The sequence below is a fragment of the Armigeres subalbatus genome, chromosome 2 (genome assembly GCF_024139115.2).
Source record: "Armigeres subalbatus isolate Guangzhou_Male chromosome 2, GZ_Asu_2, whole genome shotgun sequence".
In the NCBI taxonomy this organism is placed as follows: domain Eukaryota; kingdom Metazoa; phylum Arthropoda; class Insecta; order Diptera; family Culicidae; genus Armigeres; species Armigeres subalbatus.
The window spans coordinates 291,250,858-291,476,344 of record NC_085140.1 but is presented as its reverse complement, the minus strand read 5'-3'; the positions used below and the strand labels follow the sequence as shown (position 1 = coordinate 291,476,344).

At 40.0% G+C, this 225,487-nt stretch overlaps 2 protein-coding genes and 2 pseudogenes across 5 annotated transcripts; all 4 read left to right on the top strand.

Annotated features, from left to right (window-relative positions):
• Positions 1-9,460: 9,460 nt before the first annotated feature.
• Positions 9,461-10,567, top strand: LOC134216531 (uncharacterized; annotated as a pseudogene).
• Positions 10,568-12,052: 1,485 nt separating this feature from the next.
• LOC134212407 (uncharacterized) lies at positions 12,053-13,243 on the top strand (annotated as a pseudogene).
• A 1,630-nt stretch (positions 13,244-14,873) lies between these two features.
• Positions 14,874-15,840, top strand: LOC134209801 (uncharacterized). The gene is made up of 3 exons (XM_062685831.1): positions 14,874-15,192; positions 15,271-15,747; positions 15,806-15,840. The coding sequence occupies exons 1-3, from the start codon at positions 14,874-14,876 to the stop codon at positions 15,838-15,840; spliced, it is 831 nt and encodes a 276-aa protein (XP_062541815.1).
• Positions 15,841-23,276: 7,436 nt separating this feature from the next.
• On the top strand, positions 23,277-150,876 carry LOC134216530 (uncharacterized). 4 transcript variants are annotated; one of them, XM_062695396.1, is made up of 6 exons: positions 23,277-23,485; positions 23,601-23,880; positions 23,947-24,147; positions 149,758-149,906; positions 149,977-150,255; positions 150,467-150,876. In XM_062695396.1, the coding sequence occupies exons 1-6, from the start codon at positions 23,363-23,365 to the stop codon at positions 150,770-150,772; spliced, it is 1,338 nt and encodes a 445-aa protein (XP_062551380.1). In that variant the 5' UTR covers positions 23,277-23,362; the 3' UTR covers positions 150,773-150,876. The 4 variants fall into 4 exon arrangements, with proteins under 4 accessions (XP_062551380.1, XP_062551379.1, XP_062551381.1 ...); XM_062695395.1 differs by having other exon boundaries at positions 23,947-24,150; XM_062695397.1 differs by lacking the exons at positions 149,758-149,906; positions 149,977-150,255; positions 150,467-150,876 and adding exons at positions 36,511-36,659; positions 36,730-37,008; positions 37,220-37,652.
• Positions 150,877-225,487: the final 74,611 nt, after the last annotated feature.

The following is a 225,487-nucleotide window of genomic DNA, read 5'->3' as shown; positions in this document are numbered from 1 at the left end:
ACAAACAGTGCTGTCCGCCAGCCGTGGGACTCAAAGAGAACGCACCAGTCGTTGCCATTAGGCACATCCTTTGAAGATGATCTAATTTAGACTGAATTGTCCTCACTTCACCCTTTTTCCACCACACAAGACATCCATAAGCCAAAATTGGTCGTGCAACTGGTGTGTAAATCCATTTGATATATTTGGGTATACCTTTTTGGTATACCATTTTTGGTTTTACCGAAAGTTCGTCGGAATGGGCCAAAAGCCATACACGCCTTTTTGACTCTCAATTCAATGTTGGGTGTCCAGGAGAGCTTGGAATCAAGAATTTGTCCCACATACTTTAACTGATCCATTACATTGATTTCAGAGTCAAAAAGATGTAATGGGCGAATACCCGAAAAGTCATATTGGCGACATCAACTTTGAACTTCCTGAAGAGCATTTTGCGGTCGAATAAAGAAGTAATACACAAACTGACTATCAATATTAGATAGTCGTCGGCGAATCCATAGGTAAGAAAACCGCCATTATTGAGTAATCTCAATAGCGTATCTTCAACGAGATTCCACAAAAGTGGAGATAATACTCCCCTTTGAGGACATTTGCAGACACTTAATTTCCTAATCGCTGATTGACGCAATGTCGGCTCGACATTACGTCGAGTAGAGATGTCGGTTTCTAACCTTCGAGGACTCGCATCGTTGTAAAAAGTACAAAACTACAAAAAAGCTCCCTTGTCGTACACAAAGGAGGCGAGACTGTATGATTGGTTCAGGACTAAGCAAGTCCCGGAAGGTTAAGCATCTGGTGAATTCATTTGGTTATTAAATTAGGTAGCCGATGACAACGTGCGGCTTTCAATATTGCATCGAAAGACACGTTGTCAAAAGCACCCTCAAAATCTAAGAACGCACCCAAGCATGATTGCTTTGCAAATGCTTTCTCGATGTCGTATGTCGTATGATGTAGAAGAGTCACGATGAACTTTTCAGATTGGTAAGCGTGTTCGCCAAACAGTCATCACGAATGTGAAGATCGATAATACGTTCTAAGTATTTCATAAAAAATGAGGCCAGACTGATGGGCCCAAAACTTTTTGCTTCCTCATACGAAGCACGTCCTCCTTTTGTACAGTGTCCCGCCAGGATATGGGAATGTGCCCAGTAGCAAAAATGCATACTAAAAGTTTTTTTTTTCAAAACACATCTGATATGCTCAAAACTCCTCTGAAGAAGAACGGGATAGATCCCATCTTCTCCTGAAGATTTGTAAGGAGCAAAACTGTTAAGAGCCCATTGAATCGATTCAGTAGTTATGATTCTACGAGCCTGAACCCAAGACCCATAATTCATGAAAAGAAATTAGGAACATCTGAAGATGCTGTATCGACCGACACATCCAGGGAAGTGTGTATCAAATAAGTGCTCTAACAGTTCTTCGTCAGAAGAAGTTTAGGCAATCCGTAGCCCGGAGCGTTATTCTTAGGCAGATAACTGGCTGCTGACACCACACAGCTATCACAGGTTGACATTGACTGTATGTCAAATCTCAATGTGACCGAAGAGCCTAACCTTACTTTCCGGTACTTGCTTCTTATCCGCCAATCAGCGGCAAATTCTTCCACGCCAAGGAAAGCTTTCGGTGATGTCATGGTGACCAAGGTGGCGAGTGGCGGTACGTGAGTCTGCTGCCCGAGCAGACGAAGTGTCAACCTCGTTTGTGAGATTGAAGCAGGGTGTTGCACTTTCGAATTTAAGGCTCCCCCAGACCTAAGCGATTTCATCGCCGCGACGGCGACAACTAGTCGCCGCGATTCTATAGTTGAGTCGCTGCAAGCAATGTTCTATTTACGCTTCCATATCAACGGCGATAGAATCGCTGTCGCCAAGTGATAAGAATCGCGTCGCGACTGTCGCATCGCGTGTGTTTGGGGAAACCTTTATACACAGATCCGTAGACTACGCTATCGCAACTTTGAAATTTCAGTATATTAACTATGATTTTTCTCTTCCACAAGGGAGCCACCTAGGACCTTTAATTTTTCCGCTATTTATCAACGACGTTTGCGATCAGCTACACTCGTGCAAGCTGCGTTTTGCGGATGACCTGAAAATTTACCGAGTCGTGAAGTCAGCTTTAGATTGCTGTGCACTTCAAGCCGACATTGTGCGCTTATCATCGTGGTGTCAGATAAACGGAATGCAAGCCAACGCCACCACATGCAGAATTATTACTTTTCCCCGTGTTCACTCGCCAATCAGATTTGACTATTCGATGGACCAGTTACCGCTTATGAGAGTTAACTCCATAAAGGATCTCGGCCTTACCTTGGACAGTAAGCTTCGGTTCAACCAGCACATCTCAAAGACATTCTCCAAAGCCATTTCATTTCAATTATTTAGTTTACATCTAAACAGATAACATTGAATCAACAATTTGACGCCACAACACACGGTTCGAGGCCGCATCTCTCCATCCTCGGATACGCTCCACGCACGCCAAGTCGTTTTGCACCTGGTCTGCCCATCTCGCTCGCTGTGCTCCACGCTGTCTTGTACCTGCCGGATCGGAAGCGAACACCATCTTTGCAGGGTTGCTGTCCGGCATTCTTGCAACATGTCCTGCCCATCGTACCCTTCCGGCTTTAGCTACCTTCTGGATACTGGGTTCGCCGTAGAGTTGGGCGAGCTCATGGTTCATTCTTCGCCGCCACACACCGTCTTCTTGCACACCGCCAAAGATGGTCCTAAGCACCCGTCTCTCGAATACTCCGAGTGCTTGCAAGTCCTCCTCGAGCATTGTCCATGTTTCATGTCCGTAGAGGACAACCGGTCTTATAAGCGTCTTGTACATGACACATTTGGTGCGGTGGCGAATCTTTTTTGACCGCAGTTTCTTCTGGAGCCCGTAGTAGGCCCGACTTCCACAGATGATGCGTCTTCGTATTTCATGACTAACATTATTATCAGCTGTTAGCAGGATCCAAGGTAGACGAATTCCTCGACCACCTCGAAGGTATCCCCGTCTATCGTAACACTGCTTCAATGGCAGGCCCTGTCACGCTCGGTTCCGCCCACAAGCATGTATTTTGTCTTTGACGCATTCACCACCAGTCCATTTTTTGTTGCTTCACGTTTCAGGCGGGTGTACAGTTCTGCCACCTTTGCAAATGTTCGGCCGACAATGCCCATGTCATCCGCAAAACAAATAAATTGACTGGATCTGTTGAAAATCGTACCCCGGCTGTTACACCCGGCTCTCCGCATGACACCTTCAAGCGCAATGTTGAACAACAGGCACGAAAGTCCATCACCTTGTCTTAGTCCCCGGCGCGATTCGAACGAACTGGAGTGTTCGCCCGAAATCTTCACACAGTTTTGCACACCATCCACCGTTGCTTTGAACAGTCTGGTAAGCTTCCCAGGGAAGCTGTTCTCGACCATAGATTTCCATAGCTCTACGCGGTCTGTACTGTCGTATGCCGCCTTGAAATCAACGAACAGATGGTGCGTTGGGACCTGGTATTCACGGCATTTTTGAAGGATTTGCCGCACAGTAAATATCTGGTCCGTTGTCGAAAGGCCGTCAACGAAGCCGGCTTGATAACTTCCCACGAACTCATTCACTAATGGTGACAGACGACGGAAGATGATCTAAGATATCACTTTGTAGGTGGCATTAAGGATGGTGATCGCTCGAAAGTTCTCACACTCCAGCTTGTCGCCTTTCTTGTAGATGGGGCATATAACCCCTTCCTTCCACTCCTCCGGTAGCTGTTCGGGTTCCTAGATTCTGACTATCAGTTTGTGCAGGCAGGTGGTCAGCTTTTCCGGGCCCATCTTGATGAGCTCAGCTCCGATACCATCCTTACCAGCGGCTTTATTGGTCTTTAGCTGTTGAATGGCATCCTTAACTTCCCTCAAGGTGGAGGCTGGTTGGCTTCCATCGTCCGCTGAACTGACGTAGTCATCTCCTAAGCTGCCTTGACTTTCACTGCCTGTACTCTCAGCTCCATTCAAATGTTCCTCGTAGTGCTGCTTCCACCTTTCGATCACCACACGTTCGTCCTTCAAGATGCTCCCATCCTTATCCCGGCACATTTCGGCTCGCGGCACGAAGCCTTTGCGGGATGCGTTGAGCTTCTGATAGAACTTGCGTGTTTCTTGAGAACGACACAGCTGTTCCATCTCCTCGCACCCCGCTTCTTCCAGACGGCGTTTCTTCTCCTGAAAAAGGCGGGTCTGCTGTCTCCGCTTCCGTCTATAACGTTCCACGTTCTGCCGGGTACCTTGCTGCATCCTTCTCCTCCAGAATCTGTCTTCACTCTTCGTCGAACCAATCGTTCCGTCGACTTCGTCCCACATACCCGACGTTGTTCTCTGCTGCGTCGTTAATGGCTGCTTTGACTGTATTCCAGCAGTCCTCAAGAGGGGCCCCATCGAGCTCACCCTCTTCCGGAAACGCTGCCTCGAGATGCTGAGCGTACTCAGTGGCGACATCAGGTTGCTTCAGTCGCTCTAGGTCGTACCGCGGCGGTCGTCGGTACCGAACATTGTTGATGACGGATAGTTTTGGGTGCAGTTTAACCATCACCAGATAGTGGTCAGAGTCGATGTTAGCGCCACGATATGTCCTGACGTCGATAATGTCGGAGAAGTGCCGTCCATCAATCAGAACGTGGTCGATTTGTGATTCTGTCTGCAGTGGTGATCTCCAGGTGTACCGATACGAAAGGCTGTGTTGGAAGTAGGTGCTGCGAATGGCCATATTCTTGGAGGCAGCGAAATCAATTAGTCGTAGGCCGTTTTCGTTCGTTAGCCGGTGAGCGCTGAACTTCCCAATAGTCGGTCTAAACTCCTCCTCTTGGCCAACCTGAGCGTTCAAATCTCCTATGATGATTTTGACGTCGTGGCTTGGGCAGCTGTCGTACTCAAGTTCCAGCTGCGCGTAGAATGCGACCTTATCATCATCAGTGCTTCCGTAGTGGACGTTGATTATGCTGAAGTTGAAGAACCGGCATTTGATCCTCAACATGCACATTCTGATAAGAAAATTATTTTGAGCTTTTTAGTGGAATGTTTTCACCTGTCATAAGACGAGTTTAAACAATCCCATTGAATTCCACCACTTAATTGTATCTTGACAGATACGTATTTCGACCTCAACAGTAAGGCCGTCTTCAGTGTCTCGTACTTGACTTGACTTGACTCGACGAACTAAGTCGAGTCAAGTACGAGACACTGAAGACGGCCTTACTGTTGAGGTCGAAATACGTATCTGTCAAGATACAATTAAGTGGTGGAATTCAATGGGATTGTTTAAACTCGTCTTATGACAGATGCACATTCTTTCATTGATCGGCCACCACCCGATCACGCACCTTTGCATATCGCCCATCACTATGAAAGCTGCTCCCAGCTCGTGTGTGTTGCCGCAGCTCTGGTAGATGGTATGATTACCTCTAAACGTTCGCACCATTGATCCCTTCCAACAAACCTCCTGCAGCGCTACGATGCCAAATCTACGATCCTTGAGCACATCGGCGAGTATGCGTGTGCTCCCGATGAAGTTGAGATATTTGCAGTTCCACGAACCGAGTTTCCAATCGCTAGTCCCTTTTCGTCGCAGTGGTCTTCGCCGATGGTTCCGGTCCGTACTCTCTTGTTGATTGTTCGTTGCGTATGTTTTTTTAAAGGCTGGCTTGCAGGGCGTCAGAAACCCCCTAAATTTCCGGAGGACTATTCCTCCTTATTTCCGGTGGACCATGATGGCAATTGGACGATGATCAGCCGCCCCTAACATGGAGAACAGACGCTGTTGTGAGCCGCTCTTAACATGAAGAACAGACGCTCAGTACCGTTGCACCTCCGGAGAGGAGCAAAGCCCCCTTCCCTGTCAGCATACGACCATAGTTCCCACCAAGGTTGGTTACCCGATCTTCTCTAAGGTTGCTCGTATCCCGGCCAGCACCACGGGGAGGTAGGGATAGGAGTTGCTGGGTAAGAGGCTAAGGACCGCAAGATGGGGTCTATTTTATTCCTTCAGGTACGCGAAGTACCAAGGTTGATTTCAAAGCAGGAAGAAAATAAAATACGAGAAAGGCAAAAAAATGATATAACAGAACATCACCTTCATCCAGTGCTGCCGAATATTTACAATCCTGGTACACATCCCGCAACTCTCCTGGCTCCTCCTCTAGTGCTGAGCTCCTCCTCGCCGAACAATTATTCCTGGCCCAATCCGTTGCCCGTACAAATAGCCTCTATCCGACATTTGCACAGCACCTTCTGTTGACCAGCTCGTGAAGGCTCTGACGATCCAAAACTCCTCATGAAATCCTGCTGACCAGCCAGTATCCTACCGAACGTTCCAACCAAGGAGCTAGACTTTACTAAGGTGGAGCAGATCAGCGCTGCGTGCCACTAGTTCTCTCTTTTACTCTCCCGCTGATCTTATGCAACGCAAATAGTGACGTCACTATTTGCGTTGCATAAGAACAACGGGAGAGAGAAAGAGACAACTAGTGGAACGCTGCGCTGATCTGCGCCACCTTAGTAAAGACTAGTTCTTTGCGTTCCAACCTTTTGATGAATTCCGTCCGGCGCTACCCAAAGGAACCATTTTTTTGGTTGTTCATGCAAACCAAGCGACAAAAGAGAACCAACGACAAAGCTTTGTTATTGTCGGATAAATAATGACGAAGATCCGAACATTTTTATCAGCAACAAAAAAGAACTTTGTTTTTTTTGCTATCGTAGTTACTGCTTTTATGTAAATTTTCGTGAATCTAACTCTGATTACCAAAATAGCATAGTATTTTCAGAAATATCAGAGCATGCAACGCAAGTGATTCTGGTCATATTGTGTTCGAGGTTCATTTGCCAGTAACAAGCTTCGTTGATGACAAACGGTATATTGTTAGAGCTTTGTGGACGACATCGACAACATTAAGGATGTTATCGATCATTTAGTAATCTGCCTTCGATCATTTAGTAGTTTGTCAATAACTCATTCCAGAGGCTAAATTTTAAAATGTGTTGTATGGTGGACTTTTAGTGCGAAGGTTTTTCTACAACTCTCCTTAACAGGTCGATGTTCGAATTCCACTATTAAAGGAGTTACGGTGCTAGTTGCTGTACTTATACTATAAGATAACAAAATATGCAATCATTTAGTCTAAGTTACTGCTACTAGTGCTAAAGCTCCGTTATTAGTGAAATTTAAACAACGAACTGTTAGGTAGAGTTGTAGATGAACTTTTGCACTAGAAGTCCACCATATAACACATTTTGAAATTTAGCCTCTAGAATGAGTTATAGACAAACTACTAAATGATCAAAGGCAGATTACTAAATGATCAATAACATCCTTGCATTGGAATCGGTCACATCACCCAAGACTATTATGGAGCTCTACAATACGCCAGGCCCAGGTGTATCGACGCTGTAGATATCCAGGTACGTTGGTAATCTACACAAAGAGTACTTCCAAAAAATATCAGAAGACAGGTGATAGGGAAGATCCATTAATTACGTAACGCAAAAAATGGGAATTTTCAACCCCCCCTCCCCCCTATGTCACACTTTCTGTATGAAACATTTCAAAATTTTGTATGGACCGTTACACTTCGCTCAACCCCCCCTCCCCCCTATAAGCGTTACGTAATTTGTGGACGTTCCCATACATCTCGTTTTTATTGCCTTTGAAACTGTATTTGAACTTATTTATCATGGTGTAGAAGCAAATATGGTCTCCTGGAGTTCCTACTCATGTTTATCAATAACATAATAATTGCAAGAGCATGGCTGGAATCATTATTCTTCATTTTAACGTTGGAACCACTAAAACGGTGAAAAAGTTTAAGCAATCATTGCTGGATGTATTCATTAGTGCATGCAGGGGAGCATAATGTTAACAACGGACAACCTCTTATCAACGTTATCATCCAGCTTCCGCGAAACAGGGGGTGACAAAACCATGAATCATTTTCAAGATTGTCTGTAAGCGTAAACCGGTTTGAACAGACAAAGACAAACAGATGATCATTCATCAAATCATGTGAATCGTTTTAGCTGCCATCCAATTGATCATCGTTATTTCAGTGCATAATCATATCTAAGAGAATTTTATGCATACAAATTACGATTTGAACAATATAATTTTGATTTTATTTTGTACAAGCGACCCATCGAACTTAGACTCGCGCAGAATTAATTAATTTATGTTCACAATTTAGGTTTTGCAATTTGCGTTGCGATTTGATTTCGTTTGGCAGAGCTAACGACAAAACTATTTTTTTTTTCTCATGCCGAATTGGATTCCATTTGCTTGATTAGTTATGCAGGAATAATTTTTTACTCGTAAAGGAGCCCCGTCCCCCTACCATTCTAGAGCAGGGAGGGAACTCGGACAATCACAGAAACATTTCTTGTTTTCAAAAACCTCCACATGACAGATTTGATTCCAATTGCTTGATTAGTTCTCGAGTTATCCAGAAGTGTGTTTCATTTGTATGGGAGCCCCCCCCCCCTTCTAAAACGGGGAGAGATACCCGGCTCCAAAACATCTACATACAAATTTTCACACCGAATGGTTCAGTAGCTTCCTATAAGGGTCTGACAGACAGAAATTCATTTTTATGTAGGGGAACTGTCCCGATCTCCATCTCACTGAACAGATTTTCATCTCATCGCGAAACAAAGAAAAGGCTCCCCTAGACCTAAGCGATTTCATCGCCGCGACGGCGACAACTAGTCGCCGCGATTCTATCATTGGGTCGCTGCAAGCAATATACTATTTACGCTTCCATATTAACGGCGACAGAATCGCTGTCGCCAAGCGATAGAATCGCGTCGCGACTGTCGCATCGCGTGTGTTTGGGGGAACCTAAATACAGCACCAATTTTGTCATTTTTTGTCAACATGCGTGTTCACTGCTGAAAAAAGTCACAAAAACAAGAAACAAGTCAAATTGCTTTTCATTGCTTTGTTTTTTATGGGATGAATATCGGAGCCATGAGATGAATTCCAGGAGCAGTTCCCCTAGAAAAACAAAGAAGATTTGCAAAAATAATGTCTTTGCGAAAGTTTTTTTTTAAATTCCATAATAGATGAAGTTTCTTATGAGTTTAATTGTCTTCGTATCTATGATTATGTTATCTTTTCGCACATTTTTATCGAAGTTTTGATGAGTTTTTTTCTTTTTAGATATCCTGATAAGAAATGAGGAAGCGTATAAGAAAAGTGGAATATTTTCTAAGATAAAGAAATATTTATTCAGAGTAAATACATATAATTCGGAGTGCATATTGCGTCACATAGTTAATGGGCTCATTGCAGAACATTTTTATTATCTTCAAATAAATTCTGCAAAACGTATCACCTCATATCTCCAGAGTTTGGTCGAATGCTTCATTTGTCGCCAAGTCACTTGTTGGAGATTATGGACCTGTTTTCATCTGCCTATATAAACGTACGGGATCTCGCATCCCATAGCTACTCGTCATCGAAACTTCAGCCTGCAACAAGATGTTGGCGATCGTACTTGGAGTATTCGCTCTTCTGCAGCTATCCACCCAGCAGGAGCTGCCGGGTTTACTTCTGAAAGGAAACCAATCAGCAGGAAAACGTATCGCCGTATCCGACAGTCCCCAAAGCTGTGATGGATCTCAGATTTTCTCAAACTGTGGCAGCTGCGATGCCGTCAATGTTTGTTTAGGCGACACGATGGATTGGCGCTACTGTCCGTACATTAATTCAGAAAAACCGTTCTGTAACAACGGAGAATGCTCGGCTACTCCGAGCTATGGTGAAGATTGTCCTCGTAGCCTTTATTGCAATGGCGAAGGGTATTATCCAGGTAAGACCTCGTTGCCAATTATTTCAGATTTTAGTTGCCCAAGTATGATCGGAACTGTTCTTAACAGATGCCAGGGCTTGCGACATTTATCATTTCTGTGAGGGTAAGTACCAGATGTCGTTGGTGTACAAGTGCCCGAACAACTACGTTTTCAATCCGGAAACAAACTTCTGCAAGCGAAAACAAAAGGAGGAAGACTGCATGAAGGTGACGTGCAATGTCGACGAAATATTCTCCCGCTACGGAACCAGCAAGCGCTTCTTTGGATATTGTAGATTCTACAATATGGGACCGTATTCCTACGAAGTCGAAATTCACAAGTGCCCTGAAGGAACGTTATTCAACGGAAAGACATGCTCCTTCGAGTGCCCTGCCGAGGACGGTTCCCGAATGTTGCTGACACCAGAGGCTACTATGAATGTTACTTTTCTGCAAACGATACATTGAGTGCCGTCTACCAGCAATGTCCATCGGGAAAGGTTTATGAGGAGAAACGGGGTTCATGTGTTCAGGATGTGCAAACAACAGTGACTACCCCAATTGGTTTGTTATTCGTGTAATTTTATTGGTTTTGTTATTCATTTCGATGTCATATTTTCAGGTCTTAGCCCAACTCCTGGATATACAACAGCTTGAACATGTTTTATGTCTGTGTGGGGATTAAAAGAGCTGAATTTCCTCCGAGGAATATCAATACCAATTAATAAAACGAAATATGAATGTGTATTTGGTTTATTTACATTGAGATCACCATGATAAGGTATATGGAGCCCCATACAAAAATTGTGACTTTATAATATTTTCAACTGAAGCGTGCCCTTTCAGTAAACATGCATATTAAAACATTAATCCACTTAGCTGTGACGATATCTTTCTCGATTCAATCGTGTGGTTTAGTTTGGCCTTATGTAGCGTACACACGCTCAAACACCTTGGACCCACTTTCACTCCGCCCCCCAAGAACATGCTTCGATTCCTGCTTTGTTTGACTGTGTGTGAATTTGTTCGAAAAACCATTTGACAGTTGGCGGCTCGGTAGTAAAAAATCAAAACGATTTGATTTTGGTTTGAGCTTTCGGGGGCGGAGTCAAGGTTCGCCAAACATGTTTGGGCATTTGTATAGAAGTCGCACAAACCCCCGTATATTTTTGATGGTTGGTGTTTTAGTTGGCGCTGCGGTTGTCGTGTTGGTCGAATAAATTAAGTGTTCACACCACAGTTGGTAGAGCATGGCGGATGCTTGACTAAACGAGTCAATGTCAATGACAGATTTGATTCCAATTGCTTGATTAGTTCTCGAGTTATCCAGAAGTGTGTTTCATTTGTATGGGAGCCCCCCCCCCCCTCCCTTCTAAAACGTTGAGAGGTCCCCGGCTCCAAAACATTTACATACAAATTTTCACACCGAATGGTTCAGTAGCTTCCTATAAGGGTCTGACAGACAGAAATTCATTTTTATGTAGGGGAACTGTCCCGATCTCCATCTCACTGAACAGATTTTCATCTCATCGCGAAACAAAGAAAAGGCTCCCCTAGACCTAAGCGATTTCATCGCCGCGACGGCGACAACTAGTCGCCGCGATTCTATCATTGGGTCGCTGCAAGCAATGTACTATTTACGCTTCCATATAAACGGCGACAGAATCGCTGTCGCCAAGCGATAGAATCGCGTCGCGACTGTCGCATCGCGTGTGTTTGGGGGAACCTGAATACAGTACCAATTTTGTCATTTTTTGTCAACATGCGTACTCACTGCTGAAAAAAAGTCACAAAAATAAGAAACAAATCAAATTGCTTTTCATTGCTTTGTTTTTTATGGGATGAATATCGGAGCCATGAGATGAATTCCAGGAGCAGTTCCCCTAGAAAAACAAAGAAGATTGCAAAAATAATGTCTTTGCGAAAGTTTTTTTTTTAATTCCATAACAGATGAAGTTTCTTATGAGTTTAATTGTCTTCGTATCCATGATTATGTTATCTTTTCGCACATTTTTATCGAAGTTTTGATGAGTTTTTTTCTTTTTAGATATCCTGATAAGAAATGAGGAAGCGTATAAGAAAAGTGGAATATTTTCTAAGATAAAGAAATATTTATTCAGAGTAAATACATATAATTCGGAGTGCATATTGCGTCACATAGTTAATGGGCTCATTGCAGAACATTTTTATTATCTTCAAATAAATTCTGCAAAACGTATCACCTCATATCTCCAGAGTTTGGTCGAATGCTTCATTTGTCGCCAAGTCACTTGTTGGAGATTATGGACCTGTTTTCATCTGCCTATATAAACGTACGGGATCTCGCATCCCATAGCTACTCGTCATCGAAACTTCAGCCTGCAACAAGATGTTGGCGATCGTACTTGGAGTATTCGCTCTTCTGCAGCTATCCACCCAGCAGGAGCTGCCGGGTTTACTTCTGAAAGGAAACCAATCAGCAGGAAAACGTATCGCCGTATCCGACAGTCCCCAAAGCTGTGATGGATCTCAGATTTTCTCAAACTGTGCCAGCTGCGATGCCGTCAATGTTTGTTTAGGCGACACGATGGATTGGCGCTACTGTCCGTACATTAATTCAGAAAAGCCGTTCTGTAACAACGGAGAATGCTCGGCTACTCCGAGCTATGGTGAAGATTGTCCTCGTAGCCTTTATTGCAATGGCGAAGGGTATTATCCAGGTAAGACCTCGTTGCCAATTATTTCAGATTTTAGTTGCCCAAGTATGATCGGAACTGTTCTTAACAGATGCCAGGGCTTGCGACATTTATCATTTTGTGAGGGTAAGTACCAGATGTCGTTGGTGTACAAGTGCCCGAACAACTACGTTTTCAATCCGGAAACAAACTTCTGCAAGCGAAAACAAAAGGAGGAAGACTGCATGAAGGTGACGTGCAATGTCGACGAAATATTCTCCCTACTGGAACCAGCAAGCGCTTCTTTGGATATTGTAGATTCTACAATATGGGACCGTATTCCTACGAAGTCGAAATTCACAAGTGCCCTGAAGGAACGTTATTCAACGGAAAGACATGCTCCTTCGAGTGCCCTGCCGAGGACGGTTCCCGAATGTTGCTGACACCAGAGGCTACTATGAATGTTACTTTTCTGCAAACGATACATTGAGTGCCGTCTACCAGCAATGTCCATCGGGAAAGGTTTATGAGGAGAAACGGGGTTCATGTGTTCAGGATGTGCAAACAACAGTGACTACCCCAATTGGTTTGTTATTCGTGTAATTTTATTGGTTTTGTTATTCATTTCGATGTCATATTTTCAGGTCTTAGCCCAACTCCTGGATATACAACAGCTTGAACATGTTTTATGTCTGTGTGGGGATTAAAAGAGCTGAATTTCCTCCGAGGAATATCAATACCAATTAATAAAACGAAATATGAATGTGTATTTGGTTTATTTACATTGAGATCACCATGATAAGGTATATGGAGCCCCATACAAAAATTGTGACTTTATAATATTTTCAACTGAAGTGTGCCCTTTCAGTAAACATGCATATTAAAACATTAATCCACTTAGCTGTGACGATACCTTTCTCGATTCAATCGTGTGGTTTAGTTTGGCCTTATGTAGCGTACACACGCTCAAACACCTTGGACCCACTTTCACTCCGCCCCCCAAGAACATGCTTCGATTGCTGCTTTGTTTGACCGTGTGTGAATTTGTTCGAAAAACCATTTGACAGTTGGCGGCTCGGTAGTAAAATCAAAATGGTTTGATTTTGGTTTGAGCTTACGGGGGCGGAGTCAAGGTTCGCCAAACATGTTTGAGCATTTGTAGAGAAGTCGCAAAAACCCCCGTATATTTTTGATGATTGGTGTTTCAGTTGGCGCTGCGGTTGTCGTGTTGGTCGAATAAATTAAGTGTTCACACCACAGTTGGTAGAGCATGGCGGATGCTTGACTAAACGAGTCAATGTCAATGACAGATTTGATTCCAATTGCTTGATTAGTTCTCGAGTTATCCAGAAGTGTGTTTCATTTGTATGGGAGCCACCCCCCCCCCCCTCCCTTCTAAAACGGGGAGAGGTCCCCGGCTCCAAAACATTTACATACAAATTTTCACACCGAATGGTTCAGTAGCTTCCTATAAGGGTCTGACAGACAGAAATTCATTTTTATGTAGGGGAACTTGTCCTGATCTCCATCTCACTGAACAGATTTTCATCTCATCGCGAAACAAAGAAAAGGCTCCCCTAGACCTAAGCGATTTCATCGCCGCGACGGCGACAACTAGTCGCCGCGATTCTATCATTGGGTCGCTGCAAGCAATGTACTATTTACGCTTCCATATTAACGGCGACAGAATCGCTGTCGCCAAGCGATAGAATCGCGTCGCGACTGTCGCATCGCGTGTGTTTGGGGGAACCTTAATACAGCACCAATTTTGTCATTTTTTGTCAACATGCGTGCTCACTGTTGAAAAAAAAGTCACAAAAATAAGAAACAAATCAAATTGCTTTTCATTGCTTTGTTTTTTATGGGATGAATATCGGAGCCATGAGATGAATTCCAGGAGCAGTTCCCCTAGAAAAACAAAGAAGATTGCAAAAATAATGTCTTTGCGAAAGTTTTTTTTTTAATTCCATAACAGATGAAGTTTCTTATGAGTTTAATTGTCTTCGTATCCATGATTATGTTATCTTTTCGCACATTTTTATCGAAGTTTTGATGAGTTTTTTTCTTTTTAGATATCCTGATAAGAAATGAGGAAGCGTATAAGAAAAGTGGAATATTTTCTAAGATAAAGAAATATTTATTCAGAGTAAATACATATAATTCGGAGTGCATATTGCGTCACATAGTTAATGGGCTCATTGCAGAACATTTTTATTATCTTCAAATAAATTCTGCAAAACGTATCACCTCATATCTCCAGAGTTTGGTCGAATGCTTCATTTGTCGCCAAGTCACTTGTTGGAGATTATGGACCTGTTTTCATCTGCCTATATAAACGTACGGGATCTCGCATCCCATAGCTACTCGTCATCGAAACTTCAGCCTGCAACAAGATGTTGGCGATCGTACTTGGAGTATTCGCTCTTCTGCAGCTATCCACCCAGCAGGAGCTGCCGGGTTTACTTCTGAAAGGAAACCAATCAGCAGGAAAACGTATCGCCGTATCCGACAGTCCCCAAAGCTGTGATGGATCTCAGATTTTCTCAAACTGTGGCAGCTGCGATGCCGTCAATGTTTGTTTAGGCGACACGATGGATTGGCGCTACTGTCCGTACATTAATTCAGAAAAGCCGTTCTGTAACAACGGAGAATGCTCGGCTACTCCGAGCTATGGTGAAGATTGTCCTCGTAGCCTTTATTGCAATGGCGAAGGTATTATCCAGGTAAGACCTCGTTGCCAATTATTTCAGATTTTAGTTGCCCAAGTATGATCGGAACTGTTCTTAACAGATGCCAGGGCTTGCGACATTTATCATTTCTGTGAGGGTAAGTACCAGATGTCGTTGGTGTACAAGTGCCCGAACAACTACGTTTTCAATCCGGAAACAAACTTCTGCAAGCGAAAACAAAAGGAGGAAGACTGCATGAAGGTGACGTGCAATGTCGACGAAATATTCTCCCGCTACGGAACCAGCAAGCGCTTCTTTGGATATTGTAGATTCTACAATATGGGACCGTATTCCTACGAAGTCGAAATTCACAAGTGCCCTGAAGGAACGTTATTCAACGGAAAGACATGCTCCTTCGAGTGCCCTGCCGAGGGACGGTTCCCGAATGTGGCTGACACCAGAGGCTACTATGAATGTTACTTTTCTGCAAACGATACATTGAGTGCCGTCTACCAGCAATGTCCATCGGGAAAGGTTTATGAGGAGAAGCGGGGTTCATGTGTTCAGGATGTGCAAACAACAGTGACTACCCCAATTGGTTTGTTATTCGTGTAATTTTATTGGTTTTGTTATTAATTTGGATGTCATATTTTCAGGTCTTAGCTCAACTCCTGGATATACAACAGCCTGAATATGTTCTATGTCTATGTGGGATTAAAGAGCTGAATTTCCTCCGATGAATATCAATACCAATTAATAAAACGAAATATGAATGTGTATTTGGTTTATTTACATTGAGATCACCATGATAAGGTATATGGAGCCCCATACAAAAATTGTGACTTTATAATATTTCCAACTGAAGTGTGCCCTTTCAGTAAACATGCATATTAAAACATTAATCCACTTAGCTGTGACGATATCTTTCTCGATTCAATCGTGTGGTTTAGTTTGGCCTTATGTAGCGTACACACGCTCAAACACCTTGGACCCACTTTCACTCCGCCCCCCAAGAACATGCTTCGATTGCTGCTTTGTTTGACCATGTGAGAATTTGTTCGAAAAACCATTTGACAGTTGGCGGCTCGGTAGTAAAAAATCAAAACGGTTTGATTTTGGTTTGAGCTTTCGGGGGCGGAGTCAAGGTTCGCCAAACATGTTTGAGCATTTGTAGAGAAGTCGCACAAACCCCCGTATATTTTTGATGGTTGGTGTTTTAGTTGGCGCTGCGGTTGTCGTGTTGGTCGAATAAATTAAGCGTTCACACCACAGTTGGTAGAGCATGGCGGATGCTTGACTAAACGAGTCAATGTCAATGACAGATTTGATTCCAATTGCTTGATTAGTTCTCGAGTTATCCAGAAGTGTGTTTCATTTGTATGGGAGCCCCCCCCCCCTTCTAAAACGGGGAGAGGTCCCCGGCTCCAAAACATCTACATACAAATGTTCACACCGAATGGTCTGACAGACAGAAATTCATTTTTATGTAGGGGAACTGTCCCGGTCTCCATCTCACTGAATCTCATCGCGAAACAAAGAAAAGGCTCCCCTAGACCTAAGCGATTTCATCGCCGCGACGGCGACAACTAGTCGCCGCGATTCTATCATTGGGTCGCTGCAAGCAATGTACTATTTACGCTTCCATATTAACGGCGACAGAATCACTGTCGCCAAGCGATAGAATCGCGTCGCGACTGTCGCATCGCGTGTGTTTGGGGGAACCTAAATACAGCACCAATTTTGTCATTTTTTGTCAACATGCGTGTTCACTGCTGAAAAAGTCACAAAACAAGAAACAAGTCAAATTGCTTTTCATTGCTTTGTTTTTATGGGATGAATATCGGAGCCATGAGATGAATTCCAGGAGCAGTTCCCCTAGAAAAACAAAGAAGATTTGCAAAAATAATGTCTTTGCGAAAGTTTTTTTTTAAATTCCATAATAGATGAAGTTTCTTATGAGTTTAATTGTCTTCGTATCTATGATTATGTTATCTTTTCGCACATTTTTATCGAAGTTTTGATGAGTTTTTTTCTTTTTAGATATCCTGATAAGAAATGAGGAAGCGTATAAGAAAAGTGGAATATTTTCTAAGATAAAGAAATATTTATTCAGAGTAAATACATATAATTCGGAGTGCATATTGCGTCACATAGTTAATGGGCTCATTGCAGAACATTTTTATTATCTTCAAATAAATTCTGCAAAACGTATCACCTCATATCTCCAGAGTTTGGTCGAATGCTTCATTTGTCGCCAAGTCACTTGTTGGAGATTATGGACCTGTTTTCATCTGCCTATATAAACGTACGGGATCTCGCATCCCATAGCTACTCGTCATCGAAACTTCAGCCTGCAACAAGATGTTGGCGATCGTACTTGGAGTATTCGCTCTTCTGCAGCTATCCACCCAGCAGGAGCTGCCGGGTTTACTTCTGAAAGGAAACCAATCAGCAGGAAAACGTATCGCCGTATCCGACAGTCCCCAAAGCTGTGATGGATCTCAGATTTTCTCAAACTGTGGCAGCTGCGATGCCGTCAATGTTTGTTTAGGCGACACGATGGATTGGCGCTACTGTCCGTACATTAATTCAGAAAACCGTTCTGTAACAACGGAGAATGCTCGGCTACTCCGAGCTATGGTGAAGATTGTCCTCGTAGCCTTTATTGCAATGGCGAAGGGTATTATCCAGAGTAAGACCTCGTTGCCAATTATTTCAGATTTTAGTTGCCCAAGTATGATCGGAACTGTTCTTAACAGATGCCAGGGCTTGCGACATTTATCATTTCTGTGAGGGTAAGTACCAGATGTCGTTGGTGTACAAGTGCCCGAACAACTACGTTTTCAATCCGGAAACAAACTTCTGCAAGCGAAAACAAAGGAGGAAGACTGCATGAAGGTGACGTGCAATGTCGACGAAATATTCTCCCGCTACGGAACCAGCAAGCGCTTCTTTGGATATTGTAGATTCTACAATATGGGACCGTATTCCTACGAAGTCGAAATTCACAAGTGCCCCGAAGGAACGTTATTCAACGGAAAGACATGCTCCTTCGAGTGCCCTGCCGAGGACGGTTCCCGAATGTGGCTGACACCAGAGGCTACTATGAATGTTACTTTTCTGCAAACGATACATTGAGTGCCGTCTACCAGCAATGTCCATCAGGAAAGGTTTATGAGGAGAAACGGGGTTCATGTGTTCAGGATGTGCAAACAACAGTGACTACCCCAATTGGTTTGTTATTCGTGTAATTTTATTGGTTTTGTTATTCATTTCGATGTCATATTTTCAGGTCTTAGCCCAACTCCTGGATATACAACAGCTTGAACATGTTTTATGTCTGTGTGGGGATTAAAAGAGCTGAATTTCCTCCGAGGAATATCAATACCAATTAATAAAACGAAATATGAATGTGTATTTGGTTTATTTACATTGAGATCACCATGATAAGGTATATGGAGCCCCATACAAAATTGTGACTTTATAATATTTTCAACTGAAGCGTGCCCTTTCAGTAAACATGCATATTAAAACATTAATCCACTTAGCTGTGACGATATCTTTCTCGATTCAATCGTGTGGTTTAGTTTGGCCTTATGTAGCGTACACGCTCAAACACCTTGGAGCAACTTTCACTCCGCCCCCCAAGAACATGCTTCGATTGCTGCTTTGTTTGACCATGTGAGAATTTGTTCGAACAACTATTTGACAGTTGGCGGCTCGGTAGTAAAAAATCAAAACGGTTTGATTTTGGTTTGAGCTTTCGGGGGCGGAGTCAAGGTTCGCCAAACATGTTTGAGCATTTGTAGAGAAGTCGCACAAACCCCCGTATATTTTTGATGGTTGGTGTTTTAGTTGGCGCTGCGGTTGTCGTGTTGGTCGAATAAATTAAGTGTTCACACCACAGTTGGTAGAGCATGGCGGATGCTTGACTAAACGAGTCAATGTTAGTCAAACTGCTTGACCGGTGTGTACGCTGCATAATGTGTCACATATCATAAATAATTGTCTCTCTATTGTATACCACATCCCAAGACAACCGTGGATATGCAGAGGTATACTCGGTCTCTAGTAGCAACGAAAGTCGAAATAACAATACTTCTTTCCTATATAACCGTAATGACGTGGCCGGCATTGTTATTGACTTAAAATACGTGAGCTTCTGAAACGTCTGCATTCAGAATGGATATCAAATCACATGGTTCTTTGTGAAATTTCACAAGCTCCAGACAATCACTGAGTTGCAACTACGAATTGTGCGGTCATAATGCTCATGCTCATGCTCATGGCCAATTACATTATATCGGCTCGAATGGTGGCGTAGTTGACTGCTCCTATCTGATTATTAGGAACAAGGTTTGCCACGGATTATATCGGTCTGGTTTACGAGAAGTATTTTGCATAGCACTTGCTTGGTGACAAGACATGCTGATAACAATCTAAATATTGTCGATGAATAACCTTAATTTGCACTATGAGAACCACCCTCAAGCCAACGGGTGTTATCATGACATAGCAATACAAGTGATTTGTAGCTAATTCCTTTTCTGTACAAAAAAAACTGTTCGGCAGCATAAGTGGTACATGCGTTATGTTTACCCACATGCAGAAGATTCTTGAATGATTAATTAGTTGGTTGTGGCATGTACTTTAAATGATCCTGAACTTATTAATGAATTTTTAGTCAAATTGCAACAATCCAACATCCTTTAATCGTATGAAGAAAATCTTCTTTCGTTTGAATATTTTCTGTTATTATTTTTTTACAAACGTATCTTCTAGTCGATAAAATTTTATTCCCCAATTATCTACTTCAATAGCTCTACTTACATTCCAACTGGAACTTGGTCAGTATAGCGTACTGTAGGGTCATGGGTTCGAGTCCCATCGAAGGGAAAGTGGTTACCTCCAATACATTTTCCAAATCAATATCTGCCACATAACGTACATATTCGCATATAAGTTTTCATAACATTGTAAATTAACGTCCAAGTCGGGTGGTTTAATCCCCGGAAATAGGCAATTATCTTTGATTGAACTGCTTTTAACCCTAATATTACATTACCAGGCTACAAAATGGTGGGTTGACATCAAGGAAGGAGCGCCCAACAGAGCTCTGGTCCCCACAAGACCCGGCAACGAAATAAGGACTATGATTGGAAACGTGGTACCTGGAATGTCAGGACCCTAAATGAACCTGGCTCGCAAACTGCAGAAGGTTGGAGTGATCGTGGCCGCTATTCCAGAAGTTCGATGGCCCAGATCCGGAGAACGTGAATTCCGAGCTGTGGACCCCACGACCAACACTGCATTCAAGTATAACATCTATCACAGCGGTAACGGAAAAGCAGAGCATGGAGTTGGTTTCGTAGTGATGGGCAAACAGATGAAGCGAGTGATGCAGTGACGGTGCATCGGTGAACAGAATAAATATTAGCGACGGTATGGACAAGCTGTGGAGTCACCTACACTGAACTTCTCAAACTTTGCAGAGAGCAGCTTTATGACGTTCTGCACAATGACAAGGAAATGCCTGCTAGTTGGTTGGACGGCCTCATTTGCCCTCTCTTTAAGAAAGGGCACAGAATGGAGTACGCCAATTACCGAGGAATAACCCTCCTTGATTCGGCGTACAAAATTATGTCCCGTATTCTGTTCAACAGATTGAGACCGCTTAAAGAGTCCTTCGTCGACGAATACCAAGCAGGTTTCCGTGAGGGCCGATCAACGACGGAACAAATGTTTACCCTGTGACAAATCCTTGATAAATTCCGGGAGTACAACTGGCAGACACATCTGTTTATTTATTTCAAGGCGGCGTACGATTCAGTGAAACGGAATGAATTATGGCAAATTATGCTTAATCATATAACGTTGGACGGATCGAAATCAAGTGTAAGGGTTGCGGATGAAATATCGACGTCATTTGTTACATTCTTCTTCTTCTTCTTCTTATTGGCATTTTTTGAAGTTTTCGCGGGAAAATGAGAAACTCTCTGTAATTTTCAATTCTGCGGAGTTGCCACTGAAAATTCTTCAGAACTCAAAATGGATCTGCAGGCATCATCGTGAAATCTAAAAATCTAAAAATCCAAAAATCTTAAAATTTAGAAATTCAAAAATCTAGAGATCTAAAAATTTAAAAATCTCGTGATTTAAAAATCCAACAATCTAAAAATGTAAAAATCTAGAAATCAAAAATTTAAAAATCTGAAATTTAAAAATCAAAAAATCTAAAAATCTAGAAGCCTAAAAATTTTGAAGTTTTAAAACCTTAATGTTTAAGAATCGAAGAATCTAAATATCTCCAAATCCAAAAAATCCAAATCTTAAAATCTAAAAATTTAAAATCCAGAAATCTGAAAATCAAAAAATCCAAATATCTAAAAATACAAAATTTCAAAAATCCATTAATCTAAAAATTTAAAACTCAACTAAAATTTCAAAATCTAGAAATCTGAAAATCTAAAATCTAGATATCTAAAAATCTTTAAATGTTAAAACTTTAAAGCTTAAAAATTTTAAAAATCTAAAAATCTTAAAATTTTAAAAATTCTTAAAATCTAAAAATTTAAAAATCAAAAATCTAAAAATCTGGAGACCTAAAAATTTTAGAATTTTAAAACCTTAATATCTAAAAATCAAAGAATCTAAATATCTAAAAATCAAAAAAAAATTAAATCTTAAAATCTTAAAATTAAAAAATCTAGAAAAGCTAAAAGTTAAAAAATCTAAAATTTAAAAATCTAGAATCAGAAATCAGAATCTTAAAATCTATTCATTATGAAAATGTCAAAATCCTGAAAACTAAGAAACTGAGCATTCCAAAACACAAGAGTTTCGTTAATTAGATGAAAAATCATTTGTTTGTAATTATATTGTATATTAATTATATAATTTTCTGAAACTAAATAAATTATAGCATTTCTCAAAAATGTTTTTTAGTTTGAAATACCTGTACACTCGTACACACCTGTGTGCACCTCTACCTAGCTACCGAAAGCGAGGTTCCTGGTGGCCAGTGGTGGAAATACTCGCTTCACGAGTAAGAAAAGAGTGTAATTGGGCCTACAAAAAATGCCACACTCGCGTGAACCTACTGCCTGCATTTTTCTGGTGCTTGCTTTGTTCGCGAGTACGGGCAGAGCAAAGTAAAAAAGCAGGACAGTATTTTGTTCGGGAGTAAAAATCACGGTCGCGAGTATTTGTGGTTATTTCGAATACAATGGGTAAATTTCACTTCTGATAAACACAATAACTATAAACAAAGGTATTCTTGCTCGAACACCTCGAACATCTGTGATAAACATGTTCCGAAGTTGTTTTATGACATTTTGCAAATTAACCCGAATGACTCGCGAAGCTTCACGAACATTTTACGGGGTTCGTTTTTCTGTTTTCTCTGCGAGCAGTAGGTAGGCAAGAAAAAGGCAAAACAAGTGTTCGCGAGTATTTTGCATTGCCTACTTCTCTTTTTGTGAGCAATTTTCACATATTTCCACCACTGCTGGTGGCTGGTTTTTACGTCATTTTTGTCATTACATCAAACATATTACGTCGCAAATTGATTACATCGCTTTATTTTGAGGACTAATTGCCACACAAAACAGATGTAATAATACATGCGATTTACGACGGCGATGATGTGCATCGAATCCGATGTAATATTTCTTTTTATTTTTGCTGTGGCTTGAAAACCCTTGCAACACAACTCGGACATATTTGGTTGCCGGAACTCAAATGTAACCGAATTTAATGGCATATAGGCAACAGAATCCTCTGTACCACATGTGTGTTGCTCGGGAAAGGTTGGACAGGCCTGCATTACACCTTAACGTACGTGAAATGAAAATAAAAACTTAGACAGGGTTGTTGTGCCACCTTGACTCAACACCGCCCTTATATCCTTATCATTTCAGTTCATGCATATTAGAACATAATGATTTCCCTTTCACACAACCTTTAGGTTCAATGGTCTGCATGATTTACAACCGATTCATTATCATTAACTGATAACATAAAAATATTTATGATTCGACAATCATTTCACATCGTAAGTGCTCTAGACGATGGAAATTCATATAAATAATTGCCATTCGATTCTGATGAGATGTACTCGTGATTTAACCGTCGAACTACACTATCTTGATGTTTTGCCGCGATAAAATGTCTGCGAAAAATGTGGATCATCAAACATCGCACATTATAGGATAATGATGATTCGTGAAAAAATAGTGCAAAAGTTTTGGGATGTTCTCCACTTTCTGTGTTACGATCCAAAACGGCTGGTGAGAATCATCGTGCTCAGCATTTGCAGTGTTGTTGTGATATTTCAGGTTAGTGAAGCTGGAAAACTTGGGTAAAGTGGGAGTTTCAAAGGAAGCACTTATCACAGTGTTATTTATTTAAAATTGCCTTAATACCACAAATATAATGTTTCGATAAATACAGCTCACGGAATGCTTCCACAAGTTGATCAATCCACCCATATCGACCCATTCGAAGTTCGACTTGAACGAGTCGATGTCCTATCCGGCGATCACATTCTGCCGGAATCCCCCGTACAAAGCCGATGTGATGAAACAATACAATCTGACGCAGCATCCCAAGTATGCGAATGCCTTCAGCAATTTCGATTTTAGTCAAGCGACGCTTGACGACCTGTTTCGGGATGCAACGTACAATGAAAGTGAATTTTTCATGCAATATGGACTGAACGAATTAAAGGAGAGTGAGTGTTGAAATAGAAGTGAATAATTAGGTTAGTGAGTGAATTAATTATGTCTGATAATTTCAGATGTCGAAGTGATCAGTAGTATGCACCTAGATATGGGCCAGTGTTTTACATTGAATCCACTAACAACTACGACCCATTCGTGGAAGGACTATGGCTATTCGGTTCTATTGCAGCATGACATCAAGGATGAGACGTACTACTTGGGCGAAGAATTGCCCGGATGGCACGTGTTCATCCACGACCCGACGGAAGGATTCGCAGGTAGTGTTTTCTTCGTAAGTTATGAATGGTGGAAACGAAAGAGCAAGGGGTCGTACACTAATTACGCCAGCATTTTTTTTCCGCATTTTTCACAGCCCCTTTCCCCTTTTTAGATTTCCCCACACAAATTATTTTTTGTTTATATGTAAGGCCGATACAAATATTTAAAATCTATTTTGTCTCGGATAATTTTGAGGTTTTTCCAAACATTCTTCAACAAATCCGGGGAGTTTTTTGATTTTTTCATTTTAATATCTATTTTTTAATTGTCCCCCCCCCCTTGACCTTTCGGAGACCAGTAGGACAAAAAGTTAATTTAATATTTGTAACGGCCTACTTAAGTAAGAAAATGACAGTTCCCCGTCCCCCATAAGTGCTTACATAATTAGTGTACGGCCCCAAAGAGTTGTTCTGATTTAAAAGCAAGCAACTTTGGTTATGGTGTTAACCAGAGCTCTAAATATTCAACTTCATGAAGCTACTTCGGTTCGATTTTTGACAAACATCGTAGGATGTGCTTACAATGCGTAGAAAAATAGCTATGTTAATATTGACGTTGACCGCTGAAAGTGCCTCAAGATTGAAAATTGATCTCAGTTCTGTGTGATACATTACTTTACTCATCCAAAATGTGTTTAGTTTTCAAATAACCCTAATTACCCCCTGACCAATTTTAACCAAATTTGGATAAAATATTGTCTGTCCTAAGGAAACGATTTCAGTGGAGGTGGGTAAGACATTTGAAAAGGGAGAGGGTGTGAGGAAAGCGTATTTTTTAGTTATCGATCAATTCAGTGTAACTTCTGCATCCATTTATCGATCTCCACCAAATTTGGAACCCATATTCTTTGTCTAAGTAAGACGATATCAGACTGGGTAGAAGTGTCATAATTGGATGAGAGAGAAGGTATATTTATAAAACGGTTCTATCACAAACGCCCGAATGACACTCGCCCGAATTCCATTCGCCCGAATGACAAACGCCCGAATAGACCAAACGCCCGAAAAGACCAAACGCCCGAAAAGACCATTCGCCCGAATGGACCATTCGCCCGAAAAGACCATTCGCCCGAATAGACTTTATGCCCGAATAAACTCTTCACTTTACTTGATGAAAAGATTTTTTGTGACTAATAAAAAGAAATAGTATATTTGATTTCCTACTTATCTCATATTTTGTTGTACACGTCTCTCATGTATTTAAATATTCGTTTCGTTTATGTGTGAAATAATAAGAAAAATAACGACGTTATGTACTTTCTTTTTCATAATATTAAAATAATGACTTGATTTCTTTATATACGTATGCATAAGCTTCACACCTCGGGAATTTGGTCCGCAGATTTTTTCGCCTGGGCACAGGGACCAAAATCCGGCGGAAAACTTCTTTTCTTCATACATTATTCTTTCTAAATGTATTAAAGACATGATTTCTCGCTTAACTTTTCAAAAAGACCTAAGTAACATTTTTTTCATGAATTAATTTGAGTACTGCAATCAAAAGCTTACATGTTTTTTTGTTGATTGCGCTATTCAAATTAAATCATGAAAAAAAATGTAACTTAGGTCCTTTTGAAAAGTTAAGCGAGATTTCTTCCTTAAGTATTAAGGTTCAAGCAAAATTTGTTTAAAAGATAAGCAAAAACGAGCCACGTCGTATAATGTAACGCCGGTGACGACGTGATGAACTCCTATAACCATCAGAATGTGACGATATATAGGGGAACGGTTCGCCACTTCATCTCATAGCTCCTATTTCAATCCCATCAAAAACAAAGCAATGGAAAGGAATTTGGTTTGTTTATTATTTTTGTGATTTTTTCAGCAGTGAGCACGCACGTTGACAAAAAGAAGCGACGAATTTGGTGCCGTATTTCTTTGTTTAGCGATGAGATGGGTTTATGTACAGTAGACTGGCCCAGATTAGTATGGGAAGAAAAAAATGTTGTCGAATTCCACGGGGCACCCCCCAGAATTGTGTCTTTGGGTGAGAAAATCAATCTCTGAAAATTTCAGCTCAATCGCTTGTTGCATAAGCTGGCGCATTTGATTTGAAGTTTGTATGGGGATTTCAGCCAAAATGTATAGGAAAATACACCTCCGTCACTCATTCGATCTGGAAATTGGTTCTGATTGCTCGATTGACCTCAGAATTGCAAAAACGGCAGTTGGTATGCTACAGAACAATTTCACAGAACATTGCATGATGATTAAATGAACTTTTATATAGTTTTCGGCTGATTTATTAGGAGCTGATTTGTGTATTTTTGGATTTTTTTTTATCGAATCGCATCAGCCGAAACCTATATAAAAGTTCATTTAATCATCATACAATGTTCTGTGAAATTGTTCTGTAGCATACCAACTGCCGTTTTTGCAATTCTGAGGTCAATCGAGCAATCAGAACCAATTTCCAGATCGAATGAGTGACGGAGATGTATTTTCCTATACATTTTGGCTGAAATCCCCATACAAACTTCAAATCAAATGCGCCAGCTTATGCAACAAGCGATTGAGCTGAAATTTTCAGAGATTGATTTTCTCACCCAAAGACACAATCCTGGGGGGTGCCCCGTGGAATTACACAACTTTTTGTTTCCTGGGCCAGTCTAATGTACAGTGAGATGAAAATCGGAACATTTCCCCTATGTGCATATCAACAGATGCTATATGACAACATTGGACGCAGAACCTTTCTTGCGATCGACTATCCATGGTAATTATGGGAAGATCTTTCTATATATATATATATTTTTTTTAACTAATTTTATTTGCTAATTATCTAATACATGCATTCATCTCTTCGACTAGGTGTTCCGTGTTTTCTTAACACTATCATCCTTATTTGCTATATTATATTTTTAGTTATTATTAATACATTTCAATTGCCTCTGGCAGTTAGAATTTTTCCTCTGGTTGAATTGAACCATGTAGGAATTACAATGTTTTCAACTTAAACTAATCTTAACCTATTTTATACTAAGGGTAAAAGGAGTTAATCGTTGCAATAGAAGATTGCAACGATTTTTGTCTAAAATTGGAAATTATTTTGTTGGACATTTGTTGCAATGTCTCAATATTAGAAATTCTATGAAGTTCATTGATACTATACCACGGAGGCAACTTCAGAATCATTTTCAGAATTTTGTTTTGAATCCTCTGAAGTGCCTTCTTTCTGGTATTGCAGCAACTAGTCCATATTGGCACAGCATACAACATGGCAGGTCTAAAAATTTGTTTGAAAATTGTTCTTAAGACAAAGTTTTGATTTTCTGTTTATAAGTGGATATAGACACTTAATATATTTGTTACATTTGGCTTGAAGGCCTTCAATGTGACTTCGAAAGACCAATTAATTGGAACCCCATTCATAGTGACAATATGTCTGCTAGAAGGTTTCAAATAAGAAGCTCTCGGCTTATGTGGGAAAATTATAAGCTGAGTTTTGGAAGCATTCGGAGAAATTTTCCATTTTTGCAAGTAAGTGGAGAAAATATCCAAACTTTTTTGCAATCAACTACAAATGACACGAAGGCTACGCCCTTTGGCTGAAAGGCCCGTGTCATCTGCAAACAAAGATTTTTGACACCCTGGTGGTAAATCAGGTAAGTCAGAAGAAAAAATGTTATATAATATGGGCCCCAGTATGCTGCCTTGGGGAACACCAGCTCTAACAGGTAATCTATCAGATTTAGAATTCTGATAGTTTACCTGCAGTGAGCGTTCTGATAAATAATTTTGGATCAGTTTAATAATGTACAGAGGAAAATTAAAATTCATCAATTTTACAATCAAACCTTCATGCCAAACACTGTCAAATGCTTTCTCTATATCAAGAAAAGCAACTCCAGTCGAATATCCTTCAGATTTGTTGAGCCGAATTAAGTTCGTAACTCTTAAGGTGAATTACGACAGAGTCCAAAAATGGCTGCCACAATGGCCGTGCTAGCCCTCACCTCGCGTTTTTGCTTGCACAAATGAAAATTTACAGGCGATTAGCACATCTGAAAACTATTTTTTCGTGTATGCTGCGAGTAAGCAAAGATGAAAAACTGTTTTTCGCTTTTGCCTGTCGTTCGCTTTTGGAGTTATGTGCCCCTGAAAGCGGTATGTAGTTTTGAAATTGGATTCCAAAGCGATTCACCTTAATAACTGATGAGTGGTTGAATGCCCATGGCGAAAACCAAATTGCTCATCAGCAAAAATAGAATTGTCATTAATATGAACCATCATTCTATTTAAAATAATCTTTTCAAACAGTTTGCTTATTGAAGAAAGCAAACTGATTGAGCGATAACTAGAAGCCTCAGCTGGATTTTTGTCCGGCTTTATAATTGGAACAACTTTGGCGTTTTTCCATTTATCTGGGAAGTATGCCAATTGAAAACATTTGTTAAATAAATTAACCAAAAGGATAAAGAGCTCTCAGGAAGTTTTTTGATAAGTATGTAGAAAATACCATCATCACCCGAGGCTTTAATATTTTTAAATTTTCTAGTAATAGATCTCACTTCATCCAAATTAGTTCCCAACGAAGGGTCAAAAACATTCTCTTGATTGAGAATGTCTTCGAAGCTCCGTGTAACCTGATCCTCAATTGGACTAGTGAGACCTAGACTAAAATTATGGGCACTCTCGAGTTTTTGAGCCTTTTCGCCATTTGTTAATAAAATTTTATTTCCTTCTTTAAGCGCTGGAATTGGCTTTTGAGGTTTTTTAAGAATTTTCGTTAATTTCCAAAAGGATTTCGAACTGGGATCCAACTTCGAGACATTATTCTCAAAGTTGGTATTTCTCAGAATAGCGAAACGTTTTTTAATTTCATTTTGCAAATCTCGCCAAATAACTTTCAACGCGGGATCGCGAGTTCTTTGATATTGCCTTCGCCTCACATTTTAAAGACGGATCAGTAGCTGAAGATCGTCGTCAATAATAATGGAGTTGAATTTAATTTCACATTTAGGAATTGCAATGCCTCTGGCTTCGACAATTAAATTTGTCAAAGATACGAGAGCATTATCAATATCACTTTTGGTATCGAGAGGAATATCAACATCAAAATTCCTATCAATATACGTTTTATATAAATCCCAATCAGCCCTATGATAATTGAAAGTAGAGCTGATTGGATTATAAATGGCTTCTTGTGAGATTTCAAATGTCACAGGAAGGTGATCAGAGTCAAAGTCAGCATGAGTTACCAATTGGCCACACAGCTGACTTGAATCCGTTAAAACCAAATCAATTGTCGAAGGATTTCGAGTGGATGAAAAACAAGTTGGGCCATTGGGATATTGAATAGTATAATATCCCGCAGAACAATCTTCAAATAGAATGTTGCCGTTGGAATTGCTTTGAGCATTATTCCATGAACGGTATTTGGCATTGAAGTCACCAATTACGAAGAATTTTGATTTGTTGCGAGTCAGAATTTGAAGATCAGCTTTCAACAAATTCTTTTGCTGCCCATTGCATTGATAAGCCAAATAGGCTGCAATGTAGAAAAATTGACCAAAATTTGTTTCAACAGAGGCTCCCAAGGTTTCAAAAGCTTTGGTTTCACACGAAGAAAATAATATATGTTTGATACGTCTAGTAATGACAATGGCGACCCCACCACAGGCGCTGTCAAGACGATCATTTCTGTAGATAAAATAATTTGGATCTATTTTAATGGAGAGTCCGGGCTTTAAATAAGTTTCTGTTATAATGGCAATATGCACATTATGAACTGTTAGGAAGTTGAATAATTCATCTTCCTTACCCTTTAGAGAGCGGGCATTCCAATTTAGAACTTTCACACAATTATTTAGATCCATTAAAACGGAGTCCGATAACAATTTTTGTGTATACTTTATACCAACCTGAACAGCTTCTGGTATGGTATTTGCTTTGAACATTGCATCAATCATGTGATGCAATTGTTCAGTTAAAAAATCAAAATCGGAAGCAGTCATGCTACCTGAATCGGCAACATGACCATTATTTTCCGTTGGGACATGGGTATAAACCTCATTTTGAGAAGAGAAATTTTGTCTACCAGCAGCGATGTTTGCATACGTAGGTATATTGGAAAAATTGGAATTTACTGAAGTGCTTGCTACCCGTTGACGAGCGGCAAAATTTGTTTGTGAATTGTGGTGGGTATGAATTGCTCGACCGGTAGCTGGTTTCGAAATTTGAGCGTTTGAAACATTTCTACCCGTCGAATCTGGGATCCGATTGGAATTTCCCGTCATCAATTTTGCACGGGAATTCAAAACTTTTTTGCGTGAAGGGCATTCCCAGAAATTGGATTTATGATTGCCCCCACAATTTGCACATTTAAATTTATTGGAATCTTCTCTCACAGGACATGCGTCCTTGGCGTGAGAGGTTCCACCACAAATCATGCATTTAGCATCCATGTGACAATGTTTGGTTCCATGACCCCACTTTTGGCACGTACGGCACTGGGTGGGGTTTTGAAAATTTCCCCCAGGCCTGCGGAACTTTTGTTAAAATGAACTAAATAAAATTCTTGAGAAATGCCCCTCTGGGAAGAACCAGAGTGGGATTTCTTTTTCATCTTAATTACTTGGACTGGTGAAAATCCAAGTAATTGAGAAATTTCAATTTTAATCTCATCCAGTGATTTATCACCACTGGGGAGACCTTTCAAGACGACTTTGAACAATCGCTCAGTTTTGTCGTCGTATGTGAAGAATTTATGGCGCTTCTCAGTTAAATACTGAAGAAGACGTTTGCGATCGTCAAAGGATCCTGGCAAAACGCGGCAGTCACCCTTCCTAGCAATCTGAAATGAAATCTTGATCCCCTGAAGGTTACTCAAAATCTCATTCCGGAAACCAGAAAACTCGGCAACTGATACCACAATTGGCGGAATCCTTTGCTTTTTCGCATGAATCGAATCACCTGGGCTAGAGGTATATTCGATTTGCTCAATTTCATCATTAATCAAATCGAACTGATTGCTCAGTTCGATTGGAGAAGAATTATTTCCGATATTTATTTATTTATTTATTTATTTATTTGCCGTCAATCAAATGTAGACCAATTATACTTTGTACAATAAATACTTATTATCTAGTCTATGTGTACTTCAGTCATTACCTAACTTGTCTAGAGAAGAACACTTTTTTTAGATTAGTTTTACTCATCGTGACATCAATTGTTTCACAATGTGCATTATAACATGTCATCATTCTATTTATTGGGCCATTTCTGCCATAGTTTGTTCTTTGATTATTGATATAAAATAGACTTCTATTTCTAAGTGGACGGATAGGGGCGTAAAAATTAATATTTGCCAAAATTTCACTACTATCCACTCTTTGTGCGATAATATCGTTCATGAAAGCTATCATTGAGAATTCCCTGCTTTTTTTTTTAGTTCTTCTAGGGTAATTAATAAACACCGTGTTAGAGTTAGAAGGAATATATGCATTCTCCAGCTTCCTTCTATTTTTCCGCGCTTTGGCAGGACGGTCTTGAAACCTTGTTTCTTTGAAGGAAGTGGAGATTTCAGAGACTCCCCCTTCCTCTTGTTTTTATTAATGCTCATTGATGAGCGTGGAGACGTGACCTTCTAAGAGGTTTTTTCCCAGAACGGTGTCACTGCAGGATTACCACCGCTTGTCGGAATTTTACTTCCGCAAACGGGTCCAACGAAAACGAAGGCACGGGTCCTTGCAAAGATCGTAACGGGATCAGTGGGTACAAATAGCGCTAAGAAGCACCGTTGAAATTAAAATAGCTTCGGGTAGTATTAAAAACTTCCTTCCGCAAAGAGAGAAAGAACCGCACAGCACGATGCGGTCTGAGATCTTTCTATTTCTTTCAACACATCATTCAGTCTTACAACACAAGCCAAGATTTGGATAATTGACGGAACATTCTCTACTGCTCCACAACAATTTGCTCAAGTGTTCACAATTCACGGAACTGTAGGTGAAGGTCAACACAGTCGATTCGTTCCCTTGGTATTAATGCTAAAACACGGGAATATGATACAGACTTTTGTTCATTGATGGAACGAAATTTATCAGTATACGTTAGATCCAGAGTATATACTATTGGATTTTAGGATGGTTGAGATTAATGCTGAGGAACGTGTCGTCCCAATTTCATGTTTCAAGGATGTTTCTTTCTCCTCAACCAAAGTTTTGTTTTTTAGAAAACATCAGCGATTGGGATTACAATCGGCATACAGGAAGGATTACAGACTTCAACTTGCCTATAAAAAGTTTGTTACCTTAGCACATTTTTCATGTAAAGATATAACAAAGGCATTCAAGGAGGTTCGAAAATCTTGCCCAAACGTTATTTTTTTATGTAAGCAAGTATTATGTGAATGGGGTGTACCCGTTAGGCAAATGGACGTTATACATAAATGACCCAAAGAACAGCCCATGACACAAAGAAGGCAGAATTATGCCAAACGACCATTATGCCTTACGTACATTATCCCTAACGTCCGTAATGTGTAACATCCATTATGCCTAACGTACTTATGCCTAACGTAGTGGACTCATGTGAATGGTCGCCAATCAACGCACAAAAAGACCACTAGAGACCTACTTTTCTCCCCTTCACTATGGTCGGTCTATGAAAATACCGGTGTCAGGCCATTAGGCCGAAGGTCGTTAGGCTGAAGGCCATTAGGCCGAATGACCATTAGGCCGAGAAGTGAGAAGTTAGTTCTTCCTTTTTCCTCCTCCATTATTCTTCCTTCTTTCTTCTTACTTTTTCCTCATTTATTCCTTCTCTCTTCTTTCTTTCTTTCTTCTTTCTTCCTTCTTTCTTCCTTCTTTCTTACTTCTTTTTCCTTTTCTCTTACTTCTTTCATGCTTCTTTCTCCCTTCTTTGTTCCTTCTTTGTTCCTTCTTTCTTACTTTTTCCTTCCTTCTTTCTTCCTTCTTTATTCCTTTTTTCCTTTCTACCTTCTTTCTTCATTTTATCTTCTTTCTATTTTCCTTCACTCTTTTCTTCCTTCTCTCTTCTTTTTTTCTTCCATCTCTTTTTCTTCTTTTCTATTTTTTTTCCTTCGTTCTTCTCATTACTCACTTCCACTTATTGCTCCACACTTCTCACCTCTCACTTCTCACTTCTCACTCTTCACTCCTCACTGCTGACTTTTCACTTCTCACTTCTCACTTCTCACCTCTCACTTCTCACTTCTCATTTCTCACCTCCCATTTCCCACCTCTCATTTCTCACTTCTCACTTCTTACTTCTCACCTCTCACTTCTCACTTCTCACTTCTCACTTCTCACTTCGTGCTCCTCACTTCTTTTTACTTCTCATTTTTCACTTCTCACTACTCCCTTCTCACGTCTCACTTGTCATTTCTCACTTCTTACCTCGTACTTTTAATTCGGCCTAATGACTGCTCGGGCTAATGACCATTCGGCCTAATGACCTTCGGCCTAGCATCGAAAATACCCTAAACAGTATTTTGAAACGAGGATGTCCTCCGTTTTACAGCGTTCCAAAACAGTTTCAACTAGAAGAAAGAAATGCGACCACTGATACCCTACGACCATTGCAGGCTAAGAAGACATCTAAAATAGCAGAAAAGAATGAAAAACTGAACAAACTGGTACGTTCATATATTCCAAGTGATTGGCATATTTTTTCTTTAATATTATTAGGAAAAATAACATGTTGTTATAGAATCTGAAGGTATACATAAATATATGACCTATTCCGGCGAATGGTGCATTCGGGCAAGTGGCCCATTCGAGCGAATGGTCTTTTCGGGCGTTTGATCTTTTCGGGCGAATGGAATTCGGACATGTGTTACATTCGGGCGTTTGTCATTCGGGCTAATGGAATTCGGGTCATTCTGGCGTTTGTGATAGAATCTTATAAAACAGACAGTTTTGTATGATTTTTTGTCGCATGGGTCAATATTAAACCAAATTTACAACACGACATTTGGAGTGCGGGAGGTTATTGGGGTTGGGTTTGTGAAGAATACGAACCCTTTAGATATTCTTTAAAATCCCTATTATTTAGTTTATTCGGGTTCTTTGCGGTGGCACAATTGCCTGAAAACCAATTACCTAAATTCCTCATTCCTCAAAAATAGCGAATCCTCGACAATAACATTTTCCCGGACATAAAATTTCCCCAAAAATGCCTTAAACGAAATGAAACACAATTACCTTGTTGAGCAATTGGTTTTATCATTTTCCGATTGTAATAATAACTGCGAATCAAACTGGCAATTCCGAGTAAGGCCGGGTACATGTAGCTAGTAAACTAAAGAGGGAGATTGTCGCTGTCGTCACTGGCGAAACATCTTTTGCAGGCGAGAATAGGGCGCTAAGGAATCAGTACGTTTTAACAGTACTATTTGTTTGAGAAACTGCATATGTGACATTTTTGGCCAAAATGAGATTTTTATATATTCTGAATCCTCATCCAAAAATACGTTTTCTGGCAAAAAAAAAAACGAAAACAAAATTTGCTCGGGAACATATGATTTTTTTTTCGTTTGTTTGAGAAACTGCATATGTACAGGGAATTTGAAGACCAATTATGGAGAACTGCTTGCAATTTTCGAATTGGAAGTGCCCTAGGAAGCTGAGTGTTGCCAAAAGCTATGGATCTGTATCGCAGAAATCAAAAGATTCTGTGCCAATTTGTTCAAAATCAGTTCTTCGTAGTTTTCTTGGAATTGTGTTAAATGGATATATGCAGTTCCTCAAACAAATTATTCAGTTGTGTTCCCAACATGTTTGGGTCTTTAACCACAGCGACAATCTTTCTTCATGGATAATTACGGTAGCAAAATAAAATTTCCATGTAAAGTTAGAAATTTTCCACACCAAAAATAGGAAACTGACAATAAAGGAATAAGGGTATGAGCAATAAATAAATATAAAATTTCCACAAATATGGCAAAATTTCCATAAACAATTGAGAATTTTCCGCAAAACAAAAAAAAATATCGTGGTGCATTTTGATTTTTTATGGAAAGTTCTTCTTTTATAATTGCAATTTTTGCTAATTTATTTTTGTTTTGAGGAAAATTTCTAATTGTTTGTGGATTTTTTGCATTATTTGTGAAAATTTTATATTTATTTATTGCTCATACATTGATTTCTTTATTGGAAATTTCCCAATTTTTTATGGAAAATTTCTATTTTTTTAGGTCAATTCTAAAAATTCTGTTAGACAGAGTTGTAGAAAAACCTTCGCACTAGAAGTCCACCATACAACACATTTTGAAATTCAGCTTCTGAGTTATGGAAAAACAACTAGGTAAATGATTGAACGCAAATTACTAAATGATCGATAACATCCTTAGTTCAGCAAACCGTATTTTCCCTTGTTGAGTATTTTAATCACTGCGACCATTTGTAAGATCTATTGTGATATCAGCTTGAAGTTTTCCTAACAGCCTCAAGTGATATGGGCTCGGGCAATGGCTGTTATAAGACCTGTGTATGTGTTGAAATCTTTTTTTTAAGATCTAACATTTTGCGAGTGATAGACCTACGTTTAGTGTGATAAAACGTTTTAACTGCCTCGCAATCAAGGTGTTTTCCAGATGTCCTCTATTTTAGAATGTTCCCAAGATTTGAGTTCCATTCGAAGAAAACACGCAGATACACCACAAAATGATTAGGGACCTATGAATTGTCAAGATGAACCAAGTCTGGCCAGCATATCAGCTTGTTCATTGCCTTCAACGCAGAACAAATGGATGACTGAGTGGGCGAGGGATCGACTGCACTAAATCGCAATGAATTAGTATGGGAGGTGTTGCAAGGTGTCTGAAGGCGGGAAGAGACTCGCTGATGAGGACGGGCTTACCGCCGAAGTCCTCATCGAGCATGGCCCGAGTAGCATAATTTAACCCGATTTGATTGTAGTAGACTGAACTGAATTCGGTTATACATAGGTCACAATAACTCATTTATAAGTGTGCTGCTTGGGGGTTCAAGTCTCACATTCGTAGAGGACCACCGATCTTATTAACGTTTTGTTATTCGAAGTATTCACCGCTAGTCCGATTTTGGTATTTCTCGATGGAATCAATTACACAAAATGCAAATGAGAACTTTTTAACTTAAAAAAAATCGCAGACTGCGCAATTGCAAAGATTACTATTTCATATATTTTCTGTAATGTTGAGTTTTGGGTTTCACGGAAAATCGGTGAAATAAACGATTTCTGAAACAGCTGTTGAGAATTTGGCGAAAATTACCGGAATCTGTTGAACGAGTTAGGTGTGTTTATTCGAGAAATGGGTATACTCATCAATTCACCTCCAAAATGACCATTGTCTACTACTTGCCTATACTGCAAGCGATTTGGTTTTAACTCACCTCTCTTTTCCTACTTGCACAGAAAATCGTATGCAATCATCCGGCCGCGTTGAATATCTTTTCATGGAGGTTGATGAGGAGATCGAAATCAAGCTCACCACGCAGCATTTTTTCATGCTTCCCAGCGATGAAAATTTGTGCGCCACCGAAATGGAAATGAGCTCTACAAGGGTGCGATGATTCACTAATCACTATAGATGATTTATGTTGTTGTGATTGATACGAGAGTTTTTTTTAACAGTGTGGTGAACTGTGTCACTGGCGCCACGTGATTAGCATCGTTGGCTGTACTGGCCCTTGGATGGCGGCCGATGGAGTAGAACTTTGCGACACAGCCAACGAAACGCAACAGCTAATCAAGCACTACAAACGGCTGGAAGATCTGGACGGTCGCGTTTGTGGCTGCTATCAACCGTGCTCAACTACCATCTTTACGGCTTATGTAATGAACAGGAAGGACTACAGCATCGATGTCCCGTCAGGACAGCTTTGGTTGTATTACACTTCGAAAATGGTGACGGTAAATATGTTTTTGCTTCAAGTGGGAGTTTGAATTTGGAATTTCTAATATTTCTTTGAATAAAGCTTGTACCTAAATATAAAACATCTCGGTCCAATATTGCGATATAAGTCGATACATAATCAAAAATACCCTTCCTCGGAAAGCCATTGATTCACCATGTGCAACAAATGAGCATAAAACAAGAAACATTTTGTTGTTTCCATTCCAGATCATCGAGGAATTCCACAGCTACGATCTGACGCAGTTCGTGGCTGACTTGGGAGGATCGCTAGGCTTCCTGTTGGGTCTTTCGGTGCTCGGGCTGATAGGACTGTTGGAGAAGATCGTTGCGCTGTTGTTCATTCGCAACTTGATTGCCGAAAAAAGAAACCGAACCAACGAGAGAAAGTCCAAGCAGACAAACGAGAAGGGAATTGAGAATTCCGACGATCCGTGCCAAAATTGTAGCACCACGGAGTGCAGTGACACAACGCTGGCAGTTGCAGATGTCAAGAAATAATCGTCAAATTAAGCGTATCATTTTTGCAACATGTCTAATATTTAGATTAACGTTCGTTTAGAGAATTAAGATGACCCCCTGTCATAAATATATTTACGCAAATGTCCCTGAACAAATCACCCGCAATTATTCGTTTCAATTAAAATTTAAGGCAATGAGAGTGACGCGGTAAGGAGCCACAGACTGTACGATCTGGCAACGAAGATCGATGGTAATGCTGTGCAAACAAACATCAGTGTGCAAAAGTATAAATTTTGCGCTTCCAACCATCAAATCCCAAACGAGAGGTGGTCTGTGACGTGTTTCTCGTTCTTGCAGATATTTATAGTCAATTTGCATAGGATTGTTTATTTTGGCCATTCTTTCTCGCTGTGGTTGGAAATGTATATCCTCTATATATGCAGATATATGTGGGGTTTGTTGAATTCGATAAATGTTTGAAAAACGATAAGTGGAAAATGTTTAAGGTATTGGTGCATTAGAAAATATTATTATGTTCAATAAGTTCAATTCAGCTTATGGCCCTTTTATAGATAGGACAAGAGAAACCTTCCTACGGCTATGGCAGCTAATGCATGAAAACGGATTTCCGAATAAACTGATACGGTTGGTCAAGGCGACGATGGATGGATAGTTCGAGTTTCACGGGCATACGCGAGTCCCTTCGAAACGCGCAGAGGGTTACGGCAAGGTTACGGTAGGGATTGACACGAGTGGTACGATTTTCAGGAAGTCCGCTCAGTTATTTGGTTTCGCCGACGTCATTGATATCACAGCCCGTTACTTTGAGAAGCTAGGAGAAACCTAGATCAGACTGAAGATGGAAGCATAGGGGATCGGACTAGTCATCAATACGTAGGTAGACCATACTTACCGTATTTAACAGAACAGCACCGGTTATCATTTTCATTTGAGTCAGTTTTTTACGTGTTTATTCAGGATACATTGAACATTGGCCAATTCCATTCGTTGTTTCGGAACCGGAACCTTGATAGATAAGCGTTTCCTTGTGTATGAATCATTCCAAGTACGTATACTACAGAATAATTTCGTATCACATTTAGTTACAGTAGAATCTCATCCACATCTTTTCAATAATTCAAAATCTATTTTCAAATGCCAAAAAATCAATATACAAAAAAGATATAAAATTTGCATTTGTTTGGCATAATTTGCCTTCTTTATGTCATCGTCCATTATGCCTAACGGGGTATACCCACGAGGTATCGGAAATTGAATCAACTTTGATCCATTGATTTGTTCTCACACTTATTTCTATGCACTGGCTATGTAGGTAAATAAAATTATTCTTATTTATATTATTCCAGCTTTCCTCCATGGGAATATCTTCACAGATTTTTTCTCCCAATTGCATTCGCTTTACAAAACTCGCGAAAAGTACAACACCTCCGAAAAACTCACTTGTCATCCAAAAGCGCAGCGAGACTGCGTGATTCAGATCCATGCAAGTTCCGGATGATTATAACAAGCAGAGTTCGAAAACAAAGTACATGATTGGAAGAAGCTCATGAGAGGACAAGTGGAGTGTCAGACTCCACCAATCGGGTGACAGGTTTTTATTTGTTTATTTTCAGACGAATACCGAAGTGGCCTGTGCAGTGCATATAAGTCTTCTCCATTCACCTCGGTCCAGCTGCACGTCGCTACATTGTCCTCTGTAAGCCCCTGGCTGCTCAATGGGGAAAATTCGTTTGGGAATTATTGCCGAGCACGGGGTCGCTTATTACTCGTTGCACTGTCAGAGACCCAGGGCAGCAGGGACTATGTCCAAGGGCTTGACGATCCCTCCCCAGGCCATCTGCGAGTTGTGGCGCCTGCCTAGGATGTGGTGGGGTTTGACAGTGGGCCCTGTTAAACCTCTATAAAAGCTGCATGTATCCGCAAGTAGGCTCCGCCAAAGCGACCGTGTGCCGCTCAAAGCGCACAAGCCCAAGTCCTGGTGTTAGGTGGGACGCTAAACAGCCCTGACACGACGGCCCTCCGACGAGACAGGAGGTTTGCGCAGGCCCAATAAGCCGCCTTTAAAAACAACTATTACGAACGACATAGAAGATAATACGACTCGATACAATCGGCAACGACCTAGGCGATGAATAAAGGATCACGATTGGAAGCTTGGAACATGGAACAGCAAGTCGCTAGGCTTCGCAGGTTGCGACAGGATAATCTACGATGAATTACATCCCCGCAACTTCGATGTCGTAGCGCTGCAGGAAATCTGCTGGACAGGACAGAAAGTGTGGAAAAGCGGGCATCGAGCGGCTTCCTTCTACCAAAGCTGTGGCACCACCAACGAGCTGGGAACCGGCTTCATAGTGCTGGGAAAGATGCGCCAACGCGTGATTGGGTGGCAGCCAATCAACGCAAGGATGTGCAAGCTGAGGATAAAAGGCCGTTTCTTCAACTATAGCATCATCAACGTGCACTGCCCACACGAAGGGAGATCCGACGACGAGAAAGAAGCGTTATATGCGCAGCTGGAGCAGACATACGATGGATGCCCACTGCGGGACGTCAAAATCGTCATCGGTGACATGAACGCTTAGGTAGGAAGGGAGGAAATGTATAGACCGGTCATCGGACCGGATAGTCTGCATACCGTATCGAACGACAACGGCCAACGATGCATAAACTTTGCAGCCTCCCGCGGAATGGTAGTCCGAAGCACTTTCTTCCCCCGCAAGAATATCCACAAGGCCAGATGGAAATCACCTAATCAAGTGACGGAAAACCAAATCGACCACGTTCTAATCGACGGTAAATTCTTCTCCGACATCACGAACGTACGCAGTTACCGCAGTGCGAATATTGAATCCGACCACTACCTCGTTGCAGTATGCCTGCGCTCAAAACTCTCGACGGTGATCAACACGCGTCGGAGTCGTCCACCGCGGCTAAACATTGGGCGGCTACAAGACGGTAGACTAGCCCAAGACTACGCGCAGCAGCTGGAAGTGGCACTATTAACGGAAGAGCAGCTAGGCGCAGCATCTATTGAAGATGGCTGGAGAGATATTCGATCCACCATTGGAAGCACCGCAACCGCTGCACTAGGCACGGTGGCTCCGGATCAGAAGGAACGACTGGTATGACGGCGAATGTGAGCAGTTAGTTGAGGAGAAGAATGCAGCATGGGCGAGATTGCTACAACACCGCACGAGGGGAACGAGGCACGATACAAACGAGCGCGGAACAGACAAAACTCAATTTTCCGGAGGAAAAGCACCAGCAGGAAGATCGAGACCTTGAAGAGACGGAGGAACTGTCCCGCGCTAATAACGCACGAAAATTCTATGAGAAGTTGAACCGTTCACGTAAGGGCCACGTGCCACAGCCCGATATGTGTAAGGACATAAACGGGAACCTTCTTACAAACGAGCGTGAGGTGATCCAAATGTGGCGGCAGCACCATGAAGAGCACCTAAATGGTGATGTAGCAGACAATGATGGCGGTATGGTAATGAACCTAGGAGCACGCGCGCAGGACATGCGACTTCCGGCTCCGAATCTCCAGGAAATCCAGGAGGAGATCGGCCGGCTGAAAAACAAGAAAGCCCCTGGAGTTGACCAACTACTAGGAGAGCTGTTTAAACACGAGGCACTGGCTACAGCAATGCACTGGGTAATTGCCAAGATTTAGGACGACAAGGTTCTGCCGCAGGAATGGATGGAAGGTGTCGTGTGTCTCATCTACAAAAAGGGCGATAATCTGGATTGTAGCAACTACCGCGCAATCACATTGCTGAACGCCGCCTACAAGGTACTGTCCCAAATTTTATGCCGCCGACTAACACCAATTGCAAGAGAGTTCGTGGGGCAGTACCAGGCGGGATTTATGGGTGAACGCTCTACCACAGACCAGGTGTTCACCATACGTCAGGTATTGCAGAAATGCCGCGAATACAACGTGCCCACACATCATCTATTTATCGACTTCAAAGCCGCATATGATACAATCGATCGGGACCAGCTATGGCAGCTAATGCACGAAAACGGATTTCCGGATAAACTGATACGGTTGATCAAGGCGACGATGGATCGGGTGATGTGCGTAGTTCGAGTTTCAGGGGCATTCTCGAGTCCCTTTGAAACGCGTAGAGGGTTACGGCAAGGTGATGGTCTTTCGTGTCTGCTATTCAACATCGCTTTGAGGGAGTAATACGAAGGGCATGGATTGACACGAGTGGTACGATTTTCACGAAGTCCGTCCAGTTATTTGTTTTCGCCGTCGACATTGATATCATGGCACGTAACTTTGAGAGGATGGAGGAAGCCTACATCAGACTGCTAAACGGATTGCCCAGACAACCACACATCGCATAAGAATGTACGAATGAAATCGTTTACCGATCCAAATTTCATCAAAATCGCATTGTGATGCGAAGCTCATCAGTTTATTTATGAATTTTCCCGCATAGTAGGCTATTTTACGAGTTAATCCCAGTTTAATTTGTTGTCATCGCATATTCCTGCAAACAAACTCAAATGAAATCGGATTATCTGTCAAACAGAGTTTGTTATCACAAACTACATCGCAATGTATAACGAACGAATTCGTATAAAAATCGTGAACATCGCATATACTACCGTGCAACGTCGCATACGAAATACACATATATCGCCTCCACTTTTGTACGTAAAAAGCGTTTTCGCGACTGGTATGCGATGAAAATGGTGTGCATAGGCATCGCATAACAGAAAAACAATTCTGTTGTGCATGCATTCTGGTTGTCTGGGTGGACTAGCCACCCACCACGAGTTTCTATCGGTGGTGACGAAATCGAGGTGGTTGAAGAATTCGTGTACTTGGGCTCACTGGTGACCGCCGATAATGATACCAGCAGAGAAATTCGGAGGCGCATAGTGGCTGGAAATCGTACGTATTTTGTACTCCGTAAGACGCTCCGATCGAATAGAGTTCGCCGCCGTACCAAACTGACTATCTACAAAACGCTTATAAGACCGGTAGTCCTCTACGGACACGAGACCTGGACGATGCTCGTGGAGGACCAACGCGCACTGGGAGTTTTTGAAAGGAAAGTGTTGCGTACCATCTATGGTGGGGTGCAGATGGCGCACGGTACATGGAGGAGGCGAATGAACCACGAGTTGCATCAGCTGTTGGGACGACCATCCATTGTTCCAACCGCGAAAATCGGATGATTGCGTTGGACCGGCCACGTAGCCAGAATGTCGGACAGTAACTCGGTGAAAATAGTTCTCGACAACGATCCGACGGGAACAAGAAGGCGAGGTGCACAGCGGGCAAGGTGGATCGATCAGGTGGAGGACGATTTGCGGACCCTCCGCAGACTGCGTGGTTGGCGAAGTGCGAAGGGAAGATCGGGTAACCAACCCCGGTGGGAACTATGGTCGTATGCTAACAGGGAAGGGGGGGTTTGCTCCTCTCCGGGGGTGCAAATCTTACTGAGCGTCTGTTCTCCATGTCAGGATCGGCTCACAACAGCGTCTGTTGTCCATGTTAGGGGCGGCTGATCATCGTCCGAGTGCAAGCGAGGGGCTCTAAGTGAAACTTTGCACCATGGTCCACCGGGAATAAGGAGGAATGGTCCTCCGGAAATTTTGGGGGTTTGGTGTCAGACCCTGCAAGCCAGCCATGCTCATTGCTGCGACGGTTGAAGTGATGGTAACGAAGTAGCAGTCAAAACACGGGCCTCGTTGAAGAACAATAGGATGGCGGTTGTGTGTTATGTTTTTGTCGTCGATTACAATTTCATAGAACGTTAATGCACTCTAACTTTTTGATATTATTCTAATTTGAGAGAATTATAGTTCATTGGATAGACAATCGCAGAACACACTAATTATCAACAACATAAAATTGCAGCGAACACAAAATACAACATAATTCAATGAAAAATACACAGCGAAATTAAAATCAACACTCACGATGCAGTCGGCAACTCAAAAGAGTTGCTGGGTAAGAGGCTAAGGACCGCGAGATGTGGTCTATTTTATTCCTTCAGGTACGCGAAATACCAATGGTACGCTTTACCCAGCATTTGCCGTGCCTCCTTAAGGTAATAGAGATTTATTCTAGAACTTGTTTGGAAGAATCCCGAGCAGCACAAGTCAGACTAAAGCTTCTTGATTGCGAATTAGTCCGGCACATATGAGTAACATATGTGGAATAGGCTAGATGTATCAGTCGTGGCTATAGCACCAGTTGTCGCACTCTAGTGCTTTATATGCGAAATGGCCAATCAAATCACCACAAAACAAGTTCAGATCGATAAAGCATATTCACATCATACGATAACACCTTTGATCTCCTCCAAAACAAGCAAAGCATAATTGTAAAAATTGATTTTGCTTAATTTTTGACGTCCTTTGCACCAGTGGTCCCTATTTGGCCAATCCCATAAGAAAACAATGGGATTTGCCAAATAAGGAACCAAAATTAAGAATAGTGCCACAACTGGTGCATGCGTTCCTATTATGGATTAATCAATTTTGAGGATTATAACAAATTTTATTGTGGTTTTCACAGCTGTTCTAAGGAGCAGCCAGTAAAACCTTTCGATCGATATATAAAGTCTACCCGCATGCCTTTGACTTATTTAAAAAAAAAAAACAGTTGTTCTTATGTATGGCGACAATTGGTACACCCACCCTATGTGTGTTGCTAGGGATATTTTATTTTTCATAGAACTATATATCCCTCAAAAAGCAAAGTTGTTTTCAGTGTATCGTACCTTTGCTTGGAGTAAGATAAAAGAAAATCTGCAGCCAGACACCTGAGAAGACATCGCAGATCGTGTGGGGGTTGAGAAGCGCCCAGTCAGCAACCACCGTGCATGTGCCGAGATGACCTTTTTACGACTATACAGAAACCCCCGCAGCTCATTCGCGCATCGGGGTTGTCCGAAGTCGTATCTATGCTGCTAATTAGCATGACATTCCAATAGTTTTAGGAAAGTGGACATGCTGATATGATGTGCTCCACCAATTCTACTTTAGACTTCACCTACACTTCCGGCCAAAAGTTTGGGTTCACCCTCGAAAAATATAGGTAAAAGTTTTTGCCGGATTTTTGCCGTCTTACATCCGATTTCGGGTATTCTTAGCTCAGTACATAGATTATGAGTAGATCTTACATCTTTTTTTTGTATTTCTTTCTTTATTTGGTAGGTACTCTGTGTTATTTAACCGCTACTGTGCCGAGATCTACTGTGCTATTCTGCTGCCAGAATCCTCACAGAATCTATTTTTAGATTTTCCATTATTCATTGTTGTTGTCGTTGCTGGTCCATTCCACCGTTAGTTCAATGTGTTCATTTGTCCATGTTTTGATTCCCATGATCGTTGCGCATTGTTCAGTTGCCATTTATCCGGGTACGTTGGAGGAATGCCTCCGATAAGAACAGTTTGTCAGTCGTCATCAGGCAGTCGTAACGGTACGGGCGCTCCCCCATACGGCACCATACTACCGGCCATATTGTTTCCTAAAATAAATATACATAAGTTTTATTATGTCAATATTGAAGGCAGCCAGTAATGCTGGCTGAATCTATTTATATCAGTACAGAATAAGAAAATTTGAGCTACCGTGAAGTACCCTAATTTCGCGCACTTAAGATCTGACAAAGTTAAAACGTTCATTGAAAAACATGTAGTGGCCATTTGGGAACATTTGCTACTGCATAACGTAGTAGAAGGATTCTAGGTTCTCAAAAAAATGTTACTTGCAAACTTTGAAGCGATTTAAAAAAATTGTGGTATGAATTTGAGGCCGTTGTATGCTCCTTATTTCGCGCATGAAAATAGGATAGTTCCTAATTTCGCGCAAAAGTGTTCCTAACTTCGCTCATGTTTGGAATGGAATATCGTTATTGGTTTGATGAAATATAATCAATTGACCAATAGAAGCATGCATCCATTGTTCAAAATATACAGATAATGGTATCAGACAGCCGCCAGTGACCCATTTTTTAGTCGAAATGGTATGCCCCTATATTTTGACCTCTAGAGCTTTGCTTAGATTTTACTTCATGAATTTTAATTGACACAAGCCATAATTCCTAATATATCGTTCTCTTCTAAAATATAAATCGTATTTTAGGAAATAAGGCATTGTATCAGCCATGTTTATTAAGCAATGTGCATTAAAAAAATAATTTTCGAGACATCATGTATGAAAATCTTTAATTCCGCTATCCCTTACATAGGCCATCTTCAAATATGTATTTTTTATAAGACATCTTCAATATTATATACATTATCGAAAAAGCTGCTGTAGTTTTATCCACGCCATATCCATAGTTTAGCATCATTTTACACATCGGATTTGATAGCTATTGCAAGCACTAATCTATAAGATTTTTCAAGTCAACATTAGTCGATGTCGGTGGTTATCCGCCTGAAAATTAGATAAAAAGCGTATGGGAATGAACTCCTCGGGTTCTATTCAGTATAAAACTGTCCTGTGCATTATATTGCTTTTGTTTCATTAGAATGTTGCAAATGAAATTACGCAACAACAATAAACGAAATTAAGCACCCTAATTACTCTCATATGCCTAATTTCGCGCACAAAGCGAAAGTCTAAATAAACACAAAATACATAAAATTTCACACTTTTCAATAGTAATGACGAATAAACATATCCAACAGAGCATAATGGATACAAATATTTCCAAAAGGTAGCCAGTTTTGTACAGTAAAATCATTTGTTTATTTGGGTCATGTTCTTCGTTTCTGTGCTAAGCACAAGCAAATATGGCGGTCGATGGGAGGACCAAATTGAAATAATTTTATTTGGTGTACTAAACCAAGTTTGTTTCGTGAAAAACATTCAACAACAATGATATTTTGTAATCCTCCAGATTTTTCAATTTTGACTGGTACCTAAAAATTGAAAAAAATTAATGATTTTATGATGCGCGAAGTTAGGCGCGCGCGAAATTAGGGCACATCACGGTATAATAAATACTCACCAATAGAAATGAAGATGGTCACGTGATTTCTAACGGTAGATCGCGATTAAGATTAATACTTTTGACAATTGAGTTTGCCGAAATTCGGGTAAATTATAGGTTGCCGATAACTATGGCAAACTTGACTGCCGAGTTTCAGTAACTTGTATAAACGTCATATTTATTAACGAGATATCAGTAAAAATTGGCTTTTACGATCATGTTCGTCAATTCGTTTTACCGAGAAAAAAAATTGTCGATTAAGTGTGTATATTGGCTGCATAATATTTCCCATGATATGTAAAAAAGTTTTAGCACATTTTCCAGAAAGAAAAGAAATAAAATCGTAGTTGCGCGGTTTTATTGTGCAATTTCCGTCCATTTATAAAGGGGCACACTTTCGATTCATCCACCGTCAATTACAAAGTGTAGGTGTGGCCGATCATTAATCTAAGGTCAGTTTCGAGAAATTGATGAGCTGATGATTATTTTGGGTATATTAACATGTAAATTTGGCTGAGAAATGTCTGAGATATTGTCATGTCAAATTCGATTTAATATGACCCGAACATCTTAAAAGTGAGTTTTTTGAGCACTGTAGGATATCAATTTATATAAACATTTCAATTCAGGAAAAATACATATTAAGGAAAGTAAGTTTCCAAACAAAAGGTCAAGAACTGTACTTAAACAACTGTACTTTTGACCGATGCATACCATGCACTTCAGTGAATATTTTAATTTTTTTAAATAAAACAAAAAAAATTCTGTCGAAATTTTATCAATGACTCTCAAAGATGATTAAAATTGTGTTCCATTCCACTTTTTATTTCGTAATTTTGTGGGCTCAATTTCGATATTTTTGTAACTAGTGTGACTTCATAATGCTCCGATGGATCTTAACATATAAAAAGAAAGCTCTTGACGAGTACTAAGAAAATCGCAAATATTTTTTTCCGATGTTTGTACTCTTTGTATAGTATCAATTATACGACTATTTTCGTAACGCGACACCATTGCAATGGCATTGTTTTTAAAGTTTTTTGAAATTTTTTTGAAGCAATACAATTGTATCAACGGTCATGAAAAACTATTCTTTATTATGTATTCACCAATACATTTGCACCCAAACAGGTGCGATGGAGCACATTCTTTAAGGTGAATCGCGTTGGAGTCCAATTAAAAATCGACATAGCGCTTTAAAGGGCACATAACTCGAAAAGTAAACGACAGGCAAAAGCGGAAAGTAGTTTTTCACCTTTGCTCACTTGCAGCACACACGAAAAAATGGTTTACAGATGTGCTAACCGCCTAAATATTCACATTTGTGCGAGCAAAAACGCGAGGTGAGGGATAGCACGGCCATTGTGCCTGCCATTTTTGGACGCCGCCGTAACTCACCTTAAAATTTGATTAGGAAACCTTTTTTCTCATACTAAAAGTCTACTACTTGGATTGGCTAACAATGTTCCAAACTCATTTTTTAGTGGAAAAAATGTTTTCTTGTAATTCAATGTGTATGTTTTCAGCAGGGGGCAGCAGGGACTATGTCCGAGGGCTTGACGATCCCTCCCAGGCCATCTGCGAGTTGTGGCGCCTGCCTAGGATGTGGTGGGGTTTGACAGTGGGCCCTGTGGGCATGCATCCGCAAGTAGGCTCCGCCAAAGCGACCGTGTGCCGCTCAAATCGCACAAGCCCAAGTCCTGGTGTCAGGTGGGACGCTAAACAGCCCTGACACGATAGCCCTCCGGCGAGACAGGAGGTTTGCGCAGACCCAATAAGCCGCCTGGAAAACCAATAATTACGAACAATATAGGGTAAGACTACCTATTATGGAGGGGTTAAGCACCGTGTCAAAACAAAATCGATTTCAAAAATTCTTCAAAAATTACCTGTTGGTCTTTTTCCACATTGCTGTAATCAAACAGGTTGCTAGTTAACTATAGATTCGTAAATATTACGTCAATTGTGCTAAATTTATATTGTTTGGTTTTATCACAATAAAAACAAACTACCGCAATAATAGGACACTGTTGCCTATCGTTGCGACATTTTTTCAAGGTCAGTCCTATTGTTGCGGTATTGCATGCAATTCTTATGGAAATCGATACCACAACAATAGGACCTTAGCACTACCGCAATAATAGGCTCAAAGGATTCAAATTTTTAATGAAAAATGTTGATTTTTCATAATTTTGAACGGAATTTTGTCAAACAAAAGCTGTTCTAGTCGTTAATTCGATGAGTTTTAGCGTAACCACAATTGTTTTGAATGCTATTATATCCAGAAGAGACTATTTAAACACTACCGCAACATTAGGACATACCACAACCATAGATATAATCGGCAAAGACCTAGGCGACGAATAAAGGATCACGATTGGAAGCTTGGAACATGGAACTGCAAGTCGCTAGGTTTCGCAGGTTGCGACAGGATGATCTACGATGAATTACATTTCCGCAACTTCGACGTCGTGGCGCTGCAGGAGATTTGCTGGGCAGGACAGAAAGTGTGGAAAAGCGGGCATCGGGCGGCTACCTTCTACCAAAGCTGTGGCACCACCAACGAGCTGGGAACCGGCTTCATAGTGCTGGGTAAGATGCGCAAACGCGTGATTGGGTGGCAGCCAATCAACGCAAGGATGTGCAAAGCTGAGGATTAAAGGCCGTTTCTTCAACTATAGCATCATCAACATGCACTGCCCACACGAAGGGAGACCCGACGACGAGAAAGAAGCGTTCTATGCGCAGCTGGAGCAGACATACGATGGATGCCCACTGCGGGACGTCAAAATCGTCATCGGTGACATGAACGCGCAGGTAGAGAGGGAGGAAATGTATAGACCGGTCATCGGACCGGATAGTCTGCACACCGTATCGAATGACAACGGCCAACGATGCATAAACTTCGCAGCCACCCGCGGAATGGTAGTCCGAAGCTCCTTCTTTACCAGCAAAAATATCCACAAGGCCACATGGAGATCACCTAACCAAGAAACGGAAAACCAAATCGACCACGTTCTAATCGACGGTAAATTCTTCTCCAGCATCACGAACGTCCGCACTTACCGCAGTGCGAATATTGAATCCGACCACCACCTCGTTGCAGTATGCCTGCGCTCAAAACTCTCGACGGTGTACAACACGCGTCGAAGTCGGACGCCGCGGCTTAATATTAGGCGGCTTCGAGACGGTAGACTAGCCCAAGAATACGCGCAGCAGCTGGAAGTGGTACTCCCAAGGGAAGAGCAGCTAGGCGCAGCGTCTCTTGAAGATGGCTGGAGAGATATTCGATCCGCCATTGGTAGCACCGCAATCGCTGCACCTGGCACGGTGCCCCCGGATCAGAGAAACGACTGGTATGACGGCGAATGTGAGCAGTTAGTGGAAAAGAAGAATGCAGCATGGGCGAGATTGCTGCAACACCGCACAAGGGCGAACGAGGCACGATATAAACAGGCGCGGAACAGACAAAACTCGATTTTCCGGAGGAAAAAGCGTCAGCAGGAAGATCGAGACCGTGAAGAGACGGAGCAACTGTACCGTGCTAATAACACACGAAAGTTCTATGAGAAGTTGAACCGTTCACGTAAGGGTCACGTGCCACAGCCTGATATGTGTAAGGACATAAACGGGAACCTTCTTACGAACGAGCGTGAGGTGATCCAAAGGTGGCGGCAGCACTACGAAGAGCACCTGAATGGCGATGTGGCAGACGAAGATGGCGGTATGGTGATGGACCTGGAGGAACGCGTGTAGGACATAATTCTACCGGTTCCGGATCTCCAAGAAATCCAGGAGGAGATTGGCCGGCTGAAGAACAACAAAGCCCCTGGGGTTGACCAACTACCAGGAGAGCTATTTAAACACGGTGGTGAGGCACTGGCTAGAGCGCTGCACTGGGTCATTACCAAGATTTGGGAGGAGGAAGTTTGCCGCAGGAGTGGATGGAAGGTGTCGTGTGTGATTGTACGACAATTCCCCGAAAACCAATTCCCCGAATGCAATTTCCCCGAATAACAATTCCCCGAATGTAACATTTCCCCGAATGGAACATTTCCCCGAATGAAACAATTCCCCGAATGTAACAGTTCCCCGAATGCTTCTCTCTTCTTTATGAGGCGGAACAAAGCGATGGATATCAAGATAGCCATGCAAACAAAGACGTAGGATTGTCGATCCGGAGGTTGCGAGTTCGATTCACGGTTCGGCCTAGGATGCTTCTGGGTGGGAAGCATTTTCGTCTTCTTGAGCACAGTGTATCCGATTGTACGACAATTCCCCGAAAACCAATTCCCCGAATGCAATTTCCCCGAATGTAATTTCCCCGAATGTAACAATTCCCCGAATGCAATTTCCCCGAATGAAACAATTCCCCGAATGTAACATTTCCCCGAATGGAACAATTCCCCGAAAATAAAATACCTCTTGCAAACACATCTCGCAATCGACTGCATGCGTCCGAAAAAAGCAGCGTTCAAAGATACATTCAAGAGTGTCTTATTGGAGATTATCAGCTGAATAGCCCTTGGTAATATTTGTAGATATCAGAGTACAATGTTTTCTAAGGTAGTTTTTTTCCTAAAATAGTATCAAACTGCAATTCCGATTGTAAGCCATCGGAATCAAACTCCTGTTCTGTATATACCTTCTTCAAATATATAAGGCAATGGTGAATGTGAATCCTTGTAAACAAAAATAATGCGTTTGCCCGGAAAGAGGCAATGGTGAATGTGATTTCTTCTTTAAAAAGAATGCATTTGCTCGGAATAATTCAATGGTAAATGTGTGGGTGTCTCACCAGATAATGAATGTTATTATTCGAACTTTAATAACATGTATCTGCCCTGTATATGATAATGGGGGATGTGATGCATTCTTTAAAAGAAGGCATTTTTACAAAGTAAGAAAATGGTAGATGTGGTCCTTCAAAATAGGCGTTAGCTCGAAATAATGCAAAGATGAATGAATTGAGAATGAGAATAAGGACTAATCTGATCTCTTATTTTGATGCAGGCCAATTCGGCCAGAATAAGGAAAAAATATATATGAGGTCCCTTATTACGCAAAATGTATTGAATGTATAATATTTCACCGAAAAACATTTTGCCGAATTCATTTTCTCATAATAGCATTAGGCAGCCTGTAACTTTCACAGTGTGACTTTTGGTGCATTCTACCTTTTTCAGAATGACCATTGGAAGAAAGCCGTTGTTTCAAAATGATGTAATGTAACAAATTAGCATTTTCTTTGATAAGTGTGTTGTAATGTAACAGCAGTTTTAAAACATATAATTGCTTCACATCAATAATTTATTATACCTGGTAAGCGTGCTACTTGCTTAGTAAACGAATTATCTCCTCTTTTTGCATGATTGTCTTGTGTAGCAAATACAATGCATATGCTGTACTCAAAAAGCCGAAAATGATTCCCACCCTGAAGCATCTTAGGCCGCACCGAGAATTGAATTCGCAACCTCCGGATCGGCAATCATACGCTTTTGATCGCATGGCTTACTTAATACTCATCGCCTTGTGCCACACTCAAAAAGAAGGGAGCTGCATTCGGGGAATTGTTACATTCGGGGAAATGTTGCATTCGAGGAATTGTTACATTCGGGGAGTTGTTACATTCGGGGAATTGTTATTCGGGGAAATTGCATTCGGGGAAATTGCATTCGGGAAATTGTTATTCGGGGAATTGTCGTACAATCAGTGTATCCATTGTACTAGCTATGTTGAAAAACAGCCCAAAGCAAAGAGAGGAGATATTGCTTTCTTTAGATGTATAAGTTTGTTCGGTATGATGAACGTATCTGCCCGTTTTAAAGCAAAGGGAAAAGATGATGTCTTCTTAAAATGGACGGGTCTGCCCGGTATAAGATGAAGGGAGGAGATATTGAATTCTTTAGATGATAGCATCGCCCGGTATTAGGGGAAGGGAAGTGATAATGCCTTCCTCATATGATTACGTTTGCCCGGTATAAGGCAAAAAGGATAGTTAGTCCCTTCTTTATTTGAACGTTTGTCGTTATCGTTTGACTGGGATAAAGTGAAAGAATGAGACAATGCCGTCTTTAAATTATCGCGTCTGCCCGGTGTAATGCGAATGGAGGAGATATCAGTAAAGGAGCGCGCTTGCCAGATATAATAAAGGATTGATAAAGAGCAATTTTATGTTTCAAAACTGCTGCAAAACTGCTATGCTACACCACACATTTCTAATAAAATGCCAATTTGTTTAATAGAACATTCTGAAAAAAAAAACGCATTCCGCCAAAAGTACAATCCATCAAATGTCATACTGCGAAAGTTTAATACCGCCTAATAATAGTATTGAATAGTTCCGAATAGTCCGAGAAAATGAATTCCGCAATATGTTGTTTCGGTAAATTTTATGCATTCAATACATATTGCTTAAGACGGTATTTTATATATATTTTTCTTGTTCGGGCCAAATTCACCCTACATCAAAATTCTCATTATAATTCTCAACTCATCAATCTTTGCATTGTTTCAAGCTTACGTCTATTTCTGAAGAAGGGCCCACATCTACCATTGCTTTACTTCGTGAAAATGTCTTATTTTAAAGAATGGATCACATCCCCATTATCTTATTTCAGGTAAATATATTATTAAAGAAAGAATAATAACACTGATTCCTCTTTCTGGGCAAACGCATTATTTTTGTTTTAAAGAATTCGCATCCACCATTGCCTTATACTTCTTGAGATAGTATATACAGGACGTAAGTTTGATTTCGAAGATAGAAAAAATATTTACCAAAACACTTTCAATCAAATTGCTGTTTGCCATTCTATTTAAAAAAAATCAGTTATTTGAGCTTCCTTGGAAATCACTTAGAGATCTTGGAGGATCACTAACCTCTAATAATCTAACCTACTACCAAAGGATACTGGGTTGACTCTTGAACGTATCTTTTAACCCTGCTCTTTTTGGATGCATACAGTCGATAGCGAAGATGTGTTTGCAAGAGGTACTTTTTTCGGGGAATTGTTCCATTCGGGGAAATGTTACATTCGGAAATTACATTCAGGGAAATTGCATTCGGGGAATTGGTTTTCGGGGAATTGTCGTACAATCGTCGTGTGTCCCATCTACAAAAAGGGCGATAAGCTGGATTGTAGCAACTACCGCGCAATCACATTGCTCAATGCCGCCTACAAGGTACTCTCCCAAATTGTATGCCGTCGACTAGCACCAATTGCAAGGGAGTTCGTTGGGCAGTACCAGGCGGGTTTTATGGGCGAACACTCCACCACAGACCAGGTGTTCGCCATTCGCCAAGTACTACAGAAGTGCCGCGAATACAACGTGCCCATACATCATCTATTCATCGACTTCAAAACCGCATATGATACAATCGATCGGGACCAGCCATGGCAGCTAATGCACGAAAACGGATTTCCGGATAAACTGACACGGTTGATCAAAGCGACGATGGATCGGGTGATGTGCGTAGTTCGAGTTTCAGGGGCATTCTCGAGTCCCTTCGAAACCCGCAGAGGGTTACGGCAAGGTGATGGTCTTTCGTGTCTGCTATTCAACATCGCTTTGGAAGGGGTAATACGAAGAGCAGGGATTAACACGAGTGGTACAATTTTCAATAAGTCCGTCCAGCTATTTGGCTTCGCCGACGACATAGATATTATGGCACGTAACTTTGAGAAGATGGAGGAAGCCTACATCAGACTGAAGAGAGAAGCCAAGCGAATCGGACTAGTCATCAACACGTCGAAGACGAAGTACATGATAGGAAGAGGTTCAAGAGAAGACAATGTGATCCATCCACCGCGAGTTGGCTTCGGTGGTGACGAAATCGAGGTGGTAGAAGAATTTATGTACTTGGGCTCACTGGTGACTGCCGAAAATAATACCAGCAGAGAAATTCGGAGACGTATAGTGGCTGGAAATCGTACATACTTTGGACTCCGCAAGACGCTCTGATCGAATAAAGTTCGCCGCCGTACCAAACTGACAATCTACAAAACGCTCATTAGACCGGTAGTCCTCTACGGACACGAGACCTGGACGATGCTCGTGGAGGACCAACGCGCACTCGGAGTTTTCGAAAGGAAAGTGCTGCGTACCATCTATGGTGGGGTGCAGATGGCGGACAGTACGTGGAGGAGGCGGATGAACCACGAGTTGCATCAGCTGTTGGGAGAACCATCCATCGTTCATACCGCGAAAATCGGACGACTGCGGTGGGCCGGGCACGTAGCCAGAATGTCGGACAATAACCCGGTGAAAATGGTTCTCGACAACGATCCGACGGGTACAAGAAGGCGAGGTGCGCAGCGGGCAAGGTGGATCGATCAGGTGGAAGATGACTTGCGGACCCTCCGTAGACTGCGTGGCTGGCGACGTGTAGCCATGGACCGAGCCGAATGGAGAAGACTCTTATATACCGCACAGGCCACTTCGGCCTTAGTCTGAATAAATAATAATAATAATGTTTTCATGTCCTCCTGCACTGCCGTCATACGCATATTTGTCCCATGTTTGCTGGGATTCTCTATATACATAAGACAATTATGCGTATAATGGCAGTGCAGATGTTGAATCCTAATTTTCAGTTTGAAATTTTGATCCCTTGGTGTAGAAGTGCGTGGGTTGTGTATACTGAATAAATATGTTACAAATATTCATATTCTTTGCTTCCTCTAAACATTATATGCTATCATTTTCCATTGAAATTTAATTTTCATATTAAATATTTGCATTTTGAACTTTTTTTCCTTTTTATTTTTTTATTCGTCCACCTCGTAACTTCCAAGAGCTGTCGGACATAAAACAAATTTAATATTTTTATTGGCTTAAATAATGGCTAAATATGAATTAAAACTAATAATCGGCAGGTATTCCCGGTCGGCTATTGCCTTTCAATATACCTCTTTAAAACGGCATAGAGCTTAATCGTAAATTTCCGAAACAATACAAAATACTAAGCAAGAAGTTATGAGAAAAATAAGATCGCACACTGAGGTTTTCGAGCCTATGCCTGGAGGGCGACTCCTGCCGAGAACACCTGCAGATGCCCTACATCGCTATTAAATATGACTTGCACTGAGGTCACTTCTATGCAGTCATAAATTGGCACGTGTGGACAACAGCCCGAATTAGAAAAATGTGACGAAAAACTCCTGCGGCGTGGGCGTTTAAACACTGGAGCAATACCTCAGCCGTACGTGTAAGTCTCTGCGCAACCGGTGCGGTGAGTAATCTTCATAAACTGTGGCGTCCGCCGGTTGGCAGCTCATGTTCATTCGAAGATCAAATTTATCTCGCGGCGGCTTACAGTCGGAAAATCTGCGCGTAGCGAGAAAAAACCTGTGAAAATGAAATTGAGTGTGGGACTTAACGTCCACCACCGACAGGCTGGAGTTCGAGACATCTCGCACGGTCAGAGCATCGGTAAACTGATCATTATAAATATAAACGATATTGTATACATTATTTCTTGGCAAACGAGACACACACCTATCCAACGCCAACGGACCAACGGCTTAGGAGCACAACATTCCGCGCCGAATATGGTGGTTTGTTAGTATCCCAGTTCGAAATGGACCTGCCATACTGACGTACCGATTCTACACACTCAGTGTTGGGGTGCTAAAAAATGTTCACAGACCAGGCGAAATTTACTCACTGCCCGCACGAGTTTTTTGTTGTTTGTATTTTCCCTTTTGCGTGGAACTCAGCACAAAAGAGGGGAGACTCGCATTAAAAAAATATGATCCAGTGATCGAACTTAGAAGTGGAATAATGTGTAAAGTTTTATTTCTTCAAAACTGCTATCAAATGCCGAAAAATGTTTTCAAATTTTTAATTTATTTAGAAATAAATAATAAAGGTTTCATTTGAAAGACACGACAAAGGTAGGAAATTGTGTTGGAAAATTCCACTGTTTGCTAGTTTAACACAGTTACTCTTAGAAAAGTAGCACTAACTAAGAATAAGTTTAAAAAATAACCAATAAACAGTTGGACTTCGCAATAGCTCCCAATAGCAACCCAAATCTTCCATGAAATTTACACTCTGGAAAACGTCGGCCAATCCCAACTGTGCATTCTATGACACTACCCCTTGAAACAAACATAAACGGGATCAACGGCTGAAATTCAAGCAAACTTTTCTCCCACATTTTGCGGTGTTGTTGCTTCTGGCGATTATTTGCTTTATTCGCGTGGTGCAGCGGCGGCAGCACGCTATAAATAACATCCGAATCACATACTTACGCGCGCAGCTGGACAAAGTGTGACTAGGTTTTATTTTATTACCGTACAGTTCTGGGCCAAAGGTAGAGTTTATAGATCCAAACAAAATTTCAAACATCCATTAGGATATTGATATATTTGGAAATTTACCAGAAAATGATGTATTTTGCATATTTAGTGCTGGTGACGTAATCCCAAAACTTCATTTGATTATTTTTGTTCATAATGCAGAGGACTTTTGCTGATCTGAAAAGCTTAAAGTAGTTATGATCAGAATATCAAACATTATGTGTTTGCTGGTTTTTTTAAATGCAATATCTGTGGAAAACCTACATTTCAATTGATACGGGAACTGTTTCGTTTTCCATCTCATGGAACATATATTCATCGCAAAACAAAGACATACAGCACCAATTCCGTCGCCTTTTTTTTGCAAAAAAAAGCATTCTCACTACTGAAAAAATCACAATAATAAAAACAAAACAAATCCTTTCAGTTTCTTTTCATTTCTTTGATTTTCGTGGGATGAATATCGGAGCTATAAGATGAAGTCCAGGAGCAGTAGCCCTATTATAAAATGGCCTACTTTACCATACCAACAAAATGGGTACATTTTGCTGAATTGGCTTGGGTAAATGCTCAAAAAGTGTATTCTCTGCGCCAAGTAATAAATGAAATAGTTTGATGGACACGACATCACAATTTTCCAGAGGCAAGTTCATTGTTCGCTTAACAGAACTATCTAAATATCCATAGTATTGTTTCATAGTAATCACTCCTTCTTTGAAAATTGCTCATTCTTCAACTTTGATTGATGAGATAAGTGTATTACTTCTGTATTACAAATTTCTTTAGAATACTCCCAAATTGTTATCAGATTGTTCTTGATCGACCTTTTGTCCTTCTCGACCTTTTGTCTTTCTCGAACTTTTGCCCTTTTCGACCTTTTGTCCCTCTCGACCGTTTGGCCCTTTCGACCTTTTTCCTTTCTACCTTTTGTCATTTCGACCTTTTGCCTTTCGACTTTTGTCCTTTTCATCTTATGTCATAAATTCATAAATATGCAAGTCTTGGGCACATTTGTGACATATTTCCAGCGATGAAAACAAATTGAAGAAAAAGTTAAAAATAAACAAATGAGGCGGAAAATTCGGCTAACCAACCCCAGGGCTAAGGTAGGTTGGCCGAGTTTGTTAAAATAAACAAAACACTTCTCCATTCAATGCTACTTTTATTGGGGAATCAGTTAAAATTTGTGTCGATTGGCATTTACTAAACTTTCAACTCGGCCAAACAGCCCACAAAAAAACGACCAACCTACTCCACTGGATGTTTTCGAGAACAATCACGATTTATAAACACAAAACTGAGGTTACTCTGGAAACATTTATACCATTTTGTATGGTTTGAAATACCCTTTCCGGGGTATACCACGTTTTTAGAAATTGGATGAATATTGATTCGTGTTACAAATATGACTTTAACGATGACAACAATTTTCTCACTAGCACTAAAATGTGCAAACGGAAACTCAAAAATACTTGAAATTACATCCGTACATGAGCGAACAAAATCCCTATAATGCTCCTTGAAGCATTTTCACAAAAGCCACTCGGCCAACCACCCCCGGTCTCCCCTATAGCAGAATTTGTCGCAATGGCATTCTGTGTTCTCCAAAGCTTGGCCAACGGACTTCACTCATTCTCATGATTCGCTGGGCTAGGGTTAAAACGTTCCATGTTCCTTGCAACTCTCGGTTGCTCAGCGGGGAGCCTTCCTGAAACGTCTTGACTACAATATACCTCAGGATCGGCATACTTAAAGGGAAGGAAAGTAATGACCAGACTCTCATGCATGGTATTGCTGGCACTGACACTCCCATTTTCTTAACCTACGCTAACCTTACTTTCCACGGTAAACGCTTCTTATCCGCCAATCAGCGGCTTGTTCTCTTCCACGGTACGGAATGGTTTCGGTGTTGCAATGGCCACCCAGGGCCGCATTTAGCCGGAAGGGGGTCCCGGGGCCGACAGCTTGTGGGGGCCCCAAAATGTACAACAAAGGTTGGTTTTGGTACATAAGATTTGTGGGGACCCAAACTAGATTCTCATTACTGTTGCATCAACAGGGCGTTTTTTACCACCTGGATTACTCCGAACAACGCGTGAAACCCATCGCCGAGCAAAAAAGGCGGAAAGCCAGCGAGTGAACGACAGCCCATGGTTAATAGTGAGTGCAGTCCTCCCGCAAGAACCAGGCAGAGGCGGCCTGGGAGCACCACCGACTGAACACGGTCTAGGATAGGATCATGCAGCAAAACTCCCTCGGATGGTCCCCATTCAGTTACCCGGTCGCATTGGACGGCCAGAAGGGTCCCCAGCAGAGGATTTGGCGTGCAGAGCGAACAAGTGTCTACTGTAGGCAGGGATTTTGTCGAGAGGCGTGCGGTAACCGACCGCGGAAAGTGTTATCGCTGTAGGGGGACGCCCCGACGGTACCGTGAGTACTAAACTCAATGTCTAGCTATTCAGAAAATTTTAAAGGAGAGGCATCTAGAAAATTAGGGACAGATAGGAAGATGGAAGGTGGATGAATAAGGGCAAATGCCCTGAATATATGTAGGAAATCTAGATTTGTGACTTCTTATTTGATATGTTGGTGCTTTGGCCCTCCAGTCCGTATTCTTTAATTATCGAAATCCCGAACAAATTGATGTTTCGGGAACAGTAGGTTGTTGGCCCAAGGTTCCCTATCCACCGGGATGGGGCTGCCAACGTCAACGTCAACAAAACCAAATCGTTGGATGTAAACACGGTGACCCCTTCCAGTTTTACATTAGCCGGGCAACCAGTGGAGAATGTTGAAAGCTTTCAATATCTTGGTAGCCAAATGACGTCAGACGGCGGTACCAAGATCGACATAGGTGCATGGACGAAAGCAAGGGCTGCCTTTGCGAGTTTAAGAAATATCTATGTCGAGTGATTGATGGATTGCTAGTGACTAGATGCTTCAAGAGCTGTGCATTTAACCACAAAAGTAAAGACTGTAAGGCAGAATCTCCCAAGTGCCCAATATGTAGTGAGAATCATGTAGTGCAAGAGTGCAAATCAAATAAAAAGGAATGCGCAAACTGCAAGAAAATGAACGCTGAGCGGAAACTGCGAATCGAAACAAACCATGCTGCATGGAGTGAAGAATGCCCGGTGTATCAGCGACAACTGGAGAAACGTAGGAGTTTCGTGGACTACTCAAAGTAGCAACCAACGGATTCAGGACACCAGCTCAACCGACTGACTGGTCCAGGTAAAACTTTAAATAGTATATGTCCGCCCGAAGCAGACGAAGATACTGCACCCGCCCTCAATCGAGCGACCGCATTCCAGAATGATCCCGCGTACAACGACACAACTGCTTCCGGTGCATCGCTCGCTCAGTTCCGCCAATCTCCACGAAGGATGTCAATCCCCAACGAAGGATACACGATTTCGCATGTTGTTCCATCTCTTCTCGACTCAGGACACCAGCTCAACTGACTGACTGGTCCAGGTAAAACTTTAAACAGTATATGTCCGCCCGAAGCAGACGACGATACTGCACCCGCCCTCAATCGAGTGACCGCCTTCCAGAATGATCCCGCGTACAACGACACAACTGCTTCCGGTGCACCGCTTGCTCATTTCCGCCAATCTCCGCTTCCCGACGAACGCTTGTATGACACAACTGTCTCCGGTGCATCGCTTGCTCAGTTTCGCCAATCTCCACGAAGGATGTCAATCCCCGACGAAGGATACACGATTTCGCATGTTGTTCCATCTCTTCTCAACTCAGGACACCAGCTCAACCGACTGACTGGTCCAGGTAAAACTTTAAACAGTATATGTCCGCCCGAAGCAGACGACGATACTGCACCCGCCCTCAATCGAGTGACCGCCTTCCAGAATGATCCCGCGTACAACGACACAACTGCTTCCGGTGCACCGCTTGCTCAGTTCCGCCAATCTCCGCTTCCCGACGAACGCTTGTATGACACAACTGTCTCCGGTGCATCGCTTGCTCAGTTTCGCCAATCTCCACGAAGGATGTCAATCCCCGACGAAGGATACACGATTTCGCATGTTGTTCCATCTCTTCTCGACTCAGGACACCAGCTCAACCGACTGACTGGTCCAGGTAAAACTTTAAACAGTATATGTCCGCCCGAAGCAGACGAAGACACTGCACCCGCCCTCAATCGAGTGACCGTATTTCAGAATGATCCCGCGTACAACGACTCAACTGCTTCCGGTGCATCGCCCGCTCAGTTCCGTCAATCTCCGCTTCCCGACGAAGGATACTCGACTTCGCCTGTTGTTCCATCTCTTCTCGACTCAGGACACCAGCTCAACCGACTGACTGGTCCAGGTAAAGCCTTTAACAGTATATGTCCGCCCGAAGCAGGCGTAGATACTACACCCGCCCTCAATCGAGTGACCGCATTCCAGAACGATCCCGCAAACCTCGACGCAGTTCCTGCTACAACTGACGCACCCCAACATCCCAGTACTATGCACTCTCACATCAGTAACGTCAACGGGAGTTTGAGCATCTATTATCAGAATGTTCGCGGACTTCGCACCAAAATAGATGACTTCTTTTTGGCGGCAAATGAAGGAGATTACGACGTCGTTGTGTTAACCGAATCTTGGCTTGACGACGCCATACACTCAGCACAGCTTTTTGGGTGCCACTACTCGGTATTCAGAACTGATCGCAATCCTATGAATAGCCGTAAAACCCGTGGTGGTGGTGTACTCATCGCAGTCTTGTCAAAATTCAATTGTGTTCGTGAATCTGCTGCCGTCAGTGACACTCTTGAACAGTTATGGGTTCGAGTCATTATGCCTGGATACATTATCAGTATTGGGGTTGTGTACTTGCCACCTGATCGTATGAGCAATCTTGACGATATTCAAAGCCATCTAGAATCTATCGAAACAGTTACTTCTACTCTTGGAGCTAACGACAAGGCCCTGCTGCTCGGTGACTACAATCAATCTGGGATTCGGTGGTTTTCAGCTGATAGTTCTTACCCGTCGGTCGATTTGGAACGCTCTCGCCTCTCAGGCGCCAGCTGCGCATTGTTGGACGGATTCAACTTTCATGGACTTACACAGATTAACTCTATCGTTAACTCAAATGGTCGAACACTTGATCTCGTACTGGCAAACGATTCAGTGCTTCCGAATTGCGCACTACACCATGCTCTTGAACCGTTAATACCTGTTGATATCAACCATCCACCGCTTACATTGGAGTTATCGTATGTGCCGCCAATTACCTTCGATTCGGGACACGATTCGAGCAGTTATGACTTCCGAAAAGCGGATTATTCCGCGCTAAATGAACTGCTACTTGCAGTTGATTGGGGTTGCATGAACTCATTTAATAACGTCGACGATGCCGTGGATTTTTTCACCGATAGTATTGTTCGTGCATTTGCCATTCATGTTCCGATCGTAGGACCTGCACGAAAGCCTGCGTGGTCCAACCACAGATTACGAATACTGAAACGTCGTCGTTCCTCTGCACTTCGTAGATACTGCAATCATCGTTCCATATATAACAAGCAACAGTTCAACAGTGCCAGCAGTGCGTACAGAAGCTATAATCAGTTTTTGTATTCCCGATACATCAGCCGTACCCAACGAAATCTACGATTAAATCCCAAGCAATTCTGGGCATTTGTGAGGTCCAAACGGAATGAAGATGGTCTTCCTAGGTCAATGCAACTGAATGGTGTCCCTGCTGAGACTCCTGCGGACAAATGCGAACTCTTTGCTACACAGTTCAAGACATCTTTTAACGATTTCATATATTCGCCCTATCATGCCATTGAGGCTACTCGTGACACCCCTCGTGATGTTTTGGACCTAGACATCTTTTCCATCAGTGATGAAGATGTGTGCCGAGCTATCCGGAAACTGAAATTTTCGTTCTGTGCTGGACCAGATGGGATACCCGCTGATTTACTGCGCCGGTGTTCGAGTGCTTTTATCAAACCTTTAGCAAGAATCTTCAATCTCTCTCTTCGCACCAGAACGTTCCCCATGCGCTGGAAATCATCATTTCTTTTCCCAATTCATAAGAAAGGAAACAAATGCGATGTGAACAACTATCGTGGAATAACTACTCTCTCTGCTTGTTCGAAAGTTTTTGAAATCATAGTAAACGACACGCTCTTCGCCTGCTGTAGGCAGTACATCTCTACGGATCAGCATGGATTTTTCCCAAAGAGATCGGTAGCGACCAACTTGACTGAATTCACAACAACATGTATAGAGGCTCTTGACACCGGGAGACAAGTGGATGCAGTATATTTAGATCTCAAGGCTGCTTTCGACCGTGTTGATCATAGTATTCTACTCAGCAAACTGGCGAGGTTAGGCGTTTCCACTGCGTGCGTTGATTGGTTTCGAACTTACCTGACGGATAGAACATTACGTGTGAAAGTCGGATCATCTCTCTCGGATCCTTTCATCGCTCCATCTGGCGTACCACAAGGGAGTAATCTTGGACCACTATTGTTTTCGATATTCGTCAACGATGTGACACTGGTGCTACCACCTGGAGTGAGGCTTTTGTATGCTGATGACGCCAAGATCTACATTGTTGTTAATTGTCTTGATGACTGCATTCAGCTACAAATGCTTCTAATCCGTTTTGAAAGGTGGTGCGTGCGGAACTGCTTGTCACTCAGTATCCATAAATGTCAGATAATAACGTTCAGCAGAAAACGAAATCCTATTATCTATAACTACATGTTGTCTGGGACAGTTCTTGAGCGAGTGCAGCGTATCAGGGATTTAGGAGTTATACTTGACGACGCACTAACTTTTCGTTTCCATTACGATGAAGTGATTTCCAAGGCAAATCGACAACTTGGCTTTATGATGAAAATTGCCAATGGGTTTCGTGACCCCTATTGCCTACGCTCACTCTACTGTGCCCTTGTACGATCAACTCTGGAGTTTGCTGTTATTGTCTGGAGCCCTTATCAAACCACCTGGATTTCAAGAATCGAATCTGTGCAGAAAAAATTCGTGCGCTTTGCTTTGCGCAATCTTCCTTGGCGTGATGGACATAATTTTACTCCCTATGAAAACCGCTGCCGGCTGCTTGGGCTGGATACTTTAGATGTTCGACGCCGTGTGGCACAGGCCATATTCGTAGCAAAATTCTCAATGATGCTGTAGACTCTCCAACATTGCTAAACAAAATTAATTTTTATGCTCCTACGCGCACACTAAGGAGGAGAGACTTCATTCAGCTCGATGCTAGAAACAGTCGTTATGGTCAGCATGACCCAGTTCGATATATGTCGTCCAATTTCAACGCAGTGTTCCATCTATTTGATTTCAACCTTTCGCCAGCTGCTCTACAACGACTTTTCGCAGAACACTTTCGTGGTACCAATTGACACATATACTGTAGATTGCTAAGTCTTTTTTATTATATTGATGCATTTATTGTGTATTCTGATTGATGTATTATTTGTATATTTTTATCCATGTTTGTATAATAATTAGGTTTTTGGAACATTTTTACCCTTTATAGTCATTGAGACATTAGATGTCAGATGACGATTATCATTAAATAAATAAATAAATAAATCTGGAAAAACAGGCAGATAAGTGAACGCACCAAAATACGAATTTTCAACTCTAACGTGAAATCTGTGCTGTTATACGCTAGCGAAACATGGTATGTATCAGTGGAGAACACTCAAAGGCTGCAGGTGTTTATCAACAGATGCCTGCGGTATATAATTCGGGCCTGGTGGCCTCACAACTGGATCTCAAACAACGAGCTTCATCGTCGTAGGGACGGAAACGAAATCTGTAAACAAGCATTAAACTGGAATCCAGCGGGACATCGCAGCAGAGGCAGACCCTGAGGTTCATGGCGGCGAAGCCTCAATAAAGAAATAAAAGAAGTCGACCGAAATCTAACCTGGCAACAGGTTAAAGCGATAGCTGGGCAACGCTCGGGATTTTAAAACCCATAAGGCAGCGTTGGCTGCATACTACATAGTGGGCGTGGACAAAATACTTTCATCGCCGTTTTCATCGCCAAACTTCTGTTATCCGAGTACGACGTGCCAGATTTGTTGGCAAAAATTCCATTGTATGCACCCTCACGATCCCTTCGACCTCGAGATTTGCTCTTCGAAGAAAGGCATAACACTATGCTGCCAATAGCTGCTTTGTCGCTATGATCCGCCATTTCAACGAGGTGTCGGGCCAATTCGACTTCAACATCAGTTCATCCGCGTTTCGTCAACGGCTAAACAGATATTTTATCAACTGACCTTTAGTTTGAAATTTTCATGTAGACGACACAGTCAGATGAAATAAGCAAAATAAATATAAATATAAATATAAATATATTGCAAAGGTGGCAGAACTGTACACCCGCCTGAAACGTGAAGCAACAAAAATTGGACTGGAGGTGAATGCGTCAAAGACAAAGTACATGCTTGTGGGCGGAACCGAGCGCGACAGGGCCCGCCTGGGAAGCAGTGTTACGATAGACGGGGGTACCTTCGAGGTGGTCGAGGAATTCGTCTACCTCGGATCCTTGCTAACGGCTGACAACAACGTCAGTTGTGAAATCCGAAGGCGCATCATCTGTGGAAGTCGGGCCTACTACGGGCTCCAGAAGAAACTGCGGTCGAAAAAGATTCGCCACCGCACCAAATGTGTCATGTACAAGATGCTTATAAGACCGGTTGTCCTCTACGGACATGAAACATGGACAACGCTCGAGGAGGACTTGCAAGCACTCGGAGTATTCGAGAGACGGGTGCTTAGGACCATCTTTGGCGGTGTGCAATAAGACGGTGTGTGGCGGCGAAGAATGAACCATGAGCTCGCCCAACTCTACGGCGAACCCAGTATCCAGAAGGTAGCGGAAGGGTACGATGGGCAGGACATGTTGCAAGAATGCCGGACAGCAACCCTGCAAAGATGGTGTTCGCTTCCGATCCGGCAGGTACGAGACGGCGTGGAGTGCAGCGAGCGAGATGGGCAGACCAGGTGCAAAACGACTTGGTAAGCGTGGGGCGTATCCGAGGATGGAGAGATGCGGCCTCGAACCGTGTATTGTGGCGTCAAATTGTTGATTCAGTGTTATCTGTTTAGATGTTAACTAAATAAATGAAATGAATAAATATAAATAAATACCCTCATACCCTTAAAGAAGAGTTTACACTCAAACACATTAGCGTGCAATGTTGAACAGCTCATTTGAAAGCTCATCCATCACCTTGCACCAATCCTTTCAGCCCTCCAGAACTCGTTTCAGCCTGGTGAAAACTAATATTCAATACCAGATGAAGATGAATAAATGCTTTTCTGTATCCTGATTAAAATAATTCCATCCATGGTTGAGTCATACGAACAACTTGTTTTCATTTGCAAATTAACCGTCTAATTGAAAGAAAATAAATCCCTACACATATCTGATGACGGTGAGCTGTGTTTTTGGCAATCATTCCATTTTACAAAGTTACTGTACTTTATCCAGTTGGTGGGCGATAAAAAATCAAGTTGAAGTCTGAGTAAACATTTGCGCGCACACGAATTCCTGTCTGCCCACATTCTCCCCGTAAAACATAGAAACTTTTATTTTTTGGCACATCAGCATCGCCGCCGAGCAGACCTCGTAGGTTTCCAATCCTATATTCGTACCAGCACAGGACTGACGACGATGACCGCACGTAGGTACGGCTAGAACGGCACGGCAATTCGTTCCCGACGAAGCGCAGAGAGCCGCAACCTCAATAACAACAGAAAATTTCAAATCTGTCAACCATATGTCACCATGTCGGGGTGGAGTAAATTTTGCCAACCATTCACAAGCGTTTTCAATCGAGTGTAGATGGTGACTGGTCGTGCTTACCATACACATTTTCTTAATTTAGTCGTTGGTAGGTTGGTCTCGGAAACAGCATCATAACTGCATGCAATGACATCCATTCTACTATGTATTATAATAATGAAGATATATGACCAGCGGATTCACGTTAATTATCATAATGAGTGTACGTAAAAGCAACATGTTCAATCCAAAAACAAAGTCTACTACCTGGAGACCCATAACAATTTAAGTTTCATCATACTCTATCAGCATTTATTCAGAACAAATTGTCAAGACCAAAACTATATGACCTCTTCATTATCGCTCGAACCCAAGTAACATTTTAAGTTTTATAACGGTCATGAAAATCAATATTTGCTCTTCATGACTTCTATAACACCAGGCGGACAAATCTTAAACAGTCTTCAAAGATTTACAAGGCTGATGATTGATGATAAAAGGGCTGTTAAAAAGAGAAATTTACAGTGTTGCATATGTGCTCAACATGTGAAATATTTGATTCAAAACATATATTTCTCAGATGGGATTCGAACACTACGAAGCATTACGAAATTTGTCGATGTGGCAGACAACGATGGTGGAATGGCGATGAACCTTAAAGCCCGCTCGTAGAACATACATTTTCCAGCTCCGGATCTCCAGAAGATCCAGGAGGGGATTGGTCGGATGAAAAACAACATAGTCGCTGGGGTTATCTATGACTACCAAGAGAGCTTCTCAGGTTGTGCTGCAAGATTGGAGTAGGATCTGTAGCAGGATTGATTGAAAGGTGTTGTGTGTGTTATCTACAATAATGGCAATAATCTGTATTATAGCAAACAACGCTCGATACACTCTTAAATATTATGCCATCGTTTAGCATCAATTGCAAGAAAGTTCATGGGGAAGTACCAAGCGGGATTTGTGAGCAAATGTTCTGTCATGGCTACCGAGCTGTTCGCCAAACGCCAGAAAATGCAGAAATGTTGCAAATACAACACGCCCATGCATTATCTTTTTATCGAGTCCAAAGCTGCATATAACTTATACGTAATGCAATTTTATTCCTTCAGGTACGCGAAGTACCAGTGGTACGTTTTACCCAGCATTTGCCGTGCCCTAACTAGGGTCATGAACTCGGACATTTAGGACGAGATCATGTCCTTCCTGGATAAGCGCTGTAAATACAGTAAAAAGTAATGACTTCAATTCAAACAGTTCAGGCTCTCTGTGCCTTAGTCGTGAAGGCAAAGTCGGAGTGGAAGCCTCTACTGGGGGGCCAATAAGGCGTCAGAACGGAAGTTTTGCCTCCTTACAGAGGAAAAGAAGCTATCAGCCAGGCGTCGTAGGCCAGTGTGGAGGCCGAATTGAAGCGAGGAAAAGCGGCTGGCGAAGAACCGGAGTCCGGGGATGGGAAATGTCAAAAAAATGTCATGGCTTTGCTATTACTAAATTCGTAATAACTTTTTGCAAAAGTCATTTACAGCTCGGATTTGTGATTAACATGTAGTACTTAAAGGGTCCTAGAACTTTGTCGAACAGATCATTGTTCTAAATACAAAGTGTGAGCCATGAGAGCGAGATTAAAAAAATGTCACGGAATGTCATGACATTAATGTCATCTGACACTAATTCGGCTCTCACGCCGCCAGTATCATATTTAGAGAAATTACCTATTAGAAAAAGTTTTCGGGTCATTTGAGGGCTACATGTTTATATGGAAAACATAATTGTAAATGACTTGTGAGAAAAGATATTAGCAAGTTAGTTCTATGACATCGATATGACATTTCATAAGCGGCGTAATTCCGAAGCTAAGTAAGGTCGTGCCAATGGCGGACGCGAAGAGAGCTAAGACGAGGCCAGTACCTCCGAGTAGGAAGGCAGCTGAATCCATAGCATTAGTGGTTAATCATAGATTTAATTATGAATAATGAATAATAATCGTCAATCTAAAGCATTTCTTTTACTTATTCATTAATCTTTGATCATAATCAAATAACTTTTATACGTTTTGATAACCCTCTTTGGTAGCCAAATCATTCAATTTGATTATATATAATCATTAATCATTAATCAAATCGACCATAATCATTAATCATATACCTATATTGTGTCAATATGCGATCAAGATCCGTAATCGTTGATTGTTTTATTCATTAAATATAATCGACAATGATTGGCGAAACATAAATTTATAATTGTCAATTGAGTTTCCGGATAAACTGATACGGTTGATCAAGGTGACGATGGATCGAGTGATATGCGTAGGGTAAGACGGTATAATGCGCTACCTGGCCAAACCGACCTCCTTTGATTTCTAGAAATCTATAACTAACTAAGGGTGAAAATTAGTTGTTACCTTTAAATATTTCTAAAACCATCATACTATGTGAATGTGGAAGTATTTTTGTATTACATAATGAAAATAATAGCAAAATACAAAAAGTGACAGTTTTGATGTAACTTTTATTGTTTGTTTGCTCAACATTCTGGATCGATTCTAGTATATTGTCCGCAAAACTTGCACTGGAACACTCAGTTGGGCAACAAAATAACTTTTTTCAGTGGTTGATGTACCTAATATAAAATTACTTCCATCTTCAAAAATGTAAAGAATTTCGAAAATATGTTTCACTGGTCAAAACGCCCAGTGTAGGCAGGACGGTAAGCGCTTACCAACTGGACACAAGCGCAGCAAGCCTGCAGCAGTTGCTTCCAAATTATATGGACAATATTGAAATGTAATTCACACCTGCTTAAATGGACTTACGTTGGTTTTTTTAATGTCAAGCATATAAGGATTAGTAATCTTTTTATTATGGGATACAAAAAATAATAATGAAGGGCTATGACTTTTCAAAAAAGCTTTATTACGTTTTCTCAGTAATATTTTTATATAACTACTCACAGGCAATGCATTTGCGACTTTTTGGACTACCAAATAACACAAAGTTTGCCTAAATTGCGTTGAAAAGTAAAAAGTTATCATAGGTGTTGCCTTAGGGGGGCGTACTATACCGTCTTACCCTAGTTCGAGTTTCAAGGACATTCTCGAGTCCCTTCGAAACGCGCAGAGGGTTACGGCAAGGTGATGATTTTTCGTTCCTGATATTCAACATCGCTTTGGAGGAGTAATACGAAGAGTAAGGACACTAGACGGGCAGCAGGGACTATGTCCAAGGGCTTAACGATCCCTACCCAGGCCATCTGCAAGTTGTGGGGCCTGCATAGGATGTGGTGGGGTTTGACAGTGGGCCCTGTTAAACCTCTATAAAAGCTGCATGTATCCGCAAGTAGGCCCCACCAAAGCGACCGTGTGCCGCTCAAAGCGCACAAGCACTGGTCCTGGTGTTAGGTGGGACGCTAAACAGCCCTGACACGACGGCCCTCCGACGAGACAGGAGGTTTGCGCAGGCCCAATAAGCCGTCTGGAAAACCAATCATTACGAACAATATAAGAGGTAATGCGACTCGATATAATCGGCAAAGACCTAGGCGACGAATACAGGATCACGATTGGAAGCTTGGAACATGGAATTGCAAGTACCTAGGTTTCGCAGGTTGCGACAGGATGATCTACGATGAATTACATCCCCGCAACTTCGACGTCGTGGCGCTGCAGGAGATTTGCTGGACAGGACAGAAAGTGTGGAAAAGCGGGCATCGAGCGGCTACCTTCTACCAAAGCTGTGGCACCACCAACGAGCTGGGAACCGGCTTCATAGTGCTGGGTGATTGGGTGGCAGCCAATCAGCGCAAGGATGTGCAAGCTGAGGATAAAAGGCCGTTTCTTCAACTATAGCATCATCAACGTACACTGCCCACACGAAGGGAGACCCGACGACGAGAAAGAAGCGTTCTACGCACAGCTGGAGCAGACATACGATGGATGCCCACTGCGGGACGTCAAAATCGTCATCGGTGACATGAACGCACAGGTAGGAAGGGAGGAAATGTATAGACCGGTCATCGGACCGGATAGTCTGCACACCGTATCGAATGACAACGGCCAACGATGCATAAACTTCGCAGTCTCCCGCGGAATGGTAGTCCGAAGCACCTTCTTTCCCCGCAAAAATATCCACAAGGCCACATGGAGATCACCTAACCAAGGAACGGAAAACCAAATCGACCACGTTCTAATCGACGGTAAATTCTTCTCCGACATCACGAACGTCCGCACTTACCGCAGTGCGAATATTGAATCCGACCACTACCTCGTTGCAGTATGCCTGTGCTCAAAACTCTCGACGGTGTACAACACGCGTCGAAGTCGGACGCCGCGACTTAACATTGGGCGGCTACAAGACGGTAGACTAGCCCAAGAATACGCGCAGCAGCTGGAAGTGGCACTTTCAACGGAAGAGCAGCTAGGCGCAGCGTCTCTTGAAGATGGCTGGAGAGATATTCGATCCGCCATTGGTAGCACCGCAACCGCTGCACTTGGCACGGTGCCTCCGAATCAGAGAAACGACTGGTATGACGGCGAATGTGAGCTGTTAGTGGAAGAGAAGAATGCAGCATGGGCGAGATTGCTGCAACACCGCACGAGGGCGAACGAGGCACGATATAAACAGGCGCGGAACAGACAAAACTCGATTTTCCGGAAGAAAAAGCGCCAGCAGGAAGATCGAGACCGTGAAGAGACAGAGCAACTGTACCGCGCTAATAACACACGAAAGTTCTATGAAAAGTTAAACCATTCACGTAAGGGCCACGTGCCACAACCTAATATGTGTAAGGACATAAACGGGAACCTTCTTACGATCGAGCGTGAGGTGATCCAAAGGTGGCGGCAGCACTACGAAGAACACCTGAATGGCGATGTGGCAGACGAAGATGGCGGTGTGGCAATGGACCTGGGAGAACGCGCGCAGGACATAATTTTACCGGCTCCGGATCTCCAGGAAATCCAGGAGGAGATTGGCCGGCTGTAGAACAACAAAGCACCAGGGGTTGACCAACTACCAGGAGAGCTATTTAAACACGGTGGTGAGGCACTGGCTAGAGCGCTGCACTGCGTCATTACCAAGATTTGGGAGGAGGAAGTTTTGCCGCAGGAGTGGATGGAAGGTGTCGTGTGTCCCATCTACAAAAAGGGCGATAAGCTGGATTGTAGCAACTACCGCGCAATCACATTGCTGAACGCCGCCTACAAGGTACTCTCTCAAATTTTATGCCGTCGACTAGCACCAACTGCAAGAGAGTTCGTTGGGCAGTACCAGGCGGGTTTTATGTGCGAACGCTCCACCACGGACCAGGTGTTCGCCATTCACCAAGTACTGCAGTAATGCCGCGAATACAACGTGCCCACACATCATATATTCATCGACTTCAAAGCCGCATATGATACAATCAATCGGGACTAGCTATGGCAGCTAATGCACGAACACGGATTTCCGGATAAACTGACACGGTTGATCAAAGCGGCGATGGATCGGGTGATGTGCGTAGTTCGAGTTTCAGGGGCATTCTTGAGTCCCTTCGAAACCCGGAGAGGGTTACGGCAAGGTGATGGTCTTTCGTGTCTGCTATTCAACATCGCTTTGGAAGGGGTAATACGAAGAGCAGGGATTAACACGAGTGGTACAATTTTCAATAAGTCCGTCCAGCTATTTGGCTTCGCCGACGACATAGGAAGCTAAGCGGATCGGACTAGTCATCAACATGTCGAAGACGAAGTACATGATAGGAAGAGGTTCAAGAGAAGACAATGTGAGCCACCCACCGCGAGTTTGCATCGGTGGTGACGAAATCGAGGTGGTAGAAGAATTTGTGTACTTGGGCTCACAGGTGACTGCCGAAAATTACACCAGCAGAGAAATTCGGAGACGCATAGTGGCTGGAAATCGTTTGTACTTTGACTCCGCAAGACACTCCGATCGAATAGAGTTCGCCGCCGTACCAAACTGACAATCTACAAAACGCTCATTAGACCGGTAGTCCTTTACGGACACGAGACCTGGACGATGCTCGTGGAGGACCAACGCGCACTTGGAGTTTTCGAAAGGAAAGTGCTGCGTACCATCTATGGTGGGGTGCAGATGGCGGGCGGTACGTGGAGGAGGCGAATGAACCACGAGTTGCATCAGCTGTTGGGAGAACCATCCATCGTTCACACCGCGAAAATCGGACGACTGCGGTGGGCCGGGCACGTAGCCAGAATGTCAGACAATAACCCGGTGAAAATGGTTCTCGGCAACGATCCGATGGGCACAAGAAGGCGAGGTGCGCAGCGGGCAAGGTGGATTGATCAGGGGGAAGATGATTTGCGGAACCTCCGTAGACTGCGTGGGTGGCGACGTGTAGCCATGGACCGAGCCGAATGGAGAAGACTTTTATATACCGCACAGACCATTTCGGCCTTAGTCTGAATAAATAATAATAATAATAGGGACACTAGACACTAGAGGTACGATTCGCACGAAGTCCGTTCAGCTATTAATAGCAAATTTGGTTTCGCCGACGACATTGATTTTATGGCACGAACTTTGAGAAGATGGAGGAAGATCGGAATGAAAAGGAAAGATAAACGGATTGGACTAGTCATCATCACGCCAAGACGAAATACATGATACGAAGAGGCACAGAGGGGACAATGCACGATGAGCCACGTCGGGAAATTAGGAGGAAACATTATTTTCGCCTTGAAGATGCTATTTAAGGGAGAAAGTGTCTTCAGCAAAGTCAAAGCATATTATTTAAGCTTTAGTGCGGTAGTGTCTCAGTGCGGTATTCAACTAGCGTTGGGCGGGTTGGTGGGATACCTCCAATGGGATCTTGGCTTCCGGTGCGAGTTGTCAATCGCTCGCATCCCTTGGCTTTCCGGCGAATAATGGAGACCCCAGAACCGGAACAATTTCTGTCCTCACGGCTCGACCGAGTTAATAACGACTCACGGTCCTTCGGATCTGGGAATCATCACACGGAATCCTGTGGAGTATAGTTTCACCTGAGGGCGACGAGGTGAAACCCGCACATAAAACAAAAAGGCCCGCTGTACGGACCTGTTCAAAACACATTAGTATTCAGCCAAATTATTTTATCCCAACCCACGAGTACCACAAACACACTACAACAATTCTACTAATTTACTTAATTTACCTTTTGTTGTATAGTTTTGCCACTAATCACAGAATTGGCTTCACCTATTGGCTTTTATGGACAATAGTCCTATTCACTTTAATAATGGAATAATAGAACAATCAGATTACAAAAGAACCACATTTTCTTAACAAATTCACTAACCATACTAATTACTGTGATCCTAGTTTAAGATTGTAATTTTATAATTTGCCGTTTAGCTTGTAAGTTTTACCTATAATAACACAAAGTTTTAATAATTTACACCAATTGAACAATTTTTACACATAATACTTTTAATTTAGGAACATGACGCGCACTTCTTATTCCTTGTAAAGACTCGGACAGAAAGACGGATATGATTTAGGCCAAGCTCTAAATAATTAAAATAGTGAGATACGGACCCGAAAATAACCGAAATGTGGTTAACGGCCCTCTGTGGGTTACCTTCCTTTGTGATGAACATTGCTCTTGCATTCAAGTTAGCTAATTCAAACCGCTACAAATAAATATAAATTGATGGGCGAGTGGCTAACTGACAGCATAAGCATGTGAGTCCCATTTAGGAAGACAGGGTCGAACTCTTGCATGACAAAAGACTCACATAGGACATAAGCAGGGAGAGGGATTTTTGCTAGTAAAGGAGCTACAAGCTTCATCATGGGACCAACGGTTACAAGTATATATCGGTGGTGAGGAAATCAAGGTGGTTGAAGAATTCGTGTACATACTTGGGCTCAATGATGATCTCCGATATCAATACCAGCAAAGAGTTCCGGAGACGCATCATGCCAGGAAATCGTACGTACGCTCCGATCGAAAAGAGTTCGCCGCCGTACTAAACTTACTATCTACAAACCGTAAATTCTCACTTAACCTTTCAAAAGGACCTAAGGAACATTTTTTTCATGAATTAATTTGAATACTGCAATCAATAACTTTCATGTTGTTCTGTCGATTGCGCTATTCAAATAAATTCATGAAAAAAAATGTTACTTAGAACCTTTTGAAAAGTTAACGAGAATTGCACCCCAGCTTGACCAGAACAAGTTGTACACACGCCAGAGAGCTATTATGTCACATAATATGCTGACACCAGAAGACGTAGAGTACATCAAGCGGGCAGTGCAGAGGAAACTAGGAAAGGAGGAGGCAAGATCGAGCGATACGTCGAGAAGCAGTTCTGTTGGGTTGGATGCATCAACCGCAAGTAACCGTCGCAATTCGATTGCACCCACCGCTCCAGGACTAACAGTGAAACTGCAACGAAAGCAATTGAAGGACGAACTAGCCAATCATATGGGTACAGCAGTTGCACAGTTCCGTGGGACAGACCCCATGTCCCGACACTGGATACCAAAGTTGCAGTACTCCTATCGGTAGACGAGTGCATTAAGCTTCCTTAACCAGGATATTTTGCCACAGTACTTGGAAACCGTGGAGAACCTTGAGGAGCAACAATTTATCGTGTATTCGGCTGCAAAGGCTGTTGCAAGGACGTTGGGATTGCGAACGCGCCCACAAGGTGAGAGTGATGGACGCGCACGTCCAAAGTACACAAACCCGCGTGGATGCGACGTCTGGAGACCCGCATCGCCACACTGCGGTCAAAGGTTGGTCGTTTAACCCAGTACAAGCAGGGAAATCGATCAACGAGGCTAGTTCGGAATGTTGCTGAAATTGTGAATCCCACAGAACTACGCGATCTCACCGAGGCGAACATAACTGAGATCGGTTAAGTGCTCTTGCTAAGCGACTGCGACATTATGGGGAATGTTCGAAGGGGAAGGAGCAAAATCGAATCCACATCCGAAACGACAAAGCCGACCTTGGCGAGGGCCTTCCGGAGATTGGAGAAGTCACTCAGTTTTTGTCCAATCTATGGGAGAACCCCGTGGATGGGTGTGGATGGCAGAAGAAGAGCGAAATTGTGGTGGAATTGGAGACATGACCGCTGTCAACGTGACCGCCCAAGACATACATGAGGCAACCCTGTATACCAGAAATTGGGCTGTACCAGGACCCGATTTTGTGCATAGTTTCTGGTATAAAAAAACTCACAACGGTCCACGGGCGGATAGCGGAATGCTTCAACGCGGTACTAAATAACCCCGGGTAGCTACCCGAATTCATCACTAGGGGTGTTACTTATCTTCTGCCGATGGATCGGAATATTTTGAACCCAGGGGGGGCATATTCCAAGGCGATACCTTTAGTCCTCTATGGTTTTGCCTTGCCATGAACCCGCTTAGCAGAGCACTCAACCAACACAACTATGGCTATCATTTGAAGAGTGGGGAAAGGAGTGTAAACATTACTCACACTTTTTTTATGGATGATTTGAAGCTGTTTGCGGAATCTGTGGAGAAGCTGCACCAAATTCGAAACATGGTTGAAGGCGAAACGTACAAATTCCTAGATTTCCTGCAACTGAAAGGAATTCGCCATACGATGATCAAGAAAAAGCTGCAGGAAAAGTTCTTGCATCGTGTCAACGGTATTTTGAAGAGCCTCTTGTCGGCCGGCAACAAGGTGAAGGCGTTAAACACGTTTGCCGTGCCCTTGTTGACATACAGTTTCGGGGTGGTGAAGTGGACCAAGAAGAACGAGCAATGCGAGTGGCGTTTACTAAGCATCGTCTGCGCCATCCAAAATCGTCCATTGAGAGAGTCACCCTGCCACGTACAGTAGGAGGAAGAGGCGTCACCGATATACAAACACTATGTGTTTCCCAGATCCAGCAGTTGCGAAGATACTTCGTGGAAAGGCAGAACCGCCACGAAATGTATCGCACTGTGTTTGAAGCTGGCCACGGATTTAGTGCCCTGCATCTGACGCAGGAGGACTATCAGCTGAATTGCGACATCAAATCTGTCAACGAGATGATCGCATCGTGAAAGCAGAAGGAGTTGCATGGGACGCACCCCCATCAACTGGAGCTGGAATATATCGACAAAGCGGCGTCGAATACGTGGCTGGTGCGGGGTGAACTCTTCTCAGAAACAGAAGTATTCGTGGTAGCCATCCAGGACCGGGTAATTGCGACGAAGAACTATCGTCACTATATATTGCACGAAAACGTGGAGGACCGCTGCAGGAAGTGCAATTCAGTAGGAGAGACGATCGAACATATCGTGTCCGGGTGTTCAGCCTTAGATGATTCAGCCTATCTCGGTCGTCATAACGAAGTAGCCAAGATTGTGCACCAACAGCTTGCTTTAATGTGACTGTCCCGGTTCTGGAAAATAGTTTCGTGAAGCTGTACTGGGATCGCGAGATCATAACGGATGTCCTCATTCGTGCCAATCGGCCCGATATTGTGGTCTACGACAAAAGAATGAAGCTGTACATTGCTGTACCGCTAGACCATAATGTTCAAACAGCATTCTCCAACAAGATAACGAAGTACCACGACTTGGTGGAGGAGTTGAAGCAGATGTGGCACCTGGAGGACGTACGTATAATTCCGGTTGTTATCTCAGCAACCAGAATCGTCCCGAAATCTCTTCTGAGATCCTTAGGAGTGCTGGAACAATCTCATAACCTTCATAGCATCCAAAAGACAGTGGTTCTTGGAACTTGCAGTATTGTAAGAATGTTCCTGAACCACCATAACTAATACATCCGGTGCAAACGTTTATTATAGGATTTTAAGTTAAGGTCACTCCTGACGGAATCCAAGTTTAAAAGTGCTCGCGTTTTCGGGGGCACACCACTCAATTCAGAGGCGGCGCACAACTGTCATTTTTGTTGATTTAGCTTTGCTGCGTCGCAGCATGCGTGAAATAACAAAAATGACAGTTGTGCGTTGCTGCCGTATCGAGTGGTGTGCCCCCGAAAACGCGAGCACTCTTAAACTTGGATTCCGTCAGGAGTGACCTTAACCGGCGAATGAGATCCACAGAGCCTAATCCTCTTTGGCATTCAGATTGCACGGGGTAGGTGAAAATTCTCAGCGTGCTGAGGAAGTGCCAAAACTCTATAATAATAATAATAATAATAATAATAACAACGATCATTTGTCTAGAGGATCTATACTAAAAAACCCAGATTAATCCACCTAGCGGTGATGGTGCCTTTCTCGTTCGTTCAAAAGATTTGGAAAAATCTCAAATAACACCAATATGTGGATTGGTCTTATTTTTCATATTTGTTTATATGCATAACAAAATTCTCGCCAAACGCAATTTGTTGCAAACAAATCGGATGAGCATAAGAGCAAAAAATGGCATTTTATTTTGTAGTTTTAAAATTAGTATTTTCGCCATAACTTTTGACCCAATTGTACGATCCGGCCAAGTTTCTATAGGAAACAATGGGACAAGATTCTGCGTCGAATGCAATCTGTTGCGAGCGACCTGAGAAGCACACATATTGCACATCAATCACAGTAAATATGACCAGATTCAGTCACAATATGGTTACTGCAACCAGATTTGTTGAACTTGTGTTGCTTGGGGAATAGATGAAGTCTAAGTGCTAAAAAGTGAGCTAGACTTTTTTGAACTCTTTTTCACAATAAATAGTAATTGACCATGACATCTAAGCCCATAGTCCGATCTGGCCAATTTTCAATAAGAAAATATGAGACATTCTGCGTCGAATACAATTTAATGCGATGATAATGACTGAGTCTTTTACGATTTTTCCATAAAAAAATGGTATAATTTTCGATTCCATAGTCCGATATGGCCAATTTTCAATAGGAAACAACGGGACAGGATTCTACGTCGAATGCAACTTGTTGTGAGCAAATCAATTAAGGATATGTGCCCGAAAAATGAGTGACATTTTTTACGCGATTTTTTCGTATGAATTTTGGCCATAACTTTCGATCCCATAGTTCGATCTGGCCAATTTCAAATAGGAAACAATGAGACAAGATTCTGCGTCGAAGGCAACTTGTTGCGAGCAAATCGGTTGAGAATAATTTCCCGAAAAATGAGTGACATTTTTTACGCGATTTTTCGTATGAATTTGTATTTTGGCCATAACTTCTGATCCCATAGTCCGATCTGACCAATTTCAAATAGGAAACAACGGGACAGGATTCTACGTCGTATGCAACTTGTTGTGAGCAAATCGATTGAGGATAGGTGCCCGAAAAATGAGTGACATTTTTTACGCGATTTTTTCGTATGAATTTGTATTTTGGCCATAACTTCTGATCCCATAGTTCGATCTGGCCAATTTCAAATAGGAAACAATAAGACAGGATTTTGCATCGAAGGCAACTTGTTGCGAGCAAATCAGTTGAGAATAATTTCCCGAAAAATGAGTGACATTTTTTACGCGATTTTTCGTATGAATTTGTATTTTGGCCATAACTTCTGATCCCATAGTCCGATCTGACCAATTTCAAATAGGAAACAACGGGACAGGATTCTACGTCGTATGCAACTTGTTGTGAGCAAATCGATTGAGGATAAGTGCCCGGAAAATGAGTGACATTTTTTACGCGATTTTTCGTATGAATTTGTATTTTGGCCATAACTTTCGATCCCATAGTTCGATCTGGCCAATTTCAAATAGGAAACAATGAGACAGGATTCTGCGTCGAATGCAACTTGTTGCGAGCAAATCGATTGAGGATAAGTGCCCGAAAAATGAGTGACATTTTTACGCGATTTTTTCGTATGAATTTGTATTTTGGCCATAACTTCTGATCCCATAGTTCGATCTGGCCAATTTCAAATAGGAAACAATGGGACAGGATTCTGCGTCGAATGCAACTTGTTGCGAGCAAATCGGTTGAGGATAAGTGCTCGAAAAATGAGTGACATTTTTTACGCGATTTTTTCGTATGAATTTGTATTTTGGCCATAACTTCTGGTCCCATAGTTCGATCTGGCCAATTTCAAATAGGAAACAATAAGACAGGATTCTGCGTCGAATGCAACTTGTTGCGAGCAAATCGGTTGAGGATAAGTGCCCGAAAAATGAGTGACATTTTTTACGCGATTTTTTCGTATGAATTTGTATTTTGGCCATAACTTCTGATCCCATAGTTCGATCTGGCCAATTTCAAATAGGAAGCAATGGGACAGGATTCTGCGTCGAATGCAACTTGTTGCGAGCAAATCGGTTGAGGATAAGTGCCTGAAAAATGAGTGACATTTTTTGAGTAGTTTTGCGCACACACACACACACACACACACACACACACACACACACACACACACACACACACACACACACACACACACACACACACACACACACACAGACATCACCTCGATTCGTCGAACTGAGTCGATTGGTATATAACACTATGGGTCTCCGGGCCTTCTATAAAAAGTTTGTTTTTGGAGCGATCATATAGCCTTTACCGTATACTTAGTATACGAGAAAGGCAAAAATACGCGAGAAGAAAACTACTGTGATTCTCGGTAAAACACTATCGCATCGAGTCTCCTCACAACTCACCCTTTAATTATATTTTAATGACGGTTCAACTTTTCCAGTTCAATTTGCAAACAAACTGTGAACCTCAAACTCATTTTTATTTGTACAGAAGATAGAGAAAATGCAGTTACGACTTCAACTCCCTTCAACGACAAAATTCCCTTAAATTTTTGTTTCCAAATTTCACCTAGTGATGCAGTCCCAAAGTCCAGCTACAGGAATTATTTTGATGGATATTGTGTTTGTTAATAACGATTCGATGTGCACCGTGTTTGCATATACCCCTATTTGTGAACACCTGAGAATAAAAACTAGACGCCAGCCAGTGAGTAATCCTATTCGAATGCTACATAAGAAGGTAGGAAGAAATGACCAAACCACTGGCACTGATGCTATTTTAAAATGCTTCGTAGTATTGTTTGGATCATCAGCTCTAAGCTTTGTTGGCTATATTTATAAAAACCTATATTTATGAAAACTGTACCTACTATCTTAGAGAAAATAACAAATTATTGTTGAATTTTTGGGTGCTGGTATTAGACGCCATGATCTCCAAGAAGATAGTTAATCACTGGAATTCAATCATGATCGAGATTACAAAAATAGCTTTGAATCGATCAAGCAGAAACCCTCATCGACTTACAGCCAGTGAAGCATGAAAAGCCGAATGGCTTTATCCCAAGATGTTTGCCCATTTCCTTGACGTGCGATGTGCGAAGTGATATGTAAATCGGCAAGGTTCATTTTTAAAACCATCCGTTCGTGCGGCCACTTTCCGTCGTTCGTTGGCTGACTATTTAATTAATTAAAGTGCATATTTTTAGCCGTCCGGCGTGAATTTAAAGGATGGGTAAACAGAGAATTTCGAGCGAACTTGTTGGGAAAAAATGCCCCATCCGAGGAGGCAACCAAGATTACATAACGCTTTTATAACGCCGGGCAATCATTGAGAATCTGGGCTGATTCAGAAGACGTGCTCCTTATTCTGCGAGTACTGGCCCCAAGGGCGAAAATCAAGTTGTGCAATAATGTTCAACATCTGGGTATTGCGAAATCGAGCAAGTTTAATTGAGATTAACACATGTTGTTACAAACTGCTAATTGATCGTACTGTACGTAGTTGTATACAAAACCAAAACAAGCGCATAGATTCTACTCTATTCGTCTAACCAAATCAAAATGCAGATAAAACGACAATGAGCCTTCGAAGCGTGCGGGATTCCAACGATTTGACTGGTCAAAGATTCTGCGGATGTCGTTGTATCTGCCAATTTCATGTGATAGTTCCCCGCGGCGCGATGTAAACAGTACTTAATTAATTGCGGGTGGAAATGCACCAACCATCTTTCGGCGGAATGACGGTTGGGGCACGTGTTTGCACTCTCCCATCTGCCAAGAATGCCGCGGATAGGTTCATGCACTGTTGTAGTTACTGGCTTTGAATTCGATTCGAGTGGCACTCGATTGTGATACGCACGCAAATAGATTCCGAACGACTAAACCACCACAAGATCAAACGAAGAATTGAAAATGGCACAGTTGTCTGCTCGCAGCAACAAAGTTGCATTGCGACGTGCTTCTTATGCACGATACTGTACTTTTAGTTCGGTTTCGTGAATTTCACAGCTCATTCTAAAGTCATTGAGTAGAACTTGGACTTGGAATTTAAGGCACAATCTATTAACATAATCATATATTACAAAGTTAAAACTGAGAATATGTGTATATTTTTTTTTTTTTTTCTATCATTTATTTGGAAGGCTCATTTGCCGTGAAGCGTTACGGAGCCGGAATCATGTTTTTAAATACAGTTTATTATGATTCTTATACACTAATGTTAATTTTGGGGAACCGTAAGACTCGCGGTTTGGTCGAGGTTAGGGATTACAATAATATTGAAGGAAAGGAAGGGAATTTAGGGTGATTAAATTAATTACATATGATGTTGATATTCAGTTGATATCATTGGCGATGTTTCACATCTGTAACGAGATAAACATTTTTTGGAAGACAGCAGCGAGAGGAAGACATACGAGTGGGATTTAACGGTAGACAACAAGAGGAAGACATTCTTAAAGAACTACGACAACGAAAGGGATGGGTGGTCGACGATTACAGTCTAACATCAGCCACTTTCAGAAAACGGTGGACAAGGGACAATTATGTGTATATATTTTGTTTAAAATCAAACCTAAATATTTTAATCTAATTTTCTCGAAACTGAGTCGACAAAATTACAAATCATATATAGGAACAATACCCTGATATATGCTCTATCAATACGATATCTAACAATGAATTAAAAAATCTGATTGGTTTTCATCACTGAAGTATCGATAAACGAGTAGCTTCTGCCAACAGTTCAAAATCCGAAATTGGACAAAAAAAATGTATAAGTTGCCACCATCCAAGATTTTTTTAATGTCTGTTTTAAAATGTTTTTTTCTTTCATTTTTTTAAGCACATCACTGTACTGCCATGAATCGTTTATCTGTCCCATATTTGCTGGGTTTCCTATTCATATGGGACAAGTATGCGATTCACGGCAGTGTAGGCAACGAATCATTTTTTACCATTTCTTAATGTAAATACAAACTGAAATTTAGATTCACGGTATTGTTCCCATGATTGCTCCAGAAATTTGCTTAGTGTTTTAGGAATTCAGAGTAAAATGTAAAGCTTGAATTCTTGAAACTCAATAGGTATCTATCAAATGAGACGTTAAAATTTTCCTATCGAACATAATACTACAATGATGTGAGCAAAAAACTGTCTATGCTTTCTAAAGAGTGACTCCAAATTTATGATCGGAAGTGCAGGTAGATAGAAATAGGGATTATGTTAACTGAACAAAAAAATGCTTCAAGTCAACTGAGCACGTTGGCAAATTTTACTCACCAAAACCGTTGGCAACTGCAAATGACCCACCTGTTTCATTTCTTCAACTAATCTCATACAATTTATTTGGTTTATTCATGCAACTCCCACCACAAGATATGCCTTCACCCGGGCTGACGGTTTGCGCCACCCCCATTAACAACTGTAGTAACATTTGATTTATGCATCCTGCCTGAAAAATGGATGTTTCTGTCGGTTGCTTTACATGCTTCCACGATCATTAACAGTTTTCTGACAAAGTAGTACATTTGTTATCAACGGATGTCCAGCAGATATGATGATCATGTGAAAATTATTACTTTTCATTTGAATTTATTTTAGTGTCATCTTCTTTTAAATTATTCTTTCTAAATGGCCTACATACCAACATACCAATTGAAACTTGGTCAGCTTTTCAACTTGGTGCTGGATTTGACCTGCAGTTAGGAGGAAGGTCAGTTCACTATCAATTGAGACCCCGAGGACTTTGATGAGTGTCCGGTTGGGAATGGAAACTGAAGGATGGGGCCGGAAAACACGTTACACACGTGTCCACATGCTCGTTTCGCGTTTCGCGGAATCATCACTCCAGTTCATCACCCGTTGAGAGTTTCTCAATCCATTGGTCATTGGCAACTTCGAGAAGCTGCTAGAACAAAATCCTCAATCTCGATTCATGAGTATTTACCACTGGTATATGACGCTGGAGGTAAGTCCATCTTCGGTTGACAGCAATCGTGCTAATTTCTATAACTCTTACAGTTCCTCTGTTACTTTTGATCTGTCCATGAAGCAGGAGGTTCATGGAATACCAGACTTCCTTCATGTGGGGGGCATACCTCCATTATTTGCAAGCAAATACGGGCACGCCAGCGAGGAGAGAAGCTTTTTCACAGACGGGTCAAAAATGGATGACTCCACTGGTTCCGGTGTTTTTAACGTTTTTCATAGCGCCTACTTTAAGTTGAAAGAGTCTGGTTCTGTGTATACCGCTGAGCTTCACTTGAGCATATTGCATCCCTACCTTCTGACCAGTTCTTTATTTTCACCGTCAGTCTGAGTACCCTGCAGGCTGTTCGGTCGATGAAACCTGTAAATCACTCAGCGTATCTTCTAACCGGGATACGGAAAGCTTTGAGTGCTCTATCAAAACGGTCATTCACAATCACCATGGCTTTGGTTCCTTCTCATTGCTCGATACCGAGAAATAAGAAAGCGGAATCTTTGGCCAAGGTTGGCGCTGTGGAAGGTGATATTTACGATCGGCAAATCACCTTCGATGATTTTTTCTCATTAATTCGTCTGGAAACCTTGATTAGCTTGCAGCAGAAATGGACAAATGGGGTGTTGGGTAGATGGCTGTATTCAATTCGCTCGCAGGTGTCGAAGCGTCCATGGTTCAAGATCAAAAAATTGAATATAGGACGAGACTCCGGATCCGAGGAAAACAACCGAAGCCTATTAGAGAAATGTTGGCGGGCCTTGATCTCGAACACATGTCTCTCGTTCACCAATTTGTGAAAGTTGCTGATGTAATACTGTAATCATAGTCTGCCCATCCCCTTGTATGTCGTACTCCATTATGAATGTCTTATTCTTACTGTCCATTTCAATGTATGTCGTTAATCCCATTCGTGTGTCTTCCTTTCGTTGTTGTCCCCTAAGAAAACGTTTATTTGTCCCGTTACAGATGTGAGACATCGCCAAGAATGTCAACTATGTTAACGTCAGCATCGTGATTACTTCAGCACCCAAAATTTCCTTCCTTTCTTCCTACACGCAAAAAAAAGCATTCCGGAATTAAAAAATACACCGTGATTTAATTCATGGATTCGGGAACACCAATCACGAATGTTCCAGAAAACGTGACTGTGTTCCCGAAACCGTGACTGTTGTTCCCGAAAAAATCCAACGTGAACTCGTTAGTTCACGAATTCATGAACTCTTTTTTTTTGCGTGTATATTATTGTATTCCCTCACCTCGACCAAACCGCGAGTCTTTCGGTTCCCCAAAACTAACATTATAAATAAGAATTAAGAAACGAAATGTTAAACTTGATCTCGGCTCCGTAACGCTTCACGGCAATTATGCCTCCAAAATAAACGAAAGATTTAAAAAAATAGTTATTAAAACTAAATATCAGTTTTACCACAAAAGTTCAACTCAATGGACGCAGTGGTTCTATGCCCCAACAAAAAAAATATCAGTATCCCAGTCCAAAATATTTGCACGGAACTACTATCCTGATATGACAAGCAACTTTATCCAGTGGAAGTTTGAAAAAAATAGTTTTATTTCAGTTTTTGTTCAGGGGGTCCATTATACGCACCGGGTCCATTATTAGCGCTCACTCCCTACTTTGTTTTTTAATGGAAAACACTTTGAATAATCTTGTGGATGTGAGAACGATTGTTTTGCAGAGTACCAAATTCCATACAATATGGGTATTACCGACATTTAGTTTCTGAGATATTTAAGAAATACGAACATTAAGTGCAAATAATGTCACATCAAGATCTCAGCCGTCTGTGAATCGATTTGTATGATTTTATTTTTAAACGAACGCTATGCCTTTGAACACATTGATTTTTTTTTTGCAATCGGACATTTAGTTTTAGAGATATTCGTGAAATACGAATCTTAAGTGCATTTTCAGAAAACTAACAAAATAATGTCACATAATGATCTCAGCCGTCTGTGATCCGATTTGCACTCTTTCGTTTTTATACGAAAGCTATGGCTTCGTGATAGAACCCATTATTTTTTTTGGAGTCAGATATTGGGTTGTTGATTCAGTGTTATCTGTTTAGATGTTAACTAAATAAATGAAAATGAAAATGAAATATTGGGTTCCAGAGATATCTGTGAAAGCATTAAACGTATTTTGTTCACAACATTTGCAAAATAATGTCACATCATGTTCTCAGCTGTCTGTGGACCGATTTGCACAATTCTTTCTTCACACGATAGCTACCTATACCTTTGCCAGTGAACGCACTGATTTTTTTGCAATCGGATATTCGGTTTCAGAAATATCTGTGAAGTACGAACATAAGGCATATTTTTAGAAAACTAATGAAAAAAATGCCACATCAATATCTCAGCCATCTATGGTACGATTTGAACTCGTTCGGGCTTCAACGGTTGCAAATCATCGGGCTTGGTTGCAAATCAAATCTGCAGCCTTTGTTTATTTTTATTGAAAATTTAAAAAAAAAATCCATAGATATCCCTTTATATTGAAATCGATAAAAAAATATCACTAGCGTTAACTTAGCGACCAATGTTTGCTTTATGATAATTTCGCTTTTTATTAATTGACGACTTTCACACTTGTGTCTTGATGCTGCTTGAATGATTTTATTTGTAAAAATAATAAATATTAATTTTATAAAACTGTTTTTCCCTTTACTATTACCATAATCGCATACCTATCAACGCAGATCAAAGAACTAGATATAAAATGTGTATGTTACAAGATAGTGCCACTTCAAGATCTCAATAGTTTGCTATCTGATTAAGCTCTCTTAACTATAAGCGGAAGCTAAAATATTGCCATGAAATGCATTTTTTTCAATCGCGTATTGGATCCTGCTGATATCTCTGAAATCCGATAAAAATTACCAACTAAAGATTCAAACTTTTTCGAGAATGAAATCTTCATTTATTTGTTATCGAATTAAAGTTCATGTTTATGCATAAAAATTGTAATATGCAGTGCACCCATAACCTTTCAAAAGTGTAAGAAGGGTTCCATTCACTGTAGGTGGATTAAGTCAGGTTTTAGTAGTAAGCACGCATGATAAAAATAAAAACGACACTGATTGAGTCTATATCGTTCCCTGCGCAAATATTTTTAATTTCTGAGCATGTTAATAATAAAGAAACAAATAGTCAAGAACGTCTGAATTTTTTGGTCGAAATTTTCCTCCTAATCACTTGCAATGCCTTGGTCTTCGTATTTTACATGATTTACCAGTTTAATAATAATATTTCATTGACGTTTTGATTTTTAAAGTATTCAAATAATGAAATAAACATGTGCATTTGTAAGATTTTTTTTCCAAAACCGCACAACAATTTTTTATTAAAAAATAAAAGTGTTAAACCATCATATTATTTTTTGACTGATAAGAATAGCATAGCATAGCATAGTTACGGTGTACTTCGTAGATTGGACACTAGTGATACTCATGTTTTTCTTTTGAAATCCTTATTCAGATTGCTATCAGAAATCAAGGTGGGTGTGGTCCTTGATTTCAATCTAGGATGAAAATCACAAAAGCATGAGGATTACTACTCCTGGCCACGCCCATCTTCACCGTAACTTGGGAGGGGAAGGATGTGTTGATGTAGTACTTACTTAACGAGAGGCCCCGACTCAGCGACACCCTCATAAGTACCACGGAGTTGGAAATATTGGAAAAGGTATTCGTTGGGTCAGGATTTGCCTGTAGCACACCACGCAAAGGTGTCTAACTGTCTACCCAGTGTTACAGGGCAAAAAAATTTTTTTGGCTGATAAGAATTAGCATTTATTACTTACGTTTTTGTTTTCGCTACAAAAAAAAACCCTCTCACATAGGAAAGGGACGTTCAATATGCGCCCCCTAAGCAAATCTTCGAATTTAACGATGATAATGGTCGAAATTATGTACTTCCAATGTGTTAACCACTAATTCAACTTACCATCTATAAAACGGAATAAAAAATTTGGACGAAAAACCAATTATATTCTGAGAAAACGATTTAATTTTGAAGCGCTGCATTTTCGTGCAATTTCAAACCATGCGGGTTGAAACGCGCCACCCCGAGGCTAAAACGCGCCAGCCTAGAAATGTAAACAAGCAGCAGTGAACTGACAGAAGAATCAAGTATCAATTTATGAAAAGTCCTATTCTCGTTTCCACTGCAATGAAAGCTTATGAAACGTTAATTAATTATTTTTTTGCCAAATCAATTTGCTAAATAAACTTATTTGGTGGGCGCATGTAACCTTGTGCATTACGGAGCCAAATCACGATTTTCTGTTCACGGTACATGTATCACGCTTCCAAGAAATTCCTGGAGTGAGATCTTAAGGTCTACATGAGTAGCCAACGATCTATCGGACTGCTTCGAATGTGATATATGCCCTTTGTGATACGTAGAATAGAATGTGTTCACATCATAGTTTCTTGATAGTCCAAGAAATCTCTGGATTAAAGCCATAAGGTCTATAGAAGCAACAAAAAAACGATCGGACGGTTTTAAACATGGTACATGCCCTTTATGACACATAGAATAGAATGCGTACCCAGCATAGGTTCTAGGTCGTCCAAGAAATCCATGGAATAGGCCTTTGGGTCTACATGCGGAACCAAAGATTTCTTAGATTGTTTCAAATATGGGACATGCCCTTTGTGATGCAAAGAATAGAACGCGTTCCAAGCATAGGTTCTTGGTCGTCCAAGAAATTCCTGGAATAAGCCCTTAGGTCTACATGCGTAGCTAAAGGTTACTTGGATTGTTTCGAATATGGCACCTGCCCTTTGTGATGCATAGAATATAATGTGCTCCCAGTATGCGTTCTTGGCCACCCAAGAAATCCGTGGAATCAGGCCTTTAGATCTACATGTGTAACCATAGATCAATTGGATTGATTCAAATATGCTACATGCCCTTTGTGATGCATAGAATAGACCGCATTCCAAGCATAGGTTTTTGGTTGTCCAAGAAATTCCTGGAATAAGCTCTAAGATCTACATGCGTAACTATAGATCAAATGGATTGTTCCAAAACTGACACATGCCCTTTATGAAAAATAGAATAGAACGCGTTTCCAGCATATGTTTTTGATCGATCGAGAAATCCCTGAAATAAGGTCTTAAGTCTACATGCGTAACCAAAGGTTACTTCGATTGTTTCAAATATGGCACCTGCCCTTTGTGACGTATAGAATACAATGTGCTCACAGTATGGGTTCTTGGGCATCCAAGAAATCCCTGGAATCAGGCCTTTCAATCTACATGTGTAACCATAGATCAATTGGATTGATTCAAATATGCTACATGCCCTTTGTGATGCATAGAATAGACCGCGTTAAAAGCATAGGTTCTTGGTCGTCCAAGAAATTCCAAGCCCTTAAGTCTACATGCGTAACTACATTCTTCCAAAACTGGCACATGCCATTTATAATACATAGAATAGAACGCGTTGCCAGCATAGATTTTTGATCGACCAAGAAATCCCTGGAATAAGGCCTTAAATCTACATGCGTAACCAAAGGTTACTTGGATTGTTTCAAATATGGAGCATCCCCTTTGTGATGCATAGAATAGAATGTGTCCAGAGCCATAATTTAAACAGTCCGACTGAACTTTAGTGACGCGTGTAGATCTGAGGACTCCAGGGATTTCTTGGATGACCGAAAACCTCTGCCATTGACTTAATTTATTCTTCACACCCAGAAAGGGCAGGTACCACATTTGAAACAGTCCGATACATCTTTAGTGACACGTGTAGATCGTAAGGCCAAACTCCAAGGATTTCTTGAATGACCCAGAATCTCTTTCGATAGCTCACATTCTATTGTACATATTCAAAAAGACATGTGCCATAACTGAAACAGTCCGATTGATCTTTAGTTACGCGTGTAGATCTGAGAACCTAACTCCAGGGATTTCTTGGATGACCAAACCCTCTGCCGTTGACTTATTCTATTCTACACATCCAAAAGGGCATTTAAAACAGTCCGATACATCTTTAGTAATACGTGTAGATTTTAAGGCCTAACTCCAGGAATTTCTCGAATGACCCAGAATCTCTTACGATGGCTCATTCTATTCTACACATCCAAAAGGACATGTGTAATAATTTAAACAGTCCGACTGAGCTTTATTTACGCGTGTAGATTTGAGGACCTAACACCAGGCATATCTTGGATGACCGAAAACCTCTGCCGTTGACTTATTTTATTCTACCCATCCAAAAGGGCATGTACCACATTTAAAACAGTACGATTGATCTTTAGTTACTCCAGGGATGTCTTGGATGACCGAAAATCTCTTCCGTTGACTTATTTTATTCTACACATCCAAAAGGGCACGTACCACATTTAAAACAGTTCGATACATCTTTAGTGTCGCGTGTAGATCTTAAGGCCTAACTCCAGGGATTTCTTGAATGACCCAGAATCTCTTACGATGGCTCATTCTATTCTACACATCCAAAAGGACATGTGCCATAACTGAAACAGTCCGATTGATCTTTGATTACGCGTGTAGATCTGAGGACCTAACTCCAGGGATTTCTTGGATGACCGAGAACCTCTCTCGCTGACTTATTCTATTCTACACATCCAAAAGGGCATGTACCACATTTAAAACAGTCCGATACATCTTTAGTAATACGTGTAGATCTTAAGGCCCAACTCCAGGGATTTCTTGAATGACCCAGAATCTCTTACGTTGGCTCATTCTATTCTACACATCCAGAAGGACATGTGCCATAATTGAAACAGTCCGATTGATCTTCAGCTACGCTTGTAGATCTTTAGCCCTTACTCCAGGGATTTCTTGGATGCCCAAAAATCTCAGCTTACAATTTACGATTGATTATAAAACTATTGAGGGCTTTTTAGTGGAATTCTCAATTCCTAATTCTCACTTGTTGGTTCTCACTTCTCACTTTTCATCACTCATAACTTCTCATTGATCACTTTTCACTTTTATTTTTTCACTTTACAATTCTTACTTTTTTACTTTTTATTTGATAATTATTTAAAAATAAATTATTATTGGCACACGCCCTTCTCAAATTATGACATCCATAGTCAAGCACATCAGATGGGCGCGTTTTATCCTGCATTGAAATGTGTGTTTTTCTATGAAAAATGTAGTAAAGTTAACTTTTCAGTATCTTGGCACAATCTTTACTAATTTGTTTTTCCAGACATGCGCAAAGATTATTGGAAAAATGTTTTTATCTAGTGAAAAAACCTTAAGGAAACGGAAGCTTAAATTTTATCAAAAGGCGGAAAAAAAAAAACAAATTTATTTTTAAAAATTTTATTATAGATGTCTTGACTAATATTTTCAATATGTTGATCTAAAAACATGTTTAGGCGTCAGCTGCCATCGGTTTTGTAACTTAATTTAGCCTATTAACCTAGAAAATGCAATGGCTCGTATTAGCTGACTGGCGCATTTTAAATCTAGTTCCCCTACATTTGTGCCAATAAACCAAGTCTGTTCTACCAGATCTCTAGAATGTGGCATCTATACCAACGCGGCATCTCACCCGGATTTACCCTACCGTTTGGCCGAACAGACCATTAGGCCGAAAGTAATTTGGCCGAATGGGCCATTTGGCCGAAAGGGCCATTATGCCGAAAGGGTCATTTAGCCGAAAAGGTCATTTGAAAAGTAATTTCTCACTTGAGAAGACGTGAGTGAGACGTCTTACTTCTCACTCCTCATTTCTCACTTCTCACTGTAAAAATTGGGAGCGCGAAGTGAGTAGTCAGACGTCTTTGACCCTTTCGGCATCGACATTCCACAATGATCTCCTATTCAAAACAACAAGATTTTTGTGGTTTTCTAACGGATTCAAAATATGATTTAAAAGCGCCTAGGGCAAAACACTCGAAAGGCGGTATAAAATTACTAAAATTAAACGAAAATCATACAGGTAAGGTAAAAGAATCGCAGGTCGTAAAATTTAAGTAAAAATGAAAGGATTTTTATTCATTTTGTCCATTGCAGCTTGATGATGCATAACTGATATGGAGTCCGTATCTGTAGTAATATTCGTTCAGAAATGTCATACAAAAGATTATATGAGTGAATTTACGAGTGGGGCCATTTTATCCCGTAATAGGTGGGTGTATTTTGCACTGTTCTCCCCCAAATGCACACTGTCATTCGTAATACCACCCTCATTTATCATAGTGCTGAAATAAGTCGTGAAATTAATGCGATGTTGTCGCTCAAACGTTTTCCATAAAAAATATACGGCTCATAAATTTCAATTCTTAGTTTTTATAACCGAAATGTCAGCTGCTGTATTTTTAGTATGCTTCTATCTGATACAGTGAGATTCGCCTGTTGTACGATTACTTTACAATTGGGATTTCTCTAATAGAAACAAAGCGAAACGCAAAATTTGTTAGCTTTAGCATCAAATGACCAGTAAACCAGCGTACTGAAAATTAAGCTTTGACTTTGAGACATTTGGACATCAGATTTCCCATTGTTTTCTAGTATGAGACGCCTGGTTGGTTGGTGGGAGTTTTAAAAATGAAGTTACCTGATCGATAGTTTATGAGATTAAAATATCACAGATGTGTTATTTCTAACGCGTTTATAATAACATAGGTAGCTAGCACCATGAGTGAAAGGAAAAAGAACAAAACATTTGTTTTCGTTCAGGAGCGAGAGCTATTTCGGGGAAACACAATATCAGCCCGTGAGCTATTCTTAGTGAAACGGTTTTCGGCTCAACCTGTGCAGTGGTTAGGAAATGCTCAGTTCCTAGGCGCTGTCAGGCGTCGTCACATTAAGAGGAGGACTGTACTAAATGCGCTAAAAAACAACAGATAATTCTCTTAATCCAATTCGCTTTAAGAGGGTGCATACTACATAGCCACGAGTAGAGATGAATCTCTCAATCTTCTTTTTCTTCAACGGCTCTACATTCCAACTGGAACTTGGCTTGCTATTCAACATGGTATTCTATTGGTATTTTCTGGAAAGCTGGTCTAACCTCTTATTGCATGAGTATGTATCTTGTATGGAAATTAAAACGGATGCACTATGCCCAGGGTGTCGAGGAAGTTTCCACTCGAAAACATCCTAGACCGAACCGACAATCGAACTTGCTCGCAAGGCTACTAGATTCGGGTCTCAATCTCTTAATAGCACTATACATTTAGCCTCTCCTAACATACAATTTATTACCTCAAACGATTCTTAATTTAAGGTCTGTTTTCTCAAAGAGGCCTTATTTTAGCGTATCTTACTATTCTGGAAATCTAATATATATAAAAATGAAATGGTCAGAGTTCGTATCCGCATAACTCGAAAACGGCTGGATAGATTTTCTCCATTTCTTCAGCAGGTATGTTGGTTACCGTTTCCGACGGGTTTATATGATATTTCCTCATGTGAAAGTGACAAGAAAAGTCGAGTAAATCATGAAAAACTAAAATTAGGATTCGTATGTAAATTTCGCATAGGCAGTTTACAACGCGCATTTACGCCTACTATGCAGAACAACGTCTGCTGGGTCAACTAGTTTAAAATAAAAATCGCAAAGTGCTGCAATTGGCCTTACATTTACTCGATATAGGACCAACATCAGACCAATTATTCAAACCAGTTAACACTGCAGCACATTTGTATGTTTTTTTATTTCGATTTCTAAAATAGTGGCGTAGTACGTTAGGCATAAATACGTCAGGCTAATTTGACATTAGGCATAACGGACGTTAGGCATAATGTAAGAAAAGGCATAATAGAGGTTAGCCATATATTGACCCAAAGAACAGTTTATGACATAAAGAAGGCAGAATTATGCCAAGCGTTCATTATGTCTAACGTTCTTATGCCTAACGTCGCGGGCCCGTTTAAATATGTTTTTTTTTGTGTGGAGAATTGACTTTTAATAATTTAAAAAATAGTTTGAGCCAATAAAATTTAGGGTTGTTTGACCAAAATTAGTAAAAGCATCGAAACAAAGTAAAATTTTTGGTCGGGATAGACCAATTACTTGTGCTTATACATTTCAGTAGGCAAGCACCAGAGCACACGTGTTCTCCCAGTAAACCACATATCGTATAACAAACAGCAAATAAAGTCGGATTTGCGTCCATTAAAAATCTAAATCGCACTGCATATCAAACTTTATCAGTTTATTGTCGACAAATGTTGTATTGAACGTATAATATACGATAATTTTTACCATAGTGAAAATGAATCGTTATTGTGTAAATAAAAACTCATAATGACTTATATTCCTTGTAATATCCTATATTAGTGCGAATAAATGTCTACGTGAATCGTAATACAATCGAAACCACCTCAGTCCAAGTGGCTTGCAGAAGTTTCAAGCAGTTGTAAAGATATAAATTGTGTAGTTTATATTGAACAAAAATCCGACTCACTTTAATATGTGCACTATGGTGCCGTGGTAGAGTATTCGCCTGCAGATCCAAAGACCGCATGTTCGAGATTTGGTGCTGGTAAGATTTATTTTTTATTTTTCATATTTTAATGTTTATTCGTAATACTGTTCGTATGATGTCGGGAAAATCGTGAAATAAAACTCGTATGTACCTTTATCGCTTTCACTTTGGTAGGTATATAGCCATTCTGTGCATTATATACAATTTAGTTGATTCTTATATAATAACCTATATCAAGAATTATAGGTACCAAAATGTTGACTGGGCTATTGATGCATTTTGATAAACTTTCCCACTCGCTCATTTCCATTCATTATATTTTTCTTCGATCGGAACTATCCGATAGTTGCGTCTAAATATGTAGAAATTTTCAGATTGATGCGTTGAAAGGTGTCCTTCAATGAATCCAATGCAGTAGCTGGTTCCAATCGTAGCTTCAACCAGTTGTTGGCTTCTATGATGTTACTACAATGAGTGGCTCATCCGGTGTGATATTTTTGTGACTTTTTTTTACTTACCGCTCGAAATTGTTGCCACCAATTACCAGTGACGCACTAAGCTGCGTCGAACTGCTGACGGGTTTTCATGGCTTTCGGAATATCTACGCTATCAGCATAAGGCGTCAGTCAATTGTTGAAAATGAGTTCAAGTGCGTTAGGATATCTGCTTTGAATGAGTAAACCACAATGGCTTGTGATTGTCATTATTAATATAATTGGATTTATCGAATTTGTTTTATCAAAGATTCTTGGCATTGCGTTAATTTTTTATTAGCATAAGTACAATAGCTGGGAAATCCAAAATTATTTGTGTAAGGTTATCATCACGCAATCATACTTCAGCATTAGAAATGCTGTTAAGACGAGTAATAGAGGTTTGCTACTTTTATTCATTGGGGGTCTGCATCCCAAGTAGACAAAAATAGCTCAATAGTATCGCATGTTGATTAGATAGCAAAATGAGATATGGAAATGATTGATATAAGAGATAAAAGATCAGACAATATCAATATTTTGCACTGAAGTGTCATGAGGAGATCAAGTTATTTTATTTGTAAGAAGTGATCAATATCATGTGCCATTAGTTTGTTCTTATCCATAGCATTTCTTGATATCTTGATTTTTGATATTGTTGCCTGTTCTTTTATCTCTTATATTAATCAAGTCCATATCTTGTTTTGTTATTCTGTTCATAGCTTCTGTCCGGGCTTGTGTATTGTGTTAAAATCACAATGAGTCTAAGGAAAGCAGAATCTTTTCCACCACAAAACATTCGAAACGAAATTCGGCATTTCGTCACTCCTGAGTTTCGATACCAGCCGATGCCGATGGCATTTTCTAAGGCGAGAAATGTCTGGTCACGCCTTCCCTCGATTAGGAAGAAGAGCCGTATGTCTCGGCTCGTGTGTTGATGAGTACGATATGTAGGGCTTAGGTATAGTATATAGTCTTCTTCCTGGTGTCGGTCGGTGATTGTTACTCGTAAAAAAATGGGCCGCCGAAAAAAAAGTACAAGTTTTGAGTAAGCTTATAATTTGAAATGGTTCACTGAGAAAATTCTTCATATTGAATGTATTTGTCGTATACATATTTTTTGCAATTTGGGGACTCATATATTCTTCTTCATTGGCATTACATCCACCACAGGGACACGAGCGCCTCGCAGCTTAGTGTTGACTAAGATCTTCTACAGTTATTAACTGCGAGGTTGCTAACCCAAGTTACCATTTTTACATTTGTATATCACGAGGCTAACATGATGATACTTCTAAGTCCAGGGAAGTCGAGAAAATTTTCTAGACCGGACCGGAAATCGAGCCCAGCCACCCTCAACCACGTCTGGCTTTGTAGCCGCGCAACTTACCGCACGGCTAAGAAGGGCCTCGGCTAACGAGGGCCATATATTCAATATGAATCCACACATAAATTCAATAACTGCATATTAGAGACTATACATAAATTTAATTTGATTATAAATATTTTTTCATGATAATAAGTCAATGATAAGTTAATGAAATTAGCGGTTAACTCCAAACTCAGTGAACAACTAAGATTCATAGAACTATCATTTAGGCCGTTATTTTTGTTCACTCAAGAATTTCGTCCTACACACCACCAAACGGCGGCTAATAATATTTCACGATGAAAAATCGCGCACATAAGTTGGAAAATACGTTTGTGTCTTCGACTTTGGATTGCCGTTGCCATAGCCGCCGTTCGACGTCGTCGGTGTCGCCGTCGGCGATAATTCTAAAATTAATTTCGCCGAAAACGCCGGGAAAATCACCGGTTGCTCTGCGGGGAGTTCCGCCGGCCTCGCCCTGTGTCCTACACGTATTATTTGTGATGTGGCAGCTTTTGTTTTGTGCAGTCCCGACAGCAAACGGCTCAAGGTTGCAAAAAATCACGACGAAGACAGCCCCAAAGATGAGCGCTGCGTGAAGGCGAATGAGAGCAATATAAGAAATTGCACGAAATAGAACATTTCTTTTTTCGACAGGTTATTATGTGTCATTTTGGAAAGCACACGAAAATAAATGAATGTATATTGTATAAAGTGCCCGATAAGCGATATTGTGAATATAACAAATTAAAATGTAGATTTGTGGACTCAACATTTCTGTTCACAGTAGTAATAAAGGTAAACCCCTGCGTGTTTAGCATTAAATATAATAAACTAAAAACTCTCAAAACTTTTTTATGCCAACTATATACTACGACTTCCATATTTAAGTTTTTCCCTCAACAAGTCAAAAGTTTTTTTCAAGATGTTTGATAGCAGTTCTACGGCCATTAGTATCATGAAGGTTGTTTGCCTGACAGTTGTTCAAGACCGAGGAATCTGGAATCAGAAAACGAGAATTACGAGACCAGGAAACGATAATTACGAAACCAGAAGAATATTCCTTTTGTTGGTTCGAGATAAGGTCTTTGGCTATGACAAAGGCAAAAAAGACAAAAAATCGAAGAGGACAGAAGGTCGAAGGGACAAAAAGTTGATGGTTTCAGTTGTACTTGATCCTGCTCCACCTTGCCTTGTCTGATTGACCCTCACACCGAAGAAGCTATCATAAAGCCTTTTCTGAATCAGCTGTTCTTTTTCAGGCACTTTTCGTCAAAGATTCGGCCTGACACTTCATCAAAGATATAAGCCTGAGACTTTTGAAGGTCCATTCGGTAAAATAGATGTAGAAGGGACTCGCATCGCATCTATGCATTTAATGGAGATATTCCATCGCTATCTCTGGTGTATATCCTTTTTCGAACTTCTAGAATATTTACCCTCAGAAGTCCTGATAAGCTCGCTACGTCAAAGGATCCGATTAGGGACCATCCACAAAGTACGTCACGCTCCTAGGGGGGAGGGGGGGGGGTTCCGAGCAGCGTGACGACTCATACAAAAATTTTAGAGTTTCAATACAAAAAGTGTGACGAAGGGGGGGTTGAAAATCGCCAATTTTTGCGTGACGTACTTTATGGATCTTCCCTTAGCCCCATCGTCCTCAGTACTGCATAAACTCGACTGCCTCCATGCTATGGTCGAAGGATTGTCTAACATGCGAAGATCGTACACTAGGACATACGATCAAAATTAAATAGCATTAGCATTAGCATTAGCATTGTTACGGTGTAATTCGTAGATTGGACACTAGTGATACTCATGTTTTACTTTTGAGATCCTCATCTAGAATGCTATCAGAAACCAAGAAGGGGAGTGGTCCTTGATTCCAGTCTTAAACAAAAATAACAAAAGCATGAGGACTACTACTCCTGGCCACGCCCATCTTCACCGTATCTAGGGAGAGGAAGGAAGTGTTGATGTGGTACTTACTTAACGAGAGGCCACCGACTTAGCGACACCCTCATAAGTACCACGGAGTTGGATAATGAGGAAGGTATTCGTTGGGTCAGGATTTGCCTGTAGCTGGCAATGTAACCGTGGTAGATCTTACCCCGTAACACACCACGTAAAGGTGTCCACCCAGCGTTACGGACCAGGAGGGTGAAACGCCTGTCATCCGCAGTACAACGGCACTCTACCCAACATCGCTTTTGGTACTTCTGTTTTTGGTACCCAGTTTCCTGGTAGTATACCCGAATTCAGCGCTCATTTTGGGTGATTGGTTCGTACGCAGTTAGTGCTAATTATCGGCATTTAACTTCTTCTGACAAAAACTTGCAATTGGTTGAGGTACATCGAGCCTTTTGTGTTTGTATGGCTTCTTTATGTCGAAAAACACCTCGTCGATACTTCCGAAGTTTTGTTATCACGAATCAAACGAAATTGAAACAAAAACATTGTACGCCATATAGAATGAATGGTGGGTAGGCGTATTAGCCTTCTCTTCAGTCCCCTGTTACGGACATACGATCAAAACAAAATAAATCAAAAACTAACGCGAATAAGATTGATAGCGAACAAAACGTAAAACAAATTCCTAAATTTCTTATACTACAAATTACTGGCCAAAAACGCCTTATCTATTGTTCTAATATTAAGGCAGTTGTGGATTCATACGATTTATATTGATTTGACATCAACAGAATTATACCAGTGCAGATGTACAAAAAATAACTTGCGTTCGTACAAAAATGTACCAGTTCAAATAACTACTGTTTACGAACCTATAAATTACTGAACCCAAATAAATAGAAGAAAAGAAGTCCAAATACAGTCCATAGTTCAAAGCATTTAATCCCGACATCACAATTATAGCAGTTCTTCCCGGTTACTTTTCAGTGCCTTTCCTGACTACTCAAAACACAGTTTTCACGAAGTACCAAGCCGAATCGTATATTTTCATGATAATATTCAATTGGATTTTTTGTTTTAATTTGCACAAAACTGTCTTTTTCCACGTGTATATTATAAAGTGAAATGATAAAAGCAAACGAGGTTAAAATAACATTTTCGAGTGTTAGAATCCATAATTTTCAAAAAGTCGCATCTCCACTTCGCATTCGCATGCACCGATCACTCTCGTTTTTTTTATTTCTATTTTTTTTCTAAAGAAGATGGAGACCGTAAGGAAAACGCAGTGAATTACAAAAAAAATCCGAAACGCAAAGACTAATTTGGCCAAACATTAATGAGTACAGTGTACTCATTACACTCAACCCTCTTTTTACGGCAGTTTTTTATACGTCACTTTGTTTTACGGCCTTCTTTTTACGGCACGTGACGTCTGCTTCTGATTATTGGCATAACATCCCCACACTGGGACAAAGCTGCCTCGCAGTTTAGTATTCATTAAGCACTTCCACAGTTATTAGCTGCAAGGTTTCTAAGCCAAGTTACCATTTTTGCATTTGTATATCATGAGGCTTACACGATGATACATCTATGCTCAGGGAATTCGATACAATTTCCAACCCGAAAATTTGCCTAGACTGGCACCGGGAATCGAATCCAGCCACCCTCAGCATGCTCTTGCTGTGTAGCCGCGCATCTTACCGCACGGCTTACCCAAAAAGAATTTGCAACATTATTGACATAGAACAGTAAGCCTGTAAGAAGGCACTCTTAGAAACCCAAAGAACAAAGTAGATGCTTTATATATTCATCATTTGCCTTCAACAGATGATCCATTCCAGGTCATCCAAGAATTTCCTGGGGTCTACACACGTAACCATGGACCTAAGGTCTACAAGCGTAACGAAAGAGATGTTATCTATTTTTAAACATGGTTTGTGTTCTGCCGAATCAACCAAGGCTTCCATAATGTTCCCAGCTGCGGTATCATCCCAATTATGGCTTCCGAGTATTTTTCTTTTACTTGCGTCTCAAATCCAGACATACGAGATGTAGTAAGATTTTTCAAATTGTCCTGGAGTTTGAATCAAATAGTATAACGAATCAAGAAAGGCATCCATAATGTCCCCACCCGCGTAATAACCCAATTATGCCCTCCGAGTATTTGTCGTTCACTCGCGTCTCAAATATGGGCATATGAGTTGTTCTAAGATCTCCAAATTATTATGGAGTTTGTATCAAATGGTGTGCCAAATCAACCAAGGTTGTTCCCAGCCGCGGTAACAACCCAATTAGGTTCTCCAAATATCTGTCTTTCACTTGCGTCTTAAATCTGGCGTATGAGATATCCTCCGCTTATTTTTCTTTTACTTGCGTCTCAAATCCAGACATATGAGATGTAGTAAGATCTCCAAATTGTCCTGGAGTGGACCATTTGATTAAATCTCTAGAAAAATTGAGTAATTATACAACATCTTACATGCCAGAATTTGAGATGCAAATTGCGAGCTATCCAAACTCCAGGACAACTTTGTGAGCTTACAACACGTCATATGCCTTGAATTGAGACAAGTGAAAGACAAATACTCGGGAAATATAATTGAGTTGATACCGCGACTGAAGACATCATGGAAGCCTTGTTTGATTCGGTAGACCATTTGATTCAAGCTCCAGGGCAATTTGGAGATCTTAAACATCTCATATACAGGGCTGTTACAAACTAACTAAATTCCAATCCGCGAAATCCGCGACTAACAAAACTAAATCCGCGACAAACAAAAATAACATAGAAACACATTTCAATTCAAAATTTCACTTCGTTTGCATTTGATCTATCTAAACCTTGATCAATAAAGAAAATGAAAGAATTTATGCCGTATAATGTTTTGCATGGTATATAGCAGAAATAATTTGATGGATTATAAATGAAAGAATCCTTGCATTACTAATAGCCTAATCAAACTCCAGGCTATAACCAGAATCACCTTTGAGAAAAATGCTGGAACAAACGTTATTTGGCATGGCAAAAATTAGTATAAAACTAAAAAAAAAATTGTTTATCAATAGTTACTTGATTGTTTTCAATAGTTTCACAATTTTTACATGAATATAAAAGCAGTCTAATGAAAACATAAACATGTGCCAAAGTGAGAGGCTGCCAGCGTGGAATTTACACACACGAATTGACATCGATACAAAGGTTCAAAGTAAGTTGTTCAGATGGCGTAATTAATGCTTAAAAATATCCAAAGTAGTCCCCGATTTGCCAAAAGAAGCCCCCCACTACGCACGGTACCCAAAAGTCGGTGGGATTGCATCGTGTATTGACCATCCATCTATCTAAAATATCTAATCAAGCAATGATGGTAATTGAGCTATAACCAGCAATCAATATTCGAGCAACGCCCAACAATATACCCTTTGTCATCAACAGAGTTTGTTATTGACAAACGCCCTTCGCAACAAGCCTTTATCAGAACCCGAAAACAATATGACAAGAATCATTTACCTTGCACGCTCTGATATCTCCGAGAATACGATGCTATTTTTGTAATCAGAGTTATATTCTCGTATATTTCCATAAAAGCAGAAACTACGATAGCATAAAACCGAAATTTGAAGTAGAAATAATGCAAAATAACGGAATGAGAAGTTTGCAGCAAAATTGTCTCCTTTTTTTGTTACTGACAAAAATTTTCGGATCTTTATCATTACAGGATGTCTGCAAATTATCCGAACAGATTTTAACAGTTTATTTCTACAGAGCAAAACCAAACAATAAATGATTGAATCTCAGTTCGTGTCCAGAAGCCGAAATTAACACACGTATGGTTCAAGTTGTCGAAGATAGGAATTAATCTGATAATAGCATTTATTGTGTCTATTGTTCTAATTTAATTCAAACTGGCTAGTGCCGCAGCGTGGCAAAATGGAATCCAGACAAGAACATGTGAACTGTTTGAAAATTATTTTTTTTCCGAAAGCGAAATTGGACCAACGAAATGTTGAACGCCATGTTCAGGGAACCGAAGCAATATTCAATCTACGTGATGTTCAAAACAGAGGAGCAAATGAAACAGGAGTTAGTTCGAAGTCTATGACCATCTCCGTTCCAGTATGACAACGGGCAAACCACACCGGTAACTTTGGAACCGGCCTGGGAAATTTCAAGTATGTACGAGTTTTTGGTCTCCCAGTCGAGATCGAGGATAAACACGTGGCATATCCAAGTATGGGAAGATACAGCACATGGTACGAGAGCGATACAGCGTCGACATTGGGTACCCCATCTTAAACGGAGTGCGCGGCATACACATTGAACTCACATAAGAGATTCCAGCGCAGATTTTCATTCAGCATTTTCAGGCCAGAGTGTTTTATGACGGAATGAGAAGTAAGTGTTTCGTCTGCGGAAGCACTGAACATGTCAAAACGAATTGTCCAAAACGCGTCACTGTGAACAATCGCTTTGAGGTAGCAGCAGGTAGATCATACGCTCAAAGTGTGATAAGAGGTCCAGTTGCACCGTCGTAAAAGCCGTCGATTGCAGAGGTGGGCCCACAGCCAGAGGAGCAGAAGTGAATCAAGTCGATCCGAATGCAGAGAAGCACCTATCTGCACCGGAAAACAGTGAATGCAAACACTGAAGACGTACCTGAGGGCGATGACATGGAGGCAGATGAGGGTAAGGTTGAAGAAGATCCAAAAGGTAAGAAAAGGCCAAGAAACAAAAAGAAGCCATCAACAAAAGCGGAAGGAATCGCTGGTTCAGACTCGTCTGCCTCTGGGTCTGACGACACGGTTCTGGTGATTAAGAAAGTTCTTGTGGCTCCAGAGAAAGATCTAACAGCGATGCAGTCTTCTCGATCTCGGTCTAGACACGCAAAAAACAAACAATAATTTTCACTGGCAAACCGATACACAATGGATTACACATTCAATGTAGTAACCATTAACTTAAACAGTACTAACAACCCAATTCATAAGTCTTTATTTTCTGCAGGATCATGACATAGATATTGCACTTTTGCTGGAAGTCGCATACGAAAACTTTAGTTGTATACCTAGTTATACTGCTATCGTTAACATCAGTGAGGAAAGAGTAGGGACAGCCATTCTTTTGAGAAATAGAACTCACTTTGAACATCCAATCCTTGACCCTTCAGGTCGAATAATATCGGTAATTGTAAACGGCATCAACTTTGTGAACATTTATGCACCTTCGGGAACGAACAAAAAGAAATTTCGTGATGAGTTCCTTCGTAGCGAAATTGTGGTACACCTCACAAAATCGAAATGTAAGTTTTCAGTAATCGGTGGAGATTTCAATTGTATATTGGATAGTTCAGATTCAAATAGTACGGTGAAAAATGTGTGTCTGGGTTAAGAGGTTTAGTTGAACAGTGTCACTTAGAGGATGTCGTGAAACAGTTGAAAAAAAAACAGAGTTTACATTTCTACGCGCCGGAAGCTCATCACGCTTAGACCGGTTCTACGCGCCGGAAGCTTTCGTTCAACGTGCATCTGGATGTAGTACAATCGCAACTACCTTCTCGGATCATGGAGCCGTTTTCTGAAGGTGGAAATGCTGCAGCAAGATCTGATTCTTTGGGGAAGGGGATATTGGAAGATCAACCAGGTATTGGTGAAAAATGAAGGGGTAATTGAACGGATCAAAGAAGAGTATGGAAGATTGAAAATGCGCCATTTGTTTCAATCGAGTCTTAGTTCATAGTGGATCTTTGTATTCAAAGCGAAGGTTAAAAATTTGTTCAAAGGGGAAAGCTGGCGCATGAACCAGACGATAGTGTTACAGAAAAGTTCATTGTATACGAAACTGTAAAATCTAACAAGCAGAAGGGGAAAACTTGACAACAGATATTTCTATCATAAAATCAAGCTCGTGGAAATTGAACAACAGAGATTGAGAAATTTCGAACAGAAAATGAACGATAGTACAGTTGTAAATGGTGAACGGCAAAGTATCTTCCAAGTCTCAAAACAGTATCAGTCGCGAGAATCCGTAGGTCACTTTAGTAAATCGTTATCCAACGATCTAAACAGTTGTCTAAGGAAAATACAAAATCATTTTAGCAGTGTGTTCGGTGACGTATCTGATTCGGCTGCATTCATCGATTCAAACCCTTTGCACAATATCTCGAAGGCCATGAATCATGATGAAGCTAGAGAGCTGGTGATGGACATAACTGAGGATGAGTTGCTTACAACATTGAAACAGTGTACTATAAAAAAGTCCCCTGGTCCAAATGGGCTCACTTATGAGTTTTACATTGAATGTCTCCATATTTTGAAGTGTGAGGAATTCTCAACGGGGATAATTGTTTTGATCCCAAAAAAAGAAGACCTTACAAATCTTAATAATTACCGTCCGATTAGCATGCTTAATACAGACTACAAACTATTAATGAACTTATTGACAAACAGACTTTCATCAATGACTGGATCGTTATTGGGTCCGGGGCCTACGGCAAACAGCATAAGTTGCTAATAGGTCGTGTACTAAAAATTTGAAGGATGTCAGAAGAATAATAACGAGGGCAATGGAGTCTAAATCGTTCAAAGGATTTTTGCTGACAATAGACTTAGAAAAAGCGTTCGATAAAGTCAATCATCGTTGGTTATGGAAGGTACTAGAGAAATTCAGGTTTCCGGTGAGCTTTATCAATTGTATAAGGAACATTTGCGAGAAAGCTTCTTCACGTGTACTGTACAACGGTTATCTCACAGCTGAATTTCCAATAAAATGTTCTGTGCGACAAGGATATCCTTTAAGCATGTTACTATTCGCGTTATATATCGAACCGTTTATTCGTCAAATTTATAATAGTGGAAATGGTGTTCCAGTCTACGGAATTTTTTTTAAAAGTTATTGCTTATGCCGATGACTTAAATATATTCATCAAATCACAAGAAGAATTTGACATGATTGTGGACATATTGAAATGTTTTGCAAAATTTACAAAAATCAAATTAAATTTGAAAACTCCTCTTTCTTGCGCTTGAACATTGCCAAATCGGGACCTCAGTTAATTCAAGTGAAAGGCGAACTCAAAATTCTGGGTATCAAAATCAGTAACTCATTGTCGAAAATGATAGATATCAACTACAACAAATTGATCAAAGATATTAACTTTCTGTTCAAAATTCATAGCGTTCGTAATTTAAATATCTATGAGAAATCATGGTTAATCAATACCATGTTTCTTTCCAAATTGTGGTACACTGCACAAATAATTCCGCCTAAAACACCTTGCTTTAATTAAACAGGCAGTTGGATTTTTTTTTATGGAGAGGGAATATTTTCAAAACTGCACGGGATCAGCTTTACCTAGATTATGAAAAAGGAAGGATCAAACTTATTGATCCAGAATCACAATGCAAGGTACTCTTCATAAAAAATAGATTGTATTATACAGATAGTTCTGATAATGTGGAGGAAGAATATCTATTGAAGCATAACAAACTAAACCAATTGACACGTAACGCAAAGGAGTGGGTAGAATATGCAAATTCGATCAAATCAAACTAAACGCTCAAAACCACGAGGCTTTAATATTCGTATTTCATTGATAAAAAAATATATTACAGTTGATATTGAAGGCAGGTTTCCTGACTTGGAATGGGACGTAATATGGAAGAATCTAGGAATGATTTTTTTATCATCATCCGATAAGTCAATTGTTTTTCAGTTAGTAAATGACATAGTGCCGAACAAAGAAAAAATGCTATCGTATAACATAGGTAATTTTTCTAGCAGCTATTGTGATACGTGTATAGTTCCAGATAGTAACCTGCACAGAATCAGAGAATGTACGAAAACTAAAAAAATAAGAGACTGGACCAAGCATATTCTAACAGGAAGGATTAAAATTGAATATAATAGAATAGAGGATTTATTACAATGGAATGTACATTCAAACAGTGAACAACAAAATGCAGCATTGTGGTTAGCAGTGCACAATATTGCCTGGTGCATCTAAGGAGAAGCAAGTAGTGAATTGTACTGTTTTAAAAAATCGATCAGAGAATTCAGATGGGTGAACAGAAAAACCTGTGAAACTAAATTTGGAAATTTTCAAAATGTTTACTAAAAATGTGTAAATAAGAAGATTAAGATTGTAAATTGACACGAACTTTAGTCAATAAAAAATCTGTAGCTCTGTGGGCATAACAACTTAGCAGGCTATCACAGATGTAGATTCTGAGAATAATGGCAGTTGAATTTATCATTAAATATGGTCCAGCTTGATAACAACAGCCACCAAAACACCGAATTTATCACTGAGACATTTGGGGGCAGCAGGGACTATGTCCAAGGGCTTGACGATCCCTCCCCAGGCCATCTGCGAGTTGTGGGGCTTGCCTAGGGTGTGGTGGGGTTTGACAGTGGGCCCTGTTAAACCTCTATAAAAAGCTGCATGTATCCGCAAGTAGGCCCCACCAAAGCGACCGTGTGCCGCTCAATGCGCACAAGCCCAAGTCCTGGTGTAAGACGCTAAACAGCCCTGACACGACGGCCCTCCGACGAGACAGGAGGTTTGCGCAGGCCCAATAAGCCGCCTGGAAAACCAATCATTACGAACAATATAAGAGATAATGCGACTCGATATAATCGGAAAAGACTTGGAACATGGAATTGCAAGTCGCTAGGTTTCGCAGGTTGCGACAGGATGATCTACGATGAATTACATCCCCGCAACTTCGACGTCGTGGCGCTGCAGGAGATTTGCTGGACAGGACAGAAAGTGTGGAAAAGCGGGCATCGAGCGGCTATCTTCTACCAAAGCTGTGGCACCACCAACGAGCTGGGAACCGGCTTCATAGTGCTGGGTAAGATGCGCCAACGCGTGATTGGGTGGCAGCCAATCAACGCAAGGATGTGCGAGCTGATGATTAAAGGCCGTTTCTTCAACTATAGCATCATCAACGTGCACTGACCACACGAAGGGAGACCCGACGACGAGAAACAAGCGTTCTATGCACAGCTGGAGCAGACATACGATGGATGCCCACTGCGGGACGTCAAAATCGTCATCGGTGACATGAACGCACAGGTAGGAAGGGAGGAAATGTATAGACCGGTCATCGGACCGGATAGTCTGCACACCGTATCGAATGACAACGGCCAACGATGCATAAATTTCGCAGCCTCACGCGGAATGGTAGTCCGAAGCACTTTCTTTCCCCGCAAAAATATCCACAAGGCCACATGGAGATCACCTAACCAAGAAACGGAAAACCAAATCGACCACGTTCTAATCGACGGTAAATTCTTCTCCGACATCACGAACGTCCGCACTTACCGCAGTGCGAATATTGAATCCGACCACTACCTCGTTGCAGTATGCCTGCGCTCAAAACTCTCGACGGTGTACAAAACGCGTCGAAGTCGGACGCCGCGGCTTAACATTGGGCGGCTACAAGACGGTAGACTAGCCCAAGAATACGCGCAGCAGCTGGAAGTGGCACTCCCAACGGAATAGCAGCTAGGCGCAGCGTCTCTTGAAGATGGCTGGAGAGATATTCGATCCGCCATTGGTAGCACCGCAACCGCTGCACTTGGCACGGTGCCCCCGGATCAGAGAAACGACTGGTATGACGGCGAATGTGAGCAGTTGGTGGAAGAGAAGAATGCAGCATGGGCGAGATTGCTGCAACACCGCACGAGGGCGATCGAGGCACGATATAAACAGGCACGGAACAGACAAAACTCGATTTTCCGGAGGAAAAAGCGCCAGCGGGAAGATCTAGACCGTGAAGAGACGGAGCAACTGTACCGCGCTAATAACACACGAAAGTTCTATGAGAAGTTAAACCGTTCACGTAAGGGCCACGTGCCACAGCCTAATATATGCAAGGACATAAACGGGAACCTTCTTACGAACGAGCGTGAGGTGATCCAAAGGTGGCGGCAGCACTACGAAGAACACTTGAATGGCGATGTGGCAGACGAAGATGGCGGTATGGTAATGGACCTGGGAGAACGCGCGCAGGACATCAGTTTACCGGCTCCGGATCTCCAGGAAATCCAGGAGGAGATTGGCCGGCTGAAGAACAACAAAGCCCCTGGGGTTGACCAACTACCAGGAGAGCTATTTAAACACGGTGGTGAGGCACTGGCTAGAGCGCTGCACTGGGTCATTACCAAGATTTGGGAGGAGGAAGTTTTGCCGCAGGAGTGGATGGAAGGTGTCGTGTGTCCCATCTACAAAAAGGGCGATAAGCTGGATTGTAGCAACTACCGCGCAATCACATTGCTGAACGCCGCCTACAAGGTACTCTCCCAAATTTTATGCCGTCGACTAGCACCAATTGCAAGGGAGTTCGTGGGGCAGTACCAGGCGTTTCCAAGAGATCCTCCGGAAATCTGAAGTTCTTACGGACTCTAAACGCTACTTCGGAATTTCCAGGCGTTCTTCCAATTCCTCAAATCCTTCGAATAGCTCAGTAGCTCCTCCGAATATTTCAAATTACTCAAATCCTTCAGTAGCTTCTAGAGAGATTCCTTCAAGAGTTTGTTAGTAATTCTCCAAGAATTGTGTATGGTAACGCCGGAAAATTGTAGGAACTGCCGTGAAAATTCCTTCAGGAATTCCTCCAAAATACCTCTAAGAACTACTACGGAAATTCCTTTGTACTTCTGAACCTCCAATTCCTTCGAAATGAATCCAAGAATTATCCACAAGTTTCTCCGTAAAATTCTCAGGAACTCCCCGAAATTCCTTCAGAATTTCTCAGAAATTCCTCCAAGAGCCCGTCAGAAATTCCTCCAGAAGGTCCTTGAATTATTCCATGAGCTCCTCTGAAAATCTTTTGGAAGCAGCTCCTCCGAGCATTCCTTTGAAAATTCCTCTAAATACCTCCAGGAGTACCTCGAAAAGTTCCTGCAGGTTTCTCCAGAAAATCGCACAATTTCTGCAAAGTCCAACAGATATTCCTCTAATATTTTCTCCGGAAATTATTCGGAGTTACTCGATAAATTTCGGAGATCCTTCAAAACTCAAAATTCGAAAATTCTTAAATTGTAATCCGAAAATTACTCAAGGTGTTCTCAAGGTTTGGAAATTCCTGAAGAAATTGCAGAAAAATCGTCACAAATTCCTCCATAAGTTCGTCAGAGAACGTCTTTGAGAACTAAATAGTTCCTCTAGGAATTCATCCAGATATTCCTCCAGAAATCATAGGAGTTCTTCTGGAAATTCTGTAGGAGTTTCAGCAGAAATTCCACCAGATATTCCTTCGGAATTTTGGAATTCTTCCGAAAATCTATCAAGAGCTTTTTCGAAGTCCTCCAAGAATTCCTCAAAATTCTACCTGAATTTCCTCAGAAATCCTCCATGAGTTTCTCAAGAAAAACCTTTAGCACTCCCAAATTTATCCAGAAAATCCTCAATTGTTCCTTCTAAATTTCTCTATAAATTCTTCTAGAAATAAAATAGCAGCAGTCCTCCTTTTCGAAATTTCTATATTTCATAGTAGTAAAGCTTGTGGTGTGCTGCTAATTTTTACTTACTTAATAATTTTTAAATTTTTATTTTGAATTTTAATTTTAATTTATAATTTTGATTTTAAATTTTATTTAATTTCTAATTTTTAATTTTTAGTTTATTATTTTAAATTTTAAATTTTAAATTTTAACTTTTAATTTATAATTTTAATTTTAACATTTAATTTTCAATTTCAAATTTTAATTTTTAATTTTAAATAAATGATTTTAAAATTTTAAAGATTTTAAAATTTTAAGATTTTTAAGATTTTAGATTTTAAATGATTTTAGATTTTAAGATTTTAGATTTTAGATTTTAGTTTAAGATTTATTAAGATTTAAGTTTTATTTTAAGATTTTTAAGATTTTTAATAATTTTGAATTTTAAGATTTTAAGATTTATAAGATTTTGAATTTTAGATTTTAAGATTTTAAGATTTAGATTTTAGATTTTAAGATTTTAAGATTTTAATGAATTTTAAGATTTTAATTTAGATTTTAAGATTTTGAATTTTGAATTTAGATTTTAAGATTTTAAGATTTTAAGATATTTAAGATTTTAAGATTTTAAGATTTTAGATTTTAAGATTTTAAGATTTTAATTTGAATTTTAAAAGATTTTGAATTTTGAATTTTGAATTTTAATTTTAGATTTTAAGTTTTAAAGATTTTAAAATTTTAGAATTTTAAGAATTTTAAGATTTTAAGATTTTAAGATTTTAAGATTTTAAATTTGATTTTAAGATTTTAATTTTAATTTTAAGATTTTAAGATTTAAATTTAGATTATTTAAATGATTTTAAGATTTTAAGATTTTTAAATTTTAAATTTGATTTAAGATTTTAAGATTTTAATTTTAAGATTTTAATGATTTTAAGATTTTGAATTTTAAGATTTTAAAGATTTTAAAGATTTTAAGATTTTAAGATTTTAGATTTTAAGATTTTTAAGATTTTAAGATTTTAAAGATTTTAAGATTTTAATTTTAAGATTTTAATTTAAGATTTTAATTTGAATTTTAAGATTTTAAGATTTTAAATTTGATTTTAAAGATTTAAGATTTAGATTTTAAGATTTTGATTTTAAGATTTTGAATTTTGAATTTTTAAGATTTTAAGATTTTAGATTTTAGATTTTAATTTAAGATTTTAAGATTTAAATTTTAAGATTTAATAATTTAAGATTTAATTTTAAGATTTTAAGAATTTTAAATTTTAATTTTGAATTTTAAGATTTTAAGATTTTAAGATTTTAAAATTTTAAAATTTAAGATTTTAAGATTTGAATTTTAAGATTTTAATTTTAAGATTTTAAGATTTTAGATTTTAAGATTTTAAGATTTTAAGATTTTAAATTTTAAATTTTAAGTTTTAAGATTTTTAGATTTAAGATTTTTAGATTTAAGATTTTAAGATTTAAATTTTAAGATTTTAAGATTTTGAATTTTAAGATTTTTAAGATTTTAAGATTTTGAATTTTAGATTTGAATTTTAAGATTAAAAGATTTTAAAGATTTTAATTTTAAGATTTTAAGATTTTAGATTTTAAGATTTTAGATTTTGAATTTTAATTTTAAGATTTTGAATTTAAGATTTAATTTTAAGATTTTTAAAGATTTTAAGATTTTAATTTAATTTTAATTTTAAATTTAGATTTTAAAAGATTTTAATTTTAAGATTTTAAGATTTTAAGATTTTAGATTTTAATTTGATTTTAATTTAAATTTGATTTTAATTTAGATTTTAAGATTTTGAATTTAAATTTTAAGATTTTAATTTGAATTTTAATTTTAAGATTTTAAATTTGATTTAAGATTTTAGATTTTAAATTTTAAGATTTTAAGATTTTAAGTTTAAATTTTAAGATTTTGAATTTTAAGATTTTAGATTTTAAGATTTTGATTTTAAGATTTAAAGATTTTTAAAAGATTTTAAATTTTAAAGATTTTAATTTTAAAATTTTAAGATTTTAAGATTTTAATTTAAGATTTTAAGATTTTAAATTTAAATTTAAATTTTAAGATTTTAATTTTAAGATTTTAAGATTTTGAATTTTAAGATTTTAAGATTTTAAGATTTTAAGATTTTAAGATTTTAAAAGATTTTAAGATTTTAAGATTTTAAGTTTTGAATTTTAAGATTTTAAGATTTTAATTTAAGATTTTAAGATTTTAAGATTTTAAGATTTTAATTTTGATTTTAATTTTAAGATTTTAAGTTTTAAGATTTTAAGTAAAATTTTAAGATTTTAAGATTTTAAAGATTTTAAGATTTTAAGATTTTAAATTTTAATTTAAATTTATGAATTTGATTTTATATCTTATGTTGTGTTTTGATTCGATATCCAGTTACATACGTCCTTTTAATTGATGTTACATTGATGTGGTCAGATTTTAGATTTTAAAGATTTTGAATTTTAAATTTGATTTTAAGATTTTAATTTTAAGATTTTAAGATTTTAAGATTTTGAATTTTAAGATTTTAATTATGAATTTTGAATTTTAAAGATTTTAAGATTTTAAGAATTTTAAGATTTTAAGATTTTGAATTTAAGATTTTAAGATTTTAAGATTTTAAGATTTTAAAGATTTTAAGATTTTAAGATATTTTGATTTTAAGATTTTAAAGATTTTAAGATTTTAAGTTTTTAAGATTTTAAGATTTTAAGATTTTAGATTTTAAGATTTATTAAGATTTTAGATTTTAAATTTTAAGATTTTGATTTTAAGATTTTAGATTTTGAATTTTAAGATTTTAAGATTTTAAGATTTTGAATTTTAAGATTTTAAGATTTTAAAGATTTTAAGATTTTAAGATTTTAAGAATTTTAGTTTAAGATTTTAAGATTTAAGATTTAATTTTGATTTTAAGATTTTAAGATTTTTGATTTTAGATTTTAAGATTTTAAGATTTTAAGATTTTAAGATTTTAATTTAAATTAGATTTTAATTTTAATTTTAAGATTTTAAGATTTAAGATTTTAAGATTTTAAGATTTTAGATTTAAGATTTTTAAGATTTTAAGATTTTGAATTTTAAGATTTTAATTTAAGATTTTAAGATTTTAAGATTTTAATTTTGAATTTAAGATTTTAGATTTTAAAATTTAGATTTTAAGATTTTAAGATTTTAAGATTTTAAGATTTTAGATTTTAAATTTTAAGATTTTGAATTTTAAGATTTTAAATTTTAAGATTTAATAAGATTTTAAGTTTAATTTTAAGATTTAAGATTTTAATTTAATTTTAAGATTTAAGATTTTAGATTTTAAGATTTTAAGATTTTAAGTTTTATTTTAAGATTTTAGATTTTGATTTTAAGATTTTAAGATTTTAAGATTTTGAATTTTAGATTTTAATTTAAGATTTAATTTTAAGATTTTGAATTTTAAGATTTTAAGATTTTAAAGATTTTGAATTTTGAATTTTAAGATTTTAAGATTTTAAGATTTTAAGATTTTAAGATTTTAGATTTTAAGATTTTAAGATTTTAAGATTTAAGATTTTAAGATTTTAGATTTTAAGATTTTAAGATTTTAAGATTTTAAGATTTTAAGATTTAAGATTTTAAAGATTTTAAGATTTTAAGATTTTAAAGATTTTAAGATTTTAAGATTTTAAGTTTTAATTTTGAATTTTAAGATTTTAAGATTTTAATTTTAAGATTTTAAAATTTTAAGATTTTAAGATTTTAAGATTTTAAGAATTTTAAGATTTTAGTTAATTTGATTTTAAGATTTGATTTTAATTTAGATTTTAAATTTTAAGATTTAAGATTTTAAGATTTAAGATTAATTTTAAATTTTAAGATTTTAAGATTTAAGATTTTAAGATTTTAAATTTAAAGATTTTAAGATTTTAAATTTTAATTTAAGATATTTAAATTTTAATTTAAGATTTAATTTTAAGTTTGTAATTTAATTTAATAAATTTAGTTTTTATCTTATGTTGTGCTTTTGATTCCGATATATCCAGTTACATACGTCCTTTTAATCTCCGATGTTGCAGCCATATGATGCTGGTCCGGTCGTGACTGCATTCGTCTTCACGCATGTCTGCATGTTTAGTTGTTCACAACTACTTCGTTAGTCTCAGTCCACTTGTTTGCTCTTCTACGGGATAGTAAGTGGATCCATGAACCCAGTTTGTTCCGTACCTGAAACCAATATTAAATAATTCATCAACTGTACTGGTCGAGGTTTTATTTTAGTCGATCAGAAATTATAATTTCCCGCGGTTTCATTATTGCATGATCTCGATAGTTTGGCTCTGCAGGAAAGTCTAACGTCTTGTTTGCAGTTCTGTTCGGCCTTGGGCATCGCAAAGCCACAGCAAGCATAGCGAGAACGATGACGAACTTCATTTTGATTGGTTTCTTATCACGTGACTTAGCAGTTGAGAACTGAATGTGGCTCAATGTCCCAGTTGATATTCATTTATAGTGGTTGGGATTTATTTGAACAACTGTAATATTTTTTATTGAATATCCTATGACGCAACTTTTCAAAATTAGGAAAAATGTATTTTGGAGGACTTGTTCGAAATAAAATTTCTTATCTTCTGATGCATAACCGATGGTGGTTCACCACATTATAATAAAAGAGCAAAGAAGGAAATGAAAAAGTCAACAGAATATTGTTACAATTGCAAATAAATCCTGTTATATTGACACCAATTGCCTTTCGATTTTGTATTCAGTTACAAACTGTGAAGCATCCTACCTGAAAATCAAGCAAAATGAAGTTCGTGATTGTTCTCGTATGCTGGTGGTCCGTCTTCTCCCCAAGAAGGCCGAAGGGGCTGCCTGAGCCATTGGTCCGGAGCTGCACGGTATTCTGGTGGAAAAGAGTCGATCCTGATGGCCAACGGATGGCTAGCAATGCCTGGAAGTGGGTCAAGAAAAACGCCGGAAATGTTGCAAAATCGCCGGACAGTAGCTGAAGTGACCGGAGGAAATGAGTAAATCGTATAAAATATTGTTGAATAAATTTTTGATCCATGGGCCTGAGGTTTTGATTCACATATATTTATAGTGGATAATATCTCAACATTCTCGACTGATATATTTATTGTTGATTTTCTGCTGATAGGGATGAAATCATGGTTTGAACGTAAAAGCGTATCATGTTTTGAACCATTTTGAAATAATCAATTTACCATCTCATTGGCAGGAAATGAACCTATATCAGCTGAAATGGCATATTAAATTATCTGGACGTAAGTAAAATTGAACGAAAAACTAATTTTCTTCAATTTTCCCACCAGTAGTGGCACAATTTTAAAAAGCTAAATAAGACGCATTTTATGACACAGGAGTAAGATCAACATCAAAAGAAAGCTATATACAGTAGTTAGGTTATCGAAATTGCTAATTAATCGTCGCCTCAAAATATAAAATTAGATATACTTAAAAAAATCTATAATTTGTTTGAAAAAAAATAACGCCCAATATTTTTTACGGTTGGTATTCTTTAATTTTTCGGTTACCTGAACTTTCACAGTCTTTAAAATACCACTTGAATTTTCTTTGATTTTTTAATTTTCGTGAATATACTCATAGTTTAATTAACGCTAAAGGTCTTAATCATAAAACTCATCCGTGTAAAACTGGGTAGCTGTAATCTAAACTGAAGAGCCTAGAGGTTAAAACAGTAAATGTTGAAAAACTGTATAAAGCTAAAATAAAGTGACTTCAATTTATTGTAAAAAGAACAACTACTAATATTGAGAATGGTTCTAATTCAAGATCTTCAAGAAACGTTAAAAAGCTGACCTACTTCACTCTAATCCAATAGCCATATGTAGTGTGTGTGTGAGGTAGAGCGTCGCCCATTTGCGACAATATAAGCAATATAAGGCCACTACGTTTGAATAAGATAAGCATGTTATCAGTAACGATAGCTATTCGGCAGTTACATGCATGTATGAATGCCAACCTGGTTCTGGGTTTTGGTTGGCCTACAGGACCACAGTCGTTCTGTTACATGATGTCGAAATCGATGTATCCACGAGTACGCTGACTGCACCGCATCGGTGCAGATGATTTGCATCGATGGCACTACATAGATCAGGAAGGAGATATATTGATATGAGTTTTCAGCTTAGTGGAACGAATTGCTGAAGGGCAGGTCATATTAGACGAAGTATGAGATAGTGCAATAGTAGACACGTAGTATAACATTTTATGCGTAGTGTCGGGAGTCGATATGTTCGCAAACACGGCAACGGATACGTTTTGCTTGTTTTCCAACTTTCTTGTAATATCGGATGCTATTTGAGCTCCATCGTTCCAAATATTAATTGAATATTTCAATCGCTTACAGTGAACCATTTAGGTCGTTGGAATACAATCGACTACCGCTTGATGATCATTTGAAATCGATATAGCTTCCGGTGTTTCCGCTGCTTCGTGAGCAATGATTGTCGGAGCTCCTTTCCTACAAACAATCAAATGTGATCAATACAATGTGTGACTAATTGAAATTCAATGCTTTTCGAGTTCTCCATTGAACTTGCTATCTGAAATGACGCCCTGTCTGTTTATGGGATTCAATTGAACTGAATGATAGCGCTCTGTAGATTTGCAATGTTTTTGAATCTAATGCGTGCTGATGTGCTGACGAAGCATAAAGCTCTTCACTCAAATCGACCGAATGGCGTACCATGAGTAGTACTCTCAGAACAGCTCAGTACCGTTGAATATGTAACAAAGTTTGACACTGCGTAACCGATTGGGATGCCATCCAAACAAAAGTGTTTGCTCGATGCCGGCTATTCATGTGGCTCAGTAGAACTTTGCGGTGCAGTGAGACCCAAATGGGATGCATTGGATTGAAATAATTATGCGGTCCCAATGCGACACTGCTTACAGCTACTGGCGAAAACAAATTGGCAACCACACGGTGCAATTAAATTGTATGTTGTGCCGATGTGGACTGTTGTTATCATACTTTGAACTCTCTCCTTCTTCCTGGTTCAAAATAGAAGTTTGAAAATGTTTTTAAGTTGCTCCTTCCTGGTGTAGTTCCAATGAACTTCATAGAGATTCTAATATGGAGACACTGCACTGGAACAAATGTCCAATAAAATAATTTTAATTTAGACAAAATCGTTGCAATTTTCTAATGCTACGATTAGCTCCTTTATATTTTTGGTATTTTATTTATTTTCTTTTTTTTCTTTCTTATTTTGAAGCAGGAAAAGCTCTGAGAGTGGAATTCATGAAGCACTTTTCCGAAGGCATAAAACCTCCTCTTCTTTCGTTTTTCTACAATTTTGGTGCACTTCCAGTGAGAAATATTCTTTTTAAGGAAGTACTAGTTCATTTACAATTCACATATTAATAACTAAGAGCTATAAACTATACACTAACAAATTTAGAAAATCAAATTATTCACTATACATATAAACATATTCAATGAAACATTAACATTAACAACTATGATGATATGGCGATATTTTGGCAATAGGCAAATGGACTGATGAAACTGAGCTATTACAGATGGAGCTGAATAGATCACAGGAGCCATTGACGAGGCTGCCAAACCATGTAGTGCTGGGAGAGAAACTGGCGTTTCTTGTTGACGAGCTTCTACAGATGTAGCTGGAGAGACCATAGGAGCCATGATGGGAGAGCTGCCAAAACATGTTGTGCTGGAACCGTTCAATATTTTGAAAACGGAGCAGTATCTCTGCTTCGGCCAGACGTATTCCAATTTCTATTACCTGGGAGGAAACTGGCATTTTGCTGACCGAGCGACTGATGGAGCTAGTTGCAGAGCAGTCACTGGGTCGATTACAGCTGCGTACGATGGCTTTTTGAACTTGAAGAGAGCTGAGGGCGCTCAATGTTCAGGGCGACTGGAACGATTGGCCCAGGATCGAGTCCATAGAGAAGGATACTCCATTCGCGTAGGTTCTCGAAGAGCTGTAGTCCATCAAGTATCAGTAGTAAAAATCTCACAATTAGTCGTCAGGCGATTGGAAAATCATCTTTCAGAAACTTACCTGGACAAGTCCATTTTCCAATGCCGGTTGCTTGTGGGTATAAACAAATTTTACGCTCGTTAGCATCCTTCCGATATTTGCCTCTTGAAAATGATATGATAAATTGCACCGCTGGGTACAAATAAAACTACATACAAAACTTACCCATGAACAGATTTTCTCCCAGTTACAGGTCGAAACTGTTTTCACTTTTACTTCCTAAGACCTAATTTAGATTTTAAAAAGCAATTAAACTAATAATATTTAAATGATAATCGTTTCATACGAACAGAATGGAGTAAACTTAACGACTCCGGCTTTGTTGACATTTACAGCATGCATTGTGACAGTATCACTAATGGTGGCGGTAATATTACGCATGGTGCGATATTCCACTATTTGGCAGGTTTGGCGGCTTGTATCGAAACGTAACAAATCTTTCTCAATTGAATGTTGCGACGAGGAATTTAATAAAGCGTCAATATTGCACAATATTACGTAATATGTTATTACGTCGGATTTCATGTACGTTTTACGAAAATACGTCGCGATATTAATATATTTTTGCTGTGTACGCCTTTGGCTGAAAGGCCCGTATCTGCAAAAAAGATTTTTGACACCCTGGTGGTAAATCAAAAGTCAGAAGAAAAATGTTATAATATATGGGCGATATGCTGCCAGGGATCACAGTTCTACAGGTAATCTATCAGATTTAGAATTCGTAATTTACCTCAGTGAACGTTCTGATAAATAATTTTGATCTTTAAAATGTACAGAGGAAATTAAAATTCTCAATTTTACAATCAAACCTTCTGCAACACTGTCAAATGCTCTATATCAAGAAAAGCAACTCAGTCGAATATCCTTCAGATTTGTTGAGCGAATTAAGTTCGTAACTCTTAATAACTGATGAGGTGGTTGAATGCCCTTGGCGAAAACAAATTGCTCATCAGCAAAAATAGGTTCATTAATATGAGACCATCATTCTATTTAAATAATCTTTTCAAACAGTTTGCTTATAAGAAAGCAAACTGATTGACGTAACTGAAGCCTCAGCTGGATTTTGTCCAAAATTGGAACAACTTTGTTTTTCCATTTATCTGGGAAGTATGCCAATTGAAAACATTTGTTAAATAAATTAACCAAAAGGATAAAGAGCTCTCAGGAAGTTTTTGATAAGTATGTAGAAAATACCATCATCACCTTTCATTTTTTAAATTTTATATAATAGATCTCACTTCATCCAAATTAGTTCCAACGAAGGGTCAAAAACATTCTTTGATTGAGAATGCTGAAGCTCCGTGTAACCTGATCCTCAATTGGACTAGTGAGACCAGACTAAAATTATAGGCACTCTCAGTTTTTGAGCCTTTTCGCCATGTTAATAAAATTTTATTTCTTCTAGCGCTGGAATTGGCTTTTGAGGTTTTTAAGAATTTTGTTAATTTCAAAAGTTTCGAACTGGGATCCAACTTCGAGACATTATTCTCAAAGTTGGTATTTCTCAGAATAGCGAAACGTTTTTAATTTCATTTACCGCCAAATAACTTTCAACGCGGGATCGCGAGTTCTTTGATATTGCCTTCGCCTCACATTTTAAAGACGATCAGTAGCTGAAGATCGTGTCATATATAGATTGAATTTAATTTCAATTTAGGAATTTGCCTCTGGCTTCGACAATTAAATTTGTCAAAGATACGAGAGCATTATCAATATCACTTTGGTATCGAGAGGAATATCAACATCAAAATTCCTATCAATATACGTTTTATATAAATCAATCAGCCCTATGATAATTGAAAGTAGAGCTGATTGGATTATAAATGCTTCTTGTGAGATTTCAAATGTCACAGGAAGGTGATAGAGTCAAAGTCAGCATGAGTTACCAATTGGCCACAGCTGACTTGAATCTTAAACCAAATCAATTGTCGAAGGATTTCGAGTGGATGAAAAACAAGTTGGGCCATTGGGATATTGAGATAGTATAATATCCCGCAGAACAATCTTCAAATAGAATGTTGCCGTTGGAATTGCTTTGAGCATTATTCCATGAACGGATTTGGCATTGAAGTCACAATTACGAAGAATTTTGATTTGTTGCGAGTCAGAATTTGAAGATCAGCTTTCAACAAATTCTTTTGCTCCATTGCATTGAAAAGCGACAAACTGCAATGAAGGAAAATTGACCAAAATTTGTTTCAACGAAACTCCCAAGGTTTCAAAACTTTTGTTCAAACGAAAAAATAATTTATGTTTGATACGTCTAGTAATGACAATGGCGACCCCACCACAGGCGCTCAAGACGATCATTTCTGTAGATAAAATAATTTGGATCTATTTTAATGGAGAGTCGGGCTTTAAATAAGTTTCTGTTATAATGAATATACTATGAACTGTTAGGAGTTATAATTCATCTTCCTTACCCTTTAGAGAGCGGGCATTCAATTTAGAACTTTCACATTTTAGATCCATTAAAACGGAGTCCGATAACAATTTTTGTGTACTTTATACCAACCTGAACGCTTCTGGTAATGTATTGCTTTGAACATCAATCGGATGACAATTGTTCAATTAAAATCAATCGAAGCAGTCAGCTACCTGAATCGGCAACATGACCATTATTTTCCGTTGGGTGGGTATAAACCTCATTTGAAGAGAAATTTTGTCTACCAGCAGCGATGTTTGCATACTAGGTATATTGAAAAATTGAATTTACTGAAGTGCTTGCTCCGTTGACGAGCGAGCAAATTTGTTTGTGTGTGGTGGTATGAATTGCTCGACCGGTAGCTGGTTTCAATTTGAGCTTTGAAACATTTCTCCGTCGAATCTGGGATCCGATTGGAATTTCCGTCATCAATTTTGCAGAATTCAAAACTTTTGCGTGAAGGCATTCCAGAAATTGGATTTATGATTGCCCCACAGTTGCATTTAAATTTGTTGAATCTTCTCTCTGGACATGCGTCCTGGCGAGAGTTCCACCACAAATCATGCATTTAGCATCCATGTGACAATGTTTGGTTCCTTGTTACTTTAGCATTGCACTGGGTGGTTTTGAAATTTCCCCAGGCCTGCGAACTTTGTTAAATGAACTAAATAAAATTCTTGAAAATGCCCTCTGGGAAGAACAGAGTGGTTCTTTCATCTAATTACTTGGACTGGTGAAAATCAAGTAATTGAGAAATTTCAATTTTAATCTCATCGGTGATTTATCACCACTGAGAACTTTCGAACGACTTTGAACAATCGCTCCAGTTTTGTCGTCTATGTGAAAATTTATGGCGCTACTCAGTTAAATACTGAAGAAGACGTTTGCGATCGTCAAGATCTGGCAAAACGGGCAGTCATACCAATCTGTGATCGGATCGGGATAATTCCTGGACTAGGCTATCCTCTTTGATTAATATCGTTCATAAGCTATCAGTTACATCCTCTTTTTTAGTTCTTCTAGGGTAATTAATAAACACGTGTTAAGTTAGAAGGAATATACCACTTCTCCTTCCTTCTATTTTTTCCGCTGGCAGAGACAGTCTTGCGTGCACATTTGTGAATTTTAGGATTTGGTCAACGAAAACGAAAGGCACGGTCCTACGAAGATCGTAACTAGGATTCAGTGGATTTTAAATATGAAGCACCGTTGAAATTAAAAATAGCTTCGGTAGTATTAAAACTTCCTTCCGCAAGAGAGAAAGAACCGCATCAGCACGATGCGGTCTGAGATTTTTCTATTTCTTTCAACACATCATTCAGTCTTTACAACACAAGCCAAGATTTGGATAATTGACGGAACATTCTCTACTGCTCCACAACAATTTGCTCAAGTGTTCACAATTCACGGAACTGTGGTGAAGGTCAACACATCGATTCGTTCCCTTGTATTAATGCTAAAACACGGAAGATATGATACAGACTTTTGTTCATTGATGGAACGAAATTTATCAGTATACGTTAGATCCAGAGTATATACTGGTTTTGGATGGTTGAGATTAATGCTGAGGAACGTGTCTCCCAATTCATGTTTCAAGGATGTTCTTTCTCCTCAACCAAAGTTTTGTTTTTAGAAAACATCGCAATTGGGATTACAATCGGCATACAGGAAGGATTGAGCTTCAACCTTTTAAAAGTTGTTACCTTAGCATTTTTTCATGTAAAGATATAACAAGGCATTCAATGAGGTTCGAAAATCTTGCCCAAACGTTATTTTTTTAATGTAAGCAAGTATTATGTGAATGGGTGTACCCTTAGGCAAATGGACGTTATACATAAAGTACCCAAGAACAGCCCATGACACAAGATGCAGGCAGAATTATGCAAACGACCATTATTTGCGTACATTATCCCTAACGTCCGTATTATCACATCCATTATCCTAACGTATTGCCTAACAGTGGACTCATGTGAATGGTCGCCAATCAACGCACAAAAAGAAACTAGAGACCTACTTTTCTCCCCTTCACTATGGTTGGTCTGTAGAAAATACGGTGTCAGGCCATTAGGCCGAAGGTCGTTAGGTCATTAGGCCGAATGACCATTGAGCCGAGAGTGAGATTAGTTCTTCCTTTTCCTCCTCCATTATTCTTCCTTCTTTTTCTTACTTTTTCTTCCTTTATCTTCTTTTTCTCTTCTTTCTTCCTTCTTTCTTCCTTCTTTCTTCCTTCTTTTCTTACTTATTTTCCTTCTTTTTCATTTTCTCTTACTTTTTCATGCTTCTTTCTCCCTTCTTTCTTCCTTCTTTCTTCTTCTTTCTTTCTTTTAATTCTTTTCCTTCCTTCTTTCTTCCTTTCTTTATTCCTTTTTCCTTTCTACCTTCTTCCTTCATTTTATCTTCTTCTATTTTCCTTCTTTTTCTTCCTTCTCTTTTCTTTTCTTCCATCTCTTTCTTCTTTCTAATTTTTGTCTTTAGTTCTTCTCATTACTCACTTCCACTTATTGCTCCACACCTCACCTCTCACTTCTCACTTCTCCTCTTCCTCCTCACTGCTGACTTTTCACTTCTTACTTCTCATCTCCTCATTTCACTTCTCATTTCTCACTTCTCATTTCTCCTTCCCTTCTCACTTCTCACTTCTTACTTCTCTCACTTCTCATTATCACTTATCACTTCTCACATCGTGCTCCTCACTTCTTTTTACTTCTCATTTTCCTTCTCACTACTCCCTTCTCACGTCTCATTTGTCATTTCTCACTTCTTACCTCGTACTTTTAATTCGGCCTAATGACTCGGGCTAATGACCATTCGGCCTAATGATCTTCAGCCTAGCATCGAAAATACCTAAACAGTATTTTGAAACGAGGATGTCCTCCGTTTTACAGCGTTCCAAAACAGTTTCAACTAGAAGAAAGAAATGCGACCACTGATACCTACGACCATTGCAGGCTAAGAGAGCATCTAAAATAGCAGAAAGAATGAAAAACTGAACAAACTGGTACGTTCATATATTCCAAGTGATTGGCTATTTTTCTTTAATATTATAGGAAAATAACATGTTGTTATAGAATCTGAAGGTATACATAAATATATGACTATTCCGGCGAATGGTCATTCGGCAAGTATTCATTCGGGCGAATGGTCTTTTCGGCGTTTGATCTTTTCGGGCGAATGGAAATTCGGGCGACTGTTACATTCAGGCGTTTGTCATTCGGCGAATGGAATTCGAGCGAGTGTCATTCGGCGTTTGTGATAGAATCTTATAAAACAAACAGTTTTGTATCATTTTTTGTCGCATGGGTCAATAAAATCAAATTTACCATGACATTTGGAGTGCGGAGGGTTATTGGGGTTGGTTTGTGAAGAATACGAACCTTTGGATACTCTTTAAATTCCTATGATATAGTTTATCCGAGGTTCTTTGGTGGCACAATTCCGAAATCAATTGCTAAATTCCCATTCCTCAAAAATAGCAAATCCTCGACAATAACATTTTCCGGAAATAAAATTTCCTAAAATGCCTTAAACGAAATGAAACACAATTACTTTGTTGAGCAATTGGTTTTATCATTTTCGATTTGTAATAATCTCGAATCAAACTGGCAATTCCGAGTAAGGGTACATATAGCTAGTAAACTATAGGAAGATTGTCCTGTCGTCACTGGCGAAACATCTTTTGCAGGCGAGAATAGGGCCTTGGAATCAGTACGTTTTAACAGTACCATTTGTTTGAGAAACTCCATATGTACATTTTGCCAAATGAGATTTTTATATATTCTGAATCCTCATCCAAAATACGTTTTCTAGAAAAAAACGAAGAAAAAATTTGCTCGGGAACATATGATTTTTTTCGTTTGTTTGAGAAACTACATATGTACAGGAATTTGAAAATTATGGAGAACCTTGCAATTTTCGAATTGAAGTGCCTAGAAGCTGAGTGTTGCCAAAAGCTATGGATCTGTATTGAAGAAATCAAAGATTCAATCAATTTGTTCAAAACAGCTTTTGTAGTTTTCGGAATTGTAAAACGGATATATCAGTTTCTCAAACAAATGATTCAGTTGTGTTCCAACATGTTTGGGTCTTTAACAGCGACAATCTTTCTTATGGATAGTGAGTAACAAAATAAAATTTCCATGTAGAGTTAGAAATTTTCCACACAAAAATAGAAACTGACAATAAAGGAATAATATGAGCAATAAATAAATATAAAATTTCCATAAATATGGCAAATTTCATAAACAATTAAGAATTTTCCGCAAAACAAAAAAAATATCTTGGTGCATTTGATTTTTATGGAAGGTTCTTCTTTTATAACTACAATTTTTGCTAATTTATTTTTTTTTGAGGAAATTTCTAATTGTTTGTGGATTTTGCATTATTTGAAAAATTTTATATTTATTATTGCTCCATTGATTTCTTTATTGATTTCCCAATTTTTATGGAAAATTTCTATTTTTTAGTCAATTCTAAAAATTCTGTTAGACAGAGTTGTAGAAAAACCTTCGCACTGAAGTCCACCATACAACACATTTTGAAATTCAGCTTCTGAGTTATGGAAAACAACTAGGTAAATGATTGAACGCAAATTACTAAATGATCGATAACATCCTTAGTTCAACAAACCGTATTTTCCTTGTTGTAGATATTTTAATCACTGCGACCATTTGTAAGATCTATTGTGATATCAGCTTGAGATTTTTCCTAACAGCCTCAAGTGATATGGGCTCGGCAATGAGCTGTTAAAGACCTGTGTATGTGTTGAAATCTTTTTTTAAGATCTACATTTTTGAGTGATAGACCCACGTTTAGTGTGATAAAACGTTTTAACTGCCTCACAATCAATTTCCAGATGTCCTCTATTTTAGAATGTTCCCAAGATTTGAGTTCCATTCAGAGAAAACACGCAGATACACCACAATGATTAGGGACCTATGTTGTCAAGATGAACCAAGTCTGGCCAGCATATCAGCTGTTCATTGCCTTTCAACGCAGAACAAATGGATGACTGGTGGGCGAGGGATCATGCACTAAATCGCAATGAATTAGTATGGAGATGTTGCAAGGTGTCTGAAGGCGGAAGAGACTCGCTGATGAGGACGGGCTTACCGCGAAGTCCTCATCGAGACATGGCCCGACTACATAATTTAACCCGATTTGATTTAGTAGACTGAACTGAATTCGGTTATACATAGGTCACAATAACTCATTTATAAGTGTGCTGCAGGGTTCAAGTCTCACTTCATGAGGACCACCGATCTTATTAACTTGTTATCAAGTATTCACCGCTATCCGATTTTGGTATTTCTCGATGGAATCAATTACACAAAATGCAAATGAGAACTTTTTAACCAAAAAAATCGCAGACTGCAATTGCAAAGATTACTATTTCATATTTTTGTAATGTTGGTTTTGTTTCACGGAAAATCAATTGAAATAAACGATTTCTGAAACACTGTTGAGAATTTGGCGAAAATTACTGAATCTGTTGACGAGTTGGGAGTTTATTCGAGAAATGGGTATACTATCAATTCACCTCAAATGACCATTGTCTACTACTTGCCTATACTGCAAGCGATTTGGTTTTAACTCACCTCTCTTTTCCTACTTTGAGAAAATCGTATGCAATCTCGCCGCGTTGAGTATCTTTCATGGAGGTCGATGAGAGATAAATCAAGCTCACCACGCAGCACTTTTCATACTTCCAGCGATGAAAATTTGTGCGCCACCGAATAAAATGAGCTCTACAAGGTGCGATGATTCACTAATCACTATAGATGATTTATGTTGTTGTGATTGATACGAGTTTTTTTTAACAGTGTGGTGAACTGTGTCACTGGCACGTGATCAGCATCGTTTGTACTGGCCCTTGGATGGCGCCGATGGAGTAGAACTTTGCGACACAGCCAACGAAACGCAACAGCTAATCAAGCACTACAAACGGCTGGAAGATCTGAACGGTCGCGTTTGTGGCTGCTATCACGTGCTCAACTACCATCTTTACGGCTTATGCTAATGAACAGGAAGGACTACAGCATCGATGTCCGTCAGGACAGCTTGTTGTACATTACACTTCGAAATGGTGACGGTAAATGATGTTTTGCTTCAAGTGGGATTTAATTTGGAATTCCTAATATTTCTTTGAATAAACTACCTAAATATAAAACATCTCGGTCCAATATTGCGATATGAGTCGATACATAATCAAAAGTACCCTTCCTCAAGAAGCCATTGATTCTACCATAGACAAATAAGAGCATAAAACAAGAAAAATTTTGTTGTTTCCATTCCAGATCATCGAGGAATTCCACAGCTACGATCTGACGCGTTCGTGGCTGACTTGGGAATCGCTAGGCTTCCTGTTGGGTCTTTCGGTGCTCGGCTGATAGGTTTATTGGAAGATCGTTGCGCTGTTGTTCATTCGCAACGATTGCTGAAAAAGAAACCGAACCCAGAGAAAGTCAAGCCGTCAAACGAAAAGGGAATTGAGAGTTCGAGGATCCGAGCCAAAACTGTAGCACCACGACGGAGTGCAGTGACACAACGATGGCAGTTCAGATGTCAAGAAACAATCGTCAAATTAAGCGTATCATTTTTGCAACATGTCTAATATTTAGATTAACGTTCGTTTAGAGAATTAAGATGACCCCTGTCATAAATATATTTACGCAAATGTCCCTGAAAAATCACCCAGATTATTCGTTTCAATTAAAATTTAAGGCAATGAGAGTGACGCAGAGGGCCACAGACTGTACGATCTGGCAACGAAGATCGATGGTAATGCTGTGCAAACAAACATCAGTGTGCAAAAGATAAATTTGCGCTTCCAACCATCAAATCCCAAACGAGAGGTGGTCTGTGACGTTTTCTCGTTCTTGCAGATTTATAGTCAATTTACGCGGATTGTTTATTTTGGCCATTCTTTCTCGCTGTGGTTGAAATGTATATCCTCTATATATAGGAATATATGTGGGTTTGTAGATTCGATAAATGTTTGAAAAACATTAAGTGGAAAATATTTAAGGTATTGGTGCATTAGAAAATTGTATTTCAATAAGTTCAATTCACCTTATGGCCCTTTTATAGATAGGACAAGAGAAACCTTCCTACGCTATGGCAGCTAATGCATGAAAACGGATTTCGAATAAACTGATACGGTTGGTCAAGGCGACGATGGATGGATAGTTCGAGTTTCACGGGCATGCGCAGTCCCTTCGAAACGCGCAGAGGGTTGGCAAGCAAATTGGTAGGGATTGACACAGAGTGGTATGATTTTCAGGAAGTCCCTCAGTTATTTGGTTTCAATCATTGATATCACGCCCATTCTTTGAGAGCTAGGAGAAACCTAGATCAGACTGAAGATGGAAGCATGGGGATCGGACTGTCATCAATGTAGACTGACCATCTTATCGTATTTACGGACAGCACCGGTTATCATTTTCATTTGAGTCAGTTTTTTACGTGTTGATTCAGATCATTGAACATTGGCCAATTCCATTCGTTGTTTCGGAACCGGACGGAGCCTTGATAGATAAGCGTTTCCTTCTGCATGAATCATTCCAAGTACGTATACTACAGAATAATTTCATTATCACATTTAGTTACAGTAAGATCATCCACATCTTTTCAATATTCAAAATCTATTTTCAAATGCCAAAAAATCAAAATACGAAAAGATATAATTTTGCATTGTTTGGCATAATTTGCCTTCTTTATGTCATCGTCCATTATCCTAACGGGGTATCCACGAGGTATCGGAAATTGAATCAACTTTGATCCATTGATTTGTTCCCAAACTTATTTCTAGCACTTGCTATAGGTAGATAAAATTATTCTTATTTGTATTACTCAGCTTTCCTCATGAATATCTTCACGGATTTTTCTCCCAATTGCATTCATGAAAATTACAACACACTCGAAAAAACTCACTTGTCATCCATAAGCGCAGCGAGACTGCGTGATTCAGATCCACTACAAAGTTCGGATGATTATAACAAGCAGGGTTCAAAACAAAAGTACATGATTGGAAGAAGCTCATGAGAGGACAAGTGAGGTTCAGACTCACCAATCAGTGACAGGTTTTATTTATTTATTTTCAGACGAACACAAAGTGGCCTGTGCAGTGCATATAAGTCTTCTCCATTCAGCTAGGACCAGCTACACGTCGCCATTGTCCTCTGAGCCCCTGCTGCTCAATGTAAAATTAGTTTGAGAATTACTACCGAGGACGGGGTTCCATTACTCGTTGCACTTTCAGAGACCCAGGCGGCGACTGCACTTACGAAGAAATCCTTCGAAAATTCCTCCAAAACACATTCGAAAATTCCTCGTACTTCTCCCTCAAAAACTCTTCCTAGAATTCCTTCGGCAAATTCCTTAGCGGTTCCCACCAAAATTTCTTCAGAAATTCTTCCATAATGTCCACCAGGAGCTCCTTCAGAAAATCCTGCAGGAGTTCCTACGGAAATTTTTCCAACGATTCCTTCGGAAATGCCCCCATGAGTTCCGACGGAAAGTCCACCAGGAGATCTTCGAAACATTCCTCCCGAACTTCTTCCAGGAGTTGCTCCGGCAAGTACTCAAAAACTGGCTCGGAAATACCTCCGCTAATTTCTTCAGTAAATTCCTCAACGAGTTTCTTTAGAAATTTTTCCAAAAACTCTTCCAGGAGTTCATCCAGAAATTCCTCCAGAAGTTCCTTTGGTAATTCCTCCGAAATTGATACAAGAATTTCTCCGGAAATTCATACAAGAGTTACTTCGAAAAATATGGTCGGAGTCCCTCCCGATAGTCTCGCTAACTCCTTTTTCCAGCGGCTTGATTTAAAAATTTCTCAAAAAGTTCCAATGAAAAGTCCACCAGGATTTTAGAAATTCCTCAAAGAGTTCTTCCGGAAGTTACTTTAAAAATTGCTTCTAAAATACATCCGCAAGTACCTACGCAAATTTCTCCAGCAGTTCTCTTCATGGTTTTTTTTTTTGGAAATTCATCCATTAGATCCTCCAGAAGGTCCTTCAAAAATTATTTCAGGAGTTCCTCCTAAAAATCTACCAGGAGTTTCTTCGGAAACGAGTTTCTCCGGAAGTTGCTTCAGAAACTTTTTCCGATAAACCTCCAGATGTTTCTTCGGAAATTCCTCCAGAAGTTTTTAATGGAATTCCTCCAGGAGTTCATTTGACCATACCCCCTAGACTTCACCCCGAAATTCCTCCAAGAAATCCTCCGAAAAGTTCTTGAGAAGTTCCTACGGAAATTTCTCTAAAAACTCTTTCAGGATTTCCTTAAAGAGGTCTTCGACCATTCGTCCATGGGATCCTTCAGAAAATTCCTCCGAAAATACCTCTAAGAATTACTTCGAAAATTTCTTCAGAAGCTTCTACGGAATTCCTTCAAGAGTTCCTTCGAAAATTTCTCCAAGAATTATCCACGAGTTTCTCCAGAAATTCCTCCAGCAGCTTTTTTGGATATTTCTCCAGAAATACCTGCAGAAGGTCCTCCGAAAACTCTTCAATATTTTTTTTCTGGAATTTCCGCCAGGAGTTCCTCCAGTCGGTTTTTCAAGAAATATTCCAGGAGTTTCTCTTGAAAATCTTTCTGAAGTTTCTCCTAAAGGGGTTCCTTCGGGAATAGCTCCAGTAGCTCCTCCGAATATTTCAAATTACTCCAAAAAATCCTTCAGTAGCTTCTACGGAGATTCCTTCAAGAGTTTGTTAGTAAATTCCTCCAAGAATTGTGTATGAGTAACGCCGGAAAATTGTGCAGGAACTGCCGTGAAAATTCCTTCAGGAATTCCTCCAAAAATTGCTCTAGGAGCTTTTACGGATATTCTTCCAGAAAAACCTGCAGAAATTCTGCCGGAAACTCTTCAAAAGATTGTTCCGGAGATTCTTCCACTAGTTCCTCCAGAGGGTCCTTCAAGAGTTATTCCCGAAGTTCCTCCTGAAAATCTTCTAAGAGTATCTTCGGAAATTCCTCAACGAGTTCGCCCGGAAGTGACTTCAGCCCCTCTTTCCAAAATACCTTGCCAAGTATTTCCAGGAATTCCTCCAGGAGTTTCTTCGGAAATTCATCAAAGTTTTATTAAAGAAATTCTTCCATCAACTCGTCCAGGAGTTCCTTAGAAATTTCCTCCAGGAGTGCATTCGATCATTCCCCCTAGACCTTATCCCGAAATTCCACTAAAAAATCCTCCAAAAAGACCTTCAGGAGTTCCTACGGAAATTTCTCTGTAAACTTCTTCGGAATTTCCTTATGGAGTTCTTCCACCATTCTTCCACGAGTTCCTCCAGACATTTCTCCGAAAATGCCTCTAAATATTACTTCGAAAATTCTTTCAGTAGCTTCTACGGAAATTCCTTCAAGATTTCCTTCGGAAATTTCTCCTAGAATTATCCACGAGTTTCGCCGGAAAATTCGACAGGAACTCCTCCGGAAATTCCTGCAGGAATTTTTCCAGAAACTCCTCCAGAAGCTCTTTTGGATATTTTTTAAGAAGTTTGCAGAAGTTCTTCCGGAAACTCTTCAAGAGATTGTTCCCGAAATTCCTCCAAGAGTTCTTCCAGAAGGTCCCTCACAAATTATTCCCGGAGTTCCTCCTAAAAATCTTCCAAGAGTTCCGCCGGAAGTTACTTCAGAACATTCTTTTGAAATACATCGGAAAATATTTCCAGGAAATCCTCTAGGAGTTCTTCCGGAAATTCCTCCAGGAGTTCCTAAGAAAAATCCTTCTGGAGTTCATTCGACAATTCTCCCTGGACTTCATCCCAAAATTCTTCCAAGAGATCCTCTGGAAAGTTCTTCAGAAGTTCTTACGGAAATTGCTCTAAACGCTACTTCGGAATTTCCTTAAGGCGTTCTTCCACAATTCCTCCAAGTTCCTTCGGGAATAGCTCCAGTAGCTCCTCCGAATATTTCAAATTACTCCAAAAAATCCTTCAGTAGCTTCTACGGAGATTCCTTCAAGAGTTTGTTAGTAAATTCCTCCAAGAATTGTGTATGAGTAACGCTGGAAAATTGTGCAGGAACTGCCGTGAAAATTCCTTCAGGAATTCCTCCAAAAATACCTCTAAGAACTACTACGGAAATTCCTTTAGTAGCTTCTAAGGAATTTCCTCCAGGGGTTCCTTCGGAAATGAATCCAAGAATTATCCACAAGTTTCTCCGTAAAATTCTACAGGAACTCCCCCGGAAATTCCTTCAGGAATTTCTCCAGAAATTCCTCCAAGAGCTTCCGTCAGAAATTCCTCCAGAAGGTCCTTCAAGAATTATTCCATGAGCTCCTCTTGAAAATCTTTTAGGAAGCAGCTCCTCCGAGCATTCCTTTGAAAATTCCTCTAGAAATACCTCCAGGAGTACCTCCGAAAAGTCCTCCAGCAGTTTCTCCAGAAAATCGCACAATTTCTCCTGAAAAGTCCAACAGATATTCCTCTAATATTTTCTCCGGAAATTATTCCGGGAGTTACTCGAGAAATTTCACCAGGAGATCCTTCAAAAATTTCTTCAAAAATTCGAAAATTCTTCCAAATTGTAATCCGAAAATTACTCAAGGTGTTCTCAAGGTTTGGAAATTCCTGAAGAAATTGCTCCAGAAAAATCGTCCACAAATTCCTCCATAAGTTCGTCGAGAGAACGTCTTTGAGAACCTTAAATAGTTCCTCTAGGAATTCATCCAGATATTCCTCCAGAAATACCTTCAGGAGTTCTTCTGGAAATTCCTGTAGGAGTTTCAGCAGAAATTCCACCAGATATTCCTTCGGGAATTTTACCAGGAATTCTTCCGAAAATCTATCAAAGAGCTTTTTTCGGAAAGTCCTCCAAGAATTCCTCCAAAAATTCTACCTGGAATTTCCTCAGGAAATCCTCCATGAGTTTCTCAAGAAAAACCTTTAGCAACTCCCCCGGAAATTTATCCAGAAAATCCTCAAGGTGTTCCTTCGTAAATTTCTCTATAAATTCTTCTAGAAATAAAATAGCAGCAGTCCTCCTTTTCGGAAATTTCTATAGTTTCTATAGTAGTAAAAGCTTATGGGTATGCTGCTGCGCAATTTTTGCTTGCCAATAATTTTTTAAATTTTTATTTTGAATTTTGAATTTTAATTTATAATTTTTGGTTTTTAAATTTTATTTTAATTTCTAATTTTTAATTTTTAGTTTATTATTTTAAATTTTAAATTTTAAATTTTTAACTTTTAATTTTTAATTTTTAATTTTTAACTTTTAATTTTCAATTTCAAATTTTGAATTTTAAATTTTAAATAAATAAATTTTAAGATTTTAAGATTTTAAAATTTTAAGATTTTAAGATTTTAAGATTTTAAGATTTTAAGATTTTAAGATTTTAAGATTTTAAGATTTTAAGATTTTAAGATTTTAAGATTTTAAGATTTTAAGATTTTAAGATTTTAAGATTTTAAGATTTTAAGATTTTAAGATTTTAAGATTTTGAGATTTTAAGATTTTAAGATTTTAAGATTTTAAGATTTTAAGATTTTAAGATTTTAAGATTTTAAGATTTTAAGATTTTAAGATTTTAAGATTTTAAGATTTTAAGATTTTAAGATTTTAAGATTTTAAGATTTTAAGATTTTAAGATTTTAAGATTTTAAGATTTTAAGATTTTAAGATTTTAAGATTTTAAGATTTTAAGATTTTAAGATTTTAAGATTTTAAGATTTTAAGATTTTAAGATTTTTAAGATTTTAAGATTTTAAGATTTTAAGATTTTAAGATTTTAAGATTTTAAGATTTTAAGATTTTAAGGTTTTAAGATTTTAAGATTTTAAGATTTTAAGATTTTAAGATTTTAAGATTTTAAGATATTTTAAGATTTTAAGATTTTAAGATTTTAAGATTTTAAGATTTTAAGATTTTAAGATTTTAAGATTTTAAGATTTTAAGATTTTAAGATTTTAAGATTTTAAGATTTTAAGATTTTAAGATTTTAAGATTTTAAGATTTTAAGATTTTAAGATTTTAAGATTTTAAGATTTTAAGATTTTAAGATTTTAAGATTTTAAGATTTTAAGATTTTAAGATTTTAAGATTTTAAGATTTTAAGATTTTAAGATTTTAAGATTTTAAGATTTTAAGATTTTAAGATTTTAAGATTTTAAGATTTTAAGATTTTAAGATTTTAAGATTTTAAGATTTTAAGATTTTAAGATTTTAAGATTTTAAGATTTTAAGATTTTAAGATTTTAAGATTTTAAGATTTTAAGATTTTTAAGATTTTAAGATTTTAAGATTTTAAGATTTTAAGATTTTAAGATTTTAAGATTTTAAGATTTTAAGATTTTAAGATTTTAAGATTTTAAGATTTTAAGATTTTAAGATTTTAAGATTTTAAGATTTTAAGATTTTAAGATTTTAAGATTTTAAGATTTTAAGATTTTAAGATTTTAAGATTTTAAGATTTTAAGATTTTAAGATTTTAAGATTTTAAGATTTTAAGATTTTAAGATTTTAAGATTTTAAGATTTTAAGATTTTAAGATTTTAAGATTTTAAAGATTTTAAGATTTTAAGATTTTAAGATTTTAAGATTTTAAGATTTTAAGATTTTAAGATTTTAAGATTTTAAGATTTTAAGATTTTAAGATTTTAAGATTTTAAGATTTTAAGATTTTAAGATTTTAAGATTTTAAGATTTTGATTTTAAGATTTTAAGATTTTAAAGATTTTAAGATTTTAAGATTTTAAGATTTTAAGATTTTAAGATTTTAAGATTTTAAGATTTTAAGATTTTAAGATTTTAAGATTTTAAGATTTTAAGATTTTAAGATTTTAAGATTTTAAGATTTTAAGATTTTAAGATTTTAAGATTTTAAGATTTTAAGATTTTAAGATTTTAAGATTTTAAGATTTTAAGATTTTAAGATTTTAAGATTTTAAGATTTTAAGATTTTAAGATTTTAAGATTTTAAGATTTTAAGATTTTAAGATTTTAAGATTTTAAGATTTTAAGATTTTAAGATTTTAAGATTTTAAGTTTTTAAGATTTTAAGATTTTAAGATTTTAAGATTTTAAGATTTTAAGATTTTAAGATTTTAAGATTTTAAGATTTTAAGATTTTAAGATTTTAAGATTTTAAGATTTTAAGATTTTAAGATTTTAAGATTTTAAGATTTTAAGATTTTAAGATTTTAAGATTTTAAGATTTTAAGATTTTAAGATTTTAAGATTTTAAGATTTTAAGATTTTAAGATTTTAAGATTTTAAGATTTTAAGATTTTAAGATTTTAAGATTTTAAGATTTTAAGATTTTAAGATTTTAAGATTTTAAGATTTTAAGATTTTAAGATTTTAAGATTTTAAGATTTTAAGATTTTAAGATTTTAAGATTTTAAGATTTTAAGATTTTAAGATTTTAAGATTTTAAGATTTTAAGATTTTTAAGATTTTAAGATTTTAAGATTTTAAGATTTTAAGATTTTAAGATTTTAAGATTTTAAGATTTTAAGATTTTAAGATTTTAAGATTTTAAGATTTTAAGATTTTAAGATTTTAAGATTTTAAGATTTTAAGATTTTAAGATTTTAAGATTTTAAGATTTTAAGATTTTAAGATTTTAAGATTTTAAGATTTTAAGATTTTAAGATTTAGAATTTAGTTTTATATCTTACGTTGTGCTTTTTGATTCCGATATATCCAGTTACATACGTCCTTTTAATCTCCGATGTTGCAGCCATAAGATTTTAAGATTTTAAGATTTTAAGATTTTAAGATTTTAAGATTTTAAGATTTTAAGATTTTAAGATTTTAAGATTTTAAGATTTTAAGATTTTAAGATTTTAAGATTATAAGATTTTAAGATTTTAAGATTTTAAGATTTTAAGATTTTAAGATTTTAAGATTTTAAGATTTTAAGATTTTAAGATTTTAAGATTTTAAGATTTTAAGATTTTAAGATTTTAAGATTTTAAGATTTTAAGATTTTAAGATTTTAAGATTTTAAGATTTTAAGATTTTAAGATTTTAAGATTTTAAGATTTTAAGATTTTAAGATTTTAAGATTTTAAGATTTTAAGATTTTAAGATTTTAAGATTTTAAGATTTTAAGATTTTAAAGATTTTAAAGATTTTAGATTTTAAGATTTTAAGATTTTAAGATTTTAAGATTTTAAGATTTTAAGATTTTAAGATTTTAAGATTTTAGATTTTAAGATTTTAAGATTTTAAGATTTTAAGATTTTAAGATTTTAAGATTTTAAAGATTTTAAGATTTTAAGATTTTTAAGATTTTAAGATTTTTAAGATTTTAAGATTTTAAGATTTTAAGATTTTAAGATTTTAAGATTTTAAGATTTTAAGATTTTAAGATTTTAAGATTTTAAGATTTTAAGATTTTAAGATTTTAAGATTTTAAGATTTTAAGATTTTAAGATTTTAAGATTTTAAGATTTTAAGATTTTAAGATTTTAAGATTTTAAGATTTTAAGATTTTAAGATTTTAAGATTTTAAGATTTTAAGATTTTAAGATTTTAAGATTTTAAGATTTTTAAGATTTTAAGATTTTAAGATTTTAAGATTTTAAGATTTTAAGATTTTAAGATTTTAAGATTTTAAGATTTTAAGATTTTAAGATTTTAAGATTTTAAGATTTTAAGATTTTAAGATTTTAAGATTTTAAGATTTTAAGATTTTAAGATTTTAAGATTTTAAGATTTTAAGATTTTAAGATTTTAAGATTTTAAGATTTTAAGATTTTAAGATTTTAAGATTTTAAGATTTTAAGATTTTAAGATTTTAAGATTTTAAGATTTTAAGATTTTAAGATTTTAAGATTTTAAGATTTTAAGATTTTAAGATTTTAAGATTTTAAGATTTTAAGATTTTAAGATTTTTAGATTTTAAGATTTTAAGATTTTAAGATTTTTTTAAGATTTTAAGATTTTAAGATTTTAAGATTTTAAGATTTTAAGATTTTAAGATTTTAAGATTTTAAGATTTTAAGATTTTAAGATTTTAAGATTTTAAGATTTTAAGATTTTAAGATTTTAAGATTTTAAGATTTTAAGATTTTAAGATTTTAAGATTTTAAGATTTTAAGATTTTAAGATTTTAAGATTTTAAGATTTTAAGATTTTAAGATTTTAAGATTTTAAGATTTTAAGATTTTAAGATTTTAAGATTTTAAGATTTTAAGATTTTAAGATTTTTAAGATTTTAAGATTTTAAGATTTTAAGATTTTAAGATTTTTAAGATTTTAAGATTTTAAGATTTTAAGATTTTAAGATTTTAAGATTTTAAGATTTTAAGATTTAAGATTTTAGGATTTTAAGATTTTTGAGATTTTAAGATTTTAAGATTTTAAGATTTTAAGATTTTAAGATTTTAAGATTTTAAGATTTTAAGATTTTAAGATTTTAAGATTTTAAGATTTTAAGATTTTAAGATTTTAAGATTTTAAGATTTTAAGATTTTAAGATTTTAAGATTTTAAGATTTAGAATTTATAGAATTTAGTTTTATATCTTACGTTGTGCTTTTTGATTCCGATATATCCAGTTACATACGTCCTTTTAATCTCCGATGTTGCAGCCATATGATGCTGGTCCGGTCGTGACTGCATTCGTCTTCCAGCATGTCACCGCATGTTTGCATTGGTTCGCAACTACTTCCGTTAGTCTCAGTCCACTTGTTTGCTCTTCTACGGGATAGTAAGTGGATCCATGAACCCGGCAGTTTGTTCCGTACCTGAAACCAATATTAAATAATTCATCAACTGTTACTGGTCGAGGTTTTATTTTAGTCGATCAGAAATTATAACTTACCCGCGCGGTTTCATTATTGCATGATCTCGATAGTTTGGCTCTGCAGGAAAGTCTAACGTCTTGTTTGGGCAGTTCCTGTTCGGCCTTGGGCATCGCGAAAGCCACAGCCACCAGCATAGCGAGAACGATGACGAACTTCATTTTGATTTGATTTCTTATCACGTGACTTACGCAGTTGAGAACTGAATGTGGCTCAATGTCCCAGTTGATATTCATTTATAGTGGTTGGGATTTATTTGAACAACTGTAATATTTTTTATTGAATATCTTATGACGCAACTTTTCAAAATTAGGAAAAAATGTGGATTTTGGAGGACTTGTTCCGAAATAAAATTTCTTATCTTATACAGATGCATAACCGATGGAGGTTCACCACATTATAATAAAAGAGAAAATAAATTACACGAAAAAGTCAACATAATATTGTTACAACTGTGCAAATAAATCGCTGTTATAAATTGACACCAATTGCCTTTCGATTTTGTATTCAGTTACAAACTGTGGTAAGCATCCTACCTGAAAATCAAACAAAATGAAGTTCGTGATTGTTCTCGCTATGCTGGTGGCCGTCGCCTTCGCCCTGCCCAAGAAGGCCGAACAGGAGCTGCCCGAGCCATTGGTCCAGGAGCTGCACGGTATTCTGGTGGAAAACGGAGTCGATCCCGATGTGGCCAACGGATGGCTGAGCAATGCCTGGAAGTGGGTCAAGAAAAACGCCGGAAATGTTGCAAAAATCGCCGGGACAGTAGCTGAAGTGACCGGAGGGAAATGAGTAAATCGTATAAAATATTGTTGAATAAATTTTTGATCCATGGACCTGAGGTTTTTGATTCAACATATATTTATAGTGGATAATATCGTCAACATTCTCGACTGATATATTTATTGTTGATTCCTCTGTAGCTGATAGGGTATGAAATCATGGTTTGAACTAGTGCAAAAGCGTATCATGTTTTGAACCATTTTGAAATAAGTCGAATTTACCATCTCATTGGCAGGAAATGAACCTATATCAGCTGAAATGGCATATTAAGGTATACTGGACGTAAGTAAAATTGAACGAAAAACGTACTGAATTTTGCGCCAATTTTCCCACCAGTAGTGGCACAATTTTAAAAAGCTCGTAAATGACGCATTTTATGACACAGGAGTCAGATCAATTTCAGAAGAAAGCTATATACAGTAGTTAGGTTATCGAAATTGCTAATCAATCGACGCCTCTAAAAATGTAAAATTAGATATACTTAAAAAAAAAATCGTATAATTTGTTGAAAAAAAAAAATAATACACCCAATATTTTTTTTACACGGTTGGTATTTTTTAATTTTTCGGTTTTCCTGAACTTTCACAGTCTTTAAAATACCACTTGAATTTTCTTTGATTTTTTGTAATTTTTTCGTGGAATATACTCATAGTTTAATTTACGCTAAAGGTCTTAATCGACTAAAACTCAACCGTGTAAAACTGGGTAGCTGTAATCTAAACTGAAGAGCCTAGAGGTTAAAACGGTAAATGTTGAAAAACTGTATAAAGCTAAAAATAAAGTGACTTCAATTTTATTGTAAAAAGAAACAACTGCTAATATTGAGAATGGTTGCTAATTCAAGATCTTCCAAGAAACGTTAAAAAAGCTGACCTACTTCACTCTAATCCAATAGCCAATATGTAGTGTGTGTGTGAGGTGAGAGCGTCGGCCCATTTGCGACAATATAAGCAATATAAGGGCCACTACGTTTGAATAAGTAAGCATGTTATCAGTAACAGTAGCTATTCGGCAGTTACATGCATGTATGAATGCCAACCTGGTTCTGGGTTTTGGTTGGCCTACAGGACCTACAGTCGTTCTGTTCACATGATGTCGAAATCGATGTATCCACGAGTACTGGCTAGACTGCACCCGCATCGGTGCAGATGATTTGCATCCGATGGCACTACATAGATCAGGAAATGAGATAATTTATTGATATGAGTTTTCGTAGCACAGTGGAACGAATTGCTGAAGGAAGCAGGTCATATTAGACGAAGTATGAGATAGTACAATAGTAGACACGTAGTATAACATTTTATGCGTGTGTCGGGAGTCGATATGTTCGCCAACACGGCAACGGATACGTTTTGCTTGTTTTCCAACTTTCTGTGTAATATCGGATGCTATTTGAGCTCCATCGTTCCAAATATTGGAATTGAATATTTCAATCGCTTACAGTGAACCATTTAGGTCGTTGGAATATAGCAAATCGACTACCGCTTGATGATCATTTGAAATCGATATCGCTTCCGGTGTTTTCCGCTGCTTCGTGAGCAATGATTGTCGGAGCTCCTGTTCCTACAAACAATCAAATGTGATCAATAACAATGTGTGACTAATTGGAAATTCAATGCTTTTTCGAGTTCTCCATTGAACTTGCTTATACTGAAATGACGCCCCGTCTGTTTATGGGATTCGAATTGAACTGAATGATAGCGCTCTGTAGATTTGCAATGCTTTTCTGAATCTAATGCGTGCTGATGTGCTGTTCTGACGAAGCATAATTGTGAAGCTCTTCACTCAAATCGACCGAATGGCGTACCATGAGTAGTACTCTCAGAACAGCTCAGTACCGTTGAATATGTAACAAAGTTTGACACTGCGTAACCGATTGGGATGCCATCCAAACAAAAAGTGTTTGCTCGATGCCGGCTATTCATGTGGTTCAGTAGAACTTTGCGGTGCAGTGAGACCACCAAATGTGAGATGCATTGCGGATTGAAATAATTAGTGCGGTCCCAATGCGACACTGCTTACAGCCACTACTGGCGAAAACAAATATTGGCAACCACACGGTGCAAGTTATATTGTATGTTGTGCCGATGTGGACTAGTTGTTATCATACTTTGAACTCTCTCCTTCTTCCTGGTTCAAAATAGAAGTTTGAAAATGTTTTTGAAGTTGCCTCCTTCCTGGTGTAGTTCCAATGAACTTCATAGAGATTCTAATATGGAGACACTGCACTGGAACAAATGTCCAATAAAATAATTTGCAATTTTAGACAAAAATTGTTGCAATTTTCTAATGCTACGATTAGATCCTTTTAGTATTTTTGGTATTTTTGTTCATTTTTCTTTTTTTTTTATTTTGAAGCAGGGAAAAGCCTCTGAGTGTGGAATTCATACTGAAGCACTTTTCCCGAAGGCATAAAACCTCCTCTTCTTTTCGTTTTTTCTACAATTTTGGTGCACTTCCAGTGAGAAATATTCTTTTTTAAGGAAGTACAATAGTTCATTTACAATTCACATATTAATTACTAAGAGCATATAAACTATACTACTAACAAATTTAGAAAATCAGAATTATTCACTATACATATAAACATATTCAATGAAACATTAACATTAACAACTGATGATGAAATGGCGATATTTTGGCAATAGGCAAATGGACTAATGAAACTGAGCTATTACAGATGGAGCTGAATAGATCACAGGAGCCATGACGGGAGAGGCTGCCAAAACCATGTTGTGCTGGGAGAGAAACTGGCGTTTCTTGCTGACCGAGCTTCTACAGATGTAGCTGGAGAGACCACAGGAGCCATGATGGGAGAGGCTGCCAAAACATGTTGTGCTGGAACCATTCAATATTTTGAAAACGGGAGCAGTATCTCTGGCTTCGGCCAGACGTATACCAATTTCTATTACCTGGGAGGGAAACTGGCATTTTTTGCTGACCGAGCGACTACAGATGGAGCTGGATTGCAGAGCGATCGGTTACTGGGTCGATTACAGCTGCGTACATGATGGCTTTTTGAACTTGAAGAGGACCTGAGGGCGCTCAATGTTCAGGGCGACTGGAAGCGATTGGCCCAGGATCGAGTCCATAGAGAAGGATACTCCATTCGGCGTAGGTTCATCGAAGAGCTGTAGTCCATCAAGTATCAAGTAGTAAAAATCTCACAATTAGTCGTCAGGCGATTGGAAAAATCATCTTTCAGAAACTTACCTGGACAAGTCCATTTTCCAATGCCGGCTGCTTGTGGGTATGAACAAATTTTGCAACTCGTTAGCATCCTTCCGATATTTGCCTCTCTGAAAAATGATATGATAAATTGCACCGGCTGGGTACAAATAAAACTACATACAAAACTTACCCATGAACAGATTTTCTCCCAGTTACAGGTCGGAAACACTGTTTTCACATTTTTATCACTTCCTAAGACCTAATTTAGATTTTAAAAAGCAATTAAACTAATAATATTTAAATGATAATCGTATTCCGATACGAACAGAATGGAGTGAAAACTGAACTGACTGCCGGCTTTGTTGACATTTACAGCATGCATTATGAAGCGATATCACTGATGGTGGCGGTAATATTACGCTGATTTTGCGATATTCACCTATTTGGCAGGTAATTTGGCGTTGTATCGACGTAACTGAAAAATTAACTTTCTCAATTGAATGTTGCGACGAGGAATTTAATAAAGCGTCAATATTGCACAATATTACGTAAAATATGTTATTACGTCGGATTTTCATGTACGTTTTACGAAAATACGTCGCGGCATATTAATATATTTTTTGCTGTGTACGCCCTTTGGCTGAAAGGCCCGTGTCATCTGCAAACAAAGATTTTTGACACCCTGGTGGTAAATCAGGTAAGTCAGAAGAAAAAATGTTATATAATATGGGCCCCAGTATGCTGCCTTGGGGATCACCAGCTCTAACAGGTAATCTATCAGATTTAGAATTCTGATAGTTTACCTGCAGTGAGCGTTCTGATAAATAATTTTGGATCAGTTTAATAATGTACAGAGGAAAATTAAAATTCATCAATTTTACAATCAAACCTTCATGCCAAACACTGTCAAATGCTTTCTCTATATCAAGAAAAGCAACTCCAGTCGAATATCCTTCAGATTTGTTGAGCCGAATTAAGTTCGTAACTCTTAATAACTGATGAGTGGTTGAATGCCCATGGCGAAAACCAAATTGCTCATCAGCAAAAATAGAATTGTCATTAATATGAACCATCATTCTATTTAAAATAATCTTTTCAAACAGTTTGCTTATTGAAGAAAGCAAACTGATTGGGCGATAACTAGAAGCCTCAGCTGGATTTTTGTCCGGCTTTAAAATTGGAACAACTTTGGCGTTTTTCCATTTATCTGGGAAGTATGCCAATTGAAAACATTTGTTAAATAAATTAACCAAAAAGGATAAAGAGCTCTCAGGAAGTTTTTTGATAAGTATGTAGAAAATACCATCATCACCTGGGGCTTTCATATTTTTAAATTTTATAGTAATAGATCTCACTTCATCCAAATTAGTTCCCAACGAAGGGTCAAAAACATTCTCTTGATTGAGAATGTCTTCGAAGCTCCGTGTAACCTGATCCTCAATTGGACTAGTGAGACCTAGACTAAAATTATGGGCACTCTCGAGTTTTTGAGCCTTTTCGCCATTTGTTAATAAAATTTTATTTCCTTCTTTAAGCGCTGGAATTGGCTTTTGAGGTTTTTTAAGAATTTTTGTTAATTTCAAAAGGATTTCGAACTGGGATCCAACTTTGAGACTTTATTCTCAAAGTTGGTATTTCTCAGAATAGCGAAACGTTTTTTAATTTCATTTTGCAAATCTCGCCAAATAACTTTCAACGCGGGATCGCGAGTTCTTTGATATTGCCTTCGCCTCACATTTTAAAGACGGATCAGTAGCTGAAGATCGTCGTCAATAATAATGGAGTTGAATTTAATTTCACATTTAGGAATTGCAATGCCTCTGGCTTCGACAATTAAATTTGTCAAAGATACGAGAGCATTATCAATATCACTTTTGGTATCGAGAGGAATATCAACATCAAAATTCCTATCAATATACGTTTTATATAAATCCCAATCAGCCCTATGATAATTGAAAGTAGAGCTGATTGGATTATAAATGGCTTCTTGTGAGATTTCAAATGTCACAGGAAGGTGATCAGAGTCAAAGTCAGCATGAGTTACCAATTGGCCACACAGCTGACTTGAATCCGTTAAAACCAAATCAATTGTCGAAGGATTTCGAGTGGATGAAAAACAAGTTGGGCCATTGGGATATTGAATAGTATAATATCCCGCAGAACAATCTTCAAATAGAATGTTGCCGTTGGAATTGCTTTGAGCATTATTCCATGAACGGTATTTGGCATTGAAGTCACCAATTACGAAGAATTTTGATTTGTTGCGAGTCAGAATTTGAAGATCAGCTTTCAACAAATTCTTTTGCTGCCCATTGCATTGAAAAGGCAAATAGGCTGCAATGAAGGAAAATTGACCAAAATTTGTTTCAACAGAAACTCCCAAGGTTTCAAAAACTTTGGTTTCAAACGAAGAAAATAATTTATGTTTGATACGTCTAGTAATGACAATGGCGACCCCACCACAGGCGCTGTCAAGACGATCATTTCTGTAGATAAAATAATTTGGATCTATTTTAATGGAGAGTCGGGGCTTTAAATAAGTTTCTGTTATAATGGCAATATGCACATTATGAACTGTTAGGAAGTTGAATAATTCATCTTCCTTACCCTTTAGAGAGCGGGCATTCCAATTTAGAACTTTCACACAATTATTTAGATCCATTAAAACGGAGTCCGATAACAATTTTTGTGTGTACTTTATACCAACCTGAACAGCTTCTGGTATGGTATTTGCTTTGAACATTGCATCAATCATGTGATGCAATTGTTCAGTTAAAAAATCAAAATCGGAAGCAGTCATGCTACCTGAATCGGCAACATGACCATTATTTTCCGTTGGGACATGGGTATAAACCTCATTTTGAGAAGAGAAATTTTGTCTACCAGCAGCGATGTTTGCATACGTAGGTATATTGGAAAAATTGGAATTTACTGAAGTGCTTGCTACCCGTTGACGAGCGGCAAAATTTGTTTGTGAATTGTGGTGGGTATGAATTGCTCGACCGGTAGCTGGTTTCGAAATTTAAGCGTTTGAAACATTTCTAACCGTCGAATGTGGGCTCCGATTGGAATTTCCGTCATCAATTTTGCACGGAATTCAAAACTTTTGCGTGAAGGGCATTCCCAGAAATTGGATTTATGATTGCCCCACAATTTGCACATTTAAATTTATTGGAATCTTCTCTCACAGGACATGCGTCCTTGGCGTGAGAGGTTCCACCACAAATCATGCATTTAGCATCCATGTGACAATGTTTGGTTCCATGACCCCACTTTTGGCACGTACGGCACTGGGTGGGGTTTTGAAAATTTCCCCCAGGCCTGCGGAACTTTTGTTAAAATGAACTAAATAAAATTCTTGAGAAATGCCCCTCTGGGAAGTACCAGAGTGAAATTTCTTGTTCATCTTAATTACTTGGACTGGTGAAAATCTAAGTAATTGAGAAATTTCAATTTCAATCTCATCCAGTGATTTATCACCACTGGGGAGACCTTTCAAGACGACTTTGAACAATCGCTCAGTTTTGTCGTCGTATGTGAAGAATTTATGGCGCTTCTCAGTTAAATACTGAAGAAGACGTTTGCGATCGTCAAAGGATCCTGGCAAAACGCGGCAGTCACCCTTCCTAGCAATCTGAAATGAAATCTTGATCCCCTGAAGGTTACTCAAAATCTCATTCCGGAAACCAGAAAACTCGGCAACTGATACCACAATTGGCGGAATCCTTTGCTTTTTCGCATGAATCGAATCACCTGGGCTAGAGGTATATTCGATTTGCTCAATTTCATCATTAATCAAATCGAACTGATTGCTCAGTTCGATTGGAGAAGAATTATTTCCGATATTTATTTATTTATTTATTTATTTATTTGCCGTCAATCAAATGTAGACCAATTATACTTTGTACAATAAATACTTATTATCTAGTCTATGTGTACTTCAGTCATTACCTAACTTGTCTAGAGAAGAACACTTTTTTTAGATTAGTTTTACTCATCGTGACATCAATTGTTTCACAATGTGCATTATAACATGTCATCATTCTATTTATTGGGCCATTTCTGCCATAGTTTGTTCTTTGATTATTGATATAAAATAGACTTCTATTTCTAAGTGGACGGATAGGGGCGTAAAATTAATATTTGCCAAAATTTCACTACTATCCACTCTTTGTGCGATAATATCGTTCATGAAAGCTATCATTGAGAATTCCCTGCTTTTTTTTTTAGTTCTTCTAGGGTAATTAATAAACACCGTGTTAGAGTTAGAAGGAATATATGCATTCTCCAGCTTCCTTCTATTTTTCCGCGCTTTGGCAGGACGGTCTTGAAACCTTGTTTCTTTGAAGGAAGTGGAGATTTCAGAGACTCCCCCTTCCTCTTGTTTTTATTAATGCTCATTGCTGAGCGTGGAGACGTGACCTTCTAAGAGGTTTTTTCCCAGAACGGTGTCACTGCAGGATTACCACCGCTTGTCGGAATTTTACTTCCGCAAACGGGTCCAACGAAAACGTCGAAGGCACGGGTCCTTGCAAAGATCGTAGCGGGATCAGTGGGTACAAATAGCGCTAAGCAGCACCGTTGAAATTAAAATAGCTTCGGGTAGTATTAAAAACTTCCTTCCGCAAAGAGAGAAAGAACCGCACAGCACGATGCGGTCTGAGATTTTTCTATTTCTTTCAACACATCATTCAGTCTTACAACACAAGCCAAGATTTGGATAATTGACGGAACATTCTCTACTGCTCCACAACAATTTGCTCAAGTGTTCACAATTCACGGAACTGTAGGTGAAGGTCAACACAGTCGATTCGTTCCCTTGGTATTAATGCTAAAACACGGGAAGATATGATACAGACTTTTGTTCATTGATGGAACGAAATTTATCAGTATACGTTAGATCCAGAGTATATACTATTGGATTTTAGGATGGTTGAGATTAATGCTGAGGAACGTGTCGTCCCAATTCATGTTTCAAGGATGTTTCTTTCTCCTCAACCAAAGTTTTGTTTTTTAGAAAACATCAGCAATTGGGATTACAATCGGCATACAGGAAGGATTACAGACTTCAACTTGCCTTTAAAAAGTTTGTTACCTTAGCACATTTTTCATGTAAAGATATAACAAAGGCATTCAATGAGGTTCGAAAATCTTGCCCAAACGTTATTTTTTTAATGTAAGCAAGTATTATGTGAATGGGGTGTACCCGTTAGGCAAATGGACGTTATACATAAATGACCCAAAGAACAGCCCATGACACAATGCAGGCAGAATTATGCCAAACGACCATTATGCCTTACGTACATTATCCCTAACGTCCGTAATGTGTAACATCCATTATGCCTAACGTACTTATGCCTAACTTAGTGGACTCATGTGAATGGTCGCCAATCAACGCACAAAAAGACCACTAGAGACCTACTTTTCTCCCCTTCACTATGGTTGGTCTATGAAAATACCGGTGTCAGGCCATTAGGCCGAAGGTCGTTAGGCTGAAGGCCATTAGGCCGAATGACCATTAGGCCGAGAAGTGAGAGATTAGTTCTTCCTTTTTCCTCCTCCATTATTCTTCCTTCTTTCTTCTTACTTTTTCTTCCTTTATCTTTCTTACCTTTTCTCTTCTTTCTTCCTTCTTTCTTCCTTCTTTCTTCCTTCTTTCTTACTTATTTTCCTTCTTTTTCATTTTCTCTTACTTCTTTCATGCTTCTTTCTCCCTTCTTTCTTCCTTCTTTCTTCCTTCTTTCTTTCTTTTAATTCCTTTTCCTTCCTTCTTTCTTCCTTTCTTTATTCCTTTTTTCCTTTCTACCTTCTTCCTTCATTTTATCTTCTTTCTATTTTCCTTCACTCTTTTCTTCCTTCTCTCTTCTTTTTTTTCTTCCATCTCTTTTTCTTCTTTTCTAGTTTTTTCCTTAGTTCTTCTCATTACTCACTTCCACTTATTGCTCCACACTTCTCACCTCTCACTTCTCACTTCTCACTCTTCACTCCTCACTGCTGACTTTTCACTTCTTACTTCTCACTTCTCACCTCCCATTTCTCACTTCTCATTTCTCACTTCTCATTTCTCACTTCTCGCTTCTCACTTCTCACTTCTTACTTCTCACCTCTCACTTCTCACTTATCACTTATCACTTCTCACATCGTGCTCCTCACTTCTTTTTACTTCTCATTTTTCACTTCTCACTACTCCCTTCTCACGTCTCATTTGTCATTTCTCACTTCTTACCTCGTACTTTTAATTCGGCCTAATGACTCGGGCTAATGACCATTCGGCCTAATGATCTTCGGCCTAGCATCGAAAATACCCTAAACAGTATTTTGAAACGAGGATGTCCTCCGTTTTACAGCGTTCCAAAACAGTTTCAACTAGAAGAAAGAAATGCGACCACTGATACCCTACGACCATTGCAGGCTAAGAAGACATCTAAAATAGCAGAAAAGAATGAAAAACTGAACAAACTGGTACGTTCATATATTCCAAGTGATTGGCATATTTTTTCTTTAATATTATTAGGAAAAATAACATGTTGTTATAGAATCTGAAGGTATACATAAATATATGACCTATTCCGGCGAATGGTGCATTCGGGCAAGTGGCCCATTCGGGCGAATGGTCTTTTCGGGCGTTTGATCTTTTCGGGCGAATGGAATTCGGGCGACTGTTACATTCGGGCGTTTGTCATTCGGGCGAATGGAATTCGAGCGAGTGTCATTCGGGCGTTTGTGATAGAATCTTATAAAACAAACAGTTTTGTATCATTTTTTGTCGCATGGGTCAATATTAAATCAAATTTACCACATGACATTTGGAGTGCGGGAGGTTATTGGGGTTGGGTTTTGTGAAGAATACGAACCCTTTGGATACTCTTTAAATTCCCTATGATATAGTTTATCCGAGGTTCTTTGCGGTGGCACAATTGCCTGAAATCAATTGGCTAAATTCCCCATTCCTCAAAAATAGCAAATCCCCGACAATAACATTTTCCCGGAAATAAAATTTCCCTAAAAATGCCTTAAACGAAATGAAACACAATTACTTTGTTGAGCAATTGGTTTTATCATTTTCCGATTGTAATAATAACTGCGAATCAAACTGGCAATTCCGAGTAAGGCCGGGTACATATAGCTAGTAAACTATAGAGGAAGATTGTCGCTGTCGTCACTGGCGAAACATCTTTTGCAGGCGAGAATAGGGCGCTAAGGAATCAGTACGTTTTAACAGTACCATTTGTTTGAGAAACTCCATATGTGACATTTTTGGCCAAAATGAGATTTTTATATATTCTGAATCCTCATCCAAAAATACGTTTTCTGGCAAAAAAAAAACGAAAACAAAATTTGCTCGGGAACATATGATTTTTTTTTCGTTTGTTTGAGAAACTGCATATGTACAGGGAATTTGAAGACCAATTATGGAGAACTGCTTGCAATCGAACTGGAAGTGCCCTAGGAAGCTGAGTGTTGCCAAAAGCTATGGATCTGTATTGAAGAAATCAAAAGATTCGGTACCAATTTGTTCAAAAACAGTTTTTTGTACAGTTTTTTGTAGTTTTCTTGGATTTGTGTAAAACGGATATATGCAGTTTCTCAAACAAATGATTCAGTTGTGTTCCCAACATGTTTGGGTCTTTGGGAACGAAAACAAAAGGAACCACAGCGACAATCTTTCTTCATGGATAATTACGGTAGCAAAATAAAATTTTAATGTAGAGTTAGAAATTTTCCACACAAAAAATAGGAAACTGACAATAAATAAATATAAAATTTCCACAAATAAGGCAAAATTTCCATAAACAATTGAGAATTTTCCGCAAAACAAAAACAAAATATCGTGGAGCATTTTGATTTTTTTATGGAAAGTTCTTTTATTATAATTGTAATTTTTGCTAATTTATTTTTGTTTTGAGGAAAATTTCTAGGTAATTGTTTGTGGATTTTTTGCATTATTTGTGAAAATTTTATATTTATTTATTGCTCATACATTGATTTCTTTATTGGAAATTTCCCAATTTTTATGGAAAATTTCTATTTTTTAGGTCAATTCTAAAAATTCTGTTAGGCAGAGTTGTAGAAAAACCTTCGCATTAGAAGTCCACCATACAACACATTTTGAAATTCAGCATCTGGAATGAGTTATTGAAAAACTACTAAATGATTGAACGCAAATTACTAAATGATCGATAACATCCTTAGTTCAGCAAACCGTATTTTCCCTTGTTGAGTATTTTAATCACTGCGACCATTTGTAAGATCTATTGTGATATCAGCTTGAAGTTTTCCTAACAGCCTCAAGTGATATGGGCTCGGGCAATGGCCTGTTATAAGACCTGTGTATGTGTTGAGATCTTTTTTTTAATATCTAACATTTTGCGAGTGATAAATACATTTGGTGTAATGAAACGTTTTGACTGCCTCGCAATCAAGGTGTTTTTCAGATGTCCTCTATTTTAGAATGTTCCCAAGATTTGAGTTCCATTCAGAGAAAGCACGCAGATACACCACAAAATGATTAGGGACCTATGAATTGTCAAGATGAACCAAGTCTGGCCAGCATATCAGCTTGTTCATTGCCTTCAACGCAGCAAAAATGGATGACTGAGTGAGCGAGGGATCGACTGCACTAAATCGCAATGAAGGGAGGAGGTGTTAAAAGGTGTCTGAAGGCGGGAAGAGACTCGCTGATGAGAACGGGCATACCGCCGAAGTCCTCATCGAGCATGGCCCGAGTAGCACTATTTAACCCGATTTGATTGTAGTAGACTGAACTGAATTCGGACTGAATTCGGTTATACATAGGTCACAATAACTCATTTATAAGTGTGCTGCTTGGGGGTTCAAGTCTCACATTCGTAGAGGACCACCGATCTTATGAGCGTTTTGTTATTCGAAGTATTCACCGCTAGTCCGATTTTGGTATTTCTCGATGGAATCAATTACACAAAATGCAAATGAGAACTTTTTAACTTAAAAAAAATCGCAGACTGCGCAATTGCAAAGATTACTATTTCATATATTTTCTGTAATGTTGAGTTTTGGGTTTCACGGAAAATCGGTGAAATAAACGATTTCTGAAACAGCTGTTGAGAATTTGGCGAAAATTACTGGAATCTGTTGAACGAGTTAGGTGTGTTTATTCGAGAAATGGGTATACTCATCAATTCACCTCCAAAATGACCATTGTCTACTACTTGCCTATACTGCAAGCGATTTGGTTTTAACTCACCTCTCTTTTCCTACTTGCACAGAAAATCGTATGCAATCATCCGGCCGCGTTGAGTATCTTTTCATGGAGGTCGATGAGGAGATTGAAATCAAGCTCACCACGCAGCACTTTTTCATGCTTCCCAGCGATGAAAATTTGTGCGCCACCGAAATGGAAATGAGCTCTACAAGGGTGCGATGATTCACTAATCACTATAGATGATTTATGTTGTTGTGATTGATACGAGAGTTTTTTTTAACAGTGTGGTGAACTGTGTCACTGGCGCCACGTGATCAGCATCGTTGGCTGTACTGGCCCTTGGATGGCGGCCGATGGAGTAGAACTTTGCGACACAGCCAACGAAACGCAACAGCTAATCAAGCACTACAAACGGCTGGAAGATCTGGACGGTCGCGTTTGTGGCTGCTATCAACCGTGCTCAACTACCATCTTTACGGCTTATGTAATGAACAGGAAGGACTACAGCATCGATGTCCCGTCAGGACAGCTTTGGTTGTATTACACTTCGAAAATGGTGACGGTAAATATGTTTTTGCTTCAAGTGGGAGTTTGAATTTGGAATTCCTAATATTTCTTTGAATAAAGCTTGTACCTAAATATAAAACATCTCGGTCCAATATTGCGATATGAGTCGATACATAATCAAAAGTACCCTTCCTCGGAAAGCCATTGATTCACCATGTGCAACAAATGAGCATAAAACAAGAAAAATTTTGTTGTTTCCATTCCAGATCATCGAGGAATTCCACAGCTACGATCTGACGCAGTTCGTGGCTGACTTGGGAGGATCGCTAGGCTTCCTGTTGGGTCTTTCGGTGCTCGGGCTGATAGGACTGTTGGAGAAGATCGTTGCGCTGTTGTTCATTCGCAACTTGATTGCTGAAAAAAGAAACCGAACCAACGAGAGAAAGTCCAAGCCGTCAAACGAAAAGGGAATTGAGAATTCCGAGGATCCGAGCCAAAACTGTAGCACCACGACGGAGTGCAGTGACACAACGATGGCAGTTGCAGATGTCAAGAAACAATCGTCAAATTAAGCGTATCATTTTTGCAACATGTCTAATATTTAGATTAACGTTCGTTTAGAGAATTAAGATGACCCCCTGTCATAAATATATTTACGCAAATGTCCCTGAACAAATCACCCGCAATTATTCGTTTCAATTAAAATTTAAGGCAATGAGAGTGACGCGGTAAGGAGCCACAGACTGTACGATCTGGCAACGAAGATCGATGGTAATGCTGTGCAAACAAACATCAGTGTGCAAAAGTATAAATTTTGCGCTTCCAACCATCAAATCCCAAACGAGAGGTGGTCTGTGACGTGTTTCTCGTTCTTGCAGATATTTATAGTCAATTTGCATAGGATTGTTTATTTTGGCCATTCTTTCTCGCTGTGGTTGGAAATGTATATCCTCTATATATGCAGATATATGTGGGGTTTGTGGAATTCGATAAATGTTTGAAAAACATTAAGTGGAAAATGTTTAAGGTATTGGTGCATTAGAAAATATTATTATGTTCAATAAGTTCAATTCAGCTTATGGCCCTTTTATAGATAGGACAAGAGAAACCTTCCTACGGCTATGGCAGCTAATGCATGAAAACGGATTTCCGAATAAACTGATACGGTTGGTCAAGGCGACGATGGATGGATAGTTCGAGTTTCACGGGCATACGCGAGTCCCTTCGAAACGCGCAGAGAGTTACGGCAAGGTTACGGTAGGGATTGACACGAGTGGTACGATTTTCAGGAAGTCCGCTCAGTTATTTGGTTTCGCCGACGTTATTGATATCACAGCCCGTTACTTTGAGAAGCTAGGAGAAACTTAGATCAGACTGAAGATGGAAGCATAGGGGATCGGACTAGTCATCAACACGTAGACTGACCATACTTATCGTATTTAACAGGACAGCACCGGTTATCATTTTCATTTGAGTCAGTTTTTTTACGTGTTGATTCAGGATACATTGAACATTGGCCAATTCCATTCGTTGTTTCGGAACCGGACGGAGCCTTGATAGATAAGCGTTTCCTTCTGCATGAATCATTCCAAGTACGTATACTACAGAATAATTTCGTATCACATTTAGTTACAGTAGAATCTCATCCACATCTTTTTCAATAATTCAAAATCTATTTTCAAATGCCAAAAAATCAAAATACGAAAAAGATATAAAATTTGCATTTGTTTGGCATAATTTGCCTTCTTTATGTCATCGTCCTTTATGCCTAACGGGGTATACCCACATGTAACAAGATATCGGAAATTGAATCAATTTGATTTTGATCCATTGATTTGTTCTCACACTTATTTCTATGCACTGGCTATGTAGGTAAATAAAATTATTCTTATTTATATTATTCCAGCTTTCCTCCATGGGAATATCTTCACAGATTTTTTCTCCCAATTGCATTCGCGAAAAGTACAACACCTCCGAAAAAACTCACTTGTCATCCATAAGTGCAGCGAGACTGCGTGATTCAGATCCATGCAAGTTCCGGATGATTATAACAAGCAGGGTTCGAAAAAAAGTACATGATTGGAAGAAGCTCATGAGAGGACAAGTGGAGTGTCAGACTCCACCAATCGAGTGACAGGTTTTTATTTATTTATTTTCAGACGAACACCGAAGTGCAGTGCATATAAGTCTTCTCCATTCAGCTCGATCCAGCTACACGTCGCTACATTGTCCTCTGTAAGCCCCTGGCTGCTCAATGTGAAAATTAGTTTGAGAATTACTACCGAGGACGGGGTCGCTTATTACTCGTTGCACTGTCAGAGACCCAGGGCAGCAGGGACTATGTCCAAGGGCTTGACGATCCCTCCCAGGCCATCTGCGAGTTGTGGCGCCTGCCTAGGATGTGGTGGGGTTTGACAGTGGGCCCTGTTAAACCTCTATAAAAAGCTGCATGTATCCGCAAGTAGGCTCCGCCAAAGCGACCGTGTGCCGCTCAAAGCGCACAAGCCCAAGTCCTGGTGTTAGGTGGGACGCTAAACAGCCCTGACACGACGGCCCTCCGACGAGACAGGAGGTTTGCGCAGGCCCAATAAGCCGCCTTTAAAAACAACTATTACGAACGACATAGAAGATAATACGACTCGATACAATCGGCAACGACCTAGGCGACGAATAAAGGATCACGATTGGAAGCTTGGAACATGGAACAGCAAGTCGCTAGGCTTCGCAGGTTGCGACAGGATAATCTACGATGAATTACATCCCCGCAACTTCGATGTCGTAGCGCTGCAGGAAATCTGCTGGACAGGACAGAAAGTGTGGAAAAGCGGGCATCGAGCGGCTTCCTTCTACCAAAGCTGTGGCACCACCAACGAGCTGGGAACCGGCTTCATAGTGCTGGGAAAGATGCGCCAACGCGTGATTGGGTGGCAGCCAATCAACGCAAGGATGTGCAAGCTGAGGATAAAAGGCCGTTTCTTCAACTATAGCATCATCAACGTGCACTGCCCACACGAAGGGAGATCCGACGACGAGAAAGAAGCGTTATATGCGCAGCTGGAGCAGACATACGATGGATGCCCACTGCGGGACGTCAAAATCGTCATCGGTGACATGAACGCTTAGGTAGGAAGGGAGGAAATGTATAGACCGGTCATCGGACCGGATAGTCTGCATACCGTATCGAACGACAACGGCCAACGATGCATAAACTTTGCAGCCTCCCGCGGAATGGTAGTCCGAAGCACTTTCTTCCCCCGCAAGAATATCCACAAGGCCAGATGGAAATCACCTAATCAAGTGACGGAAAACCAAATCGACCACGTTCTAATCGACGGTAAATTCTTCTCCGACATCACGAACGTACGCAGTTACCGCAGTGCGAATATTGAATCCGACCACTACCTCGTTGCAGTATGCCTGCGCTCAAAACTCTCGACGGTGATCAACACGCGTCGGAGTCGTCCACCGCGGCTAAACATTGGGCGGCTACAAGACGGTAGACTAGCCCAAGACTACGCGCAGCAGCTGGAAGTGACACTACCAACGGAAGAGCAGCTAGGCGCAGCATCTCTTGAAGATGGCTGGAGAGATATTCGATCCGCCATTGGAAGCACCGCAACCGCTGCACTAGGCACGGTGGCTCCGGATCAGAGGAACGACTGGTATGACGGCGAATGTGAGCAGTTAGTTGAGGAGAAGAATGCAGCATGGGCGAGATTGCTACAACACCGCACGAGGGGGAACGAGGCACGATACAAACGAGCGCGGAACAGACAAAACTCAATTTTCCGGAGGAAAAAGCACCAGCAGGAAGATCGAGACCTTGAAGAGACGGAGGAACTGTCCCGCGCTAATAACGCACGAAAATTCTATGAGAAGTTGAACCGTTCACGTAAGGGCCACGTGCCACAGCCCGATATGTGTAAGGACATAAACGGGAACCTTCTTACAAACGAGCGTGAGGTGATCCAAATGTGGCGGCAGCACTATGAAGAGCACCTAAATGGCGATATGGCAGACAACGGTGGCGGTATGGTAATGAACCTAGGAGCACGCGCACATAACATGCGACTTCCGGCTCCGAATCTCCAGGAAATCCATGAGGAGATCGGCCGGCTGAAAAACAAGAAAGCCCCTGGAGTTGACCAACTACCAGGAGAGCTGTTTAAACACGGTGGTGAGGCACTGGCTAGAGCGCTGCACTGGGTGATTACCAAGGTTTGGGAGGATGAGGTTCTGCCGCAGGAGTGGATGGAAGGTGTCGTGTGTCTCATCTACAAAAAGGGCGATAATCTGGATTGTAGCAACTACCGCGCAATCACATTGCTGAACGCCGCCTACAAGGTACTGTCCCAAATTTTATGCCGCCGACTAACACCAATTGCAAGAGAGTTCGTGGGGCAGTACCAGGCGGGATTTATGGGTGAACGCTCTACCACAGACCAGGTGTTCACCATACGTCAGGTATTGCAGAAATGCCGCGAATACAACGTGCCCACACATCATCTATTTATCGACTTCAAAGCCGCATATGATACAATCGATCGGGACCAGCTATGGCAGCTAATGCACGAAAACGGATTTCCGGATAAACTGATACGGTTGATCAAGGCGACGATGGATCGGGTGATGTGCGTAGTTCGAGTTTCAGGGGCATTCTCGAGTCCCTTTGAAACGCGTAGAGGGTTACGGCAAGGTGATGGTCTTTCGTGTCTGCTATTCAACATCGCTTTGAGGGAGTAATACGAAGGGCATGGATTGACACGAGTGGTACGATTTTCACGAAGTCCGTCCAGTTATTTGTTTTCGCCGTCGACATTGATATCATGGCACGTAACTTTGAGAGGATGGAGGAAGCCTACATCAGACTGCTAAACGGATTGCCCAGACAACCACGCATCGCATAAGAATGTACGAATGAAATCGTTTACCGATCCAAATTTCATCAAAATCGCATTGTGATGCGAAGCTCATCAGTTTATTTATGAATTTTCCCGCATAGTAGGCTATTTTACGAGTTAATCCCTGTTTAACTTGTTGTCATCGCATATTCCTGCAAACAAACTCACATAAAATCGGATTGTCTGTCAAACAGAGTTTGTTATCACAAACTACATCGCAATGCATAACGAACGAAATCGTGAACATCGCATTTGCTACCGTGCAACGTCGCATAAGAAATACACATATATCGCCTCCACTTTTGTACGTAAAAAGCGTTTTCGCGACTGGTATGCGATGAAAATGGTGTATAGGCATCGCATAACAGAAAAACAATTCTGTTGTGCATGCATTCTGGTTGTCTGGGTGGACTAGCCACCCACCACGAGTTTCTATCGGTGGTGACGAAATCGAGGTGGTTGAAGAATTCGTGTACTTGGGCTCACTGGTGACCGCCGATAATGATACCAGCAGAGAAATTCGGAGGCGCATAGTGGCTGGAAATCGTACGTATTTTGTACTCCGTAAGACGCTCCGATCGAATAGAGTTCGCCGCCGTACCAAACTGACTATCTACAAAACGCTTATAAGACCGGTAGTCCCTCTACGGACACGAGACCTGGACGATGCTCGTGGAGGACCAACGCGCACTGGGAGTTTTTGAAAGGAAAGTGTTGCGTACCATCTATGGTGGGGTGCAGATGGCGCACGGTACATGGAGGAGGCGAATGAACCACGAGTTGCATCAGCTGTTGGGAGAACCATCCATTGTTCCAACCGCGAAAATCGGATGATTGCGTTGGACCGGCCACGTAGCCAGAATGTCGGACAGTAACTCGGTGAAAATAGTTCTCGACAACGATCCGACGGGAACAAGAAGGCGAGGTGCACAGCGGGCAAGGTGGATCGATCAGGTGGAGGACGATTTGCGGACCCTCCGCAGACTGCGTGGTTGGCGAAGTGCGAAGGGAAGATCGGGTAACCAACCCCGGTGGGAACTATGGTCGTATGCTAACAGGGAAGGGGGGGTTTGCTCCTCTCCGGGGGTGCAAATCTTACTGAGCGTCTGTTCTCCATGTCAGGATCGGCTCACAACAGCGTCTGTTGTCCATGTTAGGGGCGGCTGATCATCGTCCGAGTGCAAGCGAGGGACTCTAAGTGAAACTTTGCACCATGGTCCACCGGGAATAAGGAGGAATGGTCCTCCGGAAATTTAGCGGGTTTGGTGTCAGACCCTGCAAGCCAGCCATGCTCATTGCTGCGACGGTAGAAGTGATGGTAACGAAGTAGCAGTTAAAACAAGGGCCTCGTTGAAGAACAATTGGATGGCGGTTGTGTGTCTTGTTTTTGTCGTCGATTACAATTTCATAGAACGTTAATGCACTCTAACTGTTTGATATTATTCTAATTTAAGAGAATTATAGTTCATTGAATAGACAATCGCAGAACACACTAATTATCAACAATATAAAATTGCAGCGAACACAAAATACAACATAGTTCAATGAAAAATACACAGCAAAATTAAAATCAACACTCACGATGCAGTCGGCAACTCAAAAGAGTTGCTGGGTAAGAGGCTGAGGACCGCGAGATGTGGTCTATTTTATTCCTTCAGGTACGCGAAGTACCAATGGTACGCTTTACCCAGCATTTGCCGTGCCTCCTTAAGGTAATAGAGATTTATTCTAGAACTTGTTTGGAAGAATCCCGAGCAGCACAAGTCAGACTAAAGTGGTTGCAGCTTCTTGATTGCGAATTAGTCCGGCACATATGAGTAACATATGTGGAATAGGCTAGATGTATCAGTCGTGGCTATAGCACCATCAGTTGTCGCACTAGTGCTTTATATGCGAAATGGCCAATCAAATCACCACAAAACAAGTTCAGATCGATAAAGCATACTCATATGATACGATAACACCTTTGATCTCCTCCAAAACAAGCAATGCATAATTGTAAAAATTGATTTTGCTTAATTTTTGACGTCCTTTGCACCAGTTGTCCCTATTTGGCCAATCCCATAAGAAAACAATGGGATTTGCCAAATAAGGAACCAAAATTAAGAATAGTGCCACAACTGGTGCATGCGTTCCTATTATGGATTAATCAATTTTGAGGATTATAACAAATTTTATTGTGTTTTTTACAGCTGTTCTATGGAAGTAAAACCTTTCGATCGATATATAAAGTCGACCCGCATGCCTTTTACTTATTTAAAAAAACAGTTGTTCTTATGTATGGCGACAGTTGGTACACCCACCCTATGTGTGTTGCTAGGGATATTTTATTTTTCATAGAACTATATATCCCTCAAAAAGCAAAGTTGTTTTCAGTGTATCGTACCTTTGCTTGGAGTAAGATAAAAGAAAATCTGCAGCCAGACACCTGAGAAGACATCGCAGATCGTGTGGGGGTTGAGAAGCGCCCAGTCAGCAACCACCGTGCATGTGCCGAGATGACCTTTTTACGACTATACAGAAACCCCCGCAGCTCATTCGCGCATCGGGGGTTGTCCGAAGTCGTATCTATGCTGCTAATTAGCATGACATTCCAATAGTTTTAGGAAAGTGGACATGCTGATATGATGTGCTCCACCAATTCTACTTTAGACTTCACCTACACTTCCGGCCAAAAGTTTGGGTTCACCCTCGAAAAATATAGGTAAAAGTTTTTGCCGTATTTTTGCCGTCTTACATCCGATTTCGGGTATTCTTAGCTCAGTACATAGATTATGAGTAGATCTTACATCTTTTTTTTGTATTTCTTTCTTTATTTGGTAGGTACTCTGTGTTATTTAACCGCTACTGTGCCGAGATCTACTGTGCTATTCTGCTGCCAGAATCCTCACAGAATCTATTTTTAGATTTTCCATTATTCATTGTTGTTGTCGTTGCTGGTCCATTCCACCGTTAGTTCAATGTGTTCATTTGTCCATGTTTTGATTCCAATGATCGTTGCGCATTGTTCAGTTGCCATTTATCCGGGTACGTTGGAGGAATGCCTCCGATAAGAACAGTTTGTCAGTCGTCATCAGGCAGTCGTAACGGTACGGGCGCTCCCCCATACGGCACCATACTACCGGCCATATTGTTTCCTAAAAATAAATATACATAAGTTTTATTATGTCAATATTGAAGGCAGCCAGTAATGCTGGCTGAATCTATTTATATCAGTACAAAATAAGAAAATTTGAGCTACCGTGAAGTACCCTAATTTCGCGCACTTAAGATCTGACAAAGTTAAAACGTTCATTGAAAAACATGTAGTGGCCATTTGGGAACATTTGCTACTGCATAACGTAGTAGAAGGATTCTAGGTTCTCAAAAAAATGTTACTTGCAAACTTTGAAGCGATTTAAAAAAAATTGCGGTATGAATTTGAGACCGTTGTATGCTCCTTATTTCGCGCATGAAAATAGGATAGTTCCTAATTTCGCGCAAAAGTGTTCCTAACTTCGCTCATGTTTGGAATGGAATATCGTTATTGGTTTGATGAAATATAATCAATTGACCAATAGAAGCATGCATCCATTGTTCAAAATATACAGCTAACGGTATCAGACAGCCGCCAGTGACCCATTCTTTAGTCGAAATGGTATGCCCCTATATTTCGACCCTCTGGAGCTTTGCTTAGATTTTACTTCATGAATTTTAATTGACACAAGCCATAATTCCTAATATATCGTTCTCTTCTAAAATATAAATCGTATTTTAGGAAATAAGGCATTGTATCAGCCATGTTTATTAAGCAATGTGCATTAAAAAAAAAATTTCAAGACATCATGTATGAAAGTCTTTAATTCCGCTATTTCTTACATAGACCATCTTCAAATATGTATTTTTTATAAGACATCTTCAATATTATATACATTATCGAAAAAGCTGCTGTAGTTTTATCCTCGACCTATGTTTAGCATCATTTTACACATCGGATTTGATAGCTATTGCAAGCACTAATCTATAAGATTTTTCAAGTCAACATTAGTCGATGTCGGTGGTTATCCGCCTGAAAATTAGATAAAAAGCGTATGGGAATGAACTCCTCGGGTTCTATTCAGTATAAAACTGTCCTGTGCATTATATTGCTTTTGTTTCATTAGAATGTTGCAAATGAAATTACGCAACAACAATAAACGAAATTAAGCACCCTAATTACTCTCATATGCCTAATTTCGCGCACAAAGCGAAAGTCTAAATAAACACAAAATACATAAAATTTCACACTTTTCAATAGTAATGACGAATAAACAGAGCATAATGGATACAAATATTTCCAAAAGGTAGCCAGTTTTGTACAGTAAAATCATTTGTTTATTTGGGTCATGTTCTTCGTTTCTGTGCTAAGCACAAGCAAATATGGCGGTCGATGGGAGGACCAAATTGAAATAATTTTATTTGGTGAACTAAACCAAGTTTGTTTCGTGAAAAACATTCAACAACAATGATATTTTGTAATCCTCCAGATTTTTCAATTTTGACTGGTACCTAAAAATTGAAAAAAATTAATGATTTTATGATGCGCGAAGTTAGGGCGCGCGCGAAATTAGGGCACATCACGGTATAATAAATACTCACCAAGAGAACTGAAGATGGTCACGTGATTTCTAACGGTAGATCGCGATTAAGATTAATACTTTTGACAATTGAGTTTTCCGAAATTCGGGTAAATTATAGGTTGCCGATAACTATGGCAAACTTGACTGCCGAGTTTCAGTAACTTGTATAAACGTCATATTTATTAACGAGATATCAGTAAAAATTGGCTTTTACGATCATGTTCGTCAATTCGTTTTACCGAGAAAAAAATTGTCGATTAAGTGTGTATATTGGCTGCATAATATTTCCCATGATATGTAAAAAAGTTTTAGCACATTATCCGGAAAAAAATGTAAAAAAATCGTAGCTGCGCGGTTTTATTGTGTAATTTCTGTACCTTTATAAAGGGGCCAACTTTCGATTTATCCACCGTCAATTACAGAGTGTACGTATGGCCGATCATTAATCTGAGGTCTATTTCTATGTTGAGTATATTAACATAAAAATTTGGCTGAGAAACGCCTGAGATATTGCCATGTCAAATTCAAGCTAATATGACCCGAACATCTTAAATTGAATTTTTGAGCACTGTATGAAGGGTAATCTTCAATATAACAATCTAAGTAAACATTTCAGTTCAGAAAACAATGCATATTTCAGAAAGTAAGTCTCCAAACAAAATGTCAAGAACTGTACTTAAACAACTGTACTTTTGACCGATGCATACCATGCACTTCAGTGAATATTTTAATTTTTAAATAAAACAAAAAAATTCTGTTGAAATTTCATCAATGCCTCTCAAAGATGATTAAAATTGTGTTCCATTCCACTTTTTATTTCGTAATTTTGTGGGCTCAATTTCGATATTTTTGTAACTAGTGTGACTTCATAATGCTCCGATTTTGGATCTTAACATATAAAAAGAAAGCTCTTGACGAGTACTAAGAAAATCGGAAATATTTTTTTCCGATGTTTGTACTCCTTGTATAGTATCAATTATACGACTATTTTCGTAACGCGACACCATTGCAATGGGATTGTTTTTAAAGTACACATTTTTTCGAAGCAATACAATTGTATCAACGGTCATGAAAAACTATTCTTTATTATGTATTCACCAATACATTTGCACCCAAACAGGTGCGATGGAGCACATTCTTTAAGGTGAATCGCGTTGGAGTCCAATTAAAAATCGACATAGCGCTTTGTTCGCTCACAAACTCGAATAAGCAATGACTCCTTCAGGGTGAAGGCTGCTTTGTTGATGGCCGGATCCTTCCGTTGAAGAATCGCCGGGACACGAACGGTAGCTCGACTGGAACGGGGGGGCAAATTAACTCATTAGCCTTGTAAAAGACTGTTTGGCTTCGGCTGGTGGAGTGAAAGGCGTCGCTTCTTGAAACTGCTGTTTATTTTCCAGTTGTGTCTGGTACAATGATTGAAAACTGACTGAATGAACTCACAGAGGGACATGGTTTTTATAGGAGAAAAGTATGCAAAATTATGGCGTTCTTCGTCGTGCTTGCATGGTTGGCTGCCTTTTGGGCGTGGTCTAGCTGGATGGCTGGCATCTCGCAAACATGTTGTAACGTGTCTGCTTCTTGTAGGTTCGAACAACGATGTGGTGTGCAAGGAAGGGGTTTTTGTTAGTTGGCAAGTGGGAGCCGGGATACTCGCGGTGGCTCGAGGTTATCGGAAGGGTAAATACAATCAAAACGCTTCGCGTTGGCGCGAACATACTCCCCGCCAGCAAAGGTGACGGTAGTTCTAGGGCATGATAACATGGATGCGAATAAAACCTGGTAAGAAATTTCGGAAGATTCACGTTGCCATACCAGGGTCAAGTCTATCCATCGATGACCGAACAGCAAAGAAACTAGACCAAACTTAGACCTGGGCTAACACATTAGAAATGGCAAATTGTATGTATCTACTTGAATCAACCTAACTATGATAAAGCATCGAATACACTTGGTTAGTTGCACGAATCTTGCGACAGTACTCACAGTACTCACTCAAATCGGCACAAAGCTATTTTTCTATAATTTAAAACTTAGATAATATTGAAATATGCGTTCTTGGGTGGACTGTATAGTTGTAGCGGTTCAATCAAACATTATTCATTTTGAGTTTTAAATGATATAAATTAATGCTTGCGTCACATTTCTCTAATAAGCACATGACTAGTAATACATCGGAGATTTAAGTTAATTAAGGGAAACAATATACTGTCAACTTGAATGATCATCGATCGCAGAAAAAAATCCTTAACTTCAAAAAAGTCAATAATTTGATAGATTTAGAAATAAAATGAAATTTATTAAGGAATAACGCCAGAGCCATTTTTCGGAAAAATGAACAGTATGATCTTACGGCGCTAGCATAATTATAAAAGGGCTCATACCAAAAGTAGGGGTACGAAAAAATCCAACCATATTATAGAAACTACACGGAAGTCAATGTAACAGAGATATCCAAAATTAATCAAATGCAAATCACCAGGTGGACAGGGAAACTAATGAGCCGGGAAAGGAAATGCACACACCACAAATCGTTCTCGCTCACCTTTGGGTTCAGCTCGCGTTGTACGTTCTTCTTCGGATAGCACGATGTATGAACTTGTGGATGGTCTCGCTGGTTTGACATCAGGAATCTCGACTGCTCGTCAGGTGCTTTCTTTGGCCATAGAACTGTGATGTTCCAACCGATGACAGTTTGGATGGATGGCGGTGGATACGCTTGAAGTTGCACTGAACTTGAAATAAGCATGATTGTCCTTTGAGTAGGAACTGCTCTAATCTTCCGGTATACTCCGATGAAGGTCCAGATGAACAATCTTGTTGGATGCATTGGGGCCTTTCTCAGAAAACGCTTGATCGTTTGGTCGCCTGTTGATCGATGTGCAGAAGGTATCGGATTCTGCTTCTTTGCTGGATGGATCCCTATCAGCAGGGAATGACTCTCTCTCGATAATGGTCGCTGTTCGAGTACTGGACACGAGAAGTTTTTTGTTGACTGATGCTTTTGTTCCGGAACCATTCTGGAAGCATTCTGAATCTTCTTCAACTTAGGATGGACTACGGATAGCAACCGCAGTATCTTCAGAACTGGGAGAGCAGCTGCGGTTGGGATGTGTTTAAGCACTGGGTGAAATGCTGTGACACAAGGTTTCAGTACTGAACTGTTTTCAGCTGATGTCAGCCGCAGCTTGATCGCTGGAGGAATTCCGATTGACTTCTGGAGCTGCCTGACTGCTGGAGTGACTTTGGCCAGTGCCACTATTGGATCTTCTACGTTTAACTCCTTTTCGCTAGAACTGCAGCTTTGCAGACTCAGCTTCAAACACTTTGCAAACTCGGCTTCGAACACAAGGGATGGACTGGACTTGACTGAACTTGGCTTCACTTTCTCGATAACAGATGACTCTTTCCTGGAGATGGCGTCGGACGTTTCACTCGGTGGATCAATGGTTTGACAGTCGACACCTTTGGTTGGTTTCTCGTTGAAACGGGCGTTCTCATGGCTCACTTCACACGTTTGGCTCGTATTAGATAGGTTCTCTTCGATGGTTACATTTGTTGCCTCATCACTTTTGGAATGTACTTTGACTTCGAGTGGCTTGGGTAAATCGGGCTTGATGATATTGACTCGACCATCTTCCGATTTGGCCTTGGATGGCACACACTTTTGAAACATTTTCGCATCCTTATCGCCTGACAGCTGTATGGCTCGGATGAGACTGGGGACTGGGAATAATAGATGCTCGGGTGCACTCTCTACCATCAACGGCGTGCGTGGGTTTTCCACGACGTCTGGAATTGGAACGGGATGTTCCATCACGACTGGACTTGGAACAGGATGCTTCAGCAGGATTCTATTTGAAACCGGTTGTTCCAACACACACGACTTTGCAGAGGTTTCCTCCAATTGGTTCATGGAACTCACCAACAGCGGACTGTTCCAATCCATTGAGTCTTCTGCAGCGGAATAGTTGAACGGTGACATTCCGTTGTGAAATTTGCTACCGGCAGGAAATTTGGGGCAGGAAATCAATAGATCTTCGACGAGGACACAGGTCTCGGTGTGGATATCGTCAAAACGGAAATAGTCTACATCCAATGAATCGTATTTTTCCGGTGGGAAAACAGCCATGATCGCGGAATGCAATTTGCTGTACTCATTGTAGAGGAACTGCAGCTCGTTCTCGAACATCTTGACTCTCGACCAATTTGGTTGTGTTGCGCCTTCTCGTCTTATTCGCTTCTGTAGTTGAATCACTTTTTCCTCAATTTTGTCGCGTTGGAGAATTAGCCCTGGAAGGCCTGCCATTTTAAAAACAGGTTTTCACACGCGCGCGACTTACTTTCGTATTGAATAAACGGCTGCGTACTTTTTTCTTGTCACTTTTTCACTTTCGTCACTTTACAACGCTTCCTTTCCACCATGAAGCCACAGAAAACTATTTCAATTAACTCTGGGGTCGAGCTACCGGGGCGGAAACGACAGCAATCGTCCGGACGACGCAATTGCTGACTGCTATCGGCTATAGCAGCGGGAACGGGTTTTCTCAATCGGCTGATTGAGGACACACTCAGCTGCGGGTGCAGCTCTCGGGGCACTGGATCCTCTGATCCGGTTCGGTTGGACCAAATGTTCGCTCACAAACTCGAATAAGCAATGACTCCTTCAGGGTGAAGGCTGCTTTGTTGATGGCCGGATCCTTCCGTTGAAGAATCGCCGGGACACGAACGGTAGCTCGACTGGAACGGGGGGGCAAATTAACTCATTAGCCTTGTAAAAGACTGTTTGGCTTCGGCTGGTGGAGTGAAAGGCGTCGCTTCTTGAAACTGCTGTTTATTTTCCAGTTGTGTCTGGTACAATGATTGAAAACTGACTGAATGAACTCACAGAGGGACATGGTTTTTATAGGAGAAAAGTATGCAAAATTATGGCGTTCTTCGTCGTGCTTGCATGGTTGGCTGCCTTTTGGGCGTGGTCTAGCTGGATGGCTGGCATCTCGCAAACATGTTGTAACGTGTCTGCTTCTTGTAGGTTCGAACAACGATGTGGTGTGCAAGGAAGGGGTTTTTGTTAGTTGGCAAGTGGGAGCCGGGATACTCGCGGTGGCTCGAGGTTATCGGAAGGGTAAATACAATCAAAACGCTTCGCGTTGGCGCGAACACGCTTTAAAGGGCACATAACTCGAAAAGTAAACGACAGGCAAAAGCGGAAAGTAGTTTTTCACCTTTGCTCACTTGCAGCACACACGAAAAAATGGTTTACAGATGTGCTAACCGCCTAAATATTCACATTTGTGCGAGCAAAACGCGAGGTGAGGGATAGCACGGCCATTGTGCCTGCCATTTTTGGACGCCGCCGTAACTCACCTTAAAATTTGATTAGGAAACCTTTTTTCTCATACTAAAAGTCTACTACTTGGATTGGCTAACAATGTTCCAAACTCATTTTTTAGTGGAAAAAATGTTTTCTTGTAATTCAATGTGTATGTTTTCAGCAGGGGGGCAGCAGGGACTATGTCCGAGGGCTTGACGATCCCTCCCCAGGCCATCTGCGAGTTGTGGCGCCTGCCTAGGATGTGGTGGGGTTTGACAGTGGGCCCTGTGGGCATGCATCCGCAAGTAGGCTCCGCCAAAGCGACCGTGTGCCGCTCAAATCGCACAAGCCCAAGTCCTGGTGTCAGGTGGGACGCTAAACAGCCCTGACACGATGGCCCTCCGGCGAGACAGGAGGTTTGCGCAGACCCAATAAGCCGCCTGGAAAACCAATAATTACGAACAATATAGGGTAAGACGACCTATTATGGAGGGGTTAAGCACCGTGTCAAAACAAAATTGATTTCAAAAATTCTTCAAAAATTACCTGTTGGTCTTTTTCCACATTGCTGTAATCAAATAGGTTGCTAGTTAACTATAGATTCGTAAATATTACGTCAATTGTGCTAAATTTATGTTGTTTTGTTTTTATCACAATAAAAACAAACTACCGCAATAATAGGACACTGTTGCCTATCGTTGCGACATTTTTTCAAGGTCAGTCCTATTGTTGCGGTATTGCATGCAATTCTTATGGAAATCGATACCACAACAATAGGACCTTAGCACTACCGCAATAATAGACTCAAAGGATTCAAATTTTTAATGAAAAATGTTGATTTTTCATAATTTTGAACGGAATTTTGTCAAACAAAAGCTGTTTTAGTCGTTAATTCGATGAGTTTTAGCGTAACCACAATTGTTTTGAATGCTATTATATCCAGAAGAGACTATTTTAACACTACCGCAACATTAGGACATACCACAACCCTACATATAATCGGCAAAGACCTAGGCGACGAATAAAGGATCACGATTGGAAGCTTGGAACATGGAACTGCAAGTCGCTAGGTTTCGCAGGTTGCGACAGGATGATCTACGATGAATTACATTTCCGCAACTTCGACGTCGTGGCGCTGCAGGAGATTTGCTGGGCAGGACAGAAAGTGTGGAAAAGCGGGCATCGGGCGGCTACCTTCTACCAAAGCTGTGGCACCACCAACGAGCTGGGAACCGGCTTCATAGTGCTGGGTAAGATGCGCAAACGCGTGATTGGGTGGCAGCCAATCAACGCAAGGATGTGCAAAGCTGAGGATTAAAGGCCGTTTCTTCAACTATAGCATCATCAACATGCACTGCCCACACGAAGGGAGACCCGACGACGAGAAAGAAGCGTTCTATGCGCAGCTGGAGCAGACATACGATGGATGCCCACTGCGGGACGTCAAAATCGTCATCGGTGACATGAACGCGCAGGTAGAGAGGGAGGAAATGTATAGACCGGTCATCGGACCGGATAGTCTGCACACCGTATCGAATGACAACGGCCAACGATGCATAAACTTCGCAGCCACCCGCGGAATGGTAGTCCGAAGCACCTTCTTTACCAGCAAAATATCCACAAGGCCACATGGAGATCACCTAACCAAGAAACGGAAAACCAAATCGACCACGTTCTAATCGACGGTAAATTCTTCTCCAGCATCACGAACGTCCGCACTTACCGCAGTGCGAATATTGAATCCGACCACCACCTCGTTGCAGTATGCCTGCGCTCAAAACTCTCGACGGTGTACAACACGCGTCGAAGTCGGACGCCGCGGCTTAATATTAGGCGGCTTCGAGACGGTAGACTAGCCCAAGAATACGCGCAGCAGCTGGAAGTGGTACTCCCAAGGGAAGAGCAGCTAGGCGCAGCGTCTCTTGAAGATGGCTGGAGAGATTTTCGATTAACCATTGGTAGCACCGCAACCGCTACACTTGGCATGGTGCCCCCAGATCAGAGAAACGACTGGTAAGACGGTATGTGAGCAGTTAGTGGAAAAGAAGAATGCAGCATGGGCGAGATTGCTGCAACACCGCACAAGGGCGAACGAGGCACGATATAAACGGACGCGGAACAGACAAAACCCGATTTCCGGAGGAAAAAGTGCCAACAGGAAGATTGAGACCGTGAAGAGACGGAGCAACTGTACCGTGCTAATAACACACGAAAGTTCTATGAGAAGTTGAACCGTTCACGTAAGGGTCACGTGCCACAGCCTGATATGTGTAAGGACATAAACGGGAACCTTCTTACGAACGAGCGTGAGGTGATCCAAAGGTGGCGGCAGCACTACGAAGAGCACCTGAATGGCGATGTGGCAGACGAAGATGGCGGTATGGTGATGGACCTGGAGGAACGCGTGTAGGACATAATTCTACCGGTTCCGGATCTCCAAGAAATCCAGGAGGAGATTGGCCGGCTGAAGAACAACAAAGCCCCTGGGGTTGACCAACTACCAGGAGAGCTATTTAAACACGGTGGTGAGGCACTGGCTAGAGCGCTGCACTGGGTCATTACCAAGATTTGGGAGGAGGAAGTTTGCCGCAGGAGTGGATGGAAGGTGTCGTGTGTGATTGTACGACAATTCCCGAAAACCAATTCCCTGAATGCAATTTCCTGAATAACAATTCCTGAATGTAACATTTCCTCGAATGGAACATTTTCCCGAATGAAACAATTCCCCGAATGTAACAGTTCCCGAATGCTTCTCTCTTCTTTATGAGGCGGAACAAAGCGATGGATATCAAGATAGCCATGCAAACAAAGACGTAGGATTGTCGATCCGGAGGTTGCGAGTTCGATTCACGGTTCGGCCTAGGATGCTTCCGGGTGGGAAGCATTTTCGTCTTCTTGAGCACAGTGTATCCATTGTACGACAATTCCCCGAAAACCAATTCCCCTGAATGCAATTTCCTGAATGTAATTTCCTGAATGTAACAATTCCCGAATGCAATTTCCTGAATGAAACAATTCCCTGAATGTAACATTTCCCCGAATGAAACAATTCCCCGAAAATAAAATACCTCTTGCAAACACATCTCGCAATCGACTGCATGCGTCCGAAAAAAGCAGCGTTCAAAGATACATTCAAGAGTGTCTTATTGGAGATTATCAGCTGAATAGCCCTTGGTAATATTTGTAGTTCTTGATATCAGAGTACAATGTTTTCTAAGGTAGTTTTTTTCCTAAAATAGTATCAAACTGCAATTCCGATTGTAAGCCTTTTGATAAATATTTTTCCTATCATCGGAATCAAACTCCTGTTCTGTATATACCTTCTTCAAATATATAAGGCAATGGTGAATGTGAATCCTTGTAAACAAAAATAATGCGTTTGTCCGGAAAAAGGCAATGGTGAATGTGATTTCTTCTTTAAAAAGAATGCATTTGCTCGGAATAATTCAATGGTAAATGTGTGGGTGTCTCACCAGATAATGAATGTTATTATTCGAACTTTAATAACATGTATCTGCCCTGAATATGATAATGGGGGATGTGATGCATTCTTTAAAAGAAGGCATTTTTACAAAGTAAGAAAATGGTAGATGTGGTCCTTCAAAAATAGGCGTTAGCTCGAAATAATGCAAAGATGAATGAATTTAGAATGAGAATAAGGACTAATCTGATCTCTTATTTTGATGCAGGCGAATTCGGCCAGAATAAAGAAAAAAATATATATGAGGTCCCTTATTACGCAAAATGTATTGAATGTATAATATTTCACCGAAAAACATTTTGCCGAATTCATTTTCTCAAGATAGCATTAGGCAGTCTGTAACTTTCGCGGTGTGACTTTTGGTGGATTCTACCTTTTTCAGAATGACCATTGGAAGAATGCCGTTTTTTCAAAATGTTTTAATGTAACAAATTAGCATTTTCTTTGATAAGTGTGTTGTAATGTAACAGCAGTTTTAAAACATATAATTGCTTCACATCAATAATTGATTATACCTGGTAAGCGTGCTACTTGCTTAGTAAACGAATTATCTCCTCTTTTTGCATGATTGTCTTGTGTAGCAAGTACAATGCATATGCTGTACTCAAAAAGCCGAAAATGATTCCCACCCTGAAGCATCTTAGGCCGCACCGAGAATTGAATTCGCAACCTCCGGATCGGCAATCATACGCTTTTGATCGCATGGCTTACTTAATACTCATCGCCTTGTGCCACACTCAAAAAGAAGGGAGATGCATTCGGGGAATTGTTACATTCGGGGAAATGTTGCATTCGGGGAATTGTTACATTCGGGGAGTTGTTACATTCGGGGAATTGTTATTCGGGGAAATTGCATTCGGGGAAATTGCATTCGGGAAATTGTTATTCGGGGAATTGTCGTACAATCAGTGTATCCATTGTACTAGCTATGTTGAAAAACAGCCCAAAGCAAAGAGAGGAGATATTGCTTTCTTCAAATGTATAAGTATGATGAACGTATCTGCCCGTTTTAAAGCAAATGGACAAGATGATATCTTCTTAAAATGAACGGGTCTACCCGGTATAAGACGAAGGAAAGATATAATGACTTTTTTAGATGATAGCATCCCCCGGTATTAGGGTATTAGTGATAATGCCTTCCTCAAAAGAATACGTTTGCCCGGTATAAGGCAAAAAGGATAGTTAGTCCCTTCTTTATTTGAACGTTTGTCGTTATCGTTTGACTGGGATAAAGTGAAAGAATGAGACAATGCCGTCTTTAAATTATCGCGTCTGCCCGGTGTAATGCGAATGGAGAAGATATCAGTAAAGGAGCGCGCTTGCCAGATATAATAAAGGATTGATAAAGAGCAATTTTATGTTTCAAAACTGCTGCAAAACTGCTATGCTACACCACACATTTCTAATAAAATGCCAATTTGTTTAATAGAACATTCTGAAAAAAACCGCATTCCGCCAAAAGTACAATCCATCAAATGTCATACTGCGAAAGTTTAATACCGCCTAATAATAGTATTGAATAGTTCCGAATAGTCCGAGAAAATGAATTCCGCAATATGTTGTTTCGGTAAATTTTTATGCATTCAATACATATTGCTTAAGACGGTATTTTATATATATTTTTCTTGTTCGGGCCAAATTCACCCTACATCAAAATTCTCATTATAATTCTCAACTCATTAATCTTTGCATTGTTTCGAGCTTACGTCTATTTCTGAAGAAGGGACCACATCTACCATTGCTTTACTTCGTGAAAATGTCTTATTTTAAAGAATGGATCACATCCCCCATTATCTTATTTCGGGTAAATATATTATTAAAGAAAGAATAATAACACTGATTATCTGGGCAAACGCATTATTTTTGTTTTAAAGAATTCGCATCCACCATTGCCTTATACTTCTTGACATAGTATATACAGGACGTAAGTTTGATTTCGAAGATAGAACAAATATTTACCAAAACACTTTCAATCAAATTGCTGTTTGCCATTCCATTTAAAAAAATCAGTTATTTGAGCTTCCTTGGAAATCACTTAGAGATCTTGGAGGATCACTAACCTCTAATAATCTAATCTACTACCAAAGGATACTGGGCTGATGATGTCCAATAAGACACTCTTGAACGTATCTTTTAACCCTGTTCTTTTTGGATTCATACAGTCGATGGCGAAGATGTGTTTGCAAGAGGTACTTTTTTCGGGGAATTGTTCCATTCGGGGAAATGTTACATTCGGGGAAATTACATTCGGGGAAATTGCATTCGGGGAATTGGTTTTCGGGGAATTGTCGTACAATCGTCGTGTGTCCCATCTACAAAAAGGGCGATAAGCTGGATTGTAGCAACTACCGCGCAATCACATTGCTAAATGCCGCCTACAAGGTACTCTCCCAAATTTTATGCCGTCGACTAGCACCAATTGCAAGGGAGTTCGTTGGGCAGTACCAGGCGGGTTTTATGGGCGAACACTCCACCACAGACCAGGTGTTCGCCATTCGCCAAGTACTACAGAAGTGCCGCGAATACAACGTGCCCATACATCATCTATTCATCGACTTCAAAACCGCATATGATACAATCGATCGGGACCAGCTATGGCAGCTAATGCACGAAAACGGATTTCCGGATAAACTGACACGGTTGATCAAAGCGACGATGGATCGGGTGATGTGCGTAGTTCGAGTTTCAGGGGCATTCTCGAGTCCCTTCGAAACCCGCAGAGGGTTACGGCAAGGTGATGGTCTTTCGTGTCTGCTATTCAACATCGCTTTGGAAGGGGTAATACGAAGAGCAGGGATTAACACGAGTGGTACAATTTTCAATAAGTCCGTCCAGCTATTTGGCTTCGCCGACGACATAGATATTATGGCACGTAACTTTGAGAAGATGGAGGAAGCCTACATCAGACTGAAGAGGGAAGCCAAGCGAATCGGACTAGTCATCAACACGTCGAAGACGAAGTACATGATAGGAAGAGGTTCACGAGAAGACAATGTGATCCATCCACCGCGAGTTGGCTTCGGTGGTGACGAAATCGAGGTGGTAGAAGAATTTGTGTACTTGGGCTCACTGGTGACTGCCGAAAATGATACCAGCAGAGAAATTCGGAGACGTATAGTGGCTGGAAATCGTACATACTTTGGACTCCGCAAGACGCTCTGATCGAATAAAGTTCGCCGCCGTACCAAACTGACAATCTACAAAACGCTCATTAGACCGGTAGTCCTCTACGGACACGAGACCTGGACGATGCTCGTGGAGGACCAACGCGCACTCGGAGTTTTCGAAAGGAAAGTGCTGCGTACCATCTATGGTGGGGTGCAGATGGCGGACAGTACGTGGAGGAGGCGGATGAACCACGAGTTGCATCAGCTGTTGGGAGAACCATCCATCGTTCATACCGCGAAAATCGGACGACTGCGGTGGGCCGGGCACGTAGCCAGAATGTCGGACAATAACCCGGTGAAAATGGTTCTCGACAACGATCCGACGGGTACAAGAAGGCGAGGTGCGCAGCGGGCAAGGTGGATCGATCAGGTGGAAGATGACTTGCGGACCCTCCGTAGACTGCGTGGCTGGCGACGTGTAGCCATGGACCGAGCCGAATGGAGAAGACTCTTATATACCGCACAGGCCACTTCGGCCTTAGTCTGAATAAATAATAATAATAATGTTTTCATGTCCTCCTGCACTGCCGTCATACGCATATTTGTCCCATGTTTGCTGGGATTCTCTATATACATAAGACAATTATGCGTATAATGGCAGTGCAGATGTTGGATCCTAATTTTCAGTTTGAAATTTTGATCCCTTGGTGTAGAAGTGCGTGGGTTGTGTATACTGGATAAATATGTTACAAATATTCATATTCTTTGCTTCCTCTAAACATTATATGCTATCATTTTCCATTGAAATTTAATTTTCATATTAAATATTTGCATTTTGAACTTTTTTTTCCTTTTTATTTTTTTTATTCGTCCACCTCGTAACTTCCAAGAGCTGTCGGACATAAAACAAATTTAATATTTTTATTGGCTTAAATAATGGCTAAATATGAATTAAAACTAATAATCGGCAGGTATTCCCGGTCGGCTATGGCCTTTCAATATACCTCTTTAAAACGGCATAGAGCTTAATCGTAAATTTGCGAAACAATACAAAATACTAAGCAAGAAGTTGTGAGAAAAATAAGGTCGCACACTGAGGTTTTCGAGCCTATGCCTGGCGGGCGACTCCTGCTGAGAACACCTGCAGATGCCCTACATCGCTATTAAATATGATTTGCACTGAGGTTACTTCTATGCAGTCATAAATTGGCACGTGTGGACAACAGCCCGAATTAGAAAAATGTGACAAAAAACTCCTGCGGCGTGGGCGTTTAAACACTGGAGCAATACCTCAGCCGTACGTGTAAGTCTCTGCGCAACCGGTGCGGTGAGTAATCTTCATAAACCGTGGCGTCCGCCGGTTGGCAGCTCATGTTCATTCGAAGATCAAATTTATCTCGCGGCGGCTTACAGTCGGAAAATCTGCGCGTAGCGAGAAAAAAAACCTGTGAAAATGAAATTGAGTGTGGGACTTAACGTCCACCACCGACAGGCTGGGTTCGAGACATCTCGCACGGTCAGAGCATCGGTAAACTGATCATTATAAATATAAACGATATTGTATACATTATTTCTTGGCAAACGAGACACACACCTATCCAACGCCAACGGACCAACGGCTTAGGAGCACAACATTCCGCGCCGAATATGGTGGTTTGTTAGTATCCCCGTTCGAAATGGACCTGCCATACTGACGTACCGATTCTACACACTCAGTGTTGGGGTGCTAAAAAATGTTCACAGACCAGGCGAAATTTACTCACTGCCCGCACGAGTTTTTTGTTGTTTGTATTTTCCCTTTTGCGTGGAGCACAAAAGAGGGGAGAATCGCATTAAAAAAATATGATCCAGTGATCGAACTTAGAAGTGGAATAATGTGTAAAGTTTTATTTCTTCAAAACTGCTATCAAATGCTGAAAAATGTTTTCAAATTTTTAATTTTTTTAGAAATAAATAATAGAGGTTTCATTCGAAAGACACGACAAAGGTAGGAAATTGTGTTGGAAAATTCCACTGTTTGCTAGTTTAACACAGTTACTCTTAGAAAAGTAGCACTAACTAAGAATAAGTTTAAAAAATAACCAATAAACAGTTGGACTTCGCAATAGCTCCCAATAGCAACCCAAATCTTCCATTAAATTTACACTCTGGAAAACGTCGGCCAATCCCAACTGTGCATTCTATGACACTACCCCTTGAAACAAACATAAACGGGATCAACGGCTGAAATTCAAGCAAACTTTTCTCCCACATTTTGCGGTGTTGTTGCTTCTGGCGATTATTTGCTTTATTCGCGTGGTGCAGCGGCGGCAGCACGCTATAAATAACATCCGAATCACATACTTACGCGCGCAGCTGGACAAAGTGTGACTAGGTTTTATTTTATTACCGTACAGTTCTGGGCCAAAGGTAGAGTTTATAGATCCAAACAAAATTTCAAATATCCATTAGGTTATTGATATATTTGGATTTTTTTCCAGAAAATGATGTATTTTGCATATTTAGTGCTGGTGACGTAATCCCAAAACATCATTTTGATTATTTTTGTTCATAATCCAGAGGACTTTTGCTGATCCGAAAAGCTTAAAGTAGTTATGATCAGAATATCAAACATTATCTGTTTGCTGTTTTTTTTTAAATGCAATATCTGTGGAAAACCTACATTTTAATTGATAATTGTGGGAACTGTTTCGTTTTCCATCTCATTGAACATATATGCATCGCAAAACAAAGACGTACAGCACCAATTCCGTTGCCTTTTTTTGCAAAAAAAAGCATTCGCACTACTGAAAAAATCACAATAATAAAAATAAAACAAATCCTTTCAGTTTCTTTTCATTTCTTTGATTTTCGTGGGATGAATATCGGAGCTATAAGATGAAGTCCAGGAGCAGTAGCCCTATTATAAAATGGCCTACTTTTCCATACCAACAAAATGGGTACATTTTGCTGAATTGGCTTGGGTAAATGCTCAAAAAGTGTATTCTCTGCGCCACGTAATAAATGAAATAGTTTGATGGACACGACATCACAATTTTCCAGAGGCAAGTTCATCGCTCGCTTAACAGAACTATCTAGATATCCATAGTATTGTTTCCTAGTAATTACTCCTTCTTCAACTTTGATTGATGAGATAAGTGTATTACTTCTGTATTACAAATTTCTTTAGAATACTCCCAAATTGTTATCAGATTGTCTTCTCGACCCTTTGTCTTTCTCGAACTTTTGCCCTTTTCGACCTTTTGTCCCTCTCGACCGTTTGACCCTTTCGACCTTTTGTCTTTTCGACTATCTGTCCCTTTCGACCGTTTGGCCCTTTCGACCTTTTTCCTTTCTACCTTTTGTCATTTCGACCTTTTGCCTTTCGACTTTTGTCCTTTTGATCTTATGTCATAAATTCATAAATATGCAAGTCTTGGGCACATTTGTGACATATTTCCAGCGATGAAAACAAATTGAAGAAAAAGTTAAAAATAAACAAATGAGGCGGAAAATTCGGCTAATCAACCCCAGGGCTAAGGTAGGTTGGCCGAGTTTGTTAAAATAAACAAAACACTTCTCCATTCAATGCTACTTTTATTGGGGAATCAGTTAAAATTTGTGTCGATTGGCATTTACTAAACTTTCAACTCGGCCAAACAGCCCACAAAAAAACGACCAACCTACTCCACTGGATGTTTTCGAGAACAATCACGATTTATAAACACAAAACTGAGGTTACTCTGGAAACATTTATATTATTTTGTATGGTTTGAAATACCCTTTCCGGGGTATACCACGTTTTTAGAAATTGGATGAATATTGATTCGTGTTACAAATATGGCTTTAACGATGACAACAATTTTCTCACTAGCACTAAAATGTGCAAACGGAAACTCAAAAATACTTGAAATTACATCCGTACATGAGCGAACAAAATCCCTATAATGCTCCTTGAAGCATTTTCACAAAAGCCACTCGGCCAACCACCCCCGGTCTCCCCTATAGCAGAATTTGTCGCAATGGCATTCTGTGTTCTCCAAAGCTTGGCCAACGGACTTCACTCATTCTCATGATTCGCTGGGCTAGGGTTAAAACGTTCCATGTTCCTTGCAACTCTCGGTTGCTCAGCGGGGAGCCTTCCTGAAACGTCTTGACTACAATATACCTCAGGATCGGCATACTTAAAGGGAAGGAAAGTAATGACCAGACTCTCATGCATGGTATTGCTGGCACTGACACTCCCATTTTCTTAACCTACGCTAACCTTACTTTCCACGGTAAACGCTTCTTATCCGCCAATCAGCGGCTTGTTCTCTTCCACGGTACGGAATGGTTTCGGTGTTGCAATGGCCACCCAGGGCCGGATTTAGCCGGAAGGGGGCCCCGGGGCCGACATCTTGTGGGGGCCCCAAAATGTACAACAAAGGTTGGTTTTGGTACATAAGATTTGTGGGGACCCAAACTAGATTCTCATTACTGTTGCATCAACAGGGCGTTTTTTACCACCTGGATTACTCCGAACAACGCGTGAAACCCATCGCCGAGCAAAAAAGGCGGAAAGCCAGCGAGTGAACGACAGCCCATGGTTAATAGTGAGTGCAGTCCTCCCGCAAGAACCAGGCAGAGGCGGCCCGGGGAGCACCACCGACTGAACACGGTCTAGGATAGGATCATGCAGCAAAACTCCCTCGGATGGTCCCCATTCAGTTACCCGGTCGCATTGGACGGCCAGAAGGGTCCCCAGCAGAGGATTTGGCGTGCAGAGCGAACAAGTGTCTACTGTAGGCAGGGATTTTGTCGAGAGGCGTGCGGTAACCGACCGCGGAAAGTGTTATCGCTGTAGGGGGACGCCCCGACGGTACCGTGAGTACTAAACTCAATGTCTAGCTATTCAGAAAATTTTAAAGGAGAGGCATCTAGAAAATTAGGGACAGATAGGAAGATGGAAGGTGGATGAATAAGGGCAAATGCCCTGAATATATGTAGGAAATCTAGATTTGTGACTTCTTATTTGATATGTTGGTGCTTTGGCCCTCCAGTCCGTATTCTTTAATTATCGAAATCCCGAACAAATTGATGTTTCGGGAACAGTAGGTTGTTGGCCCAAGGTTCCCTATCCACCGGGATGGGGCTGCCAACGTCAACGTCAACAAAACCAAATCGTTGGATGTAAACACGGTGACCCCTTCCAGTTCTACATTAGCCGGGCAACCAGTGGAGAATGTTGAAAGCTTTCAATATCTTGGTAGCCAAATGACGTCAGACGGCGGTACCAAGATCGACATAGGTGCATGGACGAAAGCAAGGGCTGCCTTTGCGAGTTTAAGAAATATCTATGTCGAGTGATTGATGGATTGCTAGTGACTAGATGCTTCAAGAGCTGTGCATTTAACCACAAAGTAAAGACTGTAAGGCAGAATCTCCCAAGTGCCCAATATGTAGTGAGAATCATGTAGTGCAAGAGTGCAAATCAAATAAAAGGAATGCGCAAACTGCAAGAAAATTAACGCTGAGCGGAAACTGCGAATCGAAACAAACCATGCTGCATGGAGTGAAGAATGCCCGGTGTATCAGCGACAACTGGAGAAACGTAGGAGTTTCGTGGACTACTCAAAGTAGCAACCAACGGATTCAGGACACCAGCTCAACCGACTGACTGGTCCAGGTAAAACTTTAAATAGTATATGTCCGCCCGAAGCAGACGAAGATACTGCACCCGCCCTCAATCGAGCGACCGCATTCCAGAATGATCCCGCGTACAACGACACAACTGCTTCCGGTGCATCGCTCGCTCAGTTCCGCCAATCTCCACGAAGGATGTCAATCCCCAACGAAGGATACACGATTTCGCATGTTGTTCCATCTCTTCTCGACTCAGGACACCAGCTCAACTGACTGACTGGTCCAGGTAAAACTTTAAACAGTATATGTCCGCCCGAAGCAGACGACGATACTGCACCCGCCCTCAATCGAGTGACCGCCTTCCAGAATGATCCCGCGTACAACGACACAACTGCTTCCGGTGCACCGCTTGCTCATTTCCGCCAATCTCCGCTTCCCGACGAACGCTTGTATGACACAACTGTCTCCGGTGCATCGCTTGCTCAGTTTCGCCAATCTCCACGAAGGATGTCAATCCCCGACGAAGGATACACGATTTCGCATGTTGTTCCATCTCTTCTCAACTCAGGACACCAGCTCAACCGACTGACTGGTCCAGGTAAAACTTTAAACAGTATATGTCCGCTTGAAGCAGACGACGATACTGCACCCGCCCTCAATCGAGTGACCGCCTTCCAGAATGATCCCGCGTACAACGACACAACTGCTTCCGGTGCACCGCTTGCTCAGTTCCGCCAATCTCCGCTTCCCGACGAACGCTTGTATGACACAACTGTCTCCGGTGCATCGCTTGCTCAGTTTCGCCAATCTCCACGAAGGATGTCAATCCCCGACGAAGGATACACGATTTCGCATGTTGTTCCATCTCTTCTCGACTCAGGACACCAGCTCAACCGACTGACTGGTCCAGGTAAAACTTTAAACAGTATATGTCCGCCCGAAGCAGACGAAGACACTGCACCCGCCCTCAATCGAGTGACCGTATTTCAGAATGATCCCGCGTACAACGACTCAACTGCTTCCGGTGCATCGCCCGCTCAGTTCCGTCAATCTCCGCTTCCCGACGAAGGATACTCGACTTCGCCTGTTGTTCCATCTCTTCTCGACTCAGGACACCAGCTCAACCGACTGACTGGTCCAGGTAAAGCCTTTAACAGTATATGTCCGCCCGAAGCAGGCGTAGATACTACACCCGCCCTCAATCGAGTGACCGCATTCCAGAACGATCCCGCAAACCTCGACGCAGTTCCTGCTACAACTGACGCACCCCAACATCCCAGTACTATGCACTCTCACATCAGTAACGTCAACGGGAGTTTGAGCATCTATTATCAGAATGTTCGCGGACTTCGCACCAAAATAGATGACTTCTTTTTGGCGGCAAATGAAGGAGATTACGACGTCGTTGTGTTAACCGAAACTTGGCTTGACGACGCCATACACTCAGCACAGCTTTTTGGGTGCCACTACTCGGTATTCAGAACTGATCGCAATCCTATGAATAGCCGTAAAACCCGTGGTGGTGGTGTACTCATCGCAGTCTTGTCAAAATTCAATTGTGTTCGTGAATCTGCTGCCGTCAGTGACACTCTTGAACAGTTATGGGTTCGAGTCATTATGCCTGGATACATTATCAGTATTGGGGTTGTGTACTTGCCACCTGATCGTATGAGCAATCTTGACGATATTCAAAGCCATCTAGAATCTATCGAAACAGTTACTTCTACTCTTGGAGCTAACGACAAGGCCCTGCTGCTCGGTGACTACAATCAATCTGGGATTCGGTGGTTTTCAGCTGATAGTTCTTACCCGTCGGTCGATTTGGAACGCTCTCGCCTCTCAGGCGCCAGCTGCGCATTGTTGGACGGATTCAACTTTCATGGACTTACACAGATTAACTCTATCGTTAACTCAAATGGTCGAACACTTGATCTCGTACTGGCAAACGATTCAGTGCTTCCGAATTGCGCACTACACCATGCTCTTGAACCGTTAATACCTGTTGATATCAACCATCCACCGCTTACATTGGAGTTATCGTATGTGCCGCCAATTACCTTCGATTCGGGACACGATTCGAGCAGTTATGACTTCCGAAAAGCAGATTATTCCGCGCTAAATGAACTGCTACTTGCAGTTGATTGGGGTTGCATGAACTCATTTAATAACGTCGACGATGCCGTGGATTTTTTCACCGATAGTATTGTTCGTGCATTTGCCATTCATGTTCCGATCGTAGGACCTGCACGAAAGCCTGCGTGGTCCAACCACAGATTACGAATACTGAAACGTCGTCGTTCCTCTGCACTTCGTAGATACTGCAATCATCGTTCCATATATAACAAGCAACAGTTCAACAGTGCCAGCAGTGCGTACAGAAGCTATAATCAGTTTTGTATTCCCGATACATCAGCCGTACCCAACGAAATCTACGATTAAATCCCAAGCAATTCTGGGCATTTGTGAGGTCCAAACGGAATGAAGATGGTCTTCCTAGGTCAATGCAACTGAATGGTGTCCCTGCTGAGACTCCTGCGGGCAAATGCGAACTCTTTGCTACACAGTTCAAGACATCTTTTAACGATTTCATATATTCGCCCTATCATGCCATTGAGGCTACTCGTGACACCCCTCGTGATGTTTTGGACCTAGACATCTTTTCCATCAGTGATGAAGATGTGTGCCCGAGCTATCCGGAAACTGAAATTTTCGTTCTGTGCTGGACCAGATGGGATACCCGCTGATTTACTGCGCCGGTGTTCGAGTGCTTTTATCAAACCTTTAGCAAGAATCTTCAATCTCTCTCTTCGCACCAGAACGTTCCCCATGCGCTGGAAATCATCATTTCTTTTCCCAATTTATAAGAAAGGAAACAAATGCGATGTGAACAACTATCGTGGAATTACTGCTCTCTCTGCTTGTTCATAGTAAACGACACGCTCTTCGCCTGCTGTAGGCAGTACATCTCTACGGATCAGCATGGATTTTTCCCAAAGAGATCGGTAGCGACCAACTTGACTGAATTCACAACAACATGTATAGAGGCTCTTGACACCGGGAGACAAGTGGATGCAGTATATTTAGATCTCAAGGCTGCTTTCGACCGTGTTGATCATAGTATTCTACTCAGCAAACTGGCGAGGTTAGGCGTTTCCACTGCGTGCGTTGATTGGTTTCGAACTTACCTGACGGATAGAACATTACGTGTGAAAGTCGGATCATCTCTCTCGGATCCTTTCATCGCTCCATCTGGCGTACCACAAGGGAGTAATCTTGGACCACTATTGTTTTCGATATTCGTCAACGATGTGACACTGGTGCTACCACCTGGAGTGAGGCTTTTGTATGCTGATGACGCCAAGATCTACATTGTTGTTAATTGTCTTGATGACTGCATTCAGCTACAAATGCTGTTTTGAAAGGTGGTGCGTGCGGAACTGCTTGTCACTCAGTATCCATAAATGTCAGATATTAACGTTCAGCAGAAAACGAAATCCTATTATCTATAACAACATGTTGTCTGGGACAGTTCTTGAGCGAGTGCAGCGTATCAGGGATTTAGGAGTTATACTTGACGACGCACTAACTTTCGTTTCCATTACGATGAAGTGATTTCCAAGGCAAATCGACAACTTGGCTTTATGAGGAAAATTGCCAATGGGTTTCGTGACCCCTATTGCCTACGCTCACTCTACTGTGCCCTTGTACGATCAACTCTGGAGTTTGCTGTTATTGTCTGGAGCCCTTATCAAACCACCTGGATTTCATGAATCGAATCTGTGCAGAAAAAATTCGTGCGCTTTGCTTTGCGCAATCTTCCTTGGCGTGATGGACAAAATTTTACTCCCTATGAAAACCGCTGCCGGCTGCTTGGGCTGGATACTTTAGATGTTCGACGCCGTGTGGCACAGGCCATATTCGTAGCAAAAATTCTCAATGATGCTGTAGACTCTCCAACATTGCTAAACAAAATTAATTTTTATGCTCCTACGCGCACACTAAGGAGGAGAGACTTCATTCAGCTCGATGCTAGAAACAGTCGTTATGGTCAGCATGACCCAGTTCGATATATGTCGTCCAATTTCAACGCAGTGTTCCATCTATTTGATTTCAACCTTTCGCCAGCTGCTCTACAACGACTTTTCGCAGAACACTTTCGTGGTACCAATTGACACATATACTGTAGATTGCTAAGTCTTTTTTATTATATTGATGCATTTATTGTGTATTCTGATTGATGTATTATTTGTATATTTTTATCCATGTTTGTATAATAATTAGGTTTTTGGAACATTTTTACCCTTTATAGTCATTGAGACATTAGATGTCAGATGACGATTATCATTAAATAAATAAATAAATAAATCTGGAAAAACAGGCAGATAAGTGAACGCACCAAAATACGAATTTTCAACTCTAACGTGAAATCTGTGCTGTTATACGCTAGCGAAACATGGTATGTATCAGTGGAGAACACTCAAAGGCTGCAGGTGTTTATCAACAGATGCCTGCGGTATATAATTCGGGCCTGGTGGCCTCACAACTGGATCTCAAACAACGAGCTTCATCGTCGTAGGGACGGAAACGAAATCTGTAAACAAGCATTAAACTGGAATCCAGCGGGACATCGCAGCAGAGGCAGACCCTGAGGTTCATGGCGGCGAAGCCTCAATAAAGAAATAAAAGAAGTCGACCGAAATCTAACCTGGCAACAGGTTAAAGCGATAGCTGGGCAACGCTCGGGATTTTAAAACCCATAAGGCAGCGTTGGCTGCATACTACATAGTGGGCGTGGACAAAATACTTTCATCGCCGTTTTCATCGCCAAACTTCTGTTATCCGAGTACGACGTGCCAGATTTGTTGGCAAAAATTCCATTGTATGCACCCTCACGATCCCTTCGACCTCGAGATTTGCTCTTCGAAGAAAGGCATAACACTATGCTGCCAATAGCTGCTTTGTCGCTATGATCCGCCATTTCAACGAGGTGTCGGGCCAATTCGACTTCAACATCAGTTCATCCGCGTTTCGTCAACGGCTAAACAGATATTTTATCAACTGACCTTTAGTTTGAAATTTTCATGTAGACGACACAGTCAGATGAAATAAGCAAAATAAATATAAATATAAATATAAATATATTGCAAAGGTGGCAGAACTGTACACCCGCCTGAAACGTGAAGCAACAAAAATTGGACTGGAGGTGAATGCGTCAAAGACAAAGTACATGCTTGTGGGCGGAACCGAGCGCGACAGGGCCCGCCTGGGAAGCAGTGTTACGATAGACGGGGGTACCTTCGAGGTGGTCGAGGAATTCGTCTACCTCGGATCCTTGCTAACGGCTGACAACAACGTCAGTTGTGAAATCCGAAGGCGCATCATCTGTGGAAGTCGGGCCTACTACGGGCTCCAGAAGAAACTGCGGTCGAAAAAGATTCGCCACCGCACCAAATGTGTCATGTACAAGATGCTTATAAGACCGGTTGTCCTCTACGGACATGAAACATGGACAACGCTCGAGGAGGACTTGCAAGCACTCGGAGTATTCGAGAGACGGGTGCTTAGGACCATCTTTGGCGGTGTGCAATAAGACGGTGTGTGGCGGCGAAGAATGAACCATGAGCTCGCCCAACTCTACGGCGAACCCAGTATCCAGAAGGTAGCTAAAGCCGGAAGGGTACGATGGGCAGGACATGTTGCAAGAATGCCGGACAGCAACCCTGCAAAGATGGTGTTCGCTTCCGATCCGGCAGGTACGAGACGGCGTGGAGTGCAGCGAGCGAGATGGGCAGACCAGGTGCAAAACGACTTGGTAAGCGTGGGGCGTATCCGAGGATGGAGAGATGCGGCCTCGAACCGTGTATTGTGGCGTCAAATTGTTGATTCAGTGTTATCTGTTTAGATGTTAACTAAATAAATGAAATGAATAAATATAAATAAATACCCTCATACCCTTAAAGAAGAGTTTACACTCAAACACATTAGCGTGCAATGTTGAACATCTCATTTGAAAGCTCATCCATTACCTTGCACCAATCCTCCAGAACTCGTTTCAGCCTGGTGAAAACTAATATTCAATACCAGATGAAGATGAATAAATGCTTTTCTGTATCCTGATTAAAATAATTCCATCCATGGTTGAGTCATACGAACAACTTGTTTTCATTTGCAAATTAACCGTCTAATTGAAAGAAAATAAATCCCTACACATATCTGATGACGGTGAGCTGTGTTTTTGGCAATCATTCCATTTTACAAAGTTACTGTACTTTATCCAGTTGGTGGGCGATAAAAAATCAAGTTGAAGTCTGAGTAAACATTTGCGCGCACACGAATTCCTGTCTGCCCACATTCTCCCCGTAAAACATAGAAACTTTTATTTTTTGGCACATCAGCATCGCCGCCGAGCAGACCTCGTAGGTTTCCAATCCTATATTCGTACCAGCACAGGACTGACGACGATGACCGCACGTAGGTACGGCTAGAACGGCACGGCAATTCGTTCCCGACGAAGCGCAGAGAGCCGCAACCTCAATAACAACAGAAAATTTCAAATCTGTCAACCATATGTCACCATGTCGGGGTGGAGTAAATTTTGCCAACCATTCACAAGCGTTTTCAATCGAGTGTAGATGGTGACTGGTCGTGCTTACCATACACATTTTCTTAATTTAGTCGTTGGTAGGTTGGTCTCGGAAACAGCATCATAACTGCATGCAATGACATCCATTCTACTATGTATTATAATAATGAAGATATATGACCAGCGGATTCACGTTAATTATCATAATGAGTGTACGTAAAAGCAACATGTTCAATACAAAAACAAAGTCTACTACCTGGAGACCCATAACAATTTAAGTTTCATCATACTCTATCAGCATTTATTCAGAACAAATTGTCAAGACCAAAACTATATGACCTCTTCATTATCGCTCGAACCCAAGTAACATTTTAAGTTTTATAACGGTCATGAAAATCAATATTTGCTCTTCATGACTTCTATAACACCAGGCGGACACAACTTAAAAAGCCTTCAAAGATTTTCAAGGCTGATGGCTGATGATAAAAGCGCTGTTAAAAAGAGAATTTTACAGTGTTGCATATGTGCTCAACATGTGAAATATTTAATTCAAAAAATATATTGACGGTAACCTTTTTTCTCAGATGGGATTCGAACCCTACGAAGCACTATGAAGATTGGCGATGTGGCAGACAACGATGGTGGTATGGCGATGAACCTTAAAACACGCTCGCACAACATACGTTTTCCAGCTCTGGATCTCCAGGAAATCTATGAGGAGATTGGTCGGCTGAAAAACAACATAGTCGCTGGGGTTGTCTATGACTACCAAGAGAGCTTCTCAGGTTCTGCTGCAAGATTGGAGTAGGATCTGTAGCAGGATTGATTGAAAGGTGTTGTGGTCTCTACAATAATGGCAATAATCTGTATTATAGCAAACAACGCGCGATACACTCTTAAATATTATGCCATCGTCTAGCATCAATTGCAAGAAAGTTCATGGGGAAGTACCAAGCGGGATTTATGAGCAAACGTTCTGCCATGGCTACCGAGTTGTTCGCCAAAACGCCAGAAAATGCAGAAATGTTGCAAATACAACATGCCCATGCATTATCTTTTTATCGAGTCCAAAGCTGCATATAACTCATTATACGTACTGCAATTTTATTCCATCAAATACGTGAAGTACCAGTGGTACGTTTTACCCAGCATTTGCCGTGCCCTAACTAGGGTCATAAACTCGGACATTTCGGACGAGATCATGTCCTTCCTGGATAAGCGCTGTAAATACAGAAAAAAGTAATGACTTCAATTCAAACAGTTCAGGCTCTCTGTGCCTTAGTCGTGAAGGCAAAGTCGGAGTGGAAGCCTCTACTGGGGGGCCAATAAGGCGTCAGAACGGAAGTTTTGCCTCCTTACAGAGGAAAAGAAGCTATCAGCCAGGCGTCGTAGGCCAGTGTGGAGGCCGAATTGAAGCGAGGAAAAGCGGCTGGCGAAGAACCGGAGTCCGGGGATGGGAAATGTCAAAAAAATGTCATGGCTTTGCTATTACTAAATTCGTAATAACTTTTTGCAAAAGTCATTTACAGTTCGGATTTTTTGATTAACATGTAGTACTTAAAGGGTCCTAGAACTTTGTCGAACAGATCATTGTTCTAAATACAAAGTGTGAGCCATGAGAGCGAGATTAAAAAAATGTCACGGAATGTCATGACATTAATGTCATCTGACACTAATTCGGCTCTCACGCCGCCAGTATCATATTTAGAGAAATTACCTATTAGAAAAAGTTTTCGGGTCATTTGAGGGCTACATGTTTATATGGAATACATAATTGTAAATGACTTGTGAGAAAAGATATTAGCAAGTTAGTTCTATGACATCGATATGACATTTCATAAGCGGCGTAATTCGAAGCTAAGTAAGGTCGTGCCAATGGCGGACGCGAAGAGAGCTAAGACGAGGCCAGTACCTCCGAGTAGGAAGGCAGCTGAATCCATAGCATTAGTGGTTAATCATAGATTTAATTATGAATAATGAATAATAATCGTCAATCTAAAGCATTTCTTTTACTTATTCATTAATCTTTGATCATAATCAAATAACTTTTATACGTTTTGATAACCCTCTTTGGTAGCCAAATCATTCAATTTGATTATATATAATCATTAATCATTAATCAAATCGACCATAATCATTAATCATATACCTATATTGTGTCAATATGCGATCAAGATCCGTAATCGTTGATTGTTTTATTCATTAAATATAATCGACAATGATTGGCGAAACATAAATTTATAATTGTCAATTGAGTTTCCGGATAAACTGATACGGTTGATCAAGGTGACGATGGATCGAGTGATATGCGTAGGGTAAGACGGTATAATGCGCCACCTGGCCAAAACGACCCCTTTGATTTCTAGAAAACTATAACTAACTAAGGGTGAAAATTAGTTGTTACCTTTAAATATTTCTAAAACCATCATACTATGTGAATGTGGAAGTATTTTTGTATTACATAATGAAAATAATAGCAAAATACAAAAAGTGACAGTTTTGATGTAACTTTTATTGTTTGTTTGCTCAACATTCTGGATCGATTCTAGTATATTGTCCGCAAAACTTGCACTGGAACACTCAGTTGGGCAACAAAATAACTTTTTTCAGTGGTTGATGTACCTAATATAAAATTACTTCCATCTTCAAAAATGTAAAGAATTTCGAAAATATGTTTCACTGGTCAAAACGCCCAGTGTAGGCAGGACGGTAAGCGCTTACCAACTGGACACAAGCGCAGCAAGCCTGCAGCAGTTGCTTCCAAATTATATGGACAATATTGAAATGTAATTCACACCTGCTTAAATGGACTTACGTTGGTTTTTTTAATGTCAAGCATATAAGGATTAGTAATCTTTTTATTATGGGATACAAAAAATAATAATGAAGGGCTATGACTTTTCAAAAAAGCTTTATTACGTTTTCTCAGTAATATTTTTATATAACTACTCACAGGCAATGCATTTGCGACTTTTTGGACTACCAAATAACACAAAGTTTGCCTAAATTGCGTTGAAAAGTAAAAAGTTATCATAGGTGTTGCCTTAGGGGGGCGTACTATACCGTCTTACCCTAGTTCGAGTTTCAAGGACATTCTCGAGTCCCTTCGAAACGCGCAGAGGGTTACGGCAAGGTGATGATTTTTCGTTCCTGATATTCAACATCGCTTTGGAGGGAGTAATACGAAGAGTAAGGACACTAGACGGGCAGCAGGAACTATGTCCAAGGGCTTAACGATCCCTCCCCAGGCCATCTGCAAGTTGTGGGGCCTGCCTAGGATGTGGTGGGGTTTGACAGTGGGCCCTGTTAAACCTCTATAAAAAGCTGCATGTATCCGCAAGTAGGCCCCACCAAAGCGACCGTGTGCCGCTCAAAGCGCACAAGCACTGGTCCTGGTGTTAGGTGGGACGCTAAACAGCCCTGACACGACGGCCCTCCGACGAGACAGGAGGTTTGCGCAGGCCCAATAAGCCGTCTGGAAAACCAATCATTACGAACAATATAAGAGGTAATGCGACTCGATATAATCGGCAAAGACCTAGGCGACGAATACAGGATCACGATTGGAAGCTTGGAACATGGAATTGCAAGTACCTAGGTTTCGCAGGTTGCGACAGGATGATCTACGATGAATTACATCCCCGCAACTTCGACGTCGTGGCGCTGCAGGAGATTTGCTGGACAGGACAGAAAGTGTGGAAAAGCGGGCATCGAGCGGCTACCTTCTACCAAAGCTGTGGCACCACCAACGAGCTGGGAACCGGCTTCATAGTGCTGGGTGATTGGGTGGCAGCCAATCAGCGCAAGGATGTGCAAGCTGAGGATAAAAGGCCGTTTCTTCAACTATAGCATCATCAACGTACACTGCCCACACGAAGGGAGACCCGACGACGAGAAAGAAGCGTTCTACGCACAGCTGGAGCAGACATACGATGGATGCCCACTGCGGGACGTCAAAATCGTCATCGGTGACATGAACGTACAGGTAGGAAGGGAGGAAATGTATAGACCGGTCATCGGACCGGATAGTCTGCACACCGTATCGAATGACAACGGCCAACGATGCATAAACTTCGCAGTCTCCCGCGGAATGGTAGTCCGAAGCACCTTCTTTCCCCGCAAAAATATCCACAAGGCCACATGGAGATCACCTAACCAAGGAACGGAAAACCAAATCGACCACGTTCTAATCGACGGTAAATTCTTCTCCGACATCACGAACGTCCGCACTTACCGCAGTGCGAATATTGAATCCGACCACTACCTCGTTGCAGTATGCCTGTGCTCAAAACTCTCGACGGTGTACAACACGCGTCGAAGTCGGACGCCGCGACTTAACATTGGGCGGCTACAAGACGGTAGACTAGCCCAAGAATACGCGCAGCAGCTGGAAGTGGCACTTTCAACGGAAGAGCAGCTAGGCGCAGCGTCTCTTGAAGATGGCTGGAGAGATATTCGATCCGCCATTGGTAGCACCGCAACCGCTGCACTTGGCACGGTGCCTCCGAATCAGAGAAACGACTGGTATGACGGCGAATGTGAGCTGTTAGTGGAAGAGAAGAATGCAGCATGGGCGAGATTGCTGCAACACCGCACGAGGGCGAACGAGGCACGATATAAACAGGCGCGGAACAGACAAAACTCGATTTTCCGGAAGAAAAAGCGCCAGCAGGAAGATCGAGACCGTGAAGAGACAGAGCAACTGTACCGCGCTAATAACACACGAAAGTTCTATGAAAAGTTAAACCATTCACGTAAGGGCCACGTGCCACAGCCTAATATGTGTAAGGACATAAACGGGAACCTTCTTACGATCGAGCGTGAGGTGATCCAAAGGTGGCGGCAGCACTACGAAGAACACCTGAATGGCGATGTGGCAGACGAAGATGGCGGTGTGGCAATGGACCTGGGAGAACGCGCGCAGGACATAATTTTACCGGCTCCGGATCTCCAGGAAATCCAGGAGGAGATTGGCCGGCTGTAGAACAACAAAGCACCAGGGGTTGACCAACTACCAGGAGAGCTATTTAAACACGGTGGTGAGGCACTGGCTAGAGCGCTGCACTGCGTCATTACCAAGATTTGGGAGGAGGAAGTTTTGCCGCAGGAGTGGATGGAAGGTGTCGTGTGTCCCATCTACAAAAAGGGCGATAAGCTGGATTGTAGCAACTACCGCGCAATCACATTGCTGAACGCCGCCTACAAGGTACTCTCTCAAATTTTATGCCGTCGACTAGCACCAACTGCAAGAGAGTTCGTTGGGCAGTACCAGGCGGGTTTTATGTGCGAACGCTCCACCACGGACCAGGTGTTCGCCATTCACCAAGTACTGCAGTAATGCCGCGAATACAACGTGCCCACACATCATATATTCATCGACTTCAAAGCCGCATATGATACAATCAATCGGGACTAGCTATGGCAGCTAATGCACGAACACGGATTTCCGGATAAACTGACACGGTTGATCAAAGCGGCGATGGATCGGGTGATGTGCGTAGTTCGAGTTTCAGGGGCATTCTTGAGTCCCTTCGAAACCCGGAGAGGGTTACGGCAAGGTGATGGTCTTTCGTGTCTGCTATTCAACATCGCTTTGGAAGGGGTAATACGAAGAGCAGGGATTAACACGAGTGGTACAATTTTCAATAAGTCCGTCCAGCTATTTGGCTTCGCCGACGACATAGGAAGCTAAGCGGATCGGACTAGTCATCAACATGTCGAAGACGAAGTACATGATAGGAAGAGGTTCAAGAGAAGACAATGTGAGCCACCCACCGCGAGTTTGCATCGGTGGTGACGAAATCGAGGTGGTAGAAGAATTTGTGTACTTGGGCTCACAGGTGACTGCCGAAAATTACACCAGCAGAGAAATTCGGAGACGCATAGTGGCTGGAAATCGTTTGTACTTTGGACTCCGCAAGACACTCCGATCGAATAGAGTTCGCCGCCGTACCAAACTGACAATCTACAAAACGCTCATTAGACCGGTAGTCCTTTACGGACACGAGACCTGGACGATGCTCGTGGAGGACCAACGCGCACTTGGAGTTTTCGAAAGGAAAGTGCTGCGTACCATCTATGGTGGGGTGCAGATGGCGGGCGGTACGTGGAGGAGGCGAATGAACCACGAGTTGCATCAGCTGTTGGGAGAACCATCCATCGTTCACACCGCGAAAATCGGACGACTGCGGTGGGCCGGGCACGTAGCCAGAATGTCAGGCAATAACCCGGTGAAAATGGTTCTCGGCAACGATCCGATGGGCACAAGAAGGCGAGGTGCGCAGCGGGCAAGGTGGATTGATCAGGGGGAAGATGATTTGCGGACCCTCCGTAGACTGCGTGGGTGGCGACGTGTAGCCATGGACCGAGCCGAATGGAGAAGACTCTTATATACCGCACAGGCCATTTCGGCCTTAGTCTGAATAAATAATAATAATAATAATAGGGACACTAGACACTAGAGGTACGATTCGCACGAAGTTTGTTCAGCTATTTGGTTTCGCCGACGATGGCACGTAACTTTGAAAAGATGGAGGAAGATCGGAATGAAAAGGGAAGCTAAACGGATTGGATTGGTCATCATCACGCCAAAGACGAAGTACATGATAGGAAGAGGCTCAGAGGGGACAATGCACGATGAGCCACGCCGGGAAATTAGGAGGAAAAATTATTTTCACCTTCATGATGATATTTTAGGGAGAAAGTGTCTTTAGCAAAGTCAAAGCATATTATTTAAGCTTTAGTGCGGTAGTGTCTCAGTGCGGTATTCAACTAGCGTTGGGCGGGTTGGTGGAATACCTCCAATGGGATCTTGACTTCCGGTGCGAGTTGTCAATCGCTCGCGTCCCTTGGCTTTCCGGCGAATAATGGAGACCCCAGAACCGGAACAATTTCTGTCCTCACGGCTCGACCAAGTTAATAACGACTCACGGTCCTTCGGATCTGGGAATCATCACACGGAATCCTGTGGAGTATAGTTTCACCTGAGGGCGACGAGGTGAAACCCGCACATAAAACAAAAAGGCCCGCTGTACGGACCTGTTCAAAACACATTAGTATTCAGCCAAATTATTTTATCCCAACCCACGAGTACCACAAACACACTACAACAATTCTACTAATTTACTTAATTTACCTTTTGTTGTATAGTTTTGCCACTAATCACAGAATTGGCTTCACCTATTGGCTTTTATGGACAATAGTCCTATTCACTTTAATAATGGAATAATAGAACAATCAGATTACAAAAGAACCACATTTTCTTAACAAATTCACTAACCATACTAATTACTGTGATCCTAGTTTAAGATTGTAATTTTATAATTTGCCGTTTAGCTTGTAAGTTTTACCTATAATAACACAAAGTTTTAATAATTTACACCAATTGAACAATTTTACACATAATACTTTTAATTTAGGAACATGACGCGCACTTCTTATTCCTTGTAAAGACTCGGACAGAAAGACGGATATGATTTAGGCCAAGCTCTAAATAATTAAAATAGTGAGATACGGACCCGAAAATAACCGAAATGTGGTTAACGGCCCTCTGTGGGTTACCTTCCTTTGTGATGAACATTGCTCTTGCATTCAAGTTCAAACCGCTACAAATAAATATAAATTGATGGGCGAGTGGCTAACTGACAGCATAAGCATGTGAGTCCCATTTAGGAAGACAGGGTCGAACTCTTGCATGACAAAAGACTCACATAGGACATAAGCAGGGAGAGGGATTTTGCTAGTAAAGGAGCTACAAGCTTCATCATGGGACCAACAGTTTACAAGTATATATCGGTGGTGAGAAAATCAAGGTGGTTGATGAATTCGTGTACATACTTGGGCTCAATGGTGACCTCCGATAACAATATCAGCAAAGAGTTCCAGAGACGCATCATGCCAGGAAATCGTACGTACGCTCTGATCGAAAAGAGTTCGCCGCCGTACTAAACTTACTATCTACAAACCGTAAATTCTCACTTAACCTTTCAAAAGGACCTAAGGAACATTTTTTTCATGAATTAATTTGAATACTGCAATCAATAACTTTCATGTTGTTCTGTCGATTGCGCTATTCAAATAAATTCATGAAAAAAAATGTTACTTAGAACCTTTTGAAAAGTTAAGCGAGAATTGCACCCAGCTTGACCAGAACAAGTTGTACACACGCCAGAAAGCTATTATGTCACATAATATGCTGACACCAGAAGACGTAGAGTACATCAAGCGGGCAGTGCAGAGGAAACTAGGAAAGGAGGAGGCAAGATCGAGCGATACGTCGAGAAGCAGTTCTGTTGGGTTGGATGCATCAACCGCAAGTAACCGTCGCAATTCGATTGCACCCACCGCTCCAGGACTAACAGTGAAACTGCAACGAAAGCAATTGAAGGACGAACTAGCCAATCATATGGGTACAGCAGTTGCACAGTTCCGTGGGACAGACCCCATGTCCCGACACTGGATACCAAAGTTGCAGTACTCCTATCGGTAGACGAGTGCATTAAGCTTCCTTAACCAGGATATTTTGCCACAGTACTTGGAAACCGTGGAGAACCTTGAGGAGCAACAATTTATCGTGTATTCGGCTGCAAAGGCTGTTGCAAGGACGTTGGGATTGCGAACGCGCCCACAAGGTGAGAGTGATGGACGCGCACGTCCAAAGTACACAAACCCGCGTGGATGCGACGTCTGGAGAGCCGCATCGCCACACTGCGGTCAAAGGTTGGTCGTTTAACCCAGTACAAGCAGGGGAATCGATCAACGAGGCTAGTTCGGAATGTTGCTGAAATTGTGAATCCCACAGAACTCCGCGATCTCACCGAGGCGAACATAACTGAGATCGGTTAAGTGCTCTTGCTAAGCGACTGCGACATTATGGGGAATGTTCGAAGGGGAAGGAGCAAAATCGAATCCACATCCGAAACGACAAAGCCGACCTTGGCGAGGGCCTTCCGGAGATTGGAGAAGTCACTCAGTTTTTGTCCAATCTATGGGAGAACCCCGTGGATGGGTGTGGATGGCAGAAGAAGAGCGAAATTGTGGTGGAATTGGAGACATGACCGCTGTCAACGTGACCGCCCAAGACATACATGAGGCAACCCTGTATACCAGAAATTGGGCTGTACCAGGACCCGATTTTGTGCATAGTTTCTGGTATAAAAAAACTCACAACGGTCCACGGGCGGATAGCGGAATGCTTCAACGCGGTACTAAATAACCCCGGGTAGCTACCCGAATTCATCACTAGGGGTGTTACTTATCTTCTGCCGATGGATCGGAATATTTTGAACCCAGGGGGGGCATATTCCAAGGCGATACCTTTAGTCCTCTATGGTTTTGCCTTGCCATGAACCCGCTTAGCAGAGCACTCAACCAACACAACTATGGCTATCATTTGAAGAGTGGGGAAAGGAGTGTAAACATTACTCACACTTTTTTTATGGATGATTTGAAGCTGTTTGCGGAATCTGTGGAGAAGCTGCACCAAATTCGAAACATGGTTGAAGGCAGAAACGTACAAATTCCTAGGTTTCCTGCAACTGAAAGGAATTCGCCATACGATGATCAAGAAAAAGCTGCAGGAAAAGTTCTTGCATCGTGTCAACGGTATTTTGAAGAGCCTCTTGTCGGCCGGCAACAAGGTGAAGGCGTTAAACACGTTTGCCGTGCCCTTGTTGACATACAGTTTCGGGGTGGTGAAGTGGACCAAGAAGAACGAGCAATGCGAGTGGCGTTTACTAAGCATCGTCTGCGCCATCCAAAATCGTCCATTGAGAGAGTCACCCTGCCACGTACAGTAGGAGGAAGAGGCGTCACCGATATACAAACACTATGTGTTTTCCAGATCCAGCAGTTACGAAGATACTTCGTGGAAAGGCAGAACCGCCACGAAATGTATCGCGCTGTGTTTGAAGCTGGCTACGGATTCAGTGCCCTGCATCTGGCGCAGGAGGACTATCAGCTGAATTGCGACATCAAATCTGTCAACGAGATGATCGCATCGTGAAAGCAGAAGGAGTTGCATGGGACGCACCCCCATCAACTGGAGCTGGAATATATCGACAAAGCGGCGTCGAATACGTGGCTGGTGCGGGGTGAACTCTTCTCAGAAACAGAAGTATTCGTGGTAGCCATCCAGGACCGGGTAATTGCGACGAAGAACTATCGTCACTATATATTGCACGAAAACGTGGAGGACCGCTGCAGGAAGTGCAATTCAGTAGGAGAGACGATCGAACATATCGTGTCCGGGTGTTCAGCCTTAGCTGATTCAGCCTATCTCGGTCGTCATAACGAAGTAGCCAAGATTGTGCACCAACAGCTTGCTTTAATGTGACTGTCCCGGTTCTGGAAAATAGTTTCGAGAAGCTGTACTGGGATCGCGAGATCATAACGGATGCCCTCATTCGTGCCAATCGGCCCGATATTGTGGTCTACGACAAAAGAATGAAGCGGGTGACCCTCATCGAACATTGCTGTACCGCTAGACCATAATGTTCAAACAGCATTCTCCAACAAGATAACGAAGTACCACGACTTGGTGGAGGAGTTGAAGCAGATGTGGCACCTGGAGGACGTGCGTATAATTCCGGTTGTTATCTCAGCAACCGGAATCGTCCCGAAATCTCTTCTGAGATCCTTAGGAGTGCTGGAACTATCTCATAACCTCCATAGCATCCAAAAGACAGTGGTTCTTGGAACTTGCAGTATTGTAAGAAGGTTCCTGAACCACCATAACTAATACATCCGGTGCAAACGTTTATTATAGGATTTTAAGTTAAGGTCACTCCTGACGGAATCCAAGTTTAAAAGTGCTCGCGTTTTCGGGGGCACACCACTCAATTCAGAGGCGGCGCACAACTGTCATTTTTGTTGATTTAGCTTTGCTGCGTCGCAGCATGCGTGAAATAACAAAAATGACAGTTGTGCGTTGCTGCCGTATCGAGTGGTGTGCCCCCGAAAACGCGAGCACTCTTAAACTTGGATTCCGTCAGGAGTGACCTTAACCGGCGAATGAGATCCACAGAGCCTAATCCTCTTTGGCATTCAGATTGCACGGGGTAGGTGAAAATTCTCAGCGTGCTGAGGAAGTGCCAAAACTCTATAATAATAATAATAATAATAACAACGATCATTTGTCTAGAGGATCTATACTAAAAAAATACGCGAGAAGAAAACTACTTTGATTCTCGGTAAAACACTATCGCATCGAGTCTCCTCACAACTCACCCTTTAATTATATTTTAATGACGGTTCAACTTTTCCAGTTCAATTTACAAACAAACTGTGAACCTCAAACTCATTTTTATTTGTAGAGAAGATAGAGAAAATGCAGTTACGACTTCAACTCCCTTCAACGACAAAACTCCCTTAAATTTTTGTTTCCAAATTTCACCTAGTGATGCAGTCCCAAAGTCCAGCTACAGGAATTATTTTGATGGATATTGCGTTTGTTAATAACGATTCGATGTGCACCGTGTTTGCATATACCCCTATTTGTGAACACCTGAGAATAAAAACTAGACGCCAGCCAGTGAGTAATCCTATTCGAGTGCTACATAAGAAGGTAGGAAGAAATGACCAAACCACTGGCACTGATGCTATTTTAAAATGCCTCGTAGGATTGTTTGGATCATTAGCTCTAAGCTTTGTTGACTATATTTATAAAAACCTATATTTATGAAAACTGTACCTACTATCTTAGAGAAAATAACAAATTATTGTTGAATTTTTGGGTGCTGGTATTAGACGCCATGATCTCCAAGAAGATAGTTAATCACTGGAATTCAATTACAAAAATAGCTTTGAATCGATCAAGCAGAAACCCTCATCGACTTACAGCCAATGAAGCATGAAAAGTCGAATGGCTTTATCCCAAGATGTTTGCCCATTTCCTTGACGTGCGATGTGCGAAGTGATATGTAAATCGGCAAGGTTCATTTTTAAAACCATCCGTTCGTGCGGCCACTTTCCGTCGTTCGTTGGCTGACTATTTAATTAATTAAAGTGCATATTTTAGCCGTCCGGCGTGAATTTAAAGGATGGGTAAACAGAGAATTTCGAGCGAACTTGTTGGGAAAAAATGCCCCATCCGAGGAGGCAACCAAGATTACATAACGCTTTTTATAACGCCGGGCAATCATTGAGAATCTGGGCTGATTCAGAAGACGTGCTCCTTATTCTGCGAGTACTGGCCCCAAGGGCGAAAATCAAGTTGTGCAATAATGTTCAACATCTGGGTATTGCGAAATCGAGCAAGTTTAATTGAGATTAACACATGTTGTTACAAACTGCTAATTGATCGTACTGTACGTAGTTGTATACAAAACCAAAACAAGCGCATAGATTCTACTCTATTCGTCTAACCAAATCAAAATGCAGATAAAACGACAATGAGCCTTCGAAGCGTGCGGGATTCCAACGATTTGACTGGTCAAAGATTCTGCGGATGTCGTTGTATCTGCCAATTTCATGCGATAGTTCCCCGCGGCGCGATGTAAACAGTACTTAATTAGTTGCGGGTGGAAATGCACCAACCATCTTTCGGCGGAATGACGGTTGGGGCACGTGTTTGCACTCTACCGTCTGCCAAGAATTCCGCGGATAGGTTCATGCACTGTTGTAGTTACTGGCTTCGAATTCGATTCGAGTGGCACTCGATTGTGATACGCACGCAAATAGATTCCGAACGACTAAACCACCAGAAGATCAAACGAAGAATTCGAAATGGCAAAGTTGTCTGCTCGCAGCAACAAAGTTGCATTGCGATGTGCTTCATATGCACGATACTGTACTTTTATTTCGGTTTCGTGAATTTCACAGCTCATTCAAAAGTCATTGAGTAGAACTTGGATTTAGAATTTAAGGCACAATCTATTAACATAATCATATATTACAAAGTTAAAACTGAGAATATGTGTATATATTTTTTTCTATCATTTATTTGGAAGGCTCATTTGCCGTGAAGCGTTACGGAGCCGGAATCATGTTTTTAAATACAGTTTATTATGATTCTTATACACTAATGTTAATTTTGGGGAACCGTAAGACTCGCGGTTTGGTCGAGGTTAGGGATTACAATAATATTGAAGGAAAGGAAGGGAATTTAGGGTGCTTAAATTAATTACATATGATGTTGATATTCAGTTGATATCATTGGCGATGTTTCACATCTGTAACGAGATAAACATTTTTTGGAAGACAGCAGCGAGAGGAAGACATACGAGTGGGATTTAACGGTAGACAACAAGAGGAAGACATTCTTAAAGGACTACGACAACGAAAGGGATGGGTGGTCGACGATTACAGTCTAACATCAGCCACTTTCAGAAAACGGTGGACAAGGGACAATTATGTGTATATATTTTGTTTAATATCAAACCTAAATATTTAAATCTAATTTTCTCGAAACTGAGTCGACAAAATTCCAAATCATATATGGGAACAATACCCTGATATATGCTCTATCAATACGATATCTAACAATGAAGTAAAAAATCTGATTGGTTTTCATCACAGAAGTATTGATAAACGAGTAGCTTCTCCCAACAGTTCAAAATCCGAAATTGGACAAAAAAATGTATAAGTTGCCACCATCCAAGATTTTTTTAATGCCTGTTTTAAAATGTTTTTTTTTTTCATTTTTCTAAACACATCACTGTACTGCCATGAATCGTTTATCTGTCCCATCTTTGCTGGGTTTCCTATTCATATGGGACAAGTATGCGATTCACGGCAGTGTAGGCAACGAATCAATTTTTTACCATTTCTTAAAGTAAATACAAACTGAAATTTATATTCACGGTATTGTTCCCATGATTGCTCCAGAAATTTGCTTAGTGTTTTAGGAATTCAGAGTAAAATGTAAAGCTTGAATTCTTGAAACTCAATAGGTATCTATCAAATGAGACGTTAAAATTTTCCTATCGAACATAATACTACAATGATGTGAGCAAAAAACTGTCTATGCTTTCTAAAGAGTGACCGGAAGTGCAGGTAGATGATCGGAAGTGCAGGTAGATAGAAATAGGGATTATGTTAACTGAACAAAAAAATGCTTCAAGTCAACTGAGCACGTTGGCAAATTTTACTCACCAAAACCGTTGGCAACTGCAAATGACCCACCTGTTTCATTTCTTCAACTAATCTCATACAATTTATTTGGTTTATTCATGCAACTCCCACCACAAGATATGCCTTTACCCGGGCTGACGGTCTGCGCCACCCCCATTAACAACTGTAGTAACATTTGATTTATGCATCCTGCCTAAAAAATGGATGTTTCTGTCGGTCGCTTTACATGCTTCCACGATCATTAACAGTTTTCTGACAAAGTAGTACATTTGTTATCAACGGATGTCCAGCAGATATGATGATTATGTGAAAATGATTACTTTTAATTTGAATTTATTTTAGTGCCATCTTTTTTTTAAATTCTTCTTTTTCAATGGCTCTACATACCAACTGAAACTTGGTCAGCTTTTCAACTTGGTGCTGGTTTTGAACTGCAGTCAGGAGGAAGGTCAGTTCTCGATCATTTTAGACCTCGAGGACTATGATTAATGTCCGGTTGGGAATGGAAACTGAAGGATGGGCCGGAAAAACACGTTACACACGTGTCCACATGCTCGTTTCGCGTTTCGCGGAATTATCACTCCAGTTCATCACCCGTTGTGAGTTTCTCAATCCATTGGTCATTGGCAACTTCGAGAAGCTGCTAGAACAAAACCCTCAATCTCGATTCATGAGTATTTACCACTGGTATATGCCGCCGGAGGTAAGTCCATCTTCGGTTGACACCAATCGTGCTAATTTCTAAGACTCTTACAGTTCCTCTGTTACTTTTGATCTGTTCATGAAGCAGGAGGTTCATGGAATACCAGACTTCCTTCATGCGGAGGGCATACCTCCATTATTTGCAAGCAAATACGGGCACACCAGCGAGGAGAGAAGCTTTTTCACAGACGGGTCAAAAATGAATGACCGCACTGGTTACGGTGTCTTTGACGTTTTTCATAGCGTCTACTTTAAGTTGAAAGAGCCTGGTTCCGTGTATACCGCTGAGCTAGTAGCTGTACACTATTCACTTGAGCATATTGCATCCCTACATTCTGACCAGTTCTTTATTTTCACCGTCAGTCTGAGTACCCTGCAGGCTGTTCGGTCGATGAAACCTGTAAATCACTCAGCGTATCTTCTAACCGGGATACGGAAAGCTTTGAGTGCTCTATCAAAACGGTCATTCACAATCACCATGGCTTTGGTTCCTTCTCATTGCTCGATACCGAGAAATAAGAAAGCGGAATCTTTGGCCAAGGTTGGCGCTGTGGAAGGTGATATTTACGATCGGCAAATCACCTTCGATGATTTTTTCTCATTAATTCGTCTGGAAACCTTGATTAGCTTGCAGCAGAAATGGACAAATGGGGTGTTGGGTAGATGGCTGTATTCAATTCGCTCGCAGGTGTCGAAGCGTCCATGGTTCAAGATCAAAAAATTGAATATAGGACGAGACTCCGGATCCGAGGAAAACAACCGAAGCCTATTAGAGAAATGTTGGCGGGCCTTGATCTCGAACACATGTCTCTCGTTCACCAATTTGTGAAAGTTGCTGATGTAATACTGTGATCATAGTCTGCCCATACCCTTGTATGTCGTACCCCATATCGAATGTCTTCCTTTTGCTGTCCATTTCAATGTATGTCGTTAACCCCTTTCGTATGTCTTCCTCTCATTGTTGTCTCCTAAGAAAACGTTTATTTGTCCCGTTACAGATGTGAGACATCGCCAAGAATGTCAACTATGTTAACGTCAGCATCGTGATTACTTCAGCACCCAAAATTTCCTTCCTTTCTTCCTACACGCAAAAAAAAGCATTCCGGAATTAAAAAATACACCGTGATTTAATTCATGGATTCGGGAACACCAATCACGAATGTTCCAGAAAACGTGACTGTGTTCCCGAATCCGTGACTGTTGTTCCCGAAAAAATACACCGAGAACTCGTTGGTTCACGAATTCATGAACGCTTTTTTTTGCGTGTATATTATTGTATTCCCTCACCTCGATCAAACCGCGAGTCTTTCGGTTCCCCAAAACTAACATTATAAATAAGAATTAAGAAACGAAATGTTAAACTTGATCTCGGCTCCGTAACGCTTCACGGCAATTATGCCTCCAAAATAAACGAAAGATTTAAAAAAATAGTTATTAAAACTAAATATCAGTTTTACCACAAAAGTTCAACTCAATGGACGCGGTTCTATGCCCAAAAAAAAAAAAATATCAGTATCCCAGTCCAAAATATTTGCACGGAGCTACTATCCTGATATGACAAGCAACTTTATCCAGTGGAAGTTTGAAAAAAATAGTTTTATTTCAGTTTTTGTTCAGGGGGTCCATTATACGCACCGGGTCCATTATTAGCGCTCACTCCCTACTTTGTTTTTTAATGGAAAACACTTTGAATAATCTTGTGGATGTGAGAACGATTGTTTTGCAGAGTACCAAATTCCATACAATATGGGTATTACCGACATTTAGTTTCTGAGATATTTAAGAAATACGAACATTAAGTGCAAATAATGTCACATCAAGATCTCAGCCGTCTGTGAATCGATTTGTATGATTTTATTTTTAAACGAACGCTATGCCTTTGAACACATTGATTTTTTTTTGCAATCGGACATTTAGTTTTAGAGATATTCGTGAAATACGAATCTTGAGTGCATTTTCAGAAAACTAACAAAATAATGTCACATAATGATCTCAGCCGTCTGTGATCCGATTTGCACTCTTTCGTTTTTATACGAAAGCTATGGCTTCGTGATAGAACCCATTATTTTTTTTGGAGTCAGATATTGGGTTGTTGATTCAGTGTTATCTGTTTAGATGTTAACTAAATAAATGAAAATGAAAATGAAATATTGGGTTCCAGAGATATCTGTGAAAGCATTAAACGTATTTTGTTCACAACATTTGCAAAATAATGTCACATCATGTTCTCAGCTGTCTGTGGACCGATTTGCACAATTCTTTCTTCACACGATAGCTACCTATACCTTTGCCAGTGAACGCATTGATTTTTTTTTGCAATCGGATATTCGGTTTCAGAGATATCTGCGAAGTACGAACATAAGGCATATTTTTAGAAAACTAATGAAAAAAATGCCACATCAATATCTCAGCCATCTATGGTACGATTTGAACTCGTTCGGGCTTCAACGGTTGCAAATCATCGGGCTTGGTTGCAAATCAAATCTGCAGCCTTTGTATATTTTTATTGAAAATTTAAAAGAAAATTCAAAGATATCCCTTTTTTTATATTGAAATCAATAGAAAAATATCACTAGCGTTAACTTAGCGACCAATGTTTGCTTTATGATAATTTCGCTTTTTATTAATTGACGACTTTCACACTTGTGTCTTGATGCTGCTTGAATGATTTTATTTGTAAAAATAATAAATATTAATTTTATAAAACTGTTTTTCCCCTTTTACTATTACCATAATCGCATACCTATCAACGCAGATCAAAGAACTAGATATAAAATGTGTATGTTGCAAGATAGTGCCACTTCAAGATCTCAATAGTTTGCTATCTGATTGAGCTCTCTTAACTATAAGCGGAAGCTAAAATATTGCCATGAAATGCATTTTTCAATCGGATATTGGATCCTGCTGATATCTCTGAAATCCGAAAAAAATTACCAACTAAAGATTCAAACTTTTTTCGAGAATGAAATCTTCATTTATTTGTTATCGAATTAAAATTCATGTTTATGCATAGAAATTGTAATATGCAGTGCACCCATAACCTTTCAAAAGTGTAAGAAGGGTTCCATTCACTGTAGGTGGATTAAGTCGGGTTTTTAGTAGTAAGCACGCATGATAAAAATAAAAACGACACTGATTGAGTCTATATCGTTCCCTGCGCAAATATTTTTAATTTCTGAGCATGTTAATAATAAAGAAACAAATAGTCAAGAACGTCTGCATTTTTTGGTCGAAATTTTCCTCCTAATCACTTGCAATGCCTTGGTCTTCGTATTTTACATGATTTACCAGTTTAATAATAATATTTCATTGACGTTTTGATTTTTAAAGTATTCAAATAATGAAATAAACATGTGCATTTGTAAGATTTTTTTTCCAAAACCGCACAACAATTTTTTATTAAAAAATAAAAGTGTTAAACCATCATATTATTTTTTGACTGATAAGAATAGCATAGCATAGCATAGTTACGGTGTACTTCGTAGATTGGACACTAGTGATACTCATGTTTTTCTTTTGAAATCCTTATTCAGATTGCTATCAGAAATCAAGGTGGGTGTGGTCCTTGATTTCAATCTAGGATGAAAATCACAAAAGCATGAGGATTACTACTCCTGGCCACGCCCATCTTCACCGTAACTTGGGAGGGGAAGGATGTGTTGATGTAGTACTTACTTAACGAGAGGCCCCCGACTCAGCGACACCCTCATAAGTACCACGGAGTTGGAAATATTGGAAAAGGTATTCGTTGGGTCAGGATTTGCCTGTAGCACACCACGCAAAGGTGTCTAACTGTCTACCCAGTGTTACAGGGCAAAAAAAAATTTTTTTTTTTTGGCTGATAAGAATTAGCATTTATTACTTACGTTTTTGTTTTCGCTACAAAAAAAAACCCTCTCACATAGGAAAGGGACGTTCAATATGCGCCCCCTAAGCAAATCTTCGAATTTAACGATGATAATGGTCGAAATTATGTACTTCCAATGTGTTAACCACTAATTCAACTTACCATCTATAAAACGGAATAAAAAATTGGACGAAAACCAATTATATTCTGAGAAAACGATTTAATTTTGAAGCGCTGCATTTTCGTGCAATTTCAAACCATGCAGGTTGAAACGCGCCACCCCGAGGCTAAAACGCGCCAGCCTAGAAATGTAAACAAGCAGCAGTGAACTGACAGAAGAATCAAGTATCAATTTATGAAAAGTCCTATTCTCGTTTCCACTGCAATGAAAGCTTATGAAACGTTAATTAATTATTTTTTTGCCAAATCAATTTGCTAAATAAACTTATTTGGTGGGCGCATGTAACCTTGTGCATTACGGAGCCAAATCACGATTTTCTGTTCACGGTACATGTATCACGCTTCCAAGAAATTCCTGGAGTGAGATCTTAAGGTCTACATGAGTAGCCAACGATCTATCGGACTGCTTCGAATGTGATATATGCCCTTTGTGATACGTAGAATAGAATGTGTTCACATCATAGTTTCTTGATAGTCCAAGAAATCTCTGGATCAAGGCCATAAGGTCTATAGAAGCAACAAAAAATCGATCGGACTGTTTTAAACATGGTACATGCCCTTTATGACACATAGAATAGAATGCGTACCCAGCATAGGTTCTAGGTCGTCCAAGAAATCCATGGAATAGGCCTTTGGGTCTACATGCGGAACCAAAGATTTCTTAGATTGTTTCAAATATGGAACATGCCCTTTGTGATGCAAAGAATAGAACGCGTTCCAAGCATAGGTTCTTGTCGTCCAAGAAATTCTTGAAATAAGCCCTTAGGTCTACATGCGTAGCTAAAGGTTACTTGGATTGTTTCGAATACGACACCTGCCCTTTGTGATGCATAGAATATAATGTGCTCCCAGTATGCGTTCTTGGCCACCCAAGAAATCCGTGGAATCAGGCCTTTAGATCTACATGTGTAACCATAGATCAATTGGATTGATTCAAATATGCTACATGCCCTTTGTGATGCATAGAATAGACCGCGTTCCAAGCATAGGTTCTTGGTCGTCCAAAAAATTCTTGGAATAAGCTCTTAGATCTACATGCGTAACTATAGATCAAATGGATTGTTCCAAAACTGACACATGCCCTTTATGAAACATAGAATAGAACGCGTTTCCAGCATATGTTTTTGATCGATCGAGAAATCCCTGGAATAAGGTATTAGGTCTACATGCGTAACCAAAGGTTACTTGGATTGTTTCAAATATGGCACCTGCCCTTTGTGATGCAAAGAATATAATGTGCTCACAGTATGGGTTCTTGGGCATCCAAGAAATCCCTGGAATCAGGCCTTTCAATCTACATGTGTAACCATAGATCAATTGGATTGATTCAAATATGCTACATGCCCTTTGTGATGCATAGAATAGACCGCGTTAAAAGCATAGGTTCTTGGTCGTCCAAGAAATTCCAAGCCCTTAAGTCTACATGCGTAACTACATTCTTCCAAAACTGGCACATGCCATTTATAATACATAGAATAGAACGCGTTGCCAGCATAGATTTTTGATCGACCAAGAAATCCCTGGAATAAGGCCTTAAATCTACATGCGTAACCAAAGGTTACTTGGATTGTTTCAAATATGGAGCATCCCCTTTGTGATGCATAGAATAGAATGTGTCCAGAGCCATAATTTAAACAGTCCGACTGAACTTTAGTGACGCGTGTAGATCTGAGGACTCCAGGGATTTCTTGGATGACCGAAAACCTCTGCCATTGACTTAATTTATTCTTCACACCCAGAAAGGGCAGGTACCACATTTGAAACAGTCCGATACATCTTTAGTGACACGTGTAGATCGTAAGGCCAAACTCCAAGGATTTCTTGAATGACCCAGAATCTCTTTCGATAGCTCACATTCTATTGTACATATTCAAAAAGACATGTGCCATAACTGAAACAGTCCGATTGATCTTTAGTTACGCGTGTAGATCTGAGAACCTAACTCCAGGGATTTCTTGGATGACCAAACCCTCTGCCGTTGACTTATTCTATTCTACACATCCAAAAGGGCATTTAAAACAGTCCGATACATCTTTAGTAATACGTGTAGATTTTAAGGCCTAACTCCAGGAATTTCTCGAATGACCCAGAATCTCTTACGATGGCTCATTCTATTCTACATCCAAAAGGACATGTGTAATAATTTAAACAGTCCGACTGAGCTTTATTTACGCGTGTAGATTTGAGGACCTAACACCAGGCATATCTTGGATGACCGAAAACCTCTGCCGTTGACTTATTTTATTCTACCCATCCAAAAGGGCATGTACCACATTTAAAACAGTACGATTGATCTTTAGTTACTCCAGGGATGTCTTGGATGACCGAAAATCTCTTCCGTTGACTTATTTTATTCTACACATCCAAAAGGGCACGTACCAAATTTAAAACAGTTCGATACATCTTTAGTGTCGCGTATAGATCTTAAGGCCTAACTCCAGGGATTTCTTGAATGACCCAGAATCTCTTACGATAGCTCATTCTATTCTACATATCCAAAAGGACATGGGCCATAACTGAAACAGTCCGATTGATCTTTGATTATGCGTGTAGATCTGAGGACCTAACTCCAGAGATTTCTTGGATGACCGAGAACCTCTCTCGCTGACTGATTCTATTCTACGATGTGGCAGGGCATGTACCACATTTAAAACAGTCCGATACATCTTTAGTAATACGTATAGATCTTAAGGCCCAACTCCAGGGATTTCTTGAATGACCCAGAATCTCTTACGTTGGCTCATTCTATTCTACACATCCAGAAGGACATGTGCCATAATTGAAACAGTCCGATTGATCTACAGCTACGCTTGTAGATCTTTAGCCCTTATTCCAGGGATTTCTTGGATGCCCAAAAATCTCAGCTTACAATTTACGATTGATTATAAAACTATTGAGGGCTTTTTAGTGGAATTCTCAATTCCTAATTCTCACTTGTTGGTTCTCACTTCTCACTTTTCATCACTCATAACTTCTCATTGATCACTTTTCACTTTTATTTTTTCACTTTACAATTCTTACTTTTTTACTTTTTATTTGATAATTATTTAAAAATAAATTATTATTGGCACACGCCCTTCTCAAATTATGACATCCATAGTCAAGCACATCAGATGGGCGCGTTTTATCCTGCATTGAAATGTGTGTTTTTCTATGAAAAATGTAGTAAAGTTAACTTTTCAGTATCTTGGCACAATCTTTACTAATTTGTTTTTCCAGACATGCGCAAAGATTATTGGAAAAATGTTTTTATCTAGTGAAAAATCCTTAAGGAAACGGAAGCTTAAATTTTATCAAAAGGCGGAAAAAAACAAATTTATTTTTAAAAATTTTATTATAGATGTCTTGACTAATATTTTCAATATGTTGATCTAAAAACATGTTTAGGCGTCAGCTGCCATCGGTTTTGTAACTTAATTTAGCCTATTAACCTAGAAAATGCAATGGCTCGTATTAGCTGACTGGCGCATTTTAAACCTAGTTCCCCTACATTTGTGCCAATAAACCAAGTCTGTTCTACCATATCTCTAAATTGCGGCATCTATACCAACGCGGCATCTCACCCGGATTTACCCTACCGTTTGGCCGAACAGACCATTAGGCCGAAAGTAATTTGGCCGAATGGGCCATTTGGCCGAAAGGGCCATTATGCCGAAAGGGTCATTTAGCCGAAAAGGTCATTTGAAAAGTAATTTCTCACTTGAGAAGACGTGAGTGAGACGTCTTACTTCTCACTCCTCATTTCTCACTTCTCACTGTAAAAATTGGGAGCGCGAAGTGAATAGTGAGATGTCTTTGACCCTTTCGGCATCGACATTCCACAATGATCTCCTATTCAAAACAACAAGATTTTTGTGGTTTTCTAACGGATTCAAAATATGATTTAAAAGCGCCTAGGGCAAAACACTCGAAAGGCGGTATAAAATTACTAAAATTAAACGAAAATCATACAGGTAAGGTAAAAGAATCGCAGGTCGTAAAATTTAAGTAAAAATGAAAGGATTTTTATTCATTTTGTCCATTGCAGCTTGATGATGCATAACTGATATTGAATCCGTATCCGTAGTAATATTCGTTCAGAAATGTCATACAAAAGACTATATGAGTGAATTTACGAGTGGGGCCATTTTATCCCGTGGTAGGTGGATGTATTTTGCACTGTTCTCCCCCAAATGCACACTGTCATTCGTAATACCACCCTCATTTATCATAAGTGCTGAAATAAGTCCTGAAATTAATGCGATGTTGTCGCTCAAACGTTTTCCATTAAAAAAATACGGCTCATAAATTTCAATTCTTAGTTTTTTTATAACCGAAATGTCAGCTGCTGTATTTTCAGTATGCTCCTATCTGATACAGTGAGATTCGCCTGTTGTACGATTACTTTACAATTGGGATTTCTCTAATAGAAACAAAGCGAAACGCAAAATTTGTTAGCTTTTGCATCAAATGACCAGTAAACCAGCATACTGAAAATTAAGTTTTGGCTTTGAGACTTTTGGACATCAGATTTCCCATTGTTTTCTAGTATGAGACGCCTGGTTGGTTGGTGGGAGTTTTAAAAATGAAGTTACCTGATCGATAGTTTATGAGATTAAAATATCACAGATGTGTTATTTCTAACGCGTTTATAATAACATAGGTAGCTAGCACCATGAGTGAAAGGAAAAAGAACAAAACATTTGTTTTCGTTCAGGAGCGAGAGCTATTTCGGGGAAACACAATATCAGCCCGTGAGCTATTCTTAGTGAAACAGTTTTCGGCTCAACCTGTGCAGTGGTTAGGAAATGCTCAGTTCCTAGGCGCTGTCAGGCGTCGTCACATTAAGAGGAGGACTGTACTAAATGCGCTAAAAAACAACAGATAATTCTCTTAATCCAATTCGCTTTAAGAGGGTGCACACTACATAGCCACGAGTAGAGATGAATCGCTTAATCTTCTTATTCTTCAACGGCTCTACATTTCAACTAGAACTTGGCTTGCTATTCAACATGGTACTCTATTGGTATTTTCTGGAAAGCTGGTCTATGCCTCTTATTGCATGAGTATGTATCTTGTATGGAAAGTAAAACGGATGCACTATGCCCAGGGTGTCGAGGAAGTTTCCACCTGAAAACATCCTAGACCGAACCGACAATCGAACTTGCTCGCAAGGCTACTAGATTCGGGTCTCAATCTCTTAATAGCACTATACATTTAGCCTCTCCTAACATACAATTTATTACCTCAAACGATTCTTTAACTAATTTAAGGTCAGTTTTCTCAAACAGGCCATATTTTAACGTATCTAACTATTCTGGAAATCTAATATATATAAAAATGAAATGGTCAGAGTTCGTATCCGCATAACTCGAAAACGGCTGGATAGATTTTCTCCATTTCTTCAGCAGGTATGTTGGTTACCGTTTCCGACGGGTTTATATGATATTTCCTCATGTGAAAGTGACAAGAAAAGTCGAGTAAATCATGAAAAACTAAAATTAGGATTCGTATGTAAATTTCGCATAGGCAGTTTACAACGCGCATTTACGCCTACTATGCAGAACAACGTCTGCTGGGTCAACTAGTTTAAAATAAAAATCGCAAAGTGCTGCAATTGGCCTTACATTTACTCGATATAGGACCAACATCAGACCAATTATTCAAACCAGTTAACACTGCAGCACATTTGTATGTTTTTTTATTTCGATTTCTAAAATAGTGGCCTAGTACGTTAGGCATAAATACGTCAGGCTAATTTGACATTAGGCATAACGGACGTTAGGCATAATGTAAGAAAAGGCATAATAGAGGTTAGCCATATATTGACCAAAAGAACAGTCTATGACATAAAGAAGGCAGAATGATGCCAAGCGTCCATTATGTCTAACGTTCTTATGCCTAACGTCGCGGCCCGTTTAAATATTTTTTTGTTTTTGGAGAATTGACTTTTAACAATTTAAAAAATAGTTTGAGCTAATAAAATTTAGGGTTGTTTGACCAAAATTAGTAAAAGCATCGGAACAAAGTAAAATTGTTGGTCGGGAAAGACCAATTACTTGTGCTTATACATGTCAGTAGGCAAGCACCAGAGCACACGCACGTGTTCTCCCAGTAAACCACATATCGTATAACAAACAGCAAATAAAGTCGGATTTGCGTCCATTAAAAATCTAAATCGCACTGCATATCAAACTTTATCAGTTTATTGTCGACAAATGTTGTATTGAACGTATAATATACGATAATTTTTACCATAGTGAAAATGAATCGTTATTGTGTAAATAAAAACTCATAATGACTTATATTCCTTGTAATATCCTATATTAGTGCGAATAAATGTCTACGTGAATCGTAATACAATCGAAACCACCTCAGTCCAAGTGGCTTGCAGAAGTTTCAAGCAGTTGTAAAGATATAAATTGTGTAGTTTATATTGAACAAAAATCCGACTCACTTTAATATGTGCACTATGGTGCCGTGGTAGAGTATTCGCCTGCAGATCCAAAGACCGCATGTTCGAGATTTGGTGCTGGTAAGATTTATTTTTTATTTTTCATATTTTAATGTTTAATCGTAATACTGTTCGTATGATGTCGGGAAAAATCGTGAAATAAAACTCATATGTACCTATATCGCCTCCACTTTGGTACGTATATAGCCATTCTGTGCATTATATACAATTTAGTTGATTCTTATATAATAACCTATATCAAGAATTATAGGTACCAAAATGTTGACTGGGCTATTGATGCATTTTGATAAACTTTCCCACTCGCTCATTTCCATTCATTATATTGTTCTTCGATCGGAACTATCCGATAGTTGCGTCTAAATATGTAGAAATTTTCAGATTGATGCGTTGAAAGGTGTCCTTCAATAAATCCAATGCAGTAGCTGGCTCCAATCGTAGCTTCAACCAGTTGTTGGCTTCTATGATGTTACTACAATGGGTGGCTCATCCGGTGTGATATTTTTGTGACTTTTTTTTTACTTACCGCTCGAAATTGTTGCCACCAATTACCAGTGACGCACTAGGCTGCGTCGAACTGCTGACGGGTTTTCATGGCTTTCGGAATATCTACGCTATCAGCATAAGGTGTCAGTCAATTGTTGAAAATGAGTTCAAGTGCGTTAGGATATCTGCTTTGAATGAGTAAACCACAATGGCTTGTGATTGGTGGCATTATTAATATAATTGGATATATCGAATTTTTTTTATTAAAGATTCATTGATACAATTGGCATTGCGTTTATTTTTTATTAGCATAAGTAAAAAAGCCATTGAATCCAAAATTGTTTGTGTAAGGTTATCATCACGCAATCATACTTCAGCATTATTAATGCTGTTAAGACAAGTAATAGAGGTTTGCTGCTTTTGTTCATTGGAGGTCTGCATCCCAAGTAGACAAAAATAGCTCAATAGTATCACATGTTGATTAGATTGCAAAATGAGACATGGAAATGATTGATATAAGAGATAAAAGATCAGACAATATCAATATTTTGCACTGAAGTGTCATGAGGAGATCAAGTTATTTTATTTGTAAGAAGTGTTCAATATCATGTGCCATTAGTTTGTTCTTATCCATAGCATTTCTTTATATCTTGATTTTAGATATTGTTGCGTGTTCTTTTATCTCTTATATTAATCAAGTCCATATCATATTTTGTTATTCTGTTCATAGCTTCTGTCCGGGCTTGTATATTGTGTGAAAATCACAATGAGTCTAAGGAAAGCAGAATCTTTTCCACCACAAAACATTCGAAACGAAATTCGGCATTTCGTCACTCCTGAGTTTCGATACCAGCCGACGCCGATGGCATTTTCTAAGGCGAGAAATGTCTGGTCACGCCTTCCCTCGATTAGGAAGAAGAGCCGTATGTCTCGGCTCGTGTGTTGATGAGTACGATATGTAGGGCTTAGGTATGGTATATAGTCTTCTTCCTGGTGTCGGTCGGTGATTGTTACTCGTAAAAAAAAATGGGGCGCCGAAAAAAAAGTACAAGTATTGAGTAAGCTGATAATTTAAAATGGTACACTGAGAAAATTCTTCATATTGAATGTATTTGTCGTATACATATTTTTTTGCAATTCGGGGACTCATATCTTTTTCTTCATTGGCATTACATCCACCACAGGGACACGAGCGCCTCGCAGCTTAGTGTTGACTAAGATCTTCCACAGTTATTTACTGCGAGGTTGCTAACCCAAGTTACCATTTTTTACATTTGTGTATCACGAGGCTAACATGATGATACCTCTAAGCCCAGGGAAGTCGAGACCGGACCGGAAATCGAGCCCAGCCACCCTCAACCACGTCTGGCTTTGTAGCCGCGCAACTTATCGCACAGCTAAGAAGGGCCTCGGCTAACGAGGGCCATATATTCAATATGAATCCACACATAAATTCAATAACTGCATATTAGAGACTATACATAAATTTAATTTGATTATAAATATTTTTTCATGATAATAAGTAAATGATAAGTTAATGAAATTAGCGGTTAACTCCAAACTCAGTGAACAACTAAGATTCAAAGAACTATCATTTAGGCCGTTATTTTTGTTCACTCAAGAATTTCGTCCTACACACCACCAAACGGCGGCTAATAATATTTCACGATGAAAAATCGCGCACATAGGTTGGAAAATACGTTTGTGTCTTCGACTTTGGATTGCCGTTGCCATAGCCGCCGTTCGACGTCGTCGGTGTCGCCGTCGGCGATAATTCTAAAATTAATTTCGCCGAAAATGCCGGGAAAATCACCGGTTGCTCTGCGGGGAGTTCCGCCGGCCTCGCCCTGTGTCCTACACGTATTATTTGTGATGTGGCAGCTTTTGTTTTGTGCAGTCCCGACAGCAAACGGCTCAAGGTTGCAAAAAATCACGACGAAGACAGCCCCAAAGATGAGCGCTGCGTGAAGGCGAATGAGAGCAATATAAGAAATTGCACGAAATAGAACATTTCTTTTTTCGACAGGTTATTATGTGTCATTTTGGAAAGCACACGAAAATAAATGAATTTATATTGTATAAAGTGCCCGATAAGCGATATTGTGAATATAACAAACTAAAATGTAGATTTGTGGACTCAACATTTCTGTTCACAGTAGTAATAAAGGGAAACCCCTGCGTGTTTAGCATTAAATATAATAAACTAAAAACTCTCAAAACTTTTTTATGCCAACTATATACTACGTCTTCCATATTTAAGTTTTTCCCTTAACAAGTCAAAAGTTTTTTCAAGATGTTTGATAGCAGTTCTACGGCCATTAGTATCATGAAGGTTGTTTGCCTGACAGTTGTTCAAGACCGAGAAATCTGGAATCAGAAAACGAGAATTACGAGACCAGGAAACGATAATTACGAAACCAGAAGAATATTCCTTTTGTTGGTTCGAGATAAGGTCTTTGGCTATGACAAAGGCAAAAAAGACAAAAAATCGAAGAGGACAGAAGGTCGAAGGGACAAAAAGTTGATGGTTTCAGTTGTACTTGATCCTGCTCCACCTTGCCTTGTCTGATTGACCCTCACACCGAAGAAGCTATCATAAAGCCTTTTCTGAATAAGCTGTTCTTTTTTCAGGCACTTTTCGTCAAAGATTCGGCCTGACACTTCATCAAAGATATAAGCCTGACACTTTTTAAAATCCATTCGGAAAAATATGTGTAGAAGGCACTCGCATCGCATCTATGCATTTAATGGAGATATTCCATCGCTATCTCTGGTGTATATCCTTTTTCGAACTTCTAGAATATTTACCCTCAGAAGTCCTGATAAGCTCGCTACGTCAAAGGATCCGATTAGGGACCATCCACAAAGTACGTCACGCTCCTAGGGGGGAGGGGGGGGGTTCCGAGCAGCGTGACGACTCATACAAAAATTTTAGAGTTTCAATACAAAAAGTGTGACGAAGGGGGGAGGGGGGGTTGAAAATCGCCAATTTTTGCGTGACGTACTTTATGGATCTTCCCTTAGCCTCATCGTCCTCAGTACTGCATGAACTCGACCGCCTTCATGCTATGGTCGAAGGATTGTCTAACATGCGAAGATCGTACACTAGGACATACGATCAAAATTAAATAGCATTAGCATTAGCATTAGCATTGTTACGGTGTAATTCGTAGATTGGACACTAGTGATACTCATGTTTTACTTTTGAGATCCTCATCTAGAATGCTATCAGAAACCAAGAAGGGGAGTGGTCCTTGATTCCAGTCTTAAACAAAAATAACAAAAGCATGAGGACTACTACTCCTGGCCACGCCCATCTTCACCGTATCTAGGGAGAGGAAGGAAGTGTTGATGTGGTACTTACTTAACGAGAGGCCACCGACTTAGCGACACCCTCATAAGTACCACGGAGTTGGATAATGAGGAAGGTATTCGTTGGGTCAGGATTTGCCTGTAGCTGGCAATGTAACCGTGGTAGATCTTACCCCGTAACACACCACGTAAAGGTGTCCACCCAGCGTTACGGACCTTACGGACATACGATCAAAACAAAATAAATCAAAAACTAACGCGAATAAGATTGATAGCGAACAAAACGTAAAACAAATTCCTAAATTTCTTATACTACAAATTACTGGCCAAAAACGCCTTATCTATTGTTCTAATATTAAGGCAGTTGTGGATTCATACGATTTATATTGATTTGACATCAACAGAATTATACCAGTGCAGATGTACAAAAAATAACTTGCGTTCGTACAAAAATGTACCAGTTCAAATAACTACTGTTTACGAACCTATAAATTACTGAACCCAAATAAATAGAAGAAAAGAAGTCCAAATACAGTCCATAGTTCAAAGCATTTAATCCCGACATCACAATTATAGCAGTTCTTCCCGGTTACTTTTCAGTGCCTTTCCTGACTACTCAAAACACAGTTTTCACGAAGTACCAAGCCGAATCGTATATTTTCATGATAATATTCAATTGGATTTTTTGTTTTAATTTGCACAAAACTGTCTTTTTCCACGTGTATATTTTAAAGTGAAATGATAAAAGCAAACGAGGTTAAAATAACATTTTCGAGAGTTAGAATCCATAATTTTCAAAAAGTCGCATCTCCACTTCGCATTCGCATGCGCCGATCACTCTCGTTTTTTTTTCTATAGAAGATGGAGGCCGTAAGGAAAACGCAATGAATTACAAAAAAAAATCCAAAACGCAAAGACTAATTTGGCCAAATATTAATGAGTACAGTGTACTCATTACACTCAACCCTCTTTTTACGGCAGTTTTTTATACGTCACTTCGTTTTACGGCCTCCTTTTTACGGCACGTGACGTCTGCTTCTGATTATTGGCATAACATCCCCACACTGGGACAAAGCTGCCTCGCAGTTTAGTATTCATTAAGCACTTCCACAGTTATTAGCTGCAAGGTTTCTAAGCCAAGTTACCATTTTTGCATTTGTATATCATGAGGCTTACACGATGATACATCTATGCTCAGGGAATTCGATACAATTTCCAACCCGAAAATTTGCCTAGACTGGCACCGGGAATCGAATCCAGCCACCCTCAGCATGCTCTTGCTGTGTAGCCGCGCATCTTACCGCACGGCTTACCCAAAAAGAATTTGCAACATTATTGACATAGAACAGTAAGCCTGTAAGAAGGCACTCTTAGAAACCCAAAGAACAAAGTAGATGCTTTATATATTCATCATTTGCCTTCAACAGATGATCCATTCCAGGTCATCCAAGAATTTCCTGGGGTCTACACACATAACCATGAACCTAAGGTCTACAAGCGTAACGAAAGAGATGTTATCTATTTTTAAACATGGTTTGTGTTCTGCCGAATCAACCAAGGCTTCCATAATGTTCCCAGCTGCGGTATCATCCCAATTATGGCTTCCGAGTATTTTTCTTTTACTTGCGTCTCAAATCCAGACATACGAGATGTAGTAAGATTTTTCAAATTGTCCTGGAGTTTGAATCAAATAGTATAACGAATCAAGAAAGGCATCCATAATGTCCCCACCCGCGTAATAACCCAATTATGCCCTCCGAGTATTTGTCGTTCACTCGCGTCTCAAATATGGGCATATGAGTTGTTCTAAGATCTCCAAATTATTATGGAGTTTGTATCAAATGGTGTGCCAAATCAACCAAGGTTGTTCCCAGCCGCGGTAACAACCCAATTAGGTTCTCCAAATATCTGTCTTTCACTTGCGTCTTAAATCTGGCGTATGAGATATCCTCCGCTTATTTTTCTTTTACTTGCGTCTCAAATCCAGACATATGAGATGTAGTAAGATCTCCAAATTGTCCTGGAGTGGACCATTTGATTAAATCTCTAGAAAAATTGAGTAATTATACAACATCTTACATGCCAGAATTTGAGATGCAATTTGCGAGCTATCCAAACTCCAGGACAACTTTGTGAGCTTACAACACGTCATATGCCTTGATTTGAGACAAGTGAAAGACAAATACTCGGGAAATATAATTGAGTTGATACCGCGACTGAAGACATCATGGAAGCCTTGTTTGATTCGGTAGACCATTTGATTCAAGCTCCAGGGCAATTTGGAGATCTTAAACATCTCATATACAGGGCTGTTACAAACTAACTAAATTCCAATCCGCGAAATCCGCGACTAACAAAACTAAATCCGCGACTGCAAAATCAAAACCGCGACAAACAAAAATAACATAGAAACACATTTCAATTCAAAATTTCACTTCGTTTGCATTTGATCTATCTAAACCTTGATCAATAAAGAAAATGAAAGAATTTATGCCGTATAATGTTTTGCATGGTATATAGCAGAAATAATTTGATGGATTATAAATGAAAGAATCCTTGCATTACTAATAGCCTAATCAAACTCCAGGCTATAACCAGAATCACCTTTGAGAAAAATGCTGGAACAAACGTTATTTGGCATGGCAAAATTAGTATAAAACTAAAAAAAAATTGTTTATCAATAGTTACTTGATTGTTCTCAAAAGTTTCACAATTTTTACATGAATATAAAAGCAGTCTAATGAAAACATAAACATGTGCCAAAGTGAGAGGCTGCCAGCGTGGAATTTACACACACGAATTGACATCGATACAAAGGTTCAAAGTAAGTTGTTCAGATGGCGTAATTAATGCTTAAAATATCCAAAGTAGCCCCCGATTTGCCAAAAGAAGCCCCCACTACGCACGGTACCCAAAAGTCGGTGGGATTGCATCGTGTATTGACCATCCATCTATCTAAAATATCTAATCAAGCAATGATGGTAATTGAGCTATAACCAGCAATCAATATTCGAGCAACGCCCAACAATATACCCTTTGTCATCAACAGAGTTTGTTATTGACAAACGCCCTTCGCAACAAGCCTTTATCAGAACCCGAAAACAATATGACAAGAATCATTTACCTTGCACGCTCTGATATCTCCGAGAATACGATGCTATTTTTGTAATCAGAGTTATATTCTCGTATATTTCCATAAAAGCAGAAACTACGATAGCATAAAACCGAAATTTGAAGTAGAAATAATGCAAAATAACGGAATGAGAAGTTTGCAGCAAAATTGTCTCCTTTTTTTGTTACTGACAAAAATTTTCGGATCTTTATCATTACAGGATGTCTGCAAATTATCCGAACAGATTTTAACAGTTTATTTCTACAGAGCAAAACCAAACAATAAATGATTGAATCTCAGTTCGTGTCCAGAAGCCGAAATTAACACACGTATGGTTCAAGTTGTCGAAGATAGGAATTAATCTGATAATAGCATTTATTGTGTCTATTGTTCTAATTTAATTCAAACTGGCTAGTGCCGCAGCGTGGCAAAATGGAATCCAGACAAGAACATGTGAACTGTTTGAAAATTATTTTTTTTCCGAAAGCGAAATTGGACCAACGAAATGTTGAACGCCATGTTCAGGGAACCGAAGCAATATTCAATCTACGTGATGTTCAAAACAGAGGAGCAAATGAAACAGGAGTTAGTTCGAAGTCTATGACCATCTCCGTTCCAGTATGACAACGGGCAAACCACACCGGTAACTTTGGAACCGGCCCGGGGAAATTTCAAGTATGTACGAGTTTTTGGTCTCCCAGTCGAGATCGAGGATAAACACGTGGCATATCCAAGTATGGGAAGATACAGCACATGGTACGAGAGCGATACAGCGTCGACATTGGGTACCCCATCTTAAACGGAGTGCGCGGCATACACATTTAATTCACATCAAAGATTCCAGCGCAGATTTTCATTCGGCATTTCAGCCGAGAGTGTTTTATGACGGAATGTGAAGTAAGTGCTTCGTCTGCGGAAGCACTGAACATGTCAAAACGAATTGTCACTGTGAACGATCGCTTTGAGGTAGCAGCAGGTAGATCATGCGATCAAAGTGTGATAAGAGGTCCAGTTTCACCGTCGCAACAGCCGTCGATTGCAGAGGTGGGCCCACAGACAGAGGAGCAGCAGTGAATCAAGTCGATCCGAATGCAGAGAAGCACCTATCTGCACCGGAAAACAGTGAATGCAAACACTGAAGACGTACCTGAGGGCGATGACATGGAGGCAGATGAGGGTAAGGTTGAAGAAGATCCAAAAGGTAAGAAAAGGCCAAGAAACAAAAAGAAGCCATCAACAAAAGCGGAAGGAATCGCTGGTTCAGACTCGTCTGCCTCTGGGTCTGACGACACGGTTCTGGTGATTAAGAAAGTTCTTGTGGCTCCAGAGAAAGATCTAACAGCGATGCAGTCTTCTCGATCTCGGTCTAGACACGCAAAAAAACAAACAATAATTTTCACTGGAAAACCAATACACAATGGATTACACATTCAATGTAGTAACCATTAACTTAAACAGTACTAACAACCCAATTCATAAGTCTTTATTGAAAGATTTTCTGCAGGATCATGACATAGATATTGCACTTTTACTGGAAGTCGCATACGAAAACTTTAGTTTTATACCTAGTTATACTGCTATCGTTAACATCAGTGAGGAAAGAGTAGGGACAGCCATTCTTTTGAGAAATAGAACTCAGTTTGAACATCCAATCCTCGACCCTTCAGGTCGAATAATATCGGTAATTGTAAACGGCATCAACTTTGTGAACATTTATGCACCTTCTGGAACGAACAAAAAGAGATTTCGTGATGAGTTCCTTCGTAGCGAAATTGTGCTACATCTCACAAAATCGAAATGTGAGTTTTCAGTAATCGGTGGAGATTTCAATTGTATATTGGATAGTTCAGATTCAAATAGTACGGTGAAAAATGTGTGTCTGGGATTAAGAGGTTTAGTTGAACAGTGTCACTTAGAGGATGTCGTGAAACAGTTGAAAAAAAACAGTGTTTACATTTCTACGCGCCGGAAGCTCATCACGCTTAGACCGGTTCTACGCGCCGGAAGCTTTCGTTCAACGTGCGTCTGGATGTAGTACAATCGCAACTGCCTTCTCGGATCATCGAGCCGTTTTTTGAAGGTGGAAATGCTGCAGCAAGATCTGATTCTTTGGGGAAAGGGATATTGGAAGATCAACCGGGTATTGGTGAAAAATGAAGGGGTAATTGAACGGATCAAAGAAGAGTATGGAAAATTGAAAATGCGCCATTTGTTTCAATCGAATCTTAGTTCATGGTGGAACTTTGTATTTAAAGCGAAGGTTAAAAGTTTGTTCAAAGGGGAAAGCTGGCGCATGAACCAGACGATAGTGTTACAGAAAAGTTCATTGTATACGAAACTGCAAAATCTAACAAGCAGAAGGGGAAAACTTGACAACAGATATTTCTATCATAAAATCAAAGCTCGTGGAAATTGAACAACAGAAATTTCGAACAGAAAATGAACGATAGTACAGTTGTAAATGATGAACGGCAAAGTATCTTCCAAGTCTCAAAACAGTATCAGTCGCGAGAATCCGTAGGTCACTTTAGTAAATCGTTATCCAACGATCTAAACAGTTGTCTAAGGAAAATTCAAAATCATTTTAGCAGTGTGTTCGGTGACGTATCTGATTCGGCTGCATTCATCGATTCAAACCCTTTGCACAATATCTCGAAGGCCATGAATCATGATGAAGCTAGAGAGCTGATGATGGACATAACTGAGGTTGAGTTGCTTACAACATTGAAACAGTGTACTAAAAAAAGTCCCCTGGTCCAGATGGGCTCACTTATGAGTTTTACATTGATTGTTTCCATATTTTGAAGTGCAAGGAATTCTCAACGGGGATAATTGTTTTGATCCCAAAAAAAGAAGACCTTACAAATCTTAATAATTACCGTCCGATTAGCATGCTTAATACGGACTACAAACTATTAATGAAATTATTGACAAACAGACTTTCATCAATGACTGGATCGTTATTGGGTCCGGGGCATACGGCAAACAGCAGTAGTTGCTAATAGGTCGTGTACTGAAAATTTGAAGGATGTCAGAAGAATAATCACGAGGGCAATGGAGTCTAAATCGTTCAAAGGATTTTTGCTGACAATAGACTTAGAAAAAGCGTTCGATTAAGTCAATCATTGTTGGTTATGGAAGGTACTAGAGAAGTTCAGGTTTCCGGTGAGCTTTATCAATTGTATAAGGAACATTTACGAGAAAGCTTCTTCACGTGTACTGTACAACGGTTTTCTCACAGCTGAATTTCCAATAAAATGTTCTGTGCGGCAAGGATATCCTTTAAGCATGTTACTATTCGCGTTATATATCGAACCGTTAATTCGTCAAATGTATAATAGTGTAAGTGGTGTTCCAGTCTACGGAAATTTTTTAAAAGTTATTGCTTATGCCGATGACTTAAATATATTCATCAAATCACAAGAAAAATTTGACATGATTGTGGACATATTGAAATGTTATGCAAAATTTACAAAAATCAAATTAAATTTGAAAACTCCTCGTTCTTGCGCTTGAACATTGCCAAATCGGGACCTCAGTTAATTCAAGAGAAAGGCGAACTCAAAATTCTGGGTATCCAAATCAGTAACTCATGATCGAAAATGATAGATATCAACTACAACAAATTGATCAAAGATATTAACTTTCTGTTCAAAATTCATAGCGTTCGTAATTTAAATATCTATGAGAAATCATGGTTAATCAATACCATGTTTCTTTCCAAATTGTGGTACACTGCACAAATAATTCCGCCTAAAACACCTTGCTTTAATTAAACAGGCAGTTGGATTTTTTTATGGAGAGGGAATATTTTCAAAACTGCACGGGATCAGCTTTACCTAGATTATGAAAAAGGAGGGATCAAACTTATTGATCCCTCCTTTTTCATAATCCTTACAATGCAAGGCACTCTTCATAAAAAAAATTTGTATTACATATACAGATAGTTCTGATAATGTGGAGGAAGAATATCTATTGAAGCATAACAAACTAAACCAATTAACACGTAACGCAAAAGAATGGGTAGAATATGCAAATTCGATCAAATCATTGATAAAAAAATATTACAGTTGATATTGAAGGCAGGTTTCCTGACTTGGAATGTGACGTAATATGGAAGAATCTAGGAATGAATTTTTTATCATCATCCGATAAGTCAATTATTTTTCAGTTAGTAAATGACATAGTGCCGAACAAAGAAAAAATGCTATCGTATAACATAGGTAATTTTTCTAGCAGCAAAAATATTACAGTTGATATTGAAGGCAGGTTTCCTGACTTGGAATGTGACGTAATATGGAAGAATCTAGGAATGAATTTTTTATCATCATCCGATAAGTCAATTATTTTTCAGTTAGTAAATGACATAGTGCCGAACAAAGAAAAAATGCTATCGTATAACATAGGTAATTTTTCTAGCAGCTATTGTGATACGTGTAAGGTTCCAGATAGTAACCTGCAAAGAATCAGAGAATGTACGAAAACTAAAAAAATAAGAGACTGGACCAAGCATATTCTAACAGGAAGGATTTAAATTGAATATAATAGAATAGAGGATTTATTACAATGGAATGTACATTCAAGCAGTGAACAACAAAATGCAGCATTGTGGTTAGCAGTGCATAATATTGCCTGGTGCATCTAAGGAGAAGCAAGTAGTGAATTGTACTGTTTTAAAAAACCCATCAGAGAATTCAGATGGGTGAACAGAAAAACCTGTGAAACTAAATTTGGAAATTTTCAAAATGTTTGCTAAAAATATGTAAATAAGTAGATTAAGATTTTAAATGGACACGAACTTTAGGCAATAAAAAAAAAATCAGTAGCTCTGTGGGCATAACAACTTAGCAGGCTATAACAGATGTAGATTCTGAGAATAATGGCAGTTGAATTTATCATTAAATATGGTCCAGCTTGATAACAACAGCCACCAAAACACCGAATTTATCACTGAGACATTTGGGGGCAGCAGGGACTATGTCCAAGGGCTTGACGATCCCTCCCCAGGCCATCTGCGAGTTGTGGGGCTTGCCTAGGATGTGGTGGGGTTTGACAGTGGGCCCTGTTAAACCTCTATAAAAAGCTGCATGTATCCACAAGTAGGCCCCACCAAAGCGACCGTGTGCCGATCAATGCGCACAAGCCCAAGTCCTGGTGTTAGGTGGGACGCTAAACAGCCCTGACACGACGGCCCTCCGACGAGACAGGAGGTTTGCGCAGGCCCAATAAGCCGCCTGGAAAACCAATAATTACGAACAATATAAGAGATAATGCGACTCGATATAATCGGCAAAGACCTAGGCGACGAATACAGGATCACGATTGGAAGCTTGGAACATGAAATTGCAAGTCGCTAGGTTTCGCAGGTTGCGACAGGATGATCTACGATGAATTACATCCCCGCAACTTCGACGTCGTGGCGCTGCAGGAGATTTGCTGGACAGGACAGAAAGTGTGGAAAAGCGGGCATCGAGCGGCTACCTTCTACCAAAGCTGTGGCACCACCAACGAGCTGGGAACCGGCTTAATAGTGCTGGGAAAGATGCGCCAACGCGTGATTGGGTGGCAGCCAATCAACGCAAGGATGTGCGAGCTGAGGATTAAAGGCCGTTTCTTCAACTATAGCATCATCAACGTGCACTGCCCACACAAAGGAAGACCCGACGACGACGATAAGAAGGAAGCGTTCTACGCACAGCTGGAGCAGACATACGATGGATGCCCACTGCGGGACGTCAAAATCGTCATCGGTGACATGAACGCACAGGTAGGAAGGGAGGAAATGTATAGACCGGTCATCGGACCGGATAGTCTGCACACCGTATCGAATGACAACGGCCAACGATGCATAAATTTCGCAGCCTCACGCGGAATGGTAGTCCGAAGCACCTTCTTTCCCCGCAAAAATATCCACAAGGCCACATGGAGATCACCTAACCAAGAAACGGAAAACCAAATCGACCACGTTCTAATCGACGGTAAATTCTTCTCCGACATCACGAACGTCCGCACTTACCGCAGTGCGAATATTGAATCCGACCACTACCTCGTTGCAGTACGCCTGCGCTCAAAACTCTCGACGGTGTACAACACGCGTCGAAGTCGGACGCCGCGGCTTAACATTGGGCGGCTACAAGACGGTAGACTAGCCCAAGAATACGCGCAGCAGTGGCACTCCCAACGGAAGAGCAGCTAGGCGCAGCGTCTCTTGAAGATGGCTGGAGAGATATTAGATCCGCCATTGGTAGCACCGCAACCGCTGCACTTGGCACGGTGCCCCCGGATCAGAGAAACGACTGGTATGACGGCGAATGTGAGCAGTTAGTGGAAGAGAAGAATGCAGCATGGGCGAGATTGCTGCAACACCGCACGAGGGCGAACGAGGCACGATATAAACAGGCGCGGAACAGACAAAACTCGATTTTCCGGAGGAAAAAGCGCCAGCGGGAAGATCGAGACCGTGAAGAGACGGAGCAACTGTACCGCGGTAATAACACACGAAAGTTCTATGAGAAGTTAAACCGTTCACGTAAGGGCCACGTGCCACAGCCTAATATATGCAAGGACATAAACGGGAACCTTCTTACGAACGAGCGTGAGGTGATCCAAAGGTGGCGGCAGCACTACGAAGAACACCTGAATGGCGATGTGGCAGACGAAGATGGCGGTATGGTGATGGACCTGGGAGAACGCGCGCAGGACATAAGTTCCCCGGCTCCGGATCTCCAGGAAATCCAGGAGGAGATTGGCCGGCTGAAGAACAACAAAGCCCCTGGGGTTGACCAACTACTAGGAGAGCTATTTAAACACGGTGGTGAGGCACTGGCTAGAGCGCTGCACTGGGTCATTACCAAAATTTGGGAGGAGGAAGTTTTGCCGCAGGAGTGGATGGAAGGGGTCGTGTGTCCCATCTACAAAAAGGGCGATAAGCTAGATTGTAGCAACTACCGCGCAATCACATTGCTGAACGCCGCCTACAAGGTACTCTCCCAAATTTTATGCCGTCGACTAGCACCAACTGCAAGAGAGTTCGTGGGGCAGTATCAGGCGGGTTTTATGGGCGAACGCTCCACCACGGACCAGGTGTTCGCCATTCGCCAAGTACTGCAGAAATGCCGCGAATACAACGTGCCCACTAGAGTGATTCAAATTTTGACTTTTTCGCTCCCCTATCCTTAAACGGTTGTTTTTGCTATTTTAATAGTCCTCCCAAATTTTTAGCTGATTTGGATGTAATTTGGTTGTGCACGTGCCGTTTGAAGGTTATATGAAAATTACTATGAGAATTGCCACTTATGTAAAAGATCGTTTCGTGAAGCAGCCCAGAATCTATTTGAATATATTTAACGCATCGTCATCATAGAATAGATCCTAAGCTGAAAGTCAGTTGTTGTTGCGAAGCAATCTGACTTTTGTGAACAAAACTATAAAGAAAACAGAGATGCTCATTATTGATATTGATGTTATTCTTTTACGTGTTAAATTGAATTTCCCACAATTCAGTATTTCCCTAATAACTTTTGTTGCCAGCATCAAATCGTTTAGCAGCAACGACGATATTTTCCCTTGTTAAATTTTCTATGTTGCTAACGTACTCATACATTTTTAGAGCTCAATGGGCAATGGTGGGGAACGGTTTCTCACAAAAGCTACTGTTTTCATAGTAATTTTCATACAAGCTTCAAACTGCTTGTGCTCAGTAAAATTACATCCAAATTAGCTAAAAATTTAGGACGATTATTGAAATGGAAAATGCCATCGTTTAAGCATAGAGGAGCAAAAAAGTCAAAATTTGAATCACTCTAGTGCCCACACATCATCTATTCATCGACTTCAAAGCCGCATATGATACAATCAATCGGGACCAGCTATGGCAGCTAATGCACGAACACGGTTTTCCGGATAAACTGACACGGTTGATCAAGGCGACGAAGGATCGGGTGATGTGCGTAGTTCGAGTTTCAGTGGCATTCTCGAGTCCCTTCGAAACCCGCAGAGGGTCTTTCGTGTCTGCTATTCAACATCGCTTTGGAAGGGGTAATACGAAGAGCAGGGATTAACACGAGTGGTACAATTTTCAATAAGTCCGTCCAGCTATTTGGCTTCGCCGAAGACATAGATATTATGGCACGTAACTTTGAGAAGATGGAGGAAGCCTACATCAGACTGAAAAGGGAAGCTAAGCGGATCGGACTAGTCATCAACACGTCGAAGACAAAGTACATGATAGGAAGAGGTTCAAGAGACGACAATGTGAGCCACCCACCGCGAGTTTGCATCGGTGGTGACGAAATCGAGGTGGTAGAAGAATTTGTGTACTTGGGCTCACTGGTGACTGCCGAAAATGACACCAGCAGAGAAATTCGGAGACGCATAGTGGCTGGAAATCGTACGTACTTTGGACTCCGCAAGACGCTCCGATCGAATAGAGTTCGCCGCCGTACCAAACTGACAATCTACAAAACGCTCATTAGACCGGTAGTCCTCTACGGACACGAGACCTGGACGATGCTCGTGGAGGACCAACGCGCACTTGGAGTTTTCGAAAGGAAAGTGCTGCGTACCATCTATGGTGGGGTGCAGATCACGGATGGTACGTGGAGGAGGCGAATGAACCACGAGTTGCATCAGCTGTTGGGAGAACCATCCATCGTTCACACCGCGAAAATCGGACGACTGCGGTGGGCCGGGCACGTAGCCAGAATGTCGGACAGTAACCCGGTGAAAATGGTTTTCGACAACGATCCGACGGGCACAAGAAGGCGAGGTGCGCAGCGGGCAAGGTGGTGCGGACCCTCCGTAGACTGCGTAAATGGCGGCGTGTAGCCATGGACCGAGCCGAATGGAGAAGACTCTTATATACCGCACAGGCCATTTCGGCCTTAGTCTGAATAAATAATAATAAACATTTCAAATCCTGTCAAAATCGTCAAAAATGTCTTATAAGTGGCTTTATAACAACATGCGGCCATCGTTATTATTTTCCGACACGGTCGATGGCGTATAACTCATGATAGGGGTCATTTTGAAATGAACAAATGAAGCTTGGTCAGGATCAATTGAAGACCTTAAAACATCTCATATACCTGGACTTAAGACGCAAGTGGAAGACAACTACTCGGAGGGCATGATTTTGATGATACCGAGGCTGAGGATATCATGGAAGTCTTGGTTGATTCATTAGACCATTTGATTCAAACTCCAGTACAATATGGAGATCTTAAAACACCTCACATGTCTTGTTTTGCGACGCAAGTGAAAGACAAATACTCAGAGAAGATAATTGAGTTGATTTAAAATCCAAGATAATTTGGAGATCTTACAACATCTCATATGCCTGTATTTGAGACGTAAGTGAAGGAACAATCAATAAATTAAGTGAAATACTAAAAAAATGCAAAAATTCTTTTTACGTAAGATTCGGTTTACGTCCCCCCAATAAGTGACGTAAAAAGAGGGTTAAGTGTAATATATTTTCCGCGATACTTTAAAAATCAGAAAAAGAAAATCGTTAACATTAAAGTATTGCTGGATCTGGA

Coding starts and splice junctions, on each gene's coding strand:
- LOC134209801 (XM_062685831.1), top strand. CDS start 14,874: ATGTTGGCGATCGTACTTGGAGTATTCGCTCTTCTGCAGCTATCCACC. Junction 15,193..15,270: donor CCTTTATTGCAATGGCGAAG/GTATTATCCAGG, acceptor TGTTCTTAACAG/ATGCCAGGGCTTGCGACATT. Junction 15,748..15,805: donor AACAGTGACTACCCCAATTG/GTTTGTTATTCG, acceptor TCATATTTTCAG/GTCTTAGCTCAACTCCTGGA.
- LOC134216530 (XM_062695395.1), top strand. CDS start 23,363: ATGATGATTCGTGAAAAAATAGTGCAAAAGTTTTGGGATGTTCTCCAC. Junction 24,151..149,757: donor GACGGAAGGATTCGCAGGTA/GTGTTTTCTTCG, acceptor CTACTTGCACAG/AAAATCGTATGCAATCATCC. Junction 150,256..150,466: donor ACACTTCGAAAATGGTGACG/GTAAATATGTTT, acceptor TTTCCATTCCAG/ATCATCGAGGAATTCCACAG.